This window comes from Oryx dammah, unplaced genomic scaffold, assembly GCF_014754425.2.
Source record: "Oryx dammah isolate SB20612 unplaced genomic scaffold, SCBI_Odam_1.1 HiC_scaffold_22, whole genome shotgun sequence".
NCBI lineage: Eukaryota > Metazoa > Chordata > Mammalia > Artiodactyla > Bovidae > Oryx > Oryx dammah.
In genome coordinates this window covers 47,581,880-47,870,237 of record NW_024070206.1, presented here as the reverse complement: position 1 = coordinate 47,870,237, position 288,358 = coordinate 47,581,880, and the positions used below count along the sequence as shown (strand labels likewise).

At 37.8% G+C, this 288,358-nt stretch overlaps 1 protein-coding gene and 2 pseudogenes across 1 annotated transcript; all 3 read right to left on the bottom strand.

Annotated features, from left to right (window-relative positions):
- Window positions 1–45,007: 45,007 nt before the first annotated feature.
- Window positions 45,008–45,731, bottom strand: LOC120880909 (annotated as a pseudogene).
- A 2,597-nt stretch (window positions 45,732–48,328) lies between these two features.
- PIK3C3 (phosphatidylinositol 3-kinase catalytic subunit type 3) lies at window positions 48,329–214,402 on the bottom strand. Its single transcript, XM_040264327.1, has 25 exons — window positions 214,218–214,402; window positions 209,840–210,028; window positions 204,206–204,349; window positions 182,550–182,679; window positions 148,487–148,573; window positions 146,285–146,380; window positions 143,578–143,649; window positions 140,209–140,313; window positions 138,989–139,081; window positions 129,423–129,608; window positions 122,076–122,230; window positions 120,426–120,516; window positions 117,168–117,235; window positions 110,810–110,915; window positions 108,533–108,649; window positions 104,012–104,143; window positions 101,435–101,563; window positions 100,872–100,941; window positions 95,168–95,232; window positions 92,505–92,589; window positions 80,239–80,313; window positions 66,299–66,467; window positions 59,384–59,474; window positions 54,775–54,900; window positions 48,329–49,131 (listed from the first exon to the last, which is right to left on the bottom strand). The coding sequence occupies exons 1-25, from the start codon at window positions 214,283–214,285 to the stop codon at window positions 49,117–49,119; spliced, it is 2,664 nt and encodes an 887-aa protein (XP_040120261.1). The 5' UTR covers window positions 214,286–214,402; the 3' UTR covers window positions 48,329–49,116.
- LOC120881226 lies at window positions 54,901–55,047 on the bottom strand (annotated as a pseudogene).
- Window positions 214,403–288,358: the final 73,956 nt, after the last annotated feature.

The window sequence follows — 288,358 nt, the reverse complement described above, 5'->3', positions numbered from 1 at the left end:
TTGTCCATAAATGACTCCATCTCTATCACTACATATAACACTGTCATCTGAGCCCTTTGAGCCTGACTGTCCTAAACTATAACATATGAAGAATAATATCTTCCTTGGTTATTTGACTGCATTGTATTTAATACTTTCACCTGCACTGGTCAATTCTCTCTGCACCTCAGTTTCCTTTCTCCATGTGTAAAATGAGACTTTTGATCTCTAAACATCCTTCTAATAATAATGTTATCTGCATCTATGAAAATAAAGTTAAGCATTATGAGCATTATTATATGAAGGAGAAAAAAAAGTTTAGCTTTAAAAATATTCCAGTACCAATTGAAATTATCCTTGGAAAAGCAGTTAGATTTAGTGAAAATGAAAGAAAACTTGATTTATTTCCACTGACCCCTGGAAAAAGCTAAGAATGTCTTTTAGCTTTATTGACATTAAGCATTAATTCTGGAATAAAAGTAGGTATAGAAGGAATATATGTCTTTTGATGGTTTGGCAATAAGTACTTATCACAGATTATCATGAACATCTCTGACTTCATCTGAAGCTAGTTTTATCATTTCCTCACTCCTCTACCCCAGTCTTTTCTTACTTTTTTGTGTGATTTTTCCCCCTTTAAAGGGGACTTCTGCTTCTGATCTAGATGGAATAACAGGAACCAGATTTTTTCCCCCTCCTGAAACAATTTATAGAAAGTGAAAGTGTTAGTTGCTCAGTAGTGTCTGACTCTTTTCAACCCTATATACTGTAGCCCACCAGGCTCCTTATATCATGGATTTCCCAGGCAAGAATACTGGGGTGGGTTGCCATTCCCTTCTCCAGGGGATCTTCCCAGTCCAGGGATCAAACCTAGGTCTCCTGCATTGCAGGCAGATTCTTTACTGTCTGAGCCACCAGGGGAGCCTTTTTAGAAGGGCAGCTTATAAGTAATTTTAAAGAAATTGGAACATCAAAGAAAGAACCATCTGAGGAGATAAGAGAGAACAGAACCCAGCAGTCATAGGTGCCTGGGAATAGTACCTGTTTCCAGATAGAAAATCCTCATAATTCAGGACACAATGTACAGAATATTTGGAATGGTCCTGCTTAATTAGTGGGGAATAATCATACCTAGACAAAATGCTATTCTTAACAAACTTTAAAAATAATACCCAAAAGGATCAAACTATTTCTGAGAAATTCAACTGTGTACTAAAATAGAGTTTTAAAGAAATATGAAATTAAAAATACCCACCTCCCCTGAAAAATAAAATTCACAATATCTGGCATCCAATCATAAAAGTCAGCTTAAACAACTTAACAAACAATAAGATACAGTAACACCACCACCCTGCTTATTTAAATTATATGCAGAGTACCTCATGAGAAACACTGGGCTGGAAGAAGCACAGCTGGAATCAAGATTGCCAGGAGAAATATCAATAACCTCAGATATGCAGATGACACCACCCTTATGGCAGAAAGTGAAGAGGAACTAAAAAGCCTCTTGATCAAAGTGAAAGAGGAGAGTGAAAAAGTTGGCTTAAAGCTCAACATTCAGAAAACGAAGATCATGGCATCCGGTGCCATCACTTCATGGGAAATAGATGGGGAAACAGTGGAAACAGTGTCAGACTTTATTTTTATGGGCTCCAAAATCACTGCAGATGGTGACTGCAGCCATGAAATTAAAAGACACTTACTCCTTGGAAGAAAAGTTATGACCAACCTAGAATGCATATTCAAAAGCAGAGACATTACTTTGCCGACTAAGGTCCGTCTAGTCAAGGCTATGGTTTTTCCAGTGGTCGTGTATGGATGTGAGAGTTGGTCTGTAAAGAAAGCTGAGAGCCGAAGAATTGATGCTTTTGAACTGTGGTGTTGGAGAAGACTCTTGAGAGTCCCTTGGACTGTAAGGAGATCCAACCAGTCCATTCTGAAGGAGATCAGCCCTGGGAGTTCTTTGGAAGGAATGATGCTAAAGCTGAAACTCCAATACTTTGGACACCTCATGCGAAGAGTTGACTCATTGGAAAAGACTTTGGTGCTGGGAGGGACTGGGGGCAGGAGGAGAAGGGGACGACCGAGGATGAGAGTCAGCATCACTGACTCGATGGATGTGAGTCTGAGTGAACTCCGGGAGTTGGTGATGGACAGGGAGGCCTGGCATGCTGCTATTCATGGGGTCGCAAAGAGTCAGACACGACTGAGTGACTGAACTGAACTGAACTGAACACCCCTATTAGAATGGCTTTCTTACAAGGATGTGGGAATGCTGGTGGGAATGCAAAATGGCACAGCCACTTTGGAGAACAGGCTGGCAATGTCTCCCAGAGCTAATCGTTCATAACCATGCGATCCAATAATTGTGCTCCTAGGTATTTACCGAATGACTTGGAAACTTATGTCTTGACACAGACTTGCACACAAATGATTACAGTAGCTTTATTCATAGTTGCCAAAAATTGGAAGCAATTAAGATGTTATTTCAATTGGTGAATGGATAAACAAACTGGTACATCCATGCATTATTATTCAGTAATTACAAAATAAAAGAGCTACCAGCCACAAAAAGACATGGAGGAATTTTAAATGTATATAACTAAGGAAGAAAAGTCAGTCTATAAGGGCTAAGTACTCTATGGTCCCAATTATATGACATTCTGGAAAAAAGCAAAACCCATAAGGACAGGAAAAATAATGAGTCATTGCCACAGGCTGATGGCTGAGAAAGAGAGGAATGAATAGATGGACCTGTTGAAAAGTAAACCACTGGCCCAAAATTGCATCAACTGTCTAATGCCCAGGATATCAAACACAGATTTAATATCTAACTTAATTGCAGTTTCAACCTTCCCCAGAAATGTGATCTTAATCAGCCTGTTTGGAATTTTCTGGTCAGCACCAATGAGGTAAGCTGTCAAATGGGACCTCTCTACCACCTCCACCCCCTCCTGCCTGCCCAGAGGAATAAGAGGAGTGATAAAGCCTGTGCCATTCCCTTCCCAGAAAAAAGACATCCCACCCCAAAGATAATCCTCTCTTTTCTTTTGCTAATAGCTTCGCTGTTCCACCTCTTCCTATAAAAATCTTGTACTTTTTGCAACACTTCTGAACACTTTTCTAGTTGCTAGATGGAAGGCTGCCTGATTCATGGATCATCTAATAAAGCCAATTAGATCTCATATCATTCTCTTAAATTGTGCTTTTTTACCAGAGCATGGAATAAGGGTGGTAAAATTATTCTGTATGATGCTATAATGGTGGATGCATAGCACTATACATTTGTGAGAATCTATAGAATTATACAACACAAAGAACTAGAGAACCCTAATTAGATTATGGACTTTAATTAAGAATAATATGTATCAATATTGTTCTTCAATTGTAACAATTATACCACAATAATACAAGATGATAATAATAGGGAAAATGGGGGAAGAAGGAATCAAGGGACCCCTCTTGTACTTTCTATGCAAATTTTCTGTAAAACTAAAACTCCTTTAAAAAGTTGCCTATTAAATATAAAAAATAAGGTTCTTTTTAAAAAAAAAGTCTCAACAGTAACCAGGCCAAAAGCATTTATCATCCAAACTATCAGCAAAGAGATAGCAATGCAGTATCCAAGACTAAACCCAAGAACACACCAATATTTGGTTTATATTTATAAACTTAACAGGCTTCCCTGATGGCTTAGTTAGTAAAGAATCTCCTTCCAATGCAGGAGACCCAGGATCAATCCCTGAGTCAGGAAGATCCCCTGGAGAAGGAAATCGCAACCCACTCCAGTATTCTTGCCTGGAGAATCCCACGGACAGGGGAGCTTGGCAGGCCACATTACAGTCCATGGTATCTCAAGAGTTGGATACAACTTAGCAACTAAACCACCACATAACCTTAATAGCTTTAAAAAAAAAAATTGGACTAGAAAGAACATATTAAATGAACAAAAGAAAATGGATTTCCACATACTATTATATTTTTTTCTTGGATATTCATAAATGAGAGACAATGAAGTATTAAAATAGTATTTTTCTTTGTGACTTATTCTGAGTTATTATTGTTGCTGCTTAGTCACTAAGTCCTTTCTGAATCTTTTGCAGCTCTATGGACTGTAGCTGGCCAGGCTCTTCTGTCTATGGGATTTCCCAATCAAGAATACTGGAGTGGGTTGCCATTTCCTTCTCCAGGGGATCTTTCCAACCTGGGGATTGAACCGGAGTCTCCTGTTTTGACAGGAGGATTCTTCACCACTGAGCCACCAGGGAAGCAGATTTATACCAAAGTGTAAACCAAAGGGAATGATTTTTCTTCCAGCAGTATTATTTTCAATTGTTTATCCTCGTTTCTAGGTCCATGTTTTGTCTGGAATATCAGATTTATTTCTTTATATCATCTCAATTTTAATCATATAAACCAAAGTGTTTAAAAATAATAATAACAATATTCATTTTAAAAACTAATCTTCAAAAATTTGCTTTATAAATATGGCCTCCAAACTGCCAGTCCTCTACATGAAGCACAGATATTCCAGAAATACTGTGTTCAGATCTGCACCTTGATACTAGCCACCCTAAATTATGGCTGAGCAGAGAGAAGTTAAAGAAGACAACAGAACTTCTAATGAGGCTTTCTTCTTTCTGTTTTTAAGGGATGAGGAGAGAAACTCTTCCTGAAAAACAAGCTCTGACCAGCAGGCAGCGCAACCCCAAGCCTCTAGTTTAGTGGGCAGCGCCATCTAGTGGAAAGACTTTGTTTTTCAGTTCAGTTTTACTAGCAACTGCCTGCATGGTTTCAGTAGACAAATTTTAACTCTGCATTCCCAGGTGGCACTAATAGTAAAGGACCAGCCTACCAATGCAGGAGACATAAGAGATGCCAGTTCAGTCCCTGGGTCGGGAAGATCCCCTGGAGAAGGGAATGGCAACCCACTCCCAAGGAAAGAGGAGGCTGGCAAGTCCATAATGTGGCAAAGAGTTACACGACTGAAGCAACAGTGTGAGCCCGCGCGCGCGCGCGCGCGCACACACACACACACACACACACACACAGCCATCTCACGCATAAAACTGGGGAACAGTGCTACTCTATATACCCTCTGAGCTACAGGGTTAAAAAATACAAAGCAATGCAAAGCCTCGAGGTCCTTATTACTAGTTCATAACTTCACTTGAAAGATGAAAGTTAATTTTTGTCCTAATTCTAGCAGCAGAATCCTCAGGGTACCATGAATTTAGCTAAGTTTGGCTGAAGCCTACTAGTATTCTCCCAATCTAGGACTGTGGCACATATTAACCTAATCAATGCATCTGGAAACTGATGAACTGACTGGTTACAGTCCAGTAACTTGTGTACTGAATGTGGGCCACGTATGCCGTTTTACGAAGGAAAATTAAGGTGCAAGTTCCAGTGTAAGCACGGGCAAGTCTCAGAGGAGGACCTGAAGGCAGACCCTATTCTCAGTGAGAAAACAGCCCGAAGCCGTTTTAGACTTCACCTAGCTTGGTGACGAGGTCAGGTCAGAACCTCTGCCTCCCTTGATGGGCCCTGTCTGAGGCCCACTAATTGCCTTTTCTTGCCTCTGGGCCTTCTTTGTTTCTTCCTCTCGCATTCATACACAAAACTATATCTGGAAGCCTTGAACAGATATATAAAATGTTTCTTAAATGTAAACAATTGTAATTTAAATGTTCCTCCCATGCACTATTAATTATTTTATAGCTTTCTCCAAGCACTGTTTGTATATATTGTGACTTAAATGGCAACTAAAATGTGAAGAGAATTTTTCCCCCATTTTTTCTGTTCCTGCTTCTAATTCTCTACTCCATCTACACCTATTCCTCCCCTCTCCAAGTATCTTTCAGTAAGAAAGAACTTCACAGTTTCCTTTTCTCATAATTTTTAAGAATTTAAAATTCTCATAATATTTTTTTAAATGCAGGCCATTTTTAAAGTCTTTATTGAATTTGTTATAATATTGTTTCTGTTTTGTGTTTTGGTTTTTGGCAAGGAGGCATATGAGATTTTAGCTCCCTGACCAGGGATAGAATTTACATCACCTGCAATGGAAGGCAAAGTCTCAACCACTGGAGTGCCAAGGAAGTCCTTTTTTTTTTTTTTTTTAATGAGATTACAAAAAACCAGATCTTTCAGTCCAATCCTTGCCACTACTCACCCAAGTAACTGGCTAAACTGCTCTAACCCCAGGGCCTACCTCATCTGTGGAATGGAGATAACAGCAGTAATAAAACAGGAGGGAAGTGGGCAGGGCACAACATTTAAAAGAATAACATAGCCTGAGGACACAACATAAAATGATCAGAATCAAATGGGTCCAAGATGGCAGACAAATCAACTTCAACTAGACCTTGATCCTCAGTATACCCTCATTGTAAAATGCGTTTGAACTGTGGTGTTGGAGAAGACTCTTGAGGGTCCCTTGGACTGAAAGGAGATCCAAACAGTCCATTCTGAAGGAGATCAACCCTGGGATTTCTTTGGAAGGAATGATGCTAAAGCTGAAGCTCCAGTACTTTGGCCACCTCATGCGAAGAGTTGACTCATTGGAAAAGACTCTGATGCTGGGAGGGATTGGGGCAGGAGGAGAAGGGGACGACCAAGGATGAGATGGCTGGATGGCATCACTGACTCAATGGACGTGAATCTGGGTGAACTCCGGGAGATGGTGATGGACAGGGAGGCCTGGCGTGCTGTGATTCATGGGGTCGCAAAGAGTCAGACACGACTGAGCGACTGAACTGAACTGAACTGAACTGAAAATGACACACCCAGAGGCACCAAGGCACTTCCAAGGCCAACCATCAAAGACCAAAAAGTGGACAGTGGCCCAGTTCCTAGACTCTTCCCCAAAATGGTTGGAATAATCCTCCTACTCATTAGCCTATGATATCACTCAGCCAATAAATACTAAACACACCACATTTCAAGACCACATTCACCCTCTGCAATGGACCTCATTCTGTCTGTGGAGTGTGTTGCTCTGAATAAATCTGCATCTTACCTATCACTTTGTCTCTTTCTTTGAACTGTTTCTGCACTGAGATATTTCTGCACTGAATTCTTTCTACATTGAATTTTTTCTGCATTGAAACAAGAACCTGAGTTTCATTAGGTCCTAAAACCAGGTCTGTGATCTCAGCTGGAAAAACATGGATTCTGTCTGGGTTCAAGTCCCAATCTGAGATAAACATCTTCAGTAACTAATGAGAAGCATCAGCAAGGGATGGGACATAGGAAGTGCTCAATAACAAATATTTTAAATATTTGGGGAATTACCAAAATATAGTGTTGTAAGTTTACTGATAAAGGAGAAAGAGCTCAGTGCAGAAACATATCGGTGTTCTCAAAGAAGAGAAACTCTGGAGGATGCTGTGGACAACCCTCTGACTGTAAGCAATCCCTTGACCCATCACAAAATGTTAAGCAGTGCTTAGTGCTCTTAGTGGACACTATTACGTGTGGAATCAGGAGTGAGGATCTATGAAATTTTGGGGAGACAACTCTCTATGGGTCTTTCTTGTTTGTGCATATCTTGTAAGCAGAAGCATTGACTCTCTTTGTTCTAGACTATCTTTTCTCTTTTAATTGAAATATAACTAAGGTACACTGTGGTGTTCGGTTCAGTTCAATTCAGCTCAGTTGCTCAGTCATGTCCAGCTCTTTGCGACCCCATGGACTGCAGCACTCTAGGCTTCCCTGTCCATCATCAACTCCTGGAGCTTGTTCAAACTCACGTCCATCGAGTCAGTGATGACGTCCAACCATCTCATCCTCTGTCGCCCCCTTCTCCTCCTGCCTTCAATCTTTCCCAGCATCAGGGTCTTTTCCAATGAGTCAGTTCACATCAGGTAGCCAAAGTATTGGAGCTTCAGCTTCAGTCATTCCAATGGATATTCCAGACTGATTTCCTTTAGGATTAACTGACTTGATCTTTTTGCAGTCCAAGGGACTCTCAGACTCTTCTCAATACCACAGTGCAAAAGCATCATTTCTTTGGCACACACCTTTCTTTATGGTCCAACTCTCATATCCATACACTTCCCTCATAGCTCAGTTGGTAAAGCATCCACCTGCATTGCAGGAGACCCTGGTTCAATTCGTGGGTCAGAAATATCCCCTGGAGAAGGGATAAGTTACCCACTCCCGTTTCCTTGGGCTTTCCTTGTGACTCAGATGGTAAAGAATCTGCCTGCAATGCACAAGACCTGGGTTTGATCCCTAGGTTGGGAATATCATCTGGAGAAGGGAACGGTTACCCACTCCAGGATTCTGGCCTGAGGAATTCTGTGGACTGTATTAGTTCATGGGGTCGCAAAGATACAGACACGACTAAGTGACTTTCACATTCACATATCCATACATGACTACTGGAAAAACCATAGCTTTGACTAGATGGGCCTTTGTCAGCAAAGTCATGTCTTTGATCTTTAATATGCTGTCTAGGTGGGTCATAGCTTTTCTTCCAAGGAGCAAGTGTCTTAATTTCATGGCTGCAGTCACCATCTACAGTGATTTTGGAGCCCAAGAAAGTAAAATCTGTCACTGTTTCTATTGTTTCCCCATCTATTTGCCATGAAGTGATGGGACCAGATGCCATGATCTTTGTTTTCTGAATGTTGAGATTTATCATGGCATTTTCACTCTCTTCTTCCACTTTCATCAAGAGGCTCTTTAGTTCTTCTTCACTTTCTGCCATAGGGTGGTAGCATTTGCATATCTGAGGTTATTGATATTTCTCCCAGCAATCTTGATTCCAGGTTGTGTTTCATCAAGCCCAGCATTTTGCATGATGTACTCTGCATATAAGTTAAATAAGCAAGGCGACAATATACAGCCTTGACATACTCCATTTCCTATTTGGAACCAGTCTGTTTTTCAATATCCAGTTCTAACTGTTGCTTCCTGACCTGCATATAGATTTATCAGGAGGCAGATCAGGTGGTCTAGTATTCCCATCTCTTTCAGAATTGTCCACAGTTTGTTGTGATCCACACGTCAAAGGCTTTGGCACAGTCAATAAAGTGGAAGTAGATGTTTTTCTGGAACTCTCTTGTTTTTTCCAAGATCCAGCAGATGTTGGCAATTTGATCTCTGGGTTTCTCTGCCATTTCTAAATCCAGCTTGAACATCTAGAAGTTCTCAGTTCACGTACTGTTGAAGCCTTGCATGGAGAATTTTGAGCATTACTTTGCTAGGATGAGATGAGTGCAATTGTGCGGTAGTTTGAACAGTCTTTGGCATTGCCTTTCTTTGGGATTGGAATGAAAACTGACCTTTTCCAGTCCTGTGGTCACTGCTGAGTTTTCCAAATTTGCTGGCTTATTGAGTGCAGCATTTTAACAGCATCATCTTTTAGGACTTGAAATAGCTCAGCTGGAATTCCATCACCTCTAATAGCTTTGTTTGTAGAGATACTTACTAAGGCTCAGTTCACTTAGCATTCTAGGATGTTTGGCTCTAGGTGAGTGATCACACCAGTTTGTGATTTTTAGTGCTTCTGTGTATTCTTAATATCTTCTGCTTCTTTTAGGTCCATACCATTTCTGTCCTTTATTGTGCCCTTTGCATGAAATATTCCCTTTGTATCTCTATTTTTCTTGAAGAGATCTCTAGTCTTTCACATTCTGTTGTTTTCTGCTATCTTTGTGTTGGTCACTGAGGAAGGCTTGCTATTCTTTGAAACTCTGCATTTAGATGGGTATATCTTTCCTTTACTCCTTTGCCTTTAGCTTCTCTTCTTTTCTCAGTTATTTGTAAGGCCTCCTCAGACAGCCATTTTGTCTTTATCCATTTCTTTTTCTTGGGGATGGTCTTGATCACTACCACCTGTACAATGTCATGAACCTGTGTCCATAGTTCTTCAGGCACTCCATCAAATCTAACCCCTTGAATCTATTTGTCACTTCATGTGTATGCTGTAGTGATTCCATTTTTTTACAGAGAACATTTTATTATAAGTAAGTACAAGATATTGGGTATAAATCCCTGTGCTACACAGTAAATCCTTGTTGTTCTTCTATTTTATGTATAGAAGTCTGTCAACTCCATACTTCTAATGTGTCCTCCCACCCTCATTCCTGGGCTAACTTTTTAAGGATATTTATGTAGCAAATAGCCTTAGATGCTCTATTCCTCCAGAAGTAAAGGTAGGTTTGTTTTCTGCCAGTGTAATAAAACCCTAACAGAAACAGAAGAGATTAAGAGAGGTGGCAAGAATACACAGAAAAACTTTACAAAAAAAAATCTTAATGACATAGATAATCATGATGCTGTGGTCACTCACCTAGAGCCAGACATCCTGAAGTGTGAAGTCAAGTGGGCCTTAGGAAGCATCACTACAAACAAAGCTGGTGGAAGTGATGGAATTCCAGCTAAGCTATTTCAAATCCTAAAAGATGATGTTGTTAAAGTGCTGCATTTACTATACCAGCAAATTTGGAAAACTCATCAGTGGCCACAGGACTGGAAAAAAGTCAGTTTTCATTCCAATCCCAAAGAAAGGCAATGTCAAAGAATGTTCAAACTATTGCACAATTGTGCTTATTTCACACGCTAGCAAAGTAATGCTCAAAATCCTTCAGGCTAGGCTTCAACAGTACATGAACCATGAACTTCCAGATGTTCAAGCTAGATTTAGAAAAGGCAGAGGAACCAGAAATCAAATTGCCAACATCTGTTGGATAATACAGAAAGCAAGGAAATTACAAAAAAAAAAAATCTACTTCTGTTTCATTGTCTATTCTAAAGCCTTAGTGTGGATCAAAACAAACTCTGAAAAATTCTTAGAGTTGCAAATTTAAGACTACCTTACCTGGTTTCCTGGGAAAATTATATACAGATTAGAAGTAACAGTTAGAACCAGACATGGAAAAATGAGCTGGTTCAAAATTGAGAAAGGATTATGTCAAGACTGTATATCGTCACCCTGCTTATTTAACTTATATGCAAGGTGAAGTCACTCAGTCGTGTCTGACTCTTGGCGACCCCATGGACTGTAGCCTACCAGGCTCCTCTGTCCATGGGATTTTCCAGGCAATAGTACTGGAGAGGATTGCCATTTCCTTCTCCAAGGGATCGTCCCAACCCAGGGATCGAACCCAAGTCTCCCACATTGTAGACAGACGCTTTACCATCTGAGCCACCAGGGAAGTCACCAGGAAGTATATGCAAGGTACATCATGTGAAATGCTGGCTGGATGAATCACAAGATGAAATCAAAATAACCAAGAGAAATATCAACAGCCTTACATATGTAGATGATATCACTCTAATGGCCCAAAGTGAAGAGGAACTAGAGAGCCACTTTATGACAGTGAAAGAGTAAAGTGAAAAAGCTGGCTTAAAACTCAACATTCAAAAAACGAAGATCATGGCATCTGGTCCCATCATTTCATGGCAAATAGATGGGAAAACAATGGAAACAGTGACAGACTTTATTTTCTTGTGCTTCAAAACCATTGCAGATGGTGACTGCAGCCATGAAATTAAAAGATGTTTTTTCTCCTTGGAAGGAAAGTTATGACAAACCCAGACAGTGTATTAAAAAGCAGAGACATTATTTTGCTGACAAAGGTCTGTCTAGCCAAAGTTATGGTTCTTCCAGCCATCATGTATGGATGTGAGACTTGAATCAAAAAGAAGGTTGAGCACCGAAGAATTGATGGCTTTCAATTGTGATGCTGGAGAAGACTCTTAAGAGTCCCTTGGACAACAAGAAGATCAAACCAGTCTCTCCTAAAGGAAATCAACCCTGAATATTCATTGGACTTACTGATGCTGAAGCTGAAGCTGAAGCTAAACTCCAATACTTTGGCCATCTGATCTGAAAAGCTGACTCATTGGAAGACCTTGATGCTAGGAATGATTGAGGTCAAGAAGAGAAAGGGGCAACAGAGGATAAGAGGGTTGGATGGCATCACTGCCTCCATGGACATGAGTTTGAGCAAACTCCAGGAGATAGCAAAGGACAGGGAAGCCTGACAGGCTGCAGTCCATGGTGTTGCAAAGTGTCAGACATGACTTAGCAACTGAAGAACAACAGTATAATAAAGATAATAATTGCCTCTGAGGTTAAAGTTGAATAGATTTACTTACAGCTCATTATAAAGTGGACAGTTTCTTAAATTGGGGAGTTTTCAGCCATGATGCATACCACTCTCTGTGCTTCACCTACCGGGGCTTTTCAGAACTTGATGCCAGGGGAATGGACACAAACATGAAGCTCATGCTGCTTGCTGTACCATAAGTACAGAGACCCTTTGTCTCATGTCTTCCACCAGGGCCCATGAAAGGGTGGTAGACCAACCTTTTATTTTGCAAGTGGGGAAAAAATTCTAGACCCCTCACGATTGTTGAATTAGTTGCTTCAAATTTGTGTTCTAGCTCCCAAAATGAGTCCTCCAGATAGGCATATTAGGCAACCAAGTGTGAAAACTCAATGAAACAAGACTCTGTCTTCAGTTTAAAAGTCATTTGGAAAACCCAAACTCAATGCAAACAATTATTTGATAATGCAAAAATCACTACTTATCTTAATTAGACCAGTTTTCTTTTTTTTTTTAATCAGAAGCCAGCCTCTGTATAAACACTTGTATGTATAACAAACTATCCTCTTTTGAGTTTTCCTCATTCCCAAAAAGAAGGAGAGTGTGAGGTATTAATACTCAGAAATATCACTTTGGTTTCCCCTATAAACCAGGAATGTTATACTTAAATTTCAAATTCTTCCATATATTTCCACTTTACAAAATGCACAATTGGAACTCTGTGATATTAAATACTTTGCCAAGATCACACAGCTTAGCAAGTTGCAGAGCCAGATTAAAAACTGAGTTCTGCCTGTTCCAAGTAGGCTTTGCTCTACAACATTATTCTTCCAGGTGAAGGCACAAAGAGGGCCATTCTCCAGGAGGTGAGTAAGCTTCTCTAACCCATAGTCTCTTCCCTCTTCTGAGCTCTTGCCTAAAATTCCATCATTAGAGGACAGAGGCAGTACAGTATCATAGGGATGGAAAGCCCTTCAAGGGAGATGAAACAAACCCTCATACTTTCAGGCCAAGGCTTACTGTTCTTAAGGAACTCCAATTTTTTAATCTTGGATACTTTAGGTTTTATAGACTCTGTTTAAAACTCAATATAAAGGAAGTCCATTTTAAATAACCAATGAGCTACAGAGCCCAAAATAAACCTCTGAAGATTAGGATCCGCTGTGGGCTGCAGGTGGGTGAGAACAAAAGAGAGAGAGCTTTTTTTAACAAAAAATTGGAGCTTAGGAAGTCTCCTATTTCATTAATTTGCCTACATCCAGTATTGTCCTCAAAAGGTCACACTTCCCAATGCAAGAGGAACATAGGACTAAGAGTGAGTCAAATCCCCTGAGCTTTTCATCTTCATTTCATGTATTAATTTATTTTCCAAATATGAGCTGGAACACTAAATCATCTAAGAGCATCTGTCTGATAAATGATATGCAAATATCTTTATAAATATGCAGTATCATCTATAACATTGACAAGTCAGATAAAGGCACCAGCTTTCACTTAAAACTCTAAATTCCAAATAGAGGATGCAAATAGAGATTTTACACACACAATCTATTTCATTTTCAGCTCCACAGATGGTTACAAATTGCATATATTATTCATAGACTCTTCAATCTCAAGCCACCTTCATGTAAAAACCAGACTCAAATATTAGAGGAATTTCCAATGCTAAGACTCGAATTTTGAAAACCAATAGATTATCAGAATCGTCAAAAAGTACTCCAGTGGTGCAATAAGGGCACATATCATCTCCTGAGGCCAGGGGCTCAGCAGTAAAGAATCTGCCTGCAATGCAGGAGACTCAGGAGAAAAGGGTTTGATCCCTGCATTGAGATGATCCCCTGAAGAAGGGCATGGCAGCCCACTCCAGTATTCTTGCCTGGGAAATCCCATGGACAGAGGAGCCTGGTGGGCAACAGTCCATGGGGTCACAAAGAGTCAGACATGACTGAAATGACGTAGCACACACACACATGTCATCTCCTGATATTTTCAGTAAGGTCAACAAATACCCAAACAAAATAAAAAATGACCAAATAAACCTGGTCAAGCATTTGCCAAGCAAGAGCCCACCCCACAGCTGCACCCCTAGGCCACCTTCTGTTCTCCAACCTTAGGCTCCAACAGCTGTTCCTTTGTTTGCTTAATAAATATTTAGCATGTGAAACCCCTAAAAGCAGTGGGAGGTGCCCCTGAGGAAGGTGCAATGACTGTGCAATGGGAACCCTGATGAGAAACTGCCCAGGCAGCTCTCACTTGTCTACACCAGCCCTCAGCTGGGAGTCCTGGGAGACGATGGATAGTCCACACTGACTTTGTGCAAGGAAGGTGCTTGCGCTGAGAGGTCCCAATTAGCAGCTCTTCTATCTTTGCTTTGTGAGCACTGACATCCTAGGCCTTGTTTCCTTCCTTCCACCTCCCTCAGGCTTTCCTTCACAACATAATTCTGTAATGCCAAGAGAAAGTCAGAATAGAAATGAAGAATAATCAGGGTCAAAAGACCAGAGGGTTTGTCTCTGATCTGTCCTGTGTGGCCGATGAGGCCGTGGGCTTCAGGGTATCTGACAAGATATCAATAGAATCAATGTGGCGAAATTAAAACCTGCAGAATACCCCTTGTTTTACATGTAGCTGTTGGGAGGGAGAGAGGAGATACAGCCGGCGGGCTGCAATGCAGATGAAAGCTGGTCTGATCAGCAAGCTTCCTGAAGCTGGCAGACAGGGAGGCCGGCAGAAACTGGAGAGAGCTCAGGCAGTCAAGGAAGCAGAAAGAATGATCAAAGCGGGTAGACAGCGATCACAGTGCTGATTAGTTCTGGTGGGAGGGGGTCTTTTTATCTGATTGTAAATAATGGCTCATCTTATAAAATCTGGAAAACATAGGACTCCTAAAACAGGAGGGAATTTTTTGTTCAATTACTGTGCTTGGCTTGGGTCTGCATACTCAGCACCTTTCAGAAGCCTAAAGACAGAAGGCAAAAGCTGTTCAAGGTCTAAAACTCAACTGCTGACAGGTAGATACTGACTGTGTGTGGGTTCATGAGTTCGCATCTTGATTTCTATTAGGCTCCAGAGTCCTTTTGAAATCTTAGCCAATCATTTAGATACTGTTGAGGCCTAAACTGGGATTTTAAAAGTGCATCTAGTTTACTGAGTACCATCAGCTGTTTATTCCAATCTAGCCAGATGCATAATTTTAATATTTCGCTGTCTGGTTGTTCAATATTTCCTCTTCATGAAGCTGAAATCAAAGACATTTCAACAAGATTGTTTTTAATTAGCTACTTCCTATCAATTAATAAACCTAGTGTTACTTAGGTCATCTAGTCTGAATCCCTAGTCTCCTTCCTGTTCAAAACTAATCCTTGCTTTTCCCACCTCCACCTCCATGTCTCTGCCTCTGCCTCACAGAACTAGAGGTTCATCCTCATGGTACTGTAATTGTGATAATAACAGATACTTACACGGCAATTACTATGTGCAAGCATCTGTTGTAAGTGCTTCAAACACATTAACTCATTTAACCTTCGCACAGCCCTATGAGGTAGGAACTATTATTATCCTCGTTTTGCATGTATAAAGGGTCTCAGGAGTGGCCTGCTTGGGGAAGTACAGTCTCAGGAAAAGAGGAGAGAAGAAACTCTTAGTTCAATGATATTTATTCCAGACTGAAAGGAAGAGATTCTGGACCCATCATATGTCTCACTCAGCTTCTGCTGTGGTCCCGCCCTGTATCTAAGTGTTAAAGAGAAGAAACTGCAAGTAAAAATCCTATGAGTCGCCTGCGGTAAGGAGAGTACTCGGTGTTTGACTCATCCAGGGAGGTCAGAGGACAAGAGACGGCCAGTGCACAGCTCGGGAAGGAAAGGGAGTCACTGCTTTGTTAGACAAAGAATGCATGAGAGTCTCTCAACAATCCAAACAGGAGAGAGAGCTGGCAGGGAGCCATGTGAACTCTCACAAAGGAAAACAGTCAGGAAAGATCATGGTTTCCCGCAGACTGACTTTCAGGCAAACTGCTTTAAAAAAAAAAAAAAAAAAAGAGGGCGGGCAGTAGTAGCTGGAGGAAGTCACTGTTGGTGTGCTGGTATGATCCCTTAGAGGGCCCCTGAGAAGGCCACTGGGGGACACACCTGAGAAAGACATAGTCTTGAACACCTACAGCCTACTCGTCACAAAGCTCTTGCAGGGCAGGACTGTTCAAGCAAAGACTTTCCAGGCCTTTGACTCTGCTTCCTCCTCATTCACCTACCTTGAAAGGTTCAGAAACTTTAGCAAAAAAAAAAAAAAAAAAAGATGATCTTCTCTGGCTATCAGGCTCTTGACCTACATCAGACTATTAGCTATCATAGTATAGATAATGCAATTGCAAAACATTTGTCTCAGGGAGAGAGAGAGGAAAGAACCATGGGGCAAGAGAGGGAGGGAGGAGGGATGGGGGGAAAAGAACATTGTACACCCTGCCTTTACAGCCAGCACTCTACAAAGCACAGTGAAAGAAGCAAAAGCTCCCCAGAAATAACCTGAGAGAAACAGTGTTTAAGTACAAGTCCCTAAAGCAATAAGCAGCACAATAAGAACATCATGAGGTTTCCCAGGTGGCATTAATGGTAAAGATCTGCCTCCAAAAGCAGGAGACATAAGAGACATGGGTTTGATCCCTGGGTGGGGAAGATCCCCTGGAGAAGGGCATGGCAGCCCACTCCAGTATTCTTGCCTGGAGAATCGCACGGACAGAGGAGTCTGGTAGGCTATAGTCCATGAGGTCACAAAGAGTCAGACATGACTGAAGAGACTTAGCAAAAGCATGCAACAGACACATGCAAAAGCATCATGAATTTACAAAGGAAAATAATCTAAACACATCAAAAACTGTCTCATTAGACACACCTATTCAGGGTTATGGTCTGTTCCTCTCTGTGCCCTTTATAGTTTCTCATATTTCAAGTATACACAATAAAGTGTAGGTAGTTCAGTATTCAGAGTGTAGATTCAGTTAATCCCTGTGAATCTTTTGGCTGAATTAGAGAATGTCTTTAATTGCTGTTATACCAGGATGAAGCTGTTTGGTCTACACTTAACCACGAGGTCTAAAGTTCTGATGGGCATGAAAGAGCAAAATTCTTAGCAATATGGTGGGGTTTCTGTGCCTGAGGGAGACTGCACTGGCTACAAATTCAACCAAAGTGATGGGAAATTTGAATCATGGGCCGTGGAGAGGACGGAGATGAAAGCTGTGACTCCAGGACTTTCTTTTGAGACATGATGGGCAGAGGAGAATGTGAGAAAGAAAAAAAGGCACATTCCTGATCTGCTTTAGGGCAAAAAGAAACAGGGAGCCATACTCTCTGGGTCTTCACTACCCTGACGGCCAGCAAGCAGCAGTTTGATCTGAACAAGTGCCCAGAATATGACAAGAGCATTCTTGTCTGCAGGTGGAGGTCCTTTGTTGTGTAGCCAAAGAGAGTCTCTGGGCAGACAGTTGAAAACTTGATCTGCTGAATTGCACTGAGAGGGGCATGGCCACAGCTGTCCCTTGACAAAAGCTGCCTTAGATTAGCAGCATCTGAAGGGGGGCAAATGAACTTAGCAGGCACTGTCTCCCAACAGAAGGCACAAGTAACACATGGGCCTGGATTTAAGTTTGAGTCACAGGAAATGAGGGGCTTCCCTGGAATGGAAGCTCAGTGGTAGAGAATCCGCCTGCAATGCAGACCCTGGTTTGATCCCTGAGTCAGGAAGATCCCTGAAGGAGAACAGGGCAACCCACTCCAGTAGTCTTGCCTGGAGAATCCTGCAGACAGAGGGACCTGGTGGACTACAGTCCATGGGGTCACAAGGAGTGGACGTGACTGAAGTGACTTAGCACGCACACCCAGTAAATGATGGGGAGGCAGCCAGAGGAAGGGGGCTCTGATTCCTATCAGAGAGTTTCATAAATTCCAACCTTGTTGACTCAGCACAGCTTTGTCCTGACTATGGTTTTGTGTAGTGCTAAGAAATGTTATAGTACCTTCTCCGTTAATAGCCTCACACCACAGACTCTTGTAATTCTCCAGGACAGAATACTGGAGTGGGTAGCCTTTCCCTTCTCCAGGGGGTCTTTCTGACCCAGGAATCGAACCAGGTTCTCCTGCATTGCAGGCGGATTCTTTACCAACTGAGCTAAAGACATCCCTGGTGACTTAGATGGTAAAGCATCTGGCCTACAATGTGGAAGACCCGGGCTCAATCCCTGGCTTGGGAAGATCCTCTGGAGAAGGAAATGGCAACCCACTCCAGTACTCTTGCCTGGAAAATCCCAGGGATGGAAAAGCCTGGTTGGTTACTGTCCATGAAGTCACAAAGAGTTGGACATGACTGAGAGACTTTACTTTCACTACAGACTCTTCACTTAAAACTTTTGAATCTCAATTCTGTTTTCAGTTAAGCACTCTTGTGCTCTCCTAATCCACAATTAGATAAATGAACCCAGAGCAAACACTTTGTGAAACTTCACTATTGACAGATAATGTGTAGATTTTAGAACACAGTTTGCATAATCACCAGTTCCAAGGGATATACATTCAAAGGCTGTTTCAACATTTTAAAGAGTTTGGTTTTCCTGTTTTGTTTGTTTTTTTTAACCTTACATAGAGAATTTTATTGCCAAGACTTCAGCTCTTCCCATCACCATTAGCTTGTTCTGATTCAGTCCACAGAAAGTTTAGCCTTTTTTCTCTATTTGAACTTTCTAAGAAGCAAGCTGAGCACTGAAGAATTGATGCTTTTCAACTGTGGTGTTGGAGAAGACTCTTGAGAGTCTCTTGGACTGCAAGGAGATCCAACCAGTCCATTCTAAAGGAGATCAGTCCCGGGTGTTCATTGGAAGGACTGATGCTGAAGCTGAAGCTCCAATACTTTGGCCACTTCATGCAAAGAGTTGACTCATTGGAAAAGACTTTGATGCTGGGAGGGATTGGGGGCAGGAGGAGAAGGGGACGACAGAGAATGAGATGGCTGGATGGCATCACTGACTCGATGGACATGAGTTTGAGTGAACTCCAGGAGTTGGTGATGGACAGGGAGGCCTGGCGTGCTGCAATTCATAGGGTCGCAAAGAGTCAGACGCTACTGAACGACTGAACTGACCTGAACTGAACTGAAGAAGCAAACTTAAAATAGGTTTTGTGTTTTGTTTTTTTCCAGTATTCAGCAACATTAAGCAGCATATTTAGATTCACAGACATCTGGTAACTCTTGGTTTTTGATCTCTTCCATCAGTCATATTCGAAGAGAAACACCTCCTTTCCAGCAATCCAAGTGATTTTTTCAGTTCCTTGAGACAGAGTAATCAATATCTGCTGTCCTAACGAATTCTTTGCAGATCCTCCTCTTTTGTTGAGGCTTCTGATTTTCAGTCTTTCATTCTATATGATTTGTTTCAAACCATCACAGTGTTTTGTGTTTCTCTCAAAGTCGAGAGCAAGGTGACAAGGGCAATGACCTCCATTCAGGGGATAATGCCCACATCTGTTTATAACCCTTTCTCATAGACTGGGCATGTACTAACCCTTCTTAGCCCAAGACAGGGCCCTCTTACTGATATCTCTTCATCTAAAATTTTCTTTCAAAATAAAATTCATTTTGCTATTTAAATGACTCAAACAGGTACAACAGGAATGGTACTGCTCATCGCTTCTCCTTTCTCCAGAACACCCGCCGTAAGCTCCTCCCCACCCCTACTCTCCCACCCCCACCCTAGTGCCCAGAGCTTTGCTGTACCACTTCCATGTCCTGTCAAGGTGTCCCTTTACCCTTCATTATCCCAGCCTTATTACTTGCTCTGTTGGCTGTGTTTGGTTTTCTTACATTTTTATATTTTTTAATGTTCATGTTTCTCATTGTGTTCTTATTAAAAACATTAGCACACATGACCATTACAAAAATCAGAAAATGCAAACAAGCAAAACAATATAAAGAATAGCCAAGATGCCCGCTCACCTGCCAATCCAGAATCACCTGCTGATAATGCACTGGTGTGTATCTCCTTTTATTTCCTTCAGGAGAAACATGCATTATTTTCTTCAAAAATGGGATTGTGTAATCCAGTATGTTTTATGACCTACTTTATTTAAAAATCCATCCATTGTTGGACAACTATGTTATACCAAATTTTCTCCATTATAAATAACAATCAGTAAGAAATAATTCAAGATGTAAGAAAAAATTAGTAAGAAAAAAATTCGAAAATTCAAGAAAGTAGAAAAAGAAATTAAGGAAACAATTCCATTCACCATTACAACAAAAAGAACAAAATACTTAGGAATATATCTACCTAAAGAAACTAAAGACCTATATATAGAAAACTATAAAACACTGGTGAAAGAAATCAAAGAGGACACTAATAGATGGAGAAATATACCATGTTCATGGATCAATATAGTGAAGAATCAATATAGTGAAAGTGAGTATACTACCCAAAGCAATGTATAGATTCAATGTAATCCCTATTAAGCTACCAACGGTATTTTTCACAGAGCTAGAACAAATAATTTCACAATTTGTATGGAAAAACAAAAAACTTCGAGGCCAAAGCAATCTTGAGAAGAAGAATGGAAATGGAGGAATCAACATGCCTGACTTCAGGCTCTGCTACAAAGCCACAGTCATCAAGACAGTATGGTACTGACACAAAGACAGAAATATAGATCAATGGAACAAAATAGAAAGCCCAGAGATAAACCCATGCACCTATGGACACCTTATCTTTGACAAAGGAGGCAAGAATATACAGTAGATTAAAGACAATCTCTTTAACAAGTGGTGCTGGAAAAACTGGTCAACCACTTGTAAAAGAATGAAACTAGAACACTTTCTAACACCATACACAAAGATAAACTCAAAATGGATTAAAGATCTAAATGTAAGACCAGAAACTATAAAACTCCTAGAGGAGAACATAGGCAAAACACTTTCCGACATACATCACAGCAGGATTCTCTATGACCCACCTCCCAGAATATTGGAAATAAAAGCAAAAATAAACAAATGGGACCTAATTAAAATTAAAAGCTTCTGCACAACAAAGGAAACTATAAGCAAGGTGAAAAGACAGCCTTAAGAATGGGAGAAAATAATAGTAAATGAAGCAACTGACAAACAACTAATCTCAAAAATACACAAGCAACTCATGCAGCTGAATTCCAGAAAAATAAACGACCCAATCAAAAAATAGGCCAAAGAACTAAATAGATATTTCTCCAAAGAAGACATACAGATGGCTAACAAATACATGAAAAGATGCTCAACAACACTCATTATCAGAGAAATGCAAATCAAAACCACAGTGAGGTACCATTTCACGCCAGTCACAATTGCTGCCATCCAAAAGTCTACAAGCAATAAATGCTGAAGAAGGTGTAGAGGGTATGGTGGGTGTGATTCCCACCACACTGTTGGTGGGAATGCAAACTAGTACAGCCACTATGGACAACAGTGTGGAGATTCCTTAAAAAACTGGAAATAGAACTGCCTTATGACCCAGCAATCCCACTGCTGGGCATTCACACCAAAGAAACCAGAATTGAAAGAGACATGTGTACCCCAATGTTCATCGCAGCACTGTTTATAATAGCCAGGACATGGAAGCAACCTAGATGTCCATCAGCAGATGAATGGATAAGAAAGCTGTTGTACATATACACAATGGAGTATTACTCAGCCATTAGAAAGAATACATTTGAATCAGTTCTAACGAGGTGGATGAAACTGGAGCCTATTATACAGAGTGAAGTAAGCCAGAAAGAAAAACACCAATACACTATACTAATGCATACATATGGAATTAAGAAAGATGGTAACGATAACCTTGTATGCGAGACAGCAAGAGACACAGATGTATAGAACAGTCTTTTGGACTCTGTGGGAAAGGGAGAGGGTGGGATGATTTGGGAGAATGGCATTGAAACATGTATAATATCATATAAGAAACAAATAGCCAGTTTAGGTTCGATGCAGGATACAGGATGCTTGGGGCTGGTGCACTGGGATGACCCAGAGAGATGTTATGGGGAGGGAGGTGGGAGGGGGGTTCAGGATTGGGAACACGTGTACACCCATGGTGGATTCATGTTGATGTATGGCAAAATCAATACAGTATTGTAAAGTAAAAAAAAAAAAAAAAAATTTAAGATGAAAAATACACAAATTCTGAACAGAAAAAAAAAATGATTAATGTCATTTAGAAGTTATCAGACTATCCCATGAAGCACCACAGTTACCCATACTAGAAAATCCTAGGCAAAGTTTTGCTTCATTTTCACCAATCTCCATTTCAATCTTGGGAGTGTCCCAGTTGATTTTCACTTTCTCTATGAGGCTTTCCCCAGATTTCCCGGTTGATACTGCTTCCTCTGTTTCCATAGAGTATGTTTTGAGGTTGGGATGTTGGTCTCATCCCTTTCTGACTTGCTTTGTAGCTTTTTTTTTTTTTTTTTTTCTATTCTCAGTTTAACTTCTCCAAGTTAGGGTATTTTGCTTCTGGAAAGTGCTCAGTAAATAAATTAGTAGATAAAAATAAGGATCACATCTAATATTACTCAATATTACTCACTATTGGTTTTTTAAAACATTTATTAATTTTTATTTATTTGGCTGCACTAGATCTTAGTTGCCATGCATGGAATCTTTGCTCTGACTTACAACATGTGGGATCTAGTTCCCTAAGTAGGGACTGAACTTAGGTCCCCTGTATTGGGAGCATGGAGTCTTAGCCACTGGACCACCAGGGAAGTCCTGGGACTTTTTTTTTCAGCTTTTTTCCTGACCCAGTTTCAATTCCCTTATATTCAGTTCAGTTCAGTCACTCAGCTCTGTCCAACTCTTTGTGACCCCATGGACTGCAGCACACCAGGCTTCCCTGTCCATCACCAACTCCTAAAGCTTGCTCCAACTCATGTCCATTGAGTCGGTGATGCCATCCAACCATCTCATCCTCTGTCATCCCCTTCTCCTGCCTTCAATCTTTCCCAGCATCACGTTTTTCCAATAAGAAAAACCCATCAGCACCTCCCATCAGATGGCCAAAGTATTGGAGCTTCAGCTTCAGCATCAGTCCTTCTAATGAATATTCAGGACTGATTTCCTTTAGGATTGACTGGTTGGATCTCCTTGCAGTCCAAGAGACTCTCAAAAGTCTCCTCCAACAACACAGTTCAAAAGCATCAATTCTTTGGCACTCAGCTTTCTTTATAGTCCAACTCTCATATCCATACATGACTACTGGAAAAACCAAAGCTTTGACTATATGGACCTTTGTTGGCAAAATAACGTCTCTGCTTTTTAATATGCTGTCTATGTTTTTTATAACTTTTCTTCCAAGGAACAAGAGCCTTTTAATTTCATAGCTGCAATCACCATCTGCAGTGATTTTGGAGCATAAGAAAATAAAGTCTGTTTCTGTTTCCATTGTTTCCCCATCTATTTGCCTGGAACTGATGGGACCAGATGCCATGATCTTCGTTCCTTGAGTGTTGAGTTTTAAGCCAGCTTTTTCATTCTCCTGTTTCACCTTTATCAAGAGACTTTTTAGCTCCTCTTCACTTTCTGCTGTAAGGGTGGTATCATCTGCCTAGCTGAAGTTATTGATATTTCTCTTGGCAATCTTTATTCCAGCCTGTGCTTCACCCAGCCCAGCATTTCACATGATGTATTCTGCATAAAAGTTAAACAAGCAGGGTGACAATATACAGCCTTGATATACTTCTTTCCCAATTTGGAACCAGTCTGTTTTTCCATGTCTAGTTCTAACTGCTGCTTCTTGACCTGCACACAGATTTCTCAGGAGGCAGTCAGGTGGTCTGGTGTTCCCATCTCTTTAAGGAATTTCCACAGTTTGTTGTGATCTACACAGTCAAAGGCTTTGACGTATTCAACAAAGCAGAATAGATGATTTTCTGGAATTTTCTTGCTTTTACTATGGTCCAATGGGTGTTGGCAGTTTGATCTCTGGTTCCTCTGCATTTTCTAAATCCAGCTTGAACATCTAGAAGTTCATGGTTCACTTACTGTTAAAGCCTGGCTTAGAGAATTTTGAGCATTATTTTCTAGTATGTGAGATGAGTGCAATTGTGCAGTAGTTTGAACATTCTTTGGCAATTGCCCTTCTTTGGGGTTGGAATTAAAACTGACTTCTTCCAGCCCTGTGGCCACTGCTAGTTTTCCAAGTTTGCTGGCATATTGAGTGCAGCACTTTAACAGCATCATCTCTTAGGATTTGAAATAGCTCAACTGGAATTCCATCACTTCTACTAGTTTGTTTATAGTGATGCTTTGTAAGTCCCACTTGGCTTCACATTCCCTTATATTGGGCATAGGTAACTGCATTTTTCAGATTAAGGTGATAGAAAACCAATTCAAATAAATTAGCTTAAGCAGAAGAGGTGTAATTTATTGCTTCATGTAATTGGAAAGACTGGAAAGACACTTCAGGCATAGATAAATCCAAGGGTTCAAATGTTTCTCTCTGTTTCTTTCTCACATTTTCTATTTCTCCTTCCCTCTTGCCCTCCTTCTTTTTTTCTTTCATTTGCCCTTTATATCCCTTCCTCCAGCTAAATTTCCTTCTTGCCAAGATATTGTGGGCTGGGGTTGGGCATGGAGGGTTGGGACTACAAATCCACAGATAGCTCCAGGCCTACATCATTCGAGAAAGATTTCTTATCTTTCTCTCCCAGTGACTGCACATAAAATCCTGTATGTATGTAACAAGTCCGGCAATATGATTAGGGCAAGTATGAATCATGTAACCATCTCTGTTGCTGGCGGTCCTATGCACCATAACTGAAAAGTCCCCTAAACCTTCACAGAATGGTACAAAAATATAAAGATATTCATGTATTATTATTTGGAAGAGAAAAATATGACTAAAATTTGAGATGGTGTCAAGTAGCCCCATTTCACACTTACATCATTTTTTTAATACATTCAGAGACTACAATCAACTTGCTTTATAGTCAGGCTAGAATCTTAGAGTTTTATCCCACCTCTTCCACTTTATAAATGAGAAAATGGAGTCTTATTCATTATCAGTAAACCAACTAGCATAGGGAAGGGCTTGCTTCACCATGGGGGGAGGAGTTAATTTGAGAATTGGGAAACCAACACTGGGTCTCAGCCACGGCACAGACTCCCTTATTACTGCTTTTTCAAAGAACTTATTATAAAAAAAAAAAAAATAGTACTCTAAAAATAGTTTCCTTAACAATGAACATTCTATGTTGCATTTCTATGGGAAAAGGTGAAAACTTCAATTCACATGGAAAGAAGTCGAAAATTCATAGCTGTAAGCAATATGAGTAAATATATTTACCCTGTGTATACTTTATTCTCAAGATCCAAGTGGCTTGTGATTTGAAAAATTTAAAATCCCACTGATAGGGTGAAGATAAATTCATATAAAGATCTGTGGAAATGTTTTTATAGCATGATAAATTTCAATGTCAACATTCATTTTTTAATCACCATTAACTATACTTAGGGCTTCCTTGGTGGCGCAGATGGTTAAGAATCTTCCTGCATTGTATAAGAACTGGGTGCAATCCTTGGCTCAGGAAGATCCCCTGGAGAACAGAATGACTACCCACTCCTGTATTCTTGCCTGGAAAACTCCATGGACAGAGCAGCCTAAAAGGCTACAGTTCATGGAGTCACAAAGGGTCGGACACACTGATTGACTAACACTTTCACAAGTATTCTCAACAAAACAGAGATACATAGAAGTGGGAGATTTGTGAGAGTTAACTTTAGGAAAATGTTGAGAATGGGGAGGGTGAAAGAGTTGTTTTCTTTATCAAAAACTCCCCCACAGAGCATAATAGAAACATTTTTTGAAGTCCAAAGGAAAATTCGGATACAGGCACAAGGATAATACATATGCATTTACAACCCATTTCCTTTTTATTAGAGGGGGAAGGAGTGGGTTTGCAAAATGAAGCTGAATGAAGAATTAATTGCATTTCATTGCTTAAGGTTGACTGTATAGTATTTGTCAAGAAATTGGACTGACTGAGACCTTGAACAGAGCTGATATTTGATAATGAAGATGGTTTACATTTGAAATGTGGGCTGAAGTAACATTTTAAATGGCTGGAAAAAAGAAGGTAGTTGTAAGCGTCAAAGGCAGCTTCAGATTGTCCCGTGTGTTAAGCTGAAAGAGACTGTGTTTTCACTTCCTCAGCAACTTGTGCAACCCCGAGGAGAGTTTAAAAACATGCTTAATCAGCCTGATTTGAAATCAGAGAAAGTAGCTCCAGAGACAAGTTCCTGACACCAGCTATGGGAAATCTCTCAGTTCTGCAGACTTCAGTGACACACACCTTAGGACTAGAACATCATGTATTTTGTCACTTCAAGACATTCTTTGATCACTGTTTCCCAATAAAATATAAAATTCTAGAAGGGAAAATATTTACATGCAGAGTACATCATACAAAATGCTGGGCTGGATGACTCATAAACTGGAATCAAGATTGCCAGGAGAAAGACAACCACAACCTCAGGTATGTAGATGATACCACTTTAATGGCAAGAAGTGAAGAGCAACTAAAGAGCCTCTTGATGAAGGTGAAAGAGGAGAGTGGAAAAGCTGGCTTAAAACTCAACATTCAAAACACTAAGATCATGGCATCCAGTCCCATCACTTCATGGGAAATAGATGGGGAATAAGTGGGAAACAGTGGCACATTTTATATTCTTGGGCTCCAAAATCACTGTAGATGGTGACTGCAGCCAAGAAATTAAAAGATGCTTGAGCCTTGGAAGAAAAGCTATGACAAACCTAGATAGTGTATTCAAAGGCAGAGCCATCACTTTGCCAACAAAGATTTGTATACTCAAAGCTATGGTTTTTCCAGTAGTCATGTACAGATGTGAGAGTTGGACCATAAGGAAGGCTGAGTGCCAAAGAGTTGATATCTTTGAACTGTGGTGCTGGAGGAGACTCTTGAGAGTCTGTTGGACTGCAAGGGAATCAAACTAGTTAATCCTAAAGGAAATCAACCTTGAATATTCATTGGAAGGATGCTGCTGAAGCTGAAGCTCCAATACTTTGTCCCCCTGATGTGAACTGACTCATTGGAAAAGCCCCTAATGCTGGGAAATGTTGAGGGCAAGAGGAGAAGGGAGTGAGAGGATGGGATGGCTGGATGGCATCACTGACTCAACGGACATGAGTTTTACCAAACTCAGGGAGAAAGTGAAGGACAGGGAAGCCTGGCGTGCTGCAGTTCATGAGGTCACAAAGATTTGGACACGACTTAGCAACTGAACAACAACAACAAAAAGGCAAAAAATTCAAACAAATCAAACCAAGCAATGAGAAAAAAGTCTTATGTATCATGAATATTGCCAGGTATTGGTAATGTCAACACTACAAAAAAATTCTCTTTCAGTTCTTAATGATGAGTCATAAAGTACATTTGATACACAAACCACAAATTTAACCAACAGATGAGAATTATGCAAATGATATATAATACTTGATCACACTGGACACTACTGTACAGTTTATCACAACTGGAGCTCTGTGACAGCCACCGCTGGGCATATTGGAATTTTCAGGGCTAGCACATTCCTTCCACAGATTATGCAAGGACTAAAAGCTTGTCAGATGAATGAATGAATGAATTGAAAAAATATAGAACTAAGAGGACAACGGAATAATAAAGGTCTTTTTTTTTTTTTTACAGAAGGGTATTATTAAAACTATCCCACAAAGAAAATCTTCAATATTTTCTAAATTTTAAATGAGATTTAAAATCCTTCGTACTCACTTATGACCACCAGAAAACATTTCCAGTGTGCAAATAGTGACACCAGTTTTCTTATAAAGATGGTGTGAGTTGCTTTTTGTTCAGGCCACATTGGGTACCACCATTAAGTAGATTTTGAGACAACAGTCCACTTCCACCACTAGTAGCTTAAGGGGGCTATCATTTTCACTCTCTTCCATATGCACATAGATAGTCCATCTGATTAACAGGGCTCTTGATTGAATAATTTTTATCTTTCTTCCCTCAACTCTTTCTTAGCTACACATTCACACATTTCTCCATCCTACACAGACCCTATCAACACCTAAAATTCCATTGTTTCTCAAATACTGGTTTCAAATATCCCACTCCATAACTGTTACCACCTACCCTTCTAGCTCACCTGATGACCCATTGCCACTACAACATTTTAAACCTCTTGGAGACCTCCAATGCATTGATCCCACCACTTTCACAATCTACCAGCTCTCCTAGCTTCACATTCTTCTTTGAGGAGTTTAGATGATTGCTGTTCAGTCACCAAGTCATGCTCAACTTTTTGTGACTTCATGGACTACAGCGTGCCAGGCTCTCAAGGGACTCTCAAGAGTCTTCTCCAGCATCACAGTTTGAAGGCATCAATTCTTCAGTGCTTAGCTTTCTTTTCTGTCCAACTCTCATATCCATACTTGACTACTGGCAAACCCGTAGCCTTGACTATATGGACCTTTGTCGGCAAAGTGATGCCTCTGCTTTTGAATACATTGTCTAGTTTTGTCATAGCTTTCTTTCCAAGGAGCAAGTGTCTTTTAATTTCATGGCTGCAGTCACTGGCTGCAGTGATTTAGGAGCCTAGGAAAATAAAATCTATCACTGCTTCCACTTTTTTCCCTTCTATTTGTCATGAAGGGATGGTACCAGATGCTGTGATCTTAGTTTTTTGAATGTTGAGTTCCAAGCCAGCTTTTTCACTCTCCTCTTTCACCCTCTTAAAAAAGCTGTTAGGTTCCTCTTCACTTTCTGCAATTAGAGTGGTATCATCTGTCTATCTGAGGTTCTTGATATTTCTCCTAGCAATCTTGATTCTGGCTTGTGATTTATTCAGCCCAGCATTTCATATGATGTACTCTGCATATACGTAGAGAAAATCCTGAAGACTCCACAAAAACAAAATCAGAAAACAAAAAATTAAAAAAATACTTGGAACTAATCAATTCTATAAAGTTGCAGGATACAAAATCAACATACAGGAATCAGTTGTCTTTCTATACACTTACAACAAAATATCTGAAAAATAGCATTGAAACATGTATATTACCATGTGTGTGAAATAGATGACCAGTCCAAGTTCAATTTATGAAACAGGGCACTCAAAGCTGGTGCACTGGGATGACTCAGAGGGATGATATGCAGAGGGAGGTGGGAGGGGGGTTTGGAACAAGGGGACATATGCACACCCGTGGCTGATTCATGTCAATGTATGGCAAAAACCACCAGAATATTGTAAAGTAATTAGTCTCCAATTAAAATATATTAATTTAAAAACATATGAATAAAGGATGAAAAGAAGGAGATATAAAAAGAAAGAAATCAAGAAAACAATCTCATTTACAGTAGCATCAAAAACAATAAAATGCCAAAGAAAAAATTTAAACAAGTAAGTGAAAGATTTCTACTCTGAAAGCTATAGGACATTAATGAAAAAAACCAAAGATACAAATAAATAGAAAGATATCCCTTGTTCATAGGTCAAAGAGTTAATATTGCTAAAAATATTATCAAATTTCCAATGGTATTTTTTCCAGAAAACAACAATGCCAAAATTTGTGTGGAACCACAAAATACCTCAAATAGCGAAAGTAAACTTGATAAAGAACAGAGCTGGAGTCATTACACTTCCTGACTTCAAAATGCATTACAAAGCTATAATCAAAACAGTAAGGTACTATCATAAAAATAAGTATACAGAATAATGGAACAGAATTGAGGATCTAGAAATAAACCCATGCATATATGGTCAACTAATATTTGACAAGGGAGGCAGGAAGATTACATGGTTAAAAAATAGTCTCTTCAATAAATGGTGTTGGGAAAACTGGATATTCACATGCAAAAGGATGGAACTAACCCTCTGTTTTACACCACTCACAAAATTAACTTGACATGGATTATAGATTTAAACATAAGACTTGAAACCATAAAACTTCTTAAGAAACACAGAGAAAAATCTCCTTGAAATTGGTCTTGGCCATTATATTTTGGATATGACCAAAAGTGCAAGTAACAAAAGCAAAAATAAATAAGTGGGACCATATCAAACTAAAAGCTTCTGTACAGCCTTTAAATGATCAAGAAAATGAGACATCAACTTATGAAATGGGAGGGAACATTTGTAATATCTAATAAGGGATTAATATCCAAAATATATATATAAACTCACATAATTCAATAAGATAAAGAAAATAATCTGATTTAATAATTAGCAAAGAACTCAAGTTCTATTTTTTCACATAAGATATTCAAATGGCCAATCAGTTCAGTTCAGTTCAGTTCAGTCGCTCAGTCATGTCCAACTCTTTGCAACCCCATGAATTGCAGCACGCCAGGCCTCCCTGTCCATCACAAACTCCCAGAGTTCACTCAAACTCATGTCCATCGAGTCAGTGATGCCATCCAGCCATCTCATCCTCTGTCGTCCCCTTCTCCTCCTGCCCCCAAACCCTCCCAGCATCAAAGTCTTTTAGAATGAGCCAATTCTTCACATCAGGTGGCCAAAGTATTGGAGTTTCAGCTTCAGCATCAGTCCTTCCAATGAACACCCAGGACTGATCTCCTTTAGGATGGACTGGTTGGATCTCCTTGCAGTCCAAGGGACTCTCAAGAGTCTTCTCCAAAACCACAGTTCAAAAGGTACATGTAAAAAGATGCTAACATCACTGACCATCAGGGAAATGCAAATCAAAACCATAATGAGATATTACTTAACTTTTTACCTATTAGAATGCCTATTATCAAAGAGACAAGTAAAGTGGTGAGGATATGGGGAAAAAAGGGAACATTACCTTGTTGGTAGAACTGTAAATTGATCCAGCCACTATGAAAAACACTATGGAGTTTCCTTTAAAAATTAAAAATAGAATGATCATATAATCCAGCAATTCCACTTCTGGGTATATGTCCAAAGCAAACAAAATCACTATCTTGAACAGATATCTTCACTCCCATGTTCACTGCAGAATTATTTACAATAGCCAAAAAAATGGAAACAAATTGTATTCATGGATGGATGGGGTTTTCTTCAGCCATAAAAAGAAGAGAAGGTTGCCCTTTGCAACAACATGGATGGACTTTAGGGGCATTATACTAAGTGAAATAAGTCACAAAAAGCCCTATTCTGTATGATCTCGCATATATGACATCTATGAAAATGAACTCATGAAAATACAGAGTGAATTGGTGATTTTCAAAGTTAGGGGAATGGGTGAAAGCTATCAAAGGATGCAAACTACAGTTATAAGGTTAATAAATTCTGGGAATGTACATGGTGACTATAGTTAACAGTATTGTGCTGTACATTTGAAAGTTGCTAAGAGTAGACGTTAAAAATTCTCAACACACACACACACACACACACATATGACTGTAATTATGTGAGATCATGGATATTTTAACTAACCTATTGGAGCAATCATTCCACTAAATAATCTCTTCTTTCAAGTCTCTTATACCTTTTCTCCCTCATTCCTGTTGACCATTGCTTATGTTTTTGTTTAATTGGCTCATGTATTTTTCCTACTTGGCCATACCATTTCAGTTTCCTTTGCTGCTCCTCTGCCCCATCTAACCTCTAAACATAGAAGTCTCTCATGTGTCAGTCTCATGCATGATATCCACCCTCTATAAGGAAATCCCAGGTGACCCTAGTGGTAATGAACTTGCCTGCCAATGCAAGAGATGTAAGAACAGTGGGTTCAGTCCCTGGGTTGGGAAGACCCCCTGGAGAAGGGAATGGTAACCCACTCCAGTATTCTTTCAGGGATAATTCCATGGACAGAGGAGCCTGGTGGGTTACATAGGGTCACAAAGAGTTGGACATGACTGAAGTTACTTAGCACAGTAGAGCATACTCTTTATAAAATTTTTTAACATTTTTCTCCTTAGGTGATGACAACAATTTTTAATTTACAGTTTTATTGAAATGTAATTCACATACCATAATACCCACAGAGTTGTACAACCATAACCACTACCTAATTTTAGTATATTTTCATCATCCCTAAAAGAAATCCCATACCCACTAACCACTCACCCCTTTAATCTACTCTCCCCTCACACCTTGCCAACCACTAATCCATTTTGTCTCTATAGATTTGAATATTTCAAATAAATGCAACCTATCATACATGCTCTTTTTTTGTGACTGATTTCTCTTACTTAGCATGTTTTCAACGTTAATCCATTGTAACATGTATCAGAACATCATTCCTTTTTATTGATGAATAGTTTCCATACATCACAATGGCTTATTCAGTCATAAATTTGTGGGTATTTGAACTGTTTCTACCTACTTTCAGCTATCATAAATGCTATGAACACTTGTATACAAGTTTTTGTATGGACATATGAATTTATTTCTCTTGGATATACCTAGGAATAGAATACTAGTCATATGGTAACTCCTTGTTTAACATTTTGAGAAACTGCTGATCTGTTCTCTAAAGCAGGCTGAAATATTTTATAATCACACCAGAGGGTATGAAGTTTCTAAACTGTCTACATCCTCATCGACAATTGTTATTGTCTGTCTTTCTTATTACAGCTATCTTAGTGGGTCATAGTAAATACCCTCTTCCAACAACACAAGAGATCTTTACACATGGACATCACCAGATGGTCAATACTGATATCAGACTGATTGTATTTTTTGCTGCCAAAGATGGAGACACTCTATAAAGTTGGCAAAAACAAGACCTGGAACTGATTATGGTTCAGATCATGAACTCCTTATTGCAAAGTTCAGACTTATAGTGAAAAAAGTAGGGAAAACCACTAGGCCATTCAGGTATGACCTGAATCAAATCCCTATACAGTGGAAGTGACACATAGATTCAAGGGATAGATCTGATTGATCTCATCTTCCTGAAGAACTATGGACAGAGGTTTGTAACATTGTACAAGAATCAAAACTATCCCCAAGGGCTTCCCTGGTGGCTCAGTGGTAAAGGATTTGCCTGCCAATGCAGGGGAAACAGGTTCAATCCCCGATCTGGGAAGATCTCACAAACCACTCAGCAACTAAGCCTGTAAGCCGCAGCTACTGAAGCTTGAGTGCCCTAGAGCCCATGCTCCACAAGAAAAGAAGCCACCACAATGGGAAGACCATGCACCAGAACTAAAGTGTCACTCCCCTCCTCCACAACTAGAGAAAAGACAGCAGGGATGAAAACCCAGCATAGCCCAAAATAAATAAATTTTAAAAAATCCCTGAGAAAAGAACTGCAAAAAGGCAAAATGGTTGCTTGAGGAGGTCATACAAATAGCTGAGAAAAGAGAAGCAAAAGGCAAAGGAGAAAAGGAAAGATGCACCCATCCAAATACAGAGTTCCAAAGACTAGCAAGGAGAGATACGTGTATACCTATGGCGGATTCATGTTGATGTACGGCAAAACCAATACAATATTGTAAAGTAATTAACCTCCAGTCAAAATAAATAAATTTATATTAAAAAAAAGAAAGCCTTCTTAAGTGAAATTGCAAAAAAAAAAAAAAGAGGAAAACAATAGAATGGGAAAGACTAGATGTCTCTTCAGGAAAATTAGAGATACTAAGGGAATATTTCATGCAAAGACGGGCACAATAAAGATAAGAAATGATATGGATCTAACAGAAGCATAAGATATTAAGAAGAGATGGCAAGAATACACAGAATTGTACAAAAACAGTCTTAATGACTGGGATAACCATGACGGTGTGATCACTCACCTAGAGCCAGACATCCTGGAGTGTGAAGTTAAGTGGGCCTTAGGAAGCATGACTTTGAACAAAGCTAGTGGAAGTGATGGAATTCCAGGGGCGAAAATTTCAAATCCTTAAAGATGATGCTGTTAAAATGCTGCACTCAATATGCCAGCCAATTTGGAAAACTCAGCAGTGTCCACTGGACTGGAAAAAGTAGTTTTTGTTTCAATTCCAAAGAAGGGCAATGCCAAAGAATGTTCAAACTACTTCACAATTGCACTCATTTCACATGCTAACAAGGTAATGCTCAAAATCCTTCAAACTAAGGTTCAACAGTTCATGAACCTAGAACTTCCAGATACAGAAGCTAGATTTAGAAAAGGCAGAGGAACCAGAGATCAAACTACCAACATCTACTGGATCATAGAAAAAGCAAGGGAATTCCAGAAAAAACATCTACTTCTGCTTCATTTACTATGCTAAAGCCTTTGACTGTGTGGATCACAACAAATTGTAGAAAATTCTTCAATAGATGGGACTACCAGACCACCTTACCTGCTTCCTGAGAACCCTGTATGCAGATCAAGAAGCAATAGTTCTGTACGTGAAACAATGGACTGGTTCAAAATTCGGAAAGGAATAAGTCAAGGCTGTATATTGTTCTATAAAATAAATAAATTTATATTTTAAAAAAGGCTGTATTTTGTCATGATACTTATTTAACTTCTGTGCAGGGTACATGCAAAATGCCAGGCTGAATGAAGTAGAAACTGGAATCAAGATTGCTGGGAAACTCTGGAAAATACTGAAGGACAAAGAATCCTGGCATGCTGCAGTCCATGGGGTCAGAAAGAGTCAGATACACTTAATGACTGAACATTGGAGGTTGGATGGATAGAACCTGCTGAAGTATTGACTGTGAGACTGAAGAAGAGGGAGCAGTGAAGACTGACTCTCAGTTTCCTGCATGAGCAATGCAGTCAAGTATGGAAATAGGCACAGTAATTAAGTGTAAGTGACAGAAGAAATGGGATTGAGGAAGTTATGTGACGAATTTGCTGTTCATATGGACAGTTTGAGATAACCGTGAGACATTCCACTGGGACTGCCAATTAAAGACTTCCCCAATATGAGTCACAGTTTCAGAAACTGATTTGGATAATATAATTTGAGAGTTTTCTGTTTATGAGATGTTATTTAAATGATAAATATCTATGAAGTGCAGTGACCAAAAATGCCCAGAACATTCTTGAAAAAAAAAAAAAAAACAAATTTACAGGACACAAACTGTCTGATTTCAAAAGTTACTACAGAGCAGCAGTCATCAAGATAACATGGTATTGGCATAAGGATAGAGGCAGAGATCAATGGAATATAATTGAGAATTCAGAAATAAATAACTAATTTATAGTCAACTGGTATTTGAAAAGAGTGCCAAGAAAACTCAGTGAGGTAAATTTGTCTTTTCAACAAACGATGACGTGACAATTGGATCAAAGTGAAAGTGAAAGTCACTCAACTCTTTGCAACCCCATGGACTCTAGTCCATGGACTTTTCCAGGCCAGAATACTGGAGTGGGTAGTCTTTCCCTTCTCCAGGGGATCTTCCCAATCCAGGGATCAAACCCAGGTCTCTCGCATTGCAGGCGGATTCTTCACCAGCTGAGCCATAAGGGAAGCCTATCATGTGCAAAAGGGTGAAGTCGTAACTGTAACTCACAATATACACGAAAATTAATTCAAAAGGGATCAGTCTAAGACCATGGTTACCATTGTTTCCCCATCTATTTGCCATGAAGTGATGGGACTGGAAGCCATGATCTTAGTTTTTTGAATGTTGAGTTTTAATTCAGCTTTTTCACTCTTCTCTTTCACTTTCATCAAGAGGATCTTTAGTCCCTCTTCTCTTTCTGCCATTAGACTGGTGTCATCTGCATATCTGAGGTTGTTGATATTTCTCCTGGCAATCTTAATTTTGGCTTGTGATTCACCCAGCATGGCATTTTGCATGATGTACCCTGCATATAAGTTAAATAAGCAGGGTGACAATATACAGCCTTGACATATTCCAACTTGCAAACCAAACGTCATACTTACTTCTCACCATATCCACTTTTAAAACCTTAATCCAGGCAACATTGTCTCCTAGATTACTAATTAGTGTCCCTGATTTTTCCCTGAAGGTCCATTTTCTACACAGTGATAATTTAATAAGAAAAATTTTTAGTCTCTTTCTTGAGTTTTCACTTAAATGAAATCTCAAATCTTTCACATGATGTATGAGGGGTGTTTCAAATCACCCCTCATGATTTGAACCCACCTATCTTTCCCACCTCATCTTCTGATGTCTCCCCTTGCTCACAGGTCCCAGCCATACCAGCTTTCTCTTAGGTTTTCAAACAAGACTACATTCTTCCTGGTTTGAGGTCCTTGCACATGCTGCCTCCTCTGATTAAAATGTTCCTCCCACAACTGTGACTCTACTATTCCATAGATAGTTCCTTTGACCCATCTGTTCTTGGCTTAAGTATCATCTCCTAAGAGAACTTTGGTGACTGTATGTCTAAATTATTTTACCTTTTTTCACTGCCACATAGCTGTTGCTTTCAACACATTTATTACACTTTATAAGTATTGTTTATATGCTTGGTTAGTGTCTGTCTTTCTCAATAAGCTGTAAGATCTATGCAAGAAGCAACCATGTCTGTTCTTTTTACCATTGTATCCCCAGTGCTAAGCACACAATAAGCACTCATTAAATCAGTACTTGAATCTCTCATTTTTACCCATTAAAAAGAAATATTAGGGAACAGCTTCCTAATTCTTAGTATAAGCCCAGCACTGTTACATACCCTCTATGTGGAGCAATTTATTTAAAAATCACAAGAAACTTATGAGGTGAATTCTATTATTCCATTTTTAAAGGAAATCAGGTTACATAGAAGGTAAGTAACTTCCTTGATGTCACCCAGACAAGGCATGAGCAAGCTTAGAGTTAGAAAGCCAGGTCTCCGGCTCTCTCACCTATGTCTGTAACCCCTGTCCCACACTGATGTACACCCAGAAGGCATGGGAGGGAACTATGGGTTTGATTTAGGGAGTTGATATCTTCTCCTAGTCTTGTCTCTGCATGCAAACTTGGCAAGAATAGACGGAGCAATTAGTATGAGGATCTCAAATAATTCTGAGTTAAAAACTGGCACCTGTTGAATGTCTTCCTTTTTGAGATTCAGAGATAAAGGAGTATTCTGGGATGGGAGCAGTTCACTTCAGTTCAGTTCAGTCACTCAGTTGTGTCCGACTCTTTGTGACCCCATGAACTGCAGCACGCCAGGCCTCCCTGTCCTTCACCAACTCCCGGAGTTCACTCAGACTCACGCCCATCAGTGATGCCATCCAGCCATCTCATCCTCTGTCGTCCCCTTCTCCTCCTGCCCCCAATCTCTCCCAGCATCAGAGTCTTCTCCAATGAGTCAACTCTGTGCATGAGGTGGCCAAAGTACTGGAGCTTCAGCTTTAGCATCATTCCTTCCAAAGAAATCCCAGGGCTGATCTCCTTCAGAATGGACTGGTTGGATCTCCTTGCAGTCCAAGGGACTCTCCAGAGTCTGCTCCAACACCACAGTTCAAAAGCGTCAATTCTTCGGCGCTCAGCCTTCTTCACAGTCCAACTCTCACATCCATACATGACTACTGGATAAACCATAGCCTTGACTAGACGAACCTTAGTCAGCAAAGTAATGTCTCTGCTTTTGAATATACTGTCTAAGTTGGTCATAACTTTTCTTCCAAGGAGTAAGCGTCTTTTAATTTCATGGCTGCAGTCACCATCTGCAGTGATTTTGGAGCCCCCAAAATAAAGTCTGACACTGTTTCCACTGTTTCCCCATCTATTTCCCCTGAAGTGATGGGACAGGCTGCCATGATCTTCCTTTTCTGAATGTTGAGCTTTAAACCAACTTTTTCACTCTCCTCTTTCACTTACATCAAGAGGCTTTTTAGTTCCTCTTCACTTTCTGCCATAAGGGTGGTGTCATCTGCATATCTGAGGTTATTGATATTTCTCCCGGCAATCTTGATTCCAGCTTGTGTTTCTTCCAGTCCAGCATTTCTCATGATGTACTCTGCATAGAAGTTAAATAAGCAGGGTGACAATATAGAGCCTTGATGCACTCCTTTTCCTATTTGGAACCAGTCTGTTGTTCCATGTCCAGTTCTAACTGTTGCTTCCTGACCTGCATACAGATTTCTCAAGAGGCAGGTCAGGTGGTCTGGTATTCCCATCTCTTTCAGAATTTTCCAGTTTATTGTGATCCACACAGTCAAAGGATTTGGCATAGTCAAGAAAGCAGAAATAGATGTTTTTCTGGAACTCTCTTGCCTTTTTGATGATCCAGCGGATGTTGGCAATTTGATCTCTGGTTCCTCTACCTTTTCGAAAACCAGGTTGAACATCAGGAAGTTCATGGTTCACATATTGTTGAGGCCTGGCTTGGAGAATTTTGAGCATTACTTTACTAGCATGTGAGATGAGTGCAATTGTTCGGTAGTTTGAGCATTCTTTGGCTTTGCCTTTCTTTGGGATGGGAATGAAACCTGACCTTTTCCAGTCCTGTGGCCACTGCTGAGTTTTCCAAATTTGTTGGCATATTGAGTGCAGCACTTTCAGAACATCATCTTTCAGGATTTGAAGTATCTCTACTGGAATTCCATCACCTCCACTAGCTTTGTTTGTAGTGATGCTTTCTAAGGCCCACTTGACTTCACATTCCAGGATGTCTGGCTCTAGATGAGTGATCACACCATCGTGATTATCTAGGTCATGAAGATCTTTTTTGTGTGTTCTTGCCACCTCTTCTTAATATCTTCTGCTTCTGTTAGGTCCATACCATTTCTGTCTTTTATCGAGCCCATCTTTGCATGAAATGTTCCCTTGGTATCTCTAATTTTCTTGAAGAGATCTCTAGTCTTTCCCATTTTGTTGTTTTCCTCTATTTCTTTGCATTGATCGCTGAAGAAGGCTTTCTTATCTCTTCTTGCTATTCTTTGGAACTCTGCATTCAGATGCTTATATCTTTCCTTTTCTCCTTTGCTTTTCACCTCCCCTTTTCACAGCTATTTGTAAGGCCTCCCCAGACAGCCATTTTGCTTTTTTGCATTTCTTTTCCATGGAGATGGTCTTGATCCCTGTCTCCTGTACAATGTCACAAACTTCATTCCATAGTTCATCAGGCACTCTATCTATCAGATCTAGGCCCTTAAATCTATTTCTCACTTCCACTGTATAATCATAAGGGATTTGATTTAGGTCATACCTAAATGGTCTAGTGGTTTTCCCTACTTTCTTCAATTTAACTCTGAGTTTGGTAGTAAGGAGTTCATGATCTGAGCCTCAGTCAGCTCCTGGTCTTGTTTTTGTTGACTGTATAGAGCTTCTCCATCTTTGGCTGCAAAGAATATAATCAATCTGATTTCAGTGTTGACCATCTGGTGATGTCCATGTGTAGAGTCTTCTCTTGTGTTGTTGGAAGAGGGTGTTTGCTATGACCAGTGCATTTTCTTGGCAAAACTCTGTTAGTCTTTGCCCTGCTTCACTCCATATTCCAAGGCCAAATTTGCCTGTTACTCCAGGTGTTTCTTGACTTCCTACTTTGCACGTGCCTCCTAAAAGTAGAATAGCAAGGACAAGGAGGATAGCCAGGACCTCAAAGTAAAATACCCTTGAGGAAGTTAGCAGGCTAGGCTGGTGACCTTGGATCAGTAAAACAAAGGTGGGTGGTTGAAACAGTGAGGTCTTTCAGGTGCAGCTATTGGTCCTAGGAGAAAATGACTAAACCCAGGAGTATGTGGAAATGAAAGAGTTTCAGATGGATCAAAATGACAGTGAAATATCGTCTCATACCTGTTAGGATGGCTTTTCACAATTGCTGGTAAAGATGTAGAGAAAAGGAAAACCTGGGAATGTAAACTGATAGTCATTATGGGAAACGTATGACAGTTTCTCAAAAAGTTAAAAACTGTACTACCATATCATCCAGGAATCCCGCTCCTGGACATATAACTGAATGAGTTAAAATCAGTATCTCAGAGGGATATCTGCATACTCATGTTCACTGAAGCATTATTCACAATAGCCAAGATAAGGAAATAACTGAAGTGCCTATCTTGGATGGATGGATAAAGAAGCTGTGATATATATTTGAATATTTTCATCCAAGAGAAAGAAGTAATGTCTGCTATATGCGACAACATGGATGGATGCTGAAGGTGTTATGCTAAGTGAGATAAGTCAGACAGAGGACAAACACTGTATAATATCACTTTTGACTCTGAACTTGTAAAAACAGAGGGGAGAATAGAAGTTATAAGGAGCTGGAGATAGGGAAACTGGGGAGAAATTGTTTTAAGGGTAAAAACTTATGACCAGTAGGTAAGTTCTAGAGAGTTAATACACAACACAGTGATTATAGTCAACACTATGGTATTGTATATTGTATGTATTGTATACATACTATTGTATGTATTTGTACAATACTGTAAAAATTTCAACATTACTAAGAAACTAAATCTTAACTGCTCTCAAAGTTGTATTATAAGTTTCAACATTACAAAAAACCTAAATCTTAATTGTTCTCAATGCACACAAAAAGTGATAAATATGTAACATGGAAGAAGTGTTAGCTAATACTACTATAGTAATCCTATTGCAATACACAAATTACCAAACCAACACATTGTGCACCTTACATTTACAGTGTTACGTGTCAATTATATCTCAATTTAAATATATATAAACATAGTTGAGGAGAAGGCAATGGCACCCCACTCCAGTACTCTTGCCTGGGAAATCCCTTGGACAGAGAAGCCTGGTGGGCTTCAGTCCATGGGGTCGCTAAGAGTTGGACACGACTGAGAGACTTCACTTTCACTTTTCACTTTCATGCATTGGAGAAGGAAATGGCAACCCACTCCAGTGTTCTTGCCTGGAGAATCCCAGGGACGGGGGAGCCTGGTGGGCTGCTGTCTATGGGGTCGCACAGAGTCGGACACGACTGAAGCGATCTAGCAGTAGTAAACATAGTTGAAGTGCGAAGTCACACAGTGGGCCCTGGGTAGGGCCCAGTGTACTGGATACATACTGTGCACTGGATAGGCCTTAATCTTTGTACTATCATCTGGCTTCTGTAGCGTGCACATAAACACACACACACACACACAGAGTTCCCTGACATTTCAGGATGAGTTCAGAATTTCTTGGTGGTTTGTGGGCTTATTTTTCCTGTGTTCAAAATATGTTCTGGTTTAAGTGTGGCTTCTTGACAATCAGCTTGCTCTTTCTTTGAGTCTCACTAAACCCCATGTGTGGTGGGCCTACCAGAATTCTGTGCTCCTGGGGCACTGTAGATGTTAACAGAATGGCAAGAAATGGTGGTAGACCACAGGTCACAGGTATCTCTCCTGCCTATTAGAGTTACTAAAACATACCAAGATAAAATTACTAAGGCTTTTAACAGAGCAATGGCAGGCCACTGAACTGAGCTCAGGGACTTGTGAACGTGGAGCAGTGTGCGGTAGTGCTACGCCCAGGTCATCAGCAAGTCACGGGTGCTTAACTCCACAGGCCTGGATGAGACCACCCATGAGGAAATAGAAAGAACAAGCAGTCTCAGACATAAGCACTGTATTGGTTCAACGTTTTGAGATTGATCTGAGGAGAGAGTCCATAAAGGAGAGACTGAGAAACCAGCCAGGAAGGTCGGAGGTCACGATATGAAGAACTACCTGGCCATAAGGCTCTTACAGTATGTTCTGGGACTCTCGTTCAGTGCCAGAATAAACAGGATGACACTGATGGGTGAAGGTCTCACTACTGAGATTCTGGTATAACTACCAGTATGTGGGGTGGGTAGGCAGAGGTGAGTCATTTAATTGAGGTGGACTGGGATATTAGTGCTCTCATGGAGAAGCACAGTAACATTCAAGTTGTTTTTTCTTTTTTTTTTGCTGTTGTTTTTTAATTGAAGTGCAGTTGATTTACAATATGGTGTTAGTTTTAAGTATACAGCAAAGTGATGCAAAATAATTCAATTATATATAACTGAATTATTTATATATATAATTTTTCTTTCAGCTTATTTTTCATTATAGTTTATTAAAATATTTTGACTATTGCTCCCTGTGTTATCCAGTAAACACCTGCTTATCTATTTTATGTATAGTAATCTGTTAATCTCATACTCCTAATTTATCCCTCACACTCCTTTCCCCTTTGGTAACTATAAGTTTGTTTTCTATATCTTCTGTTTCACAGATCCATTTGTATTATTTTTTAGATTCTACGTTTAATATCATACTTATCTTACTTCGTTTAGTATGATAATCTCTAGGCCCATCCATGTTGCTACAAACGGTAACTCTTCATTCTTTTTTATGCCCAGTATTCCATTGTATATATGTACCTCTTCTTTATCTGTTCATCTATTGACAGACTGCTTCCATGTCTTGGCTGTTATAAACAGTGCTGCTATATGCATTGGAGTGCTCATCTTTTTAGAGTTTTCTTTTCCAGATATATGCTCAGGAGTGCGATTTCTGGTTCAAACAGTAGCCCTATTTTTAGTTTTTAAAGGAACCTCCATAGTGGCTGCACCAGTTTACATTCTCCACCAACAGTGTAGGAAGGCTCCCATTCTCCATACCCTTTTCAGCACTTATTTGTAGACATTTTGATGATTAGCAATCCTGACAGGTGTGAAGTGATACCTCATTGTGGCTTTGATTTGCATTTGAAAGCAAGTTTTAAATAGACTTCAGGTTCAGAGAGAGGCTCTCAAGGAAATTTTGGTTAGGTGCCTCTATTTGGGACTATTTCTACTGGTGCTGTGGCAGCAGGTGTATGTGTTTTTGTGTTTTTTCCCTTGAGGTAAGAAAACAAACTACCTGGTAGGTGATGGCAGCTGCTTACAGCAGTAACCCTGCCAAATAGGCCATAACCCTGGACATTCCTAGCATATATCTTGGAATGCAATTTCTCACCTGACCCAAAAAGAAGAGTTACAATTGTTCCAGAATACCAATTTGGCTTTCTTTTTACAATTAGGCTCAGTATCCTGCACTGAGCCTGGTGGACTAAGGAACTGGGTGTCTGAATGTGTGCTGCCCCATGCTTGGCATGGCTCCTCCGTCACTTGTTGGGCTCCTCTCCTTCCTCTGGAGTGGCCTGGACTGGTCGGTCTTTATCATCAGCCATGCCACAAGCCCTGGAAATGCGCACCATGTCATTTCTTCCTGACTGCAGAGAGCAGTGCTGGTGGAGGAGTGTCTGCTCAGGGCATCACAGGGCGGCAACAACAGCACAGGTGAGGCTGGAGATCTTGGTGCGTCAGGGGAACATGGGCTGGAAGGGGCGGTTTGGATGGATGTTGCGGTGAAAGCAGATTGGGGCTCCCATGGTGTAGAAAGACAATGTTTCCTGGCTTTAGACAGTGAGTTGCTTAGGATCTCTTAAAATCAGCATTACTGAAGTACAACTTGTAAGTCATAAAATACAATACTGTTTTTTGGTACATGAATTGTAAATTTAGTCGCTGTTCCAGTTTTGGAACATTTGTCATCATTGTATAACGTCCCTTCAGTGCCCCTTTCCTGTCAATTCCCATTTTCTTACCCAGCCCCTGGCAGCCTCTGAATTGCTTTCTGCTGAAGATTTATCTTCTCTGATAAATGGAAACTTATATGTGATCTTCTATGTCTGGCTTCTTTCACTTAGCACATTTTTGAGGTTCATCTTTATTGTTTCAGTATAAGTGCTTCTTTTTTAGTGATGATGGCCCAAGGAACTCCAGAGGTTAGAGATGGGGGTTGTACAAAGCTGTATAGGAATAAGAGACCATTCTCACTGACCTAGGGAGGGTTTGTGCTAACAAAACAGATAAAGAACATGGTAACATTGGTCCTGATGTCTCAAGGACAGTGGTGATGATCAATGCTGAGAAGTTAAAGAAATAGCTAAATTCTAGTTAAATTCTGTGGTTCATTCGGATGTTACTTGACCTGTGTTGAGCTTATTTGTATCTACATCTGCCCTGTTCACACTCCAGAGTTTTAGAATGGCAATACTGGAGGGCTATAACTTCCATTTTAGAAAAGTTAGATACCTTATTTGGGGAGGTTATCTGGTAAAAGTGAACCAGGAAAGAATCCAGGCTCCTTGGAGAAATGGCTGACTTGCAGGGCTGGGGCACATAAAGTATAAGATGAGCCTGGATCATCTCATGCCAGAAGTAAGAAAGGCTCAAGAACATTAGAATCATGTCAGGGACACCAGACTGCGGACAGGTCAGTCCCAGGCAATTTTACCATCATAGTAAGTGATGATAGGAATGCACTGTACAATAAAATAAAAGTGTCCATACTAATATAAATAAATAAATAACTAATGGAGAAAGGACAGCTGTATCAGTAGGTCTCTAACAACTGCCGAAAGAATAATGGGACTTATAAAAAAAAAAATCATTTGCCTTTCACCATAATACTTGATTCAGACAAAAATCAACATATGCTAAAACCAATAGGTAAAAGTGTGTTAAAGAACAAGGTATTAACATGGTTTCAAGGTATCTCCCCATAAAATACTTATAAATTGCTCACTAATTTATAAGTTTCAAATACAAATTAACTTCAGTTTGTAGTTTTTCCAGTAGTCATGTATGGATGTGAATGTTAGACCATAAAGAAAGCTGAGTGCTGATGAAGTGATGCTTTTGAACTGTGATTGTTGGAGAAGACTCTTGAGAGTCCCTTGGACAGCAAGGAGACCCAACCAGTCAATCCTAAAGGAAATCAGTCCTGAACATTCACTGGAAGGACTGATGCTGAAGCTGAAACTCCAGTACTTTGGTCACTTAATGTGAAGAACTGACTCATTGGAAAAGACCCTGATGGAGGGAAAGATTGAAGACAGGAAGAGGAAGGGAATCAGAGGATGAGACAATTGGAATGCATCACCAACTCAATGGACATGAGTTTGAGCAAGCTCTGTGAGTTGGTGATGGACAGGGAAGCCTGGTGTGCTGCAGCCCATGGGGTCACAAAGAGTTGGACACGAATGAGCGATTGAACTGGAGAGTTTGAAAAAAGCTGGATAACGTATTTTTACCAAGTTATGAAAGCTACCATGACCAGGCAAAGGACAAATTCTTATCATGTGTTTTCTGATAAGGTCATGAGAAGTACACAGTATTTATTTTTTTGAAGTGTTCAAACCAAAAATAACGCAACTTGAGGAAAATTAAACTCAAACTATGGGATTTTCTATAAAGTAACTGCCTTATACTTTTGAGACTACTATTTTTTTTTTTTTTAACTAGTTCACACTTTATATGAATTTCTTTCATTTTTAGCTGTGCCAGGATCCCATCCAGGTGGTATGCATTCTTTATGGTGAAGTGTTAACATATCAAATTATTCATTCAGAAATCTAGTATACTTTCCATATTTAATTATAGAAAATTCATGTTGTTTTCGAAATTCACCTGCCTTCCCCTCACACACAAAAAATCCCAAGAGTCTCAATTCTTTTTTTTTGTATCCAAAATGCATTTATTGGGATGGCTTCCCATTCATCTTGATACAGGACTTTTAGTGCTGCTTCAGCGTAAAGGAGCATCCTTTTGTAAGCCTTGCTTTTCCTTTTGTAGGCTGGCAGAGGACAGTAGAGCAGCCAACACACAAAACTACTGTGTTTATACATGGCTAAAGATTGCGGTGATTTTATAGCATCCTGGGCATTTCACATCCATGAAATAGCAATTAGGACTCTGCATCAGGCACTTTTTCTTCTTTCCTCTTCTCTTCTGAAGAGAGGTGGAGATTCTTTGCCAGAGGCATGTTCTCAGCTCGTCACTGCAAGAAAGGCAATTCTTTACCAAAAAAAAAAAAAAAAAACCAACAACAAAAACCACCACAAAAACTGTAATGTTAGGTCTATGTGCAAAAATATAAAGGATATTGTGATTGTAGGTTAACAACTGCATGTTAAGATTTATTTTGTCTGCATGTTTTTACTGACTTATTTCCTATTTCAGTTCAGTTGCTCAGTCATGTCCGACTCTTGAGACCCTGTGGACTGCAGCACACCAGGCTTCCCTGTCCATCACCAACTCCCAGAACTTGCTCAAACTCATGTCTATCGAGTTGGTGATGTCATCCAACCATCTCATCCTCTGTTGTTGCCTTCTCCTCCTGCCTTCAATCTTTCGCAGCATCAAGGTCTCTTCCAATGAGTCAAGTGGCCTAAGTATTGGAGCTTCAGCTTCAGTATCAGTCCTTCTATAGAATATTCAGGACTTATTTCCTTTAGGATTAACAGATTTCCTATTTCAAGACAAGTATGAATCTGTCGCCTGAAGACATGACTCAGTTTCTTAAAAATTTAATTAATTGACTACTGCCTGTATCTTTGGTAATTCTATTCAAAAAAAGAAAGATAAGGAATAGGCTTTGTTTATGGGGATTCAAGTCTAATGGACCACATACACTCACATGCACACAACAGAGGTCTCCGTGAGAAATGAAGGCCAGGAGATTTTGATGGTTAAGACTGTGATCACTGAAATGAGTAACTCAACTTCAGACCCTAACTCTGCTCTCACTTTGCAGCCTTACCTTGGGCAGGTGATTCAGTTGTCTTAAAGTTCTATAAAATGAGGAAGGAATTCTACCTCAGGACTGTTATACAGAATAGTGATATTTAAGCCATATGAAGCAATTAGTATAATCCTGATACGTAGTAGTAAGCTCTCATAAATTATGTTGACTGTGATTATAATAAATACTCACCTGAAAACCTTATAATACACAAATGAGCTGGGGAATACCTAACCCTATGGAGAGTAAAGAAAATCAGATTATATGAACCCCTTATTTAGGGATGTGAGCCACAGTTTACTTCTCTCTGATAGCCCTACTCACAGTGGCTGCCATCCACATTTTCTCTCCCTAATTCAGAAATCTCACTCTGAATACAAGAGTATACTCCTACTTCTAAATTAAGGCATGTGTCCTCACAAACACTTTCTTCAAACTCAAAGAAAGCAATGTGCTTGAAACACTGTAAACTTGCCAAAAATCTGAATGGCAATGATAATAAAGAAAAATACAGACTACATGATAAAAAAAAAAAATAGTATTGGGGGGAAATAGTAAGAGCACAGAGGTTGCTTGAGCAGTAGAAAGAGACTGATGAATAATTTTCCTTTGTGATACAGGCTCACCACCCACAGCTGTAAAAATACATTCTACAAAACCAAAGCCACTATCCTTCCTTAGTCAATACCTGTCTTCCTTCCTATGAAGCTCTCTGTCTCTCATAATCCCTATCAACTTTGCACAGAATACAAGTTCACTCATAACCAACCCACCTTACTAGTTGTGTTTGCCACTATAGAATATCATAGTAGTTCAAAAACATTTATAGAACATGTAACATAAATATCCATATTACTATCTATGCAAAATGTTATGGAGTTTATAAAGATGATTAAGATGATACAGTTTGACCTACAGTTAATTCAAACAGAGGTCAGCAAATTATGGCCTGAGGGTCAAATCTGGCCATAACATTTGGTTACATGTTGTCTGTGATTGTTTTACTCATACAACAGAGTATGAGTTATGACCAAGATCATATGCTTTTCAAAGCTGAAGATATTTATTGTTTTGGCTGTTTACAGAAAATGTTTGCCAACCTCTGTAACAGGAGATGCAACTACAATAAAAATGCCTTACTGTACTGAGTGCCAATTAAAAAGCTACAAATAAAGAATTAAGAGTTCAGAAAGTTGGAGTGGTCACTTTTAGCAGTGTCATTTTGAGGAAACTTTTGAAGGAGGTACCAATAGCAATAGGACTAGAAGAATAAGAATGCAGACTGGTTACAAACTTCTGGGCAACAAAAAATGATGAAAATGTATGAGGCAAAGAAAAAGTAAGAGAGAGGATGGAGCTTGCCAATTAGATTAGGCATTATTCTCTTATGATTAATATTCAGAGGCATTCTCATCTTTACCATTTTTCTAATCTGCATGTATGTTTTATACAAGTCAAATTCCATATGCCTCTAAGATTCTCTCTTAATTATGCACTTGCTTTCCAGCTGATAACCCCACTCTAATGCAGCAAACTCACAGATATGAATTTGGTAACATTATAATGATATTTTCTGAAACTGTGCCTTAATATAACCTTCTTAAATCTTTTTCTATCATTTGATATTAAATATTTATTCAGCATCAAAAGAGATATTGTTTACCTTCCAAAACAAAATCATATGACTTTACAACAATTTACCAAGATTATTACTGCTCTGCTCTTCTCATTTGTGTTTGTTCCTTTTTGCTGACGTTCTATTAGGTAAAAAAGCTAGATGGACTCGTAGGACTTCTAGTCTTCAAACACTAAAAATTATTTTGCTTTAATCAGAAAGGGTAGATTACATTAACAGGTCTAGGAGAGTTACTTTTAAAAGCTCTTGAAAACTAAGTTTTCATAAAAAATTTATTGCACAAAGACAATTTATGCTTACATGTAAAAATATCTTAGGTTCAATATGAAAAACTGCTGCCATATTACCTTTTGGCTAAGTATTCATATAGTTACATTTTTATAACATGCTTTATATATGTACAACCTAGGAGAAATATGAACTACAAAACAAACAAACAAAATTTCCAGTATTTGTAAGTAAGAAAAAATGGCTGTCTTATTTGAAATATATATAATTCTCAAAAGTATAAAAGAATAGGCTATAACATGTAAAACTTGAAATATTATAGATTGGGCAAAAAAAAAAAAAAAAAATCTAGGGGGGAAGAGGAACAACAGAGAAAGGGAACAAGGGACTGAGAGACAAAGCAAACAAGCACAACCGAGACAGCCCAAATTCATACAACTGCTCTGCTGATATGAAGAGATAAAGAAAGAATGGGCTTTCAAAGTTGAAGACTAAAATGTTTTACTATTTCAACATAAAATTCCTTGAGAACTCTCATAATATGTACATGGTTCTGGAACAAGATTCTTACTTCTTAGCTTATTAACAATGTGTACATTTGAAAATAAATATATACAATACTTCAAACAAACGATTCAAGATTGCATTTAAGCAATGACATCCAAGGAAACAGAATTCAGGCACTGTGAAACACTTAGGATATATGGTATCTTCAGGACTAAATGTTTTCTTCCTTGTTTGACAGTTTTAAGTCTTCATTACACACATGTTGTTTTCTTACAGTGACAATCATCTTGACAGGCCAAACCCAGTTTCATTTTCTCCAGTACTGCAAAAATTAAAAACAACAAAAAGAAAATTAGCTTCTCTATTCACTGAGAAACAATAGTTTATAGTCAAGAAACTTAGAATAGGACAAACATGTAATTCTTTAATAGAAAAAGACAAAGAACAACAAAAACTTCAGGTAATTCCAGTTTATATGAGCAAATATTTTGGGAAAGAATGTTTGCTAACTGTAAGCTCAAGATGACTTCATTATTAAACAGCAGACAAATCTAGAACTACGAAGGCAAAAAGTCCACTGAATTCTGCAGTGACAGATGATTAATATTCTGAGCAATAAGCTTAGTTCTTGGTGCAACATTTTTTAGAGACTGTGAAAATTGTTAATGTATTCCACACATTGTGAAGTTAATGCACAATACAGAGTACAGAAACAGTTTGCAAAAAAATAAAAGGAAGCAGTGTTGAAAGAACAACAAAGACCCAGTAAAGAATTTTTTTGGAGTTATTAACAAAGATGTTTGGGGCCATTAATGTAACATTAATTCATTAACAAAGATGATGCTGTTAAAGTGCTGCACTCAATATGCTAGCAAACTTGGAAAACTCAGCAATGGTCACAGGACTGGAAAAGGTCAGTTTTCATTTCAATTCCCAAGAAGGACAATGCCAAAGAATGTTCAAACTACTGCACAGTCACATTTATTTGACATGCTAACAAGGTAATCCTCAAAATCCTTCCAGCTAGGCTTCAACAGTACATGAACCAAGAATTTCCAAATATACAAACTGGATTTAGAAAAGACAGAGGAACCAGAGATCAAATTGCCAACATCCACTGATTCATAGAAAAAAACAAGAGAATTCCAAGAAAACATCTATTTCTGCTTCATTGACTGCACTAAAGTCTTTGACTGTGTGGATCACAACAAACGGAAAATTCTTAAAGAGATGGGAACACCAGACTACCTGACTTACCTCCTGAGAAACCTGTGGGGAGGTCAAAAAGCAACAGTTAGAACTGGACATGGAACAACAGACTGGTTCCAAACTGGGAAAAGAGTACGTCAAGTCTGTATATTGTTTCCCTGCTTATTTAACTTCTGTGCAGAGTACATCATGTGAAATGCCGGGCTGGATGAAGCACAAGCTGGAATCAAGACTGACAGGAGAAATATCAGTAACCTCAGATAAGCAGATAACTAAGGAGCCTCTTGATGAAGGTGAAAGAGTGAAAAAACTGGCTTAAAACTCAACATTCAAAAAATGAAGATCATGACATCTGGTTTTATCACTTCGTGGCAAATAGATGTGGAAAATGTGAAAATAGTGGCTGATTTCATTTTCCTGGGCTTCAAAATCAATGTGGGTGGTGATTGTAGCCATGAAATTAAAAGACACTTGCTCCTTGGAAACTTTGTTTTGATCAATGTAATATTTTACATTTCTGTTCTTTATTCCTAATGGCAAAATAAGGTCCATATAATATAAAATCAGAAATAATGTTCTGGTCTCTTCTCCTCTGGGCATCTTTTGCTTCTGTGCCTTCTCAAACTAGATGAGAGAGTACAGCAGTTACAATGGAAACATTCTACACAGGGTTTAAGTACTAAGGTGCATACATAAAGGTAAAACGGAATATAAATAAAATGAATAAAAGCAAAATAGGAAACTTTCCCCTCAGGACTGAGGCAAAAAATCTGATTCTTTGAGTAGCAGATGAGGCAGATGGCTTGTATATAGAGGCCATGTTGTACCAAAAAACCCCCAAGAACCTTCAATATTGGAATTACATTCAGCATGGTAAGATGTCACGTTATGGGAGGAAAAGTAGGACCTGAATTACTTCAGAGGAAGTCCCTGACACATCTCCTAGATGGAGGGAAATGTCAGGCATAATAAACATACTCTTTCCTCCTTTCATGATGTGTGTTTTAATCTTAAGTGTGAGAGTGTGTGTGTACAGCTGGCTTCTCTTCATCAAAGGTGCACTGGGGCTGCACATTCCTGTGACCTTCTGCTGGGCCCTGTGCTCTTCCTCCTTGAATACCAAAGGGGCTAAGGAAGGGTTAGTGCCAGATGGACTGCAGTGGGATGTGCTCTTAGTATGCTGAGCTGGAACTCACCTAAAATTTCCAATCTGTTCATAAATTTTTACATTTAGTGTGCCAAAAATATATCTCTAACCTGAATCTAGATTCATGTAATGAGATTTAATATGCATTAAGATTAATGGAAATCATCCCCCATCCCTTTCTCCAGACTTCTACCATCTATCAACAAAGAGAGACAGACAGGAAAAAGCAGAAACTAGAAGAAAATGGGCTGCAATATGAGATATTTCCTTTGAAAGGCATAGTTTTAGAGCAGGAAGTGGCCCAAACTAAGTGGTCTCCACCTTTTTGCACAGACAAGACTAGAAAGCCCTATAAGATAATTCTGAAAGGAAGAAGAGCTCTGATGATTCAATTTTAAAGACAATGACCCAAATAAAAGTGGTTTTCAGTGGAAAATTTCCACCACTAGTAGGTGGGTGTTGCTAGGCAACAAATATTGCAGTGTTTAATCTCAACCCTTCCTAGCAAATGGCATGATGGAATAAAATAAACCTTTCGGCATGTCAATATAGCACCTGTATCTGGCAATTTTTCAGTTGTTTTTAAGAATATTTCTTTAATATAGGAAGAACTTCTGTTAACATGTCTACCTCCATTTTATAAAAACTGGGTTCTATAATCCATAATGATTAATAGGAATGCACTAAAATTATCATAAAATCAATTAGCAAAATGCATCCTTATAATAAATGCTGAGTGACAATGAAAGATGTTGATCATCAAACCTTGAGTGTGCATGTGATTTACTAGGATCAATACTTAGAAAATGCATATGTAAGAATGTGAATTTCAAAGGATTAAATACATTCCCTCAGAGATTAGTTAAGAAACAAATATGCATGTATGTAATTTTATAATCTGAGAAGACTTAGGTGAAGTTAAGACATTGTTTGGACTTCCCTGGTGGCTCAGAGGTTAAAGCGTCTGCCTCTAATGCAGGAGACCCGGGTTCAACCCCTGGGTTCAATCCCTGGGTCAGGAAGATCCCCTGGAGAAGGAAATGGCAACCCACTCCAGTATTCTTGCCTGGAGAATCCTATGGTTGGAGGAGCCTGGTAGGCTACAGTCCATGGGGTCGCAAAGAGACGGGTATGACTGAGTGACTTCACTTTCACTTTCACTAAGACCTTGTTTAGTGTCTCTGGTACCTTTCAATACCTAAGCAAGTTCCAGGTAGAATTAATGTCTTAATGTTACTTATATTGATATTGTTTGTTGTACAATAGTATGAACACAGGTGACATTAAAAAAATTATTTGTTATTAATTTATTTTTTGGCTGTGCGGGTCTTCGTTGCTGCATGGACTTTTCTCCAGCTGTGTGTGGGGTAGCGGGGAGGGACTACCTTCTAGTTGCGGTGTTTGGGTTTCTCACTGTGGTGGCTTCCCTTGTGCAGCACGGGCTCTTGGGCATGGGGGCTTCAGTAGTTACAGCTCCCAGGCTCTTGAGCACAGGCTCAGTAGTTATGGTGCATGGGCTTAGTTGCTCCGCACCATGTGGGATCTCCTCAGATCAGGGATCCAACCCATGTCTCCTGCACTGGGAGGCAGATTCTTTACCACTGAGCCATCAGGGAAGCCCTCACAGATGAGGATATTTAAAGAAACTTGAAAAGACAAGCATGAGCATTTTCAAGTTAACTTCCTGAGATAAAGAACTTGGGATTCTTGTGAATCACTATGTTGTACCCCTGAAACATTTATAACACTGTAAATCAACTCTATCAATTTATAATAAATAAAAAATTAAAAAAGTATATCAGATTTTGATAAAGAAGACGTAAGCTTGATAAGATAGAAAGTAATCTAGCTTATCACTGGTTGGATATGGGGGTGAGAAGATCTGGTTTCAAGCCTTGATTCTGCCCCTCATTAGACACATGAAGTTGGCTAAGTCATTATACCTTTCTGGACTTTTTCCCCTTACAGCTCTAAAATCTTCTGCTGTGCTGTATGTTGCTCCAGGTCTGCCACTAACTAGCTTGGTGACTTTGACAAGTCACTCAACTTACCCTCTGAGTCACAGTTTACTCTCTTGAGAAGTGAAGACAATTAATGGCAGGTACAGCAAAACTTGAGTTGGCACTTATAATAAAATATGACTCGGACTGGTGTTCAGAGACAGGAAACATTTTTTGTCATGAGAGAGAAAGAATATCAGCTAACATTTATAGGAAAAAAAATTCCCTTATATTCATTAGATATTTCTTAAGTGTTTAAAGGCACTGTGCTTCTGGGTCATTGATACATATCCCAGTCTTCAAGAAGCTTGCATTTTAGGAGTTATAAGGTGATTCAAATATTTATAATAGAAAACAAAATGTAAGTGCAACTCATAATAAAAGTACAAAGTACTATTAATATTCAGAGGAAGATGAATCACAGTGGTGTGAATAGATCTTGGAAGGACAGGCTGGATTTTAGCAAGCAGGCATTTATAGGAGATTCATTATTAAGGAGACAGATATTCTGGGATGAAGAAAAGAGCTAAGTAGCCAGAGAAATGGAAGCGAACAAAAATATTGAGAAAAAGAGAGTATTTGGGGAATAGCTTAGAAAGAAGCTTAGAACACAACAATCTGGAAGGCCCTGAATTGCTAGACTGGACATCACTCATAGGCAACGGGGAAACACTTTTCATATTTAAATTATTAAAAAAAAAAGGTAAAGTGGTATTTTGTGAAGATAGATCTGATTGGAATATTCAGAATAAAGATAAGAATGCTGAGAGAAAAAAAATACTAAAAGCAGTTATGAAGGATTTTAGTTACCCAAAGTATTGTAAAATGAAAAACTAGGTCAAAATGTCAATAGTGGGAAAATGACAGAAAATGATAATTAAAAAACAGTTAAGGAAACTCACAAGGCTTGGTGACATCTTGTATGCTGGGTGAGGAAGAAGTTAAAACAGACAAGCTTTAAGCTTGCAGTAGTCAACTTATCATTAACTGAATGTGTAAAGTCAGGAAGGAGTTCGCAGGAGGATGTGGGAGAGGAAAGCGGCCTCATTTTTCTGTTCGCTAACCACTTACATCATTATCCTCATTATTAAATTCAAACTTAAAATAGATTCTAAATCTGAGGTTTATCATCAAGGCTAGTGTACAAAAGTCTTCCCTCAAACAACTGTAGAAGAGTCTGCTAACCGTTAAGTCTACAGATAGATCCTTCTGTGTGTGCTACGTATGCCATCACTTTTCTCAGCTTCTAACCTCTTTTCCTAGCACTTCACCATTTACCAAACCCAACAAGTGTCCAAGTCTCACTTGTCAAGGCCTCCACCAGGCTCAAGATCATTCTCAAGAATTTATAGCTACCACTGACTACAACATACAGATATACCTATGCTGACGCTCCACAATTTAGTTACTAAGAATATTTCAGTGGAACGTTTTAGAGTTATTAGTGCATCAAACACATTCATGTTGGAAGGCTGGTGAGATGTCAAGAGGGCTTGACAAAAAAAATCAGAGAAGACGTGTCATTTGCAGAGAAAGGCATAGTTCTGAGAGAATTCTATGGGAGAACATGGAGACGTTGAGATGAATGCACTGCCACCAGAGAACTTACCTGGGCAAACTTGTGAATCTGTTCCACCACTGCAGCAAAGAGAGCATGGACACTTTCATCAATCAGACTCTGCATGTAATGCACTGCCTCTTCGTCAGACAGGTCTAAACGAAATTTATCCTGAACCTACAAGGTCACAGTCTATTAGCTTTTGAATAAAGAAGAACATAACATTTTGAACAGACAAGAACAGACAGATACAGATATTATTACAATGACCTATTTTTACCCTTGGTACTACACTTGATCTTAGCCAAAAGGCTGAGAAGCGATGGCAACCCACTCCAGTACTATTGCCTGGAAAATCCCATGGACAGAGGAGCCTGGTAGGCTACAGTCTATGGGGTCGCCAAGAGTCGGACACAACTGAGTGACTTCACTTCACTTCTATTTTTACAGCAAAGAAATGGCTCATAACCTATAAGGAGTTCTGAATACTATTCTCCTGAATGTGTAACTTTACTTTTTGCTATATGCTCTTTATATCACCCTATCTTGGTTGTTTGTAAATTTTTTTTTCCTGAGAAATATTAACAAAGTGAATAGAAAATAATTCTGTTCAGCCCTGCAAATTTAAAAACAGACAAAAAGTAAACTATAAACTAGATCTTCTAAGATGTCCGCTTTCCTATAGGAGTTCCTTATACTTCTGCAAAGAACTACTTCAATATGACCTATAATTTCTAAAGACTGAGGACTTTTTCATTATTTCATATTAAAAAATACAGTTGATTCTGAATAGCAATAAGAACTAGAAAGATTAGTAGAGATATATATCAGAATAGTTCCCTAAAACACACAAGCAAATGTTACCAAATGACAGTGTGTTAGAGCTCAGTTGTATCTGACTCTGCGACCCCATGGACTGTAGCCCACCAGGCTCCTCTGTCCATGGAATTCTCTAGGCAATAATACTGGAGCAGGTTGCCATGCCTGACTACTTCATGCTAACACTGTGCAAAGCACCTTACATGCAGTATTTCATTCTACTCTCCGATGGCTCTGAGGTAGATAATATCTCAATCTCTAACACACAGAAACTGAGACAGAGAATTTAGGAAGCCAACCCAGGGACCTTTAACTGATGGTAAGTGGCTCACACTTTCAGACGATCTCAGTAACCACTGTACTTACTCCTTTCACCTCTTATAAATGATCCATATAAACTTCTGAAAAGACAGGCTAGAAGAAAATGGGATTTCCAAGTGGATAAAAAGTGGTCCATGTTTAGTATTTCCTTTTAAGTATGGAGTTGAACTACTACAAAATCAGGAAGAAGAAAAGGCAGACGGTACTACAACCCATCACCGACACAATGAACATGAACTTGGGCAAACTTCAGGAGATGGTGAGAGAGAGGGAGGCCTGGCGTGCTGCAGTCCATGGGGTCACAAAGAGTCGGACGTGACTGGGTGACAGAACCACCACCACTACCACCCATGGCCCGCTCAGTGCTCTTTGCCCTTCACTGCACTGTAAGTATACCAGGTGATCTGACAGCCCTGCAGGCTCAGGAGAGAGAAGGTAACAGAGAGGTAGGTGGAACAAGTGAGGACAATTTGGTGGAGGGAGATCTAAAAGTAAACCTTCAATCAACTCTCTCTCTCATTTCTGGATCCCAGTTAAAGAATTTATTCCATTGTATTCCTTGATTTCTACCTAGGGAGGTCATGTCTGAGAATTTTGTAAACTATTTTTTTAAGGACATCAAAAACACTATAGGGCAGGAGAATCAAAATAAACCTTTAACCCAATTTGTCAAAGCCTGCATACTTATATAAGTGCTTAAATTACAAATAGAAGATATGTATTTAGTATATAAAGAAAACTGTTATTCACCAAATATGAAGACATTCTTTCTATAAGAAAGAAGATTAACTGCATAAAAATGGTTGATCTGTTATCATACATATTGACTTGTGTTAAGCTACTTGTTATTCTACCCCTGTCCTTTTACCTCTGTGCCTTCCACCCTTCTACAATTTTTTCCTCTGACTCCTGGTTATCTCTATCAGCTCCAAACTCTGTCCTTTTACACCTCATTAGCTAAGGCTGCACTCGAATCAATCTGCAGTGTCCTTTCTTTTTTTTTTTTTTTAAAGAGAAAGACTATAGAACATTTTATTATATTTTTGTAAATTTTGTGCTACACGTGCCTTATATTAATGCAAATTAAAATGAACTTAGAGACAGTGTTTTTTAGATAGCCAGTAGTTGAACATTTATCAACACTTCACTGGAGCAGCACTCTTGGAACTCCTGGCAAACTGGAAACCCAGATAAGACAAATTACTTATCAAGCAAAAGGATGCAAACTTGTAAATCTCAGCCTCTGCACTGTCTTTCAAAGTAGATAAAATACTATTTGTTTGAAATATCATGAGTATTACCAAATTGCGACACAAAGTGAGTGAATGTTGGAAAAATGGCACCGACAGACTTGCTCAACACAGAGTTATTACAACCTTCAAAACTTGTAAGGAACGCAGTTATCTATGAAGCACAATAAAATGAGTAGTCAATTTCAAACAATTAAAAAGAAATTGATATATATGTACTAAAATATGCTATGGAAAAAAGGAAAATGTTGAACGTTGCTATGATTAAACATTTTGAAGTTATGCCATAAAGATAGCTGGTAACAAAAGTTTAAACAATAAAATCATGATTTCCTACAAGGACAAGTTAAATAAAAGATCTAATAAGAAGAAAAACTACATACTGGAAGAAGAAACAAAAAGACTCCATTTGACAACTACCATTAGAACTTTTATAAATGAGTTCTGAACATAAGTGAAGTAAGGCAAGAGTGAACATATGACAGAGATAAATGGGTTTAAAATAAACAGCAACAACAGATCCTAAAAATACTAACACACATATAGGCACACAAAAGCAACAACATTTGAAATCTGGTGCCGTCATCTGTCTTGAAATTTTCATCAACTACTTATGTTTCTTGATGAATGAGCTGAAGTTGAAAAAAATTACCCACATCAAAACCTAGTGTGATAAGTAGTCCATTTCCTAGTTTGGCCAGGGTTGGGAGTTTTGAAACAGAGCTTCCTAGAAAATAATAAATGAAATCCTAAAAACAGCATAATTTTCTTAAATGTTAAACAATAAGATTTACATTAAAATCCCTCTCACTGCCAAAGACTCATAAAATTAAGTAAAAGAGAACAGCTTCATTCATGTTTGAAATCATGTAAATATTCTTGTACCTTTCAAATCCATATTGAAATACTAATGCCCAATGTGATAGTATCAGTAAGTGGACCTTTTGAAAGGTACTTAGATTATGAGAGTGGAGCCCTCATGAATGATTAGTGCTCTTATAAAGAGACACCAAGGAGATTCCTGGCACCTTCCACCCTAAGGAGTGCCCTTTGACCCCAAAAGGGCTTTAACTTGACCACTCTGGCACCCTGGACTAGTATTTAGAGTTTTCAGAAGCATAAGAAATAAATTTCTGTTGTTTACAAGCTACCTAGTGTCTGGTATTTTGTTATATTGATATATGTAGCAGCCCAAATGGACCAAGACAATGTTCAACCCACAGAGGTATGTTTCTAATAATGCTGAGTCAGTTACATCAGAACTTAGAGCTTTTGGTGAGAAATATTATTTACAACCACCAGAAAAATTCCATCTTACAACTTTAGTAGCTGTATACTTCTATAAGTTAAAAAGCTATACTATCTTTGAAGCTCATTATTAATAAGCCTTCTGCTATTTAAGATCATTTTATGTTATCTTTGGATAAATAAAATGTGTCATATACACTCCCCGCCTCAGTCGCTCTGGTAAAGAATTTGCCTGCTATGTAAGAGACCTGGGTTCAATCCCTGGGTTGGGAAGTTTCCCTGGAGAAGGGAAAGGCTACCCACTCCAGTATTCTGGCCTGGAGAATTCCAAGGACTCTATAGTCCATGGGGTCACAAAGAGTTGGACACGACTGAGTGACTATCACTTTCAGTGAATCAGAGCCAGAAATTAATTTGAATAAAAAAAAAAATCTTCAAATTTGTTACTCCTTTCTCCCATCTCTCACTGTATCTCAGGGTAAGATAGTTCAGAATAACTGCTCATCTATGTGGAAACTTTCTTTCATGCTTCTCTTCGCAGATTAAGTTAAAAGCAGGTCTCTACTCTCTTCACACAGTAAGAAACCCCTGTAACCCAGGGTATGAATGGAAAAGTTAAAGAACACTGTTTTCTTCTATATACTATTATAATATTTTGTTTCTGATTCTTAGCATGCTTGTCTGGGAGTACCAGGAAGCAGGTATCTTAGTAGGAATACTAAAGAGAAGCTAAATTTTTAGGACAAAGAGTAAGGGTAGTGATAGTAAGCTTCCTCTCTTGATATAGTGAGCTCCTCATGTGACTGTGGGCATAAACAGGGAAGGGGATAAAACTAGTTGCAGAGGGCTTGAGAGTCTGTCATATTCTAAAATGTGAAAAAGAAATATACACAAGTTCTCTTTCTTAATTTACATTACTTAAGAGTCTAGGGGTTGGGACAAGGGGAAATGGGTTGTTAAAACCCTGATACTTCTTAAGTATGAAAAGTAGACTACGATATCTGAGGGTATATGAAAATTACCTTTTTTACAGTTTTATCTGGTTCAAGAGCAATATCTGGAATGTTTGCATCCACCATCAAGGAAAACAAATTCAAAATAAGATTAGAATACCTAAAGAAGAATGGGAAATAAAAATAAACAGCAATGTGTTAGAATTTTGCCATTCTTTCTGATATTAAGAGCACTCTTACAAGTAGTAATATTTAGATTTTTATAATGATTACTATTACTCCTATGGAAAATAGAATGTACGCTTATTCACCAGTTGTCTCAATGAAAAGCAAGACTTGAAAACGTATCTTATTCTAGGGCCTTGATATAATACCACTTCTAGGTCTTCCAATAGGGAACACACCTTTGGAATAACTAATAATGACATTTTTTTTTCATTTTTTAGTAAGTATATTCTTTTCAGAAGGGATCTAAGGGGGAATCCACTTTATACCATTAATTACATTTTACTAAGGAATGAAGATCTGTCTTTGCTCAATGAAGACAAGAATCTGCTACCTTAAGACTACCTCAGTGTGTCATGGGTAATGAGTGAAGGGGTAATGGGACTCCATCTGCTATCTTAAGATTACCTTGGTGTGTCATGGGTAATGAGTGAAAGGAAATAGTGTGACTCCATTCATGAGTCATAAGTATCCTCCAGGGACACTAATCCCACCATCTTAGAAAATACAGTGACTGGTCTCGTTATAAGCATCCTAAATGGAGGGGGAAATAGCTCATACTCTTCTACACTAAAAATATACAAGATATCTAAATCATTTCACCTTTGGAGTATGTGGACCCCTGTAGGAAGGGTTATCCTTATCAATGCTCAAACTTTCCATCTCCCTCTAAACAAAGAGAAAGTAGGTTACTATTCCAAATGTTCATTACTAGAGGTGGAGCTGTATGGGCCAAGGTGTCAGTGTCCACTGGGCACAGGCCACCTCCTGCTCAGAACACTCTCCACTCGGACAGTTATGCCCTGAGTGGTAATGCAGCACTGCAGTGATAAAAGGAGGCCATCTGACTTTGGGGATGGATGTGAGTAAACAATTTGGTTTTAGACAACAAAGGTTTGTAGCTGGTCTTGGTAAAAAGTTCTGGATCTGTTCCCCCTAAACTGAAACCATGGAGTTGCAAAGAGTTGAACACTACTTAGCAACTAAACTATACATATGTTGTGCTTTGCTTAGTCACTCAGTCATGTCCAACTCTTTGTGACCACATTGTCCACCAGGTTCCTCTGTCCACTGGATTCTCCAGGCAAGAATACTGGAGTGGGTTACCAGTTCCTTCTCCAGGGGATCTTCCTGGACCAGGAACCAAACCTGGGTCTTCCATACTGCAGGCAGTATGGAAGTACTCTAATGGTAAAGAATCTGCCTGCAGTATGAAAGACCCAGGTTTGTGAAAGTGAAAGAGGAGAGTGAAAAAGTTGGCTTAAAGCTCAACATTCAGAAAACGAAGATCATGGCATCCGGTCCCATCACTTCATGGGAAATAGATCGGGAAACAGTGGAAACAGTGTCAGACTTTATTTTTGGGGGCTCCAAAATCACTGCAGATGGTGACTGCAGCCATGAAATTAAAAGACGCTTACTCCTTGAAAGAAAAGTTATGACCAATCTAGGATAGTATATTCAAAAGCAGAGACATTACTTTGCCGACTAAGGTCCGTCTAGTCAAGGCTATGGTTTTTCCAGTAGTCATGTATGGATGTGAGAGTTGGACTGTGAAGAAGGCTGAGTGCCGAAGAATTGATGCTTTTGAACTGTGGTGTTGGAGAAGACTCTTGAGAGTTCCTTGGACTGCAAGGAGATCCAACCAGTCCATTCTGAAGGAGATCAGCCCTAGGATTTCTTTGGAAGGAATGATGCTAAAGCTGAAACTCCAGTACTTTGGCCACCTCACGTGAAGAGTTGACTCATTGGAAAAGACTTTGATGCTGGGAGGGATTGGGGGCAGGAGGAGAAGAGGACGACAGAGGATGAGATGGCTGGATGGCATCACTGACTCGATGGACCTGAGTCTGAGTGAACTCCGGGAGTTGGTGATAGACAGGGAGGCCTGGCGTGCTGCAATTCATGGGGTCGCAAAGAGTCGGACACGACTGAGCGACTGAACTGAAATGAACTGATATATATATATATATATATATATACTTCGTTCCTATATTAGGAACAAAGAAAGATTTTTAGGAATGAAGTCATGGTCAAATGTAAGAAAGATTTTTAGGAACAAAGTCATGGTCAACTGTGTCAAAGTTTCAAGGAAGCAAAGTGGCCACTAGATTTGCCATAGGTAACTGTTTATTTTAAAAAATTAGTTTCAATAGCGGAGCAGGACTGGAAGACTTACTGGAAAAGCTGAGGAAGAAAGGAGGCAAGTAAGTGGAGACACTGAGAACTTTTAAAAATAGATGTACTGAGAAGGAGAAGGAAGAAATAGGGCAGCAGTACAATGTTAGCAATATCCTGGTTTTCTCCCCACTATTAATGGAAGCCAGTGGCACTCACCTAGCTGTGGCAGTTAAGAGGGATTCCAGTTTGAGGCTGTAAAGTTCAATGGGCGAAGGAGGAAAGTGAGAATTCAGGTATATTATATACAGTGGTAGGGTAATGAGACTGACATTGAAGACATGGAGGAATGAAAAGAGCTGTAAGGACAGACGGTGTGTTGCTCAGACAGTGAAAAGCACTGGATCAAGAGTTTGAAGGGCTAACTTGACTCTTAATGAGAGGGAGTGGCCAAGGCTGGCTTTACATGAGAACCAGGCCCTGAGAGGCCAGGTCACGGCTGGACCATTTATGCAGATGTTAAGTTACAGCAGCAGGCCTGAAGAAAAGAATGAAAGTTTTCAGTGGAGGAGAATGACAGGGAAATAGGCAGTTGATGGTTAGCAGCAGGTAATTTATCTGGTTTCATGGTGTGCATCTATGCTTTTGTTAAGAAGGCCAGGAAAGAAAGGTTCAGAAACGGCATTTCGGAGCAGGAAGGCATCAAGACCTTCTTTAAGTTCTGCGGTTTGTAGGAAATGGATACAGCAGAGGGTCCATGGAGAAGGCTGTAAGGACTCAAGGCACCAGGAACTTCTTTAAGCTCTGTGGTTTGTAGGAAATGGATACAGAAGAGGGTCCATGGAGAAGGCTGTAAGGACTCAAGGCACCAGGAACTTCTTTAAGCTCTGTGGTTTGTAGGAAATGGATACAGCAGAAGGTCCATGGAGAAGACTGCTATGCATTAGGTTATGAAAACAATGATACTCTTTCAGTGAATCCTTAATAATTCATGCTCTGCTTTGTTGACTATATAGGATTTTTCCCAGTCTTGCCATAGGGGAAATCTCAGAAATCTACCACAGGATAACTCAAGGGGAGGAATGCAAGGCTCAGTTTTTTTTTTTTTTTTTTTGGGTGCTCTTTATTTTTTATTATTATCTTTTTTACTTTACAATACTGTATTGGTTTTGCCATACATTGACATAAATCCACTACGAGTGTACATGAGCTCTCAAACCTGGCTGCCCATTAAATTCACCTGGGAAGTTTCTTTAAAAATACCAATGCCTGGGCCAAGTCCCAGGCCGACTGAAGCTGATGGGCTGCAACTGTTTTGGTCTCCCCTCCCCAACAAAGACCCCCAGTGATTCTCATGCACAGCTAGGGTCTATGTTAAAATGTTTGCCTTTATTATAGCCCAATATGTGTCCCTTTTGTAAAAAGCACATATTAATGTTTCTGGGTTATCTGTTGGTATAAATGTAACTAGGCTTTCTAGGTGCTCAGTGGTAAAGAATCTGTCTGCCAGTACAGGATATGCAAGAGACGTGTGTTAATCCCTGGGTCAGGAAAAACCCCTGGAGTAGGAAATGGCAAGCCACTCCAGTATTCTTGCCTAGAAAATTCCATGGATAGAGGAGCCTGGTGGGCTACAGTCATGGGATTGCAAAGAGTCGGACAGGACTGAACATACACACATATATACATATATGAAACCACCCATGCTTCTATTATTATGGCAAAGGGAAACAATTTAAATAAATATAAAGTGGAATATTTTCTAAGAAGCTTAAACATCCAATTACTTTGCGGATTATTTGTCACTACATTTCAACTGTATTAATCTTTTACATCTGTTGCCACTAACCTACATTTTCTATTTAAAACAGAACCAGTGACACCAAACAGAAATTAAACATTAGTTATTCAAATCCTATCCAGAAAAACAGATTTACGGTTACTAAAAATCTTTAAAACCATTATCAAAAGAAAATATAGGATAAGGTTTAAAAAATGAGAGTGAGAAAAGTGCAAAACCAAGTCTAGACAACGTTGTAAGGATGGATGTGATATAAATAAGATTTTGATAAAGTAGAAGGTTAAGCACAGTGTACTTCTCTTACCCATGTTTATACCAATCATCAAGTTACTCATTGACTATACAAAGATGGCCTAGATTTTTCAGTAAAAATCTTCAATACTAAGAATAAAAATCATTAACTACATCAAGTGAGGTTCTTATAGCATTTCAGAGGTCTGCTTCCCCTACAGTTTATCCTTTTTGCATGCAGTGACTATCAGAGTAGAATTCTATAAAAATATTTCTTTAATAAGTGTACTAGTTCCAGGAGGGAAAAAAAATGAGGTTAAAAATGAAAAGTAGTGTGATCCACAGATTCACTATTTGGTGACTTAAGACATCTGGTGACTAAGACAGTGTAAGAACTTTGCTTGATACAGCAAAATGCATTCCTAACTTCAGTATTTTTACTGAAAAGTTTAGGCTCTCTTTGTATCACCAGTGTCTAGCGTGGTGTTTGGCATAAACATGGATTAAGAGAAGTTTATGTTTTCCTTCAATACTTAACATTTACAATGTTTGAGCATTACTACTGCTGCCATAAGAGTATTCAAAAAATAAAATTTCCAATTCATTATTGGTATAACAATGCATTTTGTTACATGAAAATCACTCCATAAAATGTGTTCTGGCATCTGTATAACTATAACCATTCATAACTTAGTTCAAATGAGATTGCTTGGTTTATATGGTCACAATGTATTCAATGATTTCTTATTGATTAGCAATCAACAAAAACCATGAAAAGAACAAGAACAAGGTTGACACCCTAATAATAAGTGTGTCAAATATTCTTGTAAACAAACTTTTGGCTATCTGGCTAATTCTTATGTCCTAAAGGAAATTTTTACTAACAGAAGCATATTCTAAAATACAACATTAAAAAATAAATGTTGACAAAAAAATTAAGGCCCAGCTAATTTTAACAGTGAAATTGCTGAAAATAAAAAGATTAAAACTATGTTCATGAAGACTTAACATAAAATGAGGTAGATTAGTCTTCATGATTTTTCTTAGTAGTGAGAAAGTTAACTTTGGCTATGCACAATCTGCCTCTATTTTCTCATTTTGCTGAATTACTACTAATCCATTATCAACGAACGTTTATAAAGCTCGATGTTTTCTTTCTGCTTTCAATAAGGTAGAGCACCTTTGACACTTCTCTAGTTATCATTTCATATTATCTTGTCTGTCTCCTCACTGAGATTGCCAAACTTTCATCTAGCTATGACTATTTTAAAATAAAAATTCCACGTATTAAAGTGGAACTTTCATCTCTGAAAGTGCTTCTGCATCATCAGGCACTGATCTTCTCATTATTCTTTCAGCATTTCTAGAAAGTAAAATTGGGCCACTCTACCACCCAAAGGATAATAACGTGGCTGTCTGTAAAATGTACATTAAAATCTGTGACAGCAGTAGAGCCTGAGTTAACAGTGAAGGCCTAGTGAGCCACTGTAAAGATGAAACTCATTAATACAGGACAGCCATTCACCTGGGACCAGTAGCATCAATATGACCTGGGAACATGGCTTCACTCAAGATATGAAGCAGGAATTTTCATACAATTATTGAAGGTTTTTATTCAACACACATATTCTGAGTGTCCATAAACTGAAGTTACAAAGACAGAAAAGACAGCGCCCACATGCATAGGCAACTCATTTCTACTGGTTATATATTCACCTGGAAGAGAATACAGGTGGTCTCCCAAGCTGGGATTTTTCTGGTGGATTAAGAATATTCATTTTGCATTAGTTAGGTTAAAAATGGAGTTAGGGTGAAATGATTCGTCATTTTTGACTAATCATCAGAGCCAAGTCCTGAATGTAACAAACATGACTTTTAATTTATCTTTTTCCTGATGATACATGATGTTCAGTCCTAAGTAAATTTGGATGAAGGAAGCAGAGATATAATGGCCTTGGGAAAAAAAGGATAGAGAAAAAAATTCATAGCTTTTTTTTTTAAGAAGAATGACTGATGTGGTACTAAAGACAGACAAAACCATATGCAACATTTATTCAATTGTTTAACAAACCTCAAATGTTCCTCAAGAACTAAAACTAAGGCTGATTAAAGAATAAAAATTATCTAACTAATCATTCCAAGTTAGCTAAATGGTTCATTCTTGTGTAATGTCAACCTCCCTGGGATTTGGTGGGATTTAGCAGTCAGATAATTAGTGAGAAAGCAAGAAATTGTCTTTTTCCTTTGAAATCAGACTGCTTATCAAAACAGTCATCAAATATACATTAACAAATACTGTTGCCTGTGTCATTCGGAAAAAGAATGATGATAAAAAAATGTAGTTATTGTTTTAGTCTCTAAGTCATGTCCAACTCTTCAGCGACCCCATGGACTATAGCTCTCCAGGATCCTCTATCCATGGGATTTCCCAGGCAAGAATACTTCAGTCTCCAGAGGTTGTTCCCAGCCCAGGGACTGAACCCACATCTCCTGCATTGGCAGGAGGATTCTTTACCACGGAACCACCAGGGAATACATTTAAACAAATATTTTTCTCGATATGTGAAATGAATTTACCAAAATTCTCTACGTCAAACAAATCAACTTACCTTCGAAGGTGGAGAAAAGCTGTGTAACATTGTTTTCGGAACTCTTGATACTGTTCACTCTGTGTGCCTCCCATTCCTTCCACCATTTCTTTATTCAGCTTCATTGGAGGAGGCAGAGGCTTTGGATCTCGACCCAAAATATATCCAAAGTCTATGTGGAAGAGTTTGCCTGGATGTTGATAAGAAATTCATTTGTTTCCAGAATCTTATATGTATCTCACAATTGGTAAAGCAGTGTCTCTTCATAAAGAATATTAGTTCATGATGAAGTCCATTAAATTGTTTGATACTGTAACTCGAGACTCAGGAGTAGCCTTCAGAGCATATTTTAGCTCTTTGAAGCTCACATTCCTTCAGATGAAACTATACTTAAAATCCCAGGGTAATATTTTAAAATTAAAAATATTACTTTTAGATATCCAAAATCAAAAATGGCTAAAGCTTGGACAACTGTCAAGAGTATTAGTAGAAATTAGTATACTGTAGCAAATTTCTTATGCCAAAGGAGGATCATTTCTTTAAGTATTCTTGAGATAAATCCTTCCCTTTAACTTATCACTATTCTCCCGACCTTCAAAAACATCTACCAAATTTCAAACTATATTGTTAGCTTTATTTGAACCATTTACAATTAACTGGGTCACTTACTAGCTGCAGACTAGGAAACCAAGCATAGTATTCACCTCTGCCAAGGGCTGAACACACTATAGTGCCCATGAATAGAAATCCTTGAGCAGTCATCTTAACTCATAGGTCAGATATTTAAGAATGTCACTGATGATTCACTTTGGATAATGATCCACCACTGAATTCATAAACCATCTTTAATTTACAAGTAGGTCTAAGTAGGCACATTAAAAAACTAAAAGTAACCCTTCGGATTCTACAATCTAAGTACCACTAAGGCAGGGATTTAGGCCTGTTTTCCCAACCTCAGAATAGTTTCTAGCATTTAGTAAGCACTCAGTGTTGAATGAAGACACTGATTCATTTAAAAAGCCAACCAAAAACTTCCCTAGTGCAATGTGCCCACTTTTATTTATCCTATAATGCATTCTGACCTATTTTATGTGAAAACCTTTCTTCCATCATGCATTTGGGAAGGTTAGATTTCTTTCCCTCAATGGCACAAGCCAAAAACTTTCCTTCTTGAGATGCACTGTATTGAACTTTCACATACTTCAGCCATCTTGAAAAATATTTTTAGATAGTGATTCTATCCAGTTAAAATGTTAAGCTTACCCTTCTGTCTATGCCTTTCTCTGAGCATTGTCACTATTATCTGTGAACTTTATACACATTATAAACAGTGTCATTAGATCACTATTCGAAACAAAGATGGGCACAGAACTGACTCCAGTTTTAACAAACTCTCAGGAAGCAGTGATCCCCTGGCAGGCCTCCGAGTCAGGAGTATAAAGGCCCTTTAGTAAAACACTTCATATCGCCCTTGATCATGTTCATGACCCTGATAAAGTTACTTACTTAACCTTTCTAAGCCTTACCTTCTAGCCTACAAAACAGGTTAATACTGATAATTATCTCCTGGCAGAATGAAAAGAGGTAATATAGCTAATACTTAACACAGTACTTGGTACACAGTCATCACTCTAGATTTTAAATACTGAATTTTGTTCAAAAATAAATATCAATATATTAATTAAATATTAAAGAGATAAGCAATGTTATTTTCTGCAATACTTTCAGGCATCTTTCTTACAAAGAAAAGCTAAATAATAAATTAAACTAGAATATAACATTATTCTAGTTTATTAGTTTAATAGTAAATACTACTACTACTACTAAACAAATAATAGTTTAATAATACCTTAAACTAAACAATACATTAAATTCTGAAAGTGAGAAAGAACTTCAAAACTGCCAACACGAGGTAATAAAAAAGTTCAAATTTTAGGCAATAATAATATTAAATTTAAGTGAAATTCAAGATAGATACTAGCACTATTTTCCCACAATAGTACAGAAAACTATACTGCATATTATTTGGAATTGACAGAAGCTATACTAAATATGGGACATGGGAGTTCATATACAAAGAGAAACAACAGCTTAAAAATGAATGCTCATAGTAACAACTAACCAGAGATTTAAACATTATCATATCATGGCTATAGAAAAAGTAGTCATTGAGCAGGAAGAAGAAATTATCCTTTATTTTCCTAGGTTCTCTGGCTGGACTAAGAGTTATATTGATATGAGACATATTAAGAGGAGAAAATCAAACCAAAGGGGCTTCCCAGGTGGCTCAGTGTAAAGAATTGGCCTGCCAATGCAGGAGACACAAGAGATGTGGGTTCAATCCCCGGGTCAGGAAGATGTCCTGGGGTATAAAATACCCCGCTTCAGTATCCTTGCTTGGAAAATATCGTGGAGAGAGGAGCCTGGTGGGCTACAGTTCATGGAGTCACAAAGAGTAAGATATCACTGAGCACATGCGCGCACACACACACATACACACGTACATACAGGAAAGAGATCCAGAAAAACCAAGTAACTCCCCAAAATGGATGAAACCCTCACCCTAAATACCATCTTTAGCTAACGACAAAGGAGGGTGTTGGGGTAGGGTTGACACTTCAGATGTGAGGAAGCATGGAAATGGAAAAGCAAGTGTTAGGAAAACAAATGTTTGGTAGGCCTTGCAGAGACAACAGGACACAGCTGTTGCTGCTGCTAAGTCACTTCAGTCGTGTCCAACTCTGTGCGACCCCATAGACTGCACAGAGTCGGCTCTAAATCTCCAGGAGCCTCACCTATCACACCTGACTATTCTTTGCAGATATTTCTGCTGAATGGTCTATTCTTGGCATAGGTACTGTATCTAAACTTTTCAGGGAGTTAGGGGTAAGGTCAAATGTGTTTCCAGGGGCTTTTAGGAATTGACTGTTTTCAGCTTGAAATGCCAGAAACATTTTGGGGTGGCAAATCTTGTTTCCCTGTGCTATCATTAATGTAACTATTGCACTGAAAATCGGTTTTTCCATTTATCGAAATTATCTCATTACTTTTTTTAAAAGATATACCAGGCTTAAAATATTCTGTTAAAATCAGAGGGCTGATTAAAGTCTTATAGGGGAGGCACAACTTTCCACTCAAAAATAACTTTTTGGCATAAAGATTATTTTTGAGCTGAAACCAGGCAAATCTCAAGAGGAAGAAACTTTGACCTTCCCCAAAGCTGCCTAAAAAAATGTTGTTAGTTAAAGGATCTGTTCCAGGAAGGGACCTATTCACCATAGATTAATCACAGTATGAATTATGTGCCTAGACAGGGAGGTACCTGGAGAAGTTTGCTTGTTAAAAATTTCTCTTTATGTCCCATTCATTGTCTCTGTGTGGCATCAGCAAATATTTATTTCCCAGACATTACCCTGGAATTCCCACTTATTATCTACTTTGTTAGACAAATCCCATTCTACCCTTCACAAGGTAAAGAAATGAGAAGCTTACAATATCACAGGTACAGATAATCCTTTCTTAGTTTTATTTAATCATTTAAATAACATCTTATTATCTATATAATTCTGACTGAAACCTACCACTTGAATAGAAAGCTTATCTTAAGAACCTCTGATTCAAAACTGCTTCCCTTAATAAATCATGTATCAAATGGTATCAACCATCACATGGAGTTTATTTAATGGGCTCAATGCTTTTAATAGGAAACTTAGTCCCACTTTTCTTCATTTCGTAACAGGCATTACTGGAATTCCAATTTCAGCTTGCATCACTGCCTGCAAATGAAGAGTATACTTCTATCCTTCTTGTAAGAAAATTCTCAAAGAGCAAAATTAATAATTATAAGGTATAAAAGATTCAGTATCTAACTATTAAACTATTACTATGCATTGCAAGTTCAAAGAGGAATGTATTTTGAAAAGAGGCTATCAATGTTTTAAGAAAATTCATCTTCATAAAGAAAAGAATGGCTTTTTAAAGTTAATATCTGTAAATTTAAATTTTAGGAGATTTTAAAATGCACTTCATGAAATTTAAGAAAATATTTAAAAAATTCAGGGAGTGTGTCTTATTCAAATCTATGATGTTAAATAGTCAAGGGGCAAAGTGTACATAAAACAAACTTAATGTTCACTTTAACTACCTTATTTTGTCCCTGACTGGAAGTATAAAGAGAATAAGAGGTGTTAATTAAATTTTCCTGTTATTTGCCTTTCTAATTCTTTGTGACCACATGGACCGAAGCCCGCCAAGCTTCTCTGTCCACGGAATTCTCCAGCCAAGAATACTGGAGTGGATTGCCATTTCCTTCTCCAGGGGATCTTCCTGACATAGCGACTGAACCTGGGTCTCTTGAACTGCAGGCAGATTCTTTACCATCTGAGCCACTAGGGAAGACTATTTGCATTAGTGACATGGAAGTATTTTTTAAATTATAGGTGAAGACAATTTTTAGTGTAGAGTTTCTCTTAATTTTCCTTTTGTCTATTTAATAATTAAATGGAACCAATCTCAAAACTGTACTTATTGTTTTTTTTATACCTCTGCTTATTCTCTCTACTGGAATCTCTCATGTCCCCCATTTCATCAATGGACATATCATCTAGACAGAAAATCAGTAAGGATAGAGCCTTAAATGAAACATCAGATGAGACTGACTTAATTGATATTTAATTGATATTTAAAGAGCATTCTATGCAAGAGCATAATATACATACTTCTCAAGTGCACATGGAACATTGTCTAGGATTGACCACGGTCCGGGCAACAAGGCGAGCCTTGATAAAATGAAGAAAACTGAAATCTTTACACCTTTTCCAATCACAATGCTATGAGATTAGAAATAAACTACAAGAAAAACAGTGAAGAAATCAAATACCTAGAGACAAATGAAAATGAAAAGCACATCAATTCAAAACCTATACAATACATCAAAAGCAATTCTGAGGAGGATGTTTACAATGATACCATCTTCCCTCAGGAAACAAGAAATATCTCAAATAAACAACCTAACCTTACACCTAAAGCAACCAGAGAAAGAATAATAAACAGAATCAAAGTTAGCAGAAGGAAAGAAATCATAAAGATCAGAGTAGAAATAAATGAAACAGAGACCTCCCCCGTCAAAAAAAAATTCAAAGATCAATGAAACTAAAATCTGGTTCTTTGAAAAGATAAACAAAATTGATAAACCTTTACCCAAAGGATCATAAGAGACTCTTACAAACAACTGTAAGAGCAACAAGTATGCAATAACATGTATGCCAAGTGGACAACCTGGAAAAAAATGGACAAATTTTTAGAAAGGTACATTCTCCCAAGACTGAAAGAGGAAGAAATAGAAAATATGAAGAGACCAATCACTGCACTGAAATTGAAACTGTGATTTAAAAAGTCCCAACAAACAAAAGTCCAGGACCTGATGACTTCACAGGCAAATTCCAAGAAGAGCTAACAATAATCCTTCTGAAACTGTTCAAAAAAATTGCAGAGGAAAGAAAACTATCAAACTCAGTCTATGAGTCCATCATCACCTTGACACAAAAACCAAAGATATCACAAAAAAAAGGAAAATCACAGGGCAAAAATCACTGATGAACACAGGTGCAGAAATCCTCAACAAAATACTAGGAATCTGAATCCAACAATACATTAAAAGAATCAAACACCATGAACAGTGGGATTTAACCCAAGGAGTCAAGGATTTTTCACTATCCGAAAATCATTGTGATACACCACATCAAAAAATTGAAGGATAAAAACACACGATCATTTCAAAAGATGCAGGAAAAGGTTTTGACAAAACTCAGCAACTATTTATGATAAAAGTTCTCCAGAAACTGAGCATGGAGTGTACATACCTCAACATAATAAAGACCATATACAACAAATCTATAGCTAACATCATACTCAACAGTGAAAAGCTGAAAACATTTTCTCTAAGATCAGGACCAAGACAAGGATATCCACTTTCTCTGCTTTTATTCAACATAATTTTGGATATCCTAGCCACAGCAATCAGAGAACAAGAAATAAAAGGAATCCAAATTGGAAAGAAAAACAGTCACTGTTTGCAGATGACATGATATTATACACAGAAAATCCTAAAGTGAAAGTGAAATCGCTCAGTTGTGCCTGACTCTTTGCGACCCCATGGATAGTAGCCTGCACAAGCTCCTCCATCCATGGGATTTTCAAGGCAAGAGTACTGGAGTGGGTTGCCATTTCCTTCTTCAGGGAATCTTTCCAACCCAGGGATCAAACCCAGGTTTCTCACATTGTAGACAGATGCTTTACCATCTGAGAAAATCCTAAAGATGCTACCAAAAGCTACTAGACCTCATCAATGAATTTGGAGAAGTTTCAGGATCAAAATTAGAGCACAAAAATATGCTGCATTTCTATATACTAACAACAAAAGATTAGAAAGAAATTAAAGAAACAACCACATTTAGTATTGCATCAAAAAGTATAAAATACCTAGGAATAACCCTATCCAATGAGACAAAACACCTGTACTCTGAAAAGTGTAAGATAATGATGAAAGAAACTGAAGATGACACAAACAGATGGAAAGGTATACCATGTTCTTGGATGGAAGAATCAATATTGCCAAAATGACTATATTACACAAGGCAATCTACAGTGGCATTTTTCACAAAACTAGAAAAAAATTTTAAATTTGTATGGAGACACAAAAGACCCTGAAGAGCCAAAGCAACTTTAAGAAAGAAAAATGCAGTTGGAGGAATCAGGCTTCCTGGTTTCAGACTATACTGCAAAGCTACAGTCATCAAAATAGTATGAATCTGGCACAAAACCAGAAATGTAGATCAATGAATAGGATAGAAAATCCAGAAATAAACCCACATATCTGTAGGCAACTTATCTTTGACAAAGGAGGAAGAATATACAATGGAGAAAAGACAGTCTCTTCAATAAATTGGAAAAACTGGACAGCTATGTGTAAAAAAAAAAGAAAGAAATTAGAACATTCTTTAACAACATACACAAAATGAACTCAAAATGGATTAAAAACCTAAATTTAAGAGCAGACAGTATAAAGCTCATAGAAGAAAACATAGGCAAAATACTCTTTGACATAAATCACAGTAATAGAAATCTAATTAAGCTCAAAAGCTTTTGTATAGCAAAATCAGAGAAGACAAAAAGATAACCCATAGAATGGGAGAAAATAGCTGCAAATAATGCAATCAACAATGGATTAGTCTCCAAAACTTACAAACAGCTCATGGGGCTTAATATCATAAAAACAACCCAATCAAAAAATGGGCAAAAGACCGAAATAGACATTTCTCCAGAGAAGACATACAGATGCCAAGAGGCACATGAAAAGTTATTCAACACTGCTGTTTAATAGAGAAATAAAAATAAAAACTATAACAAGATACTGCCTCACACCAGTCAAAAGGGCCATAATCAAAATCCACAGACAATAAATGCTGGAGAGGATACAGAGAGAAGGGAACCCCTCTACAGTGTTGGTAGGAATGTAAATTGGTACAGCCACTACGGAGAACAGTGTGAAGTTTCCTTAAAAAAACAAAAATAGAGCTACATGTGACCCAGAAACCCCATTCCTGGGCATATATCTGGAGAAAAACATGATCTGAAAGGACACATGCGCCCTGATGCTCCTGCAGGACTGTTGACAATAGCCAAGACACGGAAGCAACCTAAATGTTTTTCAACAGAGATGGATAACGAAGATGTGGTACAGATAAACAAAGGAATAATACTCAGCCGTTAAAAATAAAATAATGCCATTTGCAGCATCATGGATGGACCTAGAGATTATCATGCTGAGTGAAGTAGGTCAGACAGAGAAAGAGAAATATCATATGATACCTTTTACAGAAACAGACTCACAGACTTAGAGAACGAATTTATGGTTATGGGGGGGAAACTGGGGGAAGGGATAGTTGGGGAATTTGGGATGGGCAGGAACAAACTCCTGTATTTAAAATGGATAACCAACAAGAAATTAACTGTATAGCACAAGGGACTGTGCTCAATGTTACGTGGCAGTCTGGATGAGAGGGGAGATTGGGGGAGAATGGATACATATATATACGGCTGAGTCCCTTTGCTGTCCACCTGAAACTATCACAACAGTGTGAATTGGCTATACTCCAATATACAATAAAATGTTTTAAAAAGTTAATTAAAAAAAAAAGGATTTTAAAAAGGAAGAAGAATCTTAATTACCATTTCAGATAATTACTCATAGTGTTCTTTGCTATTAAGACAAAGCCTCAGGCCCTATCATATCTAATTCTTTGCTACTAAAACAAATTCTCAGGCCCTATCAGATCTAAGCCTGGGGACCAGCAGTGTGTATTTCAACTGGCTCTCCTGATGATTCTGATACACTCAGAAGCTTGAGGATTTCTGATCTACTTTACGTCCAGGAGTACAACTCTCGGCTTCAGTTAGGTCATTGTGGAGTGGACAGTGGCAAGATGAACCATCTAAATGATGATTCAGACCAATGGTTAGAGTTTCCTTGTGCTGTTCAACTTCACTAGCTTAAAAATTGACACTTTTTCTGGTTATAGGTTACTATGAAAATAATTATTTAATCTTTTCATTTATGAAACTTCGAATTTTTAAAAATACACCAAAATGTAATCTCTCAAGTTATTCATTTTGAAGCAAAATAGTGTCTATGCAGCATTAAGGAATACATAATCTGATAAAACTTATATTAAAATATTTACTACTCTAATCTATAGTTTTACTTCAGTTTCAGTGACATGAATTAAGCTTTGTCATATAATAGGTGATCCAAAAGGAAGTAGACTGACTTTTCTCCACAATCTGACTTCAAATTTCTCCAACCAGACTATATATTACCTGAAAAGGCTTGGCTTATTTCAGCTTCGGGGTATTTTATTGGACTGCATATTTTTCTCCATTTGCATCCCACACAAATCCAACCCGTTCTTAACGACCCCATCTAAATTACTCTTTTCATGAAGTAATCTCTGTCTCCTTAGGCACAATGAGTATAGCTCTCTATTACTTTTTATTACCTCTATGAGAAGAAACAATGCTCTTCTCAAAGAACCTTTAAAAAAAAAAAGGCAGCTTTAAGGAAACTATTAACATTTTCCTTATGACAGGTTTCAGTAAACAAAAGACTTACTTCCTGACACTGAATATTTAAGAAACTTTCAAAAGATCAAATTTTAAATAATGTTAAAAAGAAAACTATTCTCATGAAGACAAGTTCTCACTAAACATCTAAAGTAATGATCAATAAAGACTAAAAAAGTTTTTATGGATAAAAAGGGAAGGTCTTATGTGTTTGGCTCTCTTCTGTATATATCAACTGAGAAATACAAATCAAACTGATAAATAACAGTATGTCCACAGTCTATAGTAAAAATAAGTTTTGATAGGATATAGATTTTTCTGTAACCTGCAGAAAGACAAAAAATGATATGAAAAAACCTAGTTCATTTATTTCTTTCAAAACATTTATTGGGTGCCTACTACGCACAAAACTTTCTTTATATTCCCTTCTCTCATATTCCAGAGAATAAACAAGCACATTAAGAAAATAAGTCTGTAGTTTTAGACTTTACAGTATGCTTAATCCTCCAAACTGAATAACAAGTGCAAACAGCTGAGAAAGCATGACCATTTGAATAGTAACTAAGTTCATTCTACTTAAGATTTTGAATATCATGAATTCACGATATCCTGAAAATATGTCCTAAAAATATAAAACAAATAATCATATTTATTTTTAAAATAAAATAAATCTTCCCCTGGGTTGGGAAGATCCCCTGGAGAAGAGAAAGGCACTCCAGTATTCTCAGCTGGAAAATTGGGGTCACAAAGAGTTGGACATGACTGAGCAACTTTCACATTCACTTTCACCTTAAAACACTGAAAAAGTGAAAGTGAAGTCGCTCAGTCATGTCCGACTCTTTGCGACCCCATGGACTGTAGCCTACCAGGCTCCTCTGTCCATGGGATTTTTCAGGCAATAGTATTGAAAGAATAGCATTAAATCATCAATCAAACTTTTTCTTCTAAAAACCTTCCTATATTATTAAAATAATGAGCCTCTCAAAAGAGAATTCAGAGAGCAGTAACTTGAAGGCGTTAAGATTCTGGAGTAGAAAAAAAAATTAGAAATACATTGCTTGCTTCTCTCTAAAATTATAATTCCAGCTGTTATCAATTGTGATAACAGCTATACAAGTCAAAAAAGGAATGTATTCTTTTTTTCTGGTGGTGAAATAAACAAAACTATAATAGCCCAAAAGGAATGTTTACTAGGTACTCAGTACCATACAAAATTCTACCATATTAAATCGTTCAACTCTCACACCAGGAGAGAGATTCTATTATTATACATTGAGAAGAGGAGACTGAGACACAGATAGATAACATGCTCAGTCATCCAATGGTGGAAGGACCATTTAAATTCAAAGAATTTGACTTCAGAGCCTGACATATTAACTCCTATAATGACATACTAACCCCTACAGTCCATGGAGTTGCACATGATAAGTCAAACATGACAGAGCAACTTCCATTATATATATGATATAGCTTAAATTGTGTGTGTGTGTGTGTGTTAGCTGCTCAGACATGTCCAACTCTTTGTGACCCCATGGACTGTAGCCCACCAGGCTTCTCTGTCCATGGGATTTTCCAGGCAAGGATACTGGAGAGGGTTGTCATTTCCTTCTCCAGGCGATCTTCCCAACCCAGGGATCGAACCCAGGTCTCCCACATTTCAGGCAGATTCTTTACTGCCTGAGCCACCAGGGAAGCTCTATTTAAATTATAACATATGTAATTAATATAACTTGAAACTACTTTGAAATATGGACTGTTAGTAAAAAACAACTAGAGACACAAACATTTTAAAATAAATCATTATAAACTTCAGGAAGTTGAGAAATGTATTATACTTCCATTTGTCTTGATATAACTTGTTTTTCCTTACATAATTCAATTTCATTCAGTCTAAACCCCAGAACTGAAAATATTTATCCCAGTGAGGAAGATTTAAAATGCTTGGGCTTCTCTGGTAGGTCAGACAGTAAAGCATCTGCCTACAATGCGGGAGACCCGGGTTTGATCCCTGGGTCGGGAAGATCCCCCGGAGCAGGAAATGGCACTCCACTCCAGCACTCTTGCCTGGAAAATCCCATGGACCGAGGAGCTTGGTAGGCTACAGGCCGTGGGGTCGCAAAGAGTTCGGACACAACTGAGCAACTTCACTTTCACCTTCTGTATAATATAAATTGATGAAATAATTAGAGAGATTAAGAAGAAATAACTTAGAGAAATGCTGTTTTAAAAGAAACAGACATGCTTTCTACCGAGCACATTTTAAGGTTAAGTTTTTATTTTTCAAAAACAAAATTTAGAGCACCCTCTAGTGGAAAACTGGTGACAAGAAGTTTAAAATCTGTTCCTGAAATTTTAGAATTCGGTTTCCACAAGTATCTATGCTGCTGCTGCTGCTAAGTTGCTTCAGTCGTGTCCGACTCTGTGCGACCCCATGGACTGTAGCCCACCAGGCTCCTCTGTCCCTGGGATTCTCCAGGCAAGAATACTGGAGTGGGTTGCCATTTCCTTCTCCAATGCATGCATGCATGGTAAGTCACTTCAGTCATGTCTGACTCTGTGAGACCCCATAGACAGCAGCCCACCAGGCTCCTCTGTCCACAGGATTCTCTAGGCAAGAATACTAGAGTGGGTTGCCATTTCCTTCTCTTCAAGTATCTATGACCGGGGCCAAAAAAGTATATTAGATAGACCTTTCTTTCCAAATCTTAACTCTTAAAGTATCCCTATCAATACACATAGACAAATAAGACAGAACAGTTCTCAAAAGTCCAACAGAAAAAGGTCTCTTATTTATCAACTTCTAAAAGAAGAGACAGGTAAGATCTGTGAATTGCCAGCACCTAGAACAACACCTAAATATTATAGATATACTGCTACTCTATACATTAAAGAATTCCACTGTGGTTATAAAATGAATACAATATAAAAACAAATGTAATTATTTTTGTAGTTTGATCTGTGGTTAAAAGATTCAACTGAAAAAGAGAGCTAAAAAACAACACAGGTAAATATTTTCTAAATTATTATTTTTTCCAAATACAGCATAACATTTTATAAAAATATACTTTACTAAATGAATAAATGTGGCAAGAACCTCCAACCTCCAATTCAATTTGGTTACATTCCTTCAGGCTTTGATTATTAAAGGGATTGTATGGCCTTGATACAGACATAGTTCCACATGCAAATTTTACCAGATAATTTTTCACACTAAAGATTTAAAGTTGAATATATGAAATTTCAGATTACATAAATGACACAGTTATTATACTAGCAGTTAGTGAGGCTACACTGGATGTTAAATTCTTGGCATGAAAATTTGCAGAAAAGACTAATAGATAATATCATTACCTGAGAGACTATTTTAAGGGTACTTTAAAATCTACTTTCTGTGGAGGGGAAAAAACTTGGATCATATGGCATAGGGAAGAAAAAGCTCTATAGAAGAAAAGAAATATTTATTCATTAATTCAACAATAATTTATCAAACATTTTAGCTGAATGTTGTTCAAGGCTCTGGAGGCACAGTGAATGGACAAGGTCCTTGTTCTCGGGGAACTTACATCCTGAATGGAAGAGGATGGATGATGTTAAGAAGTCAATAAGCTCCAAGAGAGCTAGGATTTCTGTCTCTTTTGTTTCGTATCCCCTGCACCTAGAACAACACCTAAAATATAGTAGGTGCTTAATAAATACTTGTTGAATTGTATTTGAAAAAAAGATAACTTAAGCTAGTGATAAGTGCTTCAAAGAAAACAAGAGTAAGTAGAGAGTAATGGAGAGGGGTGGGGTGGCAGGTATACATTATTTCAGGCTCAAGAGTTAGAAAAGGCTATTCTAAAAAGATGCCATTCAAACTTGAGCTTAGTAACCAAAGTCTTGCAGAGATCTGACAGAAGAGCTTCCCAGGAAGAACAAAACAAGAGCACTGGCTCAACACAGGAGTGATTTTACATTCAGACATTCAAACCGGTTGGGCAAGCCACAATGCCTACATTAAAGAGTTCATATTTTAATCAAACAGTTTGGGCAAAAGATACTGGTGGTTTCAAATGGGGTCAAAGCAGTGGAAATGAAGAGAGGGGTTAACTTCCTTATTGAAATAGTGAGCAGTAGATACAATCTGATAATATATGTTCGATATGTGAAATGAAGCCAATAGTGGAATTAAAAACAACTCTCAACTCTGAGGCTTAAACAAATGAGTAGATGATGTTCCTATCTGTTAAGATGGGAAAATCAAGCAAGGAACAGTTTATTAGGCAGGTAGTGGAAGAAGAAAATAACTTTTACAACTAGCTGTATATTTAGGATTTCAAGTAAATAGCTAGTGAAATCGATTGAAATAGAGAAAGTTTGGAAGTTGTTTGCACAGAGAAGGTGTTTAAAGCATCGGGCCAAGGAGTTAATAGGAAGAAGCAGGATGAGAACAGTTATTCCAAATACCTCCAAGGGGAAAAGGTAAAGAATTAAAGGTGGAGGTTAATGTGATTTCAGTGTTGACTGATACTGTGACTTATTGGTGTTGTTTGATAAGAGAATATTTAAACACTCTAAAACTAGAGCTGTACAGTAATAAACTGGACTACTTGCAGACAATAAGGGCTTTCTACTAGAGGAGGCATTTCAAGAAGTAAAGGCTATATAATCATCTGCAGGATTTCTACTATAGAAATTCTTAAAAGTATAGGCATTTCCTTTATATGTCCTTAAAAGTATCATATAGGGATTTCTAAGACTACAATTTATATTCACTTAGGCAACTTATTTTATTATGAAGTAGATTCGACAGCAAAAATCATTGGCATATAAAACATGTATCTTCTACTAGCCATTATTACCTGTTTTTGTCAACAAGAGGTTATCCAGGTGCCTGTCTCCTACTCCAAGAATATATGTAATCACGCAATATCCAGCTGCAGCAACAGGTCAAAAACAAAAAGCAAAAGAATTGTGAAAAACACACGCAAACCAGGTTACACATACAACTGAATACAAAAGCAGTTTGAGCTAATTTAACTTTAAACTGATTACTACTCTTTTCGATTTCTTACCTAAATTTTCAAAGAAAATATGTAACCTTTGATTCTATGAAGCAGTTATCACTTGAAATTCAAATTATTATTTCCATCAGAAAAAATATCGTGCAAAATTCTGTCAAATTGTTAAAAAGTCACTTTAACCAAAGTGAGATTGTAGAAACCTTAATTGTAACACGTGTCTATCATTTCTCACTTCGAACTGGGTACATGTTAAGAATGACAGTGAAAAAAGGGTCATGGAAACATACATAATGAAGTCAATCATACCAAAACCATCTTATCTACACAATGACAAAAGTAAATGTAAAATTAAAACAAATTTTAGAGAAATAATCTTGAAGTGCCAGCAGACAGAACAATGAATGAATTCACTTGAGTTTTAAAAACATGTATGAAGTTCATAGCATAATCCTCTAAATTATGAAAAATTACATAAGCAGGACCAGTCATTGTCTCATTTTTTTCTTTGTCAAAATCTGGAAACCTGGCACATGTTGAAAAATGCTCAAAAAATTTAAGCAAATAACATCTGTTTGAAGCTGATTTTTTTCTGCTGTTTCTCATTAATAACCTAACAATAAATACAATTTGCAAATACATGTATGACTATGCCAGTATTTACAAACATATATTTATTTCAGTCACTAAGGAAAATAAAAATCAGACCACTTGTTAATAACGGCATTAATCCTGTCTAAATTCAATTAATATTATTAATGTTCATTTGATACATGATCTGAAGGCCACACCGGAAGTCCAAAAATGACTTAAGCAATGACATTACCATTAGATCAATCTTCAATTATTAGGTTGGTACAAAAGTAATAGTAGTTTTGGAGCCTTAATTTAAAATCATTATACCTAGGCTCAAACAGATCTTTATTCATCAAAATAGATCTGTTACAATCAACATGTTTTTAGCAAAGAGAACTAAGTTGGTTTATTCCCGGAGTACAAGGATCTGTGCTTTGGGATTTGATGAACTCTTGGAAAGCATTTTCTGCATCCTGCTGATTGCAGAAGCGTTTCCCTTGCAAAGAGTTGTCAAGATGCTTGAAGAAGTGGTAGTCAGTTGGGGAAAGGTCAGGTGAATATGGCGGATGAGGTACTTCATAGCCCAATTTGTTCAAATTTTGAAGTGTTGGGTTCTGAGATGTGCAGTCGGGTGTTTTCATGAGAACTGGGCCCATGCTGTTGACCAATGCTGGTTGCAGGCATTACAGTTTCTGGTGTATCTCATCATTTGCTGAGCATTTTGTAATGGTTTCACTGGAATTCAGAAAACTGTAGTGGATCAGACGGGCAGCAGACCACAAATGGTAACTATGACCGTTTTTTGGTGCACCCCTTTGGCTTTGGAACTTCTCAGTCCAACCACTGGGCTGGTTGTTGCTGGCTGTCGTGTAAAATCCACTTTTCATTGCGTGTCACAATCCGATTGAGAAATGGTTTATTGTTGTTGTGCAGAATAAGATGACACTTCAAAACAATGATTTATTTGATTTGTGGTCAGCCCACTTATTGAACTTTTACACCTTTCCAATTTGTGTCAAATGCCAAATGACTGTAGAATGGTTGACGCTGAGTTCTTGGGAAACTTCTCATGCAGCTGTAAGATGATCAGCTTCGATGAGAGCTCTCAATTGGTCATTGTTAACTTCCAATGGCCAGTCACTATGCTCATCTTCAAGCCAAAACTTTGCTCACCTCTTCTGCAAAACTTCATGACCACTACACTGTACATTTGATAGCAATTCCTGAGCCAAATGCATTGTTGATGTTGTGAGCTGTCTCCTCTGCTTTATGACTCATTTTGAACTTGAATAAAACAATCGCTTGAATTTGCTTTGTGTCTAACGTGATTTCTATAGTCTAAAATAGATATAAAATCTAAAGCAATAAGTCATTAGCAAAAACACATGAAGTGAGAAATTCACATTAAAAAGATGTATAAAATTACCACATTTATTTAAGAATGTATTCCAATATCAAATGGCAAAGGTCAACAATGTAAAACTGCAATTACTTTTGCACCAACCTAATTATAAAGTTATAATTTATTGAAGGCTAGGCTTTTAAGTAAACACATTACATTCATTATGACTAACCCTTTTAATGACATGAATTAAGTATTATATATATCCATTGAACAAAAAAAACCTCCAGTTCCAGATATTAACAGGATTGTCCAAAGTCACTGGACTGGGGTTTAAACTTAAGTCAGACTCCATCGCTCACACCACTTTTGCACTCTACTTTGTGTAATTCCTCCTTCCCAGAATGGCTATTTTTTAAAATTTATTTTTAATTGGAGAATGATTGCTTTACAATATTGTGTAGGTCTCTGCCATACATCAACATGAATCAGCCATAGTGTGTGTGTATATATACATATCCCCTCCCTCTTGAACCTCCTTCCCACCTCTCTCCCCATTCCACCTTTCTAGACTGTCACATGGCATCTGTCCGATCTTCTGAGTCATACAGCAAACCCCACTGGCTACCTAGTATACATATTACAGTAACGTATGTTTCTATGCTACTCTCTCTTTTCCCTACCCACTCCTCGCCCCCTGGGTCCACAGGTCTGTTTTCTGTGTCTGTGTCTCCACTGCTGCCCTGCAGACAGGTTCATCAGTATCATCTTTCTAGACTCCATATATATACACTAAGACGATATTTTTCTGATTTACTTCACTCTGTATAATAGTCTTTAGGTTCATAAACCTCATTAGAATTGACTCAAATGTGTTCCTTTTTATGGCTAGGTAATATTCCATTGCATACACGTACCACAGCTTTTTTATTCATTCATCTGTCTACAGACATGTAGGTTGCTTCCATGTCCTAACTACTGTAAATAGTGCTGCAATAAACACTGGGGTACAAGGTGTCTTTTCCAACTATGGTTTTCTCAGGGTATATGCCCAGTAGTGGGATTGCTGGATCATATGGTAGCTTTATTCCTAGGTTTTTAAGGAATCTCCATACTGTTCTCCATAGTGGCTATGTCAATTTACACTCCCCCTAAAGAGTACAAAGTGGCTACTTTGATGGGTGCAACACTCAGCAACATATTTAATTTCAAGTACATTTTTTAAGAATAACTCACCATACTCTATATCTATTTCAAAATATATTCATATGTAGTGAACGAATGAAAGATACTGTCATTCCAAAAGCTTCTAATCGTATCACTAGTCTAAAAATTTTCACTTCTTCTGGTTGTTCAGTTGCTCAGTAATGCTCAACTCTTTGTGAACCCATAGACTGCAGCACACCAGGCTTCCCTGTCCTTCACCATCTCCAGAGTTTGCTCAAACTCATGTCCATTGAGTCAGTGATGCCATCCAACCATCTCATCCTGTCATCCCCTTCTCCTCCTGCCTTCAGTCTTTCCCAGCAACAGGGTGTTTTCTAATGAGGCAGCACTTCACATCAGGTGGCCAAAGTATTGGAGCTTCAGCATCAGTCCTTTCAATGAATATTCAGAGTTGATTTCCTTTAGGAATGACTGTTTGATCTCCTTGTAGTTCAAGGGACTCTGAAGAGTCTTCTCCAACACCACAGTTCAAAAGCATCAGTTCTATGGTACTCAGCTGTCTTTATGGTCCAACTCTCACATCCATACATGACTACTGGAAAAATCATAGCTTTGACTATATGGACCTTAGTTGGCAAAGTAATGTCTCTGCTTTATAATATGCTATCTAGGTTTGTCACAGCTTTTCTTCCACAGAACAAGGATCTTTTAAATTTCATGGCTGTAGTCACCATCCACTGATTCTGGAGCCCAAGGAAAAAAAGTCTGTCACTGTTTCCACTGTTTCCCTATCTATCTGCTATGAAGTGATGGGACCGGATGCCATGATCTTAGTTTTCCTAATGTTGAGTTTTAAGCCAGCTTTTTCCACTCTCCTCTTTCACCTTCATCAAGCTCTTAGTTCTTCCTTTTAATTCGCTTTCTGTCATAAGGGTGGTGTCATCTGCATGATATTTCTCTCAGCAATCTTAATTCCAGCTTGCGCTTCATCCAGCCTGGCATTTCACATGATGTACTCTGCATAAATTAAATAAGCAGGTTGACAATATACAGCCTTGACATACTCCTTTCCCAGTCTGGAACTAGTCCGTTGTTCCATGTCTGGTTCTAACTGGTGCTTCTTGACCTCCTTGACCAGTTTGTCAGGAGGCAGGTAAGGTGGTCTGGTATTCCAATCTCTTCAAGAATTTTCTGCAGTTTGTTGTGATCCACAGTCAAAGGCTTTAGCATAGTCAGTGAAGTAGAAGTAGATATTTTTCTGGAATTCTCTTGCTTTTTCTATGATCCAGTGGCTGTTGGCAAATTGATCGATCTCTTGCTCCTCTCCCTTTTCTAAATCCAGTTTGTACATCTGGTAGTTCTTGGTTCACATACTATTGAAGCCTAGCTTGAAGGATTTTGAGTATTACCTTGCTAGCATGTGAAATGAGTGCAATTGTGCAGTAGCTTGAACATTCTTTGGCGTTGCCCTTCTTTGGGACAGGAATGAAAACTGACCTTTTCCAATTCTGTGCCCACTGCTGCATTTTATTAATCAGTTACAAATCAGTTACAGTTGACTAAACAAATCAGTTATTCTCAAAATATAGTTTGTAGTGTGACAAGGACCACTGGTTTGCCAACAACACAATATCCTATCTACATTTCTTCCTTAAAACAAAACTAAACCAAGATTTTTGGAGCAAGAATGTGCCTACACTAAAGAGATTTCCCAGGCTCACTTGAAGTTAGGCCTGTTCACTGAGATGTAGGCAAATAGAGTCTTAACAGTTAGCATTTTTAGAGTGAACTAACCAGGAGACCTTGGTTGACCCTAATATCCCTAAAGAGCTAAAACTCCAACCACCGGCTTACACCTGGGCTTCTTACAAAGAAGAAAGTGACTTTTACGTGTGTAAACCATTACAGTCAGATCATGTTAACTTCTGGTGAAAGAAATTGTTAGTAGGCTACTGGGAGACTTGAGGGTCACTTACTTAACGGATGAGGAAATACAGCTTGCTGGCCCAAACTGGTCTCCTTCTGTTTTTACATTTTATAAAGAAAATTTATTGGAACAGAGACATACCCATTTATTTCAATATATCTTGAGCACTACAATGGCCTGGCTGAACGGCTGCAACAGAGACCACCAGGCCTAAAAAGCATAAATATATTTACTATCTGAATGGTTTTAGGGAAAAATGGACCAATATTTGATCTAAGGCATTGCTATTCAACATGTGATACACAGATGGGCAGTTTCACTACTATCCAGAAGCTTGTTAAAAATGCAAACTTTTAAGCCCTACTTCATTCCTATTGCATCAGAATCTTCAGTGGGCAGTGGCCAGAGTGATTCTTATACATATCAAAGTCTTCTCTAGTGTTCTAATGTACCTGGGAATCCTGTGTGGAAATGCTGACCCAACATCTGCAGAGGAAAGACCTGAGAGTCTATCTTACAAACAAGTGCCCAGGTGAAGCTAACGCTGTTCGATGATACTTGTGGTAGCCCTACCCTAAAATTGCTGCAAAATATGCAGTTTTACAAATGAATGAAAGCTCTCCACTTAAAAATTAGTGAGCTACTGAAGGACATTACACCTGGTATTGGTAAAGAGAACTGAGAACATATTAGAACTAATTAGCACACTGTGTTCACTAGTAAGGGATTCCCTTAGAAATCTGGCCTCCACTTGTCAAGGATACAAAATACAAAACTTCTACTGATATATGTATATGAAGACAGCTGAAACTCCTGCATCAAAAAGAACACTGTTACGTTATGAGTGTGTCTGAGTTGTCATGTGATACTGGCTTTCTTATTAATTATAATTTAGAATTAGTTTACTTTTTATCACTATTTACTTTGTTTCAAGTTGTTTAGCTATCTCTATAAAAATTATTCACATGTACACCAATAATATTTTTGACCTAAAATTTTCAAATAAATAAACATGCATGAATTATGCTCATCTCTACTGATAAAGTAGGGCTTCCTTTGTAGGTCAACTGGTAAAGAATCTGCCTGCAATGTAGGAGACCTGGGTTTGAGTCCTGGGTCGGGAAGATTCCCTGGAAAAGGAAATGGCAACCCACTCCAGTATTCTTGCCTGGAGAATCCCAAGGACAGAGGAGCCTGGCGGGCCACATGCCAATTGGGGTTGCAAGAGTCGGACACTACTCAGTAACTACTGATAAAGTAAGGTTTTTATAAACTATGCTTTGTCATCAAATTTGCTTTTTCAATAATATTTCCTTGTTATTACTGGATTGTTTTCCAATAGTAATAAAAAGTATATGAGAAAGAGCCTTTTACTCTGCCTCAGTGAGTTATGGTAATAAATATTTCTTGAAATGTCATTTCAGGAAATTTCTTTTTACATCAAGTGAGACAGCATATGATATCTCTCTCTTTCATACATATTCATGGTGAAAGTGAGTATTTGGGGTGTTTCAGTAATTTAAATATCAACACTTGAGAGAAAAGATTACATCCTGAAAAAGATATGTGATGCAAGATTAAGATAAGCCTCAGAAACTGAGGACATAAACAATATTCAGGATGATCTGAGATGGCACAGAGAAGAACAGAAGAGTTTTAGGAAGACTGAAAATATTCTGTGAGTATAATGGGACACTATACCTGTTCCAGACAACCTCGTCAAAAGCGTGCTTTTCATTAGTATTTTGACTCCACGTGAAATAAACATCTTCAAACTGATTTTGTAAAACAACTCTGATTTAAAGTAAAATATAGAGAAATATAGACAAATAATACCATTTCCCTTTCCTTAGTAAAGATATGAGTGTGAGAATAATCAGTGTTCCCACATTTACTTTCATGATACAGACTTGACACCCTGCATAATCTGAAATAAAATGACACCATAACTAACTGTATTCTTCTTCTTAACCTCTACCAAAAACCTAAAATGTTACTTTTTAAAATGAAAGTTATACATGTATCCATATGATAACGCCCAACAATCAGATTCTAGTACAATGCTGCATTGACTTATCTTTAAATAATGGCTTTCAACCTCTAACATTACCTGGAATGCTACCAAACTCATTGAAACACAAAAAAATTATTTTGTAATGGAGCAATATATATAGAAAGCAGAAGAATGTTCAAAGTAAGATAAAGAGAAGGTCTGTTATCAAATCAGTTATCAGGATATGAATAAATGTGTAATGCTCTTATTAGAAAGAAGATCTAATTTGGAGTTAACTGTACAAGTACAATTTAAATAGCTTTTTTTTTCACATTAGAAAAGTCATATTCTCATTAGCTCTTGGGAAAAAAAGGAAACATTATATAAAAGGCACAATCCTATGACCTTTAGCACATATAAAATATTGTTCCAATACTCTCATTAAGTGAGCAGAGTTTTCAAATTTTAGTCAATATTTATGGATTATATGTATACTTCAAGTAGAAAAATATTAACATTTCTTAGCTGGGCAAAAATTCATGTATTTTCTAATATATATATATTATATTACACATACTAGGGCTTCCCTGGTGGCTCAGACGGTAAAGAATCTGCCTGCAATCTGGGAGACTGGGTTTGATCGCTGGGTTAGGAAGATCCCCTGGAGAAGGGCATGGCAACTCACTTCAGTATACTTGCCTGGAGAATCCCCATGAACAGAGCCTGGTGAGCTAGTCCATGGGGTTGCAAAGAGTTGGACACAACTGAGCGACTAAGCACACAGCATACACAATACTATATGTATAGGTATGCAAAAGATTTTCTGCTACACTTCATAAAGGCTTGAGAAAAAAACAAAAAAAGACAAAGAAATTGGAAAACATTAACTAAATGAAAGGGAGCAATAAATATGAAATAGAAAAAGTGAAACAAATTAATAAAAGAAGATCATCATACAGTCCAACTGTTTTTAAACATGGCTGCTCATTAGAAACACACCTGGAGCTTTGGAGAACAGCAATACCTGAGCATCTGCATTTTTCAAAAACTTCCAAGACAATTCTGTTATGCATCTGGATTTTGAAAAGTGATTGCAAGTTTTTTAATTAAATGGTAGTTTTAGTGATGTAGAATTCTGTTATTTTCTGTTGACCAAATAGAGAATTTCCTTTAGTATTTATTGTAAAGCTGGTTTGGTGGTGCTGAATTCTTTGACCTTTTGCTTGACTGGAAAACTTTTGGTTTCTCCATAAAATCTGAACAAGAATCTTACTGGGTAGAATATTCTTGGTTATAGGTTTTTCCCTTTCATCACTTTAAACATATCATGCCATTCCCTTCTGGCTTGTTGAGTTTCTGTTGAGAAATCAGTTGATAACCTAATGGGAATTCCCCTGTATGTTATTGGTTGCTTTTCCCTTGTTGCTTTTAATGTTTTATCTTCGTCTTTAATTTTCATCATTTTGATTACTATGTGTCTGAGTGTGTTCCTCCTTGGGTTTATTTGATCCATTAGTTTGACTTAGTATGAATAGAATGCTAGATTTCTAATTTATATTTACTTAAAACTGATATAGTTCCATGTATTCTGGCATCTAGTATTACTGCTAAAAATCTAGAAAATTTATTATCTTAGTAATAAAGAAAAATTTTGAATGAGGCTTGAAACTTCTAATCCAATTTTGAGAATATAAAGAAATATGTTATAAAAAAATATAGGAAGTTAACAAGTGATACAGTATTAACTAAAGTACAGATTTTGTTCAAATTCCACAAAACTTTGTTAGTATTCATTATTTGTTTTCATATCTTATTCAAGATTCCACATTGTATTTAATTGCATTGAGCAGCTTCAGTCATGTGCAACAAATTCTGGTAAATTCTCTTCATTTTTATCCTAGTACAAATATTTTCTAATTTTCCTTATTATAGTTTCTTAGATATACCCATCATGAAAAAGTAGACATTTAATTTCCAAACACATGGGATTTTTTAAAAAAGTATCTTTAACATGAATTTCTCATTTTGATACTAATTTCTCATTTAAATGTTTTCTTCTCTGCAATTATCCCTCTGTGTTTTTTTCAAGCTAACTTTATTGAGGCTTTCAGTGACTCAACCATCTCTCTTGGTAAATGTCACACTGCACTTGAAAATATGTGGGTTATTTTCAAATACCTTTTGATACTGACTTCTAACATAACACAGTGATAAATAAACAGCCTTTGTATGATTTCAATACCTTTACACCAAGAAATTTTTGCACTTTGTCTTATGTCCCTTGATATGTTCCAGTGTCTCCTAGTTTATAGTCTATGGAAACTTGAAAAGAATTTGTATCCTACTGTTGTGTGAAAACTGCATGAATCCTAATTATGTTGAAGTAGTTCACAGTGCTTTTCAGGTCTACTGTATACTTCCATGTCTCTGTATATTCACTCTGTTAATTTCTGAGAATTTGATATTGAAACTCCAACTAAAAATATTAATTTACTTATAAAATAATTATAATATCCCAGTTCATACTTTCATAATTTAAAAAATTAAAAATTAAAAGAAGTTAGCATTTCTTTACTAAATATACATATGATATAAAAAAGTTATAGTAACTACATGAAAGTTAAGTAACAAGACAAGGTAATTGATTGATGGCATGCAAAATATCTCAAGTAATAAAGTAATGAAAACTGCTGCTGCTGCTAAGTCACTTCAGTCATGTCTGACTCTGTGCAACCCCATAGATGGCAGCCCACCAGGCTCCCCCGTCCCTGGGATTCTCCAGGCAAGAACACTGGAGTGGGCTGACATTTTCTTCTCCAATGCATGAAAGTGAAAAGTGAAAGTGAATTCGCTCAGTCATGTCTGACCCTCAGCCACCCCATGGACTGCAGCCTTCCAGGCTCCTCCGTCTGTGGGATTTTCCAGGCAAGACTACTGGAGTGGGGTGCCATTGCCTTCTCCCAATGAAAACTAGCTGTGGCTAATTAAAGATTCTTTTACATGCTTTTCACTCAAAGTAGGAACTATAACTTTTTCTCTTGAATCCAGGCAGGTTGTGTGACTCTTCTGACCAACAGAATATGACAAAAGTGACAAACTACCAGCTTCCCAATCCAGGCCTTCAGAAACAAAAAGTTTCTACTTCCTATCTCTTAAAATTCTTCATAAATCCAGCTCTGAGAAACACAAGCCACGGGGAAGCCTCTACAAGTGACTTGATTAACAAGCTTGGCTGAAAAACAGTATAAGCTGCCAGCCATGTGAGTGATCTATCAAGCCTTTAGAAAATATATTAATTTTTCAGATCTTAGAAAACAGGATGAAAGGAGAAAAAAAATCGATGGAAGAGAAAGGGGAAAAAATAAAGAAGTAAAGCAGGGAGGGAAGGAGAGGAGAGAGAAATACAGAGTAAGAAAAGGGGAATATTCTCTCCTAGATGCTTTAATCAACTTAAAAAAAATTTTAAATCAAAATACATTGCATGTAATCATTTTTATGGTTGAACACATTTTCATGGGTAAATAGTTACCTGTAAAATGCTATGTTTCTTAGTTTAAAATGAGAATTAAAAGTATAAAGAATTTGAATATATATACACATATTTTATTTCAGTATTTTAAAAGTTCCTAAGAATATTACATTTTCTTTACAATTCTCAGTCAAAAATATACCAAATATAAGTTTAGGAATAAATTATGCAGTACAAAATAATCTGGAATACAACCTCATAGGAGCACTGTGAAAAATAAAAAAAATAGTCATGTATAAGAGAGCAACTTATAAGCCATTAAATGATGCAAAAGTATAAATATAGTTATTGTATGTCTAGAAAATCCTCTACTTGCTTCCCTCAGCTTTGACTGCTTAAGTTTAAATATGGATGTAAACATAAATATAATATTTATGTAAAACAGGAATAACATGATATATGCCATATACTATTCAGGGCTCAACTCTAGTGTCAATTCTTTTATTAACTCTCCCTTAAACAACCTAGCCGTTTAAAAAAAAAAAATCTTAAGAAAATAAAAAATATAAACTTCATGAGAATAGGCATAAGTGGTTGAAACATTTGAATTAATCTCTTCAGCTTGCCACTACTGACATTTCCAGTAAGTGACCATAAGTACTAATCTAAAATACCATGATAGGTACCTCTTAACATAGCACTATAATCTTAGGTCTAGAGACTGATCAAAAACATGATTATTCCTGACAGACTTTTCCCAATCTACTTAATTGCTTGGACAAAGAAGTCTAGCAGGCTACAGTCCATGAGTTCGCAGGAGTCGGGCACGACTTAGTGACTAAACCACCACCACTGCCACTTAATCACTTATTCAAACTCAAAGAAAATCAAGGGAAAAATTACAGCTTCCAGGAAGAGATAACTTACAGTTACAAAATAGTTAAGTGATTGCAAAGATCTATCTATAAAAGACTAAGTAGAATTTACACTACCATTATGTCAAAACATTAATGACTTCTTTTATCACATTTTCTACCTTTTAATCTTCTTATAGGGCATTTAAAACTGCTGTGGCTTGAATAGTAGTGTCCCCTCAAAATGCACATGCCTCTAACACCCAAGGTAGGAGGTGGGACCTTTTGGAGGTACTTAGCCCTCAAGTACTGGAGAAGGCAGTGGCAACCCACTCCAGTATTCTTGCCTGGAAAATCCCATGGACAGAGAGGCCTGGTAGGCTGCAGTCTATGGGGATGCGAAGAGTCGGACACAACTGAAGTGACTTAGCAGCAGCAGCAGCCCTCAAGTATGGAATCAGCACCTTACAAAAGACCCCACAGAGCTGCCTAGCCGTTCCCAGCAGGTGCAGATACAATAACAGGTCTTTAACCCAAAGAAGGTCCTCACCTGACCAAGCTGGCACCTTATCTCAGACTTCCAGCCTCCAGAACTATGAGAAATAAATTTCCATTGTTTATAAGTCACCCAGTATCTGGTATTTTGTTATTGCAGCCAAAATAGACAAATCTAAGCCAAAATCTTAACATGTTCTAAATGTGTATGAATATGACAACAAGATAGCTTCTTTTCCTTTATTCCCACATATCAATGAAAAGCAATAAGTTGAAAAACTTACCACAGCTTTTAACGTAAGTGTCCATAACTTCAGCACTGATTCCATTTGGCCCATTTTCACTTGGTGCATATTTTCTAAAAAAGTTCTGAAAAGATGTTTATATGTTTACAAATTCAATCCTTTAAACAAATTAGGCATTTCAAAATTGTAAATAATGACAAACAGGTGTCTGGTATAAAACTTTACAAAATGCAGAATTGGGGAAGCATATTCCTCAGGAATCAGTCATATTACTATGCTTATAGTCGGAGACTAAGAAATAAACAAATAAATAAAAGTGTGCTACTTCTATACCACAGGGGAAACATTAAATAAATACACTGCTATATCTCACACTTAATTTACCAGTTTGTTTCACATTTCTCCTGAAAGTAAACATGAGAGGCTTTCTGTGAATCATACATTCTCCTAAAAGTGAACATGAATTTTTAAAATGACCTTTTAAGTATAGCCACTGAAATACTGCTACCATTAACAAGATCAATAAAATTACCTTCCAATACTCAAAATAGTTACAATGCAATGCTAAGACATTTCAAATTAAGAGGAAATTGACAGAAGATAAACATGAGATACAGACTGAACGAAAGAATTGCAAGGGCACAATAAATACACTAGAGTGCCCAAACAGTCTGGAAATACTGGGGAAAACTATACTTTCTTTTCCCCAGATTATCAACTAGCCTATTCTTTTACATCTAGATGTTAAAGAAAAATAGACACAGTATACTATCTGAAAAATATAATTAACACACTATTAAAAAATAAATTTATCCTATGTTTTAAGCTTTTAAAACATTCTATAAGTGAAAAAGAATGTATATCTAGAAAATATAAAGAACTCCTATAAACCAATAAGAAAGACAAAAAATCCAAGAGAAAAATGGGCAAAATATATGAACAAGCACTTCACAGAATAAATAAATGGCCTATACACATATTTCACTCAATGTTTTTGGTGATCAGGGGAATGTAAACTAAATAATAATAAATACCAAAATTTAGAAGCTCGACAATACCAAGATTAAGTAAAGATGAGTAGCAAAGAAAAACAGCTGTTTCCAAAAATAATTGTTTTGGTAAACAATTTTTAACTATCTACTAAAGCTGAAGATGAGATACGCTACAACTTGGCAAAATTATTTACACCGATCACACACGGAACTACGAATCAGGACACAAACTGTCATTGTCTTTATTTTACAAAATCATAATTGCACAGAACAACATAATAATTGACAACTTTATTAAACAATTACTTCAGTTAGAACCTGTGTTCAAGCTCTGTATACATTTCATGTCATCTTCAGAAGAATTCTATAGCTAAGTACTCTTATTACCCCAATTTTATAGATACAAAAACTGAGACTTCAAGGGTATATTAGGAGGTCCCCTACACCTCTGACAGATTTGATCTGTTAGGGTCACAGACTCAACTTACAGCTGTACCACTAGTAAGGTGTATTACAGCAGAAGTCAACGCAACAGAATCAACATGGAGAAGACACACAGGCAAAGCCTGTGAATTACATGTGAATCCTCCTTGTTCTCTTCTGAAGGGATACACTGAGCTTATTTCCTGGAGGCTGCTCATACAGGCACTCTCTATAGTCTATTTAGTCCAGCAACTATCAAAATTCTAGAAGGGAGGCAGGTTGATTCCTATAAATCATATTATTTGTACAAAGAGTCTAGGTATGTGAAACACCCTTATGAGTTCCTACTGAAAGCCAAATACCAGCTCAAGGCTAACCTGTTTGCAAGGTTACTCAAAATATAGATAGAAAGCCACAGAGCCAAACTTCAAACTCTGGCAGTTTGATGTTTCGTGTCTGAGTTTTTAAGCAACTGAGCACAATTATACCTTGAACCAAACAATAGAATCAACCTCTTGTTTTGTTAAGAATTCAGAGTAAAGTCTTTCTGAAAGTCTAAACTCCACACTGAATTACTGGGACACTTGAAACTGAGAAACACAAAAACACAGTATAATAAATATCCTTTATCAAGCCCTTCACTGTATGATTTTTCATCTCAGGCATATTAATTTTTTCTGCATGAATTACATACATAGAAAAAAATTACATTCAAAAGATAACAAAAGTAAACTATTAACATGAAGTAAGAATTTTGCAATAAACACTAATTCATGATTTTAAAATATAAAAACAATTCCAAATATATATATGGCTTAGTACAAATTGCCTTTTCTTATCTTAAAGGAGAATAATGATTTTGGAGAGGGAGGGTGGGGAAAAAGGTCTTAAAAAACATAATTATGTAAAACATGTATGACAAGAATATCACTGTAGCCTTGTTCTGAATAACAACGAAAACTGGAAATAATCAGAACGTTCACTGATGGCTACATAAATCATAATATTTCCATACTCTGCAATATAATGTAACCATAAACTTCAAAAAATTCCTGATTGCCTATTATGTGCCAGGCAAAGTTTAAGGAATTGAACATCTATCTACCTTGGAAACATTTCCAACTGTTAGCATTGTTTAATTCTCTGGAAAAAAAAACAACTTGAGGGAAGAAAAGTGAGAAAGAGAGACTTTCATTTCTAAAACTCTATGTACTTTTTATAGAGACTGAAACTTTTCTAAGAAGAAATATTCATGAAATTCATAAATCATTAAAATAGATATTATACCTGAATGCTTCCTTCTGTATCAAGAACTTCAGCAACAGGAACTGACTGGATAAACTGCATGAAGCCTACAGAAAAATAGATATATTGTATTAAGCACAGCTTTTGGTTAAGCCATTGGAAGGACTTGCTGAAGCTGAAGCTCACTTAGGCCACCTGATGTGAAGAGCCTCCTCTGTTGGAAAAGACTTTGATGCTGGAAACACTGAAGGGAGGAGGAGAAGGAGGTAGCAGAGGATGATATGGTTAGATAGCATCACTGACTCAATAGACATGAATTTGAGCAAACTCAGAGAGATAGTGGAGAACAGAGGAGCCCGGTGCGCTGCAGTCTATGGGATCGCAGAGTCAGACATGACTGAATGACAAAACAACAATATTGGTTAAGCAATAAAGATTCTGTTAAGAATAGTCTTCATTTGCAAATGTACACAATACAAACTTATTAGCTTAAAGAGGTCTATAAACATTCTATTTAGTATATATTGGCATTTACATCATAGTAACTACACGGAAACATATTTTAAAAATTAAGCTGAAAATCTGTATGTTTCTCTAGGCCACTTTCTATTATTATATACAGGAACACAAAGTAATAAGGTTCAGTTCAGTTGTTACTCAGTCATGTCCGACTCTTTGCAACCCCATGGACTGCAGGACACCAGGCTTCCCTGTCCATCACCAACTCCCAGAGCTTGCTTAAACTCATGTTCACTGAGTCGGTGATACCATCCAACCATCTTGTCCTATGTCATTCCCTTCTCCTGCCTTCAATCTTTCCCAGCATCAGGGTCTTTTCCAATGAGTCAGTGCTTTGTATCAGGTAGCCAAAGTATTGGAGTTTCAGCTTCAGCATCAGTCCTTCTAATGAATATTCAGGACTGATTTCCTTTAGGATTGACTGGTTTGATATCCTTGCAGTCCAAGGGACTCTCAAGAGTCTTCTCCAACACCACAGTTCAAAAGCATCAATTCTTCGGTGCATAGCTTTCTTTATAGTCCAACTCTTACATACATACATGACTACTGGAAAAACCATAGCTTTGACTCGATGGACCTTTGTCGGTAAAGTAATGTCTCTGCTTTTTAATATGCTGTCTAGGTTGGTCATAGTTTTGCTTCCAAGAAGCAAGCATCTTTTAATTTCATGGCTGCAGTCACCATCTGCAGCGATTTTGGAGCTCCCCAAAATAAAGTCTCTCACTTTCCATTGTTTCTCCATCTATTTGCCATGAAGTGATGGGACTGGATCCCATGATCTTCGTTTGTTGAATGTAAGCCAGATTTTTCATTCTCCTCTTTCACTTCAATCAAGAGACTCTTTAGTTCCTCTTCGCTTTCTGCCATAAGGGTGGTGTCATCTGCATATCTGAGGTTATTGATATTTCTCTCCGAGCAATCTTGATTCCAGCTTGTGCTTCATCCAGCCAAGCATTTCCCGTGATGTACTCTGCATGTAAATTAAGTAAACAAGATGACAAAATACAGCCTTGACACATTCCTTTCCCAATTTGGAACCAGCCCATTGTTTCACACCCGGTTCTAACTGCTGCTTCTTGACCTGTATACACATTTCTCAAGAGGTAGGTAAGGTGGTCTCATATTCCCATCTCTTTCAGAATTTTCCAGTTTGTTGTGATCCACACAGTCAAAGGCTCTGGCATAGTCAATAAAGCAGAAATAGGTATTTTTCTGGAACTCTCTTGCCTTTTCTACAATCCAGTGGATTTTGGCAATTTGATCTCTGGTTCCTCTGCTTTTTTTAAATCCAGCTTGAATGTCGGGAAGTTCTCAGTTCATGTATTGTTTGTAGGGAACAAGGTATAAGGAAGGTTGGGAAGTGCTTGCAAACAAGACTCTCAACCAGGGCTGAACATTCTTGCAAACGAGATGTTAAGCTAGGAATCCTCTGTTTCCATGGGAAAAGAACATTTCTTGCACACAAGGATGTTTCTCTGATTCCTCAAAAGGAACAGACCCAGGGACAAAACGGATTCTAAGTTGATAAGGAAGTTTCCAAAACAAAGTCTTAGCTGCAGTAAATAAGTTAAGGTAAAGGTTATTTCACCCCGCCCTGCGCCTGCGCAGTGTATAGTCGCTGAATCATGGTGTTTGGCAACTTGCCCTGAAGAATGTTGTGCAAAAGATATAAAATAAAGCAGCTGCAAGAAGCGGCAGAAAGATTCAAACCACTCTGCAGTGTTGGTGTTTCATTCTGTCGCTAGCAATTGTTGAAGCCTCACTTGGAGAATTCTGAGTATTAATTTGCTAGCATGTGAGATGAGTACAATATTTTGTGGTAGTTTGAACATTCTTTGGCATTGCCTTTTTTTGGGATTGGAATGAAAACTGATCTTTTCCAGTCCTGACCATTGCTGAGTTTTCCGAATTTGCTGGCATATTGAGTGCAGCACTTTAACAGCATCATCTTTTAGGACTTGAAATAGCTCAACTGGAATTCCATCACCTCTAATAGCTTTCTTTGTAGTGATGCTTCTAAGGCCCACTTGACTTCACATTCCAGGATGTCTGGCTCTAGGTGAGTGATTACACCAACGTGGTTATCTGGGTCATTAAGATCATTTTTGTGTAGTTCTTCTGTGTATTCCTGCCACCTCTTCTCAATATCTTCTGCTTGTTAGGTCCATACCATTTCTGTCCTTTACTGTGCCCATCTTTGCATGAAATGGTCCCTTGATATCTCTAATTTTCTTGAAGAGATCTCTAGTCCTTCCCATTCTATTGTTTTCCTCTATTTCTTTGCACTGATCACTAAGGAAGACTTTCTTATCTCTCCTTGCTATTCTTTGAAACTCTGCATTCATATGGGTATATCTTTCCTTTTCCTTTGCCTTTCACTTCTCTTCTTTTCTCAGCTATCTGTATGGCCTCCTCGGACAACCATTTTGCCTTTTTGCATTTGTTTTTCTTGGGGATGGTCTCGATCACAGCTTCCTGTACAATGTCAGAACCTGTGTCCATAGTTCTTCAGGCACTCTATTTATCAGATCAGTAACAGGGTAAGGGTTCTTAAATTTGGCATAAAAATTTCTTTCTGCAGTTTTATAACATATGTCAATTAAAATTCTAAATGAAAAATCACTTTGAGAAATCTGAAATTGTGGTATTTCAGAATATCAATCACCTAACCCTAAAATTAGAGTATATTCATTGGCTTTCTTTGTGTAATACTCTATCTTCTGCCATTCCCTGGAAATGTTATGAGAGGGAAGTATAAATCCCCTACCTGAACTACCATAAAGAAGGGGAGGGGGATAGTATACATGAGAATAAGGATAAAAATTAAGCCTGTAAGTAAGTCCAGGGACAACAAAAGAAATATAAAACTACAAATCTGTGGAAAAAAAAAATCAAAGTTGAATGATGGAAATATTTCAGAATCATAAACAAGTATGATCTGGTTTTGGTAAGCCTTACATTATAACTGTGCTGCCCTAGTGGCTCAGTGGTAAAGAATCTGTCTGCCAATGCAAGAAAAACAAATTCAATCCCTGGGCCAGGAAGACCCTCTGGAGAAGAAAATGGCAACCATCTCCAGTAGTCGTATCTGGGAAATCCCATGGACAGAGGAGCCTGGCAGGCTACAGTCTGTGGGGTTGCGAAGAGTCAGACATGACTAAGTGAACAAACAATGACACATTATAATTATTTGCATGCAAATTAGGAGACTGTGCATTACTTTAGAGTAAGAAACATCTCATTTATTCTCATATGATAAATACCGAACAGTCTGCATCAATGCATTTAACATATATTTGTAGTTTTTCTACTAGGTAGCAAGAATTTTGCAGGTAAGCAAAACTAGAGCTTTGACCTGCTTTCAAAGATCTCACAAGTTTGCAAATTTTATTGAAATAAATACTATGAATGAAAGGACACTATGAAAAGGAATAGTAAAGGGAGACCTATATTACAATACGGATCAGAGGACCTCTGACATCTGAACTGTGTTTTGAAGGATAATAAAGATGTATAAATAAGGCAGAAAGAATATTAAAGATAACAATAATATAAGGCTAAAAAGAGCATGGTACATTTGCGAAAATGGAAGGTGGACGGTGTGGCTAAAGTCTAAAAAGCAAGGAGAGTGGAAAAAAGAGGTGTCAGAGGTGTGGAGGTATGTTATACCACTCAAGAACTTGTAAACTAAGCTAATGCTTTTGTCTTGGTCCCAGGAGCAAATAAAAGCTAAGTAAATCAATTTATGTAGGATAGTAATAGAACATATAAGAAATTAAACTGCCAGAAAGATTTGGAAGTAACAAGGAGAAGGGCAGAAAGCCTAAAATAAAACAAGTACTTGTTTCTCCAAAGTACCTAATCTAAGGGTAAGAAGCTCTAAGAGTAACAAGATTATAAAATTTACAATACACATTAGGCAAGCAAACTTCCAGAGGTTACTCAATCTCAGAAAGAGTTAGACATATATATTTTTAAAAAAGTCAATGAATAAAAGCAACATCATTTGATGAGTGGTTTGCATAAGCACGGCACAATACAAAGCCTCTCTAGGTTTTAGTAACTCTCAATAATGATTATATGCAGAGTACATCACAAGAAATGCCAAACTGGATGAGTCACAAGTTGGAATCAAGATTGCCAGAAGAAATATCAACAGCCTCAGATATGCAGATGATACAACTGTAAAGGCAGAAAGTGAGGAGGAACTAAAGAGCCTTTTGATGAGGGTTAAAGAGAGTGAAAAAAGTAGCTTGAAACTCAACATTCAAATAACTAAGATCATGGCATCCAGTCCTATCACATCATGGTAAATAGAAAGGGAAAAAGTTGAAGCAGTGACAGTTTTTATTTTCTTGGGCTCCAAAATCACTGCAGATGGTGACTGCACCCATGAAATTAAAAGTTGTTTGCTGTTTGGAAGGAAAGTTATGACAAATCTAGACAGCGTAATAAAAAGCAGAGACATCAAAGACAAAGGTCTATATAGACAAAGCTATGGTTTTTCCAGTAATCATGTAGGGATGTGATGGACCACAAAGAAGGCTGAGTTCCAAAGAACTGATGCTTTCGAATTTTGATATGGGAGGATTCCTGAGAATCCCTTTTACTGTAGAGAGATCAAACCAGTCAATCCTAATGGAAATCAACCCTGAATATTCATTGGAAGGACTGATGCTGAAGCTGAAGCTCCAATACTTTGGCTACTTCATGTGAAGAGCCAGCTCACTGGAAAAGACACTGATGCTAGGAAAAGATTGAAAGCAAAAGGAGAAGGGTGCAGCAGAGGATGAGACGGTTAAATAGCATCACAGACTCAATAGACACAAATCTAAGCAAACTCCAGGACATAGTGGAGGACTGAGGAAGGAGCCTGGTATGTTGCAGTGAATGAGGTCGCAAAGAGTTGAACATGACTTAGTAACTGAACAATAACAAAAACAATTATGATTTCAGATACAAATCACCATAGAAGATAACTACTGTGGTTTGGAAACAGTTTTGAATCCAAAGAAATATATCATAAAGGTTCTCATTTTTCTCCCAAATACGCTGTTTAATGAAAGAAAGGAAGGGAGGGAAGGTAGACAGGTCGCCAGAAAGGCCCAACTGGTCTTCAGTGTTACAAATGAGTTTAATCCCTAATGTTCTTAACAACTTCTAATTTAAAAAGGAAAAATATAGTCATTGGACACTGAAATAAATAATTGTTAAAAAATTAACTTACCGTGCTTTGTACTAGTGGCTAATACTTTGTAGGGCGTCAACTTCAAATCCAGATTTTCTTTTCGTAGAAGCTAAGATCAAAAGTTATATCAAACAAATGAAAAGAATGTTATGAAACAGTTTTGTAGTAAGTATTATAGCAGTTTAATACATCTCTTTATCTTTTTCTAAATCACTGTCAGTTTTCACTGATAGAGGGTTCCTCCTAAGGATTTATGCAGGCCTTACTGGCCATGAAGTATTTTATGACTCCAAATAAGGAAATGAAAACAAATATGTTTCTTTAAAATCCATGGACAGAAACAGGATTTAAGAAAGAAGATTTAATTGACTAAGAGGAAGAAAATTACTAAATCCAACACTGAAAGAACTGTGAAAAAGTTTTTATAAAAAGGAACACATGCAGTTTCATTTTATACTCATCTTAAGAGCCATCTACAGTAATACTATAACAACTACATTTGTTCAAGATCAAGTGGAGATTCTTTAGCTCTCCAGGATTGTACTAAACCATTGATTTCTGAAATGAAAACATGTTCCCTACCAACATAAGGTTATGCTCACCTTGTCCATGAGTGAAATGATTTGGAGAATAAGTTGATCTTGGCGTAAATCATCCCCATGCTTAAATATAACTGGATATTTGCCTCCATCTTCAGTCTTAAAGAATAACTGTGCAGGCATAAGAGCACTCTGGAAATAAAAATATTATTTTCAAATTATATAAGATAGAAATGTAGAAAAAGCTATAATAATCTAAAGAAAAGAAATGAGTCTGACAAAGCAAATAATATTAATTTCTATAGACCATGAGAAATAATAGCATAAAAAGTATCAGATAGAGGGATGAACAGGTGTGTGACGAAAAAAGTACAGTAAAATGTTACTAACAGAATTGAAAAAGTGAGTGTATAGTTGTTTACTGTGAAAGCCTTTCAACTTTGCTGTATGTTTGAAAACTTCACTATAAAATGTAGGGGAAAGGCATCAAAAATCCTTCAAAGAATTTAAGTTTAGAAACTACAACCTCTAGTGAAGTAAAACTTCAAATAGTTGTAGTATCCTTTGATCACCTCAGGGTAAATATATTTTATCCCTGTACCCTACTCACAAACACTCAAGAAAACAACTGGAAGCAAAATTCCTAAAGATAAATGATATGCAAGATGTTCTTGTTGTAACTTCCCTATTCCGATTTGGACCTGATTTTGAAATTTAGAGTACATCTGAAATCTAGTGTAAACATATGACAATCTAAGGATAACTAGGGCACTAATCCCAGTGCCTTAAGGGGCTCACTCCCCACAGAGATCTAGCTTTTGTTCTTAAGCTAGGGTCTAACAAAATACTGTCTAAAAATATTGAAAACTAAGTCCATAAACTTTTAAGCTCTAAGGAGTTCATAGAAGGGCAACAAGAATTCACGGATTCTGCTACAACTCTGTGTAGACATTTCAGTGTATGTACAAGCATTATGGGTAACTTTCTAAAATATCCAATCCATCACTTTCATTGGACTCTTAAACTCATGACCCTCAAATGGTTAAGAATTATAATCCTAGAGTTATGCAGTAAACGCCCTAGAACCATTAGTCCTAAACTCCAATTCAGAATTTTCAAGAATGTTCACTTATTTAATAAAGGCTAAAAGAAAAAATTCAGAATTGAACATTAGGATTAAAAAGATATCCCATGATATCTTACTGACCATCTATACTTTGTATATATGACATAATTATAAAATTATTTAAGGAAAAAAAATGCATCCAGAATCTACCTAACAATGGTGACAGATTCTCATACTGCACTCTTACAACTCCGGCTCTATGTCTTAAACATTCTTTTTCATCCTGTTTGCTAAAAAATGATAAAACACTGTTCTTGGTTAGTCCTAAAGGGAATGAAAATATTAGAAGCAGATCTTATTTGGGAGTTCTACTGGAGAAGGCAATAGCAGCCCACTCCAGTACTCTTGCCTGGAAAATCCCATGGACGGAGGAGCCTGGTAGGCTGCAGTCCATGGGGTCACTAAGAGTCAGACATGACTGAGTGACTTCACTTTCACTTTTCACTTTCCTGCATTGGAGAAGGAAATGGCAACCCACTCCAGTGTTCTTGCCTGGAGAATCCCAGGGATGGGGGAGCCTGGTGGGCTGCTGTCTATGGGGTCATACAGAGTCAAACATGACTCAAGTGACTTAGCAGCATGAACAAAGAAATACTTGCATTCTCTCTCCTATAACCAGCATTTTTTAAATTGCAGGTTTATAACTCAGTGAGTCTTAAAACCAACTAAACAGGTTGCAAACAACATTTAAAAACTGATACAATAGAATAATTTTTAGAAGAATAGACACTATCAGTCCATAACATGCAGTAAGGTTAAAGTACTGCTTTTTGAAACATATTGCAGTTGTGCATGCTGGGCTGCCAAAGGCTGCCTTTCAAATCACACCCTTAAAAAAAATCTGAACTATTTCTTATTGTAATCATACCCTTTTGAAAATATATCCAAAGGAAAGATCTATGAGGCCTTTCTTACCCAATAGAAAGTAATATTCCAATGCAACTTCCCCCTTTTCCAACCCTAGAATCAGACAACCTATAATATCATGTCTCGATGAAGCTTCACAAGGAATGATCTCAGCGCTTTGGTCTGCTTAGAGAAGGCAGCTGCCTCCAGTCCTTTCTAACTATCCAAGTGGTGGCCAGCCAAAAGAAAGCCAGGTACATGCTGTTATGGACTAAAGAGAATTACCACTTAAAAAGATAAGAAAATATTTAAGTCATAGGAACAGATACCAAATTGAAAAATTTTATAAAAGGGTAACTGGAATTCTTATCTAACCACAGGAACTTATAAAGTAAATGCCTAAGTGTGCAATTCAATTTATTTTTTAAGCTTACATGGGAAAAGACAGGTGTGGCTCTGATTAATAAATAGTTCAAAGAATTAAATATTAAAAAACCCAGTGATATAAAAATACTTCATACATTTCACATAAAAATGTCCACAGGTATTACAAAAAGATCTTAAAACACAGATAAATAAAAGGCATTTTTTTTCCCAAAAGTAGAGTCTCTGATACAGTTTTAAAGAATCAGCTCCAGTCATAGATATCAAAGATCCACCACAATTACCTTAAACAATGTAGCTGTTTCTGGAATTATTCCTCTAATTTTCACCTGAGGTTCTAAAGGCAGTGGGATGAGTTCCACATCGGACAAGTTCATCTTTTCATTGTCTCCAAGCAATGCCTGTAGTCTCTCATTCTAGGAGAACAAGTTATAAAGTACTAATTAGGTTACAATGGAAAAGTGACTTTTAAAGCATATGGTAAGGACGTAAAAGACTGAGAACATTAACGTTAAAATATTTGCAAAGCACCATAAAAGTCTATGTGAAGTAACATAACATAAAGGAGTTAGTATGTGTGAGAGAAAAGCACTTATAATCCACCTGATAATAACAGTGGCACACTTTGTAAGGCACGATCCCCTGACCCATGAAATGCTGACTCTCAGAGGTCAGGGAGTATGCTTCTCTTGCTGCAACTGAGAATCAGGGATATTCTCAGGCTGGACTTAAAGATATAATTTCTGCTTTAAAAGGACTTATGAAGTCACAAAGAGACTAATTTCATTTGAAGCTTAATTTCACATGACCAGATATTAAGCAAGAATTTTATTAGCTGTTTCACTGCGTATTTTGGGTTTAAAAAGTAAACTCAATTTACTTGGAGGAACTTGGACTCTACATTTTACTATTCATTGATTCTATCTGATGAAACTTTTACTAAGATATCAGGTTCAGTTCAGTTGTGTCCAACTCTGTGACCCCATGGACTGCAACACGCCAGGCTTCCATATCCATCACCAACTCCCAGAGCTTGCTCAAACTATTATAATCATTTACTCATTTTCTTTAGCTCACATACATACTGCATTAAGCTAAGATGTCAGAAACTGAGCAGTTCAAGTCATGATGAAACAGTCTTCTCACTTAGCAGCATCTATAATGTTTAGACCAAGCCCACCTATTCAATTTCAAAAGGACAATCTATTTTCTTGGAAAGCTGTGTGAGAGAGAGATTGAGAGTGTGTGTGTGTGCGCACGTGTGTATGCTCAGTCTGTCCAACTCTTTGCAACCTCATGGACTGTAGCCCACCAGGCTGCTCTGTCCAGGGAACCCACCTTCCTTGCATCTCCTGCATTAGCAGGCAGATTCTTTACCACTTGCACCACTTGGGAAACCTTGTGAGTCTAGCATTCTTTAAATAGGTAAGCTTGTTTTCATGGGGAGAAAACTTGACTAAATACACTGCACTTCTTCCTATTTCTCAAACATATCACACATGCTCCCACATCAGGGCCTTGGTGCTTGCCGTTCCTCTTGCTGAAACAGTCTTCTCTAGGTATTCACATGGTGTGCTCCCCAACTTGCTTCAGGTTTTTGTCCAAATGTCAACTCTTAGTGAGGCCTTCATGATCATTCCATTGAGAAATGAAACACTGCCTTAATACTTGAACCAGGCACTACCTATTCCCCTTTCCTGCTTTATTTTCCTCAATAGCATAAGACACTATTGCCGGGGTCCAGCCCCGGTGGATCCAGGGAATTCGAAGGTGGGGATGGCGTCGGCGTCTTTGGAAAAATACATATTTAATTACAGATATAGAGAGAGATCAGAAACGGATAGTGTAGTAGCAGATAGTGTAGTGGAGAAAAGGAGGCTGAATCCAGATGGGAATTCAACCAGAGAAACGGGAACAAGAAAGAAGCGACATGGTGGAATCAGTCTTTCCGGAAACTGATCCGATTTCTTTATTTTGGGGTTTGCTTATATACCTTTTGTTACACATAGGGATGAATAAAGAGTCACGTGGGGGTCAGCAGTCCTGACCTTTATCAAAATCAGGTGCTTCACATAAATGTATAACAAAAAAGGTCTTAGGGATATTACATCATCTTCTGGCCATGAGTGAGACCTGCTGACATTCTATGATCCTTTCTTTCTGATAACCAAAAACCTTATTTCTTCCAAGGGTGTTTTTTCTTAAACCAGGCACCACCCTCCAGATAAAGTTGCATTCCTATAGGGTGAGGGTGTAGTGAGTTACAATCAAGAAAGGAATTTATTTAACCCAAGGTTAACAGGATTAATCTTAAAGGTTAATACTTATTTCACCTATATGTTAGTTATATTCATTATACGGGCAGGGAATATGGAGATTTAGCAGCAAACATCAGCCCAACAAATGAAAATCCTTTTACCAATGTTCCCCTTAAGATCTATTTAGTCTTAAGATAGTGATGAAGTTACATTTTTACATAACAAGGACACAGTGATTTATAACAAAGTACAGTGATCTACTACAAAAGAGAAAATTCATTAACTCAAAAAGTCTAGTATTGCTAACATCAAAAACTACTATATTTCCTTTTCTATATTCCAAATACATTGATTAATATATTCCCAGGTGCCTAAGGATATGGAGGCCTGGCGGCAATCATTGACTCAACAATGAGAAAAGCCCTATGCTAATTAAGACTTTCAAAATACTCCAAAACTCTCTGTGCTGTTTATGGTTGAGAGGTAGTAAACAATCATGTGGCAGGAGTATGGATGGATAATCCTGTCACACAAGCTAGTCTGTCAGCAGAGAGGTTTGACCTAAGACATACTTGTCCCACCCAGAGCAGGGAATTAGCAGCAATTATTGACACAACAAATGAAAAACCCTTCACCAATATAATTCCTAACCAACCCACTATACTAATAATTTCTAACTCCCCAAAAGAATTTGCCTTTAGTAAGTCTAAAACATCTCGTGCCTCTCAGATTGGGAGGCTGTAAACAATCACATGTGGCTGGATGAACCTATACAGGCAGGCTAGATAACCTTCAGAGGAATCTAAGCTGAAACACTCTTGTCACGCCCAGGAATTTTTATTGCCTTGGAGCTGCACGTTTACTCCTTCTCCGAGAGAAATGGTTATGGGGGAGAACATAAAACAGACTCTGGTTTTGGGGTAGATGCTCGGGAACAGGGAGTTTCCTGAGGCTTGATCACGCCTTTGCATATGCCAAGCCTCCTTCCTCATGACCTTTGCCATGGGCGGAGTTCCTCACGCTGGCCCCCAACACACTATATAGCATATAATATATTTTATTTATTTTGTTAACTTTTTCCTCCAACAGGAATGTAAGCTCCTTACATTATAAAGGGTAGGGATTTTTATATTCACCACTGTATCCCAGACTCTAGAAAGAGTGCTTGGCACACAGTAGACATGCAATATATTTTTACAGAATATATATTATAATCTAAAGAATTATGAAGTAAAAGATAATATTTAACATTCAAAATAAAAGCTTTAATCTGTTTTTAAATGTGGAATTAATGTATTTTTATTAGAACTCAAACATCTAGATTCAAAGACTTCAATCAAGAGAATTTTTCCTAAATGATATCAGCAAAGGAAAGAAGGTAGCAACAGTATTAGTATCTGTTTTACCATCTGAAACCTAACTCATGGATTCCCTTGTGACACATTTACCACTGTTGGACTCACCAAGACAAGTCTCTCCCAACTTCATTATGAGGGATGGAAAAGCATTCCTTTTGATTTTAAATTATTAACTGTAGCCATTTCATTATTCCTGGTAATAACACAAATAATGGTGGTGGAGCATCATCTTGGCCTTGTACTAAAATGTGGGGGCATGTTTCTAGTAAAACTATGTAAATAAAAACTAAGTTTGTCTTTTATTATCATCATGAAAAAATGTCTGAAAAGAGTTTTAGCCAATGTTAACACTACATTTGGGACTGTCTGATTTAAAACACAGGCAAAACAATATGTGTTCTGCAATATGTGGCAAATACAAGGCTGTGAAGGCTGAAAGTGGTGAGAAAACTGCAGAAGAAAAAGTTGAAGCTAGCAGAGGTTGGCACATGAGGTTTAAGGAAAGAAGTCATCTCCATAGCATGAAAATGCAAGATGAAGCAGCAAGTGCAGATGTAGAAGATGCAGCAAGGTTATCCAGAGAATCTGGCAGAAATAATTAACTAAAGTTGCTACTACACTAAACAACAGATTTTTCACTGCAGATGACACAGCCTTTTATTGGAAGAATGCCATCTAGGACTTTCATAGCTCAAAAGGAGAAGTCAATGCCTGGCTTCAAAGCTTCAAAGGGCAGGCTGATGCTCTGGTTAGGGGCTGAAGTTGAAGCCAACACTTACCTCCCATTTCAAAAATCCTAAGGCCCTTAAGAGTTATGCTAAATCAATTGCTTGCTCTTAAATGAAGAACAAAGCCTGCATGGTAACATATCTGTTTACAACATGGTTTCCTGAATATTTTAAGCCCACTGTTGAGATCTACTGGTCACCTAAGAGTTCTGGTGAAGGTGTACAGTGAGATTAATGTTGTTAATCTGCCTGCAATGCAAGAGACCCAGGTTTGATCCCTGGGTCAGAAAGATCTGCGAGAGAAGGAAATGGCAACCTACTTCAGTATTCTTGCCTGGGAAATCCCATGGACAGAGGAGACTGGCAGGCTACAATCCATGGGATCACAAAGAGTCGGATATGACTTAGTGACTAAACCACCACCTCTAAGCATAAACAGAAAGCAAAGCCAGAAGGTTTACCTTTTTCTTACGATTTCCACTTTCACGCTGCACTGCCTTCATTAGGTGCACCAGCCGATCTACAAAAGTCTGTTGTGCAGCCAGCAGAGAACGCATAACTCGGACAGACTTATCACCCTGAAGGAATTCAAAGGAAAGAAAAGTTAATTCTATATAGCATAATGATCAGTTTCTTCAATAGCATGGGTGACCTTTATTTATTAATAACTAAGTAATTATTAATAATTACTTCAACACAAAGTAATACTGAAAAAAAATCTTGATTCAGAGATAATGAGAAGCCTGTTATCTTAAACACCACCAATTCTTCTACAATTGAAAATTATTTGAGTTGTCAATGAATACTAATCTATCAAAAATTGCAAGTTTTTTCCCACATGCAAGTGTGTGACAAGACAAAATTTACTGACCCAAAGTGTATTCACTGACTGATTCAATAAATATCTGGACGCTTATAATTTCTTCAAAAATGTTCTGGGCATATAGTAGAAACAATACTATCTTCAAGGAACAAATTAAATCCTTAAAAGAAAGTTCTCAAATAGCAATATAATATGCTAGCTTAGTAAAATAAAAGCCATAAAACCAATGCTATGAAGTCTTATATAGTAATTCTCAGTTCATAAAATATTATAAAATAACACTTTCTCATTTAATTTCTCCAATTACACTGAAAGAAGCAGCCTGGCAATTATGTATCTTTATTTAAAAGACTGAAATTTATTCTCAGAGAGACCTAATTGCCTCAGAGGATGACAAAGGCTATAAGTGACAGAATTGAGATTAGAAGAGAGGACCAACTGCTTATTTTCCAATCAGTTTAGATATAGCAAATCTATGGGCTCTGAGAACTATAAAAAAAGTTTATTCTCAAGAGCTCAATAAGATGTGATGTAAATTTCAAGACAATTTAAATGGAACATGAAACAGCAGATAAAGATGCTATGAAGCGAAATATTTCTACAGCAAATCAGGAACTGTTGTGACAATTTTTTTTCATGGCCCATGCACCCTCTGCTGGCTGAACTGAGACACTGCCTTAACAATCACAAGAACACCAGGTAAAAAACGCCTACAGATCTCTAGAAAATGTAAAAGCAAAAACAGAAGTCATGTAAAGTATCTGCAATATGACCACTGACAGATTTATGTAAATGTTCCCAGTCTTAGGGCTTCCCTGGTGGCTCACAGGTTAAAGCGTAGTCTTAAAAATAAAAATTGAAAACAGAGAGTGAAACAAAAGAGTAAAGATTTGGGGTTTTTTTGGTTCCAGCAACAGGTTTTTTTCATTAACTTAGGGGTCAACAAACTTTCTATAAAGGGCCAAGGATTAACTACTTTGGGTGTTGTTGACTACAGAATTTCCATTCTGGCTATTTACTCCTAATGTAGTCAAAGTGGTGACAAACAATATGAAAGCAAATGAGCATAACTATGTCTCAATAAAATATTACTTATGAAGACTGACTTGTGAATTTGACATAATTTGAATGCGTCACAAAGTATTACTCTTCTTGTGACTTTTCCCAATTATTTAAAAATAAAAAGCAATGTTTAGCTCATCAGTTCAGTTCAGTCGCTCAGTTGTGTCCGACTCTCTGCGACCCCATGAATCGCAGCACGCCAGGCCTCTCTGTCCATCACCAACTCCCAGAGTTCACTCAAACTCATGTCCATCGAGTCATCCAGCCATTTCATCCTCTGTCGTCCCCTTTTCCTCCTGCCCTCAATCCCTCCCAGCATTAGGGTCTTCTCCAATGAGTCAACTCTTCGCATGAGGTGGCCAAAGTACTGGAGTTTCAGCTTCAGCATCATTCCTTCCAAAGAACACCCAGGGTTGATCTCCTTCAGAATGGACTAGTTGGATCTCCTTGGAGTCCAAGGGACTCTCAAGAGTCTTCTCCAACACCACAGTTCAAAAGCATCAATTCTTCAGAGCTCAGCCTTCTTCACACTCCAACTCTCACATCCATACGTAACTACTGGAAAAACCATAGCCTTGACTAGACGGACCTTTGTTGGCAAAGTAATGTCTCTGCTTTTCAATATGCTACCTAGGTTGGTCATAACTTTTCTTCCAAGGAGTAGCGTCTTTTAATTTCATGGCTGCAATCACCATCTGCAGTGATTTTGAAGCCCCCCAAAACAAAGTCTGACACTGTTTCCACTGTTTCCCCATCTATTTCCCATGTTTAGCTCATAGACCATACCAAAACAGGCAATGGGCCAGATAGGGCCCATGGACTGTATATGCCAATCCATACATTAAATGGTTACCTTCAACAATGCTTGGCTGAACCGTCTCATAACATTCAAGTACATTTCATGGGTCTTTGGATCTCTCTGCTGAGTATCTTGATCTTCACATTCCACTATCACATACCTTAAAAATAGGTTAAGTCATTCATATAAGTGTGAAATGAAACACAGATTCATTTTATTTATGCCTTTCTATTAAAAGATTCACATTTGCAAAAATAATGAGTAATGAAACATTTTATCATCACTCTTTTAAAATCTGAAAATTAAGGAACAACACATAAAACCTTCTGTAAACGATAAATTAGTAAAAGGATGCCTTAATTTGTAAAATATCCTAGATTTTCTAAAAATTTTGGGATCAAAATGAGCATTTTCTCCTAATTCTTTATGAGGTACATAGAGCATTAACATCTTCAGAAATCATATAAGCTCTCAAATCTACCAAGTAACTCATGAACAAAAATATTTTTAAAATTTATGTAATATTTTTGGTATTACATAAGGCTCTCTTATTCTGGGGGGGGGGGGAAAATCTGAACCTTTTTATATTATTAAAATAATTAAAAAATAAAATTTTATTATTCCCTTTCCCACCCAAATTATTCATTTCTTAAAATTCCATATAAAATGTTCAAATGTTTCCATCATAAAACTGTGATTTTAGAGATTTAAAAAAATAAATATATTCTTAAACCGACACTGCTGATATGATTCATATAATTATATAAACAATGACCTGGATTACATTTTAGAGGTTGTCTAATCCAGTGTTTTCAATTATTACTGGAACAAGCCATACTGACATGCATTTTATATCATTACTTGTTGCACAGAGCCCATGTGTCCATACAGACGCATAATGCTGAAAAAGTTTCACAAAGCAATATTCTATGAATGTTAATATGTTATTGTTCTATTTCATTTTTCTTTAAATAACACAAGCTAGATTGTGAGCCTTAAAATTGATTTCAAGTGGATCATGATGTACAGTTTGAAACTTGCTTGTTTTATCAATAGTAAAACTTAGAGGTGGTTGTATCTTGCCCACGGTGATACAATTAGTTCACTGAAGAGTTGAAATCAGAATCCGGAATTCTGGACTCCAAGGCCAGAATTCTTTCTACTAACCTTACTCTCTCACACTGTTTGACCTTTTAAAAAGCACATGAAACTTCTTAACCTCCTTAACTGATGGTACGTCACAAATCTCAAATCACAGGGCTTATTATTTTCCTTTACAGTATGTCTAGAAAGAAATATTCAACGACCTAGAAGGTACGCTTCATGAGAACAGAGAGTTTATCTGTCTTGTTTGCACTATACCATTAGCACTTCTGTGCCTGGACAGAATACTTAAGGTGGTCTGCTTTTACATTCATCTACCCTAGTTTTCAAGAAGTAGATCCCCTTTTCAAGAAACTGCGCGTCATTTATAACTGAACATGTGTAAAACTGAAGCTATCACACTAAATGAATGATTTTTCTATCTCAATTTAAGGCATTATCAACATTTCAGGCACTTGGGCTACAGTTTGGATCACCTGAATACAAGAAAAATAAGAAAAAAGTGGTGAGGTTGTAACCAAACCAGCGAACACAGGTTCTACTTAAAACTATTACTGGCACTTTGTGTTTAATTTGTGGTCTGCAGATCTAGCGCCAAGCCTAAGTCACATTCCCCCATTTCAAACACCTATGCTCACTTAGTCACCAGGCTGTGTTGATTTTTTTCCTGTAAAATACTTCTTTTAATTGTTCTACACTACGACACAGCCCTGTCTGGAATCAATCAGCAGATATCTTTTAACCAGCTTCTCTAACTCTAAAAACAAACACTTTTTTGATCAATATAATCATCCTAAAGTTTTCTTCTTTAAACTACCTTCATCATGCCCCACTGATATTAACAAAAACACCAACAGTTCCCTCTATTTAAAAACAACTCTCTGAGGCCCCAAGTTTCTGGTTCAACTTCCACTGTCTCCAGTGAATGCATTCACACTCTAGTCAGCTCAACTCTCCTACCCCACTTTGTGCTTTTGCTCATGTTGTAGTACTGTCCTGAAATACCTTCCCGCCTCCATCCTTCCTGATTCTGCCCACACCTGAAACACAGGGACACTCCATCGCTTCCCGGAACTCTTAAACACTAAAAACTTCTTTCTTCTCTGACGTCCCAGAACAGGCACAACCTCTCATAACAACTTCTGCGGATAATGTTACCTCATCACTGTTTCACAACTTACTCTTAGCTCCCTTTAGAAGTTATAAAGAAACTGATGCCAGATTCTGTATCTTAAAAAATATTTAGTGGCCCCTGACATATGCAATATAGTCTTATACACAGAAATATTTTAAAGGCTGATAAAAGTTAAGCACCTTCTCCTACTGACTTCCCAGTGCCATGCTATACCATGATAATAACAGGTGATCTAGAAGTCCTCAGAGCTGTATAACCTAGAATTTTCGGTAAAGTAGTATAAAAAACTAGACCATGACACTACACTTACTTTATGTTCCTGACAAAGAGTTAGAAACCAAAAATAAATCTTGAACAAAGAAAGCCACAGGATTCATATGTGTCCTTCCATAGCCACAGGACACAAACAAATTTAAAATGAAATTAAAAAAAATTAATAACTCTTTAAAGTCTTTACCATCTCCATCACCTTAGTATGTATGTAGCAAAGCCTCAGTATGGAATAGTGAAGTCTTTACTATCTCCATCACCTTGGGAGTCCCTTGGAAAGCAAGAAGGAGATCAAATCAGTCAATCTTAAAGGAAGTCAACCCTGAATACTCCTTGGAAGGACTGAAGTGGAAGCTGAAGCTCCAATACTTTGGCCATCTGATGCGAACAGCTGACTCTTTGGAAAAGACCCTGATGCTGGGAAAGACCGAAGGCAGAAGGAGAAGAGGGTGACAGAGGATGAGATGGTTGGATGGCATCACCAATTCACTGGATGTGAACTTGGGCAAATTCCCGGAGATGGTGAGGAACAGAGAAGCCAGGCATGCTGCAGTCCTTGGGGTCATGAAGAGTTGGACCGTACTTGGTGACTGAACAACAATAATCCTTTGAAGTCTTTATTATCTCTGTCATGTTAGTATATTCATTGTCTTTTCCTGTACTTACACAGCAACTCCTTTCTAAATGAGCAATACAGATGACCATGATATACAGGCTCCATTGCTTTGTTCAGGTCCCGTTGACTGTCAAGTAAATACAATGGCTACAGCCATGTGATAAAGGTCACATAACAAACAGCTCTCAAAATCACTCAAGCCAAAGTTTTGATACAAAGGGCAAGTCCATCTAAAATAAAAATGACAGTGTCATCTCCAAAATGATGGACAAACTTAGATTAAGACAAGAAGACCAATTCTGAATTCTGTTTACAGCAGTAAGAAGATTCTACAAAGCACTCATGTACTTCTGCTTTTGAACTGTGGTGTTGGAGAAGACTCTTGAGAGTCCCTTGGACTGCAAGGAGATCCAACCAGTCCATTCTAAAGGAGATCAGTCCTGAGTGTTCACTGGAAGGACTGATGTTGAAGCTGAAACTCCAATACTTTGGCCACCTCATGCGAAGAGTTGACTCATTGGAAAAGACGCTAATGCTGGGAAGGATTGGGGGCAGGAGGAGAAGGGGACAACAGAGGATGAGATGGCTGGATGGCATCACTGACTCGATGGACGTGAGTCTGAGTGAACTCCGGGAGTTGGTAATGGACAGGGAGGCCTGGCGTGCTGAGATTCATGGGGTTGCAGAGTGTCAGATACAACTGAGTGACTGAACTGAACTTCCTTAAAACCTGTCATCTTCAAGTAGAAATGCAGACAAAATTATGTGGGTACCCATTGTATGATGACAGCAGCGGGCCACCTATTTCCTGACAATCTCATTTTGTGAGGTAAATAAACTTTATTACCTTGAAAGGTCTTAAAAGTTATAGAAAAACATGTCAAAGCAGCCAAAGTTTATTTTTAATTTCAACATACTCAAATAGCTATAGAAAAGGAAAAAAAAAAAAAAACTGGAACAATTTATAGATCCTGATGTTCAGTATTTAACAGATTAGAAGCTATTACTTTTCTCTGTGGTTTAAAAGGTTGACATCATTTATTTTAAAAGGATTGTCTGTATTATAGGCCCCTAAGGATTCAACTATAGCAGGAATCCTGTTTAAATCAATGGAAAGGGAACAAATGAACAAGGAAATTCAAAATGTTCAAAATGAAATAGCACAATCAACGGAAATTTATATTTTAATACATTTGTTAGGGTAAGCTTAGACTGAGAAGCATATAAACTGTTACATGTGATTAATATTTTATACTACTCTGCCCAGGTTCAACGGAAAAGAATGATTATTTTAAGTCAACTACTTGAAATTATTTCCTTATTTTCATGCTACAATCACAAAAGTAGTGTCTACCAAAGTCAGAAGTCCACATCAATAGCTCTTTCCCTCCTTGACTATTTCTGAATATGTAATATGTGGACTGTAAACATGGGAAAAACAATTACTCCTCAGAGAATGAATAGACATAGCACATGCTATTGCATCAGTGAATCAGAAATACAGTGGGAGAACACAAATCAAATCTAAGTTTGACGGAACATTTATAAGACTGGGAGCTAGGGCTTCACTTTGTTTATTATCTGTAGAGAAAACAAAGTACTCTTTCTGAGCAGAAACTGTTGCCTCACTGAAAACTGTTCACCTAATAGATTTCCTACTGTTCAGCTGCATTCAGAACAGTTTGAAAACTCTTCCTACTTGAAATAAGATAGCAAAGATTTTATCACAACTAATTTCAAATTTTATAGTGAAATCTGGTCTACACTCAAATCTAAAGAATACATAATTTTAAACACCACATAATCAGTGTATGTACATACAGCTCCTGTAAATGACTAATCTATACTGCAAGTAATGAGCCAGAGAAACTTTCCATGAATATTACAAGGAAGTAAATACAGCTATAAAGGAATTCTTAGTAAAACATTTAAAAATATATAAACCTTGATTTTTAAATACCTACGAGGCTTAAAAGTACTTACTCAAAACCTTGGCACTGTGCCCTACACATTTTAATTTACTCTAAATTATTTACCTAAATTTTTACGAGGAAATATTTTTCCTTAACACCAATTAATAGATATACACTTAAGAATTCAAAATGCAATATGGAGAACTTTAGGAAGCAAGAAGCTGCATTAAAAGGAAATAGTAGCGATTTGGTAATATAATAATTTCTAAGCAAACCCTTCAAAGGCAAATGGTGATTAACAACTACCCAAAACATTCTGTGGATGTATTTTCAAGGACATACTGAAAGTTACCGTGAGGGAAATGCAGTTTTATGAATATTATATTAAATTGCTAAAGAAAAGCATGGAACTATTTTTCTTCCCACTACAAAGACCAACAGAAAAACAGAGTTAAACACAGTAAATTGAGCAGTAAGATTAAATCACGGATCTTTTCTACAGTTAAAAAAATGTCAAGTTTGTCGGGAAGTTTAAAAAAAATGTTCTCTCAAATGTACAGAAGGCTTCAAATAGAGCTTACCCAACTGGCTCTGCCTTTTGTTTGCTAAAAACTGGATAAGGTTCTCTTGTCTGGTGTTTAATCTTAGCGCTTTCTTTAACTGAACCAAAAACAGTGTTTCTCCTGTGGCTTAAGCTACTTGTTCTTTACACTTTAAAATCCTATGACAAAATGAGACATGCTTCATATTAAGTGTGTCTCAGTAAGTCAGTTAAGCTTTCTATACCTTAGCTCCTCTTTCTTTCCTTCAACTCATTCAGGAAACGTGTTCTCACGTAAAATAGAGATACTTACATTTGCCCTATTTAACTTCACATGAACAAACGAGAAAAGGTCACTGAAAGCACTCTGTAAATGGCAAATTTTGAAATCAATGATCTAATCCCAGCTCAAGTTTTAGCAAGTTCAGGTACATCATGCCTCTGCCTCAGTTTCCTCATCTATGAGATAAGTAACTTCAAATTCTGTCTACTTTAGCATGACTGCAGTATTTTAGTAAATAATGTGAAAATACTGACTTACAGAAAGTATCATACTTACACTATTTAAATAGCATAAAAGGCAAGCAGACATCAAACTGAAAAAAATCAGTTTACTTACCCAGTTTTATCTTAGATCCTAGAAAGTTAGTGAAAGGAAGAAAAACTGTGATGCTAACAAGCATTCCCATGAGCATAATTGCAAAGAAACACAGCTAGATATAAATACTGTATAGGTTTTTGATGATTGCTCATACTTTAAACTGCCTTTTTGTTTAGTTTGGGAAAAAACACTCCTAAACAGTGATTATAAAATAAAAAATTATTTCACATACCAGTATAAATAGTTAGCCAGTGTTGAGTTTTTGCAGGCTCTTGATATCAAGAAGGTACACAGATCTTGCTGAAAGAATTAAAAGAAATGTATTTATATATTACCATATGCTATTCACGAGGGGGAAATAAGAGAGTCTACATTTGCCTATCAGTTTTTACCTACATATCTATGTCACAGATCAGATTTTTATGCATCTATCTATCTCTCCATACCATCCATCTAATATTTATTCTAGACCAGACAATATGTGAGAGAGGTTAAGGACACCATAGTTTTCAGAGTTCCTGGTTCTACTGGAAGCTTAACATTTAGTGGAGGAGAGGTGCATTAAAGGAAGTCATAAAAATAACTTGGACTGCAAGGTCAGAGGCAGCAATGAGGATGTGATGTTTAGGCACAACCAGCATGATGGTATGGACCAAGGCCCCGAATCTCACTGTTCAAGGAACTTTTAAAAGGCCCGATGTAGCTAACATACAGTGAACACTAAAGTAAAGGAGGCTGAAAAGGGAAGCAAAGACCAAATGGTGAATGAAGACTTTTAAGGTCACACTACTGAGTATGGATTTTATTTTCAAAGCAATCAATACTCAACAAAAGATCTAAAGCAGGAGAGTGAGGTGATCTGCTTTACATCTTCTGAAAATGACTCTATTTGCTCTGAGAAATACAGACCTGAGATCAGTCAGCATGCTATTACAGTAGTCTAGAAGACTGAATGGTGACAGAGAGACAATTGATTATTAAAATATTTTGGAAGTATAATTGATAGGACTTGCTGATGGAGAGGATGTATGAAACAAAAAAGAACTGACAGCAACCCCTAAATTTATGGATTTAGTAAATGGATTGATTTGTTACATCACAGAAATTCCAAGTGAGGCAAGAGCGTTGGGGGAGAGAGTTGTATTTTGAAATATTAAGTTTGAAATGCCTGTCAGATATACAACAGAAATCAAGTAGATATCTGGATATATGAATCTGAAATTCAGGAGAGAGAAATGTGCTAGCAATGAGTACCCTGAGGAACAGTAAGATGTCAAGCAACAAGAAAGTACTGACAAAGGAAACCAAGAAGGAATGGCTGGAGAGGTGAAGAGGAAAATGGGGGATGTATGGTATCACTGAAACCATGAAAAAGTCAGCTTTTCAAGAAGGGAGTCATTTATTTTCCTGAATAATGCTGGGAGGAATTTAAATACACACAACCACAAACACTGAAGCCATTTACTATTTTATTTTAGCAAATAAGTTTTAATATACGATGGGAACAAAGGCCCTGAATGATGTGAAATAAAGACTAAAAAGAAAGGAAGGAGAGTTAAGATGTACAAACAACTCCTCTGAGAAACTTGATTATGAAGAGAACAAAGAAAATTAGGTACTGTTGTGAAGGATGTGGTATTAGGGAGGAATTTTTCTTGTTTTGTTTTTTTTTTTTTCCATTTCTGAATTTTTAAAATGAGAGATACTAACATATCTGAATATTTCTACCAGGAAAAGAAGAGAGCATATCTTTCAAGGAAGTTATATTCTTCATTGTTAAGAAAACAGAAGTAAAGAATGGGAAGAGATTCACATCTATAAATCTAGTGATGGTAAATGGCAACCATTTTTACCTAATGACTTCTATTTGTTTCCATTAAAAAATGAGGCAGAATTGTGATCTAGAAACTGGGAGGCAGGGCATAAAGAACAGGGCTGGAAGGTATGAGAGTCACTGTAGAGCAGGGAGAGTAACCATCTAGAGAAATGTAGGAAGGCAGACAGTGTTGAGCGCCCACCTGATGTTTGTGGTCATGAATGTATGGTGATATCAACACGCTAGGCTATGTGATTTCTTCCGAAGTATTAAGGCACAGACAAATTAGGTAATTAATTAGGCTTATCAAGGGTTAAGACTGTGCCAAGGGAACTGAAGAATGATTAAAATGATGAGCTGGGATAAAAGCTGTACTCAGAGGAAAGCAACTATTGAAAGGTACTGATAAACAAAGAAAAAGGTAGCGATCAATGCATTTAGATGTTTCAGGGCAGTAGTACATAAAAAGTGGTCCTTGTTCCCTCTGTTTAAAGTGTTCATCCCCCAGGTCACCACATAGTTGTTTCCTCACCTGTTTCATCTTTACAGAAGATGTCACTTTTCCTGGGAGGCCTTCCCTGAACAGCCTTTTTAAAATTTCAATCACCTAACTCTACCCCAACATTCTCTATCATTCTATTCTGATTTTTCTTCTACTCTTTTACAGCATATAAATATTATTGATGATCATCAGCTCAAACACGAGAATGAATTCCATGAAGTGAAAAGATTTTGACTGTTTTCTTCTCTGCTGTATCAACCCTAGCACCTATAATAATTTCTGGTACACAGAACTCAAAAAAAAACACATGTGAACGAACTGATTACTGAATCAGTCAATCATTCCCTTTTGAAAGAGAAAAATAAACTGGAGCTAAATGGTTCCTTAAAGAACTCCTTTAAGGATTCTATGATCCAGTAATATAAAATTAATTTTTTCAATATTTTCTGATATATTAAGAGGTAGGCAGAGACAAGCATACTATAATTAACAGTTAATAGTGAAAACAAACGACACTCAGTTAACAACATTAACTCCTAAAATTTGACTAAAAGAAACAATATTGAATATATACATTTAAAAGAAAACAAACCTCTTTCTAATATCAAGCATGTATTACTTATTTTCAACATCAGGGATATGAAAGGTTCTTCTCAAATTAGAAGCCATAGGGATAAAAATCAACAATACATACTGGATGAACTTCTGCAAATGCACTCCCAAATACAATTTTCAGAGTAGCATTAGCCATACAGACCTGTTTTACCTCAAAAATTACTCTGCTTAGCTAAAAGAACTTAAGAGCAGCTTAGTGTATTTCCCTAGTATCAAAGTCATACATTTCTACAAGGTAATTACAAACACCAACAACTACAGTAATGTTCATAAATGTGTTAACAATAAATATTCTGAGTTTCCTTAATAAAATATTTAGGTCCACTTTATTTTTACATTGTATTTCAATCCATTTATATTAGCATGTCCAAAGGTACCAATAAAATGCCTTGAACTAAAGATGGCATTTTTTGCTGAAAGGAAAAGTTATAAACACATATCATAAGCCAAATTATTTCATAAAGTTGTAATTATTCATCAAAATTAATATTTTCAAGACCAACATAAAAACTTGGCAGTATCCCTCCTACGGAAAACTTGAAAAGCTCTGTACTCACCTCCAGATTTTCACCATCTGAACTTTCTTTTGTTTTAGATGCAGAAGGAGGGGAAGACACTGGAGGAAGAGGGCTGGTTATAATTTGGGAGCTGAAAAAATAATACACTGATATGTAAAATCCTCTTTCTATAAGAGAAGATATATATGTTCAGCACAGTTCACCACAACTGAGTCTGGATAAAGTACCATCTCCTAAAGAGTGTTCTAGTTAGCACTGAGTCACATTAGATTCTGGGAAAGAGGTTCCATAGTCAAAGAATATGGGTGATTCATCTTTGAGATGTATGTGCAGGTTTGGATACATTGAAGTTTCTAATAAATACTACAGTGTTTTTAAAAAGTACATTTTACTTTAAGCCAGTATGTTTCAAATATATTTGGCCACAAGACAACCCCTATCTCTTTCTCATCTTTTAAAAAGCATACAAATTGATGACCAGCAGATATTATAGTTCATAGTTTACATCCTGTCATAAAATCTTAAATAGAGTTCTAATAAAACACTCCAAGTGGCAAAAGTAAGATGAAGTTAAGTAAACATGCCTAGAGACTGAAGCCGTCTAATGTACAGTGGAAGAAAATGTAAGGGATCTCCTCTCTTAAAAAAACAGGAAAACATAAAGGAGTCTATATAAGAAAAAATGTCCCCCCCCACCCCGTTTCTCAGTTCCCTTCTAAGTGAAAAACAGCAGATTTTAAAAAAAGAATTATCATCAACAAAAATTCAGAAATATAATCTTGAACTCATGTAATAATCGAAATAACTGTACTAATCAGATAATCTGAATTCTAGACGTCCTCTGTCACTAACAAATCTCATGATTTCTTCACAAAACAATTTTATACCACTAAGCCTAGAATTTCTCATACAAATGTTTCTATTTATGTCAAACTAAGATTTTATGAAAAGAAAAATGGCAAAGTAGAAAGAACAAGGGCTTTGGAGTCAACTCTACCTAATTTGCAACATGGAAGACTTTGGGAAATTACTTCTTAAGTCCTTCATATCTAAATTAGGGATATGAACACCTACCTCAGAGGATTACTAATAACAAGTTTAATATAAGTGGGCCATCTCCTGGTGTCTGCTACAGAGGTAAGAGTTCTTAACTGTTATTACTGTTAATAGCCTACTTTCAATTCAATTAACAGGTTGCTTTAACTACTAAAGAGGTGAAAAGCAGTCAATAAAAAATACAACTTTACAATAAAAATGTCTGAGTCCACTAATATGCCTCATCTTTCATTTTCTTTTTGCATGAACAGCAATGACATCCAACACTTACCAAGCACCATGTGTCAGACACTCTTCTAAATGCTGTATGTGTTTCATTTAATCTTTCAGCAGTCCTTAAAGATCAGTTACTATTGCTGTATCCCCATTTTTAACATGAGAAACTAGGGCCAGGGCCACAGAGAGAATATTTAACTTGCAGAAGTTTACACAGCTAGTATAGCTTATTTTTAAAACACTGCCCTATAATACAGTAGTTTGTGTTCTGTGAGCACACATGCCATGTTCATTGGTAGAACTTCAAACTTATTACCAACCAGGGTTTGGTACCTCTGGGAAAAAAAGAAAAGAAGACAGTCTGAAAAGGTAGAAAACTATCAAATTTGAAAATAAGTCCTCCCTGGATATCCATACCTATCTATTTCTGCAGAATTTATTCCAGAATTCGACACGCTCTCTGACACTGAACCCTGACTATCCTTCTTGGTAGGTTCTAATCCATTTTTTATGTCATCAAAGTTTTCATATTTGAGAGCTTGGACCAGCTGTAATAGGTACATCAACAAATCCTGGAAAACAAACAAAAAATAAGCCAGTATTAGAAAAATGCAAGTGATTATATACAAGTTATGGGTATTCCTAAATATCAAGTTAAACAATTTAATCTACCACTTATCATTTGTGTTAGCTTGGGCAGGTCCCAAGGTTTCTTAACTTCTGGGTGCCTCACTGGGTCCTCTTCTTTAAAATGGCCATAATCATATAAACCTTAGAGACTGAGTTGTGAGGATTAAATCAGTTAATAGGAAAAAAGTCACAGAATAGTTCCTGGCACAAAGTAAGTGACCAGTAAACATCTTGTTTAAAATGGTATCCCATTGACATGTATACACTGCTATATTTAAAACAGATACCCAGTAAGGACCTGTACAGCACAGGGAACTCTGCTCAATATTCTGTAATAATCTAAATAGGAAAAGAATTTGAAAAAGAATACAAACGTATATATATATAACTGAATCGCTTTGTTATACACCTGAAACTAACACAACACTGTTAATCAGCCATGATCTAATAGAAAATAAAAAGAAAAAAAGTATCCCAAAAGCACAGGAAAAAAAACAAAAACTAAGAAAAATGATTGAGATGGTTCATATAAAGCTGAGAAATTAACAAAAGATCCTTTTTACAGCAATGGCATTTTAGGTCTAAGATTACCTGTGAAACTCCAAACTATTAAGTTTTCAAAGTGTTTCTATTCATAATGTTTCCTAGTTGGGATTTTTAAAAAATATTATATTGCTTTTTTTTCCTTTAAGAGAATTTGGAGTTTAGTGAATTTAGAGAATTTGGGTTGCTTCTTAAATGGAAACTACAATGAAGTAGATATTTTTACACTCAGTTAAAGGAAATGTTTACTTTCCTGCCAATTACCAAAACTGGCTTGAAGAAAACAAATTTCTAAATCTAAATTTCTCCTACTTCTTCTGATAAACAGTAAGATAATTCAGACTGAACAAAAAAGCATCAAGAAAGTTGTTTTTACCTTTCTGAGTTTTCCCTTAATGTTAAGAATGGAAATATTTTCCATCATACTCTATAAATGTACTTCTTAGCCTTTCTCAATGACTATTAAGAAAACGCCAAAAGTTTTGCTTTCAAAAATAATTACAAATTGAAGAAACTCACAAAACTCATAAGAAAACTGACAGCATCTATTATCGTCCAGTTCTAATTGCCACTCAGGCAGTCAAAATTCAATTAGGTAATATTAAGACATTGTGATTACCAGTTTAATTTTAGTCACCTTTCCTTAAGCCCAGAAACCAGGTTAAATCCCTGGCTAAATATTTATATTTATACTTCATGTTTAAACAAATCTTTCCTTCTGTATTTTGTTAACAACTACAGCATTTGTGAGACTGAAAGTCGCTCAGTCGTATCCAACTCTTTGCGACCCCATGGACTATACATATACAATCCATGAAATTCTCCAGAGGAGACCAGAATACTGGAGGAGGTAGTCATTCCCTTCTCCAGGGGATCATCATCCAGGGCATCCCTGGGTTCGACCAAGGGATCGAACCCAGGTCTCCCACATTGCAGGCGGATTCTTTACCAGCTGAGCCACCAGGGAAGCCCAGTATTTGCAATTAATTGCTTATTTACTCTTTGTCATTTCCACCATTTTAAAAATTCCATGAAGATGACTACTTCCCAACATCCTATTTTCCCTTATTTAATACCAAAATATATTCTTTTCATCTTTTTTTCTTATACTGACATAGTCAACTTTTTTTATAGTTGCCCAAATACTGACAAAAAGCAATACATGTGATTTTACCATTATGGTTTTTTTTTTTTTCCCCCCACAAAAAACTAAACGAAAGGCTAATTGGCTGAGTAGTAGTGTTAGTTGCTTAGTCGTGTCCAACCCTTTGCAACCCCCATGGACTGTAGCCCACCAGCCTCCTCTGTCCATGGGATTCTCCAGGCAAGAATACTGGAGTGGGGTGCCATTCCCTTCCCCAAAGGATCTCCCCGACCCAGGGATTGAACCCAAGTCTCCTGTACTGCAGGCAGATTCTTTACCACAAGAGCTATAGGGAAGTCCACTCTGTGATAACTGCTTTAGAAATTCTTATTCAAATATATCAGTCAGTGGCCAGGAAAATCAAATGACGTTATCAAAATATTTATATAGTGTTCTGTTTCTAAAAACAAATTTTAATTGGATCAATAGATGTTTGATTTTCTATTATCTTATTTAGGATTTATTGCCTCTTACAGCTCTAGATATTCTTCTATGTATATTCTAAGAAAAAAATTATAGAACAGAAAATTGTTTAATCAAGTATCCTTCTTAGGAGGTTTAAGTAATTCAGTTTCACTGCTACCCTTTATTACCAGGCAGGTTGTGGAAATGCTGCTGAATGTACCACCTAGTGTGCTTTCCCAAGTAAAAAAAGACTTATTGCATGAAATCAAAAAGGTTGCACTGTTATTGTTACCCAAGAAGGAGAAATTCAAAAGAAAACACATCTTTTTAAGTCACTCATCACGATATGATTGTGTTAGTCATCGGCTTTCTGTATTCAAACTACCCATTCCTTCATTTGTATGAAAATAAATTAACTTCAATAGTAAGTGCAAAGGCTGTTTGTTCATTACATAGTCACATTCGAAAAACATAAAATCCCTCCAGGCATGAAGGATATAAGCATATAAGTAAAGCAAAACAAACAAAAAAATCAGATTTCTAACTCAGACAATTCAGTAAAAATTTCTCGAGTTATGAAATACTATCTAGACAGTAATCATCATTCTTCTAAAGAAGTTAACTCTAATGCTTTAGAATACAAATGCAACATTTCATGTCAAAATCACTATTTCTTATTGAATTAAGATTAATTCTTCATATAGGCATTTACAGTTAGAGACATGGGTTCTGACCTTGGTTCCCAGACAGCTACATATATCCCATACTCCTGGTGAAATGAAATACTTTCTATTTTTCCTGTACTTTTCAATCTCCTTGCCTTTGCTTACATTGCTCTCTCTACTTGGAAAGTAAACTCAAGTCCAACTCTGAAAATTTTACTCTTCCTTCAATGTCTATCTCAAATGCCATTTCTTCCTCAAATTCTAATGGAGAATCTCTCTCCTTCTGAGCCACACCACAGTAAGAAATATGGCTTTTAAAAATGCCTTTAAAGAATATTAAACAAATCCAACTCAGAAAGATATTAAAAAGACTGGTTAAGATATATGTTACAGATGTAAGGTGAGTTTAACATTAGGAATTCAGCATCTATTTCATATGTAGTATTTATAATATATTAATGTTTTTCAGATAGCATGATGCTATACCTACAAATTATAGGGACCCATTTAATACCTATTAAAACTATAAAGAGACGTCACTAAAGAAAATAGATAAAACATAAATATTAAAACAGAAACACAGTTTTCATTTAACCAACAAACAGAAATAAAAGTGGTGAGGTAGTTTATAATAGTAATGACTGTCACAAAATGTGTTTAAAATGTGAAAAAATTGTATGGAAAATTGTGATAAAGGCATATATATATTGACAATTTCAATGCAAGCTACTTATTCAAGAATATGGAAAAACATACACAAAACTGTAACTGTAATACAGTTACAACAAAAGATTAGAAATAAAACAACTGCCTACCAGAAGAGGCTGACTGGTAAAATAAGTTATAAAATAAACGTGCAGTAAAATATTATGCTGCTGTTTTAAAAGAATAAGGTAGATCTATAGGTATCCATAACGTGTTTTTCTACAGATTAGATGTACCTTTGACATCATTTGCCCTGATATTCATTTGCCTGTGTTTCCAGACTTTACAGACACCAATTATTGTATGTGTTGAAGATGAGAAAATGTCCAAGATTATACTGTTCAGACATGCTTTTAAAAACATGAATAGGATATTCCTATTTACCTTAATTTTAAGAGATGTCTTTGGTGACTCAGACGGGCTGGAATGAGGAAGACCCAGGTTCAATTCCTGGGTCGGGAAAATCCCCTGGAGAAGGGAAACTCAACCCACTCCAGTGTTCTTGTCTGGAGAACTCCATGGACAGAGAGCCTGGCGGGCTACAGTCCATGGGGTCACAAAGAGTCAGACACAACTGAGTGACTTTCACTTTTCATCATATAAACCATACATGTATATATATATATGCTTGCAATTTGCATACAGAATATATGAAAAGATATGAGTGACTATTTTTCTGGGGATAAAAAATGGCTGGAGAAGTGGAATTGTTAAAGGAGCTTCAATGTTACCATTTCATTTATAATTTAAAAGGAAAGCAAATCAGAAAAAAAAAATTGATAATATAATACAGTAAAGGAACAAACCAAATGCTGTGGGAGCAGAAAAGAAACCAAAATGTCATCTGCTTCCTTCAGTGGTTAAGAGAAGTTTCTCAGAGATGTTGAGGTCTGTGCTACACCTTGAAGGATGAACAGCAGGAAGACCTCACTAGGAAGATGAAGTAACACATACACAGGCTTGGGTACTAGGGGGACTATGGCATCCTGAACAAATTACTGTCCAAATATAAAATGTAGTACTTTTCATTCAAGTTTTTCAGTTGTCCAAGATGTAGATATTTAGACAAAGTGACCTTTGATGTGATGCTATGTTTACATGATTATATTATTATATTATAGGACTATATTAAGGGCTCAAGATGGTAAAGAACCTGCCTGCAATGTGGGAGATCTTGTGTTCAATCCTTGGGTTGGGAAGATCCCCTGGAAAAGGCAATGGCTACCCACTCCACTATTCTTGCCTGGAGAATTCTATGGACAGAGGAGCCTGGCAGGCTACAGTCCACAGGGTCACACAGAGTCGGACATGACTGTGTGACTTTCACTTTTCACTTGAAATACTAAAAAATATTTGAAGTTCATAAAGCCATAAATACCATACTGCTGCTGCTGCTACTGCTAAGTCGCTTTAGTCGTGTCTGACTCTGTGCGACCCCGTAGACGGCAGCCCACCAGGCTCCCCACCTCCCTGGGATTCTCCAGGCAAGAACACTGGAGTGGGTTGCCATTTCCTTCTCCAATGCATGAAAGTGAAAAGTGAAAGTGAAGTCGTTCAGTCGTGTCCGACTCTTCACGACCCCATGGACTGCAGCCTACCAGGCTCCTCCGTCCGTGGGATTTTCTAGGCAAGAGTACTGGAGTGGGTTGCCATTGCCTTCTCCGAAATACCATACTACTCCACAGATAATGCAAAAGCAAAGAGGCATTTTATACCAATTAGAAAAGAAAGGTACAACATGAATGATTTTAGTATAAAATTGATATAAATTTATAATCTTTCAGCATATTATATATAAGCATAGTTTTCAAAATTTTTTCCCATGTAGTTTTTTCTTCATAACTATTAAGGGGTATAAATAGTTATTATCACTATTTTTTTTTTTTGGATAGGAAACTGAGGTGAGAATAACACATGTTCCCAAAGACATATGGGTACATAGAGTCAGATAAAAGCCAAAATTCAAATCTTAATGTACATTTGACGAATCAGTAGAAACTAAACTGAAATATTTTTTCTTAAGCTGAGTATACAAAATTCATTACTGAACCAAGTTCAGAGAAAGGAAAATCAAACAGTTACCACCTCACTATCTATCATCTCTAAAACCTCAAAAAACACTCCCAAACTAACGAACATATTTTGCAGTTTGGGATACATGCAATTTTTGTATCATTATTCTTTATCTCATAAAAATTATAAAATAGTCTATAAATAGTTCAGTACTTGCACTAATACTATTAATTCCAGAGACAATTAAATGTTTAGCCTCTAAGTTTATGAGGGAATGTAGTCAGACAACCAAATATGATGATTTATAATATTTCTATTTAAACTCTGAACCCATGTTGAGGAGGGCTGTATTGACTACAACCCAAAGACGTTTACCTGAATCCTGACTCATGTCAAACACAGATAAAGACTGAATGACTAAAGTGACATTTCTAATGAATTTCAAAATAAATACTTCATTATTTTTTAAAAATATTGCAATAATTTACTTTTACTTGTGATATAGTAAAAAAAAAAAAAAAAGAAGAAGAAGATAATATGCTGAATCACAAAGCTAGGAACTGCTATTTGATAAGAGAGTGAAAAACATCCTAGTCCAAAAAAATTATACAATATCTGAGAATTGCCTCAGAATAATCTAGTGGAATATAAGGAATGGGGAGGAGAGAATAACTGTCATTAGAGATGAAAACAAAATTGTCTATGAGTTGGCAACTACTGAAGATAGGTAAATTATGTATGAACAGTCACGGTACTACTTTCTTTAGTGCTTAAATTTTACTGCAATTAGATACATATACAACTATCAACTTTAATAAATGTGGCATTTTGCTTCTTGAAATTCAGATACCACTAGGAGTTCAAAAACATGATGAGCACTCCTATGCATATATTGAGGGTTAAGAAGAGTCATCTTATATTCCATAAGCCTTGCAGGCTATGTATGAGAATACATTTCCTCTATAAAAATTAGTAAATTATAAAAAAAAATTAGTGAATTCATCTACCTGATCAGGAATTACTAAAATTCAACATCTAGCAATGTTTTGGGTCAATACAGTTTCCAACCTTCCCAAGTGGCCTTATATGTATATAAACAGCCACCATAAAACTTATAGTCTTTCTCTTGCAGAGGATTCAAAACCACCTTTAAAAAAATTTACTTACACACACAATTGTTGGTAGCTTAGAGTTTAAAGGAGGAGTCTGAAAAAGAATAAGATGGCCATGCATCTCTATGCTTTAAAGGCCCCAAAGGCTTTTCAAAGCTACAATTAAATGTGGATTGCTGTAGACTGACTGATAGAGGGGAATCTGAATTATTCCCTAGCTGGTACTGCATTAAACCATTTTTCATTAGAGTTCCTTTTTCCAGACAGAGCAATACAAGCTCTGCTGCCAGGAAAATGTCCTGGGGGATGCTATCCCATCATGTAACACATCAGGAAGTAAATTTTCATTTCACAGAGGAATCCCTGGAGGAATATTTTAATTTTGCTTCTAAAAACACATATAGTATATCCTCTTCCCTTCTGAAGCTTTCCCTCCCTCTCTCTCTCTCTCTCTCACACACACACACACACACACACACACACACACAGGTCCCAGTTTAAAATGTGCCCAGTTGCAGAAGAGTAGTGAACATGAACACTAACGCACCTCATCATCCGCCTGCCGTAGTCGGGCCACAGCGTAGCGCCTCACTGTTGGATTCGTGTAATGAGAGGACAGCAGCTCCAAGGAATCCTCTACATCCATAGGCTTCCACTTGCCTAGAAGTTCCAGTGCCTGTTTGGCCTCCTGAGGTAGATCCCAATTAACACATTTCAAGAATTTTGTCAAAGCCTAAAATCAGAAAAGGTTTGAAAATTAGAAACATTGTATTCTGGGAAAGGGAGAATCAAGGATGACGAGGTAGAGCTCAATTTGGACCTGACGGCAGAGTCACAAAGTCAATGACAGACTCCTCACATAAACACTAAACACACAATCTGAGAAAAACACTGCAGGACCAAAGGATGGGGGTGGAGTGAGGGGGCGGGAAAGGCATGTTCCTTGTAACTTTACTTTTTTTTTTTCAGAGCACTACAAAGCACTATGAAGCTTTAAATTTTCTTCAACTTTTCTTCATTATGCTTGCACTATTTTAAAATACTGCAAGATTCAACACAAGGAAATCGTTGAGACATGTCTCATGAAGTCTGAGGTATCTTAAGAGAAAAACTTCATTTTACAATATCAACATGTGAGACATAAAACATTGCAACCAAAGAATGAAAGAGTCCAAAGCCAAGAAGGGTAGAACCTCATTTAAGAACACATCCTAGAGTCAATGGTTTCCCTAGATACTCACATAGGATGACTCAAACGAAGTTGAATATGTCTCTCTTACAGAGAGAAGTAACTACAGAAAAAGAGAGACAATTAAAAAAAAAAAAAAAAACCTCTACAGAAACAAGTATAAAAATAGATAAATACACAGGAGCATTGGTTTCTGTATATTCATTCTATGATTCAGCTGGCTGTTTGTAGAATCTTTCTGGAATCTCCCTTCTTTAGAAAGGTAGCCAATTCATCTTAAGACTGTCAGGTGAGGAAGCTACCTTGGAGCATATCATTCATGGCTGCATAACAATAAATTCTGTTTAAAGAAAGGTGTGTACCTGTTTTTCATAAAAAAGCAAACCCTACTGCCAGATCGCCCTACTAATACTTTGCTGGCTCATATCCAGACATTTTCTTCTTTTTCTTTGAATTCATCTCTTGAACAAAGATAACTTTAAATTTTAAATTCTTGCTCTGCTCAACTAAAAATACTTTCATTAGTAAACTAACCAAGTTCTTCAAAAAAATGTTCCCTTGAATAATAAAACACAATTACTTATTAGTATGACATAAAATTAATCTTCATTCCCATTCCCTAACTTATTGTTATTTAACTTATATGTGGAGTGCATCATGCAAAATGCTGGGGTGGATGAAGCACAAGCTAGAATCACAACTGCCAGGAGAAATATCAATAACCTCAGATATGCAGATGACACCACCCTTACGGCACAAAGTGAAGAGGAACTGAAGAGCCTCTTAAAGAACGTGAAACAGGAGAGTAAAAAAGCTGGCTTAAAACTCAACATTCAAAAAACTAAGATCATGGCACCCAGTCCCATCACTTCATGGCAAATAGAAGGGGAAACAATGGAAACAGTGACAGACTTCACTTTCTTGGGCTCCAAAATCACTACAATTGGTGACTGCAGCCAAGAAATTAAAAGACGCCTGCTCCTTGGAAGAAAAGCTATGACAAACCTAGATAGCATATTAAAAAGCAGAGACATTACTCTGGCAACTAAGGTCCGTCTCGTAAAAGTTATGGTTTTTCCAATAGTCATGTACGAATGTGATAGCTGGACCATATAGAAAGCTGAGCACTGAAGATCTGATGCTCTTGAACTGTGGTCCTGGAGAAAACTCTTGACAGTCCCTTGGACTGCAAGGAGATCCAACCAGTCAATCCTAAAGGAAATCAATCCTGAATGTTCACTGGAAGGAATGATGCTGAAGCTGAAGTTCCAATAAAAAGACCCTGATGTTGGGAAAGATTGAAGGCAGGAGAAGGGGATGACAGAGGATGAGATGATTAGATGGCTGGATGGTTGGATGGCATCACTGACTCAATGGACATGAGTTTAAGCAAGCTTCTTGATGGACAGGGACGCCTGGAGTGTGGCAGTCCTTGGGGTTGCAAAGAGTTGGACACGACTGAGTGACTGAACTAAACCGAACTGAACTGAACTGAACTTATTCTTGACTTAACTAAATTATGGGATAAAAGCACTATGGAGTGCTCAAATTTGTATATAATCTGAGTGAAGTCGCTTGCCCATCATTTCAAAATATTGGACAGGCTAGACTTAGAATCCAAATCCATTGACTTTCAACCCATGCATGTTTTACCAGATGGTTTCTCCTTACCATTAAGGAATTGCTGCTGCTGCTCCTGCTAAGTCACTTCAGTCGCTAATTAGCTAGCCCAAGTCGCTGGGAGCCATTACTCTACCAACACTTATTCCCTAAACTTGTAGGAAAAAAAAGGGGCACAAATGGAGGGTCATTTTCCGGGTCTCAAATGAGTCCCTGGGACTGGCTGCCTAGTGAAGGTCTTTGGCGTCACACGGGAAAGAATTCAAGAACCAGCCATAGTAAAGTGAAAGCAGATTTATGTAGAGAGATACACACTCCATAGACAGAGTGTGTGCTGTCTCAGAAGACACAAGTGACCCTGAAATACGGGGGTGGTTAGTTTTTATGGCCTAGGTAATTTCACAGGCTAACAAGAGGGAAGATGATTTCAACTATTTTGAGGAAAGGACAGAGATTTCCAGAATCGGGGCACTACTGACTTTGTGGCCTTTTATGGTTGGCCTCGGAACTGTCATGGCACCAGAGGGTGTGTTATTTAGCTAATGTATTACAGTGAGTGCAAATGAGGCGTAAGGTGTCCTGGAAGTCAAATTTTCTGCCACCTTGGGCCTATTTAGGTTCCAATCAGTTTTTGTGAATCCTGTTCTTAATGGCTGCTTCATTCTTTTAATGGTTATGCCCTGGTTTCTTCCTATCTCAAATCCATTCCTAATTCTCTTTGATTATTTCCTGGCGATATTTCTCACTGTTCCCCTTAGACTAACTCTCACTATGCCACACATTTAGAGTTTGGCACAGCCTTCAAGCTAAGGGTTTCTCTTCTAATCATTTCAACGGTCAGATATTCAAGTTGGAAGTGATTTATTAGCACAACCTCCCACTATCAGCACAAATTTACTATATAATATCTCTGACAAAAAGACTTGATATTTACCTAAGTAATTTCAGTGATTAATTTCCAACATACTCACTGTATTTACAGACAGTGAAGCCGTTTTTTTAAAACGTTGGCTTCTTTTTTGAAACATTCCTTGATACCTCTTATCATAATCCAAACCTTTAATTCTCAGTAAGCTCTCATTGCCCCTCTATGCTTCAATCAAGCTAACCTATTTTATATATGACGGTCTAACTCCTATCTACGAGGAGTTCCTTCTTTTCTTATGCTCTTTGTCAAAACAGTAGTGTCATCTTCTTTAAGGCCAACTTGCCAAAATATCAACTTTTCCAGGAAGTTTTCAGCAACTTTCAGCTCTTCTCTCAGTAGCTGCTTGATTTTACATTCTTCAATTAAATGACTCTCTTCTAACTACCAAATGCTTTTCTGGACATTCTTACCTCTACAACTGGAATTTGCATTCCCCAAGGATAGCTAGCCATTTCTTCTGTACCTCCTACACATCATTTAAGTGCTCTCTCTCCATAAAAGCACATGGACGGCCCTCCTTATTCTATGCATTTACTTTTTACTTCTTAAATGTATTTCTAGATTGAATGTGGAAATAAAGCAATACTTCCTAAATAACTACAGTGAAAGCTTTTCTACTTCACAGTGTATCAGCAGTCTTAACGAAGATGTGCCGGTATGTACTTACTATAAGCAAATCTTGTAGCATGCTGATGTACTCAGTTCAGTATCTGAAACAATCTAACCCTCAGATTCTCAGATTTATAGATTTATTCGTAATATTTATGGAGTATACTGCTGCCAGGGACTGTACAGAGATCTCACAACCTGATAATGCTAAACGTGACAAAGGTAAACAAGGAGATAATACAATGAAGGTGGAAACAAGAAGAGGAATGAGAAAGAAAGGAAGTGTAAGAATCTGAAGTCAGAAATAGTAATAACGATACTTTATTTCAGGTGCTTTAAAGATGCTTTATTGATCTATATAAAATAAAGATAGAGGATTCAAATGCACTTTTATACCTAGGGCTTCCACAGATAACTGTAGAGTATAGGTTTTAGAGGAAACGTATTTGGATTCAAGTCTTAGTTTCCAGCTCCATCAATAATTACTGAGTCACATGGAGCACATTATTTAACTTTTAAGTGCTCTATCTTATAAGTTTATGTAAATATTAAATAAGTTAATGATACAGATGTTTATAACAGAATATATATATAATAAATAGTTGACAAATGCTTCTGATGTTACTGTCAAATGTTAACCTTATCACATATATTACCATGTTTTATATTAATAGCAATAAATATTTTGTTAACCTCCTTTCTGATCTTAGAGTCACCTCATTGTTATCTCCTACTTTTGGAATCATGAACACACTTCAGAGCTGAAAACACTATTTATCATACATATTTCTAATATTAACTTCTACCAACTCAATTTTTGTAAATTTCTACATTTCCAAAATGTAGAACAGGAAAACCTGTTCTACTCAAGACACTTCTGACACCCTAATTCTCTGCAGACACTGAGGATCCTGCAACTTAACTGAATTCTGATACTCAGTGCAGAACTCAGTGCGAGACTGCTTCCCATCTCAGATGCTAAGAGCAAACACTGGGTCTTCAGGTACCCAGACTTCAGTCCAACATGGACACATACTGGGGGTTCCCACGACTGACCTTCCTGAGGCTCAATAATTGCTATAATGACTCAAATAACTTAGAGTACTAGTTTACTTATTATTGCTGGTTTATTATAAAATATATAAATGAATAACCAGGTGAAGAAACACATTAGGTGAGGTCCAGAAGGGTCTCAAGCACGGGAGTTTCATCTGTCCCCATAGTTAGGGATACAACCTCCTGGCACATGGATGCATTCACCAACCCAGAAGCTCTATGAACTCCACTGTTACAGGTTTTCAGAGATCCCGTGACACAGGCACAACTGATTAAATCATTAACTATTCTTGGGTTCTAGCTCAATTCCCAGCCTCTCTCCAATCCCCTATCCCTGCTCCCTCAATCTCCAGAGGTCAAAGGTAGAGCTGAAAGTTCCAACCCTCTAATCAAAACTACAGCTCTTCTGGCCATGAGCACACCATCTCCAAGAGTCACCTCATTAGCATAAATACAAGTAGAGTTGAAAAGGCCTTATTTTGAAAAACAAAAGATGCTCTTCTCATTCCTACCACTCATGAAATTCCTAGGGTTTTAGAAACTCTGTGTTAGTAACCAGAGATGAAGAATAAACATATTATTTTTTATTGTATCACCATATCACAGCTATTTTAATATTTTAAATTCACAACATTCAAAACAAAATATCTCCTTATCCTGATCCTTCCACTTGCCATATTTCTTTATTTCAGGTGCTCAGGACTAATTCTTGGCAATCGCCTCCAAGTAATTTTATACATTTTCCTCTCCTTCCTCTGCCCTCCAATACAGCTCTCAAAATCCATACATGAACCTCCTCATTATATCTCTTTCTTCACTGTCAGCTCTGCTCCAATCCACTTGGTTTGTCTTCCTTAAAACATCACTTGTTAAGACACATTCTTGGCTTTACAGGTTTCCTTTTGCGAGTGATATCCAACTTTGACTCATAGGATTCAAGGCTCATTACAATCTGACTCCATCTTTTCTATTTAAAGAACATTTCATACAAACATTTCTACCTCCCAAACCTAACACTCTGCCTTCCTTATGCTTTTCTTTCCCATGAAACATTATCATCAAATAAGAATGACCACCAAAGTTTGTTCAAACTTTAGGACCAATCTTACTTCTATAAAACCTCCCTCATATCACAGCACATTAATCTTGTTCTCCTTCACATCACTATTCTAGTAATTACCTAACTATTGACTAATGAGACAGTGACCCTTTATCAAGTTACTATCCTATACTTCTCCATTTTGGTTATCTATAATTGTCTTTTCCCCTAGACAAACTGGGCCAGGCAGATCCCTGGAGAAGAGCATGGCAACCCATTCCAGTATTCTTGCCTAGAGAATCCCACAGACAAAGAAGCCTCGTGGGCTACAGTCCATAGGGTCACAAAGAATTGGATATAACCGAAGTGACTTAGCAGGCACACCCAAACAATTTTAATTTATATGAAATTTACAGTGATAGTATCTCAAAGCCCAAAGCCTTAAATAACACTAGGCCAAGAGTTGATACCAACTGTGTGCTGAACTGAATTCGCTTCTGCTATCGTATGCCATCAGCTCCTTGCCAGAGTCACAAGCATAACTACCATCCTGATGTCACTGTCTCAGAAGCAGCCTCATCAGTGTAGTCAGTGTGCATCACCATCACCTTCACCGTATGACTATTCCTACCGTTTTGCTCCCTAAGCATAACAGAAAGATAGCAAAATGATGGTTATCTTGAATTAACATTTCCACAAGAAAGGACATTTACCATGTTAAAAGTTATAATATTCACACTTTTGGTTCCACAAAAACAAGTCACTTTGTACATGCTACAGACCATAAATTTAAAACTACTTCATAAATTTAACTGATTTTATTGGACAAACTTACCACTGTGAACTTTTCAGGTGCAACATTACATCTAGACTACAGGGCTTTTATCTGAAATACTTAAGACAGGTCATTTAGGAAAAAAATAGGTGGAAAAAAACAAATTTAATCAAAAAATAAATAAGAAGTATAACTTTGTAAGAACCAATTTCCACTAACTTGTTTCCTGAGCACTGCTTTCTCGCTAGGAAATCTTTACAGCCTTAGGGTGCAAATGTCAAATAACCTAAATCATAGTTCCTGAGAAACTGGCATTGAGCAAATTTCTTTTATAAATAAATTAAGGGATAGTGGTAGAGAAGTATTTATTTTCTACAAAACCCATTTTAAATTATTACAAAGATACAAATGTGGCTATGTGAATAATTCCTTTGGTCATTTCAAGAACAATATATATTTGGTTTTCTGAAAAGTGTTTCCAAATAGTAAAAAATAGCATTCACCTTACTCTAGTGATCATAAGAACTCTATTATATGTCCTGAGAATTGAAGTTTCATCACCTACCATTTAAAAACTTGAAATCAACTAGTTAAATGAAATCTGTCACATATTTGTACATATCTAGAGGTAACTGAATTTCAGGGGGAAGTGACTTGTTTAAACAATTTTTCTTGGAAGTTTTTCTATCTAAGGGAGTTCTGTTTTGCAAATCTATGATTCTTGAACCTATACATTCTAACAGGTTTAATTCAGTATCTTGCTATTTATTTTTAGACAAAACTGCTGCATTCAAGATTCAATTTCTGTGAATAAGGTTATTCTTTTTTAGAACAGTATCATGATACTAACTCAATCTTTTTAAAAAACACAAAAATCACAAATCTGTGCTTCTGCTGATGATTCTTTCCTTTTCTTGCAGGGATAAAAAGAATAACACTCAAAAGTTACAGCAAATTTAAAATTCCTCTCTCATTCTTATTATAGATGTAAAAGAGAATGAGTATGGTTCATCCACAAAGAATTTCCCAAGGCATCAATAAAAGATAGAAAAGAAAAGCCATAGCGTTAAAATGAGCTGTAACTAGATTTTTATCCAATCCCTAGGCCATGGACTAGTACCGGTCCATGGACTGTAAGGAACCAGGCCACACAGCAAGAGGTGAGTGGACCACCTAGCTAAGCTTCACCTGTATTTATAGCTGTTCCTCAAGGCTCCCATGGAAGAAGCGAGACTAATCTCTGATGGCTTGGTGGTAAAGAATCTGCCTACAGTGCAGGAGATACAGGTTCGATCCCTAGGTCACACAGTTCCCCTGGAGGAGGAAATGGCTACCCACTCAAGTATTGTGGCCTGAAAACTCCCAGGGACAGAGTAGCCTGTCGGGCTACAGAACATGGAGTCACAAAGATTCATATACAACTGAGCGACTAAGCATACAACACAACATAAACTAGAAGAGACTTAAAGTTCACAATAATTGAATCAACTCATATTAAATGTGAAGAAGCTAAAGTAGTCAAAAATCTTCTTAATGACAATAAATAGCAATAAACAATCAGCCTTAAAACTAACTCTCTATACTCAATTCTAGTATGACTGTGTATGCTAAGTCGCTTCAGTCGTGTCAGACTCTTTGCAATGCTATGAACTGTAGCTCTGCCTCCCCCATGGGCTCCTCTGTCCATGGGATTCTCCAAGCAAGAATACTGGAGCAGGTTGTCATGTCCTCCTCCAGAGTATCTTCCCGCATCACTTATGTCTCCTGCATTGGCAGGTGGGTTCTTTGTCACTAGTGCCACCTGGGAAGGCCCCCTAGTACTGACTGCTTCATCACAATTCTCTCTCTCATAGGATACTGGCCCCAGATAGCTGAGGTGCACATGAAAGGAATGATTTCAGTGAGCCCAGAAGGAAACTTTATGTACTCCTAGCTTCCTAGCTTCAATATGGAAGGCAATGTCTAGTTCTGACCTACCCTCTCTACCCTCATCTCATGCTCGATGCCATTCTACCAATCCATCATTTCAGATTAGAGTTCTCATACTCTCTCACTAGCCACATCTCCAGAATTCTACAGTTCTTTGATAGCAACCCAGGCTCAAGGAGGCAAAAAGAAAGATAAAAGTATAAGCCTCATATAAAAAAGTATGTTGTCAGAGAGCTAACTTACTTCTATGAAAAGAGAGAAGACAAAAGTGAGTCAACATTTAACTCTGCACCTACTATGCACTAAGGACTCAACCAGGTTGCTGCTGTTGCTACTGCTACTAAGTCACTTCAGTCGTGTCCGACTCTGTGTGACCCCATAGACGGCAGCCCACCAGGCTCCCCCGTCCCTGGGATTCTCCAGGCAAGAACACTGGAGTGGGTTGCCATTTCCTTCTCCAATGCATGAAAGTGAAAAGTGAAAAGGAAGTCACTCAGTCATGTCCGACGCTTCACGACCCCATGTACTGCAGCCTGCCAGGCTCCTCGGCCCATGGGATTTTCCAGGCAAGAGTGCTGGAGTGGGGTGCCATCGCCTTCTCCCTCAACCAGGTTACTGATATGTATTCTCTCACCTGTGAAGAAGGGCTGTCATAATTAGTAAAATGAGGAAACAAAGCTTCCAAAGAAATCTGCGTCACCTTATCCAGAAAGAGTAAGTTGTAGTGCTGGAAACTGAACCCAAATCCCTCTGACTTAACCCATTCAGACACTGTCTACACATCATCAAAGAGGTACATATGTCTTTGTGTGTATAGTTTCACAATTTTAAAAAATGGAGTAACATATATTGCTCTGTAACATTTTAATAAAAAATTGACAATTAGTCTGTATTTCTATGACAGTTTTGCTCATTAGCAAAAAAGTTTACAGATAAATTTGATATGTGAAAATATTCAAGAAACTCACTTTTTCTTGATTAGTAAGATAATATCTAAACTTCCATACAAGATCTTGTTCTTCATATGTAAGTTGCTTGGTTGGTGGATAACTCACAATAATCTAAAACAAAGAAAAAAAAAAACACTTTATCAAATTAAAAAAAAAAACTTGCTATCTATTTCCATTTCATTTAAAATTTTCCATTCATTTAAATATATCTATAATTACTACAGAAGAAAGGAAAACGTACATGAAGCTAAGGAAGACATAAATCTGCTGTACCTATCAGTTCAAAAAGGACATTGTTAGAGTGTAAGAGGAGAAAAAGATAGATAAAAGTTAAACCTCATATAAAAAAGTATGTTGTTACCGTTAATTTATTTCTATGAAAAACACAACAAACTCAAATACCAAAGTTTTACCCCACCACACTACTGCCTGCAAGATAGGCTCAAGGATATACTATACAACATGGGAACAGAGAGAACAATTTGTAATAACTATAAATGGAAAGTAACCCTTAAATTTGTATAAAAAGTTTAAAAAAAATAAAAACGAGGAAGGAAAAAGCCCCCACCAATACACACACAAGGAAAAAAAAAATCAAAACAAAAAACCACAAGTAATAAACTTATCTCCTGTTAACGGGTTTCCCTGATAGCTCAGTTGGTGAAGAATCTGCCTGCAATGTGGGAGACCCTGGTTCGATTCCTGGGTGAGGAAGATCTGCTGCAGAAGGAATAGGCCACCCACTCCAGCATTCTTGGGCTTCCCTTGTGGCTCAGCCAGTAAAGAATCCACCCGCAATGCAGGTAGACCTGGGTTCAATCCCTGGGTTGGGAAGATCCCCTGGAGAAGGGAAAGGCTACCTATTCCAGTACTCTGTCTGGAGAATTCCATGGACTGTATAGTCCATGGGGTCGTAGAGAGTCCACTTGACCAAGCAACTTTCACTTTCACTTCATCTTGTTAAGCCAACAGAAGACCTATCTTAGACAATGTATCTTAGAGCCAGTTTCTAAGAATACTATACTAAGAAGACATACTATTTGTAGCTCTGTCTCTAGGGCTAATAGTTCCTGAAAGCACCAAAATGATACAAAACAACAGAAACGTTAAGTCATTGAAACTACATAGGATTCATTAACCTGTATCTAAATCACTTTCAAGTGATGTGCTATCACATGAGCTGCAATCAAAATACCCACTCAATTATTTTTATATTAATATATTTTAAATGCTCTTACATTTAGCTGATCTCTTGTGGCAGCATTAGGTTTGAGATCATGGTCAGAAGGTCCGCTTCTTAAACTCCGGGCAAGTTTGTGATGTTTGCTCTCAACTAAATTCTCCTATAAATTATTTTAAAATATTAACAAACAATGTAAATTTCACCAATAATCAGTTTCAACAGTCACTCAGAAAAAGCAAATAGTTACTTAAGACCAGTTTATCAGCCTATTTTCTTCTTGCTACAACTGTAGTCCCCTCTGTATCTTGTGGTGAAAGGGAAAGCTAAGCAAGCTCGCGTATGCTTCACTAGGCACTGGTGCACATGCGCATGCCATCCCAGGCCCTTGTTTTAACTCCCCATTGTATTCAAGGTTTTAAATCGTCTAGCCAATCAAATGTCACCTTCACTCCAAAAGTCTCCCTTGGCAACCCAGACTAAAGCTCCCTTTTATTAGGAGTTACTAGCAACTTTGTGATATAATCATACTTTCACCTTAGTTTAAACTACCAGTGGTAACCTAGGGCAGTGACAATGACCAAAACGCTTGACTGTTTTATCTATGGCCAAAATCATAAGCTTTGAACACACTGTCTGCTTACAGAGACCTTATTTTATTCATTTTTACATGTATGTCTGTTCATGTATTTTTCCTAATTTGCAAGTGGCTTTTTGGTCCTTTACTCTTCAGTATTAAGAGTTTTTGACATACTAGATACGTAGCCCTTTGTGATGTATGTCTCAAATAGTTTCTCCCAGTTTCTCAACTGTCTTTTTGACTTTGTTATGGTGTTTTTGCCATGCAAAATTTTTTTAACATAGTCGAATTTACCAATCATTTCTTTTGTTGCCTCTGCATTTTGACTCAGCTTTAGAAGTCTTTACCTAAACTAACAGTAAAGTACCAGTTCAGTTCAGTTCAGTTGCTCAGTCGTGTCCAACTCTTTGCAACCCCATGAACCACAGCACGCGAGGCCTCCCTGTCCATCACCAACTCCTGGAGTCCACCCAAACTCATGTCCATCCAACCATTTCATGCTCTGTCGTCCCCTTCTCCTCCTGCCCTTAATCTTTCCCAGCATTAGGGTCTTTTCAAATGAGTCAATACTTCACATCAGGTGGCCAAAGTATTGGACTTTCAGCTTCAACATCAGTCCTTCCAATGAACAGTTAGGATCCATTTTATAATATTTAAATCGTGATTCATTTGGAGTTTTTCCTTATGTATGGTGGGAGGTAATGTATGGTATGGAAATTTTATCTTTTTCTAAATGGCTCTTCCCTAGCACTATGCTCCAGTGATAAAAAGGCACCTTTATCAATTTCCTTATGTACTTGGATTTATTTCTGGGATTTTTAGACAGTTTTAATCAGTCTATGTGTATATGTACATGTGCTAGTATCACACTTACACAGTCTGTTTTATTGTCTGATACAGGGATAAACCAGCTTGGTGGTACTCAATGTTTGCTATATTCCTCTATTTAGTTAATACTAATGGCTACAAATTAAATTTTTTTAACACAGCAGATAAGAAGGGTAGCTCACCTTTTTAAAAATATCTTTTGTTTTGTCCTTTCTCAATTGCATTTAAAGCTAAAAAATTTAACAGAGGTCTAACATCTTCGATTTTTTTAATTACAGCATACAAAATGTTAAACCTGTAATTGTTGATGAGCGTTTTAATTAGAAAAAAATACACTAAATAAACAGAGCTCTCATTTACATGACATTTTGGTACAAAAGCAATACAGTTCCAATATGACAAAATTTGTATACACTCATCCATTTTGAAGGTAACTCGTCATGTGTTTCCTATATCCACAATGTAAAAGACCATTTGATTCTATAATGAAAATTCAGTATCCATTTTAGACCTACTGAAACAGTGGCTGACTATTTTTCTGGGCTCCCAAATCTGCAGCCATGAAATTAAAAGACACTTACTCCTTAGAAGCAAAGTTATGACCAACCTAGACAGCATATTGAAAAGAGACACTACTTTGTCAACAAAGGTCTATCTAGTCAAGGCTATGGTTTTTCCAGTGATCATGTATGGATGTGAGAGTTGGACTGTGAAGAAAGCTGAAAGCCGAAAAATTGATGCTTTTGAATTGTGGTGTTGGAGAAGACTCTTGAGAGTCCCTTGGACTGCAAGGAGATCCAACCAGTCCATCCTAAAGGAAATCAGTCCTGAGTGTTCATTGGTGAGACTGATGCTGAAGCTGAAATTCCAATACTTTGGCGACCTGATGTGAAGAGCTGACTCATTTGAGAAGATTCTGATGCTGGGAAAGATTGAGGGCAGGAGAAGGGGACAACAGAGGATGAGATGGTTGGATGGCATCACCGACTCGATGGACATGGGTTTGGATGGACTTCAGGAGTTGGTAATGGACAGGGAGGCCTGCCATGCTGCAGTTCATGGGTCTCAAAGAGTCGGACACTACTGAGCAACTAAACTGAACGCTTTTTTAAATTATGCCAGGCTTGGGAATGGGAGAAGTACTTAGATGTTTGTTTCTACAATTTCCAAGCGATCTTTTTCTTCCAAATTTTTATTCCCTTTTTTCCCCTATTTCTTCCTTTGAAGTTAGGCCCTCAGCCATTACTTCCTGCTCTAATGACCTGTATTTACGCTAATCATGATGTTTTCATCTTCCAATGCACTACTTTCAATCTACTTTGCTCTGATTAGGAAGGTAATTAATCTAATTAGAAATGAATAAAATAAGAATAAAATAGTTCAGAGTAACATAAATGAATTCTAAGTGTGAATATGACAGTTCATATTATGCTGTTAAAAAGGATTTTTTTCTGGAACTTTCTAAATCTGAAGTCATCAAATTAAACATTTGCTACAAAGTAAGAATTCTTTCTCTTTCTTATTCCTAAGAGAGAGATCATTGCAACAATTCATAAGCAGGTATCTCAAAATCATCCAAGAAACCATAATCCAAACTGAACAGTTTAGGAAACTACCAATAATCTTCCCTATTTTTCACTAAAATCAATCTCCCTAAAATTTTTATCCATTTATCTTATTGTTACCTTGTGGTATAAATAAATTCTCCTTCTATTATGATGACAATCTTTCAAATACTTGTTTCTCCAAATCTTATTTCAAGATCGCATTCTATAGCTCTTTCAATAATTAAAATAAAATGGTTTACCAACACTGCACTATTCAGGAGTTACGATAAGGTAGTATTTCTTGTAAATATTCCATTTGAATCTGATTCCGTATGGCTGAAGTGAATTTATGATTCATTTTTAAATAACCAATGAAGTTACAGATACACTTTTTAGAAAGTGTATGATGTGGATCTAAGTCATAATCAGTCTGGAGAAAACAAATTTCATTAGAAATTTGACAGTGACTCACCATAGACATCTGAGGGTCAGGAACTTTCACTATCTCAAAGCTTGTTAAAATTGGAGATGACTCATCACCATCCTGGATCACAATACAACAAGTTCAAAAAACACATATATATATTTAACCAAATGGCAAGAGACAATACAAGAGCATGTGTACTCTAATGTATTTTAATTTTTAAATAACATCATTCCTCTCTTTAAAAAATTATCATCTTTCAACTATATTTTAAATCCAATTGTTACATATACATATCCATTTATTACCTTCTGTTGCTGATTAAATATTTTGAGAAAAATAAAATTTAACAATAAAAAAACCTGTATTATATAGTTATTAGAGATATGATGTCTGGAAAATCAGTAGACTATAATTGTCCAGATTTTGTTTTAAACTTTGTTTTTAATGACTAAGTCAAAATAATATGTCCTAATTTAAAAACTCAGAACAAAATATCAAAGAGTATAATTAAAATATGGCACAATGGATGTGTCACATTATTTGCAAAAATCACTTAGCAGATTTTGGTTATTTTTCAAATTACCACAATTAAATTCCATTCAGAAAAGTACTTTTACATGTGGGTCAACATTACTCAAAGTTATACCCAACTAGAAACTCAGCAGCATTGCTTCTCAGAGGACACTTACTCAACACCATGCAAGCTAGAATAATAAGAATCAACTCTTATGAAATAAAACTGTCTTATTTTGTTAGCATTATCATCTTTGAAGAACTCTGGCTTTTATTTTTACCCATTTCAGGGAAGAAAGGTAATTTGGCCTAATAAATGTCACTGCATACATCCTGGAAAAGGGTAAACTAATTTAGGTTGAAACTCATTTCCTCGCAATTGTACACCTGGCATCAAATTTTTCTGTCAACTTCCAAATACTAGTATATTTTCAATTTTACATATGTGTAACAAAATCAGGAGAGACTGAAAGAGGGGGAATATTGTGACTTTACTTTAGGTTCAGTAATTGAGTCTTAGAGAAAACTGCAAATTCCCACAGCCATTGTTTAACAGGCTGGTTCTCAGTCACAACACCAAAATACACATTTATCAACCCAACTGTGACAAGTAATCTTCACTAAGGCTATCTGTCACAGAAGACAGGTGACAAGAAAGTCTATTTCCATTAGATTCAATGCACTGGCCCAGCAATCTTTACACTAAGTGGAAATATGACAGGAAGTGTAGACAGGCATTAATTTATGGGCAATTTTCAAGAAGCAGTTAGAAAGGGGTCAAGAACCTTTTCAAAAATACTTGAAATTCTTCTAATTTCTATTCTGTTATTATTTCATCTATTATCAAAGCTATCTTTCAAAAGATCCTTCACATCTCCGGTGCTTGAAAATACCATCACCATTAGCATGCTTTTGCAATATAAACTCCATATGGGTGGGACATATTGCTTTTAATGAAATTACATATAGTAAAAATTTTAAATGTGATTTTAGTAAAATATATTGGTAATAAAACAATTTCACTCACATTCATTACCCTTTCTTTTTAACGGTTTTTCTAATGAATAAACAGAGCGTAAAATAGTTTACCTTCCTATCTTTTCCCCCCCCCAGAAAATATAATTTATAAAATAAAAAGTGGAAACAAGTTAACTTTTTTTAACCTTTTTTCTAAAGGAAGGGGTAAAAGATAAAGGGAAATATATGTATACCTTACAAAGTACCACAAAAATGATCCCAAACTATGCAAATCCTAAACCTTCATTATGAAAACATCTTTCAAATAGTAATTTAACAGCTATAAAACATGTATTTTTAAAAAAAATCACTTGTGACAACTTTAACAAATAGCACTAACATGTAAATGCAATTTCAAAGCACTACTTCTTATGAACAACTTAGCTCTATGCTGGAAGAAATATTATTCTTTTATGCCATGTATCAAAAATCTGTCCTCATTTAACACTGATTCTGACTTACACCGTCTTCATAAGCACTTGTCTCAGTACTTTCACAATAACAGAAGGTGCCTAGTTTATGTGCTTTTGAATTCCACATGCTATTATTTCTGTAGTACTGAAATGAAGACCCATCAATAAGCATTTAAAGCATAGATAGTTTTCAAGTAGCTAGATATCAAACACACAACTACTTTCTTTTGGTAATGAACAAACCTGAGCAAATTCATAACTGCATACTTTTACCTCTCAGACTACTGATAACACGGTTTTCTTAATTTTGCAAGTACTTTACAAATAAATGAACATTTAAAAGGTCTTTCATAAGCATACTTATGTTTAGGGTCACATATACAGTTTCAACACATTATATACATACTTATTATATACAAACATACCCTTAACATATAATAGCCTAACACACAAAAAATATGATGCCCTCTTTTTACTTTTCAAGTGGATACTAATCATGTTAATGAAGCTATTGCTTTAATGTCCTACTTGCCAATTCAGAGAACAGTTAATCAAAAAGTTTTTAATCTCTTGTATATTTATTGAATTCTGTAACCCAGAAATGTATTACATGAATGATCAGCTTTTGTAATCTTGTTCTAGCTAAATGATTTGATTTGTATATATAGACATATAAACAGCTGCTGCTGACAGCTGTCTGCTGCCCTCCTGTAGCCAAATAATTCATCCCAGCAGGAACAATAGTAATTTTTTTTAATGTTTCCCCTCCCCTCTACCTTAGAGACCATAAACAGTTCCAAGGAAAATACCTTTTCATAATAAACAATACCATATTCCTTATCATCACACTTGACACATCGAAACTCAACCATCAAGTACATGAAATTAGAACTTCGTTTTTCACTCTAAAAAAGAAAAAAAATTATGAAAAATGATTTTCTTCAACATCAGTTTGTATCTTATGCCCAATTTAGTAGTACATGGAATCCATCAAATACAAGTTAAAATGTAATAAATGTTTATGTCATTATTATAAGTGTACTGTTTTATATACTACTACTATTTCACTACTGCCTTATCCAGAAGTGCCTACTACTCATTTGTAACTCCCTCCTCAAACTTAATGAAATTTTTGGTTTCTTCAGTAGTAGGAATTTTATTACATAACATTGTAAAGGTATTTAGTCTACATTTGCAGGAAAAATATTTCATCTCAAAAAAAATAAGATTTTTGTATTTCTAAAAATTTTAAGCAAAGAACAGTTCACTCTTAAACCCTATGGACTAATCCAAATATAAAAGTTAATATCAAAAACAAAGGTAAAACAAAGTATGTAACTAAGGACAGAGGCAATTTGAGCTTAACAGATACAACATTTACAAGTTTTTGACAATTTATAAATGGTCTTAAAACAACTTGCAATCATTTGTAAATTTTTATCAACACACTTTAAATATACTGGGAAACAGTTATTCTTCCCCAACATATAAAATGCTGGCTGTGTGTATAACTGTATTCCCTTAAGGAAGCAAATATTATGTTAATAATTAAGTAAAAAAAAAAAAAAAAGAAACTTAAAAGGGTGATTAGTTCTAACCCAAATCAGTTTGAAAAATGGCTTTAAATCTATAGTTATATAACCACAAGGATCTAAGAAGGTCACTTAAAACTGTTCAGCTTTATGAAGCATATTATAAGTCTATTATGATAATGGTAATGGCCTCAGCCTCTTATCTTTCAAAGAGTGTGGATAGAGTGAGAAAAAGACTGAGCAAAGTATGTGCTAACATTACATTTTCTAAACCCAGGGGTATGTAAGTTGATGAATAGAAGCATTTCAATTAAACTGTTTTTAGAATGTGACAACTATAAAAATTCAAAACAGTAAATTTTTTTTCCAGTTTCAGTATATGAGAATATATTATGAATAAGTTTAGAAAAGATACCCAGTATTCATACTAAATATAACTGTTGTTAGACATTACCAATTTGTTTTTTAAAAATGCACAATGCTAAAATTCAACTTTTCTAAGTGTTCACTACAAAATGACCAATTTCTCTCTTCCTCCTGCTAAAAACTGTTCAGAGAACAAAAACTAGGTCAGTTGTGCCATGTGCTGATCACAGTAAGCTACATATCACAAGCCTGTTATCCCTCTATCCTAATGTGATTAATATACAATTGCTAGTTCTGCTCTCTAGGCCAAACATATAGTATTTCAGTGCTAATGTACAGAAACTTTTGTTGTTCTAATTTTGTAAAGAGTTTCACTAAAGTCATATCTCAATTAAACTTATTCTGGACCAAAACACAATACCAGGAAGTACATAAATTATCTGAACCATGTAACTTCATCAAGAGTGCACAGTCCTACATGTACTACGTTTAAGAGAAGGAGCATCTTCCCTGGGGAGAGGAACTGCTAACGATGACTTAAGGTAACTGAAGTAAAGACGTTGTGTTGACATTATGTTGACAGACATATCCAACTTAGACATAAACTACCATATGGAGAAAGAAAGAATCTACAAGTGAGATATCAAACTTAACATGGGCTTCACTTATATGATATTTATGATGAAAAGCAGTCAAAGGGAAGTGTTAGTCACTTAGTCGTATCTGACTCTTTGTGACCCCGTTGACTGTGGCCCACTAGGCTCTTGCCCATGGAATTCTCCAGGCAAGAATATTGAAGTAGGTAGCCATTACTCTCTCCAACAGATGTTCCTGACCCAGGCACTGAACCCGGGTCACCTGCATTGTAGAAGGATTCCTTACCGTCTGAGCCAGAGATATCTACTACTTATTTCAGGGTTCAAAAGAACGCTAAAATATAAAAAAGGCAGATATCTCAAGTTTTCCTTTTATTAGCATAGAAGTCACAACTAGAAGTTATCCTCAATATATCACATATGAGAGATACATAACAATGAATAATTCTTCTAAATAATTTTTCATTTAAAATTCTGGAGAAAAAATTTTGAAATAAAAAAGAGGGATACAACCCACCTCATTTATCATTTCTATTTCTCTAAATGTCAATCTGTCCAGCCAATCTACTTTCACCATATGACCTTGTCGATGAGCTTTGGTGAGCTGCAAAACAAAATGGAGAAAATTTTAAGAGACAGATATCATAGAAAAGAGGATAAAGAATGGCAATGGGCCATTCTCACCTTCTGGGAAAGACTACATTCTACCTACAGGATATGTATCTCTCAAAATAAACTTGCTTTCCCCTTAAAAAAAAAAAAAAAAAGAATAGTAATGATCATCAACATGACAGTGAAAGTGCTAGCTTATGCAATAAAACAAGGAAAAGGAAATAAGCAATGAACAGATTGGGAAGAAATAATACATTCTTTAGTCAAAGGTGACATAATCATTTATGTAGCAAACTATCTTAAAATGGACAAAAAAAGCTCCTGGAATTAATAAGCAAGGATGATACAAGGTTCATATAAAAAGTCAATCTCTTTTCTATATGCCAGCAATTCATAAGTAAAACTTGAAATTAAAAACACAATCATCATTTACATTGGGCTTCCCAGGTGGCGCAGCAGTAAAGAATCCACCGACCAACGCAGGAGACACACGAGATCTGGGTTCAATCCCTGGTCAGGAAGATCCCCTGGAGAAGGAAATGGCAACCCACTCCAGTATTCCTGCCTGGAAAATTCCATGGACTAAGGAGCCGGGTAGGCTACAGTCCATGGAGTCCCAATGAGTTGGACACTAATCATTTATATTCTGTTCAGTTCAGTCGCTCAGTCATGTCTGACTCTGTGACCTTATGGACTGCAGCACGCCAGGCTTCCCTGTCCATCACCAACTCCCAGAGCTTGTTAAAACTCATGTCATAATATAAGCTAATCATTTATATTAGCACCCCCCAAAAATAAAATTGATATAAATCTAACAAAATATGTATAAGATCTATATGAGGAAAATTACAAAACTCTGATGAACAAGATCAAAGAAGAACTAAATAAACAGATACTCCAATCAGGGTAAGAAGATTCAGTATTGTCAAGATGTCAATACTTACCAATTTGACCTATAGATGCAAAGCAATCCCAGTAATCAAGATAGTGTGTAAAATAACAAATAAATAGATCAATGGAACACAAGAGATTCCAGAAACAGATCACATAAATACAGTCAACAGATCTCTGACCGAGAAGAAGAGGCAATAAAATGGAGCAAAAAATCACTTCAACAAGTATTGTTGCACTAACTGGACATGCAGGTGCAAACAAATACATGCAGACAAAGACCTTACATCCTCTACAAAAAATAATTCAAAATGAATCACAGACCTAAAGTAAATCAAAAAATACAAAACTCCTATTAGATAATGTAGTAGAAAATCTAAATGACCTTGGGTATGATGACAAGTTTCTAGATATAACACCAAAGGCACAATCCATAAAAGAAAATCACTGATAAACTGGACTTCATTACAATTAAAAACTTCTCTCTGTGAAAGACAGTGTGAAGAGAATGAGAAAGCAAGTCACAGACTGGAAGAAAATATTTGTAAAAGACCCATGATAAAGAATGTTAGCCAAAATACACAAAGAACACTTAAAACTCAACAAAAGAAAACAAGTGATCAGATTTAAAAAAGGGCCAAAGATTTTAATAACTTACCAAAAAAGAAATATGGATGGTAAATAGTTATATGAAAAAATGCTGCACATCACATGACGTCAGGGAAATGCAAATTAAAATGAGAAATCACTAAACGTCTATCAGAATGACCAAGATTTGGAAACCTGACAGCACCAACTGCAGGTGAGTACACAGAGCTACAGGAATTCCTACTAATTGCTTGGGGGAATGCAAAACGTACAGTGTGGCAGCTTCATACAAAACTAAACATACTCTTACCATACATCCCAGAAATTGCCCTCTTTGGTGTTTATCTAGAGTTGAAAACTTACGCCCACACAAAGGGGGGCACATGGATATTTTTATGGCTTTATTTATAATAGCCAAAACCTGTGCACAACTCAGATGGCCTTTAGTAAGTAAATGGATAAACTGACACAGATAATGTTACTTAGTACTAAAAAAAAAAAGAGGTATCATATGTAAAATAGATAGCCAGTAGAAATTTGCTGTATAATGCAGGGAGCTCAAGCCAGTACTCTATGACAACCTAGAGGGTGGCACAGGGTGGAAGGTGGGAAGGAAGTTCCAGAGGGAGGGGATATATGTATACCTACAGCTGATTCATGCTGATGTATGGCAGAAACCAACCCAACATTATAGAGCAATTATCCTCTAATAAAAAAACAGAGAGGTATTAATCCATGAAAAGACACCAAGAAATCTTAAGTGCACATTACTTGCACATTGCTAAGTGAAAGAAGCCAGTCTGAAAAGGCTACCTACAGTATGATTCCAACTAAAGAAAAGGTAAAACTATGGAGATAATACAAAGATAAACAGTTGACTTGAAACTAAGCATGAAAAAAACTAAGATCTGGTCCCATCACTTCACGGCAAATGGGAGGGGAAAAAGTGGAAGCAATGACAGATTTTATTTTCTTGGACTCCAAAATCACTGTGCACAGTGACTACAGCCATGAAATTAAAAGTTACTTTCCCCTTGGAAGAAAAGCTATGACAAACACAGTATTAAGAAGCAGAGACATTACTTTGCCAACAGAGGTCCATATAGTCAAAGCTATGGCTTTTCCAGTAGTCATGTGTGGATGTGAGAGTTGGACAATAAAGAATGCTGTAAGTACCAAAGAATGGACGTTTTCTAATTGCGGTGCTGGAGAAGACTCTTGAGAGTCCCTTAGACCACAAAGAGATCAAACCAGTCAATTCTAAAGAAAATCAACTCTGAATATTCATCGGAAGGACTGATGCTGAAGCTCCAATACTTTGGCCACCTGATACCAAGAACCAATTCATAAGAAAAGACCCTGATGCTGGGAAAGACTGAAAGCAAAAGAAGAGGGCAGCAGATGATGAGATGGTTAGATAGTATCACCAACTCAAAGAACATTAATTTGAGCAAACTCCAGGAGACAGTGGAGGGCAGAGGAACCTGACTTGCCACAGTCCATGTGTTTGTAAAGAGCTGGACAGGACTTAGTGACTGAAAGACAACCACAATAAAGTTGCCCAGGGTAGTGGGGAGAAGAGGGAATAAAAGTGGAACACAGAAGATTTTTAGGGCAGTAAAACTACTCTGCATCACATTATAAAAGAAAGAAAGAAGGAAAGAAAGTGAAGCCGCTGAGTCGTGTCCGACTCTTTGCGACCCTATGGACTGTAGCCCACCAGGCTCCTCTGTCCATAGGATTCTCCAGGCAAGAATACTGGAGTAGGCTGCCATTTCTTTCTCCAGGGGATCTTCCCAACCCAGGGATGGAACCCGAGTCTCCTGCATTGCAGGCAGATGCTTTATCCTCTGAGCTATCACATTATAATGATGAATAAATGACATTAAACATTTGTCAATGCCCATAAAATGTACAATATTCAGAGAACCACGAGGTAAACCATGGATTTGGGGTAATTATGACCTTTCCCTGCAGGTTCATCAATTTTAACAAATTATAACAAATTTATCACTGTGGTGGGAGGTGCTGAAAACGGGGGAGCTATGCATGAGTTAGGGCAGAGTGTATATGAGAAATATTTGTACCTTCCTCTTAGCATTACTGTGAATGTGTAAGTATTCAACAAAAGTAAAATCTTTTTAAAAAAAATCTAAAAACTTAAAAAAAAAATGAAGGGTTATGTCACCTTTACATTTGATACATTTCTATGAACAACAAAAGCCATATACAACTATCAAGATAAGAAGTGGACTTGGCTGGAAACTGTTACAACTTAAAAAAAATTTTTTTAAATGGTCTATAATCTGTCACTAAACATGCTAAAAAATAATGAAGCCTTTACTGAACATATCTTCATCTATATTTCTTGCAGTTATAGTAACAGTTCTTCAAATTGAAAATAAACTTTTTTTCCACATCTCAATATGAAAAATAAGATAGTTATATACATAAGGCATTTCTCTGGAGCCTATAATACTCTAACATGTAAGCGTATTGGTGTGCATGTTGCATTTTAATTTTAAAAGAATTAGCAACTAAATAACAACAACAATAAAAGAATTAACAGTAATAGAAAATCTAGGGCTAGAAAAAGAATTTCTAGAGCTGCAGTTGGTAGAGTGCTCTGAAGGTCTTACATACCAACCTAACCTTGGTTTCACAATTTAAATTATAAATCTACTACTATAGAGAATTCAAGATAATTTCTAAGGTCTTCAAACTGCAAGTATATTTTATCTAAGATAGTGTAATTTTAAACAACAGCATTATTTATGTATCAAACCTTTCTTTCTAAACAAATTCATAGCATAAAGCAAAACTGGGCATTAAGGACTTCATGGTAGCTGGACTTTATGACTTGTCTTCATTTCTATTATACATGCTATAATGGTATTCCTACAAGGATGGTAAATACTTTCACCAATTATAATTTATCTCTCTCACAGAACCAAAAATCTTCATCAGTATTCTTTATATTCCTCAAATAAGGTACTCTTATCACAATTACATCGTCATACTATTTCAGAAATAAAAACGGTAACTTCATACAAGTTTTGAGGATCACTGTAATATAAAAATATTATCAGCTTAGCTGTCTTCTGAATAACAAATTCTTTTCCATCTGAGGTAACCTCTAAATGAAAATGGATAAGGCAACAATAAGTGGTTAGCATTATTATTCACACAAAGCAGCAGTAACTAAACATTTTGTGGAACATTAGACAAATATACTCGGAGAAGGTGATGGCACCCCACTCCAGTACTCTTGCCTGGAAAATCCTATGGACGGAGAAGCCTGGTAGGCTGCAGTGCATGGGGTCGCGAAGAGTCAGACACAACTGAGTGACTTCCCTTTCACTTTTCACTTTCATGCACTGGAGAAGGAAGTGGCAACCCACTCCAGTGTTCTTGCCTGGAGAATCCCAGGGATGCGGGAGCCTGGTGGGCTGCCGTCTATGGGGTCACATAGAGTTGGACACGACTGAAGTGACTTAACAGCAGCAGCAGCAGACAAATATACTAACATGGAAATAGACCAAGAATTAATCATAAGGAAACCAAAAGAACATTAGGCTACAAGTTCATGACCTAAAATTCTAATCCTAGCACTCCATTTTTGAATTCTGTCATTTTTGAACCCACAGATCTACAAAAAGGATTAACTTCTAGTCCTGGTACCAAAATTCAAATAGAATAATGGATATACATTATGACAGAATTAACCCATATAGTCTGAAAAGAATTGTATTCTCACTTTGCCATATGTTTCCATCTAGTTTTTTAAATTAATAAAAATATACAGGGTCATAGCATATCAACATAGCACATCAACACTGATGTCAGAGCTACAACTGAAACCCCACGTCTGTAAAATTCATACTCTTTCCACCAGTCTTCACTATCTCCTCTATTGATTCATTTGTAGAAAGAGATTTAAGTCCAATTAAATTTTTTAATGTTTTAAACACAACTTTCATACTTACGACGCAGTAGGTGATTTTCCACTAGTTTCCTTTGAGGAAAAAATTGTCAAAAAGTATATTAAGTTTAGATATGGGAGAATGTGTTGGGCATTTTTCTTTCCCTTATTAAATCATCAGATAAATTGAGAATTTTCTAAAGTCATTTCACTAACACCAGAATTCATGTTTGCTGCTAATATATTATACATGGGCTTCCCTAGTGGCTCAGTGGTAAAGAATCCATCTGTAATTCAGGAGCCACAGGAGATGTGGGTTCAACTCCTGGGTCTGGAAGATCCCCTGGAGGAGGGCATGCAACCCACTACAGTATTCTTGCCTAAAAATCCCATATACAGAGGAGCCTTGTGGGCTACAGGCCACAGGGTCGCAAAGAGTCGGACATGACTGAAGCAACGTAGCACACACGCAAGCACTTGCATAGTATATTTCTAGCTTTTCTATTTGAATACTAAAAGATGAATATTCTCAACCTTACAAATAGCAACCAAAGAATGCATGGTCAAGGATGGTAGTACCATAAACTGGTATAACCATTTCAGAGTACAAGTTTAAATTACATGAGATATATTAGTATTTGTGCATCACTGTTTCCAATATGGAAAACATAGACACAAAAGAAGATAAATGTCTATAAACAATGGAAACTGTTAAACTATGGTACATATATTAAGAAATACTTCAAGCAAAAAGAAAGAAAAATCTTTATAACCTGCTAGGAAAGATTACTATGACAGTTGAATACAAAAGCAACTGCAGAGGTTTCCTGGTAGCTCAGTGGTAACAAATCTGCCAGCCAAAGCAGGAGATATGGGTTCGATCCCTGAGCCCACATGCCGTGGAGCAACTAAACCTGTGAATCACAACCAATGAACGTAAGCTTCCAGAACCTGAAAGCTGAAACTACTGAAGCCCGCGGGCTCTAGAGCCTAAACTCCACAACCCAAGAAGCCACCACAGTGGGATTTCCCAGGCAAGAAGAGTAGGTCACCATGTCGTTCTCCAGGGGATCTTCCCAAACCAGGGATCAAACCCACATCTCCTGCATTGGCAGGCAGATTCTTTACCACTAAGCCATCCAGAAAGCTTATTTATCTGATACTATGTAAAAAAGAACCCCGTAACTTAAGTGACTTAACATATATCAATATGTGTCACAATAAAGAAGGCTGAATTTCAAGAACTGATGCTTTCTAATTGCAGTGCTAGAGAATAATCTTAAGAGTCCCTTGGACAGCAAGGAGATCAAACCCAGTCCATCCTAAAGGAAACCAACCCTGAAGATTCAATGGAAGGACTGATGCTGAAGATGAAGATCCAATACTCTGGCCACCTTATGCAAAGAGCCAATTCATTGGAAAAGATCTTGATGCTGAGAACGATTGAGGGCAGGAAGAGAAGGGGGGGCGACAGGATGACATGGTTGGATGCCATCACCAACTCAATGAACATGAGTTTGAGCAAGCTCAAGGAGATAGTAAAGGACAGGGAAGCCTGGTGTGCTGCAGTCCATGGGGTCACAAAGAGTCAGACACAACTGAGCAACTGAACAACAACAATATGTGGAGACAACAAGAAGTCATTTTCTTGAGGAATTCTGGATATTTTTTAATTAGTCTAACAGTCTCTCATGTGATGGCTGGAGCTGGACTGTCCAAGACCACTTCACTCACAATTCTAACAGCTTTGTGGGAAAGGGTGAGTTCAGCTGGGAAACCAGGGTGGTGGGGGCCTCTATCTTTCTGAAGGTATTCTCAGTGCTGCTCTCTCTTCAAGTAGTCTTTCAACACAGAAACTCCAACATGGCAGCCAGACTTCTAACATGGTGGCTCATTACTCCCCAACGGGCAAAAACAAGCCTTCAGTCTGTCTTAAAGTTTAGTTCTGGAACAGGCAAGCAACACTTCAGCTGCATCATGTTAGTTAAAATGAGTCACAGAGTTAAGTGCAGATCCAACATGAAAGCATGAGCATTGTGAAGCATGTTTCTTTCACTGAGAGTCATCTTTGGAAACTAGCTACTACAGCACTTACTAGATAATATAAGCATAAAACAAATCGCTCAGTTGCAAAAGAGCAAGAGGAGAGAATCTGAAGATGGCAAAGCTAGCTCGTAACTGGACTTTAGGCATCAAGTAAAGTCTAGACTCTATCACAGTTCCTAAATGATTAGGGCTTGCTTTCTTCTCCAAAATAAGTTCCTACAACTCTCCAACTGACATGCTAACTCCAGCCACCCATTTCAGTTCTCCAGACCATAAGGCCTGTAAGACTCGATGCAGATTAAATAATTTAATATTAGATGAAAAATTTTACTAAAATTTTAGAAAACTATAAAGCACTGTGCATACTGTAAGCAGCTGTTATTAGCCCATAATCTATGTCGCTTCTTCTCTACAGGTGCTGATGACTATGTAGACAGACTTGAGTGGTTTTCACCCATCCAAAGCAGCTTCCAGTTGTCTCCAGTCTGAGAATATCTAGAAATAATGAAGACCAACAATGAACCTGAACAACTTAGATTTCATTTAGGGTCTGAAATGTCAGTGACCTAGATCTCCCAGATGAGAAAACTTGCATTCTGTTAAACAGCAGAGTGAAACTAGTACAATCTGTCTCAAATTGCTCATGAAGATACAACACTCACTAAGGTGCTCATCCTAAAAAGCAGCCAGGTCAAGGTATCAGTAAGAGTCATTCTTTTTAAGAAACATAGATTTCTACAGAATTCACAAGAAGTCATATAGAGGTTGGAAAAGAAGCCCACTGTCACAGAAATAATAGTATCATTATTGAGCTCTAACTAAGAATAAGCATAAGCGGTTTTAAAAGCTATTTACATAAAAGACTCCCTAAGAACAAAATAAAAACATGTACAGGAAACTGCTTGGAGTACAAATAATGTATATCAGAATTAATGGGAGGACAGATACATGCTTAAGGAAGATGCTTCAGGTGAGTATGCATTCAATACAAGTACCAAGAATAGAACTTAGAAGCAGGCCAGCTTGCTACACTGTATATTGATGAGGAACAGCAGAGAAAAAGAATGTCAAACCGGATAGCTATCCCTGGGAACAGACACATTTCCACGATTTCCATGACACATTACAACAACTCACAAGTAATCGCTCCTTATGCAATCTGCCCTACTAGACCATAAGCTTCTTGAGTGCTGGAGCTATGAATGGTTGACAGAACCTAGCATTTATTCATTCAATTATTTATATTTATTGACAGGACTTATAAGTGAAAGGGTGACACAACAAAAAATAAATGCTTGTATACTCTGCAATTCTGTTCAAGAGCTTTGGGGAGTGAATGAGGGGCAAGGAGGAGGAAGTGATACTCAAAAGGAAGCTGGAGAAAAGAATGTTCATGCTCTTAGTCACTTTTCTCTAGTACTTAAATAATTTCAACATGAATATATGTTAGTTTGTTGTTTTAAGTTACAAACTTCCATCATGGTCTTCCACTCTGGAGGTAACAGAAGCAGCAAGTTCTCTGCCTTAAAGAACTTAAGATAGGGGTGAGTTATTTATATGATAATGCTTGTATGTCCATATGATAAATGCTTATACGCCTATGTTTTTCAATTGCTAAGTCATGTCTGACTCTTTGGGACCCCCGTGGACTGCAGCAAGTCAAGTTTTCCTGTCCTTCACTATCTCCGGAGTTTGCTCAGACTCATGTCCATTGAGTCAGTGATGCTATATCTAACCATCTCATCCTGCTGCCCCCTTCTCCTCCTGTCCTCACTCTTTCTCAGCATCAGGGTCTTTTCCAATGAATCAGCTCTTTGCATCAGGTGGTCAAAGCTGGAGCTTCAGCATCAGATAAACTAAAACAGTAATATTAAAGTCATGAACAAGGTGATATGACAGAAAATAATGGGGGTTCTTGAGAAGGCCTCCCAGGCACATAACACTTAAGCAGAGACTTGAAGGATAGCCCTCAGTGAATATTTAGGTAAATCAAGTCCTCGTCAAAGTGGAAAATAGTAAGATCAATATACACATAAGATGATTACTGGGAATCAGTTTTCTTGATGTTTACCATGATCTGTATTTTCCCTTATAGTAGACAATAATGTTATAGTCTGAAGGAAGAAGGGGGCTTCCCAGGTGGCTCAGTGGTAAAGAACCCTCCTACCAAGGAGAAACAAGAGACATGGGTTCGATTGCTGGGTCAGAAAGATCCCGTGGAGTAGGAAATGGCAACCTATTCCAGTATTCTTGCTTGGGTAATTCCATGGACAGAGGAGACTGGCAAGCTCTCTGATATCCTGACAAATAAAGCTGTTTCCTCTGCAAGGAAGATTCCATCCTGTTTGTTGACTCACCCCTTATCCTTCAAGTCTCTGCTTAAATGAAGGAAGAACGGGGAGAGTAAAAACAACTGGAAAACTTTTATCCATTTCAAATCTGCCTAGGAATCTGTAGCGAGGTAAATAGGAAGAGATAGACTCAACTGGAGAGAAAATGGTAGGCTTTGTTGCTTTACAAGAGATGATATAATAATTTACAAAGTTTAATATCTAGCTGTGATCCTGGTTTTAAGCACCCACATAACCCTATGACTATGTCTGATAATATGGAAATATAGCATATGAACACATATCAAACAAGCCATATAAAAACAACCTGAAGAATAATTCTCGCTTTCTATGTTCAAGCTAGAGAAAATTTAAAGTGGATAAAGGCTTAACAACCACATAGAATTGCAAATAGTTTGAATAGCCAACCATAGAGGAGTGCTGAAATGAATTATGGCATATCCACATTACACAAAATCCTAGTCTTTAAAATCATGCCATGAAAAAATAAATAAATAAATAAAATCATGCCATGAAAGCATCTTAAATGACCTGGAACAATTCTGAAACACCATTCATTTAAATGCACATAATATGATCCCAAATTAAAAATAAATATATACACATTCACATATTACATACATACATACATACATACATACATACATACATTTATTTACCAAAAGCATATCAACTAAAATATTAATAATGGTGACTACTGTGGGTAAAGAATTGGAGGTGACTTTTACAGTCTTTGTACTTTAACAATCTTTTACTAGTATAGATGTACATTATCTTGTAATAAGTTACTTAAAAACTAATCTTACTTTAAAAATAATTGTGGAGAAAATTCTGTTGAGAAAACCACAAAAGATTAGCATTTATCAAGATGATGCTAAGTAAGGTTATTTTGCTTCATAATAAACTCAAAGAATAAGGATCAATCTGATTAATTTACCTCAAACACATGAAATGAAACCCAGGTATTAACATAATTATTCTCTCTTAAATTATTTTTTCCAAGGGACTTTCAACTAGATCCACCTAAAAACCCATATAATTAAAATGATGCTGCTGCTTTATGGTTAATAAAACCGCCTATATAGTAAAATGTATAGGTTTAAGGTTTCAAACTTTACTCACATTGAGAAACTTTAAGAGGGGAGTTACAAGATAGGTGGCTTTTCCAAAATAAGTAACTACACAACAGGTGATGCTTGGGTCAGATACACTCATGCTTTTTCAGGAAACCTAAGGAGAAAAAAATAACAAAGCTGTATTTTCTTCCCCCTCTGCCACTTGAAAAAGTAAACAACAGGCACCCCTCACCCACAGTCTACTCTTATCACCAGACAGAAAACTTCCAGATTCAGACAGCCTATGTGAATGTTCAGAAATCGCTCTCTTGACACATTTACAGGAATATTGGCCAATAAAAAAGGCTGAAACTACCAAACCTAAGATTATTTTTTTTCCACCATGATTATAGAAGGTTGTGCTACTTCATATCTGATTCATCTAAATTCTCTCAATTTAAATGTTATAACTCTTTTTAACAGGAAAACTTTACTAAGCCTAGACTAGAACTAAGCAGAAGTACTCACTAAACAGAAAATCATTATTGGTCAGCTAATCTACCAATATTTGTAGGATACACTATGGCTCACTGATATAGATTTCAACTATTAAACAGTATGATTTTTTAATAATTTTTTAATGTGTCAAATCTGTTCCAAATCAAACACGTTATACAGTAATTTATAATTGAAGAAAAAAATATAGTTGTATATAAGAATTCACCCAAACTGAGATTTAAAAAGGAGGTATATCTATATGTTAAGAGTTTGCATACACACCTATGATACTTAATTCTTACAAGACAAGGAGTTTCTTCTACCTTCCTGATTAATTTCCTTAGCCACAGATTTTCAACTTTACTTTGAAATTTTACACGTGCATCCTATTCAGCAAGAGTGGTATTTGCCTCATAAAAGTTGTTTTCAATTTAACTTCTCAGAGATTGGTCTTTTTTTTTTAATTTAAATTTATTTATTTTATTTGGAGGCTAATTACAATATTGTATTGGTTTTGCCATACATCAACATGAATCCGCCACGGGTGTACACGTGTTCCCAATCCTGAACCCCCCTCCCACCTCCCTCCGCAAACCATCCCTCATCCCAGTGAGATTAGTCTTAAAAGCATATTATTGTGTAGTTTTCTGGCAAAAACTATAGCTGTGAAGACAGACAATAGATTTACAGAACATAAATCAATATTCTTTTAGGGCTTAATCTTTCACTGGCGAAAACGGATTTAGTCTACTTGCTACCATCAATTTCAACACAAATCTAAAAGTTTTGACAATCTTAGACATCAGTAAGCAAATCAAAGTGACTGATAAAAAACATTCTACCATGTATCACTAGGAATAAATTTGTAAGAGATTCCACATTCTTTTATGACACACAAAAACGCCAACAGAATCAAAACCAATAGGCTATTTTTAAAAAGTTACACATACCACTTATACAAAAACCTATAGCTAAGAGGTACTTTTGATGACATCAGTGATGCCACTAAATAAGTTTTACAGTTTTGAATAATTTTACAGAGAATTGTTTGACATTTGGAAGGAAAAATCCCTAAGGATAACAGAATATTCATATTTTTCCTCCTTCCTTCCCTCCCCTCCCAACCATTCTTCCTCCCTTCCCACTAAAAGCACACTGAAAAAGTAGTGTGTTAGGCAACCTAATTAAGTTAGTTGACTTTGATCTTTTTCATCAAAATTCTTTTCCCTGTGAGGGAATTAACCAAATAATTTCCCTAAGTGGCAAATTACAAGATGTATGAAAAGAGGTGGTATAAACATAATGGTTCACTTAATATTATTATTTATTGTTTCCCCAGTTCTGGAAAATTAAATGCCTGAGTTTTAAAATTATGTATACAATCAAATTTTTATTTTTATTATAAAACGAAGTATACAGAACAATGTAACAAACATCCATGTATTATTCACTGTCAAAACTGAACATGTATTAACAGTTTGTCTTATTTCACTCTTTTTTTTAAATTTTTTTATTTTTATTTTTTTTATTTCACTTTTAAAAAAAGATTAAAAAAAAAAGGCAAACCAAAGGTATTTGTAAAGACTTCCCTCATTCTTTCAATTTGCTTTTTTAAACTTAATGCTGTTTTTGAGATGTATCTGTGTTAATCTACACAGCTCAAATGCTTTCATTTAAATTGCTATAGAGTATCCCAGTATGACTAAATATATCATTTATTCTCCCAACAAGCTCAACATTTTGTGTTATTATCAAGGCTAAAGTGAATAAGTATATATCTCCTTATGCCCATAAGTGAGTTTTTTTAGTGTAGAAATCTAAGCATGTAATTGCTCTATTTCCAAGATGAAAATCAATACCTTTTCTGATTGGTTTATTTCTAAATTTCATGTAGTTTTTCTTACTACTGCAAATATTCTTTAAACATTGTATTTTTAGATTGGTGATAGAAACTATGGAATAGTAACTGATTTCTGCTTAATTAATCTTATATTTAACATTTCTTGACTAATTATTTGTAACAGTTTGTCTAACAGTTCTTTTGACTTTTCTATATGATCATCATCTGTAAATAATTCCTATCCCTTACCTCTATATATACAGTTTCCTCACACTGACTAGTACAAGAAACTCTGGTACAGTGTCTAACCCAAGCAGTAGTAGAAGCATCCTTATTTTGTTCCTGACTTCAATGAAAATCCTTCTTACATTTACTCATTTGGTAAGATGTTTGTTATCAGTTCTTGGTCTATTTCTTATATCAGGTTAGTAAAGTCATATTTTATTTTGCCAAAACTTTATATGATGAGTGTTTGTTGAAGTTTACCAAAAAGTTGGTAAGACTGGGGATCCTTTTGACCATATGTTATTTTCTCCTTTAATATGCAGGAGATAGTTAACACAATAGGCTTGAAGCTCTAATTTTAGAAGGACCTGCTCGCAAGGATGGCCCTGGTCAATGTGTGAAAATCTGACTTTTGAAACATTCCCTAACTGGTATGGATGTTTCACTGTGGCACGGCTCTTTGTTATGTTGTGATTTATTGTGAGCACCTGCTCTCTTTCTGGAAGGCTAGAATTTTTGCAGTTGAGGGCAAAGAATGTCTGTGTGACCAGACCTCGAGTAAAACCCTCAATTTCTGAGTCTCAAAGGCCTTTTTTCTAAAAGGCTTCATTTTAATTTCTGGAGAAAACAGCACTATCAAGTGAGTCTCTTCCTGGGCTGAGAGGGGAAGAATAAAAAGCCTGTATATGGATTTCTCCAGACCCACTACACCTTTTTACCTAACTGAACCATCTAGTTATATACACTTACTGTGTTGCTTATAATCAATCTTAGCTGTGATTACAACTCCCTCTCAGTCCTGTGATTCCATCATCTCATTTTGGGGGACCTCTGGAATCAAGATTGCCAGGAGAAATATCAATAACTTCAGATATGCAGATGACACCACCCTTATGGCAGAAAGTGAAGAGGAGCTAAAAAGCCTCTTGATGAAAGTGAAAGAGGAGAGTGAAAAAGTTGGCTTAAAGCTCAACATTCAGAAAAGGAAGATCATGGCATCCGGTCCTATCACTTCATGGGAAATAGATGGGGAAACAGTGGAAACAGTGTCAGACTTTATTTTGGGGGGCTCAAAAATCACTGCAGATGGTGACTGCAGCCATGAAATTAAAAGATACTTACTCCTTGGAAGAAAAGTTATGACCAATCTAGATACCATATTCAAAAGCAGAGACATTACTTTGCCAACTAAGGTCCGTCTAGTCAAGGCTATGGTTTTTCCTGTGGTCATGTATGGATGTGAGAGTTGGACTGTGAAGAAGGCTGAGCGCCGAAGAATTGATGCTTTTGAACTGTGGTGTTGGAGAAGACTCTTGACTGACTCTGGACTCCTTGGACCGCAAGGAGATCCAACCAGTCCATTCTGAAGGAGATCAGCCCTGGGATTTCTTTGGAAGGAATGATGCTAAAGCTGAAGCTCCAGTACTTTGGCCACCTCATGCGAAGAGTTGACTCATTGGAAAAGGCTCTGATGCTGGGAGAGATTGGGGGCAGGAGGAGAAGGGGACGACAGAGGATGAGATGGCTGGATGGCATCACCGACTCGATGAACGTGAGTCTGAGTGAACTCCGGGAGTTGGTGATGGACAGGGAGGCCTGGCGTGCTGCAATTCATGGGGTCGCAAAGAGTCGGACACGACTAAGCGACTGAACTGAACTGAACTGAAACACTCAATGCGAAGAGCTGATTTATTGGAAAAGACCCTGATGCTGGGAAAGACTGAGGGCAGAAGGAGAAGGGGATGACAGAGGATGAGATGGTTGGATGGCATCACCGACTCAATGGGTTTGGGTGGACTCCAGGAGTTGGTGATGGACAGGGAGGCCTGGCATGCTGTGGTTCATGGGGTCGCAAAGAGTTGGACATGACTGAGCAACTGAACTGAACTGAAACACTCAATAATATAAGGTACAATAACAGATATCCTGTGTTAAACTGCTTCTGAAAAATGAAAAGTGTAGTCACTCAGTTGTGTCCGACTCTCTGCAACCCGATAGACTGTAGCCCACCAGGCTCCTCTGTCCATGGAATTCCCTAGGCTAGAAAACTGAAGGGGATTGCCATTTCCTTCTCCAGGGTACCTTCCCAACCCAGGGATTAAACATGGGTCTATCACACTGCAGGCAGATTCTTTATCATCTAAGCCACAAGGGAAGCCCCAAACTGCTTTTATGTAAGCATTCTTGGAATAAATCATGTTTGGGCATGATGTATATTTTAATTGCTTGATTCAGTTTTCTAATTTTCTGCTGAATTTTATCATCTATATATACGTGAGAAGTGTCTAATTTTCCTTTCTTTCACTTTCCTTTTCTAGTTCATGGTCATACTGATCTCAGCAGGTTTTATACATTTAGCTTATAAAACTACCTGAGTTTGAAAAAAGGAGAATAAAGGGTTTACTATACAGCTACAATAGTGAATAGTATCTTGATTTTTATGTTTTGATCCCTTGATTTATGTTTTACAGTTTTATATTATTGTTATATTTTTAAATTATCTTTTCAGTATTTTACTATCTGAATTTTTGGTGGATATATTCCAGTTGTTTGTTATAATTACTGACTTTGGTTTGTAATTTTAGATTGCAAACTGATCTTCTGTAGGGCTTCCCAAATTGTCATACTTATTTTACTGCTACTTCATATTATTAGCTATTTGTTGTGGGAGGATTCTCAGTTTATCTTAGTCTTCCACATGACTGAAACCAGAAATCAAACATTATTTGCTTATCTTCTATTGATGTTAGAGGAATCTAGAGAAAGGAGGAAATATATTAGAAAACATGGCAGAAAGCAAAGAACTTAACAGCCTCTTGATGAAAGTGAAAGAGCAGAGTGAAAAAGTTGGCTCAAAACTCAACATTCAGAAAACTAAGATCATGGCATCTGGTCCCATCACTTCACGGCAAACAGAGGGGAAAACAATGGAAATAGTGACAGACTATTTTGGGGGCTCCAAAATCACTGCAGATGCTAACTGCAGCCATAAAAGACGCTTGCTTCCTGGAAGAAAAGTTATGACCAACCTAGACAGCACATTAAAAGGCAGAGACGTTACTTTGCCAACAAAGGTCCGTCTAGTCAAGGCTATGGTTTCTCCAGTAGTCATGTATGGATGTGAGAGTTGGACTGTGAAGAAAGCTGAGCACTGAAGAATTGTTGCTTTTGAACTGTGGTGTTGGAGAAGACTCTTAAAGAGTACCTTGGACAGCAAGGAGATCCAACCAGTTCATCCTAAAGGAAATCAATTCTGAATATTCATTGGAAGGACTGATGCTGAAGCTGAAACTCCAATATTTTGGCCACCTGATGCGAAGAACTGACTCACTGGAAAAGACTCTGATGCTGGGAAAGATCGAAGGCAGGAGAAGAAGGGGACAACAGAGGATGAGATGGTTGAATAGCATCACCAACTCAATGGACATGAGTTTGAGCAGGATCTGGGAATTGGTGATGGACAGGGAAGCCTGGCATGCTGCCAGGGGTCACAAAGAGTCAGACATGACTGAGTGAATAAACTGACTGACTGACTGAAATTTGGCAAATGTTTTGATTTTTGAAATGTGATTTATAAGCTAGATATCATTTTTGTTTATAAATTGAAGACTAGATTATCAAAGTGATGATTTACATGGGTTTTTAAACCAATATCCACATAATGATATTTGCAGTTAAGATTTTAAAGAAATGAGAAACATGGAATTTTTAGAGACATGGTTTGATAATTTTTTAATTATCAAATATTTAGAGACATGGTTTGATAATTACCGTTAATTTTATGCTTTTAAAATTAACAGAACAAAATTTATGGAAGATTTAAATAGTAATGAGTTTGAGTAAGCTCCGGGAGTTGGTGACGGACAGGGAAGTCTGGTGTGCTGCACTCCATGGGGTCGCAAAAAGTCGAATACGAATGAGCAACTGAACTGACTGACTAAGGTACATTAAAACCGGGTAGAAAGACTGGCAGTCAAAATCCCTGATTTATAGCTCTCACGGTGGATCAATGACTAGCCAGGTATTTCTGTGTTTGTGAACATTTTTCCTTGATAATAATGTGGTCAGTTGGACTCCATTCTCTCTGTGAATTACAGGAATCATAACAGTGTCATCATCATCATGATATTTTTCAGCTGTTCTGAAAAGAAAAGAGACTATTCTCTATAGTACAGCAAGTTGCTTAAGCATATTTTTTCTTGGTTTCTGAATATACTTCTACCTTGAAGTAGCTTTGTGAATAAACTGATATTCTAGATAAAATTAGTTTAAGAAAATAAATTATTTAGTAGGACCTATTAATGATCTGTCTACCTCATTATGATTATGTAATTAATCATTTTCAGAATGTAACACAAAGTTCTTCGGTTTGGTTTAGTCACTAAGTCGTGTCCAACTCTTGGGCCCTATGGACTGTAGCCTGCCAGGCTCCTCTGTCCATGGGATTCTCCAGGCAAGAATACTGGAGTGGGTTGCCATTTCCTTCTCCAGGGGATCTTCCCGACCCAAGAATCGAACCCAGGTCTCCTGCACTGCAGGCAGATTCTTTACCAACTGAGCTATCTTAGGGCTTTGGGGGGAAAAGTTGGTATTCTTTGCAATGTCTGTCCTTGATTAGATCTCTTCACATTAAAAAAAAGTGTCCCTTCAACCATATGTAAATCACTGAAGTTAGCATATTCCCACACATCAAACACAAATATAAAACTCAAAATGGCTTGAAGATTTAATTATAAAACATGACACTATAAAACTCCTGGAAGAGACTGTAGGCAAAACTTTCTCTGACATGAAGTCATAGCAATCCTTTCTTAGATCAGTCTCCCAAAGCAAAAGAAATAAAAGCAAAAGTAAACAAACGGGACTGATTAAATTTGAAAGCTTTTATACAGCAAAGAAAATCGTAAGCAAAATGAAAAGACAAACTATGGCAGAAAATATTTACAAATGATGTGCTTAATTTCCAAAAATCTGTACAAACAGATCATATAGCTCAAAAAACCCCAAACAATCCAGTCAAAAAACAGGAAGAAGACCTAAACAGACATTTCTCTAAAGAAGACACAAAGAGAGCCAACAGGCACATGAAAAGATACTCACCACTGCTAATTATTAGAGAAATGCAAATCAAAACTACAATAATAAATTACCTCACACCAATCTAATGGTCATCATTAAGAAGTTTACAAATAATAAATCTGGAGAGGCTGTGGAGAAAAGGGAACCCTCCTAAGTTGCTGGTGGACAGGTAAATTGGTGTGGCCACTATGGAAAACACTATGTAAGTGCTTTAGAAAACTAAAAATAAGAGTTACCATATAATTCAGCAATCCCACTTCTGGTCATGTATCCAGAAAAGATGAAAACTAGTTCAAAGAGATATATGCACCCCAAAGTTCATAGCAGCACTATCTACAACAGCCAAAACATGGTAGTGTCCATCTACAGGTGAATCAATAAAGAATATGTGCGTGCATGCTCAGTCAGTCGTGTCCAACTTTGCAACCCTGTGAGCTGAAGCCCGCCAGGCTCCTCTGTCCACGGAATTTTCCAGGCGAGAATAGTGGAGTGGGTGGCCACTACCTATTCCAAAAGAAGATACAGCTTGCATATGTATGTTTTAACATACATATATGAAATAATAGTCATGAAAAGGAAAGAATTATTGTCATTTGCAGCAACACGGATAGACCTAGAGATTAACCATACTAAAGGAAGTAAGCCAGAGAGAAGCCAAAAAAAAGACAAATTTCATGATATCACTTACACGTGGACTCAAAAAATAAAAGGATACAAATGAACTTAAAACAGAGAGACTCACAGACATAGAAAATAAACTTACAGCTGCCAAAGGAGAAAGTAGGGAGGGGATAAATTAGGAGACTAAGGTTAACAGATACACATTACTATATACAAAAAAGATACATAGCAAGAGGGCCTCTGAGATGGCACTAGTTGTAAAGAACCCGCCTGCCAATTCAGAAGACGTAGGAGACGTGGGTTCAATCCCTGGGTTGGGAAGATCTCTTGGAGGCGAGCATAGCGACCCATTCCCATATTCTTGTCAGAGAATCCCATGGACAGAGGAAGCTGGCAGGCTACAGTCTATAGGGTCACCAAAAAGTCAGACACAACTGAAGCCACTGAGCATGTATACACAAACAACAAGAATCTACTGTTTAGCACAGAGAACTATACAATATCTTGTAATAATGTATAACGGAAAAGAATCTGGAAAGTTTGTGTGTATTTATGTACACATATATATAAGTGAATCAGAAGAAGTTTGCAACAACTAGCCACAGCCAGCCTCCCCTTTTAGTATAAAAGAAGCCTGAAATCTAACTCAGGTAAAATGGTTCTTTGGAACACTAGTTCACCATTTTCTCAATCTGTTGGTTTTTCAACATAAAATCACTTTTCCTTGCCCTAACACCTAGTCTCTCCATTAACTGGCCTGTTATGTGGCGAGCAGTATGTGCTTAGACATTAACAATTGATGCTGTAACTACTGTTTGTAAAACTAGTTCTCAGTCATGTCTGACTCTTTGCAACCCCGTGGACTGTAGCCTGCCAGACTCCTCCGTCCACGGGATTTTCCAGGCAAGAATACTGGAGTGGGTTGCCATTTCCTTCTCCAGAGGATCTTCCTGTCCCAGGGATCGGATCCGGGTCTCCCGCTTTGTAGACAGATGCTTTTACTGTCTGAGCTACCAGAGAAGTCTTTGGTTAAGGACAGTTCATTTATAGCGCAGATATTTAGTGGGTGCTCACTCACCACAGGAAAGTCACTGTTTCTTGACTCACCATTAAAGATGGTGCTTATTGGGTACCATCTTCTATGCTATACTTAAGGACATACTATAGGAATATATCAGGTTGGCCAAAAAGTTCCTTCAGTATTTGAGTAAAAATAAAAGACGTAATTTTTCATTTTCACCAAGAACTTTACCGAATAATGTATTCACCATATTGTTCTACTACCTTCTGCCATTTTAAAGGCAACTTCATAACTCCATCTTCCCCAAACACCTTATCTTCATAAGCAAAGAACTGTTCCAAGTGCCTTTTCTATAGTCTTCCAGGGAACTGAAATTTTTTCCACTAACAGAATTGTGTAAATACCAAAATAAATGGAAATCTGAAGATGAATATCATAGATGACTCAGAATTTCCCAACCAAGCTTTAATATTTAATAGTCTTTGTCTGTCATCAAAGAAACATACAATCTTGCAATATCCTGATGGGAGATTATGCATTTTCTGTTGACTAATTCTGATACTTTCATAAAGGGCTGCCTTCAGTTGGTCTAACTGGGAGCAAAACTAATCGTTTGGTTTTGCAGAAGGAACTCATAATAGAGCACTCCCTTCTAATCCCACCATATACACAACATTACTTTCTTTGGACAAAGGCAGGTCTTCGGTGTGGTTGGTGGTGGTTTACTTCACTTGCCCCACGATCTCTTCTGTTCTACACTATTGTACAGTATCAATTTGTCATTGCCCATCACAATTTGTTTTAAAAACGAAACACTGTCATTACACTTCAGTAGAGAACAGTAAAATATAATCAAGAAGGGTTTTTTTTAATGTGAAAGTCAAACATCAATGTGATTAACATGGCCATGCTGATGCAGATGATTTTCAATGCCTGATATGGATATTTTCTCTGTGTTGGCTATCTCCTGAGTACAGGCTATCTCCTGTAGCATTGACTATACTCAAATAATGTCTCAATTTTATCGCTATCAACTTTAACTGGTCTAACTGACTTTAGAGAATCCTTTGTTGAGAAATCTGCAGCATGAAACACTGCAAACCACTTCTGACATGTTTGATCAGTCACAGCACCTTCTCCATACACTACACAATCTTTCTGTGTGTTTCAGTTGCATTTTTACTTTTCTTGAAAAACTAAAGCATAATAAGCTGAATATGTTGCTTTTTTTCCCTTCATTGTCACTATTAAAATGGCTACACAAAAACTCATCAATTTTGAATAGAAGCTTTTTTTAAAAAAGAGATCAAATCAAGATGGCATAGTTAAAGGAAGTATGCTCATCTCCTCCTGTGAGAGGCCTCAAATCCCAACTAGCTGTTGAACATCCATCAACAGAAGGACCCTGGAAACTACACAAAAAAAGATACCCTATATTCCAAGAAAAAAGAGAAGCCACAATGAAATGGTAGGATCAAAATAAAATCAAATCCTATACATACTGGTGGGATCTAGTGGTTTACTTTTTCATAATTTAAAAAATTAAAAAACAAACAAAAGGACATGTTGCCAAATGAAAACAAAAGTTTGCTTTTTTAAAAAATGCATGCTGATATGACTGCTGTCACAATATAATCTAACAAAATTGTTTTCAATGAAGTTAAAGACAAGAGCCGTCTTACAGAAAAAAACAAACAAACATTAAAGCCAACCAATTACATTTTTTAATTTCATACTCTTTCTGCCTCTTCTACCTTTCAAGTTTAATATTCTTGATAATAATGACATTCTCTCAGTTCAGTTCACTTGCTCAGTCATGTCCAACTCCTTGCAATCCCATGGACTGCAACACACCAGGCTTCCCTGTCCTTCACCAATTCCCAGAGTTTGCTCAAACTCATGTCCATGGAGTCGGTGATGCCATCCAACTATCTCATCCTCTGCCGTACCCTTCTCCTCCTGCCTTCAGTTTTTACCAGCATCAAGGTCTTTTCAAATGAGTCAGTTCTTCACATCAGGTGGCCAAAGTACTGGAATCTCAGCTTCAGCATCAGTCCTTCCAATGAATATTCAGGACTGATTTCCTTTAGGATGGACTGGTTGAACCTCCTAGCAGTCCAAGGAACTCTCAAGAGTCTTCTCCAACACCACAGTTCAAAAGCAACAATTCTTCCGTGCTCAGCTTTCTTTATAGTCCAACTCTCATATCCATACATGACCACAGGAAAAACCATAGCCTTGACTATTGACTAGATGGAGCATTCTTGGCAAAGTAATGTCTCTACTTTTTAACATTCTCTATGCAAACTATTCTTCACAACCCTAAATCTAAAACATGATACTGATACTTATATTTAGAGAGGTATTTATAAAAAGGATTTAAAGATCTGATTTTAGGTCCTGGTAAAACAATTTTCTGTTTACTTGGATCATTAAAATACATCACTTAACTTTTCTAAGCTTCCATCCTTTCAGCAGTTTAAAAACAATGTACATTTCATGAGAATAAAAATAGTGTATATTACAAAGCCAATCATTACATTTGTTAGATTCAAATGAAGGCAAAGCAAATAAGATCAAATAACAACAGCTAACATTTATGAGTGCTCAGTACTGTCTAGGAAGCACTACTATGAACAAGCTGGTGGAGGTGATGGCATCTGAGCAGAGCTATTTAAAATCCTAAGATGCTGTTAAAGTGCTATATTCAACATGTCAGCAAATTTGGGAAACTTAACAGTGGCCACAGACTGGAAAAGGTCAGTGTCCATTCCAATCCCCAAGAAGGGCAATGCCAAAGAAGGTTCAAACTAACACACGACTACGTTCATTTCACATGTCAGCAAGGTTATGCTCAAACTCTTTCAGACTAGTCTTCAGGAGTATGTGAACCAAGACCTTCCAGATGTACAAGCTGGAATTCGAAAAGGCAAAGGAACTAGAGATCAAATTGACAATATTCACTGGATTGTAGAAAAACCAAGGAAATTCCAGAAAGACATCTACTTCTGCTTCATTGACTACACTAAAGCCTTTGTGTGGATCACAACAAACCATGGGAAATTCTTAAGAGATGGGAGTACCGGACAATGTTACTTGTCTCCTGAGAAACCTATATGCGGGTAAAAAAGCAACAGTTAAAACAAGACATGGAACAATGGACTGGTTCTAAACTGGCAATGGAGTACAACAGGCTATGTAGTGAGTGTCACTATGCTTATTTAACTCATATGCAGAATGTGCTGTGTGCTTAGTTGCTCAGTTGTGTACCACTCTTTGCAACCCCTTGGACTGTAGCCCACCAGGCTCCCCTGTCCAAGAGGATTCTCCTAGCAAGTATACTAGAGTGGGCTGTCATGCCCTCCTTCAGGGGATCTTCCCAATCCAGGGATCAAACCCAGGTCTCCTGTACTGCAGGCAGATTCTTTACCATCTGAGCCACCAGGGAAGCCAAGTTGGATGAATCACAAGCTGGTATTAAGATTGCCAAAAGAAATATCAACAACCTCAGATAAGCATGACACCACCCTAATGGCAGAAAAGGAAGAACAACTAAAGAGCCTCTTGATAAAGGTGAAAGAGGAGAGTGGAAAAGCTGGCTTAAAACTCAACATTCAAAAAACTAAGATCATGGCATCCAGCATCATCACTTGATGGCAAACCGAGGAAAAGTAGAAACAGTGATAGACTATTTTCTTGTGCTTCAAAATCTCTGCGGAAGGTGACTGTAGCCATGAAATTAAGACGCTTGCTCCTTGGAAAAAAAGCTATGACAAACCTAGATAGCATATTAAAAAGCAGAGATACCACTTTGCTGACAAAGACTGTATAGTCAAAGCTATGGTTTTTCTGGGATTCCCTGGTGGCTCAGACGGTAGAGAATATGCCTGCAATGCCGGGAGATACAGGTTCGAACCTTGGGTCAGGAAGATTTTCTGGAGAAGGGAATGGCCACTCACTCCAGTATTCTTGCCTGGAGAATTCCATGTGCAGAGAAGTCTGGAGGGCTACAGTCTCTCTGGTCAGAAAGAGTCAGATGTGAGTAAGTGACTAACACACATATGGTTTTTCCAGTAGTCATGTACAGATGTGAGAGTTGGACCATAAAGAAGGCTGAGTGACCAAGAATTGATGCTTTTGAACTGTAGTGCTGGAGAAGACTTTTGAGAGTCCCTTGGATTGCAAGGAGATCAAACCAGTCAATCCTAAAGAAAATCAACCCTGAATATTCATCCGAAGGACTGATGCTGAAGTTGAAGTTTCAATAGTTTTGCCACCTGAGGCAAAGAGCCAACTCACTGGAAAAGACCCTGATGCTGGGAAAGATTGAGGACAGGAGGAAAAGGGAGTAATAGAGGTAAGATGGTTGGATGGCATCAGCAACTCAATGGAAATGAGTTTGAGCAAACTCTGGGAAATAGTGAACGACAGGGAAGCCTAGCGTGCTGTAGTCCACAGGGTCACAAAGTGTCATGTGGTAACATGTCACAAAGGTCACAAAGTGACATGACTTAGCGACTGAACAACTGGCCCATAATATGTTAAATCCTTTAAATATTTATTTAACCTCATTTATATCTAGTCCTCATAGAAACTCAAAAAAGTAGATATAATAGTTACTCCTGTTTATAGATGAGGAATTCATGACTTCGTAAAGGTTAGGTAGCTATCCAGTATCACAAGTGAACAAGACACAGTCGGAATTTGAATGAAAAACAGTCTCCATTTCAGTTCCTGATTCATGTTAAAGGGTTTTAGAGCTATTAATGCTGTTTATACATGCAAGGTGATTATTACTGTTTTAGTATTACTTGTAATGTCACTAATAATAATAACAGCTTCAACCTGGTAATCTAGTTCTTAAATATCCAACATTTAGGAGTGTATCTTCAATGAGAAGTGATGATGGGGTGATAAAAGAGGACTTGTCCATATACTTAAAATCTCAGTGAACTCCTCTAAATTCGTGTCTCAAGACAAGTACCCATTCAATGCAGTTCATTCTATGTAAAATATTTACTTTTAAGGGTAAATATTTCAGCAGGTCAATTAGTACTGTAAAATAATTTAAATAGCCTCAATTTCATTTCATAAAATTTTGTAACCAGAAAATTTCTTCATTACCTTAATCTCAATTGTAAAGGATTATTTTGTGATCATGATAACTAGTCAATGTTTATTCAAAACATACAGTATATTCAAGAAACTAGAGAAATGTTGTCAAGAGAAAGAGGAAAAGAACTTTAAAGATTTCCTCAAACTAAGAGAAATATCTCACAAACTTTCTAGCTCCTTCAGGGTCCTTCATGATTAAGAAATTAATAATCTCCTGAAGGCTAATTTAATTTGCAACCTGCCTTGAAAAATGGTGTCCTGGGTAACAGGCACAAGTAATATGGTTACTATAAAGATAATATGGTTACTCACCATTTAAAAATTATTAAATTGGCATTCTAGACCAGTGCTGCTCAATAGAACTTACTCAATAGAACTTTCAGCAATAATGGAAATATTTCCCTACTTGCACTGTCTACTAGGTAACCACTAGCCACATGTGGCTATTAAGCACTTGATTATGGTAACAAAACAACTGATTTTAAATTTTATTTAATTTTAATTAAATTGCCATATGTGAATTGAGGCTATTATGATAGTACAGGTCTACATCATAAGGTTAAAAATAACCCTTTGTATTGATTGGCATGAACCTATGTTCAAAATATTAACTTTTTCTGGATGAACTAAAATAAATGCAGTTCCTGTGATTACAAACCTGAGTCTGGATTCTAGACCCACAATTACCCCTTCAAGGCACTCTAAGGGTCAGCCTGAAACATAACCACATCCTACCACAACTTCTCTGTAGCAGCGCTCATCTATACCCTCTCCCTAAGATTCCCTACCCTATCTGTGTTGCACAGACTACAAAGCATTTTTCAAATAGTCCTTACTTTCTTTTGCCTCCTCTTAATCAAACTGATTATTCAAAGGTTGGCTCACAGACAACCAAAGTGTAATAAAATGCCCAAGAGGTCTGGCCTTTTATTATTTTCACAAATCAATTCTAACAGAACGTTACTACACATTAATACAAATTAATTGGGGAAATTTAGAGATGGGAAAGAGAAGACAAAAAGGAAGGTGGGAGAAAGAGTATATTTCAATACATTCACTTTCTTCCTGTACCCTACTAAGTCTAAGAAATTCAAGTTATAAAAAGTAAGAACTAAACTGAAGACTATTAAGTTCTGTTTCCTTTTCTTACACTCAATTTTTCCTCAAATGAAAATCAGGCATGTTCAAAAAATGATGTAAAATCATTAAAGGTTAACTCCACTAAAACTATTCCAGGAAGATTTAAACTCTTAAAAAATGTAAAACCTAGAAATCAGGCTTTTAAACTTCAATTATTCAAATTACAGTTATAATTTACTCTCAGATATATCAATAAGAATTAGAATATTTAGTACCACTTGATTTTGAGGTTCTTTGCTTAGTAATTACATAACACTGTCTTTTCACAGGCCATTTAAAAAGTTCATCTTCATTTCCCAGCCCCCTTATTCTATTAACTGGAAGCAGCTAAGACTAAAGCAGATCTTTAACTGAATAAACTCTCTTAAACTGTAGTTTGAAAACTGTCACTTTGCTATTTATTTTGGCTTACAGGATGCATGGAAACTACACTTTGCTATTATTAAGATTAATACACACCTTTTTACATTTAAGCTGATCGACAAGAAGGTTAGTTAGTTAGTTAGTTAGTTAAGTCACTCAGTCGTGTCCGACTCTTTGCGACCGCATGGACTGTAGCCTACCAGGCTCCTCCGTCCATGGGATTCTCCAGGCAAGAATACTGGAGTGGGTTGCCATTTCCTTCTCCAGGGGATCTTCCCAACCCAGGGATCGAACCAGGGTCTCCCGCATTAGAGGCAGACACTTTAACGTTTTAGCCACCAGGGAAGAGCCAATGAGAGGCAGTCCCTTCAACTAATCATAAAAGAGCCCCATAACCTCACCAAGCAATTTACCAGTCCTGCCCCTAATACGCCCACCAGTACTCCAAAAATAGTCAGGCGGCTTTAAAATGCCCCCACCAGCCCTACTGGCAGGACTTTCCCTACTCTAGCACACTGACATACCCCTAACTATCCAGTACTAAGGCAACCTTTGGTGACCACTGGACTTTAACTGCTCATAAATATTCCTTGAAAACATACATCTAATTATAACAGACTGGATTATGCGAAGGACATGCGCAGTAGAGCATCCTTCCATAGTACTGTAACTTGCAGCTGTTACTCAACAAACTCCCTGGATTATGCAAATGATCCTGCCTTAAAAACTGTTATACTCCAACCCTCCAGGGAAATTTGCCCCCCCTTGGCAGCCCACCTCTCTCATGAAGTGTTTTCTCTGTTCTTTGTGTGCACTCAGTCAGGTCCAACTCTTTGCAATCTGTTCTTTCTTTCCTTATTGTTAATAAATCTTCTTGCAATGGGGTGAGACCTTAAATTCTTTGCATCTCTTCTAAGAAACAAGGCCCACGGGAGGAAGAGTCTACAGATTCCTTCTGCTAACAAAGTCACCTTCCTAACAATTAAAAACAATCAGAGTAAATTCACTGGCTGAAAAATCAAAGTACTACGAAAGAAATCGTTCAGTTCTAACCACTTAAACATCATCTATTAAAATATCCATTTCTTTTCTTAAAATGATAGTGTCAGAAATAGAAGTATCTGTTCCTTTTACATGAAAATGGAAAAATGAGCACAGACATTCTTTCCCCAGGTTTTAAAAGTATATTGTACCACAGACAGTTTCAAAATATTTTGTAGATGAGAATGACAATCTAACAAAACAAACTTTTTAATGTGGAACCAGAAAACTGAGAGGAAGAGATAAATAGGGAGAAAAAGCTACTGTGGTATAATTTGAAGAAAAAACAATACCAAAATATATTTTAAGTTCAGAGCATACCTAGTATCAAAGTGTATCCTCTTTAATAAGTTTAGAAATTAAGATCACAACAAATATCAAAGTATACTTTTTCTGGTATAACAGAAAGGAAATACTCAGGAAGCCAGTCTGAAAAATTTAAGTCAAGAAACAGGCACTAATCAAACAATAACAAAAACAAAATCTAAGACCATAGCCAGATCATTTGTATTAGGCAGGTCCTAAATGATGCATTAGTCCAGGCATATGTTTTACAGAAAAAAAGGAACGGCATGAACAACAATCCCACAACTGCCAAAAGATGACTGCATGTATTTTCTTCTACTAAGGTGGAGAGAAAAAAAATCCCCCATTATTTGCTATGTCAGTGCTTTTAGAATCATAGAATATGAACCACTACAAAGGAGTATAAAATGAAACAGGGCAAAAGCTAACAGGGTTTCGTCAAGAGAACAGACTGGTCATAGCAAACACTATTTCCAACAGCTCAAGAGAAGACTCTACACATGGACATCACCAGATGGTCAATACTGAAATTAGATTTACTGCGCTCTTTGCAGCCAATAATGGAGAAGCTCAAAACAGTCAATAAAAACAAGACCTGGAGCTGACTGTGACTCAGATCATGAGCTCCTTACTACAAAATTCAGGCTTAAATAGAAGAAAGTAGGGAAAACCATCAGGCCATTTTCGTACAATTGAAATCAAATCCCTTATGATTATACAATGGAAGTGACATATAGATGCAAGGAATTAGATCTGATAAAGTGAAGTAAAACAACGGATGGAGGTTTGTAACCCTGTATAGGAGGAGGTAACCAAAACCATCCCCAAGAAAAAGAAATGCAAGAAGGTAAAGTGGTTGTGTGAGAAGGCTTTACAAATAGCTGAGGAAAGAAGAGAAGCAAAAGGAAAGGAAGAAAGGGATACATTCAAATGAATGCAGAGTTCCAGAGAATAGCAAGGAGAAATAAAAAGGCCTTCTTACATGAACAATGTGAAGAAACAGAGAAAAACAGTAGAATGGCAAAGACTAGCCACCTCTTCAAGAAAACTGGGAGATATCAAGGGAACATTTCATACAAGGATAGGCATGATAAAGGTCAGATACAGTAATGAACTAACAGAAGCAGAAGGGATTAAGAAAAGGTCACAAGAATACACAAAAGAACTATATGGAAAGGGTCTTAATGACCCAGATAACCACGATGGTGTGGTCATCACCTAGACCCAGACATCCTGGAGTCAAGTAGGCCTCAGAAAGTATTATTACAAACAAAGCTAGTGGAAGTGATGGGTACCTAGCTGAGCTATTTAAAATCCTAAAAGATGCTGCTGTGAAAGTGCTCCATGTAACATGTCAGCAAATTTGTCATACAATATGTCATACAAAACTCAGCTGGGGCCACAGGACTGGAAACGGTCAATTTTCACTCCAATCCCAGAGAAGAGCAATGCCAAAGAATGTTCAAACTACCATACAACTGCACTCATTTCACATGCTAACAAAGTTATGCTCAAAATGCTTCAGGCTTGGCTTCAACAGTACATGAACCAAGAACTTCCAGATGAACAAGCTGGATTTAGGAAAGGCAGAGGATCTAGAGAGCAAAATGTCAACATTTGTTGGATCATGAGAAAGCAAGGTAATTCCAGAAAAACATATATATTTCTGCTTCACTGACTACGCTAAAGTCTTTCACTGTGTGGATCACAATGAACTATGGAAAATTCTTAAAGAGATGGGAGTATCAGACCACCTTACCTATTTCCTGAGAAACCTGTATGTGGGTCAAGAAGCAACAGTTAGAACTGGATATGGAACAACAGACAGCTTCAAAGCTGGGAAAGAAGTACAACAAGGCTGTATATTGTCACCTTGCTTACATAACTTATATACAGAGTACACCATGTGAAATGTGGAGCTGGATGAATCACAAGCTGGAATCAAGAGTGCTGGGAGAAATATCAACAACTTCAGAAATTCAGATGATATCACTAAGGGCAGAAAGGGAAGAGGAACTAAAGAGCCTCTTGATAAGGGTTAAAGAGGAGAATGAAAAACCTGGCTTAAAACTCAACATTCAAAAAACTAGACCATGATTTACAGTTCCATCACTTTATAGCAAATAAAAAATGAAAAAGTGGAAGCAGTGACAGATTTACTTTCCTGGGCTCCAAAATCACTGCAGACAGAGACTGCAGCCATGAAATTAAAAGGAAGAAAACTATGACAAACCTAGATAGTGTATTAAAAAGCAGAGATATCACTTTGTCAAAGACAACGGTGCATATAGGCAAAGCAATGTTTTTTCCAGTGTCATATACAGATGTGAGAGTTGGACCATAAAGAAGGCTGAGCACCAAAGAATTAATGCTTTCAAACTGTAGTGCTGGAAAAGACTACTGAAAGTTTCCTGGACTGCAAAGAGATCATGAAACCTGTCATTCTGAAGGAAATTAACCCTAAATATTCTTTGGAAAGACTGATGCTGAAGCTGAAGCTCCAATACTCTGGCCAACTGAGGTGAAGAGTTGACTCACTGGAAAAGACCCTGATGCTGGGAAAAATTAAAAGCAAAAGGAGAAGGGGGCGGGAGAAGGTGAGATGGTTAGATAGCATCACCGACTCAATGGACATGAATTTGAGCAAACTTCAAATCGGGAAAGGAGTACATCAAGGGTACATATTGTCTTCCTGCTTATTTAACTTATATGCAAAGTACATCATGCAAAATGCTGGGCTGGATGAAGCACAAGCTGGAATCAAGATTGCTGAGAGAAATATCAATAACCTCAGATATGCAGATAACACCACCCTTATGGCAGAAAGTAAAGAAGAACTAAAGAGTTTCTTGATGAAAGTCAAAGAGAAGAGTGAAAAAGTTGGCTTAAAACTCAACATTCAGAAAACTAAGATCATGGCATCCAGTCCCATCACTTCGTGGTGAATAGATGGGGAAATAATGGAAACAGTGAGAGACTTTATTTTCTTGGGCTCCAAAATCACTGCAGATAGTGACTGCAGCCATGAAATTAAAAGACACTTGCTACTTGGAAGAAAAGTTATGACCAACCTAGACAGCATATTAAACAAAAGAAACATTACTTTGCCAACAAAAGTCCGTCTGTCAAAGCTATAGTCTTTCCAGTAGTCATGTATGGATGTGAGTTGGACTATAAAGAAAGCTGAGGGGCAAAGAATTGATACTTTTTAATTGCGGTGTGGGAGAAGACTCTTGAGAGTCACTTGGACTGCAAGGAGATCCAACCAGTCCATCCTAAAGGAAATCAGTCCTGAATATTCATTGGAAGGACTGATGCTAAAGCTGAAATTCCAATATTTTGGCCACCTGATGCAAAGAACTGACTCAATGGAAAAGACTCTGATGCTAGGAAAGATTGAAGGCAGGAGGAGAAGGGGATGACAGAGAATGAGATGGTTGGATGGCATCACCAACTCGATGGACATGAGTTTGAGCAAGCTCCAGGAGTTGGTGATGGACAGGGAAGCCTGGCATGCTTTAGTCACAAGGAGTCAGACACGACTGAGCAACTGAACTGAACCAGGAGATAGTGGAGAACAGAAGAGCCTGGAATGCTGCTATCTATGTGGTGGCAAAGAGTCAGATACAACTTAGCGACTGAACAACAGCAACACAACAGCAACAACAATACTAATATATATAACAAAAGCATAAAGTGGTTTTATGTTCATCTTTGCTGCAAGGATGTTTTAAGAGTATATGATCCTACTCTTCTATGAAGCAAAGATGTCAACTATAATACAAGTTCTGACAAAATTTTGAAATTTTATATGTTCTTTTATATTTATTGGTATTTATGATACTTGTTGATATTTATTTGTAAGGTTGGTTACCTTAAATTGACTACTAAAAGTAAAATTTTCATTGCAATTATTAAATTGTGAAAAGCAAAATTTCTACTATAAACATTCAATTAAAGTCATAATTTTAAAAAAATAAATAAAAATTGAGAAAAAATTACAAACATATGAATAGAAGCCTATAATATTTGTTTAATATAAAAGAAACAAAGTGGATGCACTGTTCAACTACATAGCTTTATATTTCTTGACTCAGCCATTTCTCCTCAAATTCAGAATTTTGTTATTACATGGATCATAATATTCATTTTCATAATGAATGCTGTTCTTAAAGACAATTTAAGAGGTTTTCCTGCATATGAGATATAAGCTTACAGCTTATAAATGAGGTGACTCTGATACAATTTCTATTATTCACAGTTTATAAAAGTCAGAGTAGCTTCAATAAAATAGCATCACTAAGATAACTTCTTAAAGAGAAAGTATATATATGAAAAGTGTAAGAGGTTTCCTATGTTACATGTAAGAATGTCAACAAAATCTCACAATGAGTAGCTGAACGGAAAGCTAAGTTTTATTTATTTAATTATGGAGGGGAATAGTACTTATGGAGGACAATAGCAATTTGGTCAAAATGCTTATTAAGAAGCTCTGATATAATTTTTCCATAAAAGAGACATATAAAAAGATAGAATAAACTTGAAAAAAAATTATATTGAAGCACAAAGCTTAGACACTCCAAGTGCTTATTCTTTATAATTAGGATTTCTTCCACATGTAGGCTGAGGCAACAAGTTGTAAAATGTTTGGCACCAAAACTTTCTCCAGACATTATAGAGTCATCCATGTAAGATCAGAAAGGAAAACTACAAGTAAAAATTAAAGTCTCATCTCTTAACTAAAGAATTGTAAAAGGATATTTAAACAGTATTTAACATAGTACTTTTTCTTTTTGCCACAGTCTTTTTGTTCAAGTATAGCTGATTTACAATATTATGTTTCACATGTACAGCAAAGTGATTCGAACAAACGTGTTTGTGTACACTTTTTTCAATTATTGTCCAACACAGGTTATAACAAGATACTGATCACTTTTTCCAATTATTTTCCATTACAGGTTATTACAAGATATTGAATATACTTCCCTGTGCTGTTTGCAGCAATGGAGACACAGATGTAGAGAACGAACGTGCAGACACAGCCGGGGAAAGAGAGTGGGACGAACTGAGAAAGCAGCGCAGACATGATACACCACCATGTGTAAAACAGACGGCTGGTGGGAAGTTACTATGTAACATAGTACTTTTTGAACAGATATTCATAAAATAAGTTAAACTGTTGTAATTTCAAAAAGGAATTTAACTTAGAAATACAAAAGCTAAATGAAAACACTTCACTAACACAATTCTGAAAGAAAAAGGTAATAACTCAGTTTACAAAAAGAGGAGTATGGTGGAATGAGGGCAATTTAAACTAGCTAGTATAAGAAATTTTCATTTTCAAACAATATAAGAATCTCCAGCATGTAATAACACATGCATCTTTCAGATTATGTGACCAAAAAAGGGAGGTGATCATCCTGAAAGTATCACCAAAACTCTATGTTTTCAAATCCGTTGGAGTTTCAGACACAAAAAGCAATAAATAACATGATTCTCTTTACATGAAATATCCAATTCTGGAAAATCCAGAGATAGAAAGTAGATTAGTAGCTGGTAGGGGCTGGAGAGAAGAGGGAACAGGGAATGACTGCTAATGGGTACACGGTTACATTTTTTATAAAAATGGTCTAAAGGTAGAGTGGTAATGAATACACAACTGTGAATTCACTAAAAAAAAAAAAAAATCAATGAATAGTACACTTTCCAAGTGTGAACATTTTGGTACATGAATTATATTTCAATAAAACTATTATTAAAAGATTGAATTTAAATTTTAAAGTAACCTCACAGAATTCATAATATCAATTTATACAACAGATTATCATTCAAAGCTTTCCACCTGTTTCAGTAATTTCTTTTTTACCTTGGCAAGGCGACTCATCTGATCCTCTGAGAGAGTACTGCTTGTTCTGCCAGGAGTTTTGGTGGGTTCTGATCCATCTGCTTCTACGTTAGGCCAGACTTTCAAGTCATGCATCCCTTGGCGAAACATGCTAGGCAAAAAGAATGTTCAGGGCAGAATTAATTTGGTTCATAATGGGAAATTTTAGATTTCTAAATAGAGACAATTCCAGCAAGACTCCAGTGGAATATAAAGCAATTAACCAAGCAACTGAATCCACGTAGCACTGAGCAAGACTCCAGTGGAATATAAAGCAATTAACCAAGCAACTGAATCCACGTAGCACTGTTTTTCACATCCTTCTTTTTTCCTTCCAGCAGTTAGAGCTATTACAGATATTACAAAGGTAGAGTACAAAAAGAGAAGCATCAGGAATAGGCTACACACACTTCATCACTTCAGTGGAGATCTTAGAAACAGAAACCAAATTTTTACCGAGAGAGAGAATGTCACATTTACATCGATCAAAACTAAAATTAAAATAATTATATAACTTTCTACTTTAAGTGACAATTCAGCAGAGTATTAATAGACAGTCATGTTGAACAGCTGGGATTTGGATCCCTGCTGTGCCAACTGTTACTTACAAGACTTTTGGTAAATTACTTAACATCTCTGTGTTAGCTTCCTCATCTATAAAATGAGACTATAAAGAGTAACTGTGTCTCACAGAGTTAGAAATATTAAATAAACCAGTACAGGGAAAAAGTGCTTAGAATAGTGCCTGTCATATAATAAGAACTCAATATATATAAGCTACTATTTTCCTTTTTGCTGGGTAGAGGCTTATTTTTCTCCTGTCTTCTTTTGCATAAGAGAGATGTCTAAAAGAGAATACAATACTGTATTCAACAAGAAAAAATGCCCATGTCTACAGAAATTTAACATATTGTCAGAATTCAGACTGAGCTGGATGATCCTACTTTAAAGTGAAAGAGTGTATCACCTTTGTCAAGCTTTTGCTTCCTTCAAAAACTATCAAAGAGGAGTCGGGATGGCGGAAGAGAAGGATGCGAAATTCATGTCTCCTCACCAGTACATAAAGAATATATCTATAAATGGAACAATTCTCACACAGAGTACCTGCTGAATATTAGAAGAAGACTCCGAACACATAAAAGGACAAGAAAAATCCCCTCACAGTGGGGTAGGAAAAAAGAAAAAAAAAAAAAAAAAAAAGTATCAAAGAAAGGACCAGCAACCCTGGGGGAAAGCTGAAGGTGAGAAGAGGTTCTTGCAATCAGAAAATCCCCTCATGGTGGGGAAATTTGCAGGGACAGAAAGGGACCTTCAGAGGATCAAAGGAGAATACGGTGGACCATCTGTGAAAGGCAGGACAAAGTAAGAACTGTGCACATGGTCTCTACTGCAGCCTTGCCCAGCCCAGCCTGAGTCATGTGTCTTCTGTCAAGAGGAGGGCTGAGTACTGGAAAGTGGGTTTGGACAAAGACCCAGGAAGAGGACAGTTAGTGGTTGTGAAAAGAGCCTGAATGGACAGGAGTAAGGAGTTCAACAACTGGGAAAGTCTGTAGAAGGCCAGGACACCATAGAAGCAAAGCACCACTGCTAAGTGGTGAGCAACAGGCGGGGCTGTCATTTTAATCTCCATCCCCACCCACCCACTTCAGCCCATACAAGCACTGGGAGGTGCACTCATCTGAGCAGGCTCACCCTCCACACACACCTCAAGCCAAGGTCTCCTCTGCCAGGATAGGCTCCAGCATCCTGAGCATCGTCCATCCCAAAGCCTCCTTCAAAATCAGCCCTGGGTGCCACTGACCAAGACAGGAATTTTGCCAATGCTGGTGGGGGCTGAGAGGACTGAGTACAAAAATGTGGGGCTAAGAGCACAAAGATGAAGGAATTCCAGCTGAACTACTTCAAATCCTAAAAGATGATGCTGTTAAAGTGCTGCACTCAATATGCCACCAAGTTTGGTAAACTCAAGCAGTGGCCACAGGACTGGAAAAGAGCAGTTCTCATTTCAATCCCAAAGAAAGGCGATGTCAAAGAATGTTCAACCTACCGGACATCTGCACTCATTTCACATGCTAGCAAAGTAATGCTCAAAATTATAGGCTTCAACAGTACATGAACAGAGAACTTCCAAATGTTCAAACTGGATTTAGAAAAGGCAGAGGAACCAGAGATCAAATTGCCAACCTCTGTGGAATCATGGCAAAAGCAAGAGAATTCCAGAAAAACATCTACTACTGCTTCATTGACTACGTAAAGACTTTGACTCTGTAAATTACAACAAATTGTAAAAAAGTCTCAAAGAGATGGAAATACCATGCCACCTGACCTGTCTCCTGAGAAATCTGTATGCAGGTCAAAGAAGCAATAGTTAGAACAGGACATAGAACAACAGACTGCTTCAAAATTGGGAAAGGAGTATGTAAAGGCTGTACTTGACAATATATGTCAACCCGCTTATTTAACTTATATGCAGAGTACTCAAGATAAATGCCAGGCTGGATGAAGCACATGCTGGAATCAAGATTGCCTGGAGAAATATCAATAACCTCAGATATGCAGATGACACCACCCTTAAGGCAGAAAGCGAAGAGGAACTAAAGAGCCTCTTGATGAAAGTGAAAAAGAGTGAAAAAGCTGGCTCAAAACTCAACATTCAAAAAACTAAGACCATGGCATCTGATCCCATCACTTCATGGCAAATAGATGGGGGAACAATGGAAACAGAGACAGACTTTATTTTCTTGGGCTTAAAAATCACTGCAGACGGTGACAGAAACCATGAAATTAAAAAATGCTTGCTCCCTGGAAGAAAAGCTATGACAAACCTAGACAGCATATTAAAAAGTAGAGACATTTACTTTGCTGACAAAGGTCTGCATAGTCAAAGCTATGGTTTTTCCAGTAGTCATGTATGGATGTGAAAGTTGGACCATAAAGAAGGCTGTTGTTGTTATTCAATCACTCAGTCGTGTCCAGCTCTTTGTGACCCCATGGACTGCAGCACTGAAAAATTGATGTTTTTGAACTGTGGTGTTGGAGAACACTCTTGAGAGTCCCTTGGACAGCAAGGAGATCAAACCAGTCAATCCTAAAGGAAATCAACCCTGACTATTCATTGGAAGGACTGATGCTGAAGCTGAAGCTCCAGTAGTTTGGACACCTGATGTGAAGAGCTGACTCACTGGAAAAGACCACGATGCAGGACAAGATTGAAAGCAGGGGGAGAAGGGGACAACAGAAGACAAGATGGTTGGATGCCATCATCGACTCAACGGACAAAAGCTTGAGCAAACTCTGGGAGACTGTGAAGGACAGGGAAGCCTTCTGTGCTGCAGTCCATGGGGTCGCAAAGAGTCAGACACGACTGAACAAGAGAATGGATGTGGAGAGAGGACTGCTGTTGACCCTGAGGATACAAGAAAGAGAACAGGAGTGTGAGGCCCCGAGTGGAATGTCCCTAAAGGAAGTATGGTTTGCCTAGGAAATGAGGCACCACTGTTGAGTGGCATGTGGAGTGGGTAGGTGGGGGCTTGTCCCCACATGCCAGCTCCTGCCTCCACATACACCTGGAGGGACTCCCATCAGTGTAAGCATGACCCATTCTGTTGCCCAACTGCCTGCCAATCTCCACCACCACAGGCAATTCACACACACCCCAGTGTGGCTACACAGCCGTGTGGCCCTGAGTAAGTCTGCCTCAGTCAGCCATTGCTTTCGCTCCCTTTTGCATGGGTGTAGAACAGATGCCTGAAGGGGATTTACATGCAAAGCTGGGGCCAAAACCAAAGCTGAGCCTCAGGGGCTGTGTAATTAAGTTAGAGGAATGAAATCTTCTCCAGGTAGCTGCACAAGCCTCAGACTAAATCCCTGTGATGGGTTTGGTAAACCGTGCATCTGTGGGATATCTGAATAGGCGAGTGTCCCACAACTGACACAAGTCTAGCTTTAGCAGCAGTGGACTTTGAGGGAAAATAGTACACACAGAAGTTGGGCCACGTCAGAGTCTGGGATGCAGCAAAAGCAGATCTAAGACCCAAGTTTATAGCAATACATTCTCACTTCAAGAAATGAGTAGAATCTCAAGTAAACCACCTTAACTTACACCTGAAGCAACCAGAGAAAGAACAAATAAAACCCAAAGTAAGTATAAGGAAAGAAATCATAATGATCAGAGAAGAAATAAATAAAATAAGGACAAAATAATAGAAAAGATCAATGAAGCAAAAAGGTTTTTCTTTGAGAAGATAAACAAAATCAATAAACCTTTAGCCAGACTCATCAAGAAAAAAGTGAGAGGACTCATATTTATAAAATTAGAAATGAAAAAAAGAGAAGCTACAACTAACACTGCAGAAATACCAAGAATCATAAGAGACTACTACAAACAACCATATGCCCCAAATATGGACAAATTGTCAGAAAGATAAAACTTTCCAAGACTGAATCAGGAAGATATAGAAAATACGAGCAGACCAATCACAAGTACTGATTGAAGCTGTGATTAAAAATATTTCAAAGGCCAGGGCCAGATGGCTTCACAGAGGAATTCTATCAAACACTTAGAGAAGAGCTAACACGTATCCTTCTCAAACTCTTCCAAAACACTGCAGAGAGAAGAAAACTCCCAAGCTCATTCTATGAGGCCACCATTACCTGAATACCAAAACCAAACAAAGGTATCACAAAAAAAGAAAATTACAGGTCAGTATCACTGATGAACATGCATACACAAATCCTCAACAAAATACTAGCAAATAAGAGTCCAACAGCACATTAAAAGGATCAGATGCCAGGATCAAGTAGGATTTACTGCAACCTAGCCAACAAAGGTCCGTCTAGTCAAGGCTATGGTTTTTCCAGTGGTCATGTATGGATGTGAGAGTTGGACTGTGAAGAAAGCTGAGCACCGAAGAATTGATGCTTTTGAACTATGGTACTGGAGAAAACCCTTGAGAGTCCCTTGGACTGCAAGGAGGTCCAACGAGTCCATCCTAAAGGAGATCAGTCCTGGGTGTTCATTGGAAGGACTGATGTCAAAGCTCAAACTCCAATATTTTGGCCACCTCATGCAAAGAGTTGACTCACTCGAAAAGATTCTGATGCTGGGAGGGATTGGGGGCAGGAGGAGAAGGGGACGACAGAGGAAGAGATGGCTGGACGGCATCACCAACTTGATGGACATGAGTTTGAGTGAACTCCAGGAGTTGGTGATGCACAGGGCAGCCTGGCATGCTGCGATTCATGGGGTCGCAAAGAGTCGGACATGACTGAGCGACTGAAATGAACTGAACTGAGACAGCATATTACACAGCAGAGAAATTACTTTGCCAACAAAGTTCCGTCTAGTCAAGGCTATGGCTTTTCCAGTAGTCGTGTATGGACGTGAGAGTTGGACTATAAAGAAAGCTGAGGGGAGGCGGTCCTAAGAGGGCGGAGGAATAGGACGGGGAGATCACTTTCTCCTGGACAAATTCATCAAAAGAACATTTAAACGCTGAGTAAATTCCACAAAACTTCTGAATGCCAGCGGAGGACATCAGGCACCCAGAAAAGCAGCCCATTGTCTTCGAAAGGAGGTAGGAAAAAATATAAAAGACAAAAAAAGAGACAAAAGAGGTAGGGACGGAGCTCTGTCCCAGGAAGGGAGTCTTAAAAAGACAGAAATTTCCAAACACCAGGAAACACTCTCACTGCAGAGTCTCTGGTGAGCCTTGAAAGCATAGAGGGCAACATAACAGGGAGGAAAAATAAATAAATAATTAAAACCCACAGATTACAAGCCCAGTGATAACTCCCCCAGTGGAGAAGCAGCGCAGATGCCTGTACCTGCCACTGGCAAGCGGGGGCTGGGCAGGGAGGCGCGGGCTGCATTGCTTAAAGTAAGGATCTGACCTGAATGCCCCAAGGGAAATCTGAGCAAACTAACTTGGGCTAGCAAACCAGACGGATAGCTACCACGTGAAAACCCCTAAGACACCGCCAGGCCAGTGCACAGAACAAAGGACTGAACAGAACTAGCCGGCTGCAGACCATCCCCCTCCAGTGACAGGCAGCCAGAGCCAGAAGGGGGCATTCACAGCCCCAGAGAGACATTATCTACCAAACTGCAAGCAGGCTTCTTTGCTAACTAAGACTCCTTGGGGTTCTGGACAGCCAACATCCGCCTGAGAAGGTACGCCGGTTGTACACCCAGAAAACCGAGCAGCAGGGACGGGGGAGCCGATAAGTCACAGTGACCGCGCTTGCCAAACATCTCATCACCTGAGCTGGTCAGACCTGCGAAGGGCACAAAATGCAGGCCCAACCGAGTCTGCGCCTCTGAGGACTACCCAAATGCCTGAACCTGAGCGGCTTAGACTTGGGAGGTGCATGCAGCCTAGGGCCAGCCTTGGACGGTTCCCGGTGGTGGAGCAACCTAGAGCCTGAGCAATGTGGGCAGGGAGGGTACATGCGCCGTGAGCAGGGGCAGGCCCAGTGTGGCTGAGGCAGTGTGAGCACACGCCAGTGTTATTTGCAGCATCCTTCCCTCCTCACACTGTGACTGAACAAGTGAGCCTAAAAAAATTGTCCACCACCGCCCCCTTTGTGTCAGGGCAGAAATCAGACACTAAAGAGACCAGCAAACAGAAGAAGCTAAAACAGAGAGAACCGCCTTGGAAGTGACAGGTGCAATACATTAAAACCCTGTCTTTAGTACCAACTACATAGGAAGGGGCTTATAAATCTTGAGAAATATAAGCCAGACCAAGGAACTATCCGAAAATGAACTGACTCCACAATACCCACAACACCACCAGAGAAAAGTCCTAGATATATTTTTACTATTTTTACAATCATTCTTTTTTTTTTTTAATTTTTAACTCCTCTATTACTCCTTTAATTTTTACTTTTATAACCTACAATTACTTTGTAAAAAAAAAAAAGACCCTATTTTTTAAAAGCAAACATCATATATAGATATATATTGTTTATAACTTTTGTGAGTTTGGTTTTTTTTTGTTTTTCTTTCTTTTTTTTTCTTTTTTTATTTAATATTGTATTTTTGAAATTCCAAACTCCACTCTACATTTTTAATCTTTGCTTTTTGGTATTTGTTATCAATGTTGTACCTTTAAGAACCCAATCTTCAGTACCCATTTTTACTTGGGAGCAAGATTACTGGCTTGACTGCTCTCTCCCACTTTGGACTCTCCTTTTTCTCCACCAGGTTGCCTGTGTCTCCTCCCTACCCCCTCTCTACTCTAACCAACTCTGTGAATTTCTGTGTGTTCCAAACGGTGAAGAACACTTAGGGAACTGATTACTGGCTGGATCTGACTCTCTCCTTTTGATTCCCCTCTTCTATCCTCCTGGCCACCTCTGTCTCATTCCTCCCTCTTCTCTTCTCTGTATAACTCCGTGAACATCTCTGAGCAGTCTAGTTATGGAGTGCACGTAAGGAAGTGATTACTGGCTAGCTTGCTTTCTCCTCTATTGATTCCACTTCATCTCATTCAGGTCACCTCTAACTCCCTCCTCCCTCTTCTCTTCTCCATGTAACTCTGTGAACCTCTCTGGGTGTCCCTCAATGTGGAGAAACTTTTCATCTTTAACCTAGATGTTTTACCATCGGTGCTGTATAGAAGGAGAAGTCTTGAGACTACTGTAAAAATAAGACTGAAAACCAGAAGCAGGAGGCTTAAGTCCAAACCCTGAGAATACCACAGAACTCCTGACTCCAGGGAACATTAATTGACAGGAGCGCATCAAACACCTCCACATCTACACTGAAACCGAGCACCACCCAAGGGCCAACAAGTTCCAGAGCAAGACATACCATGCAAATTCTCCAGCAACACAGGAACACAGCCCTGAGCTCCGATATACAGGCTGCCCAGTTACTCCAAAACCACTGAGACCTCATAACTCATTACTGGACACTTCATTGCACTCCAGAGAGAAGAAATCCAGCTCCACCCACCAGAACACAGACACAAGCTTCCCTAACCAAGAAACCTTGACAAGCCACCTGTACAACCCCACCCACAGTGAGGAAACTCCACAATAAAGAGAACTCCATAAACTGCCAGAATACAGAAAGGACACCCCAAACTCAGCAATATAAACAAGATGAAAAGACAGAGGAATACCCAGAAGGTAAAGGACAGGATAAATGCCCACCAAACCAAACAAAAGAGGAAGAGATAGGGAATCTACCTGATAAAGAATTCCAAATAATGATACTGAAAATGTTCCAAAATCTTGAAACCAAAATGGAATCACAGATAAACAGCCTGGAGACAAGGACTGAGAAGATGCAACAAAGGTTTAACAAGGACCTAGAAGAAATAAAAAAGAGTCAGTATATAACGAATAATGCAATAAATGATATCAAAAACCCTCTGGAGGGAACCAACGGTAGAATAATGGAAGCAGAAGATAGGATAAGTGAGGTAGAAGATAAAATGGTAGAAATAAATGAAACAGAGAGGAAAAAAGAAAAATGAATTAAAAGAAATGAGGACAATGTCAGAGACCTCTGGGACAATGTTAAATGCCCCAACATTCGAATCATAGGAATCCCAGAAGAAGAAGAAAAAAGAAAGACCATGAGAAAATACTTGAGCAGATAATAGTTGAAAACTTCTCTAAAATGGGGAAGGAAATAATCACCCAAGTCCAAGAAATCCAGAGAGTCCCAAACAGGATAAACCCAAGGCGAAACACCCCAAGACACATATTAATCAAATTAACAAAGATCAAACACAAAGAACAACTATTAAAAGCAGCAAGGGAAAAACAACAAATAACACACAAGGGGATTCCCATAAGGATAACAGCTGATCTTACAACAGAAATTCTTCAGGCCAGGAGGGAATGGCAGGACATACTTAAAGTGATGAAAGAAAATAACCTACAGCCCAGATTATTGTACCCAGCACAGATCTCATTCAAATATGAAGGAGAAATCAAAAGCTTCACAGACAAGCAAAAGCTGAGAGAATTCAAAACCACCAAACCAGCTCTCCAACAAATGCTAAAGGATATTCTCTAGCCAGGAAACACAAAAAGGGTGTATAAACCGGAAGCCAAAACAATAAAGTAAATGGCAACGGGATCATACTTATCAATAATCACCTTAAACATAAATGGGTTGAATGCCTCAACCAAAAGACAAAGACTGGCTGAATGGATACAAAAACAAGACCCCTATATATGTTGCCTACAACAGGGGACACATACAGACTGAAAGTGAAGGGCTGGGAAAAGATTTTCCATGCAAACAGACCAAAAGAAAGCAGGAGTAGCAATACTCATATCAGATAAAATAGACTTTAAAACAAAGGCTGTGAAAAGAGACAAAGAAGGACACTACATAATGATCAAGGGATCAATCCAAGAAGAAGATATAACAATTATAAATATATATGCACCCAACATAGGAGCACCACAATATGTAAGACAAATGCTAACAAGTATGAAAGAGGAAATTAACAATAACACAACAATAGTGGGAGATTTTAATACCCCATTCACATCTATGGATAGATCAACTAAACAGAAAATTAACAAGGAAACACAAACTTTAAAGGATACAACAGACCAGTTAGACCTAATTGACATCTACAGGACATTTCACCCCAAAACAATGAATTTCACCTTTTTCTCAAGCACACACGGAACCTTCTCCAGGATAGATCACATCCTGGGCCATAAATCTAGCCTTGGTAAATTCAAAACAATTGAAATCATTCAGAGCATCTTTTCTGACCACAATGCAGTAAGATCAGATCTCAATTACAGGTTAAAAAACTATTAAAAGTTCCAACATATGGAGGCTGAACAACATGCTTCTGAATAACCAACAAATCACAGAAGAAATCAAAATATGCATAGAAACGAATGAAAATGAAAACACAACAACCCAAAACCTGTAGGACACTGTAAAAGCAGTGCTAAAAGGAAAGTTCATAGCAATACAGGCATACCTCAAGAAACAAGAAAAAAGTCAAATAAATAATCTAACTCTACACCTAAAGCAAATGAAAAAGGAAGAAATGAAGAACCCCAGGGTTAGTAGAAGGAAAGAAATCTTAAAAATTAGGGCAGAAATAAATGCAAAAGAAACAAAAAAGACCATAGCAAAAATCAACAAACCCAAAAGCTGGTTTTTGAAAGGATAGATAAAACTGACAAACCATTAGCCAGACTCATCAAGAAACAAAGGGAGAAAAATCAAATCAACAAAATTAGAAATGAAAATGGAACGATCACAACAGACAACACAGACATACAAAGGATCATAAGAGACTACTATCAGCAATTATATGCCCATAAAATGGACAACGTGGAAGAAATGGACAAATTCTTAGAAAACTACAACTTTCCAAAACTGAACCAGGAAGAAATAGAAAATCTTAAAAGACTCATCACAAGCATGGAAATTGAAACTGTAATCAGAAATCTTCCAGCAAACAAAAGCCCGGGTCCAGATGACTTCACAACTGAATTCTACCAAAAATTTAGAGAAGAGCTAACACCTATCCTACTCAAACCCTTCCAGAAAATTGCAGAGGAAGGTAAACCTCCCAACTCATTCTATGAGGCCACCATCACCCTAATACCAACCCTGACAAAATGCCACAAAAAAAGAAAACTACAGGCCAATATCACTGATGAACATAGATGCAAAAATCCTTAACAAAATTCTAGCAATCAGAATCCAACAACACATTAAAAATATCATACCCCATGACCAAGTGGGCTTTATCCCAGGCATACAGGGATTCTTCAATATCCACAAATGAATCAATGTAACACACCACATTAACAAATTGAAAAATAAAAGCCATATGATTATCTCAATAGATGCAGAGAAGGCCTTTGACAAGATTCAACATCCATTTATGACAAAAACTCTCCAGAAAGCAGGAATAGAAGGAACATACCTCAACATAATAAAAGCTATATATGACAAACCCACAGCAAACATTATCCTCAATGGTGAAAAAGTGAAAGCATTTCCCCTGAAGTCAGGAACAAGACAAGGGTGCCCACTTTCACCACTACTATTCAACATAGTTTTGGAAGTTTTGGCCACAGCAATCAGAGAAGAAAAAGAAATAAAAGGAATCCAAATTGGAAAAGAAGAAGTAAAACTCTCACTGTTTGCAGATGACATGATCCTCTAAATAGAAAACCCTAAAGACTCCACCACAAAATTACTAGAGCTAATCAATGAATATAGTAAGGTTGCAGAATATAAAATCAACACACAGAAATGCCTTGCGTTCCTATACACTAATAATGAGAAAAAAGAAAGAGAAATTAAGGAAACAATTCCATTCACCATTGCAACGAAAAGAATAAAATACTTAGGAATATATCTACCTAAAGAAACTAAAGACCTATATATAGAAAACTATAAAACACTGATGAAAGAAATCAAAGAGGACACTAATAGATGGAGAAATGTACCATGTTCATGGATCAGAAGAATCAATATAGTGAAAATGAGTATACTACCCAAAGCAATTTATAGATTCAATGCAATCCCTATCAAGCTACCAAAAGTATTTTTCACAGAGCTAGAACAAATAGTTTCAGAATTTGTATGGAAATACAAAAAACCTTGAATAGCCAAAGCAATCTTGAGAAAGAAGAATGGAACTGGAGGAAATCAACCTGCCTGACTTCAGGCTCTACTACAAAGCCACAGTCCTCAAAAGAGTATGGTACTGGCACAAAGGCAGAAATATAGATCAATGGAACAAAATAGAAAGCCCAGAGATAAATCCATGCACCTATGGACACCTTATCTTTGACAAAGGAGGCAAGAATATACAATGGAGTAAAAACAATCTCTTTAAAAGTGGTGCTGGGAAAACTGGTCAACCACTTGTAAAAGAATGAAACTAGAACACTTTCTAATACCATACAGAAAAATAAATTCAAAATGGATTAAAGATCTAAACTTAAGACCAGAAACTATAAAACTTCTATAGGAGAACATAGGCAAAACACTCTCTGACATAAATCACAGCAGGATCCTCTATGACCCACCTCCCAGAATATTGGAAATAAAAGCAAAAATAAACAAATGGGACCTAATTAAAATTAAAAGCTTCTGCACAACAAAGGAAACTATAAGCAAGGTGAAAAGACAGCCTTCTGAATGGGAGAAAATAACAGCAATGAAGCAACTGACAAACAACTAATCTCAAAAATATACAAGCAACTCCTGCAGCTCAATTCCAGAAAAACAAATGACCCAATCAAAAAATGGGCCAAAGAACTAAATAGATATTTCTCCAAAGAAGACATACAGATGGCTAACAAACACATTAAAGGTGCTCAACATCACTCATTATCAGAGAAATGCAAATCAAAACCACAATGAGGTGCCATTTCACACTAGTCAGAATGGCTGCGATCCAAAAGTCTGCAAGCAATAAATGCTGGAAAGGGTGTGGAGAAAAACGAACCCTCTTACACTCTTGGTGGGAATGCAAACTAGTACAGCCACGATGGAGAACAGTGTGGAGATTCCTTAAAAAACTGCAAATAGAACTGCCTTATGACCCAGCAATACCACTGCTGGGCATACACATCGAGGAAACCAGAATTGAAAGAGACACGTGTACCCCAATGTTCATCACAGCACTGTTTATAATAGCCAGGACATGGAAGCAACCTAGATGTCCATCAGCAGATGAATGGATAAGACAGCTGTAGTACATATACACAATGGAGTATTACTCAGCCATTAAAAAGAATATATTTGAATCAGTTCTAATGAGGTGGAAGAAACTGGAGCTGATTATACAGAGTGAATTAAGCCAGAAAGAAAAACACCAATACAGTATACTAACACATATAAATGGAATTTAGAAAGATGGTAATGATAACCCTGTATGCGAGACAGCAAAATAGACAGAGATGTATAGAACAGTCTTTTGGACTCTGTGGGAGAGAGAGAGGGTGGAATGATTTGGGAGAATGGCATTGAAACATGTATAATATCATATACGAAATGAATCGCCAGTCCAGGTTTGATGCAGATACTGAATGCTTGGGGCTGGTGCACTGAGACGACCCAGAGGGATGGTACGGGGAGGGAGGAGGGAGGGGGGGTTCAGGATGGGGAACATGTGTATACCTGTGGTGGACCCATGTTGACGTATGGTAAAACCAATACAATATTGTAAAGTAATTAACCTCCAACTAAAATAAATAAATATATATTAAAAAAAGAAAGAAAGAAAGCTAAGTGCCAAAGAACTGATGCTTTTGAACTGTTGAAGAGTTCCTTGGACTGCAAGGGGATCCAACCAGTCCATCCTAAAGGATAACAGTCCTGGGTGTTCATTGGAAGGACTGATGTTGAAGCTGAGACTCCAATCCTTTGGCCACCTGATGGGAAGAGCTGACTCATCTGAAAAGACCCTGATCCTGGGAAAGATTGAGGGTAGGAGAAGAAGGGGACGACAGAGGATGAGATGGCTGGATGGCATCACCGACTCAATGGACATGAGTTTGGGTGAGCTCCAGGCGTTTGTGGACAGGGAGGCCTGGCGTGCTGCAGTTCATGGGGTCACAAAGAGTCGGACACGACTGAGCACCTGAACTGAACTGAACTGATTGCAGGGATGCAAGGATTTTTCAATATATGCAAATTAACCAAAGTGATCCACCTCATTAACAAAGTGAAGAATAAAAACCATGTAATCATTTCAATAGATGCAGAAAAAGCTTTTTACAAAATTCAACCCGTTATGGTAAAAATTCTCCAGAATGTGAGCAAAGAAGGAACCTACCTCTATGTAATAAATGCCATATATGACAAAGCTACATCAAATATCATTGTCACTGGTAAAAAACTGAAAGCATTTCCTCGAAGAACAAGACAAGGGTGTCCACTCTCACCACTTTTATTCAACACAGATTTGAAGTCCTAGCCACAATCATCAGAGAAGAATAAGAAATAAAAGAAATCCAAACTGGGAAAGAAGTAAAACTGTCACTGTTTGCTGAAGACATAATACTATACATAGAAATCCCAAAGATGTCATCAGAAAGTGACTAGAGCTCATCAATAAATTTAGTAAAGTTGTAGAATACAAAATTAATACACAGAAATCTCTTGCATTCCTGTACATTAACAATGAAAGATTAGAAAGAGAAATTAAGGAAACAATTCCATTTACCACTGCAACAAAAAAATATAAAATACCTAGGAATAAATCTACCTAGGAGGCAAAAGACTGTAAACAGAAAACTGTTAAGATACTGATAAAAGAAATCAAAGACAACAGAAACAGATAGAAAGATACTATGTTCCTGGATTACAAGACTCAATATTGTGAAAACGACTATAGTAGCCAAGGTAATTTACAGATTCAATGCAACTGCTATAAAATTACCAATGACATTTTTCACAGATAAGAACAAAAAATTTTACAGCTTATCTGGAAACACAAAGACCCTGAAAAGCAAAACAATCTTGAGAAAGAAAACTGGAGCTGGAGGAACAGTAAAAATAAATAAATAAATAAAACCTAGACAGTATATTACCCCACTCCAGTACTATTGCCTGTAAAGTCCATGGATGGAGGAGCCTGGTAGGCTGCAGTCCATGGGGTCGTGAAGCGTCAGACATGACTGAGCGACTTCCCTTTCACTTTGCACTTTCATGCATTGGAGAAGGAAATGGCAACCCACTCCAGTGTTCTTGCCTGGAGAATCCCAGGGACGGGGGAGCCTGGTGGGCTGCCGTCTATGGGGTCGCACAGAGTCGGACATGACTGAAATGACTTAGCAGCAGCAGACAGTATATTAAAAAGCAGAGACATTATCAGAAAAAAGAAAAAGAAAGAAAGATGTATGGTACTGGCACAAAACAAGTGATCAATGGAATAGGATAAAAAACCCAGAGATAAACCAGCGTACCTATGGTCACCTAATCTATGACAAGGGAGGCAATACTATACAATGGACAAAAGACAGTGTCTTCAATAAGTGGTGCTGAGAAAACTGGACAGCAGCATGTAAAAGAATGAAGTTAGAACACTACCTAACACCATACACAAAAATAAACTCAAATGGATTAAAGACCTAAATATAAAGCCAGATACTATAAAACTCTTAGAGGAAAACATAAGTAGAACACACTTCGACAGAAATCATAGCAAGATCTTTTGGGACTCATCTCCTAGAGTACTGAAAATAAAAACAAAAATAAACAAATGGGACCTAATTAAACTTAAAAGCTTTTACACAGCAAAGGAAATAAAAAAACAAGATGAAAAAAACAACCCTCAGAATGGGACAAAATATGTATAAATGAAGCAACTGACAGATTAATCTCCACAATATACAAACAGCTCATGCCGCTCAATACCAAAAAAAAACAGGGGAGGAAGACCTAAATAGACATTTCTCATACAGGTAGCCAACAAACACAAGAAAAGATGCTCAACATCACTAATTCCTAGAGAAATGCAAAAACTACCATGAGGTATCATGTCACAGTAGTCAGAACAGCCATCATCAAAAAATGTACTCTGGAGAGGGTGTGGAGAAAAGAGAACCCTCTTGCACTGTTGGTGGGAATGTGAACTGATACAGCTACTATGGAGAACAAGATGGAAGTTCCTTAAAAAACTAAAAATAGAACTACCATATAAGCCAGCAGTCCCACTACTGGGCATATACCCAGAGAAAACCATGATTGAAAAAGATATACGTACCCCAATGTTCACTGCAGCACTATTTACAACAGCCAGGACATGGAAGCAACCTAAATGTCCATCAACAGAAAAATGGACAAAGAAGATGTGGTACATATATACAGTGGAATATTAGTCATAAAAAGGAACAGAATTATGTAATCTGCAGAGATGTGGATGGACCCAAAGACTGTCATACAGACTAAAGTAAATCACAGAGGAAAACAAATATCATATCTCAATGAAGAATCAAGAAAAATGGTAAAGGAGGTCTTACTTGCAAAGCAGAAACAGAGACACATACAAAGAGAACAAATGTATGGATACCAACAGGGAACGGGGGGGGGGGGGGTGGGACGAGTTGGGAGCATGGCACTGATATATAGTCACCACTATGTATAAATTAGATAACTAATGAGAGCCTACTACATGGAACAGGGAGCCTAACTTGGTGCTCTGTGGGGACCTATATGGGAAAGAAATACAAACAAGAGAGGATATGTGTATATGTATGGCTGATTTACTTTACTATAGAGCAGAAACTGATATAGCAGTGTAAAGCAACTAGCAATAACAATGATTAATTTTTTTTTTACATAAGAAAACAAGCTACCAAGAAGACCCAGAGTAGAGGTTGAAGAGACTCATAAAGGAGTTCTGGGTAACTTTTTAAAATGCACTACACAGGTAGTCTTCTGTTAGTGTGTTCTCTCGTAGGTGTTAACAAGGTCTTTCAAACATTATAAAGTCTATTCAAACATACCCTCAAAGCTGAAAGGGCAAGTTGTCAATTGCAATGGAAAGACTAAGACTAAAAGTGTGTGTAGGTGAGCAGGCAAATCCAAAGACTTCTACATTAAATAATTTTCTTACCTAGGTACACATTGGATATATTGATACATTCTTACTATCTTTAAAAACCCTGTATAACTGTATGTATGATGTGCCTCTGTGTGTGTGTGTTAGTTGTTTAGTCATGTCCAACTCTTTGCGACACCATGGTCTGTCCATGGAACTTTCTAGGCAACAATGCTGGAGTGGGTTGCCATTTTCTTCTCCAGGGGATCCTCCCAACCCAGGAATTAAACCAGGATCTCCTGAATTGCAGGCAGATTCTTTACTGTCTGAGCTACCAGGGAAACCCTATTTAACAGTACAGTGAAAGTCACTCAGTCATGTCCGTCTCTTTTCAACCCCATGGACTATACAGTCCGTGGAATTCTCTAGGACAGAATACTGGAGTGGGTAGCCTGTCCCTTCTCCAGCGGATCTTCCCAACCCAGGAATCAAACTGGGGTCTCCTGAACTGCAGGCGGATTCTTTACCTACTGAGCTATCAGGGAGGCCCTATTTAACTGTAAAAGGGTTACATAAATTTTTAAACCATTATTATCTTTATATTACCAACGGAAAATTTCTTAGCAGATTTTCCTGAGATTAAGAGGATTTTCACTGAATATTATGTAATGTATGTAAGTAATGACGCCATAAGCATTTAAACTGGGAACGGTAAAGGACTGCTACAAGCTCATGAGCAGTATAAGATTAAAGACCAAATGTTTTAAAAGTTTCTAAGCCTGGCAATAAACAGATAAATATCTAGCAACCATATCTGCAAAAGCTTACTTTATAAGCCCAAGACAAAATGTATGAAATGGTTGTTAAGAATCAAAACTCTCAATATTTATGTATTATGTTAAAGATCAAAAAAAGGTTATACTATACTATTAAAGAAGTAGTTTATAAAGTTTATTTTCTTTCCCTTTCAACTGAAAGAGATTCAACATCTAGCAGATCTTCTTAGTCTCCAAGAAACTGGGTACAGTGAGGTCATAATACCACTTTCAGTGAATATCCTTAAATGTACCTTCAGAAACAGCAGAAGGCTTCCCTTTCTTCTCTCCTTTTCCTTATCCTTCTACTGAATAGTTTAGCTAAACTTAACTAAGTAAAAAATCAGTACATTTGGCAGGATGTTAGTTTAACAAATGATTTAGATGCCTTCGGATGGACCTGGAAAAGAAATTTAAGCATAGAGGACATGGAGGGTAGGGGTGATGCCAAATGATTCAAATGATCAAGTGAACATATTACTTTCTTTTAACACTAATGGCACCTTCGCAGATGGACACAGGAGCCTGGCGGGCCATGGTCCACAGGGTCACAAAGAGTCGGACACGACTGAAGTGACTAAGCAGACACAAAAATTCCAGGTGACAAATCAGAAGATGCTCAGTGGATTAAGTCCACTTGGGAAATTAAGCCAAACCAAAGCATTTTAAGCCAAATTAAAGCATTTTGTAAAGAGCTTCCCTGGTGGCTCAGACAGTAAAATATCTGCCTGCAATGTAGGAGACCCAGGTTTGATCCCTGGGTCGGGAAGATCCATGGAGAAGGGAATAGCAACCCAGTATTTCCTGGGTTGCTACATATATACTAAAGTATTCTTGCCTGGAGAATTCCATGGACAGAGGAACCTGGCAGGCTACAGTCCATGGGGTAACAAAGAGTTGGACACAACTGAGTGACTAACACAACCGAGTAACTAACACACACACACATCAAGGCAGAAGAAAACAGTACAGCAGGATCACCCTCAGACGTCAGCAGAGGCCCCAGCAGCAGCTGCTGCTGATGTTCCAGCTCCCGGGGCCAAGCCACTACAGAAGCAACTGCCTTGACTTCAGAATCCACATTTGCAAAAATCATCATCAAGAGAAATCTATGGTCCTTTGCCAATTCAACCTAATGATCAATCCATTCTTTAGCTACTTAGAAATCTCATAAGCTAGATTTTCAAAATAAGGACAATTAGTTATTCTAGCCATATCCTGACAGATCTTTCAATTAATTTACACTATTTTCCAAGAAGTACTAATTCACACTGACTCAGGTATACAAAACAGATATTAGCAAATAGCAAGTCCATACTAGGACTATTTCAGGAACAAGAGTTGGGTAGGTGCTACATCACTGCTTAAGAAACATTTGAGGAAGTGAAGGTCTAAAACATCATCTCCCTAAGTCATGAGAACTGTGGTGGCACATGACATGATTTTTAAGGGTACATGGAAAAAAACTTTGCACAGGCATCCTCCTGAGGTCATCCAGAAGACTCATGCTACTTTCTCACCATGAGTGTCAGCAACCCCACACAGAAAAGCGGCTGTGACCCAGCAGTATAAGCAGATGTCTGCACTCTGCTAAAGCACCTGAAACATCCTGAATATCATATTCTTCCACAATCCAAAGATACACAGGAAGTCCAATATCCAGCGAGAGAAGGCCTGGGCTTGTCTCCACTGCAACCCAATTCCCCTTCAAGGAAAGGCCCCAGGACACACAGAGAAAAAGGAGTCATTTTAATTTCATAGAGCTTCTCAGATTTCCTTTTTCTGAGGTGAAGCATCAGCCTAGAGGGAATAGTAGGTGATCTAATATGAGTTATTACAAACACACATACACACAATGATGACTGATTTCATGTACTTCGTTGGTCTGAGTTTATTTGGCCGTAGGCAGGTTATTCCACTGTACTTCTATGGAAATTTCTATTGTCTCACACCTACAGTCTAGTCAGACTGTCTCCTGAAACGGTATCCTAAGGTCAATGAAAATGCATGAGTGTTAAAAAAGATGTTTCCATGAGGGAAACTCCCACTGATAATTCAGAAAGTAAACCACTTATGAAGAAGCCAGGAGGAAAAACCAAGAGGTCTATCTGGCTGTTTCTTAAGAACATTCAACCAGTAAAACTACAGTAAGAGTGATAAATCTTTTTTTCTGTATGGCAAACAAATTTCACCCTCATAGAGACAAAAAGAAACAAACACTTTGGGAAAGGAACAATACTGATTTTGTAATATGTCCATTCTACTATAACATATCATTTTTATCAAAAACTATGTTTAAAACTGGAGGCCACAATGTATCATGCTATGTCTAAAGTATTGTTTCTGCATGGATTTCAATAATAAATAATTCTTTAATAGGTACATTAAGACACCTACACATTACTAAGGAATCAAGCTCTTCTAAATGGAATTACATCTAAATTTTATTCCTGAGATGAAGTTTTTCTGACACCTTATTTCTGAATAGAGAAATTCAGTATTATAAGAGTATCAATTTTTCCCTGTAATTCACATATTAATTCAGTTTCCCAACAAAATAACAGTGAGTTTTCCTTTCAAAACTGAGGAAATATTAAAATGTATCAATACAGAGAATATTCAGAGAAATTCTGAAATGACTACTACTGAAGATTATCCCTCTCCAACATTAAAACATTTTATAATTAATAGTATTCAAAACTAATAAGAATAGTTCAGAAATAATGACAGTTAATATTTACTTAGTACTTCTTAAGCATATTACTGTCTTTAGCAATTTATCATCATAAACTATTCTGTGAGGTAAATATTATATTATTTCATTTTACAGAAAAGGAAACTAAGGCATAAAGAGATTAAATAACTTGCCCAAGGGTACACAAATAATAAGCAAAATTATAGATACTGTTAAGGTGGTTTTGTTGTTTAGTTGCAAAGTCATGTCCAACTCTTTTGCGACCCCATGGACTGCAGCCCACGAGACTCCTCTGTCCATGGGATTTCCCATGCAAGAATACTGGAGTGGGTTGCTATTTCCTTCTTCAGGGGATGTTCTGACTCAGGGATCGAACCCAAGTCCCCTGCATTGGTAGGCGGATTCTTTCCCACTGAGCTACCAGAGAATCTAATAAGCAAAGAGCCAGGTTTTGAACTCAGACAATCTAGTTCTACAGCCTGCCTTCCTAACCACCATCAGCTTATAAAAAGCTTCTAAATTCAATACCATAATTTAAGATTCATGAATTGCAACTGAATAAGCAATAAACAAATATGTGACAATTCAAAAGAAAATGTCAAGTAGGAAAAACAATATTTGCAACATGTAACACACAAAGGGCTAATTTCATTAATCTACTAAGACCTCATACACATTAAGAAGAAAAATGACGACTCAAAAAAGACAAAGAATTTTATGGAGTGTGAATTATACCTCAATTTTAAAAAATGGGCAAAGGATATGAAAAAGCAATTCACAGAAACAAAAACACAAAGAGTAAATGAAAATACTGTAATATGATCACCTTTGTTCATATTTTATAATGTAAAAATGGGCAAAAATTAAGAAGTTTGATAATATCTAGATTATGATCTCTATTATTTCATACCAAAAGGGACTAGAACTTCTTTCAGACTCCAGGTCTGGGGTAGAAAATTCCCCAATGAGCCTGGAATAGTTTGACTACCAGAAAGTAAAGAAGTTACCAATAACTGCTGGTGAAGATAGATCAATTTGAAGGGGTTCCTAATGACCAAAAATGGGAATTTTTTTGAGAATTATAAAGAATAAAAAGAGCAATAGGTTGAAACACTTCAAAACTATTTAAAAGTCATGATAAAACTTAAGAACAAAACTAAAAAAAAAAAACAAATAATCATCACCTTTGCAGTTAACAAGGTACTAATTCATAGAAAGAACAGAATGTCAACAACTTTCTTAAGATGAAGAGTCATCTCTCTGTTCAGGAGAAAAGGTATAGAGAAATAACACCCTTCAGGACTAGCATGTTTTGGGTTTTGTTCTGGCTTTTTTTCCCCCATAATAAACCTCTATCAATATTATCTGTAAATTTTTAAAACCAAATTTAACTTGTCTATCTTAATCATTACCATTATAGCAAAATAGTATATTGCTCTTTTTAATCCCATTAATTGTTCTCTTTCTCAGTATTATGACAAAGTAGAAAAATCGTATAACAAAGCAGCTACAGTATATGCCAAATTGTCTTTTTTTTCTCCCCCTAAAAATAAGGTTCCAGCTTCCAATGACTATTTCCTACCAATAATCACAGCATTCCCATTAGGAGAAGAAATTGCTTACCCGTATTTTCCAAACAGTGAAACTGTTGTCCCTCCCACAGGCACTGCTTTTCCTGGTCCATACACATCCCATATTGTCAGGGCCACTTGGGCATTCCTGGGCAGGTCAGGGTATTTCACAGGCAGTTTAAGCCATTCATTCCAGCTATGAAAATAAGGTAAACAAAAACATAAAGCTAAGGACAGAAAATCAACATAGACATATGTGTATAGCTTTCTTCTAAATTAACAAACCATACAAGAAATTTGATTCAGAGAAAATGTACCAAAGATTAGTTACTGGTACAAAAATTAACATGGCACTTATCTTAATTTTGCTCTAGGCAAGTTCAACTTTAAATACAGAAAAATCTGTATTTTACTTCATTTCACTTTACTGGACTTTGCAGATTCTGCATATTTTACAAGTTGAGGTTTATGACAACCCTGCATCTAGCAAGTCATGGGTACTATTTTTCCAACAACAGCATTTGCTCATTTTGTGTTTCTGTGTCATATTTTGGTTAATTTTTGCAATATTTCAAACATTTTCATTATTAATGTTTTTATGGTGATCTATTGTGATCTTTGATGTTACTACTATGACTCACCAAAGGCTCAGATCACAGGAAGTTTTTAGCAATAAAGTCATTTTTAATTAAGGCACCTATATTGTGTTTTTAGACACAATGTTATTGCATACCAAAGAGACTAATAGGATAGTATAAAGGTAATTTCTATATGCACTGAAAAACCAAAAAAAAGTACTACAATATTTGTTTTATGGTGGTGATCTAAACTCAAACCTGCAGTATCTTCAAGGTATGCCTATAGAACACGTGAAAAAAATTTCTAAAAGACAAAATTCATGAAAAATAATGCTGCTAAGTCCTTTAATCAAGAAACTCAGACATCAAAAATTTGCTGTATAGCCCTGAGTACTATAACCAATATCTCATAATAAACTGTAATGGAAAAGAATACAAAATAATACAGATAAATACATATGTATGATAGAATCACTTTGCTGAATATCAATCATACTTCAATTTTTAAAAAAAGCAGGAACAGACAATATGACTAAGATACAAGGCTGTAATAGCAGTTCCCTGGTGACTCAGTGGTAAAGAATCCACCCCTAAGCAGGAGACATGGGTTTGATCCCTAGGTCAGGCAGATCTCCTGGAGAAGGAAATGGTAATCCATTCCAATATTCTTGCCTGGGGAATACCACAGACAGAGGAGGCTGCCAGCTATAGTCCACGGGGTTGCAAAGAATTGAACATAACTTAGTGACAAAAACAACAACAACAAATAAAAACCTGGGAAAACACTTAAACCTGTTAAAACCAAACTTGTTTTCAACCAAACTATGATTTTTTTTACTGTAAGTATCCTCCAGAACAGCTTTTTATCAAGAAAAGAAAGAAATTAGAATTATTCATGTTATACTCAAAACATGCTATATACGGTGCTATAATATAAAGCAGTATCTCAATAAAGAAGAAGAAACCACCAAAAATTCAAAGAGGTCAAAGGAGACCATCCAGTAACTTTGTAACATGAAGAAGTTACTAGACTGCTCTGGACAAACATATGACAATTTTTTAGGTGAGATTTTTCTTTCACTCAAGTTATTTATTAATATCAATGTTTAACTATTGTTTTTTAATGCTTTCAAAGATTATTGGTACATATACTTTCACTAAGGAATGTTTGCTCTTACTAACAGTAATGACAGTACCACTCTCCCATTTTTTTTTTCATTCTCTATTCACCGCTGCAAATTTTCTCCTGCATTCAAATTTAATACTTGATTTATCTGATCATTTCCACTACCTTAAACAACAGATGGCTTTTAAAATCCCCAAAGAAAACCATGCAAACACACAAAGTAATATCCAGCAGAAACACAGAATTGATTCTCCTGTTTACTCAAAATTATTCTGCTTGCTCAAAATTATTCTCAAAGGGCATATCAGAATTTAGGTCAGATAAACCCACACAGAGTCGGACACGACTGAAGCAACTTAGCAAACCCACATCAGTAAGAATCTAAACAGAATTTTCATAAATTTAAAGAACAAAACATTTACATCCACTATATTATAGGAAAATTAGAGATGGCTATTAATTTAAAGGAAACGCTAAACAACCTGAAATCTTTTTCTTCTACGAAGTTCTTAAAAAAAATAAAACACATGCTTTAAAAAGCCTTTCTTCACTACAGATAAGCTTAGAAAACTAAATTAATTTATTTATTTACTATTCACATGATGGGCCAGACTGAAAAGGTAAATTATAAGCAGTGTTACCTTATGCCAATGAACAAACCACAGAGATTAGTTAACACAGGCTAAGTTAAAAAGAAAAGTCAGTGACACTATCCAAAAATGAGCTGTGAAAATATTCACCTTTATATTCTGTCCTTTGACTAGGAGAAAATAGATAAAGTTGCTCAGTCAAGTCCGACTCTTTGCAACCCCATGGGCTTATATACAGTCCATGGAATTCTCCAGGCCAGAATACTGGAGTGGGTAGCCTTTCCCTTCTCCAGGGGATCTTTCCTACCCAGGGATCGAACCCAGGTCTCCCACATGGTAAGCAGATTCGTTACCAGCTGAGCCACAAGGGAAGCCCAGGAAACACCTAAGAGCAAGTAATCATTTGCTTCAAACCTCATTTGCCTCAAACCTTGATCCATCCAACTCCAGGTCCTCACACCTCTTTAGATTAAAGCAAAAACACTTTAACCTGGTTTACATAATGGGCTTCTGCAGAAGATTTCTTTTTAAGAATGAATCTGCAGCTAAAAAATAGTTTGAAAACTGCTCAAGATACTCTAGAAATTATGGAAAGATGTGGTGAGACATTAAGGAGCTGTGTATTCAAAATTTTGTTCCTCCTTTCCCATTATCCCTTTCTCCTGCCCCAGCTCTGGTTGTGGTGGTTTAGTCGCTAAGTCAGGTCCGACTCTTGAGACTCCATGGACTGTAGCCTGCCAGGCTCCTCTGTCCATGGAATCTTCCAGGCAAGAATACTGGAGTGGGTTGCCATTTCCTTCTCCAGGGGATCTTCCCAACCCAGGGATCAAACTCAGGTCTTATACACTGCAGGCAGGTCCTTTCTCATCTGAGCCACCAGGGGGAAGCCCCAACCCTAATTAGGCCTAAATTCATCTGGCAACTTGCAAATGTTCCCAGATTCAAAGCTCTATTCTGGATGATCTAATTTCCTACCATTAACCCCACTCCCATACATCACTGTACTAATTCTCTAGTCTGATTAATACATTCCAAAATCCTAACTTTCTAATTTTAAAATTGTAGGTCTATGTATAAAACCATTTCAAATCTTACACATGACAAAACAGAATATAAATTTTTAAAAAAGTTTAAACCACTGGCAATGCAAAAGAATATTCATATTTCATATATATGCAACATAAACATTTGCAGCATTTCATGCCTAAAATTGATGATTTTGCCCTAAGTGTAAAGGAAGTACAGGTTCCCTCACTATGGGCTCTTTTATTACAGGACAAGATAGAATAGAATACGATAGAAGAGACTCAATTTTGAATGAATTCTTCATTATCTGAACTCGTACGACTATTAGAAACTCTGAAATCAGATTTAGACAACTCAGAATTTCATCCTACCCAAAAATACTTTCTCAACTAAGGAAATGCAAAAATTAAGATAGCAAGAGATTCTTTCATAGTATAATTTATTTTCCCCACAGAATACATAATTCTTCTTTTAAGTAACTGCTTATAGAAAACAATGGCTGTAAAGTTTGCCTTTATTTATTTTAAAAGTATAGTTTTTGTACTGATGGATTGGTAAAAAATTCAACTGTTAAATACTAAAGAGCAGGATGCACAAAATCTGCAAGTGTTTCTCCTAAACCCAAAGTGTATGTATATTTAAAAGAAAACAAAAGCCTCATTACCTAACATGAGTTATTTTCTCAATCTATTTTATTCACAACTGTTTTAAACTTTTTTAATAACAATAATAATAAAAGCCATTCTAGGTATTTTAGAGTACTTTCTTAGCTTCACAATTTAAAAAATATAAATTAAAAATCTCCAATCTCCATTTGAGAGAGCAGATATGAAACTTTTTAAATCCTTGAAAATACATAAACAATGCAGAGAGGAGTTGGTAAATGGAAGGAAGAGGAGAAAGATGCTAACTTCCTTATAACTGAGAATTTGCTTTTGCTCTATTTTATTGCCGAGGCATGGTACAGACCATCATACAATTTTCCTCAAAAAAGTGGAATTCACCATAAATGTTGACTTTATAGACCTAAACCTAAATTTCTGGTTCTAAGTCTTTTGGGGGTCACAAGCCACCTCAAAAAGTATAATAAAAGCTTTGAGTTGTCCCTGTAAAAACACATGAGACACAAAACATTCTGCATAGAATTTCAAGGTCTTGTAGATTTCGTGATTCCAGCTTAAGAACCTCTGATACAATTTAGGAGTTTGGATGGATTGTTTTAGGTGCAATAATGGTACTGTAGCTGTGTTAGAGACATACAGAAATATTTAAGATGATACAATATTGAAATTTGCTTCAAAATAACAGTGAAATAAAAACAGTGACCTTGAGGTAGTAATTAACGAAGCTAGGAAACAGGGAGCTGGAAGTTCATTACATTATTCTCTACTTCTACAGGTTTGAAATTTTCTGAAATAACAAGTACAAGTGCATTAACATATTTGCACACATATGTGTGTGTTTGTGTATGCAGCCACAAAAAGACTACTAAAAAAAAAAAAAACACATCATTAAAATAGTTGGTTTCCATGCAGACAGATCATCAGAGCTTAGGTTTCTGAACTCTCTAGAAAACTTTTCCCAGTCTGCTGGGCCACACTTGGTTAAAAAAGAAGTGGGGAGAGGGCTGCACCCTCAACAGCACAGCTTGAGAGTCCATGTGGCCATCCCCTGTCCTCCATGAATATGAAAGGTATAAATTCCTTCCTAGAGAGGCACACAACCTGCTTACCCTGTACCAAGCCTACCAAAGTACTGAATAATACTCACGGATCAAACATTAAAACTACCATTCACTCTATCAAAAAAGAAGTGTCAAGAGATTTTATTAAGGACCTACAAGAAAAACAGGAACTTCATATTCACTACATTTACCTTGAATACCAACAATGGCCTGCTAATATACCATGATTAATAAACCAAGAACTTTTAAAAATAAAGTTATTTAAGATAAACATCTGATCTAGATGACAATACATCTCTCTCTCTCTAAAGATCTGAATTTCAAGTATCAGTTGAAACATCTGACTATCCAGTAGTATTTCTGTGTTCAAGGGCATAGAATGGGAACAAATGTAGAGATGTGTTTTTGGCTTGGGTCATTCTGTGAATCAGTCATATCAGTTCTTATTCATATAAAAATATTTCAATGTACTCAATACAAACATAAATTCACTTCCACCTCAATTAGTTATAATAATGCTATGTATAACAACTTTATCTGAGTAGGTTCCTACTTGATCTACAGTTATAGGTACTAACTAATTTTAATTCCTTTGTTATCCCTTCCAAATAATACTTTCAATATATATAAAAAATAATTGGAGAATAGTTAGGAACCCACCGTATGCAAGAAAACAACTTACTTCCATCTTGTACTAAATGCCTTGTAGGAGGTTCTTACTGGCAAAGCCAAAGGCTTCCCTTCTGCAAAAACTTGGCAAGTAACATAGAGGTCTGAACATGTTTCTTGATACAGTCCTGAAAACTTCAACATTGGGTCTTCTAGAACGGCTTTGTAACTCTTTTGTTCTCTCTTCCCTTCCAAACTTCCTCTGAAAGCATAAAATAACATTTAGACACATTTTTTAAAAACAAACCTAACAAATACTAAGAAGATTTTATAGTTATGTTGTAGTAAACTTAAGCTACCTCAACATTTTCCTATAGAGGAAACTAAAGTCTAGAGGTCTCTTAAAATCCTAGCATACCAAAGATCATTCCTATTTTCATTAGCATACTTCTCTATTTCAGGCTTCTTAATTTTAAACCTTGTCATCAACTGCTGGATCTATCTTTGAGATGTCACCAATTCTCCAAGCATTAATTTTTTTAATTTCAAGTTGACCACTTAGCCAAAGCCTTTGACTGTGTGGATCACAATAAACTGTGGAAAATTCTGAAAGAGATGGGAATACCAGACCACCTGACCTGCCTCTTGAGAAACCTATATGCAGGTCAGGAAGCAAGAGTTAGAACTGGACATGGAACAACAGACTGGTTCCAAATAGGAAAAGGAGTACATCAAGGCTGTATATTGTCACCCTGCTTATTGAACTTCTATGCAGAGTACACCATGAGAAATGCTGGGCTGGAAGAAGCACAAACTGGAATCAAGACTGCCGGGAGAAATATCAATAACCTCAGATACGCAGATGGCACCACCCTTAAGGCAGAAAGTGAAGAGGAACTAAAAAGCCTCTAGAAGAAAGTGAAAGTGGAGAGTGAAAAATTTGACTTAAAGCTCAACATTCAGAAAACGAAGATCACAGCATCCGGTCCCATCACTTCATGGGAAATAGATGGAGAAACAGTGGAAACAGTGTCAGACTTTATTTTTGGGGGCTCCAAAATCACTGCAGATGGTGACTGCAGCCATGAAATTTAAAGATGCTTACTCCTTGGAAGGAAAGTTATGACCAACTTAGGTAGCATATTGAAAAGCAGAGACATTACTTTGCCAACAAAGGTCCGTCTAGTCAAGGCTATGTTTTTTCCAGTGGTCATGTATGGATGTGAAAGTTGGACTGTGAAGAAAGCTGAGCACCAAATAATTGATGCTTTTGAACTGTGGAGTTGGAGAAGACTCTTGAGAGTCCCTTGGACTGCAAGGAGATCCAACCAGTCTATTATGAAGGAGATCAGCCCTGGGATTTCTTTGGAGGGAATGATGCTGAAGCTGAAACTCCAATACTCTGGCCACCTCATGCAAAGAATTGACTCACTGGAAAAGACTCTGATGCTGGGAGGGATTGGGGGCAGGAGGAGAAGGGGATGACAGAGGATGAGATGGCTGGATGGCATCACTGACTCGATGGATGTGAGTATGAGTGAACTCCGGGAGTTGGTGATGGACAGGGAGGCCTGGCGTGCTGCGATTCATGGGGTCACAAGGAGTTGGACACGACTGAGCGACTAAACTGACTGACTGACCACTTATTCCCATATTCTTTCAACAACATTTATTGTACTCAGCATAAAGGATCAGCAATGAAAGACAAGATAAATAATATAGTGTTACAAGAAAATATTAAGTCCTTGCTCTTGGGAGAAAACTTACTGTTAACTGCATACTTTTTTATACTTTCAATTTATTTTTTTACTATGTAGATGTATTATCTAGCCCATTTTTTAAATTAAGAAATACGGTGTTTTAAGTCATAAAAATATGCATAAGATTATAGAAGAGATAGGAATATTGCTTGGAAATTAAGATTACACCATATACTGTGCCAGGTATTTTATAGAGACTTTCCTACTTACTTCCCACCATCTTACCATTTTATAAATCATGAAGCAGAGACTCAGAGATAGAATTTATTATTGAGGATCACAAAATAAGTAACAGAGCAGACAATAAAAACCAGAACAGAGGATGCCAAAGCCAGTATTTTTCTAATTACAGAAAAATACATCAAAACGTCTCAGGAACACCTTGGAGGCAGGGGCTCTTAACCCAGTTAGATGCCTGAAATGAGCCTAAACAATACACAGGAGATGAAGAGCTACAGGCAGGATGTCATCCCAGAATTAAAGTAAACCATATAAAGGCAAAAAGGTCAGACTGTGTGTCTGGGGAACTAAAAGTTGGTACAGCTAAAGCATAAAGCTCATGTGGAGAAGAAGCTAGAGATGAGAATCAAGGGGAGGCGGACAATGAAGCTAAAAAGTAGCCACCACATTCAGTTCAGTGCCTGTAACAAAATGAACATTCAAAAATCTGTTAATCGAACAATTTGAAGTGAGAGTACTATGATCACATTTGTGTTTATGATACTTTGGCAGGAGTGTAAGAATGTAATGGAGAGATGGGATTGAAAGCAAGGTCAGTTGGAAGACTTTCTATCAAAATTAAAAGGAAAAGGATAGATTAAGACTAGGGCAGTGGGCTTTCCAGAGGACATGGATCAAAGATACTGAGAAGGTAGATTCAAGGCTACTTGTGAATAATGAAACAGAGGTGAGAGACGGGTGTCTGTATGCCTCCTTAAGATTCATTTTCTGTCTTAACCAATTCAGTGAATAATGCTAACAGTCACCAAAATAGAGTGAGAGAAGAGTAACATTAAAAGGGCAGGCTAATGATGTGCTCCGTTTTGGACAAGTTACTTCTAAAGTGCAAATTATTAACATGATAGAAAGAGATGAAAAGACCTGGGGAAAACAGAATTTTAAAATTTACTATTCTTTGATTTTATGATCCTAAATTGATACTTCCTCCCCTCCACAAAATCAGTTTCAGAAAATAAAAGGTGGTTAGGATGAAATTTTCCTCAAAATACTCAATGCATCTGTTAATAAGGGACCAGTTTTCCTTAAATTTTTTTCATTTTTCCTTTTAATGTCTAAAAGTTTCAAACAAATAAAAAATGCATTCATATACCCAAGAAACACTGAGAGGAATGGGACTGAAGGAAAGTCCTTTACCAGATGATGGCAACACAGGTCCTATACAAGCATCTATCTGTAAAAACTACTTTAAATAGGTGTGTCAAGCATTACAAAGGTGCAGTTTGGTTGTTGATATATTATTCTTACTGCCACCACAAAATCAAAAGTAAAGGACTTACCAGAGTCTTAAGGAAGTAACTTTCAGAAACAATCATTCAAGGGAGCATCTAACGACTGAGAAAATGTAAGTGTGCAGCCCTTTGCCTAAGGTACATTAGTTGAATACTGACTAAAATATGGTGAATGATGTTAGATTAATAACGTGATAATTTACGATCGTTTTCACACGTGAAAATGTATCTGCTGCTAAGTCACTTCAGTCCTGTCCGACTCTGTGCGACCCCATAGACGGCAGCCCACCAGGCTCCCCTGTCCCTGGGATTCTCCAGGCAAGAACACTGGAGTGAGTTGCCATTTCCTTCTCCAACGCATGAAAGTGAAAAGTGAAAGTGAAGTTGCTCAGTCGTGTCCAACTCCTAGGGACCCCATAGACTGCAGCCCACCAGGCTCCTCCGTCCATGGGATTTTCCAGGCAAGAGTACTGGAGTGGGTTACCATTGCCTTCTCCAGAAAATGTATCTAAGAGACTGCTAATGAACATAATTTCCAACTTGGTCCTAGCTGTTCCCCATCTCGGTTCCATTAGTGTCGTCTCAAGACGTCATGTCCTGGACTTCAACTGTGATGCCTCAAGACTTTTCTGCAAAGATCTCTTCTCATATATTCTAGTCCCTTTACAACCGGAACCTTCCTCACCTTTGACTGACTTCCAGCTTCAGTAGCTAAACAATAATAACTGACTGTTCCTCACATTCAATCTAAGCCTCTCTCACCTCTCATGTTTTTAGTACTATATCCAATTCTCAGCTACTTTATCTGCCTCTCCGTAATTTCTTCAGTTTCCATTCCACCTTCCAGTCCCGTTTTAAAGTAATATCTTCCAGTTATAACGGCAGGACGACGATTTAACCAAGACTTGATTTCTCTGTAATATGAGACAGTAATAATCCCACAAACGGTTGCTGTGAATAGCAAAACGCTTTCTAGAAAACAAACCCTGCGGAATTTACAGACTTACTCCTACCGCTGTCTTTCGCACGAGATCGCGCCCTCGGCCTGCCTGCACGGCCCGTCTCCGACCTCCAGTCCACCTCCGCTGCCCCGGCTGCAACCCTGCCGGCCGTGGCCAGGCCGACCCTCAAGCTAAGAACCATCTTCCCTCCCCAACCCGCAGGCCCCTGCCGCCCCGCCTCAGCCTCGGCAATCCCCGTCCCCGTCCCCGGACTCGCTCACATTTTAAGCTGCACGTTGATGTCCAGGTCACAGCTGTAGACATAGTGAAACTTCTCCGCTTCCCCCATGGGACCACCAAGTAACAAGTACACCTAAGGCCGAGAGCAGGGCGCTGGGAAGAGGCTGGGGCTGAACTCGCAGAACAGCACCACATAGGCGCTTCCGCTTCCGCCTCTAGGACCTGGCGCCGCCAATCCCTGACCGGAGCGCGACCAGAACTCCCCGCCCCGCCCAAGCGTTCTTCTGCGCATGTGCAATGACACTCGCCATCTTGCTTGAGTGCAGAGGATTCCGGAAGCGGAGTGTACTTGGTTACATTCCAGACTTCCTGTATTCGCGTGGTTTTGTTTTCGATATTTTGTTTTAAGAAAGTAAGAAACTGTCTTGTGATTCCGATCTATTCTGAAGTCAGACCAAAAGGAAATTCAGTTCAAAAAGAAGTGTAACAACTTTCACTGCCTGGAGGGCATCCAAGGAATAAGCACAAGAATTAGAGATTTACCAAGTGTAAATTTCAGTGGCCGTTCCAAAACCTGTAGTTTAATCACGTATTTGCTCTCTCAAGCAAAGATTTCCTCTTTCTGTTCTAAAGAGTGGAGAAAGGACTAAGCAAAGATCAAGGAAATCTGGCTTTCAGTTTTGGTCTGACAAATAATATACGCTAGTTTGATTAGAGCGCTTGTATGCTTTGTTTACCGCAGGTTGTACTCAGACCCAATGTAAGCTTGAAGACCTATGGAACCTAGAAACATCCAGTAACAAGTCTAGGACTCAGAATTCTGACCTCTAAACTCCTGCAAAGAGTCGGACACGACTGAGCGACTGAACTGAAACTCCTACAATGTTTATTTTTAGTATATAAAACTGTGATTTTTAGTATATAAAACTGTAATGGAACTGTAATCACTTCCAGGTAGAACCAAAGCTCTTGGCAAGAGCAATGTGTCCCTAGGTGCCTAACGGACTTCTCTGGTTGGTCGGATGGTAAAGAATCCGACTGCGATGCAGGAGACCCGGTTGGATCCCTGGGTTGAGAAGATCCCCTGGAGAAGGAAATGGCAACCCACTCCAGTATTCTTGCCTGGGAAATTCCATGGACAGAGGACCCTGGTAGGCTACAGTCCATGGGGTCTGCAAGAGTCAGAAATGACTGAGTAAGCACTTGATGCCTAATTGTTGAGTGTAATAATTGCTATTCATTATTGTTAGTGATGAGCTTCCCTGGTGGCTCAGATGGTAAAGCGTCTGCCTGCAATACGGGAGACCTGGGTTCCATCCCTGGGTTGGGAATATCTCCTGGAGAAGGAAATGGCAACCCACTCCAGTATTTCCTGCCTGGAGAATCCCAGGGACTGGGGAGCCTGGTAGGCTACAGTCCATGGGGTCGCAGAGTCGTACATGACTGAGCGACTTCACTTCACTTCTTCATTGTTAGTGACATTGAATAAAAATCTCTACATGTTTATTTTTAAGTGTTATATTGTAAAAGAGACAATGTTAGAGTATGTATAATTTATTATAATTTAGGGGAGAAGAAAAAGTTTTCAAGGAAAGATTGAAAGGCTTGTAGCCATTTAACTTGGAAAGCCAAAAAATGACTAATGTATACTGTTTGGTCAAAAGTAAGTTTTTAAAAACATTTGTGGAAGCAACAGTAGGGAAAAACATAAATTAGTCTCTTATAAGGTACAGTTACAACAAAAAGCAGACTTGACTTGTTCCTAAGTATTAACATAACTACTACCAATGGTTGGAACTGACAGGAAATGTAATTTTAGGAAGTAATGAAACTTGAACTTTCTAATCAACAGAGCTCCCAATGGTAAAACAAACAGTTACAAGTCCCCTGTCTATGGGATAATTCCAGCGGTGGCTGTTAGGTCTAAGGTGAAATAGATTGCTCAAACTTGAATAAAATATTGACAATTTGTAAAGAACTAAATTTTCTGCTGACTTAAGTTGCTTTTTTACAATGTTATTTAATGTATAAACCTGTATAAACTTCATATATACACAAATATATTTCTTATAAAATTTTAAAAACCAAGTTTACAAGTTAGATATAAAAACTTCAAATTAACAATGTTAATGCAGTACATAGCCTTTTTGCTGAAACCCTATTGCCTACAGAATGAATATGGAATTGCCTACTCTTACAGAACTGGTTCTTTGAAATTCAAGACCTCTATATTAAAAAGCAGAGACATTACTTTGCCAACAAAGGTCCGTCTAGTCAAGGCTATGGTTCTTCCAGTAGTCACATATGGATGTGAGAGTTGGACTATAAAGAAAGCTGAATGCCGAAGAATTGATGCTTTTGAACTGTGGTGTTGAAGAAGACTCTTGAGAGTCCCTTGGACTGCAAGGACATCCAACCAGTCCATCCTAAAGGAAATCAGTCCTGAATATTCACTGGAAGGACTGATGCTGAAGTTGAAACTCCAATCCTTTGGCCACCTGATGTGAAGACTGACTCATTTGAAAAGACCTTGATGCTGGGAAAGATTGAGGGCAGGAGGAGAAGGGGACAACAGAGGATGAGATGGTTGGAGGGCATCACGGATTCAATGGACATGAGTTTGAGTAAACTCTGGGAGTTGGTGATGAACAAGGAGGGCTGATATGCTGCATTCCAGAGGGTCACAAAGTGTTGGACACTACTGAGCGACCGAAATGAACTGAACAGAACTGATACTGCCCTTATATGGAAATTCCATTTTCTTGCCTCCATTTCTATTCAAATAACTATAAACTCTATTAGTTACCATGAGGGTATTTGGCTGTTATTTGATCCCAAAAGTACTTTTTTTTGGTCTTAAGTCTATCTGTTATTTTCTCATTAGTTCATAATAGTTAAAGTTCCAATATAGTTACATACATACCACAGATAAAGGCATAAAAATGAAATATCAATACTTAGTTCTAAGACATTCATTCATAGGGTCCTGGATAGACTTTGTTAATGTTTTAAAGGTAATAATCAAGAAAAAATGTTTTTAAATGTTTTAAAAAAACATTTAAAATGTATTATGTGGGAATCTTAGAAGACTGTACTGTAATTGTCAAAGACGATAATGCAACAAGGAAACTAATATGCAAGTGAAGAGGATAATGGTAGGTCACAGAAGCATTGGAAAAGTCACAGAAATCAAAACTGGCAATGTCTTTCCTGGACCAACCATAGATCAAGAAGATGTGGTTAGTACATGTGAGTGTCAGACTCCAGTTAGCAAGACCATGGGAAATGAAAGCCTTGGGTATCTTTTTCTAAAAGGAAAGAAAGTGATGTCTTCTTTGTGATCTTTTACAACTCATAAATATAAGACACTTGAAGTTATAGAACATATTTCTTTCATTGCAAAAATTCTCAGTTTTACAGACTACTGTGTGTCTGTAGGAAAATAACTTTTTGCATAAATGTTTTCTTTATGTGGCACGCTACTTCATTGAATATTTGGTCTCATATCCAATTTTAATTTAATTAACTCATCTTTGTAGTTGCAGTTTTTATTTTGTTTCCTTTGCCATATTTTTTCAATTTCATGTTTATTCAAAATACAAACTTTAATGTTGGTTGAGAAATTTGTTGGTAATAATCTGTTCCCTCAAATTGCCCAGGACTTATGTAGTGATTATCAGGTTTGTATTTGTCAGTTGCTGTCACCCAGTTTATTCTCTTTAGCTTGTAATAAAAATATTTACTCATAGCTTAAAATATTTACCATCATTAGCCTTCCATCAGGATAAAATAACTGTGATATTGTGAGATTAAAATAATCTCAAAACAGCTTTTTCTCCAATTAAAAATTGCTTTCACAAGTTTTCTAGTAACTCTAGGGATTTTAGGGCCTAATTGCATGATAGAACAGATAACATCGTCAGGAAACTTGAAAAATCCTACATCATAACCCGACTTATAGCCATTTGTAAAGTGACAGTGTTGAAAAGGGTGAACTTGTGACTGTCTCCTAGTGATCTTGGCATAGGAACCTACAAAGTTTGGGTGGTTCCATTGAAAAATGTAATTTCTATCAGCTACAAAATAGAACAGATCAAAAGAATGCATTTTCTGAAAATTAATAAAAGTATACTCTGTGTGTATGCTCCTCCTACTCTGTAATGAAAGAAGCTCCTTTAAGTGTCATGAGAAAAAAAATTCTGATAGTTGAATAATATTATTGTCAAAAATCGCAGTTGTAAAAGAAGAATGGGGTCATATTTCCCCCAGAAAGCATGATCAGGTCCCTCCCAAGGAACATGCTTCTGGGTTAAACTCTTTGTGCCTCCTTAACCCCTTCATTCAATAAGAAGAGTGATCTCTAGTACTCAGACCTTGGAAAGAAGAGCTTTAAAACTGTAAGTACTATCTGATGTTGTTTATAATCTCTTGATTTAAGATTTTTAGAGAATTTTAAAACTCTAAGCCCCATGGACTCTGGGCTTTTATAACATGTTCTAGACCCCCAAAGAGTCTCCATTATTCTCCCCTACCCGTGCCAGAAAAACAAACAAACAAACAAAAAAAGATTAGATTTATGTATTGCAAGCCTGAGATTGCTACCTCTGAGAAGCTTCCTCTGACCCCACCCTCCCTCCCAACACCAGAGTAAGTCATCTCATTCAAAATTCCATTCCTCCTGTATTTTTCTTCCATAGTATTTTCAGTAGTCTCTATAATAATTATTTAGTTGATGTCTGTCTTTTCCATTAGACTACAAGCTCTCCAAGGGAAAGATTTCTGTTAATTTTATTTACCCCTATACTCTACTATAGTTCCTGGCACAGAACAGATGTTGAATAAGAGAAGTAGGAAAGAATCTAGCACTTGAAAAGTATTATCTGTCAGATAGCACATTATGTCAGTATAATAGTGAAGTAGGTGCTGTTATTTCAGCAAAATAGTGAAGTAGGTTCTGTTATCCTATTTTACAGAAAAGTAACTGTAATGTAAGTTAGGTAATTTATATACAATTAATAGCTAATAAATGGGAGAACCAGGTGTGTTCAACTTCAAAACACATGATACTTTTACCAAACTGTGAAGGAATACTCCAGAATAATTCCTAAATTTAATTTTTGTAACAGGAAAAAAATTATTAATGACAGTCCTTTTAGCACCCTTGGTGTTATTTAGCACTGCCATTGATTCCCTCCACCTCTCTATGGATTATACTCTCAGGTAAACATCTTGACTCACTAAAAATCAATTCCATGGAGGGAGGAAATTTTGGCCCACTCAGCATATTTTCAGCTCATCCATTAATTTAACAAAATTTTACTTAGTGCTAAAAATGTATCAAGAACTGCAGAAAACATTCTATTAGACACTGGCCTCTCCAATCTGGCCAGAGAACAGTGTTCCTTGTCTGCATGTGGTGTCACCCCTGGCATCGTCCCTCAGTATGTGTTTCCTATGTCATTGTGCAACCTGTCTTCCAATATCATAGGACACAAACAGCTTTATTTCATTTGTTCTATAAGAAACTGTGGGATGATAATGAATTCAGGCATCTCCAAGAACCCGTTGGTTTTAGAAAACCCATTACTATGAGTGCAACCTCAGCCCACATTGTTTGATCTGTAATTCTGCTCTATGTTCATTCTTTCCTTGTGATTCTATATGCTTTGAAGGATAGAAAATGCTACAGTTATTTTTGACACTTCTTATTGCTTTGATTGTATGCATTTGTGTTTGTGCATGAATATTTAATCCCAGAAATGTTGTTGACCTGGGAATCAGACTTGCTTCTCTGAGACAAAAAGAAGGAAAGCAATCAGAGCCTGAGTCCATAGGCAGTCATTAGTGACACAAATAACTCCTCAAGATCCCTGGAGTCTTTGAAGTCACTTTGCCACCTACCCAGATTCTTTAAATGCACAGGGAAAGAATGGCAGAGACCTTAAAAAGACAAAAGGGGGGAAAGGAAGGAAAAGAATGAAAAAGAGGAAGGAAAAGAAGGAGAATTGTTCACTTGAGGGTCTCCTTGGGTTTGAGCTGTGCATTAGTGTGAGAGTTATGAAAGATAATCTTTTCAGGGAGGAATGCTTAGGCTACCAATGGGATTTGATGAGGGAATAGACAGAGAAAGACTAAATGAGAGAATGTGAGAACTAAAACACTTAGACTTTCATCTTCTCAGAGAAATCTACTCTAACTACAGGACAAAGGTGAAACATTATCCCTCTTTCTGTCTTAAAGGCTGTTGGAGGTGGTTAGGAGAGGACTTGCCCACTGGCCAATCCTCAAGCTGGATCTGGAGAATCAGAAGCTCTTCATCCCTCTACTGTCCTCAGAATGTATGCTCTGCCCATATTTCCCACCGTGGAAACTGTGTTTAAGGATGGAGTATTGAAAGAGCAACCTGTTGAGACCACATTGGATGTGTACATGAATGAACCCCATTAAGGCTTCTCTATAAACTCTTAAGATGCTGTTGAGTGGACCAGATCCACTCCTGGGTAAGTTTCCCTCATATTAACAGTACCACCTACCAAGAGTTGCCTCTTTCTTTGGTCTCTCCTTGTCCTCTGCATATGGAACCAGTTTCAGATTATACTCAGAAGCTCTCAAGTTTGCAAGTCAACAGGCAAAACAACACAGAAGTGATATTCTATACCAGGGTTCTTCACAGGCATTAAGAGGAAAGGGAGGCTTTCTAGAACCTCATGGTCTGTTTAAAATTGGAGCTAAGTTTTAGTTGTTTTATGAACTTATTTTCTGTTTGTCTCTCAATGTTTGTTTGAACATACTAATTCTAAATAATATCTTTTCTCTTATTCTCTATTCAGATTTTATCTTTATCTCCACCCAGTAGTGGTAGAATTGATTCTTGTTGCACATGGCATTTACAATCTATAAAATTACAGTGCACTGAATCAGTAAATATTGAAACACTGATAACACAGCACACAGTAGAGGGAAAAGAGTAGGGTAAAGAAATTCTTTATGATTAATTTTTTTCTTGTCTTGCCATAAAATATGAATTTTATTTCACAGAAGGAAGAGGTGACTTTTTAGGGAGAAGATATAGAATAAGCAACGAGTAGGTGGGGAAACACAGGTTGCAAGAAGACTGTAGTTGGCTGGAACCTAGACAGAGTGTCCATCTTGGGAAGCAGTAGAAAATAACATACCAAAAGGAGGCTGAAGGAAGAACCTGAAAGATAAAGCAGCCCTAGCTAGTCAAGAGACCTTATTTTTATTCCATCAGGTGTGATTAGGCATTAAGGGTTTTGAGCAGAGGAGTGACAAACTCATATTATATATTAAGTGTCAATCTCATAAGTCATTCTCTCAGTTAACAAATATTTACTGAGCATCAGCTATCCATCCAGGGCTAGCATTGGAGACACAGTAGCTATAGGTAGCTATTGCTTCTGCTCTCCCCAAGGTACAGTCTCATAGAGAAGGAAGAAAACTGAACAAGTACAGTTAATCCTCATTGTTCATAGTCTGTACTTATGGATTTACCTACTCACTAAAATTTATTTGTAACTCCCAAATTAATACTCTTGGCACTTTCATGGTTGTTCACAAACATATAAAGATTGGGGAAACTCTAAGTCACCTAGAGTACACATTCCCTGCTGAAGTCAAATGAAGCAATGCTCTGCCTTCAGCTCTCATACTGTAAAGTATACTTTCTGCAGTCTATTTAGTGTCACATTGTTTTGTGTGTTTGTATTTTTTATTTGTAACTTTGCTGTTAAATATAGGCCCTAGGGACTTCCCTGGCAGCCCAGTGGTTAAGACTCGGTGCTTCCATTGCAGGAGCTTGGTCCCTGTTCGGGGAACTAAGTTCCCGCACGCTGTGCAGCATGGCCAAAAAGAAATTAAAAATGGCCCCCAAATGTAGTGCTGAAGTGCTGTCATATTTTCCTAAGTGTAAATTGGTTGTGATCTACCTTATGGAGAAAATATTTGAAGTTCCACTCAGGCATGAGTTACAGGGCTGTTGGTCATGACTTCAACATTAGTGAATCAATAATATATATTGAATAAGGTGTTTTAAACAGAAACACACATAAAAAGAGATTTTGTGCTGATTAATGAAAATGTGACCAGTGCCCTTACAGGAACCTAAACCTGTATTTCCCCTAGGGGCAATGGTTCAGTATTCATTAATTCAGTGTTCATGACTTCTTTATAGAACATAACTACCACAAATAATCATTGTTTATGATAGGTCTGAAAGGTGATATAGTCTGTTTTTACATTTGGGGAGGGTGCAGATGGGACAAAGAAGACTTTGCAAAGGAAGAAAGGATGAAGCAGAGATCTGAAGAATGAGTAGAGATTGCCTAGGTGACTAGGAAGAAAAATAGATAGGAAGGAAATAATAAAAGTGTCCTGTGCAAAGAAAACATCCTGTATTTTCTCAAAAAAGAAAAAAACAAAGTGACTTTAAAGAAGCACAGAACACAGTAGGAAGGAAATATATTAGTTTGCAAGATCTGCTATAACACAGTATCATAAACTGGGTACACTAAAAAAATAGACATTTTTTGGTCTTATAGTTCTGGAAGCTAGAAGTCCAAGATCAACTTATTGGCAAGGTTGGTTCCTTCTGGGGTCTATAGGGGAGAATCTGTTTCACATCTCTCCCCTACTTCTGGTGCTTTGCTGGCAACCTTCTGTGTCCCTCAGCTCAGGAAGTATCACCCTGACACTCTGCTTCATCTTCACAAAGTGTTCTTCCTGCATGCATGTATGTGTCCAAATTTTCTCTTTTTTTAAGGACACCAGTTTTATTGAATTAGGATCATACTTCTGTATGATCTCATTTTAACTAATTATATCTACAAACCCTATTTCCAAATTTGAAGTTACTAGGGCTTAGCATTTAAATGTAAGAATTTTGAGAGAAAACAATTCAATTAGTAACAACATTAAAGATAATGAAAGAGGGTGAGAGACAGGAAGGCCCAGAACCTAGTAAAAATTACTAAACAATTAAGACTTCACTGTAAAGGAATATAGAAAAAAACTGTACTTCAACAAAGAATTATGCATTTTCTACTGACATTCATCCAAGCTATAGGATTCTCGTATTTCATAGTATTTGAACTAGTTTAACATTTTGTAGATTATAGGCAACTAATAATGATGCAAAATAATTCCTACAGATAAATCCAAATTAATTTCTCTCCACCACCTTTAGAAAAAGCAGTTTTGCCTTAATTTGCTATTAATATCAATATTCTTCATCTAAAAATATCAGGAGTGATCTCTGAATTCTCTTTTGAACTGGTTAGGATGTCTGCCTGGTTCCATCTTTAGTTAATGAGTAGAATAAAATTGTTAAAGTGTCTTCATTTTTATATCTATGAGTCATCATTTTATCTCTTTCTAAAAATTGCCTTTTACAGGAATGTGAATCCCTCTGTGGATAATACATCAATAAATGAACACTGCATGAATAAGTCAGTTAACCTACTAGGTAAACTCAAGAGACAAGACAGTTTATTTTTAGTTAATAACCAGATTGAGAATGACAATGTTGAACTTTATATTGAGCCCTGTGTTCTTGGAAAACAGGGATGGTTAAGAAAATCTCTCCTCTCTGTAACCTAGGGAAATGGATTACTATACAGACCCACACTTCTCCCTGTGACTTAGATGTGTGTTTGTGTGTGTGTTAGTTGCTCAGTCATGCCCAACTCTTTGTAACCTCATGTACTGTGGGTCCCCATGTGACCCACCAGGCTTCTCTGTTCATGGAATTCTCTAGGCAAGAATCCTGGAGTGGGTTGCTATTTCCTTCTCCAGGGGATCTTCCCTGGTCCAGGGATCAAACCCGGGTCTCCCACATTGCAGGCAGATTCTTTGCCAACTGAGCCAGCAGAGAAGCCTGTGACTTTAGATAAAACTTGCTAATAAACACCTTTTTCTTTATGTTAAGTCCAGACGGAGACAACTCTATACTTTTATTCTTTGTGTTATAATTTTTTAACTGAATGGTTTGTTCTCCCCAAGTTAGTTGGACACAGAGAAAAATATTTCCTGTTCAGGTGACTGACTGAAAATCTCTCTGATTATAAAAACAATCCCAGCTATAACATCACCTACTTATAATTTGTCTACTTCTCCCTACACAAGTTTAAGATGAAACCATCCTGATGAGAAATTCTGATCTTTGGACTTGGGATGTTCTCCCTATTGTAAGTTTGAATAAAAGTTTCCTTCTCAGATTCCAAGTGGCTTCAAATAGCCCTGAAATTGGAATGAAATCTAGAATTTAATAGACAACTTATAAATTCAGTGAAATTATTATTTCCTCTTCAAGCTTAGTGCCCATGTCAACTCTATTTGACCTCTGTCTTCCCATTCCATAGCTGGAGTTTCATCTATAGTTTTTGCATCCAATGCTGTTGGGACACTGTAAGAGGGCTGATGTCTCTCTGCACTACAATCTTCTGGTTAAAAATTTTAAACTTCTTGTTCAATTTAACTATTTATAATTAAATTTATTTTTATAGATGAAAAGTGAAAAGAGCGCTTTCTAGGTGGCGCTAGTGGTAATGACCCGCCTACCACCGCAGGAGACACAGGTTCCATCCATGGGTGGGGAAGATCCCCTGGAGGAGGAAATGGTGACCCACTCATGTATCCGTGCCTGGAGAATTCCATGGACAGAGGAGTCCATGGGGTTGTAGAGAGTCGGACACGACTGAAGTGACTTAGCATGGACACATGCATGGTGAAAAGAATTCAAAATTATGTGAAGAAAGAGAAAAATTCTGAAGGCAAAATTATACAACATGCTATTTTCTTTAAAGGTAGTTGATGCCAGAAGCTAAATAACTTCTATGAACACTTGATGATATATATATTAGTATGTGTGTTCCCAGCTGACTTTAGGATTATTAAAGTGTATTTCAGTGCAATGTACAGAAGCGATCGATTCCTCTTTCTACAGAAGGCATCCTTTTAAATTGCAAGTTTTTCTTACACTGATTTAAATAGTTCTGCATGACTTAGAATCTTTCTATGGTGTGTTGATTTTTCTTCATAGCGTCACAAATCTCAGAGCAAAAAGAAAAAGACCTCATCCTCTTTTATTTCATTTGAATCAGATGATTTTCACGTTAAATGGGTGAGGTAACCAGCATGCTATTTTCTTTGTTCTTGTTTCACATGTTTGCTTTTTAATCCCACATAGATCAGATGGACGATAACATTTTCTAATATTAATCAAAGGTCCCAGAATACTGTCTGACAGATTTGGCACTCTAAAAGGAAAAAAAAAAAAGTATTGACGCTAAATGGATTATCCTTTGAGTATTTGTTTCTAAGTGACAGGGAGTACTTGCAAATTTCCGTTTGTAATTAATACATTAATTTTAAATACTGAGACAAATAATAAACTAAATAATGTTGAAACATTCCACTAGAAGCAACTTAAATAAACGTTTCTTTAAAAGTGATCCAATAAATTCAGTTTTGCTAGTGTCCGTAGGGATTAGTGGTGATTAAAAGAAAAAAAGCAAGAATCTTCATTTTTATTTTTCCTTAGACCGGGTAGTAAGGTTACATTCTGAAAGTGCAGTAGGTTCTTAAATGAGTAAACAGAGGTTTATAGAAAAGGGGAAGCAAGCAAAACATCAAGACACACACACATACTGCTGTTCTCTGCCTTGCCCAATTTTATGCCTAAGGAGACTGGCAGGGCAACTGATGTGATGTGAATCTTAGAGTGAATTCATAAACTCTTTAGTCTTCTTCCTCCCCTCCCTCCCCCGCCCCCATCCCCACCAACTCCATCAATCAGAGATTATATCTGCACGGAGGTAGTCTCCATCATTATGAAGCTGGGCTGCTTCCTGATGTAAATCTGTATTTTAACAAAGAGAGAGGAAGAGAAGGAGAGAGGGATGCCTGGGGCAAGGTCATTCTTTGACCCCAGGCAATTGTCCTTCCCCACAGAGCAGTCCCAGGACCAAGCTGGAACTAAACAAACACAGCTGCCCCATCAGCTGCTACCTCACCACCTGCCTTTTGAAGAAGAGGCTTTCTCGGGAACCTGCCTAATGAGCGTGCCTGCCACGCTCAGACTGGCTGTTATAGCCTGAAGAGCCCTCTGCACACACTTTGAGCTTTTCTCTCTACTTTGCACTTCAAGAACTTAGGAAGCTTCAGGGGAAATAAGGATTCAGTTTTTTTCTCCCTCCATTGTGATGAGCATTTGCTTTCCCTACAGGAGGCTTTGAAGTACCTTAAAAATTCACATCGTAGCTTTAGGACACAGGCACTCAGAGGGATAGGCATGTTCTGCTGATCCTGGGCTGGAGCACAAGGAGGGAATTAGCAGCACTGACCATGAGTACACCCTCCTGGCATTCCTCGCTTGGCTCACCCAGCCCAGCCCAGCAAACTGGAGTAGCTGAGGCAACAGAGAAAAGAGAATATTGGTAAAGAACCCCAAAAGGCTGTACTATCTGAAGGAGGAAGCAGACAGAACAGGCTCCATCTTGAAAGCAGGACTCCATCTTGAGTCAGACTGTAGACTTTGAGCTATATGCACAGTATCTATGGAAATGACATACCAACTGGAAAACCAGACCCCCCAGATGGAAGAGCCCCAGGGCTCATACCTAGATTCTCCATCGCCTAAAAGAATACCCTAATTATCTATGTAACCAAATAGAATCATGAATTCTATTATGCTTATTGGGGTATGACCATAGGCCTATTGATAATTGTCCACTGTTAGCTACCTAGGGTTAAGGCATACGAATCATGGGTTAACTTTGATTATATTTTTCTTTTCCTTTTTTAAGACTAGTTTCAGAGAATTTGGGGAGGTGGGTTTGAGCACGTATACTTAGAGTATATAAGGTTTTCATAAAAACTGGTCAGGGTCCTTGGTGAAGAGGAGACTCTGCCTTGGGCCCGCCGGTGTAATAAACTGCACTCCACTATCTGCATCGTCCTTCTGAGTGGGTTTGTTTCCCGGAATGCGTGTCTACAACACTATCCTCAGCCTCTGTTGCCATCCCTCCCTCTGCCATTCCCAGAGCTTATCAGTCCTGCCAAGGCCCTCTACTAGCAGATTCAGTCCTTACCCAAAGTCTGAGATGAGTTGAACCAAATAGGAAAGACTTAGAGTTTTCCAGCCCTTAGCCCTGAATCTTTTCTTTCTTCACTCCTGCACCCACGCAAACACACCTTCCTTCTCCAATCTAGTGGGGAGGCTGATCAAGATGAATCTAGTGTGGCTTTTGCATTAATGCCTCAGCATTCAGTTGGACCAATCTTCGATACTGGAGTTTGGATGGAGAGGAGAGTAGAAGATGGGAGCTCAGTTCCTCAATAAATAAGAGTAGAACCCTGGCCCTTAAATGGACAAGTAGGGGAGAAGAGGTGATAGACCCCATGGCAGGAATTTGAAAAGAGCTAGGGTTTTATAGCAGAGCCAGGTCATTTGCTTTCCTGGGCCATATGCATATTTAGCCGCTTCATTCATGAAAAATATTTTAAAAAATACATTTTATAACTGTGTTAATAAAAGGTAAATATAATCCATGCTATAATATATTCACTTTTTCCTTCTGATTTAAAACAAAATAAAAATAATTCCCCAGTTCTCTAAAAGCAACACAGACTCTGGGCCCTGTGCTTACTGTGCAGTCTCTGAAGGGGGTTGATGGAGGAATGATCGGAGGCGGCAGTAGGGATCAAGAGTATATCTGATCCACCTCCTGGTCCTGAAGTAGACGGTATGTGAGACGAAAAAAGAAACAACAACTTCCATTTGAAAAGGAGAATAGTATTCTCAAGGACAAATACATTACCCATAGGTGTAAATGTGAGGGAATGTGTCAGAAATGAGACTCAATCATCTGATCATAGAAGACAGTTCCAGAAGCCCAGAGAAAAGATTCAGAGAAGAGGTGGAACTGAGTCAGATTAGGGATAGTGTGGCCAAATGGGAATGAGAATTCAGGTGAAGGATGAGTTGATTTCTGGTGGGAAGGGCAGCTTGAATGTAAGGCACTGTGGTCTTCCCTGAGAAGACTTTCTCTAGGCAAGAGTACCAGAGTGGGCTGCCATGCTCAGTTGGTAAAAAATCCACCTGCAATGCAGGAGACCCCAGTTTGATTCCTGGGTTGGGAAGATCCCTTGGAGAAGCGATGGCTACCCGCTCCAGTATTCTTGGGCTTCCCTTGTGGCTTAACTAATCAAGAATCCACCTGCAATGTAGGAAACCTGGGTTCAGTTCCTGGGTTGGGAAGATCCCCTGGTGAAGGGAAAAGCTACCCACTCCAATATTCTGGCCTGGAGAATTCCATGGACTATATAGTCCATGGGGTCGCAAAGAGTTGGAAAAGACTGAGTGACTTTTTCATTTCCATGTGCCTGGAATGGTCCTGAGCTGTTCAGAATTATGTTCAGGTGGTCCGAAGGAAACTTACTCTGGAAGTTCAGCTCACCTGACTGTTAACTTTAACAGCAGAGGGACTGTTCTCTCACTGTGATAATCTGTAAAATGACTGAGAAGGTACAGATTGTATTCAAAGAAATTTTAATGCTTTAATCTCATTTAATTCCCACAGCAATCCATTTTACAGTGGACAGATCAGAGAAATTGAGAGGTGGTTATTTATCTAGGGGCCACTCCTCAATAATGACTCTTGTCATGTATGTATATATGTATACACTACACACATGTATACATACAGGTATCCCCTGCTTTTCCAAACTTTGCTTAGGCAACTTTGTTTTTATGAAAAACCTACATTTAGTATCTGTTTTCAATAACCAAAAGAAATTTGAAGACAGTTTTTGCTTTTACAAAAAAGGGAGGAAAATGGAAATAGCTAGTGTTCAGCACTTGTTCTGCAACTAGCTCTTATAGAAGCGGCTCCCACCCAGAGCAGCAAGAGGGGTACCGCCAAGCTGCTTTGCCAGGCCCATACTCAGCATCTCGCCATCAAGATGCTATATCTTTGATCTGTGTTTGTGAGCATCTGCACTTTATCCTGATTTATTTTGTGCATCTGTTAGCAAGATGTGTCCTAAGGTAATGGCTTCTTTGCTCTACGCCATTTCCGTTTACAAAAGGTTTTATAGACATGCTCTACTTTTGGATAGCAAAGGAAACCTGTGTATATATACATGCATATATGGTGCCACCGCTAGTCATTTCAGTCCTGTCTGACTCTCTGCGACCCTATGGACTGCAGCCATCTAGGCTTCTCCATCCATGCGATTCTCTAACAAGAGTACCAGAGTGGGCTGCCATGCCCTCCTCCAGGGGATCTTCCTGACCCAGGGATGGAAATCGGGTCTCCTGCATTGTAGGCACATTCTTAACCGCTGAACCACCAGAGAAGCCCATATATACATAAGTGTATATAACTGCAGAAGTCTGTGTGTGTGTATATATATATATACACACAGAAGTATGTATATTTTGATATTTTATATAATATATACATACATATATTAATCTAAATATATATCAGATGTTCCAGCTGTAATTGCAAGTATAACTTGAAAAGTAAACACCTTGAGTAGTATATTATGGTTCATTAATGTATAGGATAGTGCTTTTATTCTTATGCTGTATCCCCTTTATGTGTCCATGCTTCCCATGATGCAATTGCCCTGGATTCTAACTTTCTAAGAGGCAGGAAACATTTCTAAGGTATATATAAGTGCTGCATAGTGTTTTGATGGTAATGAAAAGGTAGATTTTTCTAATTTCTAAATTAAAAATATCAGCTATCTATACTCATGGAAAAAGCAAGAGAGTTCCAGAAAAACATCTATTTCTGCTTTATTGACTATGCCAAAGCCTTTGACTGTGTGGATCACAATAAACTGTGGAAAATTCTAAAACAGATGGGAATAACAGACCACCTGACCTGCCTCTTGAGAAATCTGTATGCAGGTCAGGAAGCAACAGTTCTGGACATGGAACAACAGACTGGTTCCAAATAGGAAAAGGAGTACGTCAAGGCTGTATGTTGTCACCCTGCTTATTGAACTTCTATGCAGAGTACATCATGAGAAACGCTGGACTGGAAGAAACACAAGCTGGAATCAAGATTGCCGGGAGAGATATCAATAACCTCAGATATGCAGATGACACCACCCTTATGGCAGAAAGTGAAGAGGAGCTAAAAAGCCTCTTGATGAAAGTGAAAGAGGAGAGTGAGAAAGTTGTCTTAAAGCTCAACATTCAGAAAATGAAGATCATGGCATCCGGTCCCATTACTTCATGGGAAATAGATGGAGAAACAGTGGAATCAGTGTCAGACTTTATTTTGGGGGGCTCCAAAATCACTGCAGATGGTGATTGCAGCCATGAAATTAAAAGATGCTTACTCCTTGGAAGAAAAGTTATGATCAACCTAGATAGCACATTCAAAAGCGGAGACATTACTTTGCCGACTAAGGTCCATCTAGTCAAGGCTATGGTTTTTCCTGTGGTCATGTATGGATGTGAGAGTTGGACTGTGAAGAAGGCTGAGCGCCAAAGAATTGATGCTTTTGAACTGTGGTGTTGGAGAAGACTCTTGAGAGTCCCTTGGACTGCAAGGAGATCCAACCAGTCCATTCTGAAGGAGATCAACCCTGGGATTTCTTTGGAAGGAATGATGCTAAAGCTGCAACTCCAGTACTTTAGCCACCTCATGCGAAGAGTTGACTCATTGGAAAAGACTCTGATGCTGGGAGGGATTGGGGGAAGGAGAAGAGGGGACAACAGAGGATGAGATGGCTGGATGGCAGCACTGACTCAATGGATGTGAGTCTGAGTGAACTTCGGGAGTTGGTGATGGACAGGGGGGCCTGGCGTACTGCAATTCATGGTGTCACAAAGAGTCGGACACGACTCAGCGACTGAACTGAACCGATACAGTTATTTATCACAATGGGGAGAGAGGTAGAGAGCTTCCTATGTTTATTCAACAAATGAGTTAGGCTTTATTGCTTGTCAGGAGCTTAGCTCCTGGGGCTAGACTAGTTCCTGGCCCTGGATGAATTATTTCATTTCTCTAAACCTCTGTTTATTATCTATGTAAAATTACATAGTGAAATTCCTGGGAGTGCATGGTTGCTCAATGTTGTTTAGTCATTGAGTCATGTCTGACTGTTTTGCACTGTATAAAGAGCCTCTTGATGAAAGTGAAAGAGGAGAGTGAAAAAGTCGGCTTCAAACTCAACATTCAGAAAACTAAGATCATGGCATCTGGTCCCATCACTTCATGGGAAATAGATGGGGAAACAATGGAAACAGTGAGAGACTTTATTTTGGGGGGCTCTTAATTACTGCAGATGGTGACTGCAGCCATGAACTTAAAAGACATTTGCTCCATGGAAGAAAAGTTATGACCAACCTAGACAGCATATTAAAAAACAGAGGCATTACTTTGCCAATAAAGGTCCGATTGGTCAAAGCTATAGTTTCTTCAGTAGTCATGTTTGGATGTGAGAGTTGGACTCTAAAGAAAGCTGAGCACTGAGAATTGATGCTTTTAAACTGTGGTGTTGGAGAAGACTCTTGAGAGTCACTTGGATAACAAGGAGATCCAACCAATACATCCTAAAGGAAATCAGTCCTGAATATTAATTGGAAGGACGGATGTTGAAGCTGAAACTCCAATACTTTGGCTACCTGATGTGAAGAACTGACTCATTTGAAAAGACCCTGATGCTGGGAAAGATTAAAGGCAGGAGGAGAAGGGGATGACAGAGGATGAGATGGTTGGATGGCATCACCGACTCAATGGACATGAATTTGAGTGAACTCTGAGAGTTGGTGATGGACAGGGAGGCCTGGTGTGCTGCTGTCCATGGAGTCACAAAGAGTCAGACACGACTGAGCAACTGAACTGAACTGAACTGAACTGAGACTGTAGCCCACCAGGCTCCTCTGTCCATGGGGTTTCCTAGGAAAGATTACTGGGGTGGATTGCCATTTCCTTCTCCAGGGTATCTCCAATCTAGAGATGGAACCTAAGTCTCCTCTACTGGCAGGTGAACTCTTTACTGCTGTGCCACCAGGGAAGCCCCAGTTGCTCAAAAGTCAATAATTATTATTATTGTTGAATGCTTACTATATGCCAAGTACTTTGCAAGGTTTTAGGGATTCAAAAACACTCTTAAGAAGGTCCTAGTCAAGTGATGAGACATTGAAACAAAGAATTACCCCTACACTCTATCCCCTACCACATACACAGCCATGCATGCTGTGATAAGAGATATGCACAGTGGACTTTGAAATTATAGTGGACTTTGAAACTATAGTGGGAGTAACTAAATACCAAAAAGGAACTAGAGAACTCATGGTGAGATGGAAGCATTTGTTTAATGTGTGTGTGTATGTGTGTGTGGTAGTGGGGAGTTATAATTGTGCTAAGAACATCTATATATATATATTTTTTTTAACTGGAGCTGCTTAAGATACCCTGCCCAGTACCCCACCAACTGGGAAGGCATAGTGGAGTAAAACTGGTATCTGCCATCCATAGTCTTTCCTGGATGAGCAAAGCAGCATGGAGGAGGAAGCAGCACTCAGAAATGTGATGATTCTATTCTGTCCCTCTCTCTGTTCATGCTCTTCTCCCCACCGTCTTATATCTGCTCTCATCTTGTGAGAGTTTGGTCGTGAAGTACCAAGGTGGAGGGTAACACGAGGAAGTGTTTCTTATGTGGTCCCTTTTGGTTTTTCTCTCTCTTCTTCCCCCTCCTCCTCTTTCTTCTTTTTAAAGTTTACTTTTGCTAAATGAGCAACAAGAACCCCAAACTTAGTGTTTCTCAGAATCAACAGTAAAGAGCCTTGCCCTGCTGATGTGTTTGGAGTTTTTCTTTCTTTCTGGGATTACTGGCCTTTTCACAATGCTGATGCACAGTTTTTAGCTATGTTAGTTCTGTAATGTTAGTACTGAATGTTTTCATAATATTCCCCTGGCATTTAGAAGCAAGGAAAGATTTATTTTAAAGGGAAAAAAGAGATCATTATTTCAGCCCCAGAATCACAAGTTAAGAAAGGAAACTCAGAAAGTGTAAAGGCAATACTCTCAGCTCAAACTCCTAACCACCTCAGGTTTTGCCCAGCTCCATTTATTTATCATTTCAATTACAGAAAAGATGTGTTGCTACAAAAAGCCATATTCTGTCTATTTTCTAAAGGAAGGAAAAGGAATTTAATCTTTAAACTCTTTTATGTGAATATTTCCTCTACCATTGAGGATTTTAGGAAATGAAGAATTTTATCTATAACGAGTGTTTTTATCCTCAAGGCATCTGAACTCAAATAATGTGTTTTTCATCTTCTGTGATATACTTTGTACTCCTTTCTACTGAAGCTTAATTATTATGCTTTACAATGATAAACAGATTCACTTCATTTTTAAAAACCATTTGATTCTTATAGGCAAAAGACTTTAAAAAATTCCACTAATTTACATGCTACCTATGACTATTCTCAAATTGTGTTTAACACAATTTTTCCTATACACTATTCAAAACAATTAATACATTTTTCTTATGATATCAAGACCTAAAACTGAAAAAAAATGTGTTCAAGTATATCTTAAAGATGTTGCTTACTATTTCAAATGCAATCTTCACACTGCAGTGGGAAAATCAGATATGCCAGGTAAGAACCACTCATCACTAATCCTACATAATTACAGAGACTAATGAAAGCATCATGAGCTCTATTATAGCATCTAATCACAAAGATGTAAATATGTACTAGAAACACGAAGCTCTCACTTTCCACATAACTGTGTACATTTTTATATGCTTTTACAGTATATTGGAAAATTCAAAACTAGAGTGTTGGCTATTTGTACATTTTTATATGCTTTTACAGTATATTGGAAAATTCAAAACTAGAGTGTTGGCTACCTTTACTGAACAGACCAAAACATTGGCATTAACTTTATGGGATTAAATTCCCCTTCAAAATAAAAATTGAAGGTAAGAAATCTATCTTAAAAAATAATCACAATTAGATAAAAATAAATATTTATTTAAAAATTATACTTTGCAGCACAATTTATATTAACAAAAAGTAAACAATCTAAATGTTCAACAAAAGGGGATTCTCTACATAAATTCAGATTTATTCCTGAAATGGAAAACTCTATTGTCTTTACAATAAATTTTCCCAATAATTTTGGTCTCATAAGAAATGGTCAGGATACAGTGTTAGATGAAAAAAAAAAGGAGGATTTAAATCTATATGTACTGAGTTAATCCAATTATATATATAAGTAGACCCATACACAAAAAGACTAGAAAAGAATGTTCCAAAATATTAAAAGCAGTTAAAGATATATTTAATTTCTTTAAACTTTTCTATACTTTTATGATTTCCATAATAAGCATGTATTATCTTTCTAATAAAAATTAATGAAGTTTTTAAAAGTTAAAGGTTTTAAAATCAAATTTTGAGACAAGTTCAGCATTTGATTAGTAACTAAGTATCTTTAAAATATTGAAATATGTACTTCACAACTAACTTGAAATTGTTTTGTTTCTGTGTTAATTTGTGTTTTAGTATACTGTCTTTTTTGTGTTAGACTGAAAATAAAGAATGGATATATTAAAATACATGAAAGCGGATGATAGTGGGATGAAACTTCTCTTCCCAATTATGTGATAATAACTAAAATTTTAGAGTGTATGATATTCATGCATGCATGCATTCATTCATTCCTCTAAAATGTTTTTGCCTAAGATGCTGGTTGGGCTGGCTCATGCCTGTGAGTCTGGAGTGTCTGAGTTGTCTGAGTTAAAGTATCATACTCCAAACTTTTGGTTCTCACTTAAATAGGGGTTAACTAAAAGACCCTCAACCTAAGAAGATAAACAAAGCCTAAGGAGTCTCTGAAAGGTGGAAATAAATAGATGGACTGCCTAGGGACCTTAGGACTTGAGCAACCACAGGACAACTAGTTCCCTGGGTTTCTTTATTGCATCCTGTACATGCCTGGATTAGATCTGGCTGGCAGAAACTTCCAACCTTGAAACCTCCAACAGGTAAAGACAAAAATAGCTGCAAGGAAAGCTTGTTTCTCCTCGCCAAAGAATCAGGAAAAGGGTAGCTTCTATCATGGTTTCAGCAGGCCTGAATGGGGAACTGATCTTCCTTGCCTCCCTCCCAGAGAAACAGGCGTTCCAAAAGGGCATCGGCAGCAGAATCCTTATGCACCTGAGCTTCCACCGCCAGGAGGCAGCAACAAGACTTAAAAGACATGGTGTGTAGCAGGTGGGTGTGGGGAATTGGGAAAACTGATGTGGTTCATTGTCACTATGCTTTACTCCTCTCCAGCCCAACCCAAGTTAGTGGGGTTGAGTTGGGAGCTGAACCGCTATACCCACCTGGCTGCAATGATACTGAATGCAGCAGTGGAAAACGGGGCTAGCTTGTATTAGCCTCCCTTCTCCTCTCCCACTTCCACATCCCTCACCCTTCCATTTTCTGATCTACAAAGCCTGGTGAGTAGCCAGCCTCTACCACCACTTGGGATCTGACAAGGCAGAGGGAGTTGATAATTTACAGGGGTGGTTGGAAATTTGCTTTCTCTCCTCGCCTCTCCTGGTGTCAGCAGGAGGTCTAGATTGAAGCTGGGTTTATACTACTGGAGGCAATGCTGTGGTGCTAATTATCTCATTTTCCAGGATAGGTATCAGCCTGGCAAAATTGGGAGATGAGATTCCACTCCATATAACTGCAAAGAGGCAATAGGAATCAGGGTTCATTTTTGCAGGAGTGGTATAGGGGATGGGGAGATGGGAGATGATGCCTAGGAAAAAGAATGTACACACCCACCTGGCCCCCTCATTACACTTCAACAGGCAGATGACCTGCTTAAAAAAAATTAAGATCCAGAGTCTATAATATTTCAAATTACCAAGATGCATTTGAAAATCACTTGTCACACTAAGAACCAGGAAATCATAACATGAATGAGGAAAGGCAACACTCATCAACTCTGAGATGAATGATATATTGAAATTATCTAACAAATATTTTAAGGAAGCCATCATCAAATGATTCAACAAATGATGATGAAGTCTCTTGAAACAACAAAAAAAAGCAGCCATCATCAAATGATTCAACAAACGGTGATGAATTCTCTTGAAACAAATGAAAAAAAAAAATCTCAGTGAAGAAATAGAAGTTATTAACCTAATGGAGATTAATACAACTGGAAAATGCAGTAACTTGAAGTGAAAAACTTATATGTGGAAATGACAGAGAAGAAAGTCAGTGAACATTAAGATAGATCAACAGAATTTACCTTATCTGAACAACAAAGAGAAAATGGACCAAAAAAAAAAAAAAGAATAGAATCTCAGGAATGTAAGCTAATGTTTATATCTTTATAGTCCCTGAAAGAGAAGAGAGAATGTAACTAAAAACTTAATTAAAGAAATAGCTGAGATTTTCCCAAATATGGTGAAAGACATAAACCTACAGATTAAAGACCTGAGTGATTAGCAAATACAGAAAATCTAAAGACTCACACACCTTCCTATTAGTCATTAAATGAAAAGGGTGAAAGAAACTGGATTAGAAAGAAAGGGCATGCAATATTGCTGAGAGATCCCTTTGTCCTTTTTACCAAAAAAAAAAAAAAAAAAAGTACTTCCTAGGGCAGGTGGAAATCCACTTGGAACTTTATTAAGGTCTCACTATTCGTTTGCATGCTTTTAAAATCTTTGTTTCCATGCATTTCTTTTTTTAAACTTATTTATTTTTAATTGAAGGATAATTCTCTTACAATATTGGTTTGATTTATGCCATACATTAACATGAATCAGCCATAGGTATACATATGTCCCCTCCCTCTTGACCCTCCTTCCCACCTCCCACCATTTCCCGTACTTCTAGGTTGCTACAGAGTCCCAGATTGTGTTCCCTTTTAAATTTCCATTGGTTATCTATTTTATACGTGTTAGTGTATGTGATTCCATGCTACTCTATCCATTCATCTCACCCTCTCCTTCCTCTCCCTGATCCTTGTCCATAAGTCTGTTCTCTATTTCTGCATCTCCACTGAGGCCCTGCAGATTAGTACCATATTTCTAGATTACATATATATATGTTAATATATTTGTTTTTCTCTGAGTTATTTCACTCTGTATAATAGGCTCTAGGTTTATCCACTTCATTAGAACCAATTCATTCCTTTTTATGGCTGAATAGTATTTCATTGCATATATGTACCATGGCTTCTTTATCCATTCATCTGTTGATGGACATCCAGGTTGCTTCCATGTCCTAGCTATTGTAAATAGTGTTGAAATGAATATTGAGGTAAATGTGCATTTTTCAGTTTTAGTTTCCTCAGGGTATATGCCTAGAAGTAGTATTGCTAGGTCATATGGTGGTTTTATTCCTAGTTTTTTAAGGAATCTCCATATTGTCTTCCATAGCAGCTGTATCGATTTACATTCCCACCAACAGTGCAAGAGGTGTCCCTTTTCTCCACACTCTCTTCAGCACTTGTTTGTGGATTTTTTGATGATGGCCATTGTGACCTGTGTGAGGTTATACCACATTGTAGTTTTGATTTGTGTTTCTCTAATAATGAGTGATGTTGAATGACTTTTTGTGTGTTTATTAGCCATCTGCATGTCTTCTCTGGAGAGATGTCTGTTTAGGTCTTTTCCCCACTTTTTGACTAGGTTGTTTGTTTTTCTGGTATTGAGTTGTATGAGCTGCTTGTATATTTTGAAAATTAATCCTTCATCAGTTGTTTCATTTGCTATTATTTTATCCTGTTGTGTAGGTAGTCTTTTCACTTTTTTTTATAGTTTCCTTAGCTGTGCAAAAGTTTTAAGTTTAATTAGGTCCCAGTTGTTTGTTTTTATTTCCATTATTCTAGGATGTGGGTCATAGAAGATCTTGCTATGATTTATGTCATATAGTGTTCAGCCTATATATTCTTCTAAGAGTTTTTATATTTCCTGGTCTTATATTTAGGTTTTTAACACATTTTGAATTTATTGGGTATGTTGTTAAGCAGTGTTCTAATTTCATTCTTTTGTCCAGTTCTCCCAGTACCACTTTTTGAAGAGATTATCTTTTCCCCATCATATATTCTTGCCTCCTTTGTTAAACATGCGTGTGTATAGGTGCATGGGCTTTCCATCTTGTTCCACTGGTCTAGATTTCTGTTTTTGTGCAAACGCCATAGTGTCTTGATGACTATAGCTTTGTAGTATACTCTGAAATCAGGTAAGTTGATTCCTCCAGCTCCATTCTTCTTTCTCAAGATTGCTTTGGCTATTCAGGGTCTTCCATATTTCTATATTAATTTTGAGTTTTTTTGTTCTATTTCTGTGAAAAATACCATTGGTAATTTGATAGGAATTGCATTGCATCTGTCAACTGTATTTGGTAAATATTTATTTTCACAATATTGATTTTTCAAACCCAGGAGCATGGAATATCTCTACATCAGTTTAGTTTTATTAAACTTTACTCTTGTTTCCTTCATTTTTTTCATTTATTTCTGCTCTGATCTTTATGATTTCTTTCCTTCTAGTAACGTCAGTGTTTATTTGTTCTTCTTTTCCAAGCTGTGTTAGGTGTACAGTTAGGTTGTCTATTCAATGTTTTTCTGGCTTTTTGAGGTAGGATTGTGTTGCTATAAACTTCCTTCTTAGAACTGCTTTTTCTGAATCCCAAAGGCTTTGAGTCATTGTGTTTTTGTTGCCATTTGTTTCTAGGAATTTTTTGATTTCCCTTATTTCTTTAGTAACCTATTTATTACTTAGAAATGTATTGTTTAATCTCCATGTGTTTGTGTTTTTTACAGGTTTTCCCCCTGTAATTGATATCTAGTTTCATAGCCTTGTTGTCAGAAAAGATGCTTGATACAATTGCAATTTTCTTAAATTTACTGAGGCTTGATTTATGATCTAAGATCTGGTCTATCCTGGGGAATGTTCCATGGGCACTTGAGAAGAAAGTATATCCTTCTGCATTTGGGTGGAAAGTCCTGAAGATATCAGTTAGATCGATTCAGTCTAATGTTTCATTTAAGGTTTGTGTTTCTTTATTAATTATGTCTGGATAATTAATTGGTGTAAGTGGGGTGTTAAAGTTCCTTACTATTATTGTGTTACCATCAATTTCCTCTTTTTTGTCTGTTAATGTTTGCCTTATGTATTGTGGTGCTCCTATGTTGGGTGCATTAATATTTACAATTGTTATGTCTTCCTGGATTGATTCCTTGATCATTATATAGTGTCTTTCTTCATCTCTTGTAATAATCTTTATTTTAAAGTCTATTTTATCTGAAATGAGAATCGCCACTCCAACTTTGTTTTGATTTCCATTTGCAGGGAATATCTTTTTCCATCTTCTTACTTTCAGTGGGTAAGTGTCTCTAGGTCTAAAGTGGACCTCTTGTAAACAGCATATATATGAGTCTTGTATCCATTCAGACAGTCTGTTTCTTTTGGTTGGAGTATTTAATCCATTTACATTTAAAGGAATTATATATATATATGTATATATTCTATAGGATTTTTCTTAATTGCTTTGGGTTTGTTTTTATAGGTCTTTTCCTTCTCTCTATAGGTGTTTCCTGCCTGTATAAGTCCATTTAACGTTTATTGTAATGCTGGTTTGGTGGTGCTGAATTCTCTTAGCTTTCGCTCTTCTGTAAAGCTTTTGATTTCTCCATCAATTTTGCATGTGGTCCTTGTGTTATAGAGTAATCTTGATTGTAGATTTTTTTCTTTCAGTACTATAATTATATTCTGCCATTCCCTTCAGTTTCTGCTGAGTGAATAATCAGCTGTTGTTGTTGTTCAGTTGCTCAGTCATGTCCCACTTTTGTGACCCCATAAACTGCAGCATTCCAGGCTTCCCTGTCCTTCACTATCTCCCTGAGATTTGCTCAAATTCAAGTCCACTGAATCCATTATGCCATTCATCCTTCTCATCCTCAGTCACCTCCTTGTCCTTCTGCATCCAATGTTTCCAGCATCAGGGTCTTTCCCAAGGAGTCTGCTCTTTGCATCAGGTGGTCAAAGTATTGGAGCTTCAGATTCAGCATTAATCTTTTCAGTGAATATTCAGTGTTGATTTCCTTTAGGATGGACTGGTTTGATCTCCTTGCTGTCCAAGGGGCTCTCAAAAGTCATCTCCAACACCATGGTTCAAAAGCGTCAACTTTTCTTCACTCTGCCTTCTTAATAGTCCAACTCTCACAACCATACATGACTACTAGAAAAACCATAGCTTTGACTACACAAATCAGCTCTCTCCATCCTGAGAGATTTCTGAGGTTATCCTCAATTCATTTCATTCTTTTTCCATTATTATGCTGATAAAGAATCAGCCTGCAATGTGGGAGACCTGATTTCGATCCCTGGCTTGGGAAGATCCCCTGGAGAAGGGAAAGGCTACCCACTCCAGTATTCTGGCCTGGAGAATTCCATGGACTTTATGGTCCATGGGGTGCCAAAAGGTGGCTTCCCTTGTAGCTCAGTTGGTAAAGAATCTGCCTGCAGTACAGGAGACCTGGGTTCAATTCCTGGGTTGGAAAGATCCCCTGAAGAAGGAAATGGCAATCCACTCAGTATTCTTGCCTGGAGAATCCTACGGACAGAGGAACCTGGCAGGCTATAGTCCAAAGAGTTGTAAGAGTCTGACACAACATAGTGACTAAAGCAAGCAAGCAAAGTCTTTCCAGTAGTCATGTACAAGTTGTGAGAGCTGGACCATAAAGAAGACTGAATGCTGAAGAATTGATGCTTTTGAACTGTATTGCTAGAGAAGACTCTTGAGAGCTCCTTGGACAGCAAGAAGATCAAGTCAGTCAACCCTAAAGGACATCAACCCTGAAAATTCATTGGAAGGATTTGTGCTGAGGTTGAAGCTCCAATATTTTGGTCATCTGATGTGAAGAGCCAATTCATTGGAAAAAACCTTGGTGCTGGGAAGATTGAAGGGCAGAAGGAGAAGAGGACAACAGAGGATTAGATGGCTGGATGGCATAGTCAATGCAATGGACATGAATTTGGGCAAACTCTGGGAGATGGTAAGTGACAGGGAAGCCTAATGTGCTGCAGTCAATGGGGTAATGAAGATTTGAACATGACTTTGTGACTAAACAACAACCACATGGGTTCATTATGGCTTTGGGTAGCCTGTCTGCTAGTGTGCAGTGCTGTGTTTCTGTTTTTTTTTTGTTTTTTTTTTTTTAAGGATTGATGTGGGATATCTGGGTACTGGTGCTTGCTGGCTTTTGGATGGGCTTGGTTTTGGTGTTAAGATGAAGGCCTTTTGAGGCTCTCATCTATTAATGATTCCTGTGGTCGAGAGTTCTCTGGTAGTTCAAAGTCTTGGGCTTGAGTCTCTCACCTCAGAGGTTCAGGCTGAAAGTTGATTGAGGCTCCAAATCTTCACAAGACACCCAGCATGAAAGACAAGGTCCCAGTACTCTTGGTGAAGGCAACACTCAGCAGCCCAGAAAACCCAGTGAGGTTTACACAAAAGTCTTCTAATCTTTCTAGGAAGGTCTCTGGACCTGTTTTGGTCAGCATGTGGTCAGCTCAGTCTCAGATCTGGCTTTATTGCAGCTTGTAGTTGCCTGTAATGTTCACAGTTGCACTTAGAGTACACAGTCTATTACTCACACGGACATGGTGGATGGGCTAAGTCTGAGGCTCATTAGGGCTCAACCTGCTCTCTTGGGCTGGGGAGAGGGGAGGATATGGCAACCACGTATGGGTTGTACTTGGAGTGCCTGTGGTAATAGTGACTTGTTGGATGTTGTTACAATCTGAGAAGGGTTGTGGGTTCTCCCAAAAGAAAAAGCCCCATTTCATGGATCCCCAGAAAGAGTTCAGTTGTTTAAGCTCCTAGCAAGTTGTGAGCAGTAACCTGTGCCTGCTCACAGCTTAGTGATAGCTGCAACCTCTGGGACTAAGACTGCATTGATGGTGTTTTATCCACTGCCTTCAGTACCTCTCCTGGCTTTGGCTGTGATAGGCATGTCCATTTCTGCCGCCATGTCAAAGAGCCCTCTGAGCACATCCTCATGGCCACCAGCCCGCTACCTCTCCCTGGAATCTTTACCAGATCTTCCACCTCTGGTCCCAACCTCTATAGCAGGCAGGCCAGATCTTGCTAGCCACTTCTCTTGGCTCCTTACCACCACCCTCTTCTCAAGTGGATGTTTGTGTACCTCTTCTTGGTTCCTAATCCCTCTTTCTGGGCCAGGCTAGGGCTTGCTAGCTGCTTCTCTTGGCTCCCTTCCCCAACTGTTTTGTCCAGGTTGTGGCTTGTAAGCTGTCTATGGGCTGAGAAGTGCTGTTTGAGAACTTTCTCTGTATTTTGCCTTCTAAGCCCCCGGCTGTTGCATGGCAGTCTGAGGTTTTGCAACTCCCTGTTGGTCTGGCCTCAGAGGGGGTTTCTGAATCCATGGAAATTTTTCTTCCTTCATGACTCCCTCCTTCCCTTGGAGCACCCATCCTGAAGTCCTCTTTTTTTTTTTTTTTTTTAATATCTTTATCTTTGTCCTACCTCATTCCAGGGAGATTAGCTTGCCTTTTTGGAGGCCTAGGGTCTTCTGCTGTCATATAGAAGTTGCTCTGTAGGAGTTGTTCTGTATCTTGATGAGTTCTTTTATGTATTTGTGGGGAGGCAGGCAATCTCCCTGTCTTACCGCCCCCCCCCACCATCTTCTTCTGCTTCCCCTTTATTTCTTTCTTTTGGATGTTTATTTTATAAGAAAACATTATGTGTTTTCTTAGTCTAATTAATATTTATTGATCATCTAATATATTCTGTTCTAAGCAGTATAAAATGTTCAGGTAATACAAAGGCAAAAGGGGCAAATTATCTTCCCTTGAGGTTTCAGAGTTCAATGGGGGACACTAACATTGTATAAGAGATGTCAGTAGAAGTTGTGACAGATCAAATCATGGCTTATACTACTGTAGGTTTGGGAGAACATATGTTTATTTGAAAACATAAGTTTTAACCCTATCATCAAGTGATGGTAGAAAAGAACTTAGATCATGCATGCCTTTCTATCTTTCTATTTGCTGATAAGTAGCATCAGATACTGGGGCTTCCCAGGTAGCTCAGCTGGTAAAGAATCTGCCTGCAATGTAGGAGACCCTGGTTTGATTCCTGGGTAAGAAAGTTCCCTTGGAGAAGGGATAGGCTACCCACTCCAGTATTCTTGAGCTTCTGTAGTGTCTCAGATGGTAAAGAATCCATCTGCAATGCAGGAGACCTGGGTTAAAACCCTGGGTTGGGAAGATCCCCTGGAGAGGTATGGAAACCCACTCCAGTAATCTTGTCTGGAGAATTCCCATGGACAGAAGAGCCGGGCAGGCTATAGTCTATGGGGTCACAAAGAGTTGGACACAACTGAGTGACTAAGCACAAGCACAGTGTCAGACTACCTTGGAACAGGAAAATTATACACCTCAGTAAATAATTGAGGCTTGGGTTTTTGAAAAGATCAACTTCCTGTAAGTAGCTTTGTGTAGGGCTGCTGGCATTCAGAAACCCTAGAACAGTTACACCCAAGTTCAGACTCTGATAGCCTCTCTTAGGCTATATCCTTATCCTCCACAATGCAGAGCACCACAGGAATGGGATACAGCAAGATTCTAAGATTCATCTCTGAGAGTCCAGTGTTGTGGTGGGGTTATTGCTACTCAGCCAATCACAGTGGTCCACAGGATGGCATAGGAAATGGGGAGACCATACATGTACCAACTCTCGGCCTTTGGTTTCAGCCTGAACCAAATGATGCTTTCTGGTGTTGCCCCAAACCCTCTTTGTTAAATATTTTTTTTTAAAAATCAATATGTTTTTGAGGAAATAGTGATTCTTTCTGCCTAGTTCTGTTGTTCAAGGACTAAGAGAGGTGGAATTATGATTTCAGAGCAGGTCTTATAACTATCAGGCTAAGGCCCTCTCCACCTTATCAAACTATCATTTCTTTTCAGGATTGAATCAAAAGAAGATAAAAATTTCCAATGAAAAAAATATATGAGAAAACATATTATTCATAGCTTGAAAAGATAAACATAAAATGTTAAATGTTTAAGATAAAGAAAATTTCCATCATCAACCAGGTAAAAAGCATTAATGTTTCATTTACTAATGTTATGAGGTCTGTGTGTGTTTATCTTTAAAATTTGAAGAACTGACTTGATTTGCTCCATTAAAAAATATGCCTTTAACCAAATAAGAAATTGTCCACTCAGTATTATCCACTCAGTATTCAAGTCCTGGAATATCAAATGAGAAATAATCATGATTATTGACACAATTTAACTGAATTTTACTTCATATTTAGTTTTGTTGTGAGATAAACAGCTAATTTTGCTGGGACACATGTTTACATGTATGTTTCTTGATCTATTCTGTTGATCTTGATCTACTTTGTTCATTAATGCCAATGTAAAATTTTCTAAAATAGTTTTTATCATATTATTTGCTTTTTAATTGTTGTATAAGCTATCATATATTAATTTATCATTCTGTAATGAGCAACTACTGGGGGCTAGTCTGGCCCACAAAGCTGTCTCCTTTGTGGGAAACTCTTGATTTACAGAGTGAGTTTCAAGCACCCTGGTAAGTATGATATAATCATCCCTTTTGGCCTACAATTGGTTGAGTTGGTGGGGGATCTGACTTTAACAGTACCCAAATGTCACCTTTCTTGGGATATGATATTGGAATCTAGAAATTGCCAGTCTGTGTCAAGAACTATAACACATAAATAGAAGCTAAGAAAACTCATTTGCAGAGTGTGAGAGAGAGAAGGATGAAAAACACATACCAAAAAATGTAGCAGTGGAATTTTCAGAAAAGGTACTTCTGTCAGCTTTCCCAGATTTGGTTCTCAACCTTCTCTGAGCCTTGGTGGCATTCTTCAATTTTGGTTCCTTTAAACTCTTCCATATTATTTAAATAATTTCCTCTATTTGGATTAAACTAGCTCAAATCAGTGTGTTACTTGCAGTTAAAGTATCTTACGTAATACACTGGATTTCAGACTCTGGCCCTATACCAGATGGCCAATTAAATTTTCCAATATTTTCTTTGCATTCGTCATTCTCCTTCTTTATTCACGTGGACCTGACATCTCTCCTTTTGCCCACATTGATATTCTAGCTTCAAATGCTTTCTTTCTTTCCAAACAACAACCAGTCTTGATAAAGCTGAATGCCTTTTTTTCATACAGATTTTCTCCATTTTTTGACTTCTAGTCAGGACTGGTAGTTTATGTTGTGGTGGTAAATTACCTTGAAATATCAGTCACTTAACAAATCTTCATTGTTTGTTCATGCTACATTTTTAATAAAGGTAGTCATGTTTTTCTCTTGCACACAATCAAGAACCAATACCTGAAAAAAAAAAAAAAGCTGTACCATTTGGAACTCAGAGTAACCTCAATTATTGAAATTGGATTTGTTCCCTTCAAATAATTCCTGGAATAGTGTATTGAGATTATTTAGAAGCAAGACTTCAGATATATTCCACCTTTCTGTGGGCTGAGATAAAAGGAAGTGGAAGTACTAAGATTCCAAAATAACAGGTGCTTTGGAATAACTTAATCTGATTATTTCCTTCCCATAAAGATAGCAAGAGCTATTAGTTTTATTAGTAATAATTTAACACTGAAGTATTAGGAAGACAAAAGAAGGAAAATAAGTATCAGTCAGTTTGAGACAAAATTTTCTCTGCAGATATTTTTTTCTTTCTTTTAAAAAATAAGAAGCCAAGACCATGCCATTACTCAGGATTCAAAGACTGAAAATAGTCCAGTTTGGTCAACATGATGTAGCCAGAGGAATTTACTGACTTAATTATTTAATTCAAGTTGTATCTATAAGTGAGATCAAGAACTTAATACTATGGTAATTAATCTCTAGAGCCAGACATCCTGAAATGTGAAGTCAAGTGGGCCTTAGAAAGCCTCACTACAAACAAAGCTAGCGGAGGTGATGGAATTCCAGTTCAGCTATTTCAAATCCTGGAAGATGATGCTGTGAAAGTGCTACAGTCAATATGCAAGCAAATTTGGAAAACTCAGCAGTGGCCACAGGACTGGAAAAGGTCAGTTTTCATTCCAATCCCAAAGAAAGGCAAAGCTAAAGAATGCTCAAATTACCACACAATTGCACTCATCTCACACGCTAGTAAAGTAATGCTCAAAATTCTCCAAGCCAGGCTTCAGCAATACATGAAGCATGAACTTCCAGATGTTCAAGCTGGATTTAGAAAAGGCAGAGGAACGAGAGATCAAATTGCCAACATTCACTGGATCATCAAAAAAGCAAGAGAGTTCCAGAAAAACATCTATTTCTGCTTTATTGACTGTGCCAAAGCCTTTGACTGTGTGGATCACAATCAACTGTGGAAAATTGTGAAAGAGATGGGAATACCAGACCACCTGACCTGCCTCTTGAGAAATCTGTATGCAGGTTAGGAAGCAACAGTTAGAACAGGACATGGAACAACAGACTGGTTCCAAATAGGAAAAGGAGTACGTCAAGGCTGTATATTGTCACCCTGCTTATTTAACTTCTATGCAGAGTACATCATGAGAAACGCTGGGCTGGAAGAAACACAAGCTGAAATCAAGATTACTGGGAGAAATATCAATAACCTCAGATACGCAGATGACACCACCCTTATGGCAGAAAGTGAAGAGGAACTAAAAAGCCTCTTGATGAAAGTGAAAGAGGAGAGTAAAAAGTTGGCTTAAAGCTCAACATTCAGAAAACAAAGATCATGGCATCCGGTCACATCACTTCATGGGAAATAGATGGGGAAACAGTGGAAACAGTGTCAGACTTCATTTTTTGGGTTCCAAAATGACTGCAGATGGTGATTGCAGTCGTGAAATTAAAAGATGCTTACTCCGTGGAAGGAAAGTTATGACCAACCTAGATAGCATATTGAAAAGCGGAGATATTACTTTGCCAACAAAGGTCCATCTAGCCAAGGCTATGGTTTTTCCAGTGGTCGTGTATGGATGTGAGAGTTGGACTGTGAAGAAAGCTGAGCGCCAAAGAATTGATGCTTTTGAACTGTGGTGTTGGAGAAGACTCTTGAGAGTCCCTTGGACTGCAGGGAGATCCAATCAGTCCATTCTAAAGGAGATCAGTCCTGGGTGTTCATTGGAAGGACTGATGTTGAAGACATCAAAAGTCTCAATGAAGTTTTAGACTGAAAAAAAAAAAAAAAAAAAAAAGAGAGGGTGATTGCAGAGAAGATAGCATTTAAGTGGGAAGGTGAAGGTGAAGTTGCTCAGTCATGTCCAACTCTTTGTGACCCCGTGGACTGTAACCTACTTGGCTTCTCCATCCATGGGATTCTCCAGGCAAGAGTACTGGAAGTTAGTATCAAAATGAGAAGTTAATATTAAAGATAATTTAAACAAAATCCCATAATTTGAAAATTAAATGTCCACTTTTAAATAATGGGTGCCTCTAAGAAGCCATAACAAGGAAAATTAGAAAATATTTGTAATAGAATAAAAATGAAAAGAGAATTTATCAGAATGTGTTCCATGCAGCTGAAGCTACTCAATGCAATTAAATACAACATGGAGTTTTGAATAAGGTATGAAAACAAATAATGGATACTAGCACACCACTTTGTGAAATTTGAATAAAATCTGTACTTTAGTAATAATACTGTATCACTTGGCAGTTTCTATCTTTCTTTCTTTTTTTAAACATAGTATTTCTTTATATTCTCAGAATTAGATTAAAAGTTTCAAGTCTCATTCAAATTTTTTTTAAATTAATAAGATAATAAATTTTCTAGATTTTTAACAGTAATACTAGATGACAAAAATATATGGAAATATATCAAAGTTTTGAGTAACTATAAATTAGAAATTTAGCATTCTATTTATACTAAGTAAAACAAGTGGAATCAAAATGTCATCATATTTTTAGCTAGGCGAAAATTCATAAAATTTCTAAAGTGAAGTGAAAGTCACTCAGTCATGTCTGACTCTTTGAGTCATGCAGCAAATTCCCACTGCCTATCTATTTTACATATGGTAATGTATGTTTCCATATTACTTTCTCCATACATCCCACCCTCTCCTTTCTCCCTCTACCCTCATATCCATAAATCTGTTCTCTATAACTGTGCCTCCATAAAGCTGGCTTATCTGAATTTTTAAAAGTGATTACATGTTTTTCTATCAAATGGTAGTTTTATTGATATGGAATTCTATTATTTTCAATTGACCAGTCATGATATAATGGTATTAAGTGAATAAAGCTAACATAATCAGATTGATCTATTCTTTGCAGCCAAAGATGGAGAAGCTCTATACAGTCAACAAAAACAAGACCAGGAGCTGACTGTGGCTCAGATCATGAACTCCTTATTACCAAATTCAGACTTAAATTGAAGAAAGTAGGGAAAACCGCTAGACCATTCAGGTATGACATAAATCAAATCCCTTATGATTATACAGTGGAAGTGAGAAATAGATTTAAGGGCCTAGATCTGACAGATAGAGTGCCTGATGAACTATGGAATGAGGTTCGTGACATTGTACAGGAGACAGGGATCAAGAAAATCCTCATGGAAAAGAAATGCAAAAAAGCAAAATGGCTGTCTGGGGAGGCCTTACAAATAGCTGTGAAAAGAATAGAAGTGAAAAGCAAAGGAGACAAGGAAAGATATAAGGATCTGAATGCATAGTTCCGGAGAATAGCAAGAAGAGATAAGAAAGCCTTCTTCAGCGATCAATGCAAAGAAATAGAGGAAAACAACAGAGTAGGAAAGACTAGAGATCTCTTCAAGAAAATTCGAGATATCAAGGGAACATTTCATGCAAAGATGGGCTCAATAAAGGACAGAAATGGTCTGGACCTAACAGAAGCAGAAGATATTAATAACAGGTGGCAAGAATACACGGAAGAACTGTACAAAAAAGATCTTCATGACCCAGATAATCACGATGGTGTGATCACTCACCTAGAGCCAGACATCCTGGAATGTGAAGTCAAGTGGGCCTTAGAAAGCATCACTACGAACAAAGCTAGTGGAGGTGATGGCATTCCAGTTCAGCTATTTCAAATCCTGAAAGATGATGCTGTCAAAGTGCTGCACTCAATATGCCAGCAAATTTGGAAAACTCAGCAGTGGCCACAGGACTGGGAAAGATCCGTTTTCATTCCAATCCCAAAGAAAGGCAATGCCAAAGAATGCTCAAACTACCACACAATTGCATTCATCTCACATGCTAGTAAAGTAATGCTCAAAATTCTCCAAGCCAGGCTTCAGCAATATGTGAACCGTGATCTTCCTGATGTTCAAGCTGGATTTAGAAAAGGCAGAGGAACCAGAGATCAAATTGCCAACATCCGCTGGATCATCAAAAAAGCAAGAGAGTTCCAGAAAAACATCTACTTCTGCTTTATTGACAATACCAAAGCCTTTGACTGTGTAGATCACAATCAACTGTGGAAAATTGTGAAAGAGATGGGAATACCAGACCACCTGACCTGCCTCTTGAGAAATCTGTATGCAGGTCAGGAAGCAACAGTTAGAATAGGACATGGAACAATAGACTGGTTCCAAATAGGAAAAGGAGTATGTCAAGGTTGTATATTGTCACCCTGCTTATTGAACTTCTATGCAGAGTACATCATGAGAAACTCTGGACCGGAAGAAACACAAGCTGAAATCAAGATTGCTGGGAGAAATATCAATAACCTCAGATATGCAGATGATACCACCCTTATGGCAGAAAGTGAAGAGGAGCTAAAAAGCCTCTTGATGAAAGTGAAAGAGGAGAGTGAAAAAGTTGGCTTAAAGCTCAGCATTCAGAAAACAAAGATCATGGCATCTGGTCCCATTACTTCATGGGAAATAGATGGAGAAACAGTGGAAACAGTGTCAGACTTCATTTTTTGGGTTCCAAAATGACTGCAGATGGTGATTGCAGCCATGAAATTAAAAGATGCTTACTCCTTGGAAGAAAAGTTATGATCAACCTAGATAGCATATTCAAAAGCAGAGACGTTACTTTGCCGACTAAGGTCCGTCTAGTCAAGGCTTTGGTTTTTCCAGTAGTCATGTATGGATGTGAGATGGACTGTGAAGAAGGCTGAGCACCAAAGAATTGATGCTTTTGAACTGTGGTGTTGGAGAAGACTCTTGAGAGTCCCTTGGACTGCAAGGAGATCCAACCAGTCCATTCTGAAGGAAATCAGCCCTGGGATTTCTTTGGAAGCAACGATGCTAAAGCTGAAGCTCCAGTACTTTGGCCACCTCATGCGAAGAGTTGATTCATTGGAAAAGACTGATGCTGGGAGGGATTGGGGCAGGAGGAGAAGGGGAGAAGAGAGGATGAAATGGCTGGATGGCATCACTGACTCGATGGACATGTGTCTGAGTGAACTCCGGGAGTTGGTGATGGACAGGGAGGCCTGGCGTGCTGCGATTCATGGGGTCGCAAAGAGTCGGACACAAGTGAGCAACTGAACTGAACTGAATCACAATAGTAAAAGATGTTTATCAGTTCTCACAATCAATAGCCAGACCAAAAAATAAAAGATAATAACAATCACAGGCCATAATGGAAACGTGATTAACCTAACAACATAAAACAATTACATACAATTTGGGGAGTTAAGTAGAGTGATGCATGCATTATGCATGTGGTTTCATCATGCAGCCAGTCTATGTCTTTTGGTTGGTGCAATTAATTCATTTACACTTAAGGTGATTATTGATAAGTATGAGCCTATATGGGCTTCCCTGGTAGCTTAGATGGTAGGATCCTATGTGTATGATCTTATACTGGCAGCTCAGATGGTAAAGAATTTGCCTGCAATACAGAAGACCTGAGTTTGATTCCTGAGTTAGGAAGATCCCCTGAAGAAGGCAACCTACTCCAGTATTCTTGCCTGGAAAATTCCGTGGACAGAGGAGCTTGGTGGACTACAGTCCTATGGAGTTGCAAAGAGGCAGACAAGACCAAGCCACTGACACACATGATCCTACTACCATTTTCTTAATTGCTTTGGGTTTATTTTGTGTAGGTCTTTTCCTTCTCTTGTATTTGCTGCCTAGAGAAGTTCCTTTATATTTGTTGTAAAGCCGGTTTGATGGTGCTGAATTCTCTTAACTTTTGCTTATCTGAAAACTTTTGATTTCTCTGTCAAATCTGAACATATTTCTGGGTAGAGTATTCTTGGTTGTAGGTTCTCCCCTTTCATCATTTTAAATATACCATACCATTCCTTTCTGGCTTGTAGAATTTCAGTTGAGAAATAAGTTGATAACTTTATGGGAGTTCTACTGTATGTTATTTGTTGCTTTTCCCTTGTTGTTGTTAATATTTCATCTTTGTCTTTCATTTTTGTCAGCTTAATTACTATGTGTTTTGGTGTGTTCCTCCTTGGGTTCATCCTTCCTGGAACTCTCTGTGCTTTGTGGATACTTGACTGTTTCCTATCCCATGTTGCAGAAGTTTTCAGCTATTACCTCTTCGAATATGTTTTTGGATCCTTTCTCTCTATATTCTCCTTCTGCCAACTCCTATAATGTGAATGTTGGTGCATTTAATGTGGTCCCAGATGTCTCTTAGGCTATCTTAATTTTTTTCCCCCATTATTTTCTCTATATTCTGTTCTGTGGCAGTAATCTTCACCATTTTATCTTCCAGGTCACTTATCCATTCTTCTACTTCAGTTTTTCTGTTATTGATTTTTTTCTAGTGTATTTTTCATCTCTGCTGGCTTGTTTTTAGTTCCTCTAGGTCCTTGGTAAACACTTCTTGTATCTTCTCCATTCTTTTGCTGAGATCCTGGATCATCTTCACTATCACTATTCTGACTTCCTTATCTGGGAGGTTGCTTATCTCTGCTTCATTTAGTTGTTTTTCTGGGACTTTACCTTGTCCCTTCATCTGGGACATAACCTTCTGCTTTTTCATTCTGATTAACTTTATGTAATGTGGTTTTCATTCTGGCCACTGCAGGATTATGGTTCTTCTTGCTTCTCTGTCTGCTCTCTGGTGCATGAGGCTAAAATGCTTATATAAGCTTCTGAGGGGAGGGACTGGTGGAGGCACTGGGTCTTGCTCTGGTGGGCAGGGCCATGCCCAGTAAAATTTTAATCCAATCATCCACTGAGGGGTGGTGTTGAGCTCCTGGCCTGTTTGTCTTCTGGCCTGAGGCAACTCAGCTCTGGGGTCTTTGGACTCTATGGCATAGTTAATGATGACTTCCAAGAGGACTTATGCCAAGTGACCCCTTCTAGGACTGTTGCTACTACTGCCCCCATCCCCACAGTGAGCTGCTGCCAACCCACACCTCCACAGGAGACCCTCCAACACTAGCAGGTAAGTCTGGTTCAGTTTCTGGGGGCGGGGGGGGGGCAGGGGGGGCGGTCACTGCTGCTTTCCCCTGGGTATTGGTGCACACAAGATTTTGTTTGTTTGTGCCTCCCAAGAATTCAGTCTCTGTTACCCCCAGTCATGTGCAAGTCCTATAATCAAATCCCACTGGGCTTCAAAGTCAGATTCCCTGGGAATTCCCAGTCCCTTTGCCAAATCTTCAAGCTGAGAAGCCTGACTGACATGAGGTGCAGAACCTTCAAAACAGCAAGAGAACTTCTTTGGTATCATTGTTCTCCAGATTATGGTTTGCACCCCCCTCACTCCTCACAGTAGGCATGGCATTTGATTTTATTGTGATTGCATCCCTTCTACCAACTCATTCCATCTTCTTCATCTCTGGGTATGGGGATCTCTTTTGGTGGGTTCCAGCATCCTCCTGCTGATGACTGTTCAACAACTAGTTACATTTTTGGTGCTCTCACAGAAAGGGAGGAGCACACGTCCTTTTACTTTGCCATCTTGAACCAGAAGCCCAGTTCAGTTCAGTTCAGTAGCTCAGTCGTGTCTGACTCTTTGCCACCCCATGAATCGCAGCACGCCAGGCCTCCCTGTCCATCACCAACTCCTGGAGTTCACTCAGACTCACATCCATCGAGTCAGTGATGCCAACCAGCCATTTCATCCTCTGTCGTCTCCTTCTCCTCCTGCCCCTGATCCCTCCCAGCATCAGAGTCTTTTCCAATGAGTCAACTCTTGGCATGAGGTGGCCAAAGTACTGGAGTTTCAACTTTAGCATCATTCCTTCCAAAGAAATCCCAGGGCTGATTTCCTTCAGAATGGACCGGTTGGATCTCCTTGCAGTCCAAGGGACTCTCAAGAGTCTTCTCCAACTCCACAGTTCAAAAGTATCAATTCTTCGGCTCTCAGCTTTCTTCACAGTCCAACTCTCACATCCATACATGACCACTGGAAAAACCATAGTCTTGACTAAACAGACCTGTGTTGGCAAAGTAATGTCTCTGCTTTTGAATATGCTATCTAGGTTGGTCATAACTTTTCTTCCAAGGAGTAAGCGTCTTTTAATTTCATGGCTGCAATCACCATCTGCAGTGATTTTGGAGCCCCCAAAAATAAAGTCTGACACTTTCCACTGTTTCTCCATCTATTTCCCATGGAGTGATGGGACTGGATGCCATGATCTTCATTTTCTGAATGTTGAGCTTTAAGCCAACTTTTTCACTCTCCTCTTTCACTTTCATCAAGAGGCTTTTTAGCTCCTCTTCACTTTCTGCCATAAGGGTGGTGTCATCTGCATATCTGAGGTTATTGATATTTCTCCCAGCAATCTTGATTTCAGCTTGTGTTTCTTCCAGTCCAGCATTTCTCATGATGTACTCTGCATAGAAGTTCAATAAGCAGGGTGACAATATACAGCCTTGATGTACTCCTTTTCCTATTTGGAACCAGTCTGTTGTTCCATGTCCAGTTCTAACTGTTGCTTCCTGACCTGCATAGAAATTTCTCAAGAGGTAGGTCGGGTGGTCTGGTATTCCCATCTCTCTCAGAATTTTCCACAGTTTATTGTGATCCACACAGTCAAAGTCTTTGGCATAGTCAATAAAGCAGAAATAGATGTTTTTTTTTTCTGGAACTCTCTTGCTTTTTTGATGATCCAGCGGATGTTGGCAATTTGATCTCTGGTTCCTCTGCCTTTTCTAAATCCAGCTTGAACATCTGGAAGTTCACGGTACTTCATTATATTTAAAGGCCAACTAATATTCTATTGCATAGCTATACCTAATTTGCTTATTCATTCATCAGTGTATAAATAATTGTATTGTTTCTACTGTTTGACTATTATTAATAGTACTGTTATGAACATTTATGTACAAGTTGTGTGTGGTTATATCCTTTCAATTCTTTAGGAGTGGAATTGCTGGGTAATATTGTAACTCTTAAGTTTAACTTTTTGAAGAACTATCAAAATATTTTCCAAAGTGGCTGCACTAATTTATATTGCCACTAACAATGCATGAGGTTCAATATTTCTCCACATCCTTGCCACTTGTTATTGGTAATGACTAATGATGTTGAGGAGAAGGCAATGGCATCCCACTCCTTGCCTGGAAAATCCCATGGATGGAGGAGCCTGGTGGGCTGCAGTCCATGGGGTTGCTATGAGTCAGACACAACTGAACGACTTCACGTTCACTTTTCACTTTCACACACTGGAGAAGAAAATGGCAACCCACTCCCGTGTTCTTGCCTGGAGAATCCCAGGGACAGGGGAGCCTGGTGGGCTGCCGTCTATGGGATCGCACAGAGTTGGACACGACTGAAGCGACTTAGCAGCAGCAATGATGTTGAACATCTTTTTTGTGTGTTTATTGCTCCTTTGTGTACTGTGTGTATGTTTGTTTGTGGATAAATGTCTATTCAAATCCCATTCTCATTTAAAAATTTGGGTCATTTGTCTTTTTATTGTTGATTAATAAAAATTCTTTATTCTTGATACAAGGATTTTATTAAACATATGATTTGCCAATATTTGATTCCATTCTGTAGGTTGTCATTTCATTTTTTTGATGGTGTCTTTTGAAATATGAAATATTTTAACTTAATGAAATCTATCTATTTTTCTTTTGCCTTTGTGCTTGTTTCTGAACTCTCAAATCTGTTCCATTGATCTGTATGTTTATCTTTATGCCAGTACTTACTATAGCTTTCTAGTATTTCTCCTCAAATGTAAACTGATTTCCCCTTTTTAAAAAGATTTTTATTATTTATTTGTTGCTATGTGTAGGCTTTCTTTAGTTGTTGCAAGTGGAGGCTCTTCTCTAGTTGCAGTATACAGGCTTCTTATTTTGTTGGCTTCTCTTGTAGCAGAGCACAGGCTCTAAGGTGCACGCTCCATAGTTGTGGTGCATGAGCTGTATGTGGGATCTTCCTGGAAGGGATCAAACCTGTGTCCTTCAGATTCTTCACCTCTGAACCACTGGAGAAGTCCTCATTTTCCCTTTCTGTGCCAGAGAACAACTTGGCTAGTCTGCCCAGCCATTATAAGTCCATCTTATCACTTTTTGAGTTATGTAATATCTCAGCTGGAAGGGAACTTGGTGATTAACTGGTCCAGTTATTTCATTTTACAGATGGTGACTCTAAGGTTCAGAGTTTAGAGTCTGTATATGCAATTATGTGGGCCTTTCTGCACACATGGTACAAAGTTCAAGAAATCTTATCCATTTGTCATTTCTATTCCAGGTTTTTTGAAAAAAATCAAATATCATGGACTCTATACTTCTGTTCTTCTCATTTCCTTCCCAGGAACAAGTAGCATTCTGAATTTCCTGTGTGCCATTTCATGCTTTTGTACTTTTCCAAAACCAATATAAAGCCAGTTTATTATGTTCATTATTTATTAACATCCTTTTTTCATTTTAGCATTGTTTTTAAGGTTTGTTTATGTTGATACATATAGCTTTGATTCTTTCATTTTAAATATTCTAACATAGTCCATTTAATGATTATATCATTTTCATATATCCATTCTCCTGTTGAGAGACATTTAGGTTTTCTCTATTTATTTGTTCTGTTATAAGTTATGTTTGCACATTTGTCCTCCTGTTCAGATGTGAGCATGACTCCAGTGGAGCAATGCCACAGGAGAGCAGCAGAGGACCTACAGCTTTTAAACTAGATATTGCAAATTGCTCTCTAAAGTGCTTCTCATAGCTCCAGTTTTTCATATCCTCAATTGTATTTGATATTGTCACACTTTTTAATTTTTGCCAATCTGATGTTTGCATAATGGTACCTCATTATTTAATTTGCATTTCCCTGATGACTAGTAAAATTGAACTCTTTTTTCATGTTTATTAGCCATTTGCTTTTCCCTCTTCCATTACATGCCTAAAAAACACATTTCAGAGTACTGTCTTTTCCCTACAGCATGAAATTGCTATTTTGTATTTAGCCTGTAGTTAAATATGTCTCTCTAAAGACTAGTCTACTCTTACTGCTGCTGCTGCCGCCACCACCAATTCTTCCACTATTGCTCTTTACTGAGGGGCTACTCTGTGCCTGGAGTATTTATTATTCTAATCTTCACTAGAAACTTGCAGAGACAAAATTTCCATTCTAAAGATAAGAAAACTGAGGTTGAAATAGTTATACACACACACACACACACACACACACACACATATATATATATATATATATACACACACACAAAGCTGTAGAACTAAGAAGTGGTGGAGTTTTATTCAAATTCATTTTCTTAAAAGTCCCTCCTTCCCCTCTAACACAGTTCTTTTTCTTTATTTTCTGTAAATGTATCTCCTTATCTCTGTTGATTTTTGCACTGTTTTAAATAAAAATTTCCCAGTTTATCAGGGACCCCTTAAAGTTTCTATCTTTTAATAATTACTTTGTAATATGTTGAAATTTCTTAATTATGATTTTGATTTTTAAAAAAGCCATTGTTGTCAACAATAGACTGAATAGAAGGAATGTGAAACAGATCTATTTGGACTATCATTTGAAATAGTTAAAGAGTAAATCATTATTAACTAACTACAATTCAAATGGTCCTACTTAGTTGACACACATTAAGCAGTTGCCACTCTGGTCAAACCTGTGTGTGAATACCTATGACAGTGTCTTGAGAGAAATAAATAGGAAAAATAAGTACTGCAGGGAGAAAACAGGAAAATAGTTAGGTCAAACAGGGTGCATCTGACTGTGGGCTCCTGAGAAGTTATCAGGTATTAAGAGAATGCTGGTTTCTGGTAATCAGGGAAATGGAAGGTAAGCATTACAAGCTTATTTAAAATTTTGTATGTCCTCAGTCACAAAAAGAATGAAATAATGCCATTTTCAGCAACACAGATGAATGTAGACACTGTCATACTAAGTGAGTAAGTCAGAAAGAGAAAAAAATATCATGATATCATTTATATGTAGGATCTAAAATATGACACAAATGAATTTATTTATGAAACATAAATAAACTCAGACTTTTGGTTACTGAAGGGGCAAGGGGGTGGAAGAGGGATAAATTAGGGGTTTGGGGATCATCAGATATAAACTATTACATATAAAATGGATAAACAACAAGGCCCTATCATATAGCACAGGAAACTATATTCAATATTCTGTAATAAACCACCATATGTGTATATATATGCATAAATGAATCACTTTACTTACATCAGAAACTAATAGAATATTATAAATCAATTATATATCAATTTAGAAAAAAAATTACATGTGATCATATTTGCTGTTACCTTTAGTTGTTGGAGATGGGTGAAGTAGAGATCAAAGTTCTATTTCCTGAAATTAAAGTGAATAGCTCATGTATCTGTCTTTAATTATTCATTTTTTTTACCATTAATTCACCAGAGACCTTTTTTATAATAACCAGGCTTCACCAACAGCAGCGTAGTAAAGTTGCTCATAGGCTCACTTGTGGGAAGCCATCTTCTGACCTCCATTGCTTTCCAATGGATTCCAAATGTGATACAAATGGATTAAATAATTATTAGTACTAGTATTTCTATTAAAGGTGAAATAGGATAATGAGGATTCATGCTTGTCAATAAGGCTGCTTAGTACTTCATGGTTTTCCTTTTCCAATGTGCTCTTGCAAATATTAAACAGATAAATGATTCTGCTGTGATGTGAATAGAAGACACACAGCTGTAACTCCATGGACTCTGTGAATATGTTCCCTGTATTGTCAATTAATTTTGCTTCCTGAAGCATATTCTTTCATGTATAGTTTCATCCGTGCTGTGTGTTCTGCCTGGAATGATCAGAGGCCTGCTAAAGTGGATAAAAATAACAAATTAAAAACAGAAAAAAACAACAAAACATAATAGCTTTCCAAGAGTGAGGCCAGAACTTGGAGTCTGTTTTCTTTCCGTTTTTTTTATATTTTAATTTACAGGGTAAATTCATCACCTTTCTCCCACCCCTCGATAAGAATGGTCTTTTGCACTCTATTAACCTCAGGTTCTAGAGAGAGGCAATTTCCTAACAGGTGAATTAACACTAAATAACATTACCTCAAATGCCAAGTCATTTAATGTGTAATTGAAAAAAAAAATTAAGATGGAGTAAGGCAGTGTCTTAACTACTTAAAACAAAACAAAACAAAACAAAACATTATAAAGAGTCTTTACAAACTAACTATACACTCCCTACCTCTGGAGAGTGATTTGCCTATTAACAAGCACAAGAACAACTCCCACTACCAGTACAGAAGAAATAGCACCCAATTTCCAATTACTTTTGCGGCTGACAGTTCACTGGACTGTTAAGAGGCGTTCGGCGCCATTCTGTGGATGTGGTGGAGCCAGGCAGCCATGTGCGCCTCTCTTTTTGATTAGGTAGTAATTAGACTGTTCCACTAATGGAAGGAGGCAAAAAAGTTTTTAGAGAAAATGACATCCAGTGAAGCTAGCTTTGAAAAAATCACTGACACAAAAGAATAAAGAGTAACCTTTTTGTCATGAACACTGTGAAAGGTTTTATGCGTTAACTAAGCTGCATAAAAAATGAAAACTTGGAATCAAAAATTAGCTCAGGCATAATTGTATGTTTGCTTGCAAATACTAAAGCAAATAGGTGATTCAGACAAGCTCATTAGTCAATAATAAGCCTTTCAGGGATGTACACAAGAGATTCTGGACGCAGTTGAACATCTCTAGGAATTTCGGATTCTGTGTCTCTGCTCCGTGAATTCATTGAAGATCCCTTGGCAGTATCGGAAGAGTGGGAGCTCGCCCTTTTGTCTTTGAACTGGCTTCACCTGAGAGCTCAGCTCTTCCTGTAGGTTATTAATGTATTAGTCATCCTATAAAAGTTCCCTTGATTTATTTTTCTGGTGGGGAATTTAATTCCTTCTCTTAAAATTAAAAACTCAATTTCGTTTCTCTGCTCTTTTGGCCTTGCCCCAACACCCACAGTCTTCTTTTTCTTCTTTTCTTCCCACATATTTTTTCCACTCAACTTTACATCTTTAGCATTTTGTGTGAATGTGACATTTTCCTTTTTACCTACAGAATTTTCCGATCCTCACTCCCCAGTGTGAACTGAAAATGGCAGTTCTTTATTCAGTACACTGTAAATGACTGGCACTCTATTGCAGATATGAATATAACTAAATATCTCCCTTTTTGGTCTTATAAATTCCTAGAGGCTTGGATGCCCTTTTCAATTTCTCTCTCTCTCTTTTTTTTTTTTTTTTTTTTTCGGTTAACAGACATAGTAAAAAGAGGCTGGAGCTGGAGATTCTTAAAATTATCAGTTAATTAAGCACCGCTCTGATGAAAGAGAATTTTTTTAACCTGGGTTTTCATACATTACTAGTTTATGCCTGATTTATACCTGATTTAAAGTCTGCATAGTGGTTCTCTGGTGCTGTTTCTCTTGTATATGGCAATTAACAAAAATTGTATTTTTAGCAGATTTTCATGGTGACCATATTTAAAAAAAAAATCACAATCTAGAATTTGACAAAAGATTTTTGTGCCAATTCTGCCATTGAGAAGCACATTGTTAGATTTAGATTGTGAGATAGTGACAGTCCTGAATGCTGAAATCTTTCCTCCTTTGGGGGATGATAGGACATTTAAAATGAGGATCCATGAAGATTTTCAGCATGGGGTCCTGGTACAGACAAAAAAAAAAAAAAAAGGGCTTTATGTATAATTTTTAACATGTTACTTATATCTTCATTTTTATGGTCTCTCAAAAGAGCATATTTGAAAGAAAATGAATGAATTTGAAAGAAAATGAATGAAAATGACATTGTTCATGATAGATCCTCAAAGATACCGTTTTATTAGAAACAGTATTTTTTACGGTATTTTCCCTATTAATGTCTTTTTATCTACATCACACGCTATGATTGATCTTAAAGAACTTTACAGTCAATATGAACAAATGAGTATATCATTACGCCTTGATTGAGAACAGGATTAAATATATGTGTCAAGGAACATAATATAGTTTGAAATTATTTGTGATTCTCTATTATTGCCAATGGAGAAAAAGACAAATAAAAAGAAAGAAGGAATGAAGTGACAATTTAAAAGGGCCCATTTCAAATATAAAATTTTTCATTTTGCCAGTCTTGACTGCTTCTGCCATTGATATTATTACTGTCATTAACATCATTAGTGTGATCACCACCATCATCAATCCCTGCAAATCTAGAATCACAAAAAAAGACCGTATGTGTCTTTGCTTTTGAGGGTCTTTGTTGTCTAGCATTTAAAAAATAAATAAATAAAAGCTAAAAAACAAACAAACAAAAAACAGAAAACTATTCAACAAATACTTGGAAAAGAATTTTTAAAACTTAAATATTCTCATACTTCTCTGGTATACATTTTATACAGCATATTCCATTCATTATTAAGACATGAAACATGTACAGTAAGGTTGGAAAAGCAGAGTTTTGACAACAAAAATGAACTGCTTCTTTTCATGAAATATTGGTGTGAGTTAAATTTTTTTAACTCAAAGAACAATTTAATTGAAACATGGTTTTACATGAACTGGACTGCTCAATTTTAAATTAACATTGCAGCAAGTTATCTATTAAATAGGACACATTTTTTGGCAAAAGAAATAGCTGCTTCCCAATCTCTTTAATATATGTTTTAGAATTTTTGAATCCGTATTTTCTTACATTGGGTTTTCTTAAAGTTTGACAGCCATTTAATGTGCAATATTCTTGCTCCATTGTACAGACAGGGTACGTGTAACAAAACATATATTTGAGGAAGATTCTGACTTTAATTCTCCATAGGGAATTAAAGGATCCATGAGGGATCCTGTAATACTTGTGACCCAGAATATATGTATACAGTTATGAATTTATTTAGCATCTCAGTGTGGAGGTTTTATTTTAATACTCCTCAGTTTATAGCCTACATCACAATTAATGCATGTAAAAAGTCTTTCATCACTGTACCCTACTCCTATAAGTATGCTCTTTTCTACATCTATTTTACTTTGTTTGATATGTACTTTTTTGTTTGTATCTATTTTTATATTAGTAAGATGCATGTTTTACTTGTCTGTGAGTATATTTAATGTCTATAAATGTTGTTGGCATAGCATTCTTGATTTTTAAAATTTTTTAAACTAAGCACTGTCTATTAAAGGAATCAAGATTGCTGAGAGAAATATCAATAACCTCAGATATGCAGATGACATCACCCTTATGGCAGAAAGTGAAGAGGAACTAAAAAGCCTCTTAATGAAAGTGAAAGAGGAGAGTGAAAAAGTTGGCTTAAAGCTCAACATTCAGAAAATGAAGATCATGGCATCTGGTCCCATCACTTCATGGGAAATAGATGGGGAAACAGTGGAAACAGTGTCAGACTTTATTTTTGGGGGCTCCAAAATCACTGCAGATGGTGATTGCAGCCATGAAATTAAAAGACGCTTACTCCTTGGAAGAAAAGTTATGACCAACCTAGATAGCATATTCAAAAGCAGAGACATTACTTTGCCAACAAAGGTCTATTTAGTCAAGACTATGGTTTTTCCAGTGGTCATGTATGGATGTGAGAGTTGGACTGTGAAGAAAGCTGAGAGCCGAAGAATTGATGCTTTTGAACTGTGGTGTTGGAGAAGACTCTTGAGAGTCCCTTGGACTGCAAGGAGATCCAACCGGTCCATTCTGAAGGAGATCAGTCCTGGGATTTCTTTGGAAGGAATGATGCTGAAGCTGGAACTCCAGTACTTTGGCCACCTCATGCGAAGAGTTGAGTCACTGGAAAAGACTCTGATGCTGGGAGGGATTGGGGGCAGGAGGAAAAGGGGACGACAGAGGATGAGATGGCTGGTTGGCATCACTGACTCGATGGACGTGAGTCTGAGTGAACTCCAGGAGTTGGTGATGGACAGGGAGGCCTGGCGTGCTGCGATTCATGGGGTTGCTAAGAGTCGGACACGACTGAGTGACTGAACTGAACTGAATTTTGCCATGAACAGGAATTGGATATTTGAAAATTAGGAAACAGCTTGCAAGCAAAGACTTTGACATCTATTACAGAGGAACAGGATTCTTAGTACTGGAATACAGAAACAAGTGTGCATCAGAAATCCAGACTGATACATGAAACATCCAAAAGTATCATTATGGTATACATATTATTGTGTATAAGCCAAAGTATATGGTAATATTTGGTAAAATTTCAGAAGAAAAGGAAATCAGTAAGTGGTGGAGAATTAAAAGAGATCTAGAAATTAAAGGGCTCAAGATTTGAAAATGCATCAGGAAAAGGGATTTAAGTGGCATGTGGGGAGAGGAGTGGCAATAGAGCAATGCGAATAAAGGCAGAAAACTGTAGGCTGCATCATATAAAGTAGTGAGAAATAATGTAAATAATGCCTTGAAGCTCTAGAACGATGTTGTTTTTGCTATGGACTTGTTCTGTTCCCTTTTGCTCATACCTACTTCTTTTTCATGGTTGCCCTCTTTCTCTACTATTATTGATAGTGCCCCTTGTGTGAGGGTCCCCAGATGGCTCAGTGGTAAGCAATCTGCCTGCCAATGCAGGGGATGCAGGAGATGCGGGTTCAATTCCTGGGTCTGAAAGATCCCTTGGAGGAAGAATTGGCAACCCAATCCAATATTCTTGCCTGAAAAGTCCCATGGACAGAGGAGTCTGGCACACTACAGTGCATAAGTTTGCAAAGAGCTGGACAAGACTGAGAGACTGAGCCTGCATGCATACCCCTTATGTGGCTGGGGAAGTGATAGCAAAAACTCTAGCCTACATGCTCTATATGGTGATCCATCCCCTGTAATGATCCAAGAAGAGGATGTTTTCTCACCAAGGGTCTTTTTGTATATAAATTTATAGATAAACTATTATCAGATATCCTTGGTTGTCTATTCCTTGGGCCAAGTGCTGAGGACATGGGAATGGAGTGCCATGATTGATCAAGCCTCTGCCACATGCCCAGGTCTGAGATGAGAAGCAAGCAGGCCATATGGTGAACAATCTTCCAAGAGACACACAGATGGAGAAAGAGGACAGTTCCTCCCAGGAAGGAAGAGCCAGGCAGACAAGAGCAGCAAATATCTGTTGGAACTGCCCATATGTCCTCATAGCAGTTCCCAGATGTAGGTAGGATCGAGATTCCCATTCACATCAGTTGACAAGGACACAGTGGCTGACCCAAAGTCAAATAAATTGTAAGTGAGCAAGGAAGAACTTGATCAAAGTCCACTGAAGGGTTTAGAGCTAGGAAGTGAAGTGATCGAAGTGACATTTAAGAAAGATTAATAACATAGAGATAAGCTCTAAGAGTTGCGTTTTATTTTTGAACAAAAGTTTTTCCATTATTTAAGTTTGTTTTTTTTCTTTCTGTATTTTTAAAACCTGTGAATCATACGACAGTTCTTTGAGGGTAAAATTTAGAAAATCAATGCGAAAAGCTTCTGATTATTCAGAAAAAATAATATAGATCTTAAACACACACACACAAAACTCCGTCTCTCGCTATTCACACTCACAGACACAATCCTATTATGTTTATTGAAACTTTATTGTGTTCTAGGCACCTCCTGTATGCCTTACACATATTATCTCATTTAGCTCTCATAAAGTAACCTTATGATGCAGGCTCTACTGTTGATTTGCATTTTACAAAGTCACAGAAAGTTTGTTAAGTAGTTTGTCCAAGTTTATGTAGACAATAGATGTTAAAACCAAAATTCATCTCCAGCCTGATTGCTAAACAGATGTTCTTACCCACCAAACATACAGCTAAAAAATGTATTCATATGCAGGAAAAATATGTGCATATTTTACTATATAGGTGTATTTCACATGATTTATTTGTGATTGCTAATGCCATACAATCTGTAATCAATTTAAAATGTGTTTATCCCAGTGGAACACGGAAAATTCCTTTATTTAGTATTTCACAGTTTATGAGAATAAATGGACACATACTGGTCTGGATCTGTATTATTAATTTAATTAAATTAAATGAATTTAGTTGCCTGTAGATGACCAATTACAGTTCTTCCTAAATACATAAAGCCCAAATTTGTCATGAAGGAAAATTTCAGGTGTCAAGTAGTCTGATATTGACAAATACATTGCCCTATATACCATTCTATGACTATCTGTTACCTAAACACCTCTGTGAGAACCAATATATCCATTAAATATATTTTCTTTTCTATTTTAAATGTATTTTTCATGTTTCATTCTGAATATAATTGTTCTTGACTTATAAAAGATCAGCACTTCACTGCTGGAAAATAACATTTTGATGGCAGCCAAGACTCAGGGAAGAAACTACGCAATGGATCTTGTCAATATTCAGCTGACAGAGGCTACTCCTGCTTGTTTCAGGGGAAGATTTTCAATCTGTTTGCAAGTAGCTGCCAAACTTTTGAGTGAATAGGGACGAATGCAGTCAATCACCCAGATGTTGCACCTGCAGGAAGCCATGCACCCAGCTATTTAGAAACAAGCAGGTGCCCAGAATATGAAGACAACACACCTGGAAGATATGTGGGGGGTGTGTGTGTGTGTATGTGTTTGTGTGAACTTTTTAAGGACACATATTGATGTCATGTTGAAACAATAATTAACCCCTCTCATATGCAACTCTGAGATAAAGGGTATATAATATAGTTTAGAAGAATGTTTATATATAGTCCATATTATATGTTGGTTTTGTTGACAAAAGGTAAATAATCCTATCTCACCATATATATGAATGCTGATTATCTAATGCCCAAATCTATTTGGATATCTCAGTTCAGTTCAGTTCACTCACTCAGTCATGTCCAACTCTTTGTGACCCCATAGACTGCAGCATGCCAGGCTTCCCTCTCCATCACCAATTTCCAGAGCCTGCTCAAACTCATGTCCATCAAGCTGGTGATGTCATCCAACCTTCTCGTCTTCTGTCACCCCCTTCTCCTCCTGCCTTCAATCTTTCCCAGCATCAGGGTCTTTCCCACTGAGTCCATTCTTTCCATCAGGTGGCCAAAGTATTGGAGCTTCAGCATCAGTCATTCCAATGAATATTCAGGACTAATCAGCATGCTTTACACATTTGATCTCATTTAATTCTCATAACGTGATCTTATGATGCAGGCTCTACTGTTAATTTGCATTTTACAAAGTCACAGAGAGTTTGTTACATAGTTTCCTTTAGGATGGACTGGTTGGATCTCCTTATAGTCCAAGGGACACTCAAAAGTCTTCTCCAGGCGGTCCTAAGATGGCGGAGGAATAGGACGGGGAGACCACTTTCTCCCTCACAAATTCCTCAAAAGAACATTTCAACGCTGAGCAAACTCCACAAAACAACTTCTGAATGCTGGCAGAGGACATCAGGCACCCAGAAAAGCAGATCATTGTCTTCAAAAACAGTGAGCCTCTCTGGGTGTCCCTCAATGTGGAGAAACTTTTCATCTTTAACCTAGATGTTTTATCATCGGTGCTGTATAGATGGAGAAGTCTAGAGGCTACTGTAAAAATAAAACTGAAAACCAGAAGGAGGAGGCTTAAGTCCAAAGCCTGAAAACATCAGAGAACTCCTGAATTCGGGGAATATTAATCAATAGGATCTCATCAAATGCCTCCATACCTACACTGAAACCAAGCTCCACCCAAGGGCCAACAAGTTCCAGAGCAAGACATACCATGCAAATTTTCCAGCAACACAGGAACACACCCCTGAGCTTCAATATACAGGCAGCTCAAAGTTACTCTAAAACCATTGACGTCTCATAACCCATTACTGGTCGCTCCATTGTGCTCCAGAAAGAAGAAACCCAGCTCCACCCACCAGAACTCCAACACAAGCCTCCCTAACCAGGAAACCTTGACAAGCCACTGATACAACCCCACCCACAGTGAGGAAGCTCCATAATAAAGAGAACTCCACAAATTCCCAGAATATAGAAAAGCCACCCCAAACGCAGCAATATAACCAAGATGAAGAGACAGAGGAATACTCAGCAGGTAAAGGAACAGGAGAAATGCCCACCAAACCAAACAAAAGAGGAAGAGATAGGGAATCTACCTGAGAAAGAATTCCGAATATTGATAGTGAAATGATCCAAAATCTTGACATCAAAATGGAATCACAGATAAATAGCCTGGAGACAAGGATTGAAAAGATGCAAGAAAGGTTTAACAAGGACCTAGAAGAAATAAAAAAGAGTCAATATATAATGAATAACGCAACAAATGAGATCAGAAACACTCTGGAGGCAACAAATAGTAGAATAACGGAGGCAGAAGATAGGCTTAGTGAAATAGAATGGTAGAAATAAATGAATCAGAGAAGAAAAAAGAAAAACAAATTAAAAGAAATGAGGACAATCTCAGAGACCTCCAGGACAACATGAAACGCTCCAACATTCAAATTATAGGAGACCCAGAAGAAGAAGACAAAAAGAAAGACCATGAGAAAATCCTTGAGGAGATAATAGTTGAAAACTTCCCTAAAATGGGGAAGGAAATAATCACCCAAGTCCAAGAAACCCAGAGAGTTCCAAATAAGACAAACCCAAGGTGAAACACCCCAAGACACATATTAATCAAATTAACAAAGATCAAACACAAAGAACAACTATTAAAAGCAGCAAGGGAAAAACAACAAATAATACACAAGGGGAATCCCATAAGGATAACAGCTGATCTTTCAATAGAAACTCTTCAGGCCACGAGGGAATGGCAAGACATACTTAAAGTGATGAAAGAAAATAACCTAGAACCCAGATTACTGTACCCAGCAAGGATCTCATTCAAATATGAAGGAGAAATCAAAAGCTTTACAGACAAGCAAAAGCTGAGAGAATTCAGCACCACCAACCAGCTCTCCAACAAATGCTAAAGGATATTCTCTAGACAGGAAACATAAAAAGGGTGTATAAACCCAAACCCAAAACAATAAAGTAAATGGCAATAGGATCATACTTATCAATAATTACCTTAAACGTAAATGGGTTGAATGCCCCAACCAAAAGGCAAAGACTGGCTGAATGGACACAAAAACAAGACCCCTCTATATGCTGCTTACAAGAGACCCACCTCAAAACAAGGGACACATACAGACTGAAAGTGAAGGGCTGGGAAAAGATATTCCACGCAAATAGAGACCAAAAGAAAGCAGGAGTGGCAATACTCATATCCAGTAAAATAGACTTTAAAACAAAGGCTGTGAAAAGAGACAAAGAAGGACACTACATAATGATCAAAGGATCAATCCAAGAAGAAGATATAACAATTATAAATATATATGCACCCAACATAGGAGCACTGCAATATGTAAGACAAATGCTAACAAGTATGAAAGGGGAAATTAACAATAACACAACAATAGTGGGAGACTTTAATACCCCACTCACACCTATGGACAGATCAACTAAACAGAAAATTAACAAAGAAATGCAAACTTTAAATGATACAATAGACCAGTTAGACCTAATTGATATCTATAGGACATCTCACCCCAAAACAATGAATTTCACCTTTTTCTCAAGTGCTCACGGAACCTTCTCCAGGATAGATCACATCCTGGGCCATAAATCTAACCTTGATAAATTAAAAAAAAATCGAAATCTTTCCAAGCATCTTTTCTGACCATAATGCATTAAGATTAGATCTCAATTACAGGAGAAAAACTATTAAAAATTCCAACATATGGAGGCTGAACAACATGCTGCTGAATAACCAACAAATCATAGAAGAAATCAAAAGAGAAATCAAAATATGCATAGAAACGAATGAAAAAAAAAAATAACCCAAAACCTGTGGGACACTATAAAAGCAGTGCTAAGAGGAAAGTTCATAGCAATACAGGCATACCTCAAGAAACAAGAAAAAAGTCAAATAAATAACCTAACTCTACACCTAAAGCAACTAGAAAAGGAAGAAATGGAGAACCCCAGAGTTAGTAGAAGGAAAGAAATCTTAAAAATTAGGGCAGAAATAAATGCAAAAGAAACAAAAGAGACCATAGCAAAAATCAACAAACCCAAAAGCTGGTTCTTTGAAAGGATAAATAAAATTGACAAACCATTAGCCAGACTCATCAAGAAACAAAGAGAGAAAAATCAAATCAATAAAATTAGAAATGAAAATGGAGAGATCACAACAGACAACACAGAAATACAAAGGATCATAAGAGACTACTATCAGCAATTATATGCCAATAAAATGGACAACGTGGAAGAAATGGACAAATTCTTAGAAAAGTACAACTTTCCAAAACTGAACCAGGAAGAAATAGAAAATCTTAACAGACCCACACAAGCATGGAAATTGAAACTGTAATCAGAAATCTTCCAGCAAACAAAAGCCCAGGTCCAGACGACTTCACAGCTGAATTCTACCAAAAATTTAGAGAAGAGCTAACACCTATCCTACTCAAACCCTTCCAGAAAATTGCAGAGGAAGGTAAATTTCTAACTCATTCTATGAGGCCACCATCACCCTAATACCAAAACCTGACAAAATGCCACAAAAAAAGAAAACTACAGGCCAATATCACTGATGAACATAGATGCAAAAATCCTTAACAAAATTCTAGCCATCAGAATCCAACAACACATTAAAAAGATCATACCCCATGACCAAGTGGGCTTTATCCCAGGGATACAAGGATTCTTCAATATCCGCAAATGAATCAATGTAATTCACCACATTAACAAATTGAAAAATAAAAGCCATATGATTATCTCAATAGATGCAGAGAAGGCCTTTGACAAAATTCAACACCCATTTATGATAAAAACTCTCCAGAAAGCAGGAATAGAAGGAACATACCTCAACATAATAAAAGCTATATATGAAAAACCCACAGCAAACATTATCCTCAATGGTGAAAAATTGAAAGCATTTCCCCTAAAGTCAGGAACAAGACAAGGGTGCCCACTTTCACCACTACTATTCAACATAGTTCTGGAAGTTTTGGCCACAGCAATCAGAGCAGAAATAAAAGGAATCCAAATTGGAAAAGAAGAAGTAAAACTCTCACTGTTTGCAGATGACATGATCCTCTACAGAGAAAACCCTAAAGACTATACCAGCAAATTACTAGAGCTAATCAATGAATATAGTAAAGTTGCAGGATATAAAATCAACACACAGAAATCCCTTGCATTCCTATACACTAATAATGAGAAAGTAGAAAAAGAAATTAAGGAAACAATTCCATTCACCATTGCAACGAAAAGAATAAAATACTTAGGAATATATCTACCTAAAGAAACTAAAGACCTATATATAGAAAACTATAAAACATTGATGAAAGAAATCAAAGAGGACACTAATAGATGGAGAAATATATCATGTTCATGGATTGGAAGAATCAATATAGTGAACACGAGTATACTACCCAAAGCAATCTAAAAATTCAATGCAATCCCTATCAAGCTACCAGCGATATTTTTCACAGAACTAGAACCAATAATTTCAATATTTGTATGGAAATACAAAAAACCTTGAATAGCCAAAGCAATCCTGAGAAAGAAGAATGGAACTGGAGGAATCAACTTGCTTGACTTCAGGCTCTACTACAAAGCCACAGTCATCAAGACAGTATGGTACTGGCACAAAGACAGAAATATAGATCAATGGAACAAAATTGAAAGCCCAGAGATAAATCCACACACACACATATGGACACCTTATCTTTGACAAAGGAGGCAAGAATATGCAATGGAGTAAAGACAATCTCTTTAACAAGTGGTGCTGGGAAAACTGGTCAACCACTTGTAAAAGAATGAAACTAGATCACTTTCTAACACCACACACAAAAATAAACTCAAAATGGATTAAAGATCTAAATGTAAGACCAGAAACTATAAAACTCCTAGAAGAGAACATAGGCAAAACACTCTCTGACATTATAACAGCAGGATCCTCTATGATCCACCCGCAGAATTCTGGAAATAAAAGCAAAAATAAACAAATGGGATCTAATTAAAATTAAAAGCTTCTGCACAACAAAGGAAACTATAAGCAAGGTGAAAAGACAGCCTTCTGAGTGGGAGAAAATAATAGCAAATGAGGCAAATGATAAACAACTAATCTCAAAAATATACCAGCAACCTATGCAGCTCAATTCCAGAAAAATAAATGACCCAATCAAAAAATGGACCAAAGAACTAAATAGACATTTCTCCAAAGAAGACATATGGATGGCTAACAAACACATGAAAAGATGCTCAACATCACTCATTATTAGAGAAATGCAAATCAAAACCACAATGAGGTACCACTTCACACCAGTCAGAATGGCTGCTATCCAGAAGTCTGCAAGCAATAAATGCTGGAGAGGGTGTGGAGAAAAGGGAACCCTCCTACACTGTTGGTGGGAATGCAAACTAGTATAGCCACTATGGAGAACAGTGTGGAGATTCCTTAAAAAACTGCAAATAGAACTGCCTTATGACCCAGCAATACCACTGCTGGGCATACACACCGAGGAAACCAGAATTGAAAGAGACACATGTACCCCAATGTTCATCGCAGCACTGTTTATAATAGCCAGGACATGGAAACAACCTAGATGTCCATCAGCAGATGAATGGATAAGAAAGCTGTGGTACATATACACAATGGAGTATTACTCAGCCATTAAAAAGAATACATTTGAATCAGTTCTAATGAGATGGATGAAATTGGAGCCGATTATACAGAGTGAAGTAAGCCAGAAAGAAAAACACCAATACAGTATACTAACACATATATATGGAATTTAGAAAGATGGCAATAATGACCCTGTATGCAAGACAGCAAATGAGACACAGATGTGTAGAGTGGACTTTTGGACTCAGAGGGAGATGGAGAGGGTGGGATGATATCATGTAAGAAACGAATCACCAGTCTATGTCCGATGCAGGATACAGGATGCTTGGGGCTGGTGCACGGGGATGACCCAGATAGATGTTATCAGGAGGGAGGTGGGAGGGGGGTTCATGTTTGGGAACGCATGTACACCCGTGGTGGATTCATGTCAATGTATGGCAAAACCAATACAGTATTATAAAGTAAAATAAAGTTAAAAAAAAAAGTCTTCTCCAGCACCACAGTTCAAAAGCATCAATTCTTTGGCACTCAGCTCTGTTTCTGATCCAACTCTCACATCCATACATGACTACTGGAAAAATCATAGCTTTGATTAGATGGACCTTTATCAGCAAAGTAATATCTCTGTCTCTGCTTTTTAATATATTGTCTAGAATGATCATAGCTTTTCTTCCAAGGAGCAAGGTTCTTTTAATTTCATGGCTGCAGTCATCATCTGCAGTGATTTTGAAGCCCAAGAAAATAAAGTCTGTCACTGTTTCCATTGTTTCCCCATCTATTTGCAGTGAAATGATTGGACTAGATACCATGATCTTCATTTTTTGAATGTTGAGTTTGAAGCCAGCTTTTTCACTCTTCTCTTTCCCTTTCATCAAGAGGATCCTCAGTTCCTCTTTGCTTTATGCCAAAAGGGTGGTGTCATCTACATATCAGGTTATTGATATTTCTCTGGCAGTCTTGATTCCATTTTGTGCTTCATCCAGTCTGGCATTTTGCATGATGTACTCTGCATATAAGTTAAATAAGCAGAGTAATATACAGCCTTGACATACTCATTTCCCAATTTGGAACCAGTCCATTGTTTCATGTCTGGTTTTAACTGTTGCTTCTTGACCGCATACAGATTCCTCAGGAGACAGGTAAGGTGGTCTAGTGTTCCCATCCCTTGAAGAATGTTTCACAGTTTGTTGTGATCTACACAGTCAAAGGCTTTGGGGTAGTCAGTAAAGCATAAGTAGATGTTTTTCTGGAACTCTTTTGCTTTTTCCATGATCCAACAAACATTGGCATTTGATCTCTATGCCTTTTCTAAATCCAGCTTGAACATCTGGAAGTTCTCAGTTCATGTACTGTTGAAGCCTTACTTGGAGAATTTTGAGCATTATTTGTAGGACCACCCAAGATAGATGGGTCATGGTGGAGAGTTCTGACAAAGTGTGGTCCACTGGAGAAGAGAATGGCAAACCACTTCAGTATTCTTGCCTTGAGAACCCCATGGACAGTATGAAAAGGCAAAGATATGACAATGAAAGATGAACTCCCCAAGTCGGTAGGTGCCCAAAATGCTATTGGAGAAAAGTGTAGAAATAACTTCAGAAAGAATGAAGAGATGGAGCCAAAATGAAAACAACACCCAGGTGTAGATGTGACTGGTAATGGAAGTAAAGTCCGATGCTGTAAAGAACAGTATTGCATAGGAACCTGGAATGTTAGGTCCATGAATCAAGGTAAATTGGAAGTGGTCAAACAGGAGATGACTAGAGTGAACATCGACATTTTAGGAATCAGTGAACTAAAAAGGACTGGAATGGGTGAATTTAATTCAGATGACCATTGCGTCTACTACTGTGGACAAGAATCCCTTAGATGAAATGCAGTAGTCCTCATAGTCAACAAAAGAGTCTGAAATGCAGCACCTGAGTGCAATTTTTAAAATGACAAAATGATCTTTGTTCATTTCCAAGGCAAACCATTCAATATCACAGTAATCCAAGTGTATGCCTCAACCACTAATGCCAAAGAAGCTGAAGTTGAACAGTTCTATGATGATCGACAAGACCTCTAGAACTAACACACACACACACACACACACACACACACACAAATCCTTTTCATCATAGCGGGCTGGAATGTGAAAGTAGGGAGTCAAGAGATACCTGGAGTAACAGGCAAATTTGGCCTTGGAGTACGAAATGAAGGAGGGCAAAGGCTAACAGAGTTTTGCCAAGAGAACACACTCATCATAGCAAGTACCCTCTTCCAACAACACTCTACATGTGGACATCACCAGATGGTTAATACTGAAATCAGATTGATTATATTCTTTGCAGCCAAAGATGGAGAAGTTCTATACAGTCAGCAAAAACAAGACTGGAAGCTGACTGTGGTTCAGATCATGAACTGCTTATTGCCAAATTCAGACTTAAATTGAATAAAGTAGGGAAAACCACTAGACCAGGTATGACGTAAATCAAATCCCTCACGATTATACAGTGGAAGTGACAAATAGATTCAAGAGATTAGATCTGATAGACAGAGTACCTGAAGAACTATGGATGGAAGTTCATGACATTGTATAGGAGGCACGGATCAAGACCATCCCCAAGAAAAAGAAATGCAAAAAGGCAAATGGTTGTCTTAAGAAGGCTTACAAATAGCTGAGTAAAGAAGAGAAGCTGAAGGCAAAGGAGTAAAATGAAGCTATACCCATTTGAATGCAGACTTCCAAAGACTAGCAAGGAGAGAAAAGAAAGACTTCCTCAGTAATCAATGCAAAGAAACAGAGGAAAACAGTAGAATGGGAAAGACTAAAGATCTCTGCAAGAAACTTAGAGATATCAAGGGAACATTTCATGCAAAGATGGGCACAATAAAGGAAAAAAATGGTATGAACCCAACAGAAACAGAAGATATTAAGAAAAGGTGGCAAGAATACACAGAGCAACCATACAAAAAAGATCTTCATGACCCAGATAGCCACAATGATGAGATCACTTACCTAGAGCCAGACATCTTGGAATGCAAAGTCAAGTGGGCCTTAGGAAGCATCACTACAAACAAAGCAAGTAGAGGTGATGCAATTCCAGGTGAGCTATTTCAAGTCCTTAAAGATGATGCTGTTAAAATGCTGCACTCAATATGCCAGCAAATTTGGAAAACTCAGCAGTGGCCACAGGACTGGAAAAGATCAGTTTTCATTCCAATCCCAAAGAAAGGCAGTGTCAAAAAATGTTCAAACTAATGCACAATTTGGATATCTAGTAGTGAATATTTCATCATGGTAATGGTTAAGTAAACAATATATCCACCTGTAGTTTCTCTTGGCTTCCCCCATTAACTTCTATAATTTTATTATCTAGTCATCAATGAATTAGCCCTATATGAATTCAAATGACCAATATGCAGGGGCTTCCCTGGTAGCTCAGTGGTAAAGAACCTGTCTGCAATGCAGGAGACATGGGTTCGATCCCTGATGTGGGAAGATTCCCCATCCTGCAGAGCAACTAAGTATGAGTGCCACAACTGTTGAGGCGGTGCTCTACAGCCCAGGAGCCACAACTACTGAACCCACGTGCCACAACTACTGAAGCCTGCATGCCCTAGAGCATGTGCTTCAAAACAAGAGAAGCCATCAGAATGAGTAGCCCGTGCACTGCAACTAAAGTAGCCCCTTCTCTTTGCAACTAGAGGAAAGCCAACACAGCAATGAAGACTCAGCAGAGCCAATAAATAAATAAAATTATTTTTTTAAATGACCAATAAATAAAGATGAGAAAACATGTCTGACCTGCTAAGTTATTCAGTATATGTGATAAAATGTAAAATAAACAAAGATAACAAAATAAAATAACAAGATACAGTGTAGGAACTTTAAAGAGGGGGACAATTTGGTCAGAATGCTTTGTAAGTTTATCTCATGATATAAATCATACAGATATGACTTTGAAAACATGTACAAATTGTAGTAATTTAGTACATGGAAATATCAATTCTGGAAATAGTGAAACACTGAAAGCTGGTATTGTGGTTCTAATCTTGGATAGAGGTAGTGAGCAAGTTGTGAAGACAGGAACATGGGGTCAGAGAATGAGAAAAGTGTACTGCTACTTAAATTGGGGCATAAAAGGAGGAGGATAGAGGCATGTTGATTGGATTAGGGTGTTGGCCACTCACTTCACACTGTAGAGGCTAGATATATAATCTATGGTGTGAAACCAGTTGGAAATCAGGGGGCCCAGAGGCAGGGCTGTCTTAGGCATCCGCTATACTGTAGACTATTGGACAAGTTTCTGTACAAAATGACTGAGGCTCAGATATCAACAATCTCTCTGCACCAGCCAGCGTATGTTTGTAATAGGCTTTGTTTTATCATTTGGAATTCACTTAGAAAAATAATACTATTATCTGGGAAATTACCTTGGTAAGACTAAGAGAAAGGCGAGATTCTAACTGAATTTGCAGTAACCCAAACAAAAAATGAAACAACTACATTTCTCTGAGTTAGAAAGATAGAAATATTGAGATTGGAGAGAGAAGAGGTATAAGAAGTTGGAAGGAGTGAGAAAACAGTGAAAACCAGTGAGGAGACACAGGGCTAAGGCACTGGAGGTGAAGTGGTCATTTGCAAGAAGATCCCTGGGATGAATTAAAAAAATGGAGAGAGCAAGTCTACTTGAAAGGCTAGCATTCATTTTGAAGTTGTCTGCAATTCTGTTAGAGCGGCCAAAAAGTTTGTTTGGGGTTTTCACTATTTAATTATTTCACTATTTCCAGATATTATGATATTTCCACATACTAAATTACTACGACTTGTTCATGTTCTCAAAATCAGATCTGTATGATTTATATCTTGTGCTAAACTTAAAACCCCCAAATAAACCTTTGACCAACTCAGTATATTGTTGACTTTCCTTTCCCTTCCCCCAAACCGTGTATAACACTCGGGGTTTTAGTGGGAGCTAAGAAAGGAGCTTAATTCCATACATGGGTTGATGTAGTGTAGAAGGCAGAGTGTACCTGAAATGCCGGGAATCAAAACCTCCAAGCAAGAAATCACCATTAGGACATATTCGGCACGCTTGCCTACCCTCTGCCCCTCCCCCAACTCTGCTCATATTTCCAAGAATTTGGAGAAAAAAATCAGGTAAAAGCTTTGGATTACTGCAGGAAGTTGAATGAAGCTTGTGCCAATCACATAATAGGGAGCCAAGAACTGGCATCTAGGAGACTTTGTAGGTCTGATGCCCTATTCAATTCTTGTTAAAATAATAAATGATTTTTTTACTTTAAGAAATAGATTTAATGAAGTAGAGAAGCACTGTGATAAATTGTCTGAAACTAGTGTGAAGCATTGGACTGTCATGGATAGTCTTAAATAAATCAAACCAAAAGTTAAAAAACAGAAATCTAAGGAGACAGTAGTTTCCATCTTAAGAAAATGTACAAAGTTTGAAAAGCAAAAACATGCTGTGGTTTTCAGAGGCTTAGTTATTGCAACATGGAACATTAACTAATCTTAGTTAGTCATGGTTATGACACCATGACTAGCTCTAGGGTCCAAGCAAAAGTAGGACTATAGAATTCATGGAACCCAGGATACCAGAGAGACTCCCCACAGAACTAAATGTTCTGTTCCTGTCCATTTGTACTCAAGGATTCAGTTTTTCTTTGACATTAATGGAAACATATTGATGTTAGAACCAATAGCTCCTGTTTGGTTTCTTCTTGTAGGTCCAAATGTGAAATTACCTGGTTGTTTACTTATTCATTCTCAAGCATTTATTGAGTTTTTGTTGTATGTCAGACATTGTGACATGGCACTGATACTGCACAGATAAAGAAAACATGGTCCCATCCTTGGGAGCACAAAGCCTGATGAAAAGAGAGCAGGCAAACAATTTTAATGGAATTGCAAATGGTGAAGCTTGCGCAAGGTTTCAGTGGGAGCACTGGTAGAGACAGGTGCTGGCTCTGTCTAGAGAAGATGGAAAAGACTCCAAAGAGGAGGTTATTTATAATAAAAGCACTAAGACCAGAATTCGGGTCTTAGGGTATCTTCTAGGAAATAAAACAGGTTTCTTGAGCTGAAATGAAGCATAGACACATAGAAGGCCTAATTTTATTAGTGAGCATTATATTTCTCCCCATCATTCCTACTACAGAAAAACATAATCAATTTAGATGAAGACAAATATCCTGATAATCATAACTACCACTAATAAGCTACATATTATATTAGTTAATGTAAGACTAAGGTCCGTCTAGTCAAGGCTATGGTTTTTCCAGTAGTCATGTATGGATGTGAGAGTTGGACTGTGAAGAAGGCTAAGCACCAAAGAATTGATGCTTTTGAACTGTGGTGTTGGAGAAGACTCTTGAGAGTCCCTTGGACTGCAAGGAGATCCAACCAGTCCATTCTGAAGGAGATCAGCCCTGGGATTTCTTTGGAAGGAATGAGGCTAAAGCTGAAACTCCAGTACTTTGGCCACCTCATGCGAAGAGTTGAGTCATTGGAAGACTCTGATGCTGGGAGGGATTGGGGGCAGGAGAAGAGGATGACAGAGGATGAGATGGCAGGATGGCATTACTGACTCGATGGACGTGACTCTGAGTGAACTCCGGAAGTTGGTGAGGGACAGGGAGGCCTGGCGTGCTGCGATTCATGGGGTCGCAAAGAGTTGGATACGACTGAGCAACTGAACTGAACTGAACTGAATGCAAGCTAAGCTGTTATAATAAACAAAGCCCAGATGTAGTGACTTAAGGAACAGTTTATTTCTCACCTGTAATTCCAGAGCAGGCATCCCAGGTCAGAAGGCAGCTCTTCTCTGCACAGAGATTGAGGGAATCGGGCTGCTTCTGCCTGTGGCTCAGTCATACCCACCCCCAACTTTTTGTTAGAAGAATAGTTAGGGTCTGGGTTCAAGAGTAAAAGGAGGGAGAGAGGATGAAGTAGGTGCACTGCTGTCCCCAACTGCCCCCCTCACAGTCTAGAAAACAGTCTGAGCATAGCATCTGATTACAAAGGAGACTGAGAAATGTAATCCAATCATGTGTGCAGGAAGGCAAGAGTAGGTTTTGGTGGCCAGCAAGTATTCTCTGCCATAGATATAAAATTAAAAATGAGAAAATTTTAGACAGTCTAAATTGTTCTAAATGGGTCTAAACCTATAATATAAAAAATTATAATACTATATAAATATCTTCACTTAGGCTAAAAACAATGAATGGTACAAGTACAGAATAGGACCGCCAAATTAGCAATGTTCATGCAAGAAAAAGTTGGGGATTTTGCTTGAAGTCTAATTCAGTATAAACTCAGTTTGATGTGGTTCCTAAAAAGCAAACAAATACAAAATCAAACAACAACAACAAAAACAAATACAGTTGTAGACTGCTCCAGTACAAGTGTAAAAGAAGGAAAGGAATTGATCCAGAAATACTTAAGTCAGAATCTTTTAATAGTGTTCTCGCATTATTTTGAAGAGGCTCATGAGTGAATAGAAAGAGTCTAGGATGATAAAGTGGCAGGGATCTAGAAACTTGTTTGAGGATGAATAGTAAAGAAATCAGTGTTTATCCTAGAGAAGAAATGCCATGATGAGGGAAGGTTCTGTGTGTGTATGTGTGTGTGGGGGGGGGGGGCGGGGGGCAGGAGGATATGAAGTGGGGAAGAGTATGTATTAAAGTGGTCTTTAAAATTCACAGAAATTTAGTTTAAGTTCTTGAAATTCAGCCATATGGAAGGAAAGAGTACATTCATTCTCTTTTGCATCATGAAACAACAACAACAAAAAGAATGTTCTAATTTGCTGTGACAAAGATCTGAAAAATAATTAAAGCTATCCAAGAATTCTGAAATATGCTGCTTAGAATACCATTGAGATTCACATCACTGGAAGTGCTTGATAAGAAGCTGAATGAACTTCAAACCTGCTGAAGAGAATATTTTCTTTCAGAAAGGACTCAGTTCAGTTCAGTTCAGTCGCTCAGTCATGTCCGACTCTTTGTGACCCCATGAATTGTAGCATGCCAGGCCTCCCGTCCATCACCAACTCCCGGAGTTCACCCAAACTCACGTCCATTGAGTCGGTGATGTCATCCAGCCATCTCATCCTCTGTCGTCCCCTTCTCCTCCTGCCCCCAATCCCTCCCAGCATCAGAGTCTTTTCCAATGAGTCAACTCTTCGCATGAGGTGGCCAAAGTACTGGAGTTTCAGCTTTAGCATCATTCCTTCCAAAGAAATCCCAGGGTTGATCTCCTTCAGAATGGACTGGTTGGATCTCCTTGCAGTCCAAGGGACTCTCAAAAATCTTCTCCAACACCACAGTTCAAAAGCATCAATTCTTCGGCGCTCAGCCTTCTTCACAGTCCAACTCTCACATCCATACATGATCACTGGAAAAACCATAGCCAGAAAGGACTAGATGATGTTTAAAATATTTTCTAATTCTATAATATACTAAATTTGGTATTAATACTGTGGCTGTTCTAGATGATTCAAGCCAAAATAAAATTTCTGTTGAAATATATGACTGAAGACCACTATTGTTAACTTGGCCGAGAGGTACAGCAGTGTGGCCAACTCCCTTTTGCACTGGAAAAGCACTCCTAAAATCATCTAACTAGCAGCACTTTTCATGAGATACCATTTTGTTTAAAATTGAACATGACAGACAAATTATGGTTATTTAGACTAGAGAATTTGGCAGACATTTTCTGAAAATGAAAACTGTGAATTTGTCACTTCAAGAAAATATGAATAATATTTATTGCCGATGAAAACATTTGAGCTTTTAAATAAAGATTGGCAGTGTGGACCCTTTATATCCGCCACATGACCATGATAGTTTCCTAATATTTGAAGATTTTTCTGATGAGGTCAGTGGTAATATTATCAGCAAATGTGATTTAAAAAGCATTGTATAATGAAATGTGTCAAATTTTGGATCATCTGTATAACTCAATGAGCCACTATTTTCCAAATGACCAATACATTATGTTATAAAATCCTCATGGATTAAAAAAAATTTGCTCAAAGTACAAAATAAACCAGTGAATTTTTATTTAAAGTAAAAAAAAAAATCTTTGATAGGGTTTGGATTCCATATTGTAATTAACTTTCAAGAAATAATCACATCACTTGAGTTTTGGTGTAGTATCAAAGAAGAATATCTAGAATTATCTGAAGTTGCTATTAATATACTTTTCTCTCTTTCACCTACCTGTTTGAGATCTAAGTTTTTCATGTACTGTAACTAAAATCACGTTTTGGTGTATTGAATGCAGAAGCAAATTTAAGAATCTAGCTGTCTCCTACTAGGGCATATATTAAAAAGATTTGTAAAAATGAAAACAATGTCACTCATTTCCTTAAATTATTTTGCTTTGGAAAATATAGTTACTTTCTTACTTTTCTTATATATTTTTGAATAAATATATTACTTAAACTGTATAAATATGTAATGGGTTTATTATTGTCTTGAAAATAAAGCAATATTTGAGCCTCTTGATGAAGGTGAAAGGGAGAGTGAAAAAGCTGACTTAAAACTCAACTTTCAAAAAACTAAGATCATAATATCCTGTCCCATCACTTCATGGTAAATAGATGGGGAAACAATGGAAACAGTGAGAGACTTTATTTTCTTGGGCTCCAGAGTCACTGCAGATGGTGACTGCAGCCGTGAAATTAAAAGACACTTTCTCCTTGGAAGAAAAGCTATGATAAACCTAGAAGCGAAGTGAAGTGAAAGTCACTCAGTTTTATCCAACTCTTTGTGACCCCATGACTCCATGGGGTCATACAGTCCATGGAATTCTCAAGAGCACTATACTGGAGTGGGTAGCCTTTCCCTTCTTCAGAGGATCTTCCCAACCTAGAGACCAAATCCAGTTCTCCTGTATTGGAGGTGAATTCTTTACCAGCTAAGCCACAAGGGAAGCCCAAGGATACCGGATTGGGTAGCCTATCCATTCTCCAGCGGTTCTTCCCAACCCAGGAATCGAACCAGGCTGTCCTGCATTGCAGGTGGATTCTTCACCAACTGAGCTGTCAGCAAAGTCCCATATAGACAGCATATTAAAAAGCAGAGACATTTGCTGACAAAGGTCCTTCTAGTCAAAGTTATGGTTTTTCCAATAGTGACATATGGATGTTAGAGTTGGCCCATAAAGAAAGCTGAGCGCTGAAGAATTGATGCTTTTGAACTATGGTGTTGGAGAAGACTCTTGAGAATCCCTTGGCCTGCAAGGAGATCCAACCAATCCATGCTAAAGGAAATCTGTCCTGAATATTCATTGGAATGACTGATGCTGAAGCTGAAGCTCCAATACTTTGGCCACCTGATGTGAAGAACTGACTCATTGGAAAAGACCCTGATGCTGAGAAAGATTGAAGGCCAGAGGAGAAGTGGACAACAGAGGATGAGATGGTTAGATGGGAATCATCGACTCATCGGACATGAGTTTGAGCAAGCTCCAGGAGTGGGTGATGGATAGGGAAGCCTGGCGTGCTGCTGTCCATGGGGTCACAAATAGTCGATTACAACTGAGTGACTGAACTGAACTGCAACACTCAAGAGGTGTAACTAGAAAATAATTTGATATATTCCTCCAGTGACTGTTCAAATACATACTGCAGGACTAATATTTTCCTTTACCTTTAAGTGGAAACTATGGCATCGTCCCTGACTCTGAAGCTATAAAAGTGATTCTAGCTCAGTAATAGTATGTCTAGTACAGTAATTAAAAAGTAAAATTTCTCTTGAAATTACAGCTTTTTTGTCTCCCTGCCTCAAGACTAGGTGTTGCAAAGAGTGAAGTTGCTGTTGTTCTTCACTTGGTGCTATTCCTCTCCATTTATCTTCCTTAATATGAGTTATAATGCTGGGTTGGGAGTTAGGGAGGAGAAGAAGGAGAGTCAGTGGCAGAGGAAAGTTCTAACTTGACTGGAAGTATCATTGATCTTAGTTTCCTTTACCAAAGGCTGACTCTTTCCCTAGTGGGAATGCTTCTGTGGTTCTTGAGACCCTCACATTTCACTTCCCCTCTCCTGAGCATCTTCTCCTCCTCCCAATCTGAGCATCTCTGATCATCAGGTCCACCAAAATGGGTAACTGTGTTTTTTTTTTTTTTTTCCTAGCTGGTCAACTTAACTTCAGGCATTCCATGGTACACATTCTGCTTTCTTTTGCTTCAGTCCTTCACAGAACTTAGGTTTTCATGGCCCTCTAGATGGGGACCAAGACAGTGTCGTATCATCTCTCTAAAAAATCTCTTGCTTCACATCTTTTCTACAGGAAGACTTCCATGTGTGACCCCTCCTTGATGGGAGTGCAATAAATTCACAAGCCACAGTGCTTTATCTAACTGCCCTAATCTTATGCTTTACCATGTTGAGGCAGATTCCAGTTCTCGGCCCCCTCCAGATTTTAGGAGACACATTTCAAGGTCTTCAAAAGGTGGTCTTTTAAAGACTTAAAAGGCAGGACTTCCCTGGTAGTCCAGTGGTTGAGAATCCTCCTACCAGCTCAGGGGACACAGGTTCCATCCTTGGTCTGGGAAGATGCCACCTGCCGCAAGCCATGTAAACCTGTGCGCCGCAACTATGGAGCGCATACACTGCGACTACTAGAGTCTGCAGGCCCTAGAGCCTGTGCTCCACAGCAAGAGATGCCACCTCAACGAGAAGCCTGCACACTACAACTAGAGAGTAGCCCCTACTCTTAGCAACTAGAGAGAGCCCATGTGCAGCAATGAAGACCCAGTGCAGCTAAAAATAAATAGATAAATAAATAACACTAAAAATAAGTAAAATATGGAAACACTTTAAAAAAGAATTATTTTAGCATGATACTGAAAAAAGAAAGATACCACTGAATTATCTATTTTGTAGACATCAGTTTAAGGGCAGGTGTTTCTCTCCTTTAAACTTGCCGTGTGTGTTGGAGGAAGTTTTAGCTATACTTAAAGCACAACACCTCATCTGAGCTCCAATTCTTGATGATAGTGAGCATTAAGAACTACAAGCTCGGGAATTTCCTGGTGGTTCATTGGTTAGGACTCCATGCTTTCATTGTTGAGGGCCTGGGTTCAACCCCTGATTGGGAAACCTAAGTCCCACAAGCTACATGAAATGTAGCATCTACAGGTGCCTTGAAGTAGATTGCTAAAACAGACATTTTTCTTCACTTTTCCTCGTATCTACACCCTGTGTGAAGTGTCTTTGTAGTTCATGCTTTCAGAAGGTGAAATCTATTTCTTTGTAATCTGAACTGATCTTGTCATTTGTTTTGGCCAGTTGATTGTGGAGGAAATGACAGTGTTGGTTCCAAGCCTGCCATCCAAGTTTTGAGTGGTTCTGTTCTCTCGGGGTATCTTATTCCACAAAGTGAGCAAAAACCAGACTAGCCCACTGGTGGGAGAGCACAGGAAGAACTCAGCTGTCCCAGCCATGTCTATCATAGATCAATCTACAATCAGCTAGTTAATTAAATGTGTGTGTGTGCGCATGGGTGCACATGTGCACACACGCTCAGTCATGCCCAACTCTTTGCAACCCCATGGACTGTAGCCCACCAGGCTCCTCTGTTCATGGAATTTTCCAGGCAGGAATACTGGAGTGGGTTGCATTTTTGTAGGGGATCTTTTCGACCCAGGGATTGAACCTGCCTCTCTTGTACCTCCTGTATGGGCAGGAGGATTCTTTACCATTGAGCCACCTAAAAGCCCAATTAAATAGGAAACTCGTTTTCTAAACTATACTCACAACACCTCTGACACCAAATGTGTGAATTTTTTCTTGACAACAATTGTTAATAATTTTCCAACTCTCTGGATATCAACTAGGTGTCCTATAATTCAATTATGACATTAAATATCTAAAGTTAGTGCAGGTCCCACAGGTTAAGAACTCAGTCCCTCAAGGTGCCTCCCACTTCAGACACCATTGGCAAGTCCAAGGTTATCACCTGTACTTCTGTCCAACTGGCTATAGAATGGCAGTTTCCACAACCCTCTCCCCAGATTTGATAATTTGCTTTAAGGGCCTGAAGAATGCAAGGAAATACTAACTTACACTTACTGATTTATTTTAAAGAATACAAATAGACAGCTGAAGAGTTACATAAAGCAAGGTCTGGAAGGTCCTGAGTACCTTGTCTTCAGGCACCTCTTGTCCCTGTGATTTGGGTGGTGCCACCCTCCCAGCACATGGATATGATCATCAACCTGGTAGCTCTGTAAACCTCATAGTTCAGGGATTTTTATAGAGGCTTCATCATGTAGGCATGCTAGATTATTAATTAAATCTCCAACATCTCTCCCATCCCTGGGAGTTGGGGCTGGGGCTAAAAGGTCTAAGCTGCTATTCATAGCTTCCCAGTTCAGTCACTCAGTCATGTCCAACTCTTTTCGATCCCATGGACTGCAGCATGCCAGGCCTCCCTGTCTATCACCAACTCCCGGAGTTTACTCAAACTTGTGTCCATTGAGTTGGTGATGCCATCTAACTATCTCATCCTCTGTTGTCCCCTTCTCCTCCTGCCTTCAATCTTTCCCAGCATCAGGGTCTTTTCAAATGAGTCAGTTCTTTGTATCAAGTGGCCAAAGTATTGGAGTTTCAGCTTTAGCATCGGTCCTTCCAATGAATATTTAGGACTGATTTCCTTTAGGATTGACTTGTTTGATCTCCTTGCAGTCCAAGTGACTCTCAAGAGTCTTCTCCAACACCACAGTTCAAAAGCATAAATTTGAATCATGCCTTGGTCTTTCTGATAACCAGCTTCTACCCTGAAGCTAAGCAGGAGCCCACCAAAATTTGTCTTCTTAGAACAAAAGACTCTTCTATCACCCAGGATATCCCAAGGGTTTTAGGAGCCCTGTGTCAGGAACCAGGAACAGAAATAAAATATGTAGTTCTTAGTTTGTCATACCAAGGTATGTGATGAACAGAGTAGCCTGGTGGGTTACCATCCATAGGGTCGCAAAAGAGTCGGAAGACAACTTAGTGGCTACACAACAACAACAATGTAAGAGAGCTTGACAAAGAAGAGCAGAGCTGCCCTCGTGATCCACCACTGACCACAGAAACATGAGTAGGCTCAGCTGAGACGGGCACTGCCTACTTAATGCTTATAGTTTAGACCCACTAAGTTTTGGGCTAATGCATTATGTTGTTGTTCAGTCAGCAAGTCATGTTGTGTCCGACTCTGCCACCCCATAGACTGCAGCATGCCAGGCCTCCCTGTCCCTCACCATCTCCTGGAGTTTGCCCAAGTTCATGTCTATTGAATTGTTGATGCCATCCACCATCTTGTTCTCTGTCACTGTCTTCTCCTCCTGCCTTCAGTCTTTCCCAGCATCAGGGTCTTTTCCAATGAGTCAGCAATAACTAATTGATTTAGGTTTTAGTGAGAACCAGGGCTTCCCTGATAGCTCAGTTGGTAAAGAATCCGCCTGCAATGCATGACACACCGGTTTAATTCCTGGGTCAGGAAGATCTGCTGAAGAAGGGATAGGCTACCCACTTCAGTATTCTTGGGCATTCCTTGTGGCTTAGCTGGTAAAGAATCTGCCTGCAATGTGGGAGATCTGGGTTCGATCCCTGGGTTGGGAAAAGCCCCTAGAGAAGGGATAGGCTACCCGCTCCAGTATTCTGGCCTGATGAATTCCATGGGCTGTATACTCCATGGGGTTGCAAAGAGTCAGACATGACTCAGCGACTTGCACTTTCACTTAGTGAGAACCAAGACTAAAATGGGCTTTCCTTGTATAGTAAAGAATCTGCCTGCAATGCAGGAGACCCAGGTTCGATTCCTGAGTTGGGAAGATCCCCTGGAAGAGGAAATGGCTACCCATTCCAGTTTTCTTGCCTGGGGAATTCCATGCACAGAGGAGTGTAGCAGGCTACAGTCCTTGGCATGCAAAGAACTGGACATGACTGAATGACCAAGCACGCACACAAAGACAAAAATAATTTTATTTTGATGTCCTATTACAGTAATGTATAACTTGAAGGAAAGGAGAAAAGTATCACAGACTGGGAAGAAGGGACAATAGTAAGAAAATAAGCAGTTAAAATATATACAATTGAGTATTAAGTAATATGGTTTTGAACTGTGCAGGTCCACTTACACATGCAATTTTTTTCCAAACGTACATACTATATAACCATACAGTCAGTGGCTGGTTGAATTCTCCGGTGCAGAACCATAGATGTGGAGAAACTGCATATACGGAGGATCACCCATAAGTTATATGGAAATTTTCCACTGCTAGGAGGGTTGTTCAAGGGTCAACTGTATTTATTCAGGAGTCAGTGGATAGGCTAATGTGAAGATAAAACTTTACATTAGGGGGCAGGAGGATAAAGAAGCCGGAAAAGTGAATTCGAGTTAGGCTGCAGAGACTTTGGGTAGGAGCTTCTGTCGTCTGTCATTTGACGTTCAATGGAGAACCCCTGAAGGTGACGACTATGGTTTCCATCCCCATTTCTTATATTTCTCTCATTCTGGCCACTCATTCCTATAGTGCCTGCTAAAGTAAAACTCAGAGTCAATGGAAACACCTGTGTTTTAACCCACAGGGTACTGACTGGCAATGAAGAAAACATTCTTAATGTGTTTCCTTGTGAATAACTCCCAGCTTACATTTTATGGCTTGAAGCACAATTTGACAGAAGATGAGCCAAGATACTTCTATTCTGACCAAAGAGAAACAGATGGAAGAAATGATTTCCTCCACAAAAGAAGACAAGTAAAAAAGAAATTATCCTGTTTAAATGAAAAAGATAAAAACATGTTTGGTTATTCATGAGAGCCATTAAATCTTTCCTTCTTTCCTGAAGAGGCATGTGAATTTATCGACCACTAGATGGCACTTGTGTACAGCATTTGAAACATCTGTGAAAACAAGGAAGCCTGTGGTGTGGTCAGAGTGTAGAATCCGAGGTTTTGCTCTGATGCAGGCTACTTCCTCCCCCACCCAGAGTCAGAAGGGACGCAGAAGAGAGGGCCTAAATCTCTTCTGCGCTTTCTTGACTTGTAAAGAAAAATGAACATGGCAGAAGTGTTCCTGATTAGATCGGGAGAAAAAGAATGATACATTCTTGCTGGGTGAATCAGGAGAGATGATATTCTATCATTCTTTAGATATAGACTTGAAATACTAACTTTAAATTTATGGTTGTGGTGTGAGCCATGGTTCTCTGTTTATTTGGTCAGTGGATTTGGGTGAAGTATGAATAGTGTATCTTCCAACTGGTTATTTTAACACTGATACTTTCAGAAGATATAATAACTCTTATCCTTTTGGGTGAAAAACATGGATCTCAGAAGTCTTCTTATCAGATCACCATAGTTTGAATCATCTTTATGAGAGTTGGTTGCCTGGTTGTTCATTGCTGTCTCCAACTTACCTGGACATTCTCAGATGATGCAAAGGGTAATAGCATCTGTGAACATCATCAACAACTATACCTGAACCAGTGTAGGACACATTTTCAAAAGAAAGAAAGAAAGAAAGAAATATATATAGAGAAATACCACACAAGCAAAACAAACAAACCAGAAAATTTAGTAGTGCAAGACAGCCTAATCAGGGGCAACAAAACTGATAATCTTGTCTGACCTGCACCCCTTATTCCTCTTGCCCTGGAGCTATTACCAACATTTAGAACCACCAGCAATACACAACCCCCTTTCTGGAAGGGAAGATGCTGGCAATCTTCCAGTTACAGCTCTGCCAACCCATTAGCTTGTCACCACTGTGCTGATGCTGATCTCGTTTGGGTCTCATCTAATCTGTCCTTTCAGTAGCCTCAGCTTTCTCCTGTTTAGCCTAAGCTGCTGTAAGCACATGTTTTGAAGTATCGCCAGATCTGATATAAAAGGGACATCTGTCCTAAAGAAGATTAGGGTAGGTCAGAGAGCTCCAGTAGGGCAAAAAGGAAATAGCAGATTGGGTCATAGGAGTGAAGGGAAACCAGAAAGAGAACTGTATGTGCTGGGGCAGTGCAATGCCAGACAGGGAGCTCTCTTTAGTGCCTGTGGTCCTACGCCTTTGACTGTCAGAATGGCCTCTCTTGGTCCTCTTTTTGGTTACTCAGAGCTTTTATGCTTTTTCCAAGTGCTCATACCTTGGAAAGAGGATTGATAAACTAATTCCAACTGAATATTTCTATGTTAACAGGAGACAAAGCA

Excerpts from the sequence above, each read along its gene's own strand:
- PIK3C3 (XM_040264327.1), bottom strand. The coding sequence starts at position 214,285 with ATGGGGGAAGCGGAGAAGTTTCACTATGTCTACAGCTGTGACCTGGAC. Across the intron at positions 146,381-148,486 it reads AAATAGAAATGATAAATGAG|AGTGAAAAACGAAGTTCTAA; the intron begins GTGGGTTGTATC and ends TTTCTTTTTTAG. Across the intron at positions 117,236-120,425 it reads CAGATGGTGAAAATCTGGAG|CAAGATCTGTGTACCTTCTT; the intron begins GTGAGTACAGAG and ends TAATTCTTTCAG.